Source organism: Perognathus longimembris, chromosome 20, assembly GCF_023159225.1.
Source record: "Perognathus longimembris pacificus isolate PPM17 chromosome 20, ASM2315922v1, whole genome shotgun sequence".
Taxonomy (NCBI): Eukaryota; Metazoa; Chordata; class Mammalia; order Rodentia; family Heteromyidae; genus Perognathus; species Perognathus longimembris.
The window spans coordinates 37497361-37727267 of NC_063180.1; the positions used below are offsets into that span (position 1 = coordinate 37497361).

Sequence of the window (229907 nt, forward strand, 5' to 3'; positions counted from 1 at the left end):
CTACCTGAGCTGAGGGAGAGCAGCTGATGTGTTAAATTACCATTTTAATTCAAGCTCTAGTTCAAACTCTCAAAACGGAAATAATTTGAAAAGGTTTTTGAAAAAGAAAAACCCTGTAGAAAAATATCCACTACTTTTTCAGCAGTCAGTATAAGAAAAATGCCAAAGGGGCTGCGTTATAGCTCAGAAGCAAAGCACCTGCCTAGTAACTGCATCATTCTGGGTTCAATCCTCAGTACCAAAAAGAAAAGAAAAAAGACAAAAAAAAAAGTTTAAAATGAGCCATTATACCTTGCCTCATGTCTCCGTGTTCATGTCCTGGCTCCTCTCTGGTCACCATGGTGTCCCACTTCAGCTCTCCATTGGAGCTGGTCTGGTTTATTGCTATTGTTTGTCTGCTTTTTCTTTCCTCTCCAGTTCTCATGGCTCAGTTTTCTGACAGTGTTAAGTATATTCGCAGGGCTGCTGGTCTTTAAGACAGGAGTCCACCATGCAGTCACTGGCCTTTTAATAAAGACTCTCAATTTGATCTTTCAAAAAGAAAAGAAAAGAAAAATGCCAAAATCTGCTAACTGCAAACTAGCTTAGGGTCTACGAATAGTAGCCTTGTATTTGTGTCTTACACAGAACAGGTTCTAGAGTAAAGCCAGGGATTAAACAGTGATAGAAAGTTGTTTTCAGTACATGAACCACCTGCAAAAATGAGAGATACCTTGCTAGGGACATGACTTTGCTGTGGAGTTTATTCTGCCTAAAGAGATAGGAAATGGTTGGTTGGTTACCCTTGGGGAGGGTGCTGTTCTGCTGAGGTTTCAAGTTTATACTGTGAAATTGAGAAAGTAGGAATGATGTTGCTCAGAGACTAGCGGTTCAGAGGCTGAGAGGTAAAGTTTGGAGTAGGTGTTAAGTAGGTTGCATGTCATTACAGGATTTTCTCAGTACCCAGACATTCAACAATACTGAATTATATAAACACCATTAAATTAGAAAGATATTATATATATATTACATACAATAAAGTATTGTGTGTATATATTGTCTAAAGTAAAAAAATGAATTGCAGAAACATACAAAAGTGGAGTCGGGCCCCCATGAAATCACGTTTCCCTTGGTTCCAGTCTAATTCTGTCTTTTGACTATCTCTGCTCTCTTCCTCAGAAAGGCTATTCAGCTTGGCTTTGCCCTATTATCTTTAACATATATGCCTTTTAAAAACACTTGTCCTGATATATATGGGATATATCACCTACTTTTTGTAGATATTTAGTGTCAAGTCCATGTCAGGCAGAAGCTAATGGGATGAGTAAGAAGGCACTTTTTGAAATAAAAGTAAAATAGTGTCTGCAAGGAATCCCTGGAGAACTTCTCATGCTACTGAGGTAGCATCACTCCCAGCTGAAAAAGGCATTTGTGCAACGGTTCTGCAGATGTTTTTTGGGAAAGACACAAGGCAGGCAACTCTAGAAAAGCCCACCAGGACACAGAGGTGAGTTCAGGACTTAGCTGGACAGAATAGAGAGAGGGATGCTGGCATGGTGGTCAGGCGTGGACTGGAGAAGAAGTAGGCATTTGGGGGCCATGTTGTGGATTTTAGGACATTGTTTTGGCTGCTAAGTAAGCAAGTGCCATGATCATATTTTGTTGTATAAAAATATCACGTTGGCTCTGGTGTCTCTCTGGATGAAGTGAGCAGGAAGCCACGTGAGAGTCTAGTACAGTACAGTGGTCCCAGTAGCAATGGCTGGGATGCAGAGAAGCCAGCTGGCATGAGCAGCGGTAGAGGGAGCCGAGCAGACCTGATGGTTGATGGTGGGAGTGAAAAGTGAAGCCAGCAGGATCATACCACAGCTTTCTGGCACCAGTCATGGGTGTGTGTTAGCATCATTTACAGAATTCTAGAGTGTTTAAGGAAGAACGTGTAGGGGCAGTTGGGACATGTCATATTTGAGGAGTGGAATAGCATCCTAGTGGACATGCCAAGGTGGTTACTGGAGGGCCAGGAGGCCAGGGGAGAGTAGTGGCTGGAGAGGGTGGGGCCGGCCTCAGAGGAAAGGGGTAGCGGACACACTCTCAGCTTAAAGTCCAAGAAAGGGTGGTCCTGAAAGACCAGCATACCAGCTCTACAGCTTCAACTGAGTTCCTTTTTCTTTTCACAAAATGCTAATTCACTAGGCACACCAACTTCTCTGAACACCTCTCTTGAGACAGAGAGAAAAGTTAAAAGTAGAAGAGTTTTTGCCACCTGTCTTTTGAACTAAAGGGAAAAGCCAAGTGTTAATGATGAGCTGAAATAACTCTGTATGTGTGAGTGATAACTAATAAATCTTGGTCACAGTTAATTATGACTAAGGCATTCATGTCAAATACTCTTGTGACACAGTTTTTCATCACACTGGCGTGATCTGGCACGCTGTCCAGAAGCAGCACTGAAATTGAGGGCAGTGGGTCGTATGAAGCTGTGCCTGATGTCTGTGTCGGTCACTAAGCATGGCACCCGTGGATATTGTGTCTTTCCTGTGCCCCTGCGCTTCTTCAAGCCTTCCCGATCCAGATTCAGTCTGGACCACCTCCACTGTTTCTCCTTGTTCCAATATGGCAGGCTTGTTTAAAATAACACTGCCCTGGGTACAGCTCTGGATAGCAGCCTTGGCTTCTCTCTGCAGATTACTCGCTGACCAGCGCGGACCTGTCAGCACTGCAGGGCTTCACCTCCCCCGGCATGCTATCCCTGGGGCAGGCGTCGGCCTGGCAGCAGCACCACCTCGGACAAGCCGCCCTCAGCTCTCTCGTGTGAGTAACTGGCCCGCGGCCCTTTTGACTGCTCATGTCAGTAACCCTGCCACGATTCTTTTGACATGGACACAGGTATGATAGTTTCCTACCATGGCACTAAGTAGTAATTTAGATGCTGAGCAAAGCAGGCATTCCTTGAAGGAGTTCAGGGGCAAAGCTCTTCTTTCCCGACATACTGAGGTAGACACTCAGCTGGTGTCCATGGTGCAGATGGCACCCGTACCTTGTGCTCTCACCTACCTAAGGACTGAAGAGAACATGGCTTCCTCACCCTGCCCACCAGCACCTGCCTCTGACTCCACTGCTTATAGAGAGGCAGCTCAGCACGAAGGCATCCGACTCCCCTGCCTGCCTTCCCTGCTCCACTGACTGGAGAAAAGGAGAGGTGGAGGAGAGGGAGATGCGCCCGTGTCTGTCTTCCCTCCCTCGATCTCAGGGGAGAAGAGGGATCTGTATGCCATGTGAGTCAGGCTCCATGAGGTTCGTGTGATTGGTCACAGCCCAGTGCCCTCACCACACCTCACTCACAGAAAGAATGTTGCTCTGGGCAGGGTGTGAGAACATAAGAGCATCAGTGAAGGGGGCAGAAGAGACCCAGCTCCTGAGCAGCATCGTGAAGGGGCAGCTCTGTGTTGAAGCAGGATGACATTAGGCCTGTGGGCCAGGGGGCCATGAGCTCGCAAAAGAGAGGGCATTGTAGCACAGCACAGCACAGCAGACTGCACTGGCTGTCTGGCGCCTACTCTGGGCAGCAGGGCACCCTGGCCTCCCAGCCTCCCGCCTAAAGTGCCTCATCCCAGGAATGCATCCTCCTGAATTCTGAAGTAACTCTGTATGCCTATTATATTCAGTCATTTTCTTGAGACTTATGTCACTAGAAAAGGAGCAGAGTAACTCAGAAAAGCTTTTGCCTAGACAACTGTTGACTCTCACATCTGTCCTGTGCATCTTTTTGCACCTGTAGTCCCAGCTAGGAGGGACTGTGTATTTTGAAGAGCCCAGGAGTTGGTTTGACTGACCTGAGCACCATAATGAGGTCGAGTCTCAAAAACTGGAAATAGCTAACAACAAAAGGCCCTGGGAGAACAGATGAGAAGAGCTTGGCTCCTTCGTCCCAGAGCATGCCCTTTTGTCCCGGTCAGAGTTCCTCAGCTTTTCTGGGTCGGTTTCCTTCCGTGGGAAGTAAGTCTGGTAGTAATTTGCACCTCTTTTCCAAGTTGGGAGACTAGGATGCGCTGCTGCACCTGCCACGTGCCGAGCAGGGGGAGTGCTGAGGGAGGAGACGCCAGTGCACCTCTGTCTTTTCGGAGCACAGAATTAGACACTGAAACTGTTTCACAAACTGCCAAGGATGTCATCTGGGGAGATGCAGTTCTTCTTGTGTCTCACTTGAAAGAAGGAGATAGCAAAGCCTAGCTTGGGGGGGGGGGGTTTCTGCCAGGATTTTAGGCCCTGGACTGTGTTCAGGCAAGCAAAGTTTGTAATAGCACTGAGTGCCCCACCCTCACTCCCAAATAACTTCCTCTCTCTTGTTTCCTTCAGCGCTGGAGGCCAGTTATCTCAGGGTTCGAATCTGTCCATTAACACCAACCAAAACATCAACATTAAGTCAGAACCAATCTCACCTCCCCGGGATCGAATGACCCCCTCAGGCTTCCAGCAGCAGCAGCCACCACCGCCACAACCTCCCCAGCCCCAGCCCCGGCAGGAAATGGGGCGCTCCCCCGTGGACAGTCTAAGCAGCTCCAGCAGCTCCTATGATGGCAGCGACCGGGAGGATCCACGGGGAGACTTCCATTCTCCAATTGTGCTGGGCCGACCTCCAAATGCTGAGGACAGAGAAAGCCCCTCTGTAAAGCGCATGAGGATGGACGCGTGGGTGACCTAGGGCTTCCGGCTTGCGTTTGTACTTGTGTTATCGCAGTGAACTGCCCTACATATCTAAATTGGTAAATAAGGACATGAGTTAAATATATTTATATGTATATGCATACATATATATCCCTTTCCATATATATGTATGCGAGTGTGAGTGTGTATGTGTGGGTGTGTGTTGCAGACACAAAATCAGGCACTTACTGCAAATTCCCTGTAGGTCTGCAGATGTGGGCACATCTGCAGATGTGGGTCCCCGGCAGACAAAGCACCCTGTAGGCACAGACAAGTCTGGCACTTCCTTGGACTACTTGTTTCATATGGTAACCAGTTTTTGCAGAGAAACGTGTACCCATATATAATTCTCCCACACTAGCTTGCAGAAACCTAGAGGGCCCCACTTGTTTTATTTAACTGTGTGGTGACTGTAGTTACTTCAGAAAATGCTTTGTAGAACAGAGCAGTAGAAAAGCAGGAACCAAGAAAGCAATACTGTACATAAATGTCGTTTGTATTAATTACCCAACCTGGCATGGGTCTCTATTGCAAAGAGGTGCATGGAAAAGGGCTGTTGATATTAAAAACAAACAAACAAACAAAAAAAAACAAAAAGCCCCACACATAACTGTTTTGCACGTGCAAAAATGTATCGGGTCAAAGAACTGATCTTTAGCTAAATAAAAAGAAAGAAAGAATATAAAACACGCATGAGATATGCAGAAAATACTAGCCTAGAAATATAGAGCATTAACAAGATAAAATTAATATATTAAGTTATAATTGGAATATGTCAGAAGTTTCTTTTTACATTCATATCTTAAAAATTAAACTGATTTTAGCTCATGTATATTTTATATGAAAGAAAACACCCTTATGAATTGATGACTATATATAAAATTATATTCACTACTTTTGAACACATTCTGCTATGAATTATTTATATAAGCCAAAGCTGATGTTGTAACTTTTTTTTTTTTTTAGAAAATAGCTTTATCTTGTTTTGACTTTTTAGTTTTATTTTAAGAGGGGAGAAATAAAACAAAAATATCTTGCAAGCAGAACCTTGGAAAAAAAAAGCCATGAACACTTATTATTCTATATGTAAATTAAAATTGAGCCAAACTCTTTTGTGTACATAGCATCTTAAATATATTATCACCTTTGATGTAAGTACCTATGTATTGTATGGTCACCAGATTAAAAAGTATATTTTTGTGGATTGCCGCCAATTTGGGGGGAAAAGGCGAAGTCCTTATTAAGTAGAGTATTCACTGTTTAATATTTACTATTTTGTTAAATATACTGTACTTTGAATTTTAATTATTAATTAGCCCAGTTTTTTCAGAGGATTGTATAAAGGGGTTTCTCCCCTCACTGGTGGTGAATGTGTAACGTTACGTTGTAATCTTTGTGCTATATGGGGTGAGCATCATTATATATTTTATATGTGTACATAAATAGCAAAGTGGCAAAAATTGGTGTTAAGTTCATCCTGCATAAATATAAAATGTGTTGTAACAGATTTTATAAGGCATTTAAAACTTGCCTTTTGTGAGGAAGAAAATATAGTAGAAAAAGATGACCTAACTTAATTAATATTAGAAAAATGGCAAAATATAGTAGATGAGCACAAAGGTTTTCTAAGTGGTAACTGATTAAGGGAAAATATTCACAGGGAAAGGAACTGTTTGCTGACGCTCTAACATGGAATGGCATAGCTCATTCCAGAACACACTGCTGCGCACGCCTCTGTTCTTGGGCCCGGCCCCGGCGTGGGGGAGCAGCTCCAGACTCGGGGTGTGCCCTGCCATCCTGCCGGAGCCCAGTGCCGCCCTCAGTTTGCTGAGGGCCGTCCATCCGTCTTCTGGGCTTGTGCCATGAATAGAATTCAAAGTCCCGTATAGCTTTTATTGTAGATTTTTAAATACGCCTTTTCCTGAGAAACTTAAAAGAAGGCTGAATAAGTGCTGCTATTTTATATTTTAAACTTAACGCCGAGCAGCTACCTATACTTTTTACTACACTTTATTTCCCCTAAGGGATGTCCTTCTGACATTTTCCTCATCTGATGTTTGTGACGAATCATCAGCTACTTCCTGACTGCCTGTGAGTATGTCAGGAACAGGGTTAGCGTGCGGCTCTCAGGCTGCCCAGATTCTGTTATCATGGCAGTTTCCGTAGTTAGTTTTGGTAGAAACAAAAGAGGAAGGGGGATGATATACTATCTCCTTGCATCAGCATAGACATTTGGCTCTTATTCAGGAAAAAAAAATTCATTTTTCTTTTTAAATGTACTTAATTGAACTACTTACAGGCATATTTCTTCATAAAGTCACCCCTCATTGAATCAAGACAGTCTCCCAACACTGAATATCCAAGATAATCCTTACCACTTTGTAAACCATTTATAACTTGGGAAGTGTTAAGTGATCCTTTTGTTATTATTTATGCATGTTCATGAACTTCTGCTGTATATTGGAATAGGAGTTAACACATTCACATTTACTGTCTATTTTCTTGTGTGCCTTATGAGATGGCTTTTCTGACTGTATCTTAATAGTCTTTCTTTCTATGCAGGTTTATAATCAGTACAACTACTGTTTTTCTAAAATTCTATAACACAAGGCTCGGAGTTTGTATTTAAATTATACTGACCAAGTAACAATGTATTCCGTTTTCAGGAACTGAATATTTGACTGTTAACCTTTTTTCCCATACGCCCAAGTGTGATTTTTGGAGTGTATGGACCCGACACACATCCTTCACCCAGACACCCACGTGTGAACACATCCACATCTACATGTCTCAGTAGAAACCAACCTAACCAAGGAAGACACTGATGGGGCGACTTGAGAAGCAGTCCTGTGACCTGTTAGACTCGTGTGTTTTGTAGAAGACACCATCACAGGAATCGTATTCCTTGAGATGAAATGTTTTATTAGTAAAGCTAAAACAACAAAAGCTTCTGCGACCCTGACTCGAGGAAGCCCCCAGCAGCTGTCCTTCCTGCAGTCCTCTGCGTGGTTCAGCACTGAGAATGAAAGTCACCCTTGCGGGAACACAGGCGGTCCCAATCAGAACTCCATCTTTTGAGCCCTAATTATGTCCATTGTGTTAGTGACTAAATCAGGGGTTTGTTCCAAGAGAACAATACATGTTTTGCCATTTCCTTTTAACCCTAAGGACAAGTAATAATGCATTCACATAGTTTCTGTATTCACCATCGTGCACACAAGAAATACATAGTAAATAAGGAACCTGAAAACTCCTGGCATTGGCTCATAAAAAGCTAGATAATTAGAATGTGAAAAAAAAGATTTTACAAATGTAAAACTTTTATTTCTCTGTAGAAACTTTCTTCACTTTGCTGTGCAAGAAGACACTGCTTTGCTATATTTAAAATGGCTTTTTTAAAAAAGATTTATGTATTTGGTAATTGTTTGTAGTCAACAGTTCACACAAGAAGCTGTACACGGTTTGATCATGTAAAACCGTTTGGCGGCACAAGCTGGACTTTGTTGCCATCCTTGAGATGAACCTTTTAAGAAAAATAAGTTAATCTCAATTTTTTTCCCTGAATGTGTTGTTTTTTCTTCATTATACAATAAATATTATAGTGAACTTTTTATCAAATGGTTAAGATGATGCTAGCGGTTGTTGTGAACTGTTTGTCTCCTGCACTCATCCAGTAAAGACAGCCTGGCTCTTACCGCACACCCAGACTCTGTCATGTTTCCCCGGGGACCAGGAGATGTTGGCCTGGCCACCAGGCAGCCCTTTCCTCCAACGCTCTCCTTTTCCAGCGCTCTCCTAAGGGCCTTGGCCTCATTTTGAGATGCGCTTAGGAGACCACCCAGAACTCAACCAGGCTCAGTGCTAGGCAGCCCTGGATTCTTCAGGAAGCAGCTAGCCACCCTTACCCCTGGGCATGGGTGAGCCTAGGTAGGCTATGTTTTCTGAGGTGAAAGTTTGTCCAGTTTACCTACATAGTATCGAGGAAGAAACAGGAGAAGGCAGCTTTCCTTGGGTATGTACTTTAAAGTGGATAGCTTCCTTTCTCGTAAAATAGCTATAAAAAAAAAAAAAATGAGTGAACTCAGTAGGTCACAGCCTCCTAGCTGCGGTGCAGGGCTCCAGCTGAAAGGTACCGTTGAGGCTGCTGCCACTTACAACTTACGATAAAGCCTAGAGCATGGGACCCAAGGGTGGAAAACAGACTAGGAACTTGCAGTATTGTTTTTGGTGCCAATTCTGGGTCTTGGGTCTGGGCAGAGCCCTTAAGCTTTTGAGCCATAGGTCCACTTTCACTTTCTTGGTAGTTAAGGAGTCTTATACTTTCCTGCCTGGGCTGGGTTTTAACTGCAATCCTCAGATCTCAATCTCTTGAATAGCTAGAATTAGCTATTCAGTGAGCTACCCGTGCCAGACTGTGACCTCCTGAGTTCACTCATTCGTCTGGTGGCTCACAGGAGGTCACAGGACCACTTAGGTATGGGTTTCTCTGATATTTTCTCCTGGACTGGCATGAGGTGGTGGGCAAGAACATCAGAGCAGTGATAGGTGTTTAGTGCACCATGGAGGTGATGCCGTCAGTCTTCTACAGGTGGATAACCTTCACCTTGTGGGCAGCTGATTTCAACCCTCTTTCCCCTTTAGTAAATACCTTCTCCAAGCTAGTTAAACCTTGAAAAGATAGGGGTTTCTCCATGAATGTTCACCAACGGATGGGACATGTCTGAAGAAATGACCTGTTTTCATCCAGAGTCATATGAATTGGGGTTCTGTGGTAAGGAATGGGTATCTGTGGGTCATGGATTTGTTCTAACTTCTTTCTTCCTTACATTGTTCCAGCTCTGGCCACCAGAAGCTCCATCAGGTAAGACATTTAAGTTCTTGGACCATTCCTAGTTGGTTCCCCCCCTCCTTTCCCCCTTTTAACTTGTCCTTCTGACATGATACATATCTAGTATATTCCCTCTCCTAGTACCCAGCCAACTACTTCCCCAAAGACTTCTGAGCCCTGTGATTAGAAAATAGTATCTTGAAGGCAAAGCCCGTGCTCTCTGCCTCTAGGCAAACAGCCAGGAATTAGGTGTAGGTGTGCCAGCTTACAGACATCTCAGAATCCTAGTTGCTTCGGATTTCAGTTCATAGGGTTGGGCTGTCCACCTTTCTTATTTGTAGCTTATTTCTCTCAGTGAAACACCTAGCTCTTGCTAACTATAGTATCTCTTACTCAGTTCTAATAGATATATAAACCAGTTCCAGAACGGCCAACCCAGACCTGTATGAGGAGGTGGGAGATTTTGTGTAGTTGTAGCTTTTTTGGTTTGGGCTTTTTATTAGCCACATAGTGTTTTCCTTTTGTCCCTCCCACCCCGCTTCAGTGTGTGTTGGACATTTATAATACAATTGGGTTCATCAGTGCTCTCATCTTGTATTCTAATTTTATATTTAATTATGTATATGAATGGTACCCAAAACAGTACTATATTTCCAAGATAGATATACAAAATGATCCTCGGAAACCGGGCATACTGGGATTTGGGAAGTAGGCAGGGAGGATGAGAGAATGACGGGAAAGAATCTTGTCAATGCACATTGGATGCATATACGTACCATGACCAAATGAAACCCATACAATGATTTGATGCTAAATAGAGGGAACCACTTTCTTTCCTTCACAGAGGAAATTACTTTATTCCAGTTGAGGAAAGTAACGGATAGAGACATCTATTCTTTGCTTGGCAAAAGTGATCCCCTCCCCCCTCCGCCTGCCTGGTGACAAATGTCCATAGAGGCGTATGGCACTCGGTGCCAGCGGGCACAAACACTGAGTTGTCTGGGCATGTATGTGGCTAAAACGGTCCCTGCGCCAAAGGTCACAAGCTCATTTTACTCTGAAGATCATTTTGTTCTCTAAGAAAACATTTCGTTTTGAAGATGCTCGCTGAAGCCTAGGCAAGTTGTCTTTCCACACAGAGAGGAGACGGCAGCTGGAACCTAGCTCAAAGGCTAGTGGCCACCTCCCCTTACTTGGGGAGACTGGTTCAACTTATCTCTAGACCTGAGGTGTCAAATGCCACAATTGTGCCCCAGGATCGCATCCGTGCCGTATTTTCCCTGTCCATGGGTCTCTCAGGCCCTTTCCTGAAGTGACCTGGGAGGCCAAAGCAGCCCAAACCCACTCCTGCAGGGCCTAGGATGGTCGCTGCCTCTCAGGGAAGAGGAATAAGCAAACCTCAGGTTTTAGTGCCTTTTAGTGCCTTTGACAGCCACAGCCATTCTGCTGTGGTATCTTAAATGTCTCCCAACAGTTCTCATGTGTTAAAGGCTTGGTCCTCAGCTTGGCTGATGCCACTAAGAAGTGAGGGGACCTTGAAGGGGTGTGGGAGAAAGGTCACCGGGCATGTCTCAGAAGGGGGGTATTGTCTTAGCTGACAGGTGAACAGCTTGCTCTACCACATACTCCCTGCCATGTGCCCCCCGACACAGCCTCAAAGCAAACCAACCAACCATGGTTTGCAGCCTGTGAAATCAGACTAAAGTCTTTCTGCCTTGCAAGTTGTTTATATCAAGTATTTTGTTACAGTAACAGAGAGCTGAGCACCACATGTGTTTAGCCCTTTCTTTAAATGTCTGGTCTTTTAATAGCTACATTGCTTACAAAGGGTTGCTCTAGGGGCAAGGCTTCTGGAGGAAAGGGCTGGACCACTTTCTGATTCCTGAAAATAGAGCCAGGGAAGCAGCAGGAAGAGAACTCAGCTTTGCCGACACAGACGACTCTTCCCTGATGCCAGCCAGGCAGCTGCTCCACCTTGGGTTGGAACAGGTTGGAACCTTGGTGACTGGCACTAAGGCAGCAAGAGCGCCTCCTGAGATGCAACCTGAGATAATGCAGCTGGCCATAGGGATGGGGGGTGGGGTTGGGGGGTGTCTTGTGAATTGAGACAATGGCTCCTGTGTGCATGGATTACCACCTCTGAAAGTACAAGGGCTAGAACCAGTGCTTACCCAATCTGATGTGGGTTTGGGTTGGGGGAACTTTTCCAATCCTAGAAGTGGCGTTCCCCTCTTCGAGGCTCACTGAGAGGAGGTAGGGCTTGTGACAGTTCTGTGTGACGTGTCAGTACTTCGCCATAGCACCTGTGCCGTCCCTCCATAGCAGGTGGGGAACATCACGACAGCTATGTGACCCCAGCTAAACTCGCTTGTCCACAAGGCAGGTGCCTAGAAGGCCCGTCCTCTCCCTCGGAGCACTGCCAGCCAGTGCCCTGTCAGCGTCTCTCCTTTGGGTCGCAGAGATCAGGAGAGGCCCTTTCTCAGTTGCCATCCAGAGCACCAGGAAACAAAACACAGCCTTGTCCCCAGCACGTGGCCTAACTGACACAGATCACAAGCCACCTGCGAAAGCTGAGCTGACTCCCGAAACCCATGAGCTTAGTTCCCTGTCTGGGAGGTCTGGCTGAGCTGGCTGGCTGAAGAGGAGGTAGACACAGGGATCGCTAACCCAGGGGCCGGTTCTACAATTGTGTTCAAGACCATTGAGCCATTGGGGTTAGCGGTTGTGTTCAAGCTAGCAGGGGCCTCCCTGGTAGCTTGGATCTTAAAATAGACCAGATAAAACACTGGCAAAACAATCCCGATAAGAAGCATGAGGAAAACAGCATTCCACCACTGGATCCCCCAGTCAGCCCCGTCTGCAGGGGTCTTGGGGGAAGCCGGGAGCAGCGGCCGTTCGGGGTTCTCCATACAGTAGCTCTCACTTAGGAAGACCTCTGACTGCACTGCGCGCTCGATATTCTGGTCGATCCCCTTGAAGAACTCTGTCAGGTGACTGGAGTGCGCGTGCGAGTCCGCATCCCCACGGGCAGCTGCTCCCTCTGCGTCCGGTAGTTCCATGGTCACTCTGGTGACCGAGGACAGGGCTGGGAGAGGTTTTAGTTCTTTGTGGGTCTCTGTTAGGATCCCATGGCTCTGCACTGGAATCTTGATAGATCTCAAAGCATATAAGTCTTGTTCTCTGATGAAGTTGTTGGCTTTCTTGATATCTGCTACCTAGGAAGCCACGAAGATGCATACGTCAAAATACATGGGAAGCTAATATGGATCCCCAAACCTGGCTAAGGTTGGGCCACATCCTCCCCAACCAAGAGGCCTGCGAAGGAATTGTGGGGGGGGGCTTTTATGCTTAGTGAAAAGCTCACTCCTCAATAGATCTGACATTTGTTTTAGAAACTTTATAAAGTGGGACTAGCACCAAAAAAAGCTTTTAGAAGTGAAACAGTCATGACCCTAAAATGAAATGACTGTAGCCTCTCCTGTGTCTCTTCGCTTGGGAAGCAACTATGCCCTCTGCTTAACTTCAAGGTCACGCAAGGAATTAAAGGAAACAGCATTTGCCCCAGCTGGCCCCAGCTCTACCACACATCAGAGCCTCTGCTGCCTGTAAGGCCTTTGTACATATGCACCATTCAGGCATATATACTTAAAAAGAAAAAGAGTGGTAGTTAATCAACTGTGAAGACATCATAATGCTTGTCAGGGAAGGTGAAACTTTTGGACTGAGGTGTTCCATTCCAAATTTAAGCCAAAGGACAGCACTGTGAGTTTTCTCAAGTGACACAAAATCCATACCATCTCTTCTTGTGATCTTAATTAAGCTTTAGGCACAGGGAGAAATGCAAGTCGAATATTAAGATGAGCAGAGCTGAGGATACAGCTCACTGATACAGCACTTGCCTAGCATATACAAGGCCTTGGATTTGATCACCACCTTTGGAAAAAGAAAAAAGCTGTGGACTAGTGGCCCACAACTGCAATCCTACTTAGGAGGCTAAGATCTGAAAACTGCGATAGCCAGCCTAAGCAGAAAAATCTACAAGATACCATCTCCAGTTAACTAGCAAAATGCCAGACTGGGGGTATGCCTCAAGTGATAGAGCACCAGCCATGAGCAAAAAAAAGCTAAGAGTGGGAAGCCCTGAGTTCAAGCCCTAGTACAGGCACAAAACACACATAGACACAATATTCTTAAAGCTCATTTTGGCAAATTTCCAAAAGCATTAGAAATAGACTCTTAAAAGTTTTACTTTACCTTGGAAGTTTAATGTTAAGAAGGATTTAAATGCAGCCTACAGACATATAGACACCTTCATTCGAGGCAGCTGTGTCTATTCTGTTTAGCAACTACTTTTTTTTCTATCATTTCATGGCACTGGTGAGGGGGACATGTTTTATTGTGTTCTGAGACTAATGAACACATAGATGTTTGACAGCTTTGAGTCTTTGTCTCTTAATAAGCTAATAGCAAGTTTACCTAGTTCCAATAGGAAAAATGATCGGATGTTCTTTGTAGACTTCTCAGACATCACCATTCCAACAGGCCCACCTGACCCATCTAAGTCTTTGGTAGGGTAGGATTTAATTTCCAGCCCCCATTCTATAAACTCTAGGTTATGCTACAGAGGCTGGTTGTAAAAATGTCAGGACAATTTAATGATGTCACGTGTCCCTGTAGACCACCTACACCTGGGAAAAGACCCCCATCCACCGCCATCTGTTCAGCCATTAGGTAAGCGACAGACACGTGAAGAAGGAAAAGATGGACTTTGTTTAAAAGTTAGAGAAGGCCATAGAAATGTGTAGCACAAGTGTTTGCAAAAATGAAACGCGTTTCACTCTAAGAAAATAAAGTGCAGCAATTCTATGAATACTTTCCTACTTACTTTGCCACTGTTAATCACTCTGAATGCTAAAACCAGAATTAAAGAGAAAAAAAGAGTTACATAGATACACAGAACAGGGAAAAATCATGCATTTCTAAAGGAGAAAAGAACAAGCATTACCAGTCAGATAAACTACCTCCAAGAAAAGGTCAGGGAAAATGAACAGAGAGCTTAAGCATGACAAAGGAATCCTGCATAAATTCTGCCTGGTGTCTCCTGCCACCCACCCCCCAGAGCCGTAAATAAAATGTGCTCAAAAGAAATAATGAGCTGGGCACCAGTAGCTCACACCTGTAATCCTAGCTACTCAGGAGGCTGTGACCTGAGAATCTCAGTTCAAAGCCAACAAATAATAAGCAAAAAGCCGGAAGTGGAGGTACAGCTCAAGTGGAAGAGGACCAGCTATGAGCAAAAATGGTCAAGCAAGAGCACAAGGCCCTGAGTTCAAGGCCCAGTATCAGCGCACGCACGCACTGCCAAGTTTCAGAACTGTCAATGTGTACAAGGCAGGTCTCCTGCTTTCGGAACCTAGGATTCAGACTTAAAGGTACTTCCACCTGCCTTCCCGTCTTGGCTACACAGGGCACCGGGCCTCTCTACCCAGCACCAGGGGCAGCTTACTTTGCAGCCATATTGGAGAGCCAGCTTGTTGAGGCTGTCCTCCTGGACCAGCTCATGCTGCAGCAGCACCACGGCGCCCCCTCCAGGCTGAGGAGGGTGGTGGCCTCGGCTCTTCTGGCGCTCTTTGCCGCGAGGCCGTAAAACCACTCGCTGTGATTCTTCTTCAGAGGAGTCCTCGGAATCCCCACTGCCATTGTGGAAGGTGTACACGTGGCTGCCTGGAGTTCGGCAGACAGTGGCTGGGCCTTGGAAGGTCTTGCTCAGCCTCTCCTTCTCCCTCATGTTTAACTGAAAACCAAACCCCAGGGTTAGTTCCACAGATGTTCTCATTCCTCACTGGCTTTGTCAAACAATAGCAGGTGACTAGTGTTCATTATTCCTGACTAATGTAAATACTTGGCAACCACCATCAGTAGAACTCAAAGGATGGCCTTGTGCTGGCTGAGGTGGAAAGAATACAGGCAGAATGAAAATGTCCTTTTTGCTGGGTGCTGATGGCTCACACCTATTATCCTAGCTACTCAGGAGGCTGAGATCTGGAAGTCAGGGTTCAAAGCTAGCCCAGGCAGCCCAAATCTGAGAGACTCTTATCTTCAACTTATCACCAGAAAAAGCTGGAAGTGGAGGTGTACCTCAAATGGTAGGGTGCAAGCTTGAGTGAGAAATTAAAGGACGGCATCTGGGTGCTTGCTGAGTTCAAAGCCCCAGCACCCAAACAAACAAAAACCCCCACTTTCTTTTGATAAGGGCATGTTTTGATGCAGAAAACCAAGTTTCCCCGCCCTTTTCTTATCCATAACTACGCCTCCCCATGTGGTACACATAGAGAAGCAACTTCTAGTTTTGATCTGAGTGGTGAGGTGAGTAAAATGGTTGGGACCTCTGCAACAGAGTAGGTCCTCATCTTAGATTCAGAACCTCGTATCAAAAAATTCCAGGCTGGGCTGGGAATATGGCCTAGTGGCAAGAGTGCTTGCCTCCTACACATGAAGCTCTAGGTTCGACTCCCCAGCACCACATATATGGAAAACGGTCAGAAGGGGCGCTGTGGCTCAGGTGGGAGAGTGCTAGCCTTGAGCGGGAAGAAGCCAGGGATGGTGCTCAGGCCCTGAGTCCAAGGCCCAGGACTGGCAAAAAAATAAATATATAAAATAAATTCCTTTAAAAAAAAAAAAATTCCAGGCTGAGTAATCCCAGCTCCTCCAGAGGCAGGGATCAGAAGGTCACAGTTCAAGGCCAGCCTGGGCAAAACACAACAACAACAAAAAACCCGACAGAGCCTCCATCTCAACCACTAAGTTGAGTGTGGTGGCATGCACTTGTCATCCCAGCTATGAAGAGGGCTTGGGTAGAGAGGACCAGGTTCCAGGCCAGCCTTCAGGCCAGCCAGAGCAATACTGCAAGATCCTATCTGGAGGGGTTGGAGGTGTGGCTCAGTTGGCAGAACACTAGCCACTAAGTAAACGCATCATACTGAGTTCGAATCCTAATTTCAGCCCTTAAAAAAAAAAGATCCTGCGGGGTGTGTCTGTGTGTGGTTGGGGGGGATGGGAATAGGGTGCTTGGCATGCCTTAAGTTCAAATCCCAGCACCATCAAAAAAGTAAATGTTAAAATCCCATGCAATACAGTACACACTTCAAGGTATCTTTCATCAGAGAATCATGACTAACGACACACATACACACACACACACACACACACACACACAATTTTGACCCAGTTAACGTAGCCAATGTGGGGGAGCAAAGGGGAAAATGCCCAGGGAGCCGGGACATCAGCTTCTCACGGGTCACCCTGCAGGCCTAGCACCCCAAGACTGTGTTTATCTGCCCCGGAGGCCAAATGCCAACAAAGACAACAGCTCCCTAAGCTCTCGGCCGATGGCTGGGCTGAGCCCCAAGGACACCATTCAAAGGAGTTGACCTGGTCCTCCGGGGTCACAGGGTGCGTGCGGCCCACGGGGTGAGCCTGGAGCCCCAGCGCGACTCCCTCCCCTGCCGCTGCCCTGGCCTGAGTCCCCGTCGTGGGAAGGGGTGGGGTGTCCCTGCGCCCCACAAGACCTCGCCCGACCCCCGCCCAACAGAAACCTGGGCGGAGCCCCAAGATTTCACCACGTTGGCCCAACCTCCACCCCCTCGACAGCCACGGCCGCCGCCTCCTCGATGCCGGAGGGTCACCCAAGAGACCAGGCGCCGGCAGCCCGACCCCACGCCCACAAGCAAAACGAGCCCGCGAGCGGCCGCGGGGGGCCGCGCGCGACCCCCACCCGGGGCCGCGACCCCTTCCTCCCCTCCGGACTCCAGTACCTCGGCTGCCGGACTCCGCCGTGCCCAGCCCCGCCGCAGCTGCCGCGCCTGCTGATTGGCTGCGAAAAGAACGTCTTCCGGGGGCGGGACCGGCGGTGCAGCCAATGAAGTTAGTGTTAGGCGGGCCCCGGCCGGAGCCCAAGCGGTGCTGAAAGGTCAGCCCCGGATTTGCGGCTCCGGGGGCGTGGTCTCGGGCGTGGTAGGGGCGTGGTCCAGGCGTCGCGGGGGCGTGGTCTGAGGCGGAGCTTCAGCCGCTGGCCTGGGCCTTCGCCTCTTCCTCCCCGCTGCCAGTCTGCCCCGGGACTGTCCCGGCGTGGTCCTCGGGCTTGGCCCGGGCAAGGCCTGGGCTTCTTGATGGCGGGGGAGGGCTTAGACCCTCCCGGTGTAGCCTCCGGCCCTGGGGGGCGGATCTCCGGAGACCTCCTGAAGAGAAGCCCCGCGGGAGGAATATTGTACCGGGAAGCGCTGGTAACTTTCCTGGGGGAGTCAAATGGACGTTCACCCGGCTTCAAGAAATCCGCCCGAAGCTGGGCGGCGGCGGCTCCTCTGTCACCTCAGCCGCTGCCGGGCGCCGGTGGCTCGCGCCTGTCATCCTAGCTGAAGATCGCAGTTCAAAGCCAGCCAGGGCAGGAAAGTCTGGGGTTCGTCTCCAGCTCACTACGGAACAATCCGGAAGCGGCGCTGCGGCTCAAGGGGTGGAGCGCTAACCCCCAGCCTAGGGAGCTCAGATGCGGCCCTGGGCCGGGAGTTCAAGCCCCAGGACCCGCAAGTGTGTGTGTGTGCGCGCGCATGCGCACATACATCAGATCTGTTCCGCGTTCAGTGTGCAGAGCATGTGGAGCCGGCGCGCAACCCCGCTGGACAGAGCAAGGCGATGGGTGGACATTCCTTCAGAGGAGATGCGAGAAAACGTGCCCCGCACGCGGGAAGCGGCGCCCCACGTCGCTGCTGCCCGCGAAACGCAGATCCAAATGGCACAGCAGCTCGTGTGCAGGTGATGTACACGCCCCCGCCCCCCCCCCCGCAGGATGCGGTTAGGGGGATGCGAACTTGTGTGGCCGCTGTGCAAAGTCAGCCTGGCAGAGCCCCCCAAAGCGAGCCCCGCCGCTTCCAGACACACCGCCGTTGCGTTCCCGGGTGGATATCCCAGGGAACTGCAGACAGATGCTCACACGCGGCAACGCGCTCGCGACTCTTCAGCGGGGTCAAAGTGGAGAAGCAGAACTCCAACCGCTGCACGTGTGCACATCACGTGACGACTCCGTGGAGCGGAATAATACGCAGCCATGAACAGGCAGGAATCGCCGTGAGAACATTCGTGAACCGTCGCCGAGCACGGGGCGGGAGGCGGCGGAAACACCCCGCGGGGAGCGCGTGAATGTCGTGGGTTTGACGGAGTGCCAGTGCTTCCCGGAGCTCCTGCGTGGGCTCCGCGCTCATCCGCGTCCGGCTCGTCCCGCTTCATCTCTAGGACGAGCACGCCCGCCGCTCCCGCCTCCTTCAGCTCGGGCCGTGCGGGGTGCCCGGGGCTGCGATCGGCGGCTCAAGGCCAGGCCGGGCGGGGAGTCCACAGGCCGAGCCCGGGGTAAGGGCGGCAGCGTGTGCCCGCGGGAGGAACCGTGGGCGACCCCGAGCCCCCGCGCCCCGTGCTCACTGCGCCGCCAGCACCTGTCGGCCCCGCTCGGCTCCGATCCCGGGTCCCCGCGCCTGGGGCTGGAGGCCTCGGCCGGCCGGGCAGGCCGCACCCGCCCTCCAGCGCCTGTGTAGTGAGGGTCGCACACGGTCCCGGCAGGGGGCGCTGCCTGGGCCGAGCGCCGGGCCTGCAGGGGGCGCTGAGTGCGTGGGAGCGTTCGGCCCGCAGGGGGCGCCGCGTGGGCAGTGAGTTCTCTGCCACCAGGAAGCACGGTGTGCATCCTGAGTGCTCAGCCAGCAGGGGGCGCTATGCACTTGACCGGTAAGCCGTGCGGTGTGCACTGTAAGTGCTCGACCGGCAGGGGGCGCTGTTGGCCGGTGAGTGCTCAGCCAGCAGGGGGCGCTGTTTGCCACTGAGTGCTCAGCTGGCAGGGGGCGCCGTGTGCACACTGAATGACGCAACGGGCAATGTATATGCAATGAATGCAGTTGGTTGGCAGGGAGCGCTGTGTACACAGCGCTTAGTCACCACGAAGCACACACCGTGTGTGTTGTGAGTGCTCGCACCACGGGGGCGGGAGGGGAGGGCTGAGTGCATCAGGAGCGCTTGACTGGTAGGAGGCGAGGTGTGCACCATCCGCAGTCAACTGGTGGGGGCGCTGTTGCTCAGTGAGTGCTCAGCCAGTATGCCTGCAGTGACTGCAGGTGGCCAGCATGGGGCAGTGTTGTATAGCTATCCCAGGTGCGGGCCAGGTGTAGCAAAGAGGGCTGAATGCTCGTCCAGCTGGGGCTCTGCATACATGGTGAGCGCGCTTAGCCAGCAGGCCAGGTGTGGTGAAGGGGTTCAGTGCTCTACCAACCAGGAATCACTGTGGGTGCTATGAACGTGCCTGGCCAGCAGGAGGCGCTGTGTACATAGGGAGCATTAGTGTGTGGTTTAGCCCAGGTGTAACAATACAGCAGGAGGCATGTTGCTCACAGTGAGGGTGCATGGCCAGCAGGTGGCGCTGCTGTGTGTCCATCCCAGGTTCAAGCCCAGGTGTAGTGGATGGAACAGAGCATGCAGTGAGAGCTCTTAGCCAGCAGGTGGCGCTGCTGTGCGGACATCCCAGGTTCAGCCCAGGTGTAACCATGGGGCATCGTGTGTGCGGTGAGCGCACCCTGCCAGCAGGGGGCACTGTGGTGCTGCAGTGAGTCCAGCACAGCCGGGCTCAGATCACTAACCTGGCGATTTTCCCACAGTCCTGGGCTACGTTTCCTGGGGTGCAGGATGCAGCTGCTTGACGCAGAGTGCATTAACTTCTGCCACGGGCCCCGCTCCTCTGGGCTTTCCTGACTTCCCGTCTGCCCCAGCTTTAGCCTGGGAACCTTAAAGACGTGTCTGTGAGCCAACCCTGCAAGGCCCAGGTGGTCAGAGGGGTACCAGGCACTCACAGGGTGCCGGCTCCTCCACAGTGGAAAGCAGAGCGAGCAATGGTCCCCAAAGCCATCACCCCCTGCACCCCAGAACCTGCGAAACGGTTCGCTTGCACTGCAGGGAGGGGTTCCCGCCTAGAAGGCACAAAGGCTACTTCTGGGCTTGCGCTGATTAGTCACGCGTCTCGGTGTGACCCTGGGAGGGGGAGGGGCACCAGTGCGTGGCCCTTGTAATGAGGTCACAGTAAACTTTCATCGTGTGTGTGTGTGTGTGTGTGTCCTGGGACTTGAACTCAAAACCTGGGCACTGGCTCTGAGCTTTTTTGCCTCAAGGCTAGCACTCCATCATCTCCTTCTGGCTTTGGCTGGTTAGTTGGAGATGAGCGTCTTGTGGAATATTCCGGCCAGGGCTGGCTTCAAACTGCGCCCCTCAGACCTCGGCCTCTCGAGGAGCGAGGACCCCGGTGCCCGCTGATCACACCTGTGTGGTGAAGGACCCCGGTGCCCGCTGATCACACCTGTGTGGTGAAGGACCCCGGTGCCGCTGATCACACCTGTGTGCTGAAGGCCCTCGAAGCCTTGTGGCCTTTTGAAGAGAACATGATCATCACTCGCAGTCACCCGGGGCCGTGGCACAGTGGTTCGTTCGCCTTTACGTAATCCTGACTTTGTGACAGATGGTGTGGGGGGGCAGCCCCCCTGCTCCCTCCCCCCTCCCCCCCCCCCCCCCCCGCACTGGGCAGCTCACCATGCCACACCAGCGCCCTTCGCTTCGTCTTCCTTACATGTTCTGGATCTTAGCCCCGTCACACAGTTGGCAAACATTTCCCCCATCCCGCAGCTGACGCTCACTGCTGATGATTGAGAGGCTCCAGGCTCCCGTGTGTGTGTTCTGGGCGCACGTGGGTGTTGAAGTGGGGCTCCTCTCGCCTGAGCTGACCTCAGACGCTCACCGCCCGCCTCCCCCTCCCCAGGAGCCGAGCTGCGGCCCGGCCGCCCAGCTCAGCATCTGAGCTCCTGGGTAGCTGTTAAGAGGGGGATTCTTTTTCAGATAGTTCATTATTATGTATCTGTCTATGTTCCTTTTGTGTGTGTGGTGTTTTTTGTTTGTGTTTTTTTTTTTGCCAGTCCTGGGCCTTGGACTCAGGGCCTGAGCACTGTCCCTGGCTTCTTTTTGCTCAAGGCCAGCACTCTACCGCTTGAGCCACAGAACCACTTCCAGCTTTTTCTATATATGGGGTGCTGGGGAATCGAACCCAGGGCTTCATGTATACGAGGCGAGCACTCTACCACTAGGCCACACTCCCAGCCCTCTGTCTCTGTTCTTATTGATACAAATTACATCTCTGTACTTTATGTGCCACTCAAGTTTGCACTTGCATTTTAGATCAACTAGCACTAAGTCTTGATTGTGTCACCACGTGTGCGGATTTCCCGATTAGGCCCCGGGGTGAGGTTCCCAATGAGGAGGAAGGGGCTCGGGTTTCCTCTGGAAACTCCCAACTCGGGAGACAGAGGATGGAGGACAGACGCTGCCCAACGCACCGGAGCCCAGCGTCCCGCATGCTGGACGGTCGCCGTGGCGCCGTGAACGTGGCGTTCCCTCCGGTTTCTCCTGGGTGGTGAAATCCCTTTTCAGGTCACTGCCTCACGTCCATGGAAGACGCAGCTGCGTTCTGAGCGCGCCCAGCTCGATGCCACCGCCCGCCCAGCTCCGCACTCCACACGACGCCCATGCCGCCCTCCCCCCTTCTGCTGGCCGTGGGGGTGCGGGGCCTGCACCCCCGAGCTCTCCTCCTCCATTTCCCCCTCCCCCTCCCCCGCCTCCGCCTTGGGGCGCAGACAGAGGGCTGGGGGGGGGGAGCTGCTCTCGGGGTGCAGTGGCTCCCCGCGGATGGGTCCCCCCCCCCCCCCGTGGATTGAAATCTTGGGAAGGAGACGCCGCATCTGTAGGGAACGCGCGCAGCTGCCCTTCGCAATTCCCGAAGCAATGCAGCATGGCAACTCTCTGCACACGTGTTGCACGCCCGGGGGCGGGGCGGGGCGCGGGGTCGGGGCGTCCCGGAATCGGTCAAGCACTGACACAGCCACCAGGTGGAACATTGGGGCCCCAGGTGCGGGGGGCTCTATCTTGGGGAGCGCACGCACAGGTCTGCTCGTGAGGTGTCCGCAGACCCCTGTGGGGCCCGACCACCCCCCCCCCGTGCCCGGCGCGGCTCCCCCAGCTCCTGGGGTGCTAGCGGGTTCCAGAGGGGAACCCCTCTGCTCCCCTCAGCGCGGCACTCGCCTCCGCGTGGTGCCGACACACTCCTGGGGTTCTGATACACGGATCTCCCGCGTGCTGTGGCAGTCAGGGCTGAGGTGTCCCCACCCCCCGCCGTCCCCCCCCCACACCGTACCCCCCTACCGTCCCCCCCAAGCCGTCCCCGAAGGCCCCCGCCTCACTGGGGCTATGGCGGGGGAGAGAGGCCACAGGATGGGGCTGGCGACCTTAGGAAAAGTGACCACGGAGGACTCCCGCGAGCACACACCCGTCACACACATACACCGTGTGCAACACTCCTGTCACACACCCGCGTGCACACACACCCCTGTCACACACACCCGTGTGCACACACTCCTGTCACCGCATGCACACACTCCTGTCACACACCCGCGTGTACACCCCTGTCACACACACCCGCGTGCACACACACCCCTGTCACACACACCCGCGTGCACATACTCCTGTCACCGCATGCACACACTCCTGTCACACACACCCGCGTGCACACACTCCTGTCACACACACCCGCGTGCACACCCGTCACACACCCGCGTGCACACACTCCTGTCACACACCCGTGCACACACACTCCTGTCACACACCCACGTGCACACACTCCTGTCATACACACCCGCGTGCACACTCCTGTCACACACACCCGCGTGCACACAGAGGAAAGGCGACACAGGGCCCACGCGGCCGGGCGCAGGGCCAGGGCTCAGACACATTCCCGTGTGGACACGACCTTGCCTGCGCCATCTGAGAACCTTCCAGATTTCCCGGGTGTGGTCGGGGACCGAGGCGCTCGCCTCTGACGCCAGCGCTCGGGAGGCCTAAGGCGAGAAGGCCTGGAGTTCGAGGCCAGCCCAGGCCCTGCCTCACAGGCGCTGAAGCGTGCTCACGCAGCCCGGGGTGCGGGGCAGCCCCTCTTCCGTGCGGGGGACCGTGGGCCCGGGCCCTGGGGTCCCCGCTGCGATCCGCTCAGGTGCACAGGGTGGGGGGCCGAGGACGGGGAGCCCCCCTGCCAGGCGCTTTGCCGCCCAGCGCCCCCCGGGCCTGGTGTTTTCCCCAGCCACGCGGCACAGCCCCTGTGTGCAAACCCGCGGTGGACGCGGAGCCCAGGCGGAGCCCGGGGGTTTGGAGAGCGCCGCCTCCTCCTCTCACTCCTCCCCCTCCTCCCTCCCTCCTCCCCATCCTGTCCTCCCCCCTCCCCGGGGGAGTTGGCGATGGTCAGAGGCAGCCGCACCCGCAGGTGATGTGATTGGTGATTGGCCTGCGCCCTTGGCCGAGTCAAGGGTTCAAAGCCCAGCGCGGAGGAGAGCCGCAGGTCAGGACAGCCGGGCATCTGGGGGAGGGGGGCGGGGGGGGCGGTGGAGCCCGGAGCCCGCAGGCCCCCCCTGGCCTGTGGATGAGGCCCGGATAATGAGGCAGGCTCCAGAACATACTTTGTCCTCGGGGGACAAACAGTACACGCTATTTATTTTAAGTGCATGGCTTGCCCAGCTCACGCAGCTGAGCCCCCATTTCCCCCCCCCCCCTCCTGCCCCCCCCCCATCTCGGCAGGGTCTATCCAGAAGGGACGACGTCTACTTGGGTGTCCTTTGCTGCCTGCTGCCCAGCGAGTCCCTACCACACCGGAGGCCCAGGGCCCCTTGGCCTGCCGTCCAAGCTGGACTCATTCGCCCCCTCCTTCCAGAAATCCTCATGGCGTCCCCCCCACCCCCCCCCACACCCCCACACCCCCTTGAGCCCCACCCTGGCTTTTTTCTTTTTGGTGGTTCATTGATGAGTTGCATGGGCTTTTCCTGCCTGGCCTGGCTTTGAACTGGGATCCTCAGATCTCAGCCTCCCGAGATGCTGGGGCTACAGGCGTGAGCACCGGTGCCCGGCTCTTTGTTACAGGTCCTCTGGGCCGCGGTCTGCACGGCGGGTCCCTGCCCTCGGGAGCCAGGGCGCTTCTGATGGGATGGCCACCTGGAGGCAAATGGCCGCTCTCAGGTTACACGGAGGGCTGACTCCGAGGGGCGCCTCCCCGGGGCCTCTGGGGGCAGTTGTAGTTTTGATAGAGTGGCGCACATTGTTGCTCCGAGGGAAGCTGGGTCCCACGTGGGCAGAGAGGAGGCGGCAGAGCCCCAGGCCAGCGTGCGGGGCCTCAAGACGGAAGAACCAGCACTCCGCTTCCCATTTATTCCTGTTTCACTTTCCAGGGCGGACCCGGGAGAGCTGGGGCCCTGGGGTGGCTTGGGCACTGCGGGCTGGGGGAGAAGAGAGAAGCCATGGAAAGCTTCCCCCCGGGGGCTGGGAATATGGCCTAGTGGCAAGAGCGCTTGCCTCGTATACATGAAGCCCTGGGTTCGATTCCCCAGCACCACATATACAGAAAACGGCCAGAAGTGGCGCTGTGGCTCAAGTGGCAGGGTGCTAGCCTTGAGCAAAAAAGAAGCCAGGGACAGTGCTCAGGCCCTGAGTTCAAGGCCCAGGACTGGCAAAAAAAAATAAAAATAAAAAAATAGAAAGTTTCCCCCAGCAAAGCTGAAAGATGACTTGATGTGGGCATAAAGAGACGAGACGCGATGCCTCGCGTCACCACAGCTCAAGCGTGAGTCCTTTGAGACGGGGTTTTACCAAGCAGCCCAGGAGACCTTGGGCTTTGGAGCTTCCCAGGTCAGCATCCTGAGAGCTGGGATTCCAGGTGTATGCGACAACACCCAGTCTGTCTAGAAGCGTTTTGCCGGCTAGAGAAGGAGCCTCATGAACTTTTCTGCCTGGGCTGCCTTTAAACTGGGGTCCTCTAGGTCTCAGCCTCCTGAGCAGCTAGGGTGACAGGCGTGAGCCACGAGAACCTCGCTGGAAAGAAATGTCAACTTAAGGAAGACGATCCACCCATGATTGTAACTGTTCCTTTGTAGTTACTGTGCTCTTACTGAGCTGGGCGTAGGTTATGTAGGTACAGGGAACGTACCACCATGTTACAGGGTTCGGTACCACCCCTGGCTTCAGGAATCGGTGCAACGTACCCCCAAGCAGCTCCGTGGTATTTGCAGCTCCTCTTTCTGCAGGAAATAGAGCCCCAGTTCCAGTCTTCTCTTTAGAGAAGCTACTAGACAAAAGGTGAGAGCTTTTCTGACCGTCTAGGCTCTTTTATCTTCACTTTCATTTAAAAAAAACTCCTTAGCCTCTTTATACAGAGACCTTCTGAGTAAAACATTTTTCAGCGTTTTCTTGATTTCTTTATCTCCAGCTTTCCTCTAGTGTTTGGGTTTCTTTTTTACATGTTAGGGGCTTGGCTCATTTGAGTTTTTCTCCTTGGTTCTAATTTGGTGGGTTTTTTCTTGTCTCGAAATGTATGTCACCTTTGACTTTTCCCTTTTCAACATCCCCCCAAAGTGGTCTCAAAATCCAGCTCGTATGTGCAGCTATCCATGCGCGGACAGACGGCTGCCCACGACAGAAACACAGAGGCCTCCCTGCAGGCAAGCTGGCTCTGTGCCCGCCCGGCCTGGGCTGTGTCCCTGCCCTGTCACACTGTGGTCAGCGAGCGGCAAAGGCTCAGAGTTCATCTGAGGGGACTTGTGTGCGAGGCATTCAAAGAAACTGTGAGAACGTGGTTCTGCCAAGTTAGATCACAAAGACAGCAGCTCTGATTTCTCCTTGGAGAGTGCTTTATTTATCCTGAACCCCCAGCCAACAGCCCTGTGAGTTTTGAGCTGACAAATATTTTTCCACATTTGGGCAGAGCCCCTTACCTGCCAGAAGGGTACAATAAACAGATGGCGACAAGTCTTCCCAGAATGGAGGGCTGGGCCTTCATCCTTCCTCTTCCTCCTAACTCCTCCTCCCATCTGCCACATTGCTCAGTAAAAGTTTATTGGTGAGCTGGGTGCTGGTGGCTCACGCCTGTCATCCTAGCTACTCAGGAGGCTAAGATGTGAGGATTGTAGTTCAAAGCCAGCCAGGACAGAAAGTCCCCCTGAGACTCTTACCTCCAATTAACCACCCCCAAACCAGAAGTGGAGCTGTGGCTTAAAATAGTGGTGCACTAGCCTGGAGTGAAAAAGAGCTCAGGGATAGCACCCAGGCCCTGAGTTCAAGCCCCACGACTGACCAAAAAAAAAAAAAAAGATTGATTGACATTGCTAACTGGGTGGCTAGTAATAGGATTCATGTTATAAACAGGTTTATACGCCATAACTTATACCTTCTGGTGGGTATTGCAGCTCTCTTGGGCTTCGCCCTAATTGAGCACATGGCTGTCACCCCAACAATCACAGGGTCTCCACCGCACACCTCCCACGGTTATCAGATTCGTCCACGGACGCGTGGACGCATGGAATGCATGCGTGGAACGATGCACAGAACAGTATGTAATATCATCATGTGATGTGTATGCAGCGACATTACATGCCCATATTAGAAAAGAAGCCAGCCGAGACCGTGAACAGGCGGCGTTGCTTCGGCCTTTGACAGGTCAACAGTTCCAATGGCCGGTGGGCTTCGTGATCGCAGCGTTTTAATGACGTGTGACTACACCGCGGTCTTGACCTTCCCGCGCGGCTCTTTAGGCCCGCCGGCTGGCAAGCCCTCCAGCTAACCTTGGTGATGAGGAAGACGGTAGGGCTGAGCCCGAGGCAGCGCTCAGACCACTCAAGCTCCTGAAGAACACAGAGTTGAGTTAGCGAGCATCCTGGCAGCAGAGGAGAGTGGCTTTGTAAGGGGTCCTTGGTACAGAGGCCTGGTGGGGCACAGCCCTGGGGGCAGCTCCCACTCTCATGTACTGTCACAGGGGGGGAGTGGGGTGATCTTGGTGTGGGTGCGATAGTCCTGGGGCTTGAACTCAAGGCCTGGGTGAGAGAAGGCGGGATGGAAGGTAAGAGAAGGCTGTAGTGGGAGGGGAGAGAAAATAAGAAAGAGGAAGGCACAGAACGCCAGCCAGCAAGAACGAAGTGGCAGTGACCGAACTCGGGCAGAGGGAGTTGGAGGGGTTTATTTGGCGTGGATTTTTACTCTCTCCCGTGTTCTGACTCCATTCCCGTCCCCATGGTGACAGCCATGGGAACCACGGTCCCTCACTTCTAGGAAGATTTGCTTCCGCCCACCGGCTCACCCCCCAAGGCCTCAGGCCCGCGGCCTTCCTCCACGCGTGGCCTGAAGCCCTGTGTGTTTCACTGATTCCAAGGGAAACTTCCAGTAGGAGGCACAGGCGTGTGCCCCACACGGGGGTCTAGGGACAGGTCAGGGGGCCACAACTTCCAGCCTGACGATCGGCCAGCGGAGGTGGGTGGGGAGAGCGTGGGGCGGACAGGACAGAAAGAAGCCCGAGGCTGGCAGCGAAGAGGGAACAGGAAGGAGGAGGAGGAGGAGGGCGACCAGGGCCACGCGGGCCCCGGGACACTGCGGGGCCAGAAGCCTAAGGGAAGACGCAGGAGAACGGAGCTGACGCCTCTGCTTCGTGCTTCATGATGTCCGTGTTCTCACATGTCACTCGGCTGTCGCAGAGAATAATGGAGAGAGCCAGAGAGGAGGGGGGGAGGGGGGAGGGAGGGAGAGGGAGAGGAGGGATGGAGGAGGAAGGCAACAGAGAGGGGGAGGGAGAGTGGGGGAGAGGAAGAGAGGGAGCTAGAAAAGAGGGGGATAGGGGAGAGAGAGTAGGGGAGGGGGACAGGGAGAGAAGGAGGGGAGAAGAAAGAAAATGGGGGGGAGAGGAAAGGAAGGCAGGGGAGGGAAAAGGAGGGGGAGGGGAGGGGGGGAGGGAGTGGGGGAAGGAGGAGAGAGGACAGGGGAGAGGAAGAGAAGGGAGAGTAGAGTGAGCAAAGGGGGTTGAGGGAGAAGGGGGAGGGAGACTGGGAGAGGGGGGAGGGAGGAGGGGAGGGAGAGGGAAAAGAGGGACAGAGAAAGAAGAGGGGGGAGAGAAGAGCGAGAAAAGAAAGGAATGAGGGGATTGAGAGGGGGGAACGGGATGGAGGAGGGGGGGAGAAAGGGATGTGGGCGAGACTAGGAGTGGGGGAAAGGAGGTGAGGAGGAGGAGATGATTGGAGAGACAGGAAAAGGGGAGGGGAGGGGAGGGGAGAGGGAGAGAAGCGAGAGGAACGAGGGAGGCAGGCAGCAAGGAGAGGGGGCAGGAGGGGGAGAGGAGGGCGCAGCCACCATGGGGGGCCTTGGCTGCACCCCCCTGCCGGGCCCCCCGGGCGGCACCCCGGAGGACTGGCCCTCGCCCCCCACTCCACAGACAGCTTCAAACTGTTATGGAAAAAAAAAACCATTTTATTAACATGTGTTCAACTGGCTTCCAAATGAAATGATTAATTTTTCATGGAAAATGGCATCCAATGTTTGGCTTTTGTTTTTTTTTGCCTTTGCAAAACGAGCACCAAAAAAGTCACACACACACTCGCACACACACGCGTGCGCGCACGCGCACACACACACACACAGACCACGAGTACAGTACACGGTGTGAGCTGACCGGCGGGGAGGAATCCACGCGCGAGGACCGAGCGCGGGCGACGAGACCACGCGTGTGACCCCCCCACGGCGCACGGCAGCCGTCAGGGACAGTACTGGGGTGCGCTTGGAAATGTCACCTGGGAATTGCCAGCGTCTGGGGTGAGGGAGGGGCTGATGCCCCCCCCCCCAGAAGGTGGGCAGCCTACCAGATTCCAGGGTGACAAAGCCAGGAGGTGCCCTACGCATGCACGTCAGGGGCACAGGGGCCCCCGGAGGGTGGGGCCGGCGGCCTCGGCACCCCACCTCCAAAGCACCGAGGAGGATGCCATCGGGGGACCGAGGGAGGGGGGCTGCGTCGGTTCCCGCCTCCTGGCACGCGGGTGTGTGTGGGGGGATCTGCAGTTGGCCAGGCCTGAGCTGGGGGACACAGTGTTTTGTGCAGCTGGGGGGGGGGGTGACAACGAGGATGTCACACCCGGCAGGTAGGCTGCTCCACCCTGACTTTGTTTCCCTCTCCCCCCCCCCCCCCCCATACCCATAGAGCACCTGAGGAGTTTCTCTCCCCACTCCTCATCGATCCTCCGTCATCCCTGCCACGGAATCCTCCAACACAGAACGCAACAAAACGGAGGCGGGAAGCGGAACGGGACACAGCACCAATAACACATCCAGAAGCCCCGAGGCGCCGCCATGGGGGCTCCCCCGGGGGTCAGCACGGGAGCACCCAGGACAGGTGAGCACCACAGGCCTGCAGGGCCCCCCCCCCCGGCCTCCAAGGGCAGCAGGGCCCCCCCCCCACCCCGTGCTCTCAACCCCCGCGGGCGCAGGGCCGGGGCGCGGAGGCCGTCGTGGGCCCGGAGGGCGCGTCCGGCCCTTGCCCGGCGGATCGCAGGCCCGCGCGGGGTGGGGGGCTCGGGTCCCCGGAAGGGAAGCACCGGCCGGGTGGGGGTTACAGCAGGTCAGGCCTGGAGACGCCCCGGTGGGGCGAGGAGGGAGCACCAGCCCCGCGACCCCTTTCACAGCACCTAGAAGGTAGGCCCGCCTGGTCCCCAAACCCAGCCCTTCCAGAAAGTTCTTCCAGCATGGGGGGGGGGGGGCTTGCAGGCTCACGCGGGCAGCACCCGTGTCTTTGGGGTCTGTGTAGGTAAACGCCCAGGGCTCCTAAGGCGCGGGGCTTGGAGAGCCACGGGTTCCCCGAGGCGGGGAGGGGGCGAAGCTCTCGCGTTCCCCGGAAGGCAGCTGGAAGGGCGACGTCCGCGCGTGGCCGTCGGTCTTTCCATCCAGGCTGCTGCTGGGGTTCAGAACGAAGCTGCTAACAGGACGTCTCATTTTCAGGGGTTTGAATGGCGGAAGCAAGCCAGGCCCCCGGCCGTGCTCGATGCCCCCCCCCCCCCCCCCCGCTTCCGCACCTGCGATGATCTCTCGGGGTCGCATCACTGCCAGCCGGGGGGGGGGGGCTGCGGCGCTGAACCCCGCACCCCGTCCAGTGCACGCCCCCACCCTCCCTCGCTGGGTTCTGGGGGCAGCCTTGGTTGGGGGAGCGCAGCGGGGCAGAGCCGGGCCTCGGGTGGGGGGTGGCGAGCCGCGGGGCGGGGCGGGGTGGGGGGGTCGGGGCCACGCGTCACGAGCTGGGGGGCGCAGGCTGCGGGCGCATCTTGGTGGCGTAGAAGTCCCTGCAGGTCTGGCAGCAGCGCTGGTACCAGCGCATGTCCTGGCACAGGTCCTTCTCGCGGATGACGCGGCAGTACACCGTCCACTGGTCCCGGGTGCACTTGTAGGTCAGCGCGGCTGAGGGGACGGGGGGGGTGGCACCGTGGGCATGGCGGGGCACAGACACCCCACGCCCACGGGACTGGCCTCCCCTCAGAGCCCGGTGATCAGAGGGGGCCCCGGGGCCGGCACTCACCGAGGCGCGGGGAGGTGATGGTGTTCACGTTGATCTTGTCGTTGCAGGCCCCCTGCTGGCACTGTCGGTAGGCGGCCGGCTTGGCGATGGCGGGGCACTCGCTGCCGTGGCGGCCGGTGACCTTGTGCATGCACTGCACCACGCGGGACTGCAGCCCCTTCCCGCAGGTGGAGGAGCACTGCGCGGGCAGGGACACTGAGCGCGGAGCCCCAAGGGGACCCGAGGGGACGGGCGTTCTACAGGGCAGCCCCCCCCCCCCGACCCCCCAGGCCTGGATCCTTCCCACACGGTGCTGCCTGCTGCTTCTGGAAGTATGGCTGACGCCTAAGGTGAAGCTCTAAACCCCCAGTGGGGGGGGGGGGGGCATGAGGGAGGGACGGGCAGGGGCTTTGGAAAGGCCCAGGCCCTCCCTCTCCACGCGATCAGTGCCCTTCAGAGGGACTGAGGACGCGGAGGTGAGGAGACAGCCGTGGGCTGCTGCCGCCTGGATCTCGGGCTTCCAGACGGTGCGGAGGTAGAGGAGTGCTAGTTGTTGAAGTGCCACGGTCTGCTATTTTGTGGAGAAGCATGAGCTGAGACACCACCATTGCCAAGATAGGAATCGCTCCTGACTGGAATATTATCTCCCGCCTCTGCTCCAAACAAGAACTGGGACTTGAAATTCCGGAGCCACTGGGCAAAGGGATGGGGGGCTTGGTGCGCCCTGGGAGGGGCTGGGCTTGGTGACTGTGGGGGATGTGTGGATTACTCTCTCTCTCTCTCTCTCTCTCTCTCTCTCTCTCTCTCTCTGTCTCTGGCACTCCCTGGCCTCAGGACCTTTGCCCAGCCTGGGTTGGAGGCAACAGCCCACAAATGACTAGAGGCTAGGTTCAGAATTAAGTTTCAGAAAGCTACCCTGTTTCTCACACACGGAGTGGCGGGATGATTAGTATTTGAGCAGTCGTTTAGCACAGACCTCCATTTGCTGGCTCCTGGCACAGAGGCAGAGGCTGAGCAGGTGATCCCAAGTGCCCAGGAAGGGAAGCAGCTTGAGGGAGGGTGTACGGCCTTAAGTTCAGGCGCTGGCTGGCGCGCAAGCCAACAAAACCGCTTCCTGCTGCAAGCTCATGTGGCTTTCTGAGATTCATTTTTCCCTGTCAAGTATTCCATAGTGCACGAGAGCTACCTATGAAACTAAAATTCAAAATGGGGACTCGCGCCAAGCCCCTGGGGATGAGGGGCTGGCAGCCCACCGTCATGGCGATGTTGGTTGGAGCTGAGGGTGTGCGGAGCCTGTCTGCCCCCCTCCCTCCCGGGACCCTGAAGACAGATGAAGTTCTGGATGAATCTGAAAGGCTTGCTTCTACGCATCACCCTCTGCCACCCAACACCACGGGCGCAGGTTGTGACGCCTTGCCTCTGGGGCCTGTCCCGACGCCCCCCAGCTTTCCCTAAACACGCAGGAGCTGTGGGGTCTCCAGAGAGCAGCAGCCTGGCCCCCTGCAACCATCCCTGTGAAGTGTTTGCCCCTCCACCCCCAAGGCTTTCACAGCCTAAGCAGAGAGATCTATTAAAAAACAAACAAACGGATCTGCTCTCGCTCGTTTGAAGCCGCCCTCACGGATGGGTACTGTTTCAAGAGGCTCATTCCATCCCTGCTCGCAGTGAGTGGCTTTCCAAGACGCAGTTTAGTGAGGCAGAAATGGAAGCAGTTATAAACTCACCAGAACGCTCCTTGCCAGACAGCCTGGAGCAAGCGCAGCCCCCTCCCGCCCCTCCAGGAACAGATGGGGAGGGAGTGTGACGCACACAGGCCCGCGTCCCTCTGCCAGGCCTCCCGTACGGCTGGGGGACTCCATGCTGAACGCTTGCCTCCAGCCATGTGTGAGGTCCTGGGTTCCAACCCCAGCACCACAAGGAAGTTCCACAGCCACGAAGCAAAGAATGGGACATTCCCTTTGGACTTGCTCATCTGCTTGTTGTGTAAATTATGGACTGAAAAAAAAAGGAGCGTGTATATGTATGTGCGTGTGTGTGTGTGTGTGTGTGTGTGTGTGTGTGTGTGTGTGTGCCAGGACTAGGGCTTGAATTTGGGGCCTGAATTCTTGTCCCTTAGTTGTTGTTTTTTTTTTCTCTCAAAGCTAGCACTCTTACCACTTGAGCCACAGCTCCACTTCCTGCTTCTTGGTGGTTCTACGGAGATAAGAGTATCACAAACTTTCTTGCCTGCGCTGGTTTGGAACCGAGATCTTCAGATCTCAGCCTCCTTAGTAGCTAGGAGCACAGGCACGAGCCGCTAGCTCCAGCTTGGGGAAACAAAAAGCACTTGCGTGACCCTAGCTAGGTGTGCTTCCTGCCAAGGGGAGGAAAGGGTTTCTGTTTTTCAGACCCCTGTGACGGGCCAGCAACATCCAAACTCTACTGGATTGCTATTTAAAAAGGCAATAACCACAACGAGGGCAAGGGGTTGTCATAGCAACAGCGCCCCCTTCTCCATGGGTACCGGACCCTGGGTTTCCGTGTGTTGTGCTTAGGAACACACCGTTAGGTGCTCAACCAATGCACCTGCAGGCTCCCGTGTACTCCTGGCCCCTCCAAGCCAGGCCACCCCAGCAGGGAAGAGCTGGGTCTCCCTCACCACCCAGCCCCGCCCCGGGGACTCCCTTCCCCTCGCCTCCCCATGCCTCATCACCCCGATCAGCAGCATCACGACCCCGCACGGCATGCTCAGGGTTGGCTAACGTGAGCCCAGGATGAGCTCTGTTTCCCGCAGTGGGCCCAGGCCAGGGCTGCCCAGCCGGCTCACGGGGGACACTAAGGCAAAGGGGGGGGGGGAGGCTCCAAACGTGGCTCCTGGAGTCATTCTAAGAGCCAGCGAAGCGCGAGCGAGAAAACCCCAGCCAAGCTCTTCAAAGGCATTGACAGCTTCCGCCCCAGACTTGGCTCAAGGAAGGAAAACCTGCGGAGCTGCTGAAACCTGAACGAGCAGGTCTCAAAGATGGTGACAATCCCCCTGCCTCTTGGGCTTACGCTGACATGGGAAACACGCGCACGTGCACTCGTGCATGTACATGCATGCATGCGCGTGCACACGAGGCTAAGCGGCCACGGATGGCCCAGCGCCTTGGGGGCGGGGGTGTGAGGGCGACGGAAGGGGGCCCTTCCTTTACGCTCCATTCAGGCTGGAGCCTCGTCCCGGTCACCCAGCCCTAGAGCCTCAGGCCTCCGGCAAGCGCAGGCCACGCTGTCTGCCCGGGGCCGCACTGCCACCCCATTCCCTCCACCCGGGCTGCGGCACAGGGTTTTCTGGAGCTTGAATGGCGATCCGCACTCCTAAGACGTGAATATTTCACAGGTCCAGGCGAGAAATGAGATTCAGACACAAGGGGCCTGTGATGGCACCAGAATAGAGAAAGGAGCAGCCACTAGCGCCGCCTGCGTGCAGGGCAGCAGGTCACCCGCCCTCGTCAACGAGGGTGCAGCCCGGGGTCAGCTGCCAGGGGACACACAGACAAGGCTCCGGGGGGCCTGGCATGTCCCACATGCGCCGCTGTCATTCAGGGGTGCACCACAAAGAAGAAACAAGTGCCACAAACCCCCAAATGTGTGTGTGTGTGTGTGTGTGTGTGTTCCTCCGCCTCCTGCCAGGACACCTGTGACCACGGGGGTCAATCTTTCTCAGGGTGGGGGTGGGTGGGCTTGGTCAGAGCTGACGCTTTTCCATCGTGCTAGCACCCAGACCGCGCTGATACCGGCCCCTTGATGTCTAGCACAGGTCCAACGTCTCTGCCTGGATTTCTTTCGGAGCAGCCCCCAGAGCGAATGGCATTCCATGCTGGCAGCTCCAGCCATTAACCACCATCACTGTGGGATGCTTCTGTTTGGGGCTGGGGGGAAACTGGGCAGTTGGTCGATCCCATTGCCTCTGCTTAGAAAAGACATAGGAAGGTGTTTCCACCTTCCCAAATCCACTGTGGCTCAGGGGCTACCTTCCTACACACTTTGTGTGCGCGCCAGTCCTGGGGGCTTTAACTCAGGTCCTGGGAACTGTCCCTGAGCTTTTGTGCTCAAGGCTAGTGCTCTACCACTTGAACCACAGCTCCACTTCTGGCTTTTGGGTGGTTTATTGGCAATAAGAGTCTCACGACCTTTCCTAACCAGGTTGATTTTGAACCGGATCCTCAGGTCTCAGCCTTCTGAGTAGCTGGGATTACAGGCATGAGCCACCAGTGCTAGGCTTCATTGGAGTGTTTTTAAATGTTAGCAACTACTTCTGGAATGTACTATGAAATAGCGTGTGAGTCAGGCAAATACCAATGGCCTGGGCAAGTCATGGTGGCACCGCTTTAGAAAGATCAGGAGAAGCAAGAGGAGAGACTTTCGGCGGCTAAGACCTTAAGGAAACAGAGCACGCCCTGCTCTCCTACGAGGCGGTGTGATTTCCCAGCCAAGCCCCTGCACAGTTCTTCACTGGCCCCTGGGCCCGGGAAGTAGGAACATCCAAAGCTATCAGGGGACAGAGAAAAAACACCACAGCAACCTGGGTGCAGTGGCGCTAACTGCTGCACCCCACCCACCACGCAACTCCAGGCCTTTGCCTGAGGGTCCTGGCATGAACGGCGGAGGTTTGTGCAAACGTTCCCACACGTCTGCCGTGGCTCAACCTCCCACACTCTTTCCTTTTGCTGGAACCGTGGTTTAAACTCAGAGCCTCACACCCTCCTTCGAGTTTCTTGTTCACGGCTGGGGCTCTATCACTTGGACCATATATCCAGAATGGCATTTTGCTGTTTAACTAAGACAGAATGTCACAGACTTTCCATGCCCGGCTTAGACCTGCGATCCTCAGATCTCAGCCTCCTGGGTGGCTATAGGCGTGAGCCTGTGACAGGAGAGCACCCAGCTTAGGGGACCCTCTCGGCAGATGGCTGGGAGGTGTCCCCTTGCAGGTTGCGGGGGTGCAGCCAGCGTGTACAAAGGGTAGACAGCCAGGTATGGAGCACCTGAGGTGATTTCCTTCACACGCACACAAAACCCGGCGTGTTCCCAGCAAGCCAGCCTAGGGGAGGAGCAGGACAGATGCAGGAAGGCCTTGGGAAGGGACAGAGCTCCCTGTTTAGACGGAGCCCACCGGAGAGAATGGAGGCCCATCCCCAGAGCCCAGCTTCTGGCCCGGGTGGGGGCCCCTGGCAGGCCTTGGCGTGCTGGAGGGAATGGCAGTGCCCGGCTCTCACCTTGGACCAGTCCCCGGTCTTCCACTCGTAGCAGCCCGAGTAGTCCTCGCACTGCTCCTCGGCTTTCGGCCTGGTGGCCGAGTCGCACTTCCCCTGGGAGTTGGTGCACATCACAGTTCGCTTCTGTGTCCCTTGGCCGCAGTCGGCAGAGCACTGGTGAGACAGCAAGGAGTGGGTTAATCCCATCCCAGTTCAGTGCAAGCCCTTCAGCACCTCCGGAGTCCCTACTGTGTGCAGGCCCTGGAACTCGGAGGCAGAGAGGAGGCTGAGGTCTGCAGGGGCCGGGAGTTCGCAGATTTAGCTGCTGGTGTTGGCTTCTCCAGAGCCCCACCTCTTTAAGAGGTAGAATTACAGGCATGAACCACCATTCTGAATTTTGTTCCACAGTGTCTACACCTGCTGACTTGTGATGTTCTAATGATAACTGAAAACGTCAGGCATCGTTCTTTTGGTTAGGAAGCATTACTTTCTCAGGAAGGAAGTCTCTGAGAGGGAAAACGTTTTGATTCATCTGAGTTAAGGCACAACTCACATTTGCATCAGCAACAAGGTGGTCAAAGCCCTAAGCTCCCATGGGTGGGTGAAAGGGTGGGGTGAGCACCTGCCTGTACCCCGCTAGCAAATATAAAGGGAGTGCCTTACATGCAAAGCTTGCAAACCAAACTGCGTATACACAAAAGAGCTAACAAGATTTTAAGTTCAGGGGCTGGGGATATGGCCTAGTGGCAGGAGTGCTCGCCTCGTATACATGAAGCCCTGGGTTCGATTCCCCAGCACCACATATATAGGAACTGGCCGGAAGTGGCGCTGTGGCTCAAGTGGCAGAGTGCTAGCCTTGAGTAAAAAGAAGCCAGGGACAGTGCTCAGGCCCTGAGTCCAAGGCCCAGGACTGGCAAAAAAAAAAAAAAAAAAAAAAGATTTTAAGTTCATTCCTTTTCTTAAAGTATTATGCAGGGGAGACTAAAGACCTAGGTCTTTACATGGGTACATTTTTGTGGTTGTTCGTTTGTTTCTTGTGCTGGTCCTGAGGCTTGAACTCAGTGTGTGGTCTCAAGACTAGCACTTGGCCACTTGAGCTACAGCTTCACTTCCAGCATTATGGTGGCTCATTGGAGATGAGAGTCTCCTGGACTTTCCTGCCTGGGCTGGCTTTGAACTGGGATCCTCAGATCTCAGCCCCCTGAGTAGCGAGGATTGTAAGTGTGAGCCACTGGCGCCTGGCGGAATCAACGTATTGACTGCCATGTCAACATGCGCAGCGCCCAAGGACGCAGCCATGTCGTCGTTAAGCAGTGCGGTGACCGCAGGTGACACGGAAGGGAACCTGGGCTACAGAACACGTGGGCGTTGACTAAGGAGCGGGGCTGAGGACTGCGTGGCCAACGCGCCGGGGTCCCCGCAGACCTCACGGGTCTGGGCCCCGGCGGCAAGCCCCGACACCCACCTCTGACCACTCGGACGCCTCCCAGATGGACAGGCAGTCCTGGCCCTCGCAGCTCTGCAGCGGTGTTGGCCGGGCGCCCGCGCAGTAGAGGGGCCGCGTGGTGACGTGGGTGCCGTTCGGCAGCTGGTGCACGCACGTCACCTCCCGATGCTGTGTGCCCTTCTCACAGGTCGCCGAGCAGGGGCTCCAGGGGCCTGCCACCCACCTGCCCAGGGGAGGAGAGAAGACACAGGGAGGATAACACGGGAGAGGCCAGGTCCCCCACACCACCAGGGAACCTTCCAGAAGGATGGCAGGCCTGTGGTGGGAAAGGAGGAGACAGATGGGGAGCTTTTCGAAGGACTTGGAAGCTATCTCCAGGGCACTGGAGCGGAGGGAGGGGCCTGCGCGGTGGTTCGGTTCGTGGCTTCCTCGGCACAGGGCTTTCTGCACACAACACATCGGGTTGCGCTGGTCAAGAAGGGTCGGGGCAGATGTGATGTCCACCATGTCCCAGATGGACCTTTGCTTGTGGCTAGGGGGTCTGGCTCTGATTTGGTTTCCTTGAGATCTGCCAGGAGAACCTAACCATGTAAGGCACTCTGATGCTGGAGCTATTTGTTACTGCAGGTTAGCTGACAGATACAGCCCTTTCCTCGGGTACCTGCCCTGCCACTGGTCACATGGAGGGCACATGTGGAGGCTGACCCGACCATGCTCCACACCCAATCTAGGCAACACCCTCAGGCCCCCGGGCTGCCTCAGACTCTTCGTTCTGCTTGGGAGCTCCTTCCTCTGCCAGCTCCGGGCAGACTGGAGCCAGCCACCGTGTGATGAGGACCAGCAGCACCCGGCTTCAACCTGGGCCGTTTATGGTCTCTGCAGATACGAGGCTGCTTTTATTGGACAGATGTTGGCAGAGAAGGTGCCGGATGCCGAAGTGCAGCCGTGACGTAGCACACCCGGCTGTAGTGCTGGCCCCGGGGGAGCCCCACTTTACAGCTGTACACAACGGTTCCACACTGCCCTGTCCCCATCCAACTTGAGAATTATGAGTCCTCATACGTGGGGCGCTCACATATTTGTTTTCATAGAAGAGGAAATGAAAATCTGAAGCGCCTCGTGCTGGTCTGGGAATGCGAGCTTTCCTAGGAGCAGGTGCTCCTTCCTGCCTCATGTCAGCAAGCCATGCATGGAGACCCCTGGAGAAAACGACTTTCAGCCCCCCAATTCAGATGTGAAAAAGCATGTATTCCTAAGTGTGATGCGCTCATTCGACCCTGAGATGGGCGGAGCCCTCACAGGGTCCTGGCTAGGCCATTGGGCCTTTAGGATAAGAGGGAGGGAGGGGGGAAGAGAGAGAGGTAAGGAGAGATGAATGGAAGGGGGGAGAAGAAGAGGGAGGAAGTAAAAAGGGAGGAAGATTCAAAAGGAGGAAGAGAAAAAGAAAAGGGAAGGAAGGGAGGGAGGGAAGGAGGGAGGGTAAGTGATAGGAAGAAGGGAAGGGCAGAAAAGGAAGGAAGGAAGGAAAGAAAGAAGGAGGAAAGGAAAAAATGGAGGGAAGGAAGTAGGGAGAAAGGGCAACTGATGGGAGAGAGGAAGGGAAGGAAGGAAAGAACGAAGAGAAAAAGAAGGAAGGAAGGAAGAGTAGAGACGCTATCACGTCAGCTGTACGAAGGAGAGGTCCTAAGCGGTTTCCTTCACGTGAAAAAGTACGAGTTGTCACTTTAAGGGGGGAATATGGTGAGCAGAGGTTGCTGAGAAGTGTGATCACAACAAGTCTGTGACATAAGGCACAAATGTGTGCAAAAGTAGATCAAACAGCCGTGGAACTGCAAGTGTACCCTGGCCTATAAAAGCACCTGCCAGACAAGTGTGGTGAGACCAGAAGTTCAAATTCCAGGACAGACAAATAAAAGGAAATGAAGATGGCACCGAGCAGTTCTGTTAAAATTGTGGTAGAAAGAAGTGTTTATCAGTTAATCTTGGTGCTTTTTCTGTGTGCGCACAATCCCAAGAAAACTCTCTGCAGAAGTGGTGGTGGGGCTGGCGCGAGCTAACTGACTTGGGTTGCAGGCAGTAGCCAAGACGGTAGCCAGCTGAGAACTGGGTTCCAGACCCGGCCCCCTGTGGCCCTGTGATCCCGGTGCTGTTTCATCTTTCATTTGCAAAAAGCAAGGATGGGAACAGAGCTTTCTTCTCATTTTTAAAGGGTGGAAATGATGTCTCAGCCCCGAAGATGCCTGTGTGGGCCCCAGCTCTGGCTGCTGTGGAAAGTGGCCCTGAACTTCGTACTTTCCTATCTCGGGGACGGGGCAGAGGGCACCTGGCTGCTGTCCCCGTTTGGCCAGATGTCTCCGGCAGCTCTCACCTGGAGAAAGGACGAGAAGACAGGGCCACTTGCTTGCCACAAGCCCCTCCAGCTGCTTCCCTTTCATGGCCGCATTCCTTGCTTGGCTTCAAAGCTTCGCCTTGGAGCTAGGAGCCAGTGGCTCACACCTACAATCCTAGCTACTCAGGAGCCTGAGATTTGGAAGATAACAGTTCAAAGCCAGCCTAGGCCAAAAAAAAAAAATGTTTTCTAGACTCTATCTCCAGTTAACCAGCCAAAAGTCAGGCTGAAGGTGCAGCCTAAGTGGTAGAATGCCAGACAAGCCAGCAAAGCAAGAGCAAGAGCCCCGAGTTCAAATCTTGTTACTGACAAAATAACGTGGGCCCTGCTCTGCACCCCACTGTAAGGAGAGGGGGCCCACGCCCTACTGTTCCCCACTTGGACCCAACAGGCTCACTCTCAACTCCCCCAAGCAGTCTAGTCACCAGCCCCAAGCTGAATGACCCCTTGGGTTCCAGTGCTAAGCCTTGTATCTCCTGAGCCGCATCTGCAGGGCGTGGCTTGCCCAGGCCACGGTTGGTGGTGACTTTGAGATTTCCACTCAGGGTGGAGCCCTGTGGACACAGCTGGTAGGGCCTCAGGGTGACGCTGGGTGGCACTGACCTCTACAGCTAATGAAAACGCCCAAGGGTGAGCATGAGCTGTAGCACAAATCTCAGTGCAAGTGACAGCCTGGGCACAGGCCATACTGCCAGCCCCTCCTCTGTCCTTCTGTCTGCTTCCCCTGACTTCTCAAGGGCCAGGCTGCCTTCCCTCTCTCTGTTTCCTCTTCCTCGTCCCCTCATTCCCCAAACTCAGTGCCTCTTTGCCTGCATTCAGTCTTTGGATCTTTGATTCATTAAAACAGAATCCAGACTTTGTGTATGAATGGGCACCCCTCCCCCAGGGTAACACATTCTAACTGACCTCCACACCCAGGGTCTCCGCCCTTCCAGAGCATCTAGGTAAACAGTTTCCTCACTCCCCAGCCTTCCATGGCTCCCACCTAGCTACTCTTTGATGCCGCAGGCCTGGCGTTTAAGATGGGGTATGATGTCCTCTGGAGGCCTTCGCATACATTGGCGTGTCTGAGGCTTTATAAATGGCCATTTCTCCCCAAGAATATCCTATCCTGCTGTAGCTGCGAGATTCTTAGGCATCAAGAAGGCCAACTCTCATTGACCATGGCCACTTAGCTGCCCCAGAATCAAGGTTTCCATTTGTGAAATAAGTGTTTGACTCTGCTACATTCGTGTTTCACCTGGATGCACCAATGCCTGATCAGAAATCCTTAGGCTGTCCTCATGTCTGTCCTCTTGTGGCCTGACTCATGTCTTTACCAGGCACGTCACACAACATCCAGCCTGCATCTCCATTTTCTCCTTGGCGGTGAACTATACCCAGGTAGTGTGCTCGCTCTGGGGACACCCTAAACCTCCACCCCAGCACGCTGGAGAGATGCTGTGTATTCACACTGCTGGCTAATAAAACCACCAGCAGTTTCCTATAAAAAGCTACAGTGGGATAAAGCAACAATAAAACATTCATGCCCTTCATTTTGCTTCACGGAAAACTTCAAACATCCCAACCCAATGAAGCCACAGCAGCTGCAGGACAAATGCTCTCCAGGCAGGCGAGTGAGGGACAGTAATTAGGCTCACTAAGTTCTCAGTAAATTATGTAAGGGAGACTTTTAGGCACTTGGTGCTGTGTGCCTTGCTGAGCCAAAGGCATAGAACCTGGTCCAAAACTACTCAGACATGCTGAGCTGCTTGGGATAATTCATGTTCTGAAGAAACCTCACACTTAGCATGAGACGAAACAACGATCCCATAAACACCTTCATGTGGAAATAATGATTTGTTAATAATTTTCATAGATAATGAGCTACAGAAATTTATGTTCATGAGCCCTCACAGCAGAGAGGAAAGTGATTCATTCCATGTCTGGCTTTATGAATTAGGGGACATTAAATTTACCCAAGATGCTTTGGGGATGTAGCTCAGCAAGGATGCTGTCTATTTTCACCAAAGCAAAGCTTGATCTCTCTCACTTCCCTTCGTTTCCCAAGTATGGATTCAGTGGAGTCTTTCTGCCTATTTGGAAACCTTCCTAAACTGATCTTTATACTGATCTCCAGGGAATTCAGGCGACATTTTCTCCCCACTTATTTTAGGAATCTCTTCTCTGGGTATAATTTTACTTATTAGTTGTAATGATAATTTATGTACCATGCAGAAAATCTGGAGGGTTCATGAAAATATAGCGAGAATAATATATAATGTCAGACTCTTTTCCCCCCAATACATATTCTCACATTGATGTCATACTATAAACAAAGTCACTGTGCGTTCTGCCTCATTATTGATAGCAAAAGCAATTCCTATGCAATCAAAGAGCTTTTCTGAAGGTTGACTTTGTAAGGCTTGCAAAACAGTCCCTCAGACTGGCAGAGCCATGGGTTATTTAAACAGCTCTTACTGGCTGGGCAAAGTTAGAGAGGTGCTGTTTTTGTTTTGTTTTTTCACCCTATATTTTGGGTGACCTCCGAAGGGTGGAATTGGAAGTCCTACTTCCAGGGTGATGAGCGAGTGCATTCAGCTTGGCTGGCATTGCCTGGATTTCCTTACAACAGAGCCACCGCCTATGCCCCAGAAGTCTGGTAAAGCCTCACAGGAAACACGCCCTCATTAGTCCCAGGACCAGGTTCTTCCCAGGCCAGTACTTTCCGGGCCACTTGTTCTCTGTCTCCTTCTCTTGCTTTTGGACACACCCAGGGGGTCCATGTTTTCTCTTTAGCATGTGGCTTCAACAAACCCATGTCTGGGTGTAACCTGACCAGCTTCGAGTACATAAACAATAGGAACCATGATAATTGGACCCGCCTGCGTGCCAGATGTGACCGACTTCAATCTTTTCTTGATTAGCAAAGCGCTTCCGTGATGGACCCTGCTCGGGGTCACGTGGTAACTGAGAGGCCAGGTAGGTGCTACTTCGAATCACATTCCATCACAGCCCTGGTGTGCGACGTTCCCGGCCACAGCTGTGGTACCGCACAAACCTCAGCATTACACTAACTAGCAGGGCTTTAGCTCTTCCTGCGAGGCGTGGGCTGTTGATCATTCCAATCAGGAGGAAGCTCTGGAAAGCTTAGAGGGTGTTCTGGATCACGGGTTAATCTCAGACTGGACACAGAATCTGGTCACATGGAAAATTTGCAGTAAATATCTATTAAGTTGGTGCATAGCAGCTTAAGTGCTCAGACGCAGGTCGGCGGTCATTACTTTTGAGTTACTATCAAATACCATATCTCATACATTTTACTTGCAGGGAGAAGGGATTTTGTATTTAAATTTACACTGGTTACTTCCCAGGCTGTATGCTTTGTGATGAGTGTAAATTGTTCTACTTTATGGAACTCATTGTCATTTGCTTCAGGATCAAATACATATTCAGGGTCTATGAAGCTTCTGTGTGCATCTAAGGCAAAAATGCATTTTCTCTTGTCAAAGTATAGTTCTTGGAAAATATGAATTGTTCAGGACTTTCATATCTTTCCTTGTTTTTGTTCACTTCACCTGCCTCATATTGGAGCAGTAAGTTAATGATACCTGTGACAGATAAGTTTCTATCTCTATTTCCTATATCTCCTGCAATCCATGGTTTACAAAAATGGCTGCTTTGGGGGCTGGGAATATGGCCTAGTGGCAAGAGTGCTTGCCTTGTATACATGAGGCCCTGGGTTCGATTCCCCATCACCACATATACAGAAAACGGCCAGAAGGGGCGCTGTGGCTCAGGTGGCAGAGTGCTAGCCTTGAGCAAGAAGAGGCCAGGGACAGTGCTCAGGCCCTGAATTCAAGGCCCAGGACTGGCCAAAAAAAAAAAAAAAAAAATGGCTGCTTTGTTACTTGGAGCATAAATGTTTACAATTTTAACATCTTCATTGTGACTTCTAACTCTTGAGTTTTCTAGACTATGAATACATTTTGACTTGAAAGTTACTTTGTCTGAAATTAGGATTGCTGGGGCTGGGGATATGGCCTAGTGGCAAGAGCACTCGCCTCATCTACATGAAGCCCTGGGTTCGATTCCCCAGCACCACATATACAGAAAATGGCCAGAAGTGGCGCTGTGGCTCAAGTGGCAGAGTGCCAGCCTTGAGCAAAAAGAAGCCAGGGACAGTGCTCAGGCCCTGAGTTCAAGCTCCAGGACTGGCAAAAAAAAAAAGTCTCTAATTCCAGGTGCAATCTAATATGAAATTAGGATTGCTGTCTGTGCTTGTTTTAATTTCCTGCATTGTTTTATTGCTTCATTTGTTATTTCAGTTATACCTTGGCCCCTCCCTTAGTTTTCAGTCTTTCAAAACTAAAGGGCAGGTGAGTCTGACATGGGGAAGTGCTCAGACATTTATGAAAAATACCCTTTCCCTTTGTCTTTCCTAATCTTTCACCTCCTGAATTAGCTGTTTTTAATGACACTGTGTGATTTTATTACCTGCCGTCTAAACAGCAATGACATCATTCTGCTCTTCTGCTTTCTGTTCTTTCTTTTTGCTCCACTCTGTTTTCTGTTGCATTATTTTCATTTTGTCAGAATATACAACAGCTACTCATTATTCTCTTCCTGTCTCCCTCTTCCCGCCTGCCTCCAGTACCAGGCCCTTTGCTTGCTGTTTACTTATTTTTGGCTGGAAGCCAAATTAAAGCCATACCTCTAGCCCGATGATGTGGAAGGCCAAAGTAGGAGGAACACATGCGGAGGTTGGCTTATCTGAAAAATAACTTAAAGCAAAAATGGGAGGGGGGTCTAGAAGGTATATAACGGTATATAATTCAAGTGGAAGAGCCTAACACGCTTGCAGAACAACTACACGTTCCACAAACATGATGAGCCAGGGGTCTCTTGTGTCTGATGAATGCTCAGGGATGGCTGACCCTCACGTCCCTCTTCGCTGTCCCTGATAATCCACAGGCCCGTGCCACTGAACTCCTGTTCCCCGAACCCCAGCTCCCAGTAATTCACTGCAAAGCACTCTCCGTCTGCCCACGGAGCATCCTCTTCCCATCAAGCAGATCGAGAGTCAGGAAAGGGGGAAAGATGGCAGAGCCTAGCATGTGCTGTGATCCATTATTCCTTGCTCTGAATGCATGGGGATTCCTCTTGGAAATGAACTACTTCGCTGTCACCAGCTTCCTTCCTTCTGCAGTACTGAAGTCCAGTTAGCAGGCAGAAGTGCCGGCAGGGTCCAGCCAGCACTTCCCATCCGCCTACCTCAACAGCAATCCCTTCGCGGTCTCTTTCCACTGTCACCCCAGCCCAGCAGATGACGAGCCACCTGGGCAGGCGGGTCTGGGAGGCCTTGAGTTACACACTGAGCCTGCAACCTAATCTTTGGGTTTCAAAGACATTAGATCCTTCTCATAACCCTCCTTCCTTCCCCAACCTCACCCAGTTCTGCCGATAGGACTATTTGAAATACCCAGGTATGGAACTTGGAAACTTGGGATTAGAAATGAACCATTGGAGACTTTTCTGCTGTTTTGATTTACTCTGATATATATATATATATATATGTGTGTGTGTGTGTGTGTGTGTGTGTATACATATATGTGTATATACACATATATATAATATGAACTTGTTCCGACAAGAAGGGAAATGTTAGAAAACACTAGGATTTCCCCTCCCCCCCCAATATTTTATTACCTAAAAAAAATACCAGCATGGGCAATTTAAATTATGTAGTTAGAACTGTATTAAAAGTGTGCATGTGCAATATCCTAAGACATAATGGATATCCCATAAAATGCTGGGCCCAAGAGCTGACTGATGTTTATCATTAATACAGTTTTGCAGCAAACCGGCAAATGATGATCTTGGCTAGCATTCATCCAATGCTTACTTGAGATGGAGGAATTTATAGGCATTACTTCACCTAATCTTCTAAAGACTTCTATGAGAGGAGTTCTAATTTTGCAGCTCTACAGATGGCAGGATGTGCAGCATGCCCAGGGGTGTGTGTGAAGCTAGCGGGGTAGTGGGGTGGAGACTCAAAGCCAGTCAACCTGCCCCAACCTTGCCTGAGGTTAAACAAAATGGTTTGTCTCGGTGCTTTTACATGATAGGGATTTTAGGGATTTACAGATCTTGTCTTTGTTCCAAAGATGAAAACAGCTTTTAAAACAAAAGTCATGGTGAAGCATGACTAGGTAAGTCATGGATTTATTTAAGGGATTTCTGCAGACCCTGATGCTGAGAGAGTGGAATGGGGGGAGGGGCTGGTGGGAGAGGTCAAGGTTGGATCAAGGTCAAGATGGACAGGAAAGAGTACAGATTGCACTTCTGTTCTTCTCCAATCCCTGATAACTCACACCACTGACCAGTGGGGGTGTGTGTGGAAGAAGGAATATGGGGTGATACCCAGCGCCATCAAGCCCAACATCAGCTAACTGTAGGCAGAGAAGGTAGGTTTTGTGAAATTCAAATGTGAGCCCCAACAACTCAAGTCTGGACTTGGGGGGTGTGTGTGTGTGTGTGTGTGTGTGTGTGTGTGTGTGTGTGTGTGTGCAGAAATCACCTTATTTGAAACCCTTGTCTTAGATAACTCAAGCCCCGAATTTGAGTTTCTTTTCCAGCACAACCCGAATAACTCTAAGAACAGATCAGCGAATGAGCCAATTCTGGCATTCTGCAAAACTATCCTTAAGTATGTGTATTAGTCAGTTTTCCTTTACTGTAGTAAAATACTTGATCTATCAACTAATAAGGAGAGGCTACAGAAGTTCCATCTATCATCACTTGCTCCATTGCCTGTGGTAAGGCAGAACTGCGGCTGGAGCACAGGTGCGGAAGCTGCTCACCTCCTGGCAGTCGGGAAGCGAAGGAGGGGACAGGGAGAGGTTGGGCTTCCATTGTCTCCTTCCTGAGCAGATCCTCAGCCACCTACCTTCTCCTACTAGGACACACCCATCCGCAGCTCCATGCTGGGACCCAAGGCTTCAACCCTGAAAATATTACTGAAACAGTTCACTCAATCCCCAATTCTGAAATAGCTGCATTTTCACTTCCAGAGAAGGAAGCCACCATAGTATTCTCCGATGTTATGCCCCCTGCTCTGAGATGAAGGCCACTACAGTACCAAGCACTGACTTTCCTTGACCTGATTTTATGCTTCTCTCTAATGACAGATGCCTTGGTTGAAAACGTTTGCTCTCTTCCTTTTTTCTTTTTCCATGACGTGGTAGGCATGGTTGCATTGTTTCCAAGGGGAGAGTAAGATATAAAGTAAGGAAAACTTGGTTTGAATTAGCCTTGCTACCAGCAGAAGCTTGAGGAAGTTATTAATGATGAGGCATGAAAAGTCTTCATTTGTAAAATGAGGCAAGTTAAGTATGTGGATTTCCCAGAGGATTGTGGGGTTTCCTCACCCAGAAGATGGCCCAGAGGATTGTGGGGTTTCCTCACCCAGGAGACAGCCCCAGAGGATTGTGGGGTTTCCTCACAAAGGAGATGGCCCACAGGATTGTGGGAGTTTCCTCACCCAGGAGACAGTTCAGTTACTTCTCTTCTCACTGCTGACAGGCAGGAACTGCCTTACTCAAATGGTCTTTAGGTTCCCGCTAACTCCATAATCTGCCTCTTATCAAGAAAAACACATCTACATCCCACACATTCATTTTCTAGGAAGCCAGGAGTCTTTTCTGGGATTTATGGGAACACACCAAGTTCTGAATGGGAATCAGAAGCTCACTAGTGACTGGTCTTACCCAACAGATGATATATCCACTGGATCTGTGTTTTTTCCAATCCAACACTTGATGCAGGAACTGGACCTTGCCTCCTTGCAATATGGGGGTTAAAATAACCCCGAGGAAGTCTGGGTTTGCTAACAGGTTGTACCACACCCAATCATACAGAGTTTGGAAAAAAACCTCTCATGCTTTGAGAATCACACAGCTGCTGGTGTTGAGCATTCCATCCAAGAGTAACATTCCAGGCAGTGCCTTTCCTCCTGTATGCAGGAATTTTCCAGTACAGTAGCCCTCCTGCTCTAATTCTAGCTGAATGGGGTCGGCAGGCAGGGGCTTCCTTTCTTAGCTTCAGTAAGGCTTGTGAACTATGCCAGAATAGCAGATCTTGTAAGAACTGGGGTTTTGAGCAGAACACCCCAGGAGCACACACATCCTGCCAATGGACCAGGAGCCCTTTATTCAGTCTTGATGTTTTCTCTCTTAGTAGAAATGTACTGATAGTGTCAATTCCCAATCCGCTCCCGCGCGCACGCGCGCGTGTGTGTGTATGTGTGTGTGTGTGTGCATATGTTCTGGCAGCACTGGGGCTTAAACTCGGGACCTGTGTACTGTCTCTTAGTTTCTTTACTCAAGGCTAGGGCTCTACCAAAAACTTGAACCACAGGTCCACTTCCGGCTTTTTGCTGGTTTACTAGAGATAAAGGTCTCATGGATCTTTTTACTGCCTGGACTGGCTTTGAACCATGATTCTTAAATCTTAGCTTCCTGAATAGCTGGGATTACAGGCATGAGCCAGTGGCACTGAGCTCAAGTTTCTTAAGTCACGATCTCCAAATCATCTCCCTGCCTACATGTGCATATATACACACACAGAGAACATGCTTTAATAGGAAAATCTGGTATTCCATTCCATTTTAACCCCAAACATGGCAAGTCTGGTGAAAAGAATTGAGCAAGGAGAGCAAATTTAAAAACCAAATACACTTCCTTGCAAATGTCTACTCAATTCAATTACCAGTAAGTTGTTGAATGTTCTTTACTGAACCACTGTAATTCAATGTACAGTACAGCATGTCCTGCCTGGGAAGGATTTCAAATCTGAAATACTACAGGGAAATATCTAATAACTTGGAATGAGTCTCAAGGTCTACAAAAATGTTAAGTCTGGTAATACATGAGGATCCCACTGAACTACTGTGAGCCCTGTTTCCTTGTCCCAGGACCCTGGGACATGGGGTACCATCGCTGACACACAGCCTGGCCTCTTGGATGTGGACCACAGAGGGCTTCTTCCTTACAGACTGTGGTCAGCTAGGAGAAGGCTGCTGGCCAGAGAGTTATGGCAGCTGAGTTGACCTGTGATTTCTGCCTCTCCTGCCAATGTCGGGGCCAGGTTTGCTGTTGTTTGTATTGGTTTGCAAGTTGCTGGAGAGTGGCCATCTGTCCTGCGTGTCTGATTCCAGATTCCATATGGTTAAGGCAGGGTTTGGGAGAAGTTATCCACAGAGCTAGGCATAGGACTGGAATAAAGAGGTGCTAATGGGGTGCAGTTGGGAAGGCAAAGGAAACTGTCAGGAACTCACTGGGGGGAAAATGGGGGATTGAAGAGTTTTAGAGATCAGGCAAAATAAAAGGAAAATCAATGGGAAAAATGGCAACCATCTATACTGACTGAAAGGTCAAAGAGTAACAATAATAAAGAAAAGCGCTTCCACTCTGCCAGGTTCAACAGAGGGGCTGTACTCTGGTTTCTTGACTGAAGTTCACACCATCAAGTTCTTGGGTTCTTCTGCTAAGTTACAGGCTCTGTCTTCAAATCATACACACGCCATCTCAAACAAGCATTTGCTTTCCTGACCCTACACAGCTCCAAGCTTCAAGTCCCATCTGTACACAAGGCAACCTTGACTTAAGGTTAAATCTCTTTTCCTTTATCTAGAGCTCAACCTCTCTATGCTTCACTTTCTGGCCAGAGCCCATATAACTGTGGTTCTTATGCAAAACACCTAACTGAAGACCATGCCTTCAATAACGGAAATATTGTCAAATGTGTTCAGTATATGTATAACATAGCTGGCCAACATACATATATAATGCATACATATATAAGTGTGTATGTATATGCATGTGTATGTATGAGTATAATCTATCATCAGATACCTTGTTTTGGGTTGTTTTTTTTTTTTTGGCAGCACTCGGGTTTGAGCTCAGGGCATTGAAGTTGCTCAGCTTACTCATATTCTGGTGCTTTTTAACATGGCCAATCTTTCCTTCTTGGACCCTATCTGTGTGTTTGATTGGTTGATGGATTTGAGAGATGAGCCCTAATACCCATGACGCACAAGATATCTTCAGCATTAGGACTGACTTTCAAATGTCTCCAGGAATACATAAAACGCATGCAGCAAGTCTTCCTTCCTTTTTTTTAAAAAAAAAGTACTAGTACTGTGACTATACTCATGCTCTTGCTTAGCTTTATCACTCAAGATAGGCACTCTACATTTGAGACACGCCTCCAGCCCTACTTTTTGCTGGTTCATTGGAGATGGAGTCTAGTAAACATTTTTGTTCAGGCTGGCTTTGAGCTGTAAGATCAGTCTCTTGAGGAGCAAGGATACAAGCATGAGCCACTGGGAAGATGTCCTTTCTTTGTTGTTTTTTTTTGTGTTTTTTTGGCCAGTCCTGGGGACTGGACTCAGGGCCTGAGCACTGTCCCTGGCTTCTTCTTGCTCAAGGCTAGCACTCTGCCACTTGAGCCACAGCGCCACTTCTGGCCACTTTCTGTATATGTGGTGCTGGGGACTCGAACCCAGGGCCTCATGTATACGAGGCAAGCACTCTTGCCACTAGGCCATATCCCCAGCCCCAGATGTCCTTTCTTGTTCTACCTGCAATATCCTCTCTCTCATTCAAGCACAGTAAAAGTCTCACAATGCAAAAGGGGTTGGTGCAAAAGCCAAACACTATGTGAAATTCCTCATTCAGAAATCTAAAACACAGCCATTCCAAAAGCCCAGGCTCATCAGAAAGAGACAAGCATGCCTTCGCATGATGTACGTGTCTCTGACGGTGGCTCCATGGCTCAGTAGCACATGGTTATTTTGAATAAGCAGAAATCCACTCAGTAGCCATAACAGAACACAGTAGAACGGCCTTGCAGTATTACCTGGCTGTTGCTGCACCCCTAAGAACAGCACTGTCATCCTAGCCACCAAACACCCTCCTTACCGTGACTGGCATGGATGTGTGTTGCACCTCCGGACCTGGGGCTCAGGGCGGCTTGCCTGGGGACAGTCACTGTCGTTCACCAGAGTGGTAGTTTTGTTCACAATCCGTGTGCATGACACGATGGTCCTGCGTTCCCCTGAAAATCAAACCATAGGAGCTGCAAGGCTGTGGCATCTATGTTTATGGAGCAGCACTCTGGCCTGACTCCTGACTAAGTCTCTCGGTTGTCAGAAAGGAAGAAATGTAATGACAGGGCAGCACTGGGGCAGGAGGAAGACTCTAGAACAAGACTATGTGGGTTCAAATCTTGGTTCCGTCACTAATCATATCGTAGTGATGGTAGGATCAAGAGTTGGCCACCATGATTCCACAGCTCAGTTTCCTCCAGTGGGCTTGTTTGCTTCCCTCCCTGTGCCTCAAGATAATTGAATGCTTTCAAAATCAATCAGTACCTTCAAGGTGCCCAGAGCGGAGCCAGACAGGCAAGTAACATTTGGCGTTACTATACCACTGTCACTGTTAGGACTGAAATAGGGCTGGGATCCTCTACCCCTCCAGCAGCCTGCTGCCCACCCCCCCCCCCCCGCCAGGGCGCGGCTTACCTCCTCCGCACTGCACACTGCACCCCTCCCAGCCGCTGTGTGTCCAGATGAACAGCGCGTCCTGCGTCCTGGCCGGCTCGCTTTGATTTTCAGCTGTGGCGTTGACGGGGATGGTATACTCGTAATGGATTCCATAATTCTGGTCATGAAATAACAGCACCTGAATCAGCAGCAAAACAGAAAGGCCATGGTGAAATGGAGCCCCAAGCCAATGGGGTTGTGGAAGGAATAAAGGAAGCTATGTGGTGGGCTGCTTGTCTTGGGGTGGCCAACTCTTTCCTGGGGCTCAAAACAGGTTTCACATGGGGGGTATTCCTTGATCTGTGCCTGGGATTCCTCAGGTGCTCAGCTGAGGTGTGGGGTAAAGACACTCCATCACAGAGGGGGGTCTACAGATTCTTACTCCAGAGAGGGGGTCTGTCCCACGCTGTGGGGGAGCACAGCTCGGAGACCCGGTGTGAATTCTTGTAAATGTGCAGAATGGAGAGTTCTGGATTGTGTCTGGAAATGCCTATGGCAGCTCGGGCAGGCAGCTCAACAGCTTAATCTTTCTAGGCATGAACGGTACAAGACAGGTCCCCTGCTGGGCAGCCGGAAGTGGCCTGGTTGTTCAAGCGTCTTCCGAATGAGCTTGTGACCAGCAAGTGCTCCCGTGGACGGCAGCTAGCAAGCTCACTTCTAGGAAGAGAGGAAAGGGGGAAGGGGCCAGCTGGAGCTAAAGGTAGGAAGCTCACAGCTCACCTGCCTACGCCTACACTCGCAGCACCAGGCAGAGAGGATCCAGCCCTCCATAGCCTCTTGAGGCTGTGTGGGGTAGTACTGGAGGCACTAAGTCTCAACTGTTTCAATGTCCCCTCGGCCAACAAACAGACTTGTAGTAGTAACACATTTGGAAAAATGCCTCCAGTTAAGAACTAAAATGAGTCTTTAAGGAGGTCTTTACTATCTTACTATGGGAATAAATAGGGAATCCATATGAAACCAATTTCATGTCATTTCCTTGGCACATAGTATTTGTGTAATTGTTTTCAAATGCAGGTCCCCAGGACGTAGAGGGGGAGGGCTCCTGATTGTGCAAGCAATGCGCACACCCCAATTTGGGGACAATTAGCTTCTAGTGCAAGAGGGAGAGGAGCACTCCTCATTTCAAGGTGTTAGAAAGTGCCAGTCAGACCAGGAGCTGGTAGCTTACACCTGTAATCCCACTCAAGGAAGCTGAGCTCTGAGGCTCACAGTTCAAAGCCAGTCCAGGCAGAATAGTCTGTGGGACTCTCAATCTCCAGTTATCTACCAAAAAGAAAGAAAGAAAGAATAAAGTGGAGCTGTGGTTAAAGTGGTAGAGCACTAGCATTGAGCAAAAGAGCTCAAGGACAGGTGTTAAGTTCAAGCCCCAGGACCAACATACACACAGAAAAGGACGCCACTAGCCACTACCAAAAAAGGGACAACTGCACCTTAAGAGGAAAGCAATTAATATTAAGTAGGAGCTGGAAGTTTAGCCCAGCAGGAGCTGCTTTCTCTGAATGTTGTTTATCAGGTCGGAGGCATGCTAGGTTGCGTTCCTACTTCCATGGGCTGACAGCCGTATGGTTTATTAAAGCTTTTGGTAAAGAAGAAAAGTATACTTACCTGGGTGCTTGCTGGAGAAAGCAAAGCCCTCCATTAGCAGGTAATGTTCCCTTCCGTATGGATTTTAAATTATTTGCCTCCTCGCTCCTCTGATTATCCACTTCTAACTCAGAACATGAGTATCTGCTCTAATAGCTTCTGAAAACGATCTTACCCCAGCGGAATGGCTTTGGTTCAAGTCTTTGGGTTCCAGCAATCCGCTTGCAGGAATATATTTGCATTGATGTAGTGGGCTAAGTGTGGCCTCGGTGGATTTCCATATGTCTTTATGGCACACATGGAAACTGGCCAGCAGGAACCAGATTGGGGCTAGTGCTCTATCAGGGCCACCCCACACTGAGTGCTGGTGCTCCTAGAGATTGCTGCCCAAATGCTGAGAACTGGGGCTGGAGTGTTTCACCCTGAGTAGCTCTAAACTGCCTGCCAGGGATCACAAATTAGTGGGGATAAAGAATTTCCAAATCGAGATTAGCAGACACTGAGGACCAAGTGTGCCCTGGTGACAGGTGCAAACTCGGCCGTAAACCCTGTGCTTCATATAATTAATTATTATGCACTAGCAGAAGCTAGCCATGAAAGTCCCAGATACTGAGAAGGTCACGGTGACTTGATTTCCCTGGAAGTCTTTACTGTGTGTGTGTGTGTGTGTGAGAGAGAGAGAGAGAGAGAGAGAGAGAGAGAGAGAGAGGGAGAGAGAGAGACTTTGCTTTTGTGTTGGTGGCACTGGGATTTGAACTCAGGACTTAGCACTTGCTAGGTAAATGCTCTACCACTTAAGCCACGCTCTCAGTCCCCACATAGTCCAGGTTTAAGTGGTCTATATGGAGGCCCCCAGAAGCAACAAATAACAGTGACACCCTGCGAGGCCCATGTGCATGGCAAAAAGACCCATAGAAGTGACTTCTCTTTTCAGATTCCCAGATGTTTGCTGTAAGCTGAGCCCTGGAGATCTGGGTGATGCTAGACTGGAAACAGACTCAACAGTGTGTGTGTGCGTGCACACACACGCTCCCCAGTACTAGGCCTTGAACTCAGGGCCTGGGCTCTATCTCTTAGCTTTCTTTGCTGAAGGCTAGTTTCTTACCACTTCAGCCACATCTCCATCTTTGGCTTTTTGGTGGTTAACTGGAGATAAGAATCTCATGGACTTTCCTACCTGGGATGGCTCCGCACTATGATCCTCACATCTCAGCCTCCCGAGTAGCTAGGATTATAGGTGTTAGCCGCTGGTCCACAGCTAACAGTTCACTTCTAAAAGATAGCTTTAGATTGTAACGCAGATCTCTGCATCCAGCTATTTTACCCATAAAAGCAGACATGGAGTGCGGCAATCTCCTTAACAATGCCTGGTTTGTAGCTTCAAATGCTACCATGTGCCTGAGACTTGCTTTCCTGGCAGCAGCTCCCCCTGGCAACAGGTAGGAGCTCTGCCAGTGAAGAGATGGGGAAGCTTCAAGAAAGGAGTTCCAAAACAGGCAACAGAGGAATAAGACAAGAAAAGATCAAGAGAGGGGAGACTGAACCTCAGGTAGTTTGTACCCCACCCCCACTCCCCAAACCAGAGGTGTCTCTTCCCGCCCAGGTCCCAGGGAGATCTAACAGGAGGAACCAGGGAGATCTAACAGGAGGAACCTCTTGAGCCATCTTCCGCAGGCAAGCAAGCGCTCAAGCCCAGTAAGTTACCATCAAATGCAGTGGGATTTTGGTTGGTCCCTTGGCAGAAATCTTCTCCCACAGGCCTCTTCTCACGTAGCGGACGGTGGTGCCTGCGATCTGGAACTCTCCAGGGAGCTCTATCTTCCAGTCGCTGTTGATGGATTTCTTACTGGAGTCTTTGAGGGCTAGAAAGGAAATCGAACCCTGAAGAATCAGGGGGATGAGGATCCAGCCTATCTTCAAAAGAGGTATGACTAGCCAAGCACTGGTGGCTGAAGCCTGCAATCCTAGCAACTCAGGAGGCTGAGATCAGAGACTCTTATCTCCAATTAACTACCAGAAAAACAGGAAAGTGGGGCTCTAGTTCAAAGTGGTAGAGTGCTAGCCTTGAGCAAAAAGAGCACCGGGACAGTTCTCAGGCCCTGTGTTCAAGCCCCATGACTGACAAAAAAAGGAGGAGGGGGTGAGTCTGAGGTCTCTGAGGCAGTGAGGGAGAGCTTTCTGTGCAATTATAGAAGCCAGCTCACAGACAGCAAAGTGTTCTCCACCCACATGAGGGAGCACTGTGGAGATGTGGCTGAGTCTCCCCACCCGTCCCACCCCCCTAAAAAAAAGGACAACACTAGAGTCCTTTCCAGGCCTGAGCCCAAGGCTTCCTTTCTCTTTACAGATGGCCCTCAAGGTTAGATGCCTTCCAAGGCTTGCAAGTTCCCCCGCTCAAATGCACAAACCACGGGGCTCAACCCTCAGGCATTCCTGTCTGTTTTCTTTTAGGCCCTCTGGGTTGGTAAGCAATTGAAAATCAATTAGTAAATTAAGATAACCCTGAAAAGCTTCAAGTTGGCTACAAGTGCTTTGTTTTCCTAGGCAACTAACCAAGTACACATAACAAAGGGAATTCCTTCAGGGTGTTGATTTCATCTGCCAGTTCTGCTGTTGGGATCTGCAAGAGAGATTTCTTCTGGCTGCTTTCTCTGGGCCAGAGGCTGAGTGTTTTCAATCAAGGCTCCCAAACACAAGAGGGGACTGCTCCTGAGGATTTTGCTCAAAAGACCCTCAAGACGAGTAGATATCTGTTGGGCAGCACAGGGTGAATTCACACAGTCCCTGTCACTGAGGCAGAATACAAGGTCTTTTATCTACTTGGTTAGACATCTATACATCATCCTGGGATTTCCATGGGGAAGACAGCAAGCTCCAGCTTTCTGAGGGCTGGGGAGGGCCATTCCTTCCTCTTCAGAACTGTCTGGAGGCCCCCGTGCCCAAGCGGTACAAAAGTCCCCTCTCCCTCCTCGCTGGATTCAACTGGAAGACCTGACCCACAGTCAAGCCACTTCTAACCCTGGCTGGGAGTCAGCTCTTTTCATTTCCACTTGGAGTCCCTCCAGCTCTGTTCTCAGCTATGGCTAGAGAGCAGAGGCGTTTCCTGTTCCAGGTGGTTTGGAGCAGAGCGCCAGCCAGCGTGGGCTGAAGGTAGGTGGGGTGAAAATTCTTCAGGAACTACTCCCAGCAAATGGAGAGGAGAAATTGTGAGTTACCCTGGGTTGACTTCCAAAGCACCCAGCCCTGAGTGGAAACAAGGCCTGTTGGAACTAACTTTAGAAACAGAACAAGCATGGACCACACGCTCTGGGTCTTGGCCATGTGCCAGGCCCTGGGATACTGGGATTATGAGTTTTGGATAAGATAAAGATGAGGGTTGGCTCCAAGCTTCCATGGAGGTACAAGGTTTCTGGAGAGGTAAGTCGGTAAGTGGTTCAGACGTTTATACCAGTCTACTCGGGATGGATTAGCTTTCCTGATGTATACACAAGGAAGAGTGGGCACGCAGTGAAAAATCTCCAGCCGGTAATCTGTGTCCCTGACTGGCCATCGGTGAGCAGTTTTGAGAGGCCTGGTGTAGACCACGGGGCACATGAGTGAAAAGGAATGTTGCTAAGGCCGCTGAGGCCCTGGGCGATCCAGTCAGCTTCCTGAGAAGTCTGCTTGGTACCGTGGGTTTGGGAGGAGGGGAGGAGAGGGACCGGGTCTCCATAGCCCAGCCAATGACATGGATGTTATCATTCTCATTTGCAAACGTGGCCCCAAGGCTTCAGAGCAGTTGTAACCTGGGCGAGCTAATGGCTCCTGGGAGAGGGCAAGCCGCCAGTCATTTCTTGTGAACCCAAAAGTGAGTTCCAGGGAAAAGATTACTCTTACTCTAAGGACTGAGAAGGATTTGAAAGGAGTGTAATATTCTTCAGCCATACTTTTTTTTCTATTTCTTTTCTCATTCTGGCAGTACTGGGGTTTCAACTCAAAACTTTGCACTTGCTACATGGGCACAATACTGCTAAGCCATGCTTCCAGCCCCTGTTTCCCACTGATGATTTTTAGGATGAAAGTCTTACTTCTGACCCAGGCATATGCCTGAGCACAATCTCCCTACTTTGAGGCCGATTACCTTGGTAGGGATCACAGGTACAGGCCACCATGTCCAGCTTCCCTCTATGGAGAAGCGAGTCTTTATCACTTTTCCCTCTAAGCTGGCCTGGGAATTTGAATCTCCCAATTTCAGCCTCTCATGTAACTTGGGATGCCAGTCATGTTCCACTGCTCCCAGCTCCAGGTCAAGAAGAGTGTTATGTGAGCTTTTCTGCCTGGGCTGGCCTCAAATCTCCATCCTCCCAATTGTAGCCCCTGTAGTAGGTAGGATTACAGGCATGACTCGCCAGTGCCTGGCTCCTTCTGTCATTCTTATACTGCCACAGAAAAGCAGACAAAGAAAAAGGAAGAAAAAAAAAAAAAAACAACTTCCTATTTCCTCCAGGCAGGGATCTGGAAAAAACTTCTGGGTTAGGCAAAAGATTGGTGTTGAAAAGTCTCAGGCACCAGGATCAGAAGTTAAAAGGTTTTATCTGCTGAGTACTTGCTATACAGTGGAGCCAATAAATTGGCCTTGGAGTTGGGCTAGCTCTTGGAATAATCGGATTATGCTTTGGGGACTTAGATCAGGGTATAAGGAGACTTCAGCCTCCCACAGAGGCCCAGGGTCCCTGGGTAAAATAATACATCCCCAATGCTCCAGGTGGGACAGGGAAATTCTGAGAGTGCTACAGGTGATGGGGCTCCTGACACCAATGCCGGTGAAGTTGAGCCAGTTTCCACAGTGGGCAGGAAGCCAGGGGCTGTGCTGTCGGGAGCACTATGGGGCCCTGTTTTACACAGCATTTATAAGCATTGTTCTGTGTGGAGTGGGACAGCTGGGGAGGGCCGTGCCAGGCTCAGCTAAGGCTGTGTCTACACTGGGGAGTTGGGAAAAACGACCAGGTTGACGACATCCACGATGTCAGCGTGAGCAATGGTCAGGTCTAACCTTGGCTGCACACACAGCCACGGCCACCACCCTTGCAAGCATCTGGGAGACGGGCAGGAAGGAAAGCCACAGAGAAAGGCATCAGCTTGGACCCAAGAGAGAGCTGCAGGGACCGGCAGACCATGGGGTCCCCGAGTGAGGCTCCGGCTCCCCATGCCCACTCCTCAGGGGCTATGAGGCGTGGCTTCCGTTTCCAAATTCCCTTCTCTTTCTTTTTCTTCATTCTTTTTTCTTTTCCGCTCCTTTGTTTCCTCTCTGTTGCATGCTAGTACTGGATTGCCCCTCTACAACTGGAGCCACACCTCCACTGCCCACAGCCTCATTCCTGAAGGGTTGAGGTCATTCCTAGCCCACCCCTGAAATCCACCGTGGTGCCAGCTGCATTTGAGCCAAATGGCATACTGAGTACTCAGGCCATTACAGCTACAACACAGGAGTCGAGTCAGAGTTGACCTGGGAGAAGGAAGCCAAACGACATTTCCCAGCCTAATCAACAACAACAAAAATCAACATCCTTATCGTTTTACCCAGAAAACTGTGAGCAGGTTTGTCTTCCACCACACGGATCCTCCGGGCTCCGGCGGGAATGACCGCAGCTTCTATATAACCTGTGAGGACAAATGACACCCAGTCGAGCCACACCTCCATCCTGAGACCCAGCCCCACAATCAGCCTCCCGCCCACTCACACCGACGCCACCCTGCCCCCCGGTGGTGGATGAGAGACTGCAGCCTACCACAATTGAGAGAAATCAAGATCAGTTCATGGAAGTGTGGGTTCTTCTAGGACCAGAACCTCAGAGAGACCTATTTGCATGTGTTATAGTGTAGATCATACCCCCCACCCGTGAACTTAAACATGGTTTTAAACATCAGAAATTAAAATATATATATATATATATATATATTTGGCTAGTTACACTCATCAAGACAGGGTGGTATTGGTATAAGGATAGATATATCTATCAATGGCATATTACTAAGCATCCAGAAATAAATTATTTGTTGTAGTGTAAAGCAAAGCTGCCAAAAATATTAAATGAGGAAAGGATAGTCTTTCCAACGCACAGTGTTCGGATAATTGGATATCTACATACAGAAGAATAATGGTGGACTCTTATCAGACTATGCCAAAACAAACCAACAACCCAAATAGATTACAGATATAAATGTAAGAGCTAAAGGTATAAAACTATCTGAAGAAAATACTAGCATTACTAGTGTTTTTACCCTTGGGCTAGGCAGTGGTTTCTTACATATAACAGCAAAAATCTCAGCCACAAAAGAAAAATAGGTGTCTTCCTTTATATCAGAGATTAAAACTTTGTGCTTCAAAGGGCATCCTGGAGAAAGTGAAAACATCACTCATACTGGGAGAAAATACTTGTGAAGCACTTATCTCTTAGAGAATCAGCAACTAGAATATATAAATAGAGCTTAAAAGTCCAGCTTGAAAGTAAATAAATAGGTATGTGATAGGCATGTATGCAAAGGTCATAAACTCATTTAAAATCCTGCCAGGTACTGGTGGTTTACACCCGTGATCTTAGCTACAGTGGAGGTAGAGATCTGAGGATTGAAGTTTGAGGTCTGAAGACGTCAGTACAGCAGTAGAACAAGAAAGATTTTGATTTTTTTTGTTGATTAGGCTGGGAAATTTAGTTTGGCATCCTTCTCCCTGGGCAGAAATCCAAGAGACTCTTATCTCCAATTAACCAGCAAATTGCTGGAAGTAGAGGGGTGGTTCAAGTAGCAGAGCACTAGCCTTAAATGAAAAACACCAAGCGTGTGAAGCCCCAAGTTCAAGCTCCACTACTGGCACTAGGTAAATAGATAAAAGAAATCGTGTAAGAAAGACTAACGAGGGAAGATAGAAAAAATAAAGACTAATATGGGAGATGAATACGACCAATAGATATTAATGTGTAGAAATATCGCAAGGGAACCCCCTATACTGTACAATTAATTTGCACTCACATAAACCTGAAAAGGGGAAAATGTTTAACATATATGCAGTTTAAGTTGTCATCTAATGGCCTCATGAATACATGAGACTTGGAAATGCTGAAAATTAACTATCTTCTTGTTTCCTTTCCAATAGGTAAATCTCTGTCATAGATTTCATTTGCATTTAATGAAGCTCATGCTTTTTGTTTTTGAGCTGGTACTGGGGCTTGAACTCAGGACCGGGAGCTGTCCTTTAGCTTTTTCACCCACTGCTGGTGCTCTACCACTTGTGCCACAGCTCACTTTAAATTTTTGTGGTAGACTTTGTCTGGGCTGGCTTTAAACTGTGATCCTCAGATCTCAGCCTCCTGAGTATCCAGGATTATAGGCCTGAGCCACAGTACCCAGCTGATCCCATACTTTTAAACCATTTGTTCTTCCTCTAAGGTTCATGACCTTGCTCAGAACCCAGAAGACAGAAGACAGCTGATGTCTTTCTTTAGTGTATACAAGCCAGTGGTGGGAGCTGACATGTCGAACACTGAAGCTTGGGCCTGAGGGCCTAAAGATTCCCTCCATTCCTTCGCAGGAATTTGAAGAATTATTGGATTCCAGGGACAAAAGATTGCAAAGTGTCAAAAAAAAAAAAAAAAAACCACAGAGACAAAACATGTTCAGGGTCAAAATGATTGAAATCTTCTTCAGAGGAATTTGCACTTAAACCACAGAACATGCTCGGGTAGCCCTTTTGGGGGTTCTGTTTGGGGGCTGACTGATTATTTTCTGAAGGAAGAACTTCTTATTCTGTGGCTCACAGAGCTCGGAGTAAGTGCCACCTGTCTGCCACAGGGAAGGGCAGGGATCGAGCTGCTAGGTCCTGAGGAGTGAAGCACCCAACATTCCTGAGCAAGGTACATTTGCAGCCATACCCATCCACCATGGCCATTTTTAAAGCTTCACTTTGGCTCAACGACCATCTGCTTTGTGTCTCTTACACTCTTCCTGGTGTGGATATGCCAAGGGACAGTACAAAACTCACGGCAGAGGGACAATCCCAAGGCGCATCCTTGGGTGACCTTACTCAGCGGTGTGCATGGGCTCTTCCAGCTCTGATAGACTGGTCGGACGAGAGAGAAAGCCCCCAAGCTGCCTCTATCACACGGTCTCGACAGCCCTGGCTCTGGCCCAGAGCTCAGAGCTCAGGCGGAGTTGGTATGAAGGGTGGCTAGGAAGGGGAAGAGCGCCAGCACCAAGTCCCAAAGCACTTTGTGGTCCCACGGGACAGATGGCTCCTGGTGGAGAAGCCAGACACCACAATGCCAACCACGCACAAGATAGAACGAAAACAGAGATAAATGCACATTATGGGCAAGGTAACAAGATGTGGAGAAATTTTCCCTCTGAGTCACGGCCATCAAGCAGGAGGAAACTCAGTTAGACAATTTAGCTTGATGAGGATGCCATGGGTAAAACCAACATCTTTGTCATTGTTCTAAGACAAAAGGCCTCTTCTGCCTCAAGGGCTGGCTCCTCCAGGGAACTCAGTGATTGTTAGCCTGTCTCACATCTACCAGATGGGGAACATTACCAGGCTATGTGCATATTTCCCCCATGGAGAATTGTTTTTATCTCCCTTCCCAAGTAGATTTACTTTTGGATGACTTGGGTTACTATTTTTCTTCATGTTTTCAGCAGTGTCTTTTCCTTCCTTCCTGTCCTCCTTCCATCCTTCGTTCCTTCCTTTTCTTTCTTTCTTTTTTTGTGCTGGAACTGGGGCTTGAACTCAGGGTCTGGGGGGGCTGTCCCTTCACTTTTTCATTCAAGGCTGGAGCTCTGTCACTTGAGCCATACCTCCACTTCTGGCGTTTGCTAGTTAATTGGATCTCTCTCTCTCTCTCTCTCTCTCTCTCTCTCTCTCTCTCTCTCTCTCTCTCTCTCTCTCTCTCTCTCTCTCTCTCTGGTTTTATTTGCCCAGTCTGGCTTTAAATCTCAATTCTCACATCTCAGCCTCCTAGGATTACAGGCATGAGCCACCAGCATCTGGCATTTTGGGAGGGGAAGAAAATCATTGAACTGACAAAAGATGAACTAGAGGTGAAATCCTGATGATTGTGTTCTACAAATCACTCCCCAGGTTGTGTCAAACATATGGGGGAAAAAAAAATCAAAGGACCTTTTTTGTTCATAAGTAAATCATAAGACACTCAGAAAGGATTTGGTATAAGTGTATATGTATATTTCTATTTGTAGAAAGTTGTTTATGAACCTTCAGATGTCTCTTGATTTACAGTGGGATCATAGCCTGACAAATCCAATGGAAGTTGAAAATTTCAAAGGTGAAAAATGTATGTACTGCACCTAATCACCTGATACCGAAGCTTCACGAACAGTACAGCATGCGGTGCGGGTGATTTCCCAGTGCAGTCCCTAGCTGACCGAGAGCCGTGGCTCCCAGCTACATCCCGGCATCCTGGCAGAGGGATGCTCTCAAATCAGAAGCCTGGGAAAATACAAAATTTGAAGTAGAATTTCTATTGAATGCACACAGCTTTTGCACCACCATGGAGCCGAAACACCATGGGTTGGGCCCATGTGTGTGACTACCTTGGTTCACTGCTAAAAGAGGTTCCAAGAGGTTAGGCTGGGCTCCTGTGCACCCTCTGGATATGAGGCCAATGAAGATGGGAGAAGCAAGATCAGTGCCTTTACCACCAGCAGGAAGATCATGAAGCTGCCACCAAGAGTTCCTCTGCCAACAGAAAAGTCCAGTTCTATGGTATTGAAACTTCCTTTCCATTGGAAGAAAGGTAGCAACCACGGCTAACTTCTCTAACATGCCTTCACCTTCCTGCCCAAGTGCCAGGTCTGGCTGAGGATAGAGCCCTATCCTTAGCACAGCAGGACACGTGGCAGGTTTCCGTCCCGTCCTGTGACTCTTTGTATTGTTTAATTGTGGTATTAAGAGTTTGAACTCATTGATTCCTGCTTGCAAGGCCTGCATGCTATTACTTGAGCTTCACCCCTAGTCTTTTTTTATTTAATTTTTTTAGGTAGGGTCTTATACTTTTTACCTGGGGTTGGCCTTGGACCATGATCTTTTTCACAGGATTACAGTTATAAACTATCATGCCCAATTTGTTAAGATGGTGTCTCAATGATTTTTTTTTTTTTTTTTTTGCCTTGGTTGGCTTTAAGTGGCAATCCTCCTGATCTCTGCCTTTGAGTAGCTGGGATTACAGACACAAACCACTGCTACCCAACTGCTTTTTAAAACCTTTAATTTGCTTTTCTTTCTTTTTCTCTTTCTTTTGACAACTTCTCCAGAACACCAGGCATATATATTCAATAAATAGCCTTTTTGTTTTATCCATGGCTTCGCCCAGGACTCATTCCTACTGATTCTCTTGAAAACACATCCAGGCATGTAAGCGAGGTGAGAAGCCCACACCAAGCATGTCACCACAGGGACGACACAGAACGGCCGGATGTCTTACATGAGAAACACTTGGGGACTGCCTTTGCCATCACACACGTGGACACCTTCATACAAAGATCGTTCTTGACTGAGAAAAAGAAACATATCATAATTGGTTTATATGCATGTACCATCATTCATAACCACAGCGGAAAGAGGCCTTCCTAACCTGGTACTTTCTCATGGAATAGTCACAGCCCAAGCCTGGAGAGGGAGCACAAGACCCAGCTCGAGGCAGGGGCTCTGGCGCTGATTCTGAATAGACCTGGGACACATGGATCTATCCACACTCCAAAGAGATGGACCACACCACCTCTCTTGAGAACCTGTTTGAGAAAGTTCCCATCAAGAACCAAGTGTGGAAGGATTAAAAGCCAGTGGAGCACCATGATTGGTTTTCAATGGGGAGGGAGATCCAGAAACCTCTTAGATGTTTTTGAGTCAAGAAACAGGATAGAATAAAAATACTAACATTACAATGACAATATGATGAAGGAAAAGAATACTGCAAGTTGTCAACCTCCTGGCCATTTCTGACCAGTCACACAGCTTGACCCGTTAGAAGCCCATGCATCCATCAGACAAGTGGATTGCTTCTACAGATGAGTAGCTGAGGATCACATCCTCAGTGTTGCTAAGAAACAGGTGAGAGGACAGTGAACACCTCCCCTGGCGCTGCACTGGGATTGCACTCCACCCAGGTTGGGAGATCCCGGCATTCTTGCTGGGTTGAGGCAGCGGTGGCTGTCCTGGGTAAAGCTGCCATAATTCCCAGTTGAAGGTTTTGGTCAGAGGACCCAAAAGAGTTGAGGCTGGGGCTGGACTTCACTGGGCAAAAGTCCTGCATTTGATTCTAGTTTATCTCTCTGGCATGGCATTTCCCTCTGGTATTCACCCTGCATAAGGATAAGACATTCCTCTTGTCCTCACTCTGCGGAGCTGGGCACACATGAAAGCTGACTTCCTATCTACGCTGATAGGGTTGGGGAATGCACTGGGCTGGGCTGGAGTCACTGAGACGTCAAAGGACCTGCAGACTTCAAAGGATTTCCACACTGAGTCTCACATGAATATGTCTCTCCTTCAGCCTAGCATGTCTTTTCTCCATCCCTGTCATCAATTAATTTGTACTCGTTGTACAGGTCTGCAGGGCCAGAGACTACTCAGTTCCCTTGCCTCCACTTCTGGCCCAGGGGCTCAGGCTGCCCTAGCAGGGGGAGGGTACAGGGGGAGGGTACAGGGGGAGGGTGTCCCACCTTCACTATGAGTGAAGTCATCACTGTTAACTTTGATTTCGGTATGTATTCATGCTGCGTAAACTGTGGACAGATGGATGACCCTTTGCCAGTATCTTTGTGCATTTCAGACCATCAGACCCTGATTTCAGTCTTGGGTCTAATTAAGCTGTATTGCAACAGGCAGCCAGTGACTTTGTTCATGTGCAAATGAGGACTGCACACAAATTTCTCAATAAACTGAATCCATGATGGTATGTTTATGCTCAGACTCCAATACTGAGGAAGCCTAAGTACTTAGGGAGGGAAGGAATGGCATCGAATACAGCAAAGCAAATGGCAGAAATAGCAGCCCGAGTGTTGAGTGCTGCCTAAAGGAACTTCTAGAGATGACCAGATTATTCTCTGGAATGAACTGATATGCCAGCCATTAGTCCTCTTGGTGGTGGGTCACTTGAAATGTGACTGTTATTATTAACTTAGTTAAATTTTAGTCCACTACAGTTTTAATTTGGTGAACAGCAAGCACACATAGGCCCCAAGGGCCCTAAAGACCCCAAAATCAACTTCCCCAGCATCCCTTTCTCAAGTTTTCCTAGGGAACCAGGCAGCAAATTCTGGTGGGGTCTTGCAGTCCCAGAGGCCCTCAGGCCTGGCACTCACCTGTCCCCCGAGAGTGGCTGAAGTCACCCTTCACCACACGACACGTCTTGCCGTCCCCACTGCAGACCCCACACCGGTCTTCTTTAGCCGCAGATCCAATGATGCCATCGCAGCCGATTTTCTAGAGAGCCAGAGGACCAAGTTATTCTGTGCTTAAGACTCAGTAGAGGTGTGTGTTCTTGTTTTCTTTTTAATGCCAATATTGGCTTGAACTTAGGGCCTGGGCATTGTCTCTCAGCTTCAAGGCTGATGCATGATCACTTGAGCTGCAGCTCCATTTCCAGCTTACATAAGAGTCTGTTATAGACTTTGCTGCCCGGGCTGGCTCTGAATTGTGATCCTCTGATCTCAGCCTCCTGAGTAGCTAGGATTACAAACATGAGCCACTAGAGCCTAGTTTCAGTGGAATTTTAAAGATGATTCTATATGATGCCTCATAGGCTCAGTGCCCAGGGCCCCAAATACCTTTAGAGGCTCAAGAAAATATTTTAATTCTTTTAAAATTCACAAGAGGAAAAAGTGCATAGACTCCAGCTGAGTTTATATTTGTCTTTATACCTATACAGTATATGCTATGGAGGCGAGGGGCCTGGGAAGGCCCCAGTGACCACACAGATTTGTGCTAAGGTCTGAAGCTCTGTCACTCATGCCAGCACTGCTGGAAGCACAGGCTTTGAGTACAAGGCTGGCTCTCATGTGTCAAATGGTATGGTTCCATTCTCCCGCGATTAGTGACTCCTCGAGGTGTCATGGCTCACCAGGACCTTGGTTAGAACCATCAACAGCCTCGCCTACAAGAGAAATCACACTGACATTTTTGGAGAGGTAGAGACTCCATTCAGTCAGGGCTGGATAGCTCCCATTTCTCAGTTAGGGAGAAGATATACTCCACAAAAGGCACCCCTCCTCTCTTAAAACTTACATTATTGTTGAAAATGGAGGAAGGAAAAACTCTACCCTTGGGTCTGAGAAACAGCCCAAATTTTAGAAAAAGCAGCAGACAATTCAAAACTCTTAATTTTTCTTTAGCGAAAGAAAAGCATATACATGTACACATGAGAGTTCTGTATTTGGCAAAGTAACCTGTTTATGTTATATGAACATTGGTGTTTATTAGTAAATTGTCAACAGTACTTTTTTTTGGGGGGGTGAAAGCAATAAGAATAAAAACTGGGCTGGGAATGTGGCTTAGTGGTAGAGTGTGTGCCTAGCATGCATGAAGCCCTGGGTTCGATTCCTCAGTACCACATAAACAGAAAAGGCTGGGAGTGGCACTGTGGCTCAAATGGTAGAGTGCTAGCCTTGAGCAAAAGAAGCTCAGGGACAGTGCCCAGGCCCTGAATTCAAGTTCCAGGACTGGCAAAAATAAAGAATAAGAACTGTTAATAAAAATATCTAATATTAATAATACCTACTGAAGTCCTTCCTACTTTGAACTCTAAAGGAAACCAGGATCCAGGATGACCCAGGTGGGAGCAGTGTTGCTTTTTCCCAAGATTCCCAGACAGAAAGAAGCCAAATGCTTCCTGCCTCCCTCTCAGCCTCTCTCTCAACCAAAGAAAAAACACACACGGAAACAGAGGGCTGGAGTATGTCTCAAATGGTAAGGTGCCTCCCTAAGTAATCAAACCTACATACTATCAAAAAGAACAGGTTATTTCTGCCTCCATTTTCTTGGTCCCTGGCCTATTAATTCATCCCAATCTGGGTTAGCTCTTTCATGAACTGCAACTTTCCTGTGCAGGAGTTCTGAGAAGTGAACCAAACTTGTCAAATTGTAACGACTGTGTATTTTCATGGTATGAAACCCTTTTCCATCTGCCACAACATTTACCTCCTTCCATGTGTTCATCTTGAAAGGGGAGCATTGCAAACTCCAGTCTGGCTGGGTTATTCCTCTTTTACATCCACAATTTTTAGGCTGAGGTCTTTGAATTTGCTTTGAGTTCCAGCCACAGTGGTGGTGGTGGTGTTTTTAACAGAAATTTGGGAGAATTCGGTGGGGCTTGTTTCCAGCACACTGCAAACTCTCAGTGTGTTCCACCCAACACTGAGGATACACTCAGCACTGCTGCATCCAGGAAGCCTCTCTTGGATACATTTTGATGGAGTTCATTCCCTTCTTCTTCCCTTCCCGTCTCCTTTCTGGCTGCAGGGACTACTTGCTTCTTCAACTCAGTAGCTATCTCCTGACTGCAGTGTCACCCCATCTCTTGGGCAAGCCTTGTTTGAATTTTTTTTGTCTTTTCTTTTTTGGTACTGGGGAGCAAACCCAGGACGTTGCACTTGCTAGGCAAGCACTTTGCCACTGAGCTACACCCCAGCCTCCTTGTTTGAATTTTAACTGGATGCAGATTGCAGGCTGGCTGGTCAGTCGTCATGCTGGGATTTGCTCCTGGGCCTGAAGTACTCATCTTCCGCTTCCTTGACTTCATCTTCCATTTGCTAAGCTACACACCATTTCTCCAGAATGAATGCATGGAAAGTATTAATTTCAGCTTTCTTCCAGGCCTCAAAATTATCTTATTTTACCCACATGTTTGGTAGTTTGGCTATGTGTAGAACTCCATAATCATCTCGGTTTTTCTTCCAGGGTCAATTTTTCTGTTTATTTTTCTTGATCTTTCCTGGTCATGCTGTTGAGTTTCTTCAAATAGCTGGTGATCTCTTCGATTTCAGCATGAAGACATGAGAAGCTGATGGAGACAATCTATAGTTGGGGCTGGGCAATGTTGTGTGGTAAATTTCCTTTGGAGACTAGTATACGGAAATCTGGAGTCTACCCATAGCCGAGAAAGATTAGTGCCTTCTTTGAACACTAAAGACCACAGGTCCTGGGCATAAAGGTCAGCTGTATTTGTGTAGCCCTTAAGTCATCTCCTTGCTTTGAACCAACTCTTCACTTCCAATCTTCATTCCCAAAAGGAAGGTTCTCAGGCTGTGCTTTCTTCTCAGTTGTTCCAGCCTGGTCTCAGTAGCTTTGTTTCTCAATGACACTTCCATTCGCTTTGTCTTCCTGAAGGAATGGTGCTATATTTTTGTCTGGGGGGGCCCTCTTGATCCCCCCACTGTTGTGATTTGTGCTAGACTTCCTTTACCACTGTGGTTGAGGCAAGTCCAGGGATAGAGGCCTGGCACCCACTGCCCTGTACTTTGAGGTTATGTTGTGAGGCCATGAAGTAGCAAAGACCATAGCAAAAAGTTGGCTTTTTGTTGTTGTTTTTTGGCATGGGGCTTGAACTCTAGGCTTGGATGCTGTCCCTGAGTTCTTCATCTTAAGGCAAGCACTCTACCACTTTGAGCCACAGTGCCACTTCCAGTTTTCTGGTATTCAATTGGAGATAAGAGTCTTAAGGCCTTTCCTGCCCAGGCAGGCTTTGAATTGGCAATCCTCAGATCTCAGGCTCCTGAGTAGCTAGGATTACAGACGCGAGCCACCAGGGCCCAGTAGGAAGGTGTTTTTGAAATATACTCCTGAGCATCAGTGCCCCATACGTCTTCCTCCATGCTGTTACCTCTTCTTCACAGAGGACGTGCTGAGGCTAGAGCTCATAATCCTCTTAAAGTCTACCTGTAATTCTACTTTCCATATATACTTTTATCCAAAATGGGAAGCTAATAAATTCCTGACTATGAAAATGGTCCATTGAAACAGGCCCCAGATTCTAGAACTGCCAAAGCCTTAAGAGTAGGTGATCTATCCATTCATTCTCTCATATATATATACATATATGTATACATATGTATAGTATTCTGTTATAAAAATATATAAATTTCTATATATTTATATGTTAAAATATATTGATATATAATGTATTATATTAATTTATATTATATATTTTATATATTATTTTATATTATATTTTATAATATACCTATATATAATCAAGTATTATATACTTATATAATAGATATAAATATGCATTATATAAATGTTATATACTATAAATAAATGTATTATATAAATAAACATGTAAGTTTACATACAAGTTATATATATATTCAAGTTTATATATGCTATATATTTATATATATATAAATAAAATGTTTTTCCATATATAACCAAAGGCTCTCCTCTGAAGCAACTCATAAAGGAAGCTAGATTAACCAGACTCAGCATCCCAACTGAAGAAGTTTGCAGGCTCTAAATGGATGTTTTGTTTGGTGCTCATCGAACTCATGATATGTTCACAAATTAATTGGTTCCTAAGAGAATGATCTTGATTGGAGAGATTGGCCATATGTGTGTGTAAGCTAATCAAGCACTGGAGAAAATGCAAACAGCCAGATCTGATGTGTACTTGGATCTGTCCATTGTCTAGTGGCAAAGCCATGTGTCCATTTGACTCTCCCGTTGCATGTCAGCAGCTCCAGTGAATAAGTTGTATATTAAAGACTTCTTTGCTTCTGGAGGCCAACAGTAGGTATAATTAATGACAGGCTGTCTGATTTATAGTGACTTGCTGAAAAATATACAATGTTTGTGTTTCTTCCCCCCAATTCTCTCCCATTTTTATGAGTGCTGTTAAGTTTAATTTCAGCATGTTAAGTAATTTGTGACTCACTGAAATGAAACTTAACTCGGTCCTCATAAAAATGGAATAAGATGGTATTTCCATGTTTCACATTATGGTCTGAATCAGCCTGCTATTTGGAGCTGGGTGGAATCTACTCAGAATGCCATCTTGGAGCCTCTCTCCCTACCAACTAGTTACTGTGTTTCTTAAAATTTCCCAGAATGCCTCTGCTACCCCAAAATAGCAAAATTTATAGCCGAAGGGAATGGAGGGGAATGTTATTAGTAAGCAGATGGTGGTGACATTTCTGTAACATCTGTCTTCAGCGAAAAGTGAGTGACTTCTACCTTTTTTTCCACTGAAGTTAGATAATTATGTCAGAGAAGATTCAGATGCTCTGAGATCTTTTTGAATCAGGATGACTATTATTTTTACTCCACTAACTTCCTTGCTGTATTTCACTTTGAAGTACCACAGGAATCCAGAATATTCCATTTTGGGCAATTGCTGAAATGAGGCATAAATATTATATTTGTATTTGATTTACACTCATATTTAATTATGTTCAAGTTTTGAAGTTAAATTTGACAGATGGTCTTGAAGGTCCTCTAGAAAGCAATTCCCACCCTCTCCCCATAACCAGGGTTTTAATCTTATGAAGTGTTTGTAACAAGGACTAAAGCCTCCTACTGAGAGGCTGACACTTTTGCAAGGACACATGGGCTGCCATTCATCCAGGGCACATGATGGCCAAGAGCCGTCCGTGTACCGTCACCACTGGCAGATGATGACAAGCCGGAGGAGCAGTGACCGCCATGGGGTTGGGAAAGGGGCCACGACTTCATCTTGGTGCCCTCTAACCCCACTTTGCCTAATGCTAGGCTCAGTGAAGGTGACATCAAAGGTCACGATGATGACAGTGGTGGGCTCTGTGGAGTTGGAGAGATTCTGGGAATGGGGAGTGCTGTGCCCCCAGTGTCTCAGCCATAGACCGAACTTGTGTCTACATCAATCAGAGTTGTCCATCAAATCCTGAATGCCAGGGGGATGTTATTTAAAAGTGGGATGGGGAGGACAGAGCCCTCACTGGTGTAATTAGTGCCTTCATAAGAAGAGGCCTGAGACTAACAAGACACCACTACAAGTAAGCTGTCTAACAAGCTTTAAGAGCCCTCCCTAGAACGCAACCATGCGGCCATCTTGATCCTGGAATTCCCAGCCTCCACAACACTGTCAAGTAAACATCTAGTCTATAGTTAATTAGCTGTATAAACCAAGCAAGGCAACATTCAATTGCAGGACAGGTTCAGGCTATCCGGGACTGGATGCCTATAGACACCAGGCTTCTCAGCGGACTGGTTCCTCCGGATAAAGGAGCAGAACTTCTACTACCAGGTTATAGGGTAGACTCCCTCCTTAACGGAAAAGGCTGAGATTCAAACCAAAGCACAGGCCACCAGGAGCTGAAGTCTTGTCCAGCAGGGAACATAGATCCTCTTAGCTAGAGAATTTTAGGATTTATTGAAATGCCGCTCAGATGGCAAGAGCACTGTAGAAGATGCCAGCTTGAGGCTGGGGTGGCTCCAAAGTACATGGTCTCTGACCCGGGGAAGTTTCTTGCAAATGAATGACATCATTGGCGGGCAAGGCACACTGGCACGCAGGATGGCCCACAAAAGCAAAGCATGCAATTTGGAAAGCACACAAATCCTGCACTTTTCCAGAGAACCGTCAGCAATGCTTCACTTCAGAAATAACGATAAGGGCTTTGTTCTCACGGTCCAAGGGGCCGCGCCTGGTACATTCTTTGCTGTAAGGAAGCAGTCTTGAGGGCTCTGTTTGTGCTTCCCCCTCCCTGAGAGACTGCCTTGCTGAGATTCTTGGGCACTGGGAGTTTATCACCTTTATTAATCCATATTTGATAACAAAGCCAGGCAGCGCCAAGGAGCCTGGGTCTTGTCAAGCTTTCTCGTTGTTGTGGTTTTTTTTTTTGGGGGGGGGCGGGAAATCTTAGGTTGAGGTTGGCTTGGACTCTACAGGTTAAAAACCCACTTGTGCTGAAAATGGTTTGCCTAGATACTGGCTTTGTATATGTATAGCCAGTGGTTTGTACATCCACAATGAAAGCTAACTGTCGCTATCCACAACTGCACAGAAAGGTTTCCATTTTCTTGTGTTGGTCCTGGGGCTTGAACTCAGGACCTGGGTGCTTCCCCTGAGCTTTTCTGCTCGAGGCCGGTACTCTCTAACTTGAAACACAGTCCCACTTCTGGCTTCTTGCTGGTTAATTGGAGTTCACAGGCATTTTCAGGCAGGCTGGCTTCAAACTTCGATCCTCACATCTCAGCCTCCCGAGTAGTTAGGATTATTAGGTGTGAGCCACTGGTGCTTGGCACCAAGATGTTTTTAAGATTTCCTTGAAACTAAGCACTAGAGATAGCAACAACATTGGAAGATGCAGGCGCTGAAGCACAGAGAACCATGTGGCACTCTGACAACGCGACAGCCATGACAATAATGGGTGCAGGTATCTGCCATTGAGGAAAGGAGGCTCCCTGGGTGCTGTGGTCACCCCCACATATGTGATAATGGTAGGAGATGGAGCCTTTGAGATGTGGTTTCATCCTCAGAGCTGAGACCTCACGATTGGGATTAACGTCTGCATACGGAGGATTTCCTTACTCTCCACGGCACGCGTGAGGACGGAGCGAGAAAGCCATCTTAGCAAGGCACTGATCTCGAAGCACCCCGCCTCTAGAATTGGGATAAATGTTTCCATCACTTATAAGATGTGCAGTCTAAGTCTTCATGACAGGAGCCTATGTGCACTCAGACACCAGAACTCTCCTTCGCTCTGGTTGAGCTGGGTCACCAGAAGCTGGCATCTGTGGGTAGAGGTAGTGGCACTCGAGCTTTGTCCTTCCTGACCCCCTCTTTCCAATGGCACCACACCAGGAGACCCTCATCCTGCTAGACAAACTCAGAGCACGGGGTCGTCTAGGCCCAGCTATGCTCGGAGTACTGCCGGGGGCTCTGAGGCCCTGGGATCTAGCAGAGCTAATGCGAGGCAGACAGTGCATCTCTCTCCCTTCTCCGTCTCTCCTCTGCCCGCTCTCCTTCCTTCTTCCTCCTTTCCTTTCTTTTCTCCCCATTTTATCTTTCTTCCAGTCCTTTCTCCCATTTTATCTTTTCCTCCCTCCTTCCCTTAGACATCTTTTTTTTTTTTTTTTTGGTCAGTCCTGGGGCTTGAACTCGGGGCCTGGGGCTATCCGTGAGCTTCTTTTGCTCAAGGCTTACATTTTACCACTTGAGGCACAGCTCTATTTATGGCTTTTTAAAAAAGAGATAAGAGGGGGCTGGGGATATGGCCTAGTGGCAAGAGTGCCTGCCTCGGATACACGAGGCCCTAGGTTCGATTCCCCAGCACCACATATACAGAAAACGGCCAGAAGCGGCGCTGTGGCTCAGGTGGCAGAGTGCTAGCCTTGAGCGGGAAGAAGCCAGGGACAGTGCTCAGGCCCTGAGTCCAAGGCCCAGGACTGGCCAAAAAAAAAGAGATAAGAGTCTCATGGACGTTCTTACCCAGGCTGGCTTTGAACTGTGATCCTCAAGGACCCTAGCCTCGTGAGTACCTAGGATTATAGACGTGAGCCACCAGCGCCTGGCTTTCTATTTGTCTTCTTACATCACATTTATCAACATCCTGAGTCACAGACACCTAGCAATAGGGTGGGTTTGGGAAGTAAATTCCAGCATATGGAGGACTCCCCAAAATCCAGGCTGCAGACCCCAGAGCTCTCTCTCCTTCTCACTCAGGGTGAGTCACCAGGTGTCTTTTTTACACCTTTCATGGCTTTTCCATTCACCCTCGAGTCCATCTTGTACCCATGTGCTCTGTTTTTAGTCATGACAGAAAAAGCAACTTAAGGCAGTTTTGGGAGCCGGGTGGCTCATGCCTAGCAGCTTAGCTACTCAGGAGGTTGAGATCTGAGGGTCTCAGCTTGAAGCTAGCTCAGAAACCTCCAATACCACCAAAAAGCAGGAATTGGAGGTGTAGCTCAAGTGGTAGAGTGCCAGTCTTAAGTAAAATAGGTAAGGGTCAGTGCCCAGGCCCTGAGTTCAAGCCCCAGTACCAGCACACACACAAAAAAAGATGAAATAAAATATGAAAAGTTTTGGGAAGCTTTTGTTGTTACTGAACTTTCAGCCATCCAGCTCCCCGTGAGATGAAGATCTCAGAGACTGCCTTGAATAAACCCACTTTGAGGGAGGCCTCCCTCCACTTTAAGCTCCCCTTGGGGAGGAATCTCCCTCTGCATACCCCCACCCCAAGGACAGAAGGAAAAGCTGTTCACCTGGCACCTGCCATGCACGCAGAGGTCAGTCTCGTAGGGTCCACAGGGTGTGCCGTCCAGGACGCGGTCAGCCACCAGCAGCGGGGACTCTTTGCCGATGGGCGAGCAGTAGAGTTCACATGGCTTATCTGAGGAGAGAAAGGTTGGCAGATGTTGACATGGGAGGGGGCAGCAACTTAGCACAGCCCTAGGACAGAGTAAATCACAGAGAGGGGGGAACAGAAGCCATTAGGACAGCTCCCAAGAGCCATGTCTGTCCCAGGTAGGATAAAAATCCCAGGCTCTGTTGCTCTGAAAACCATGTGAGTTTCCAGAACTGACCAAGCTCTCTCCTGACTTTGCCTGGTCTCTAACTGGAATCCTGCATTCTACTGGTTTTCTAGAAGGCTCCGATCATTCTGGAAGAGAGCTTCCAGAGCTCTCTTTTCCAATTGCATGTTGCATACAACGCCATTGAAGCTCTTGGCCACTAACCTGTTGACCTACAACTGTTTGAGCACATTCCACAGGCAAATGGGTTTCTTAGGAAGCAGGTTCTATCCATGACAGAATGCAAAAAGAGTTAATTTAATGACAGGTTGAGTAACCCTAATTGGAAAGCCCCAAATCCAAGATGCTCTCACTTCTGAAACCGAGTCCTGATATAAACTCTACAACTCTGACCTTAAACATACACTAAAACATACACACACACACACAGATAATTTACCCTTAGGCCAGGAGTATACATCATGAATAATGAATTTTGTGTTTAGAACGGGTCCCTGTCTCTGGGATACGCCCCTCTGTGTGTGTGTGTGTGTGTGTGTGTGTGTGTGTGTGTGTATACATATATGCAAATATTCCTAAATTAAAAAAAAATGCAAAATTTGAAAGACATCTGGTTTCAAGTGTTTCTGATAGGGGATTTGCAACTTGTGCTTGAAATGAATGAAGCCCTGGATGTCTGGGAAGCCTCAGGAGACCAAACTGTCATCATTTGTCCCCATTCTGGGCTTGGAACCTAAGCAGGATTCAGTTAATACTCTGTGTGTGTGTGTGTGTGTGTGTGTGTGTGTGTGTGTGTGTGTGTGTGTGTGTGTAGAAGAGCTTAGAGTCTTTAGAGCCACATGGTTGCACAGGAATGCTGAAGGATTGGAGGAGTATTCCTGTTACACCACTGGGCAGAGGAAACCTGTGGCTCTCTGCTGGCAGCTACAAAGTCTCACTATGGTGCCGACACCATTCCCCTGTGAGACTACTGCAATTACTAATTTAAGCTCTGCTTGTCCTTCTGTGGGGGGGGGGGGGGGGAGGGGGCGGGGGAGGGGGAGACACATATTGACAAAGTTGCTTAGCTCTGGGCTTTGAGGTGACTCATTTAATAGCAGTAACTACTCCAAAGTAGTCCATTAAGGACCATATAATCAATTAGTCCTTTAGCAACCAAGCCTCACTTGATTGGACTAGCCATGACCACCTGACTGTGGCCAGACCAACCAGAGTCTCTTTCTTTTTTTTATTTTTATTTTTTATTTTTTGGCCAGTCCTGGGCCTTGGACTCAGGGCCTGAGCACTGTCCCTGGCTTCTTCCCGCTCAAGGCTAGCACTCTGCCACTTGAGCCACAGCGCCGCTTCTGGCCGTTTTTCTGTATATGTGGTGCTGGGGAATCGAACCTAGGGCCTCGTGTATCCGAGGCAGGCACTCTTGCCACTAGGCTACATCCCCAGCCCCCAGAGTCTCTTTCTTTACGGTGTCTTCATAGCTAGGCCTCAGCTGATGTGACCAGTACTCACTCATTACCCAAGAGTCACTGAATCAATGAGAATCCATCTCCTGAAATTTCAGGGCTGGAATTCTACATATAGAAGGATCCTTTCCTTTCATACTCGATGAATATCAAAGGTAGCTGATAACTCTGTAATTCAGAAACAACAACAAAAGCTCTGCAAACTGAAAGTGTTTTTTTTCTATTTATGGAAAACATATCTAGCACAACAGCAGACCTGATGGATGTGAAGCAGTCTATCCCTCAGATGAGGCTGTTTGCAGACACTCTGGTCCCATCATCAGTGTAGCTAGCTACATATGAGGTACTCACCCCGCTGGTCCTATCCGGGATATTAATGTTTGGCTGCTGCACTGTCGTACCTTTCAAACAGTAGAAGGTTCTCCATTCTAAGCCATAAGAGGCTCTAGATAATTTTGATAAGGGATATGGGTTTATGTAAGAGGTATTGTGAGCTACCTACCCACCTACATGTGTCAAGGTATAAGACAAACAGCCTGCAGCAGGAGCATTAAGCCACGACTATCATTGTAAGCTGTGGAGGCCAGGAAAGAGTATCCTAATATCTTACAGGGTCCTGAACCCAGATCTCTAGCCTGGCCCTTGGGTCCCTGGAGATGCCCTATGTCTGCCACAACTTCCCTCTATTTTTGTAAGCAACTCAGGCCAGAAGGGCCAAGTTGGAGTTGGAGTTATCCTAACCATCACACCCAATATCCCCTTGGATGGCTTGGACCTGAAGGGTCTCAGGATCTTCTCCTGCTATGCCAGGGAGGAGGCAGGAATCCTCTGCTACATCTAGACTACAGCCTGCACCAAGCCTTCTGACACCTCAGTGGGTGCGAGGGCAGCTGCTGGCCTAGCAAGAGAAGTCAGAACCCTTGAAGGTTTCCACGGGGAAGGGAGACATGGGGTGGTTTTGGCAGCTGGCCCTCTCGGTGGGTTTCTGTCCCAAAGCTTTTCCACACTTTTCTAAGGACAGTCTTTGTCTTCTTTGGGAGGTGGTATGGATTTGTGGTCCTGCATCCTCCCTTGGAAAGTCTACCTCTGCAAGAATTCTTAAAAGAGAGAAAGTGCAAAGAGAAAATATTGCTTTCCCTTCTTTCTTGAACCATGTGCTCCTTGCCAAAGAATTCCACCGTGATAGCAGGACTATGAATAGAGCAGTCATAATGGGCTTCAGAAGAGCCGAGAGCCCAACCACAGGAATCAGTGTTATCGCGGCTCTGCTAGAATCAGGCCTTTTAGAAAGTGGGTTTGGGGAGGAACACTTACAAATCTGCCTTCTGAATTTGGCCATTTATTATTTTGTTTCTGCCCTTGTGAAATGCTCCTTGAAAAAAAAATATGCTAGCTTCTGTTTATATTTGAGAGAAAGGAAATCAACTATGCAAGAAGCCATGGTAATTCCACCCCAGTTGGAAGACATGGCCAGCTTGCCTTGCAAAACCCTGAACTCAGGGTCTCTCCTTCAAAGCAACAACATATTAACAGTCTATTAGCTGTCCTGATAGAACAGGGTTGCAATTTTCAGATCAAAGACAGTGGCCCACTAGCTATCATTACTTATTACGTGGGCAGAAAGAAACACAAAGCAAATGGGTGAGAAGATGTATTTGGAACCCCGAAAGGAGTCTCGCCACGAGGCTTCCAGGACAGAGAAGTCTGCATAGGCAGAGGTCTTGGTCGCTCTGTCGATAAGGGAACGAGAGCCGCACCATCCAAAAGTGGTTAGAAGGAAAATAGAAGTTTAAGTTGGACTTGGAGGAATCCGTGGAAAACCAGACACTGAAGTGGGATTTCTGTACTGAATAAATGAAGCAGGAGGGCTTCAAACGCAAGCGAGCAAGCAACCAAGGAAAGAATAACAAAGCTTTGTGCTCAGAGCTGAGTGGAAATAAAAAAAAAGGGGTGCGTCTGTCTTCGAACTCTCATGGCTCCTGGCTCCAAGGAAGGGCAAGAGGACAAAGATCTAAAAGCACGTCTCTCTGACCTGGGGACAACTAAAGGTTCTGATATAGGTCGTTTCTCCTGGGGACCTGTGTTGCAAAGCATCAGCTGTCTCTGTCCAGATCAGGGAGTGCTGGTAAGAGCTGGATGCCCCCTGATCTCCTGCATAAGCTTAACAGCCAGGCAGAGAGAGACGGAGTCTTCGTGTGTCGTGTGGTCCATGGGTCTACTGGTTGAGTTCTTTTGGAAGCGTTGGCCCCTCTGTTCCTCGGCAGGCAAGTTTCATGTACACTCTGAACTCTGCCATCCAAATGACAGTGCAGCCATACTTTTTAAATAAGGAAAATGTCTGGGACACTCTCAAACTTGAGAAGAGTCCTCAGCCAAATGGATGAGTATTACCTGCCATCATTTAGAATGTTCCAAGTCAGCAGAAAGCCATCAGGGACTGATGGGGCCAAAAGCCATGGATCTGAAGTTTGTTCTTGTCAACGAGGCCAGGGCCTCCCCTTAGGCAGCCATACACATTTGAACTTGTAATTGCAGATGGCAGGGATGGGAATGGAGATTTCAAAGGCCCTTCCTATCCCAGGGAAGAAACCTAAGACCTGGCACTGAATGTTCTTCTTTTGCCAGGCACTTTGGAGGCTGTAAGGGGAAAAAAAAAATCAGGCCTCCTTGCTACAGCTCTTAAGCTCTCTCACTCTGCACCCATGAAGTCATGCTTCCTGTCTTCTTCATGTATTAGGAGCCAGATGATAGCTGGTTATTTTCCTAGTCAACTTCACTTCTCCAGAATTGGGGTCGGCTCCCTCCCCGGCCCCCCTGTCAGCTGCAGGAGCTTAGACACGTCACGTAGCCTGTCACCTCTCATCTTCTGCACAGCTTGTGCTGCATATCCAATGAGATGATGTATGTCGAGCTGACTTGTGCCTGGCACATGGTAGGTTCAGTAAATGAGACCAGATTGTCAGCACCACAACACAGAAACACGTTTCTTGAAATAGAATTGAGTTTTAAGTGAGGGGAGGGGGGTAGATCCCTCAAGTAGGCCCTGGAGTGTCCTCACCTACTATGAACAGGCCCAAATCACAAATCCCACAGAGACATGAGCCACCCGCTAGAACTTTTTTTCAGCCATTAGCAATTCTGTGGAGGTCCAATGGTATGATATATATTCTTTTGATTTAGAAAGAAAACGTGACTTGTGCTGATCATCAGTTTTACCAGATTGTACACTATTCTCAAAAAAAATCTCCCCCACAGACCTCAAAGTGTCAGAGCCAATGCAAGATGAGGTAAAGAAAGCAATGAAGGAAAGCATCAAAGCTGGGGAGCAAAATGGCGCTTGCACAAACATATGCTCTGCTCCTGGTCCTTTAGCACATTGGCATCACAAAGTAGTTTCCCAGGAACCCAATTTTTCTGCAAGTATGGGTACAGAAAGAAATCTGGCCTGCTGGCTACCTTGGGAGAGCTGCTTTTGAGAAAACCCAGAGATCTAGATGATTTGAGGTCAACTCCTTTGCTCCAGTAATGGGATGGGCCATGGCTGTCCTGGGCAGGGGACTGGGGCAACTATAAGGCGGTTTATGGCAGGAGGCGACTCTGTAAGTGTGCCTAGGTTGTTGTTATGGTTCTCAGCAGGGGAGAGAGGGAGGCTCTTTGAGAGGATGTGCCATATCTTTACCATCAACCACCACAGCTGTCAACAGGCCCTTCCTCTTGCTGCTTAATCGGTCATGAGCCTGGCATTGCTGGTCCCGGAAGCTGGGAAGACCTTTGGGGCAGGGCAGGTTCTCACAGACCGCGTGCTCCACGCTTGGGCCCAGGCAGTGTGTTCCTCCAGGCCCAGGGCTAGAAGAAAGAAGGACGTCTGATTAGCTAGCCTGTGGTGGAAATAGCAGAAGCACCAATTAGCTTTCTTGCCAGGAGGAAAGGCAAGATTTGCAAAGCAACCCCCTCTTGCTCCTATAGCCCACATCTGGGCCAGCCCAGCCCCACACTGAAGTCATGCTCAAATGAGCTACAGAAAAATGCATCCAAGGACTGTAAATCAAGGTCATCTGGAAACAGAATACAGTGAGTATCAGTTCAGCAAGATCCACTCACTGTGTCTTCCAGCTGAACTTGAAACTTGGCCATGTGCAACCCTGAAAGCCCCAAGGGAGTTTTTGGTGTATGGGTTTTGTTTGTTTCTGATTTTTTTAGCTTCTCTGAAATGAAGACCTTTAATAGCTCTTAAATATTCGCTGGAGATCAGGGTGAGTCAATCAACAGCTCTCATTTGCTCTCTAATCAAATGAACCAGAGTGGCTGGTTCACTTGCTCATAGGCTAGGGTGAGAGTCCAGTGAGATGTGTCAGAACATTGCTGTGTTCTTGGATCCTGGGGTGTTCTGCCTCAACTGCCAGGTTAAGCCATTCTAGAGCCCAGACCACTCTTCCTGGCAGAGTCTACACATGTAAGGTGTATTGATCAGGCAGAATGGCAGGACTGTGGCCTGGCTGACCAGTCTGGTTTTGCTTACATCCTCCACAAGGTCCCAGGGTGTCTTTGGGCACTCTGAGTGGAGCAATCCCAGCAGTTCCATTGGGAGATGCTGCCCCAAGACAGTAGGAGCAGGCAGGAGAGGCTAGAGAACAGAGCAGGGACTGTCACTCATTCACCCTGGAAATTTCTCTGACCTATGTTGGGTGGCTACAAACAAAATATTTCTAGAAGATTAAATCAACAGAAACGTAGCTTGACATGACTAAAGTGAAGACATTCAAACAACACAATTCACAATGGAAAAGTAGCATCACTGGCAGAACTACAGATGAGTCCATATCTTTCCCTCAGCCTTTCGGGGGTGGGGGGAGTGGGTGGGGGGTGGTAGGACTCCACAGCCCTGCGAGGACTCAGGGAGACATCGACGGGTAGAAGTCTCACCTTGCAGTGAGGAGCAGCCACCTGAAGACATGGGGGACATTCATCAAAGGCACAAGTAGTTTTACATAAACAGTGGTCATAAAATAGCACTTCATAACAACCACACACTCTTAAGTCACACAAAGAATCAGAAGGGGTTACTGCCTGTTTCCTTCAGATGAGAAAACCAAAGCTCTCCAAGGGGTTAAGTCACTGCGGGAGGTGGGCAGAGGAGTGGAGAGCTCTCGCTTTGGGATCAGTGCTTGAGGAGAGGTAGCACTGAGACAGTCAGCGGGGGCACTAGGAGTTTTGAAGATGCATCTGTCATATTAATCCCTAATGCTCATTCTTCTTCATCCAGGTATTTCTAAACACTACTCCAGGAGAAGCTGAGATTTACAATAAAATGGCTTCTCAGGCCCTTCACACACACACACACACACACACACACACACACACACACACACACGCGATATCCAACTGAGAAAGGAAAACACGCTCAGCCTCACATGAGACACATACAGTAAAACTAGTGAGATACTGCAGCACCCACCAGAATGACCATGATGGTAAACACCGTGTCAGTGAGGGGTGGAGCAAGTGGAGACCTACCAGGCTCATGGCGGTGGACATGGGACCATCACTCTGCAAAGCTGGTGGGTTGAAATCTAGTCTCTCTCTCTCTCTCTCTCTCTCTCTCTCTCTCACACACACACACACACACACACACACAGAGTAGAAACTGGTATCTCCCCACTTGCTGAGCTGACACACACTTGCACACACGCTCCAACATGCATGCCTGTTGGTAATGCATGTTCTGTCTACAGGGAGGGTGCAGTTCTCTGCATGGCTGGCTTTTCTAAATATGTTTAAAAACTAAGACAAGAATAAAACTAGAAAGGCTTTGGAGAGAAACTGGAGGAGCAGAAAGAAAGATGAGCCTCACCCCAACTAAATCTGTGAGTGAGCTCCACAGTACCACAGCATCACCTCAACACAGAGCTGAGATGAAGAGAGGCTCCTGGCCATGGATAGGGATGGGCATGTAGAATCATGGTAGGCTGGAAGATAAAGGTACCATTGGGGTTCAATAAAAGCACACAGGTGGGATAGAGGAAAAACCTAATACCAGACATAGAACTTCCCTCCACCTCCCTCTATGCCTAGTCTTGGTGGAATGGTTGCTACTCTTCCCCCTAAAGGGTTCAGGGGATGAAGGGATTGCAGCAATCCCGGTATATCCCAGGTCTGCCCTCTGTTCTCCTGCTCACTTGCAGAGACAAGAGCTTGCTCTTGATGCAAGTGCATGTGAGCCTTCTTCTCCATCTTCCCTGCCATACGCATTCAGTGGGTCCCAGTGGCATTAGAGATGAATACACTACTTTGTAGTCTTGGGTATAAGTTCCATCAACAGTGACACAAATAGTAGGAAAGGACAGCCCAGGAAGCTGGCTTAAAACACAGAGGGTCTCCAAGGCCTCCAGGTCAACTGGCAGAAAGCAAAAACTCTAAGGGCTCCAAAGACCAAAGTGGGAGGGGGTGACAGGGGTGGGGGGCAGGAGGGGCAGGGGAGAGGAGAAAGTCAGTCACCAGTGGCTCATACCTACAATCCTAACTACATAGGAGGCTGAGATCTGAGGACCTCAGTTTGAAGTCAGTCCAGGGAGAAAAGTCCATGAGACTCTTATCTCCAGTTAGTCACCAAAAAGCCATAAGTGGAGCTTTAGTTCAAGTAGAAGAGTGCCAGCCTTGAGAAAAAAAACAACAACATTCAGGGACAGCACCCAGGCCCTGAGTTCAAGCTTCAGCACTAGCACCAAAAAAGGAGGGAAGGAGGGGGAAGAGGGACTCGTCTGCTAATATCTTTGGACTGCGAGTAAACCAGCTGCAGGAGATGGAGAGGAGCCCGGGGGTGAGCATCTGGGGCTGGGGCCGGGACCGGGACCGCAGCAGCATTCCAAGCCCAAGGTGCATGTGGACATTCTCGTGACACTCAGCCAGCCAGCCTGCTGAGTGAGATGGAGAGGACACTGTCGGTCAGAACCTGGGTCCAGGGCCTTGGTCAGTTGGGCTTTGCAACAATCACCACATCAGGCATTGTGCAAAAGCTGGCTGGCCTGCACTTCCTACAACACCATCCCCATCCGGAGACAGGCGTGAGCCACCAGCACTGAGCTCCACAGCTTTCTTTATGGGGCAGGACACTGAGCTCTGAACCTCAACACAGAGCAGGATAAAAAGTGGAACTCCCCTGCTGATCTCACCATTTCACTAAACAGGGTTCCTACCCATGTATTATAGTCAGTTAAAAAGCCATATGTATATAATTTTATATATACGGTGTATATATTTTATAGATGTGGTTTTTAATATTATTTTTATTATTTAAAATTTATTTAAATATTTAATTAGATAAGAATATTAAAATTTTAATATTAAAAACGATATATGTTCACATATGTATATATGTACATACATATATAGTGTGTGTGTGTGTGTGTGTGTGTGTGTGTGTGTGTGCAGGCACGTGCCAGTCCTTGGCCTTGAACTCAGGGCCTGGATGCTATCCTTCAGCTTTTGTGCTCAAGGCTGGTGCTCTACCACTGGAGCCACAGCTCTACTTCCAGCTTTTTGGTGGTTAACTGGAGATAAGAGTCTCATGAACGTTCTTGCCTGGGCCAGCCTTGAACTGCAATCCTCACATCTCAGTCTCCTACTAGCTAGGATTATCAGCATGGACCATCAGCTTCTGGCTAATAAACCACCTTGGACAGACTGAATATCTCCTATGTGCCAGGTACATCAACAGGGTGCTTGGTTCAAATTCTTATGGCACTTGAGGTTTCCAGCATTGGCTGGCCATTGGAATGACCAGGGGAGCTGGAAACCATCCTCTGGGAACCACCTCCAGGGCCGGTGACTCAGGTACAGCCTGAGCATTGGGACTTTTACCCACAGGGCCATCTGTGAATGATTCATCACCAGGACTTCATTGTGGACATAGAGCATTGTGGTTTTGGTCTTGATTTAACACTTGCTTAGTTTGCAACTTGATGCGATTCAATTGGTAACCATCAAGACTGCAAACAGACAGTCAAAGGAAAACATTTTAAACCGAGAAACTCTGAGATGAGAAAGAAGACCCTGTGTCGAGGGAATCATTATTATCGAGCACAACATCGGTTCCCGAGCTTCCCACGGTAAATGTCCAAGGGTGAACAGGAAACATCTCGGTGTCATCACAGTCAATGAACAGAAACTTTACAGAGAAAACTCACCACAACTTGGCTCTGTCATAGAATTCTAGAAAGACCCATGGAAATCATTTGGATGAAGAAAACAGCTGAACCCACAGATACTTGGCGATTCATGAACAAGTAGGCCACCTCCAAATCTGCCAACAATTAGTCTGCAGGTCAGCCTCTAGAACTTTCTGGAAACGGTTCTCAAGGAAGTAAGCCATGAGGCAGGTGAGACAAACTGTTATACAACTCTCAGGCTCTTTCTACAAGAGGCCAGACCAGGACCCCAGGAGCCAGCTGACCCCCGAGGCTACACCATGTCCCTACTCTCAGACACACTGGACACCTGCAAGGCCATGCGCACTCTTTGCCTTGGTTCCACCCTACTTCTTTGGTGCCCCAGTTCTCACCCTAAGGCAGAGCTACTGCAGGTAGGAAATACTGACCGAGGTTCCTCACCCCAGGCAAAGGCTGGACAGGACAGACTTACGGGGGGTTGTCGCATTTCCTCTGCCGGAAACGTGCGCCCGTCCCACACGTCCGGCTACACATGCTCCAGGGGCTCCAGGGGCTCCAGTCTCCGTCCACGTGCTCGGGGATGGGGGTCTTACTCACGCACTCGCCAGCCCGACACCACTGCAACACAGCAAGGAGGCCCGGGGCCCAGACACTCAGCATGGCTTGATCCCTAGGGGGGCTGCTAGTCCCCCAGGAGGTCAAAAGGCATTTAATTAAAAAACTTGAATAGAAGTAAATTGTTTCAGAGTAGGCAGATTTGCCAATTCTAGCAATAACGTACTCAATCTGACACCAGCAGGCAGAATTTCTAGACATAAGGTCAGGATCTCAGAGTTCAGTTTGGTGGTTAAGGATGACAGCTCTAAGGTGGTACAGAGTGGTTCTAACAGAAAACCAATCCCTAAAACAGATTTTCCCAAAGCATTAAAGTAGTGATTCTCAATCTCAGCACCAGAATAAAACATTTTCTGGTGTTTTCACTTTTTCAAGGTGTACTTAGACTAAGGAGAAGGCTGCTTGACTGGTCCAGGCCTCCTCTACTCTCTAGCTCTTCATCTCTCCTATGCTCGAGGATCCAGCTTGCTTTCTGACACCATCTTGCTAGAACAGAACAATACTATTCCCTGTAGATTTGTTTTATGACTGTCTCATGTATGGCAAAGAAAACTTTTTCATTTAAAAAAAAATACCAATCCAAACTATTCTTTGTAAGTAAATTTGCTCATGACAAAGAGAATAAATTTAACAAAAATATCATGTAAATGGTTCTTGGATTTTTATTATGATTATTATTATATACATATATATTTTTTGGCCAGTCCTAGGCCGTGAACTCAGGGCCTGAGCACTGTCCCTGGCTTCTTTTTTGCTCAAGGCTAGCACTCTGCCACTTGAGCCACAGCGCCACCTCTGGCCATTTTCTGTATATGTGGTGCTGAGGAATCGAACCCAGGGCCTCATGTATACAAGGCAAGCACTCTTGCCACTAGGCCATCTTCCCAGCCCCGGATTTTTATTATGATTATTTTTTAATCTGAGTATCGGTGTCTTATACCTTGTAATTCTAACTACTTGGGAGGCTGAGAAGGGGAGGATGGCATTTTGACACCAGGTCAGGCAGCAAAGTTCAAGAGACTCCTTTTCAATGAAGAACTGGACAATAACGTGCAACTTCTACGCCTGCTACGATATGAAGCGAAAACAGGCAAATCAAGGTCGAGGCAGCAGCTTGGTCAGGAAGTGATACCCCAGGTCAAAAGTAAGAAGGGCCAAAAAGGTCTGGAGGCCTGACTCAGAGTTTTAGTACTTCACCTAGCAAGCATGAGGCTGTGAGTTCGATCCCTGGGACTTCCAAACAACAACAGGGTAAAAGGGTGAACAAACACAGCAATGGTACTCACTGGACACTATGTTGAAAATGAAACTATACAACTTGGGGGTAGGGATGGGAAGAAAAAAATGGGGATAGAGTGAAGGAAGGGGGGGTGATACTGTTCAAAAACAAATACACTCTTTGCCTGACGTATATAACTGTAACCCTTCTGTCCATCACCTTGTTAGTCAGGCAGAAAAGAGTTTATTAGGCAGGGGAGAGCAAACTTGCCAGAGTGCACGAGATGGAGGTGTATGGAGAGAGGGGAAGGAAACGGAGAAAGAGAAAGAGAGAAAGAGAACAAGGATGGAGAGAGAGGGGAAGGAAAAAGAGAAAGAGAAAGAGAAGGAAAAAGAGCTATACATTACCTTTATAATAATTTAAAAAAAAAAAAGGAAAAAGGAATGGTGGTGTAGTACCTCTTTCATCCTGCAGGGGGCTCTGGGCATGTGTGTGCAAGGCCAGGGACCTGGGGATGTTTCAGGGGCTCCTGAGCAGAGCACACACTGCCTGTGGGAAGGAGAGGCACCCAGCTCCCTCCCGCCCTGGGGGGGTGGGATGGCAGGGTTACCTTGTCTGCCCCACACTCGGTGCCATCCAGGGGAGGGTCCAGCTTGGTCTTGCAGGATGAATCTCCTTCCACCAGGCACCACAGGCCGGCACACATCAGATGCTGCAGGACGAGGAAAGGAACGGCGGTGATTGCCCAGGACACCCACAGGTACCCGAGCTACAGGGTGGATTGGGGGTGTGGGAGCTCCATACCCACAATCCACTTGTGCATCACACTTACATGATTGCCCGGAAGTGACCCTCCTCCCAAAGAAAAGGGTTGGGGTACGAGAGAGTTAGAGAAGCTGTTTTCCCTTCTCCCTGCCTGGTTCCTAGCTTGCCAGAGCTAGGTAGAATTTCTCACAGTATTTCACCTAGAAAACCCACAGATACACAAGTACAATAATTCTATGTAAAGAGAAATAGCCATTTTAGCACACAGAATCCCAACTGCATTAATAAGAAATTGGGACACCAGTAAAGTACTGGGAACACGATGATTTATCACAACCATTGAGGCACACGCAGCCAGGGTCCTTCCACTTGAGACCCTGTGTACAGACAGTGCCCACACCATAAGGAGCGCCAACCTGACATGGGGGATACTGAGCCACATGAGGGAACACTGAGGCACATGAGCAAAGTCGGCCCCACCGAACACATGGCTACCTACCATTAATGTACCTTTCTGGGTTTCTCCCCTTTCAGACTGACCATCCTCCCCCCCGCCAACACACACACACCACCCCAGGACTTCCTGGGATTACATCCCAGATAAACTCGCACCCAAGTCCTTACCTCCTAGCCTGGAAATTGCAAACAGATGTATGTAAGGATTGTTTAAAGATGCAGTCCCTCCACAGTGCCAAACCTACTGTGGCTGAGCTAGAACGGTAGGGGACTTCCCTCTCCATGGTGCGGCCAGGGGATCGGCTTATACCTTTTGGGAAAAGTGGAGGGCTGGGGATATGGCCTAGTGGCAAGAGTGCTTGCCTCCCATACATGAAGCCCTGGGTTCGATTCCCCAGCACCACTTATACAGAAAACGGCCAGAAGTGGCGCTGTGGGTCAAGTGGCAGAGTGCTAGCCTTGAGCGGGAAGAGGCCAGGGACAGTGCTCAGGGCCTGAGTCCAAGCCCCACGACTGGCAAAAAAAAAAAGGAAAAGTGGAAGGGTTCCCCACTACATGGCACCTACAGCCCCAGTGTAGTTTGCAAAAGGTCTACCATGCTCAGACCCCTGAGAGGACCAAGGCTCCAAGTTATCTCAAACATCTGCAGGGAGTAGACAGATGCACAACCATGTTTAGTGGTTAAAGGGTCCAAAATACAGAAGAGAAAGGGAAGGAAACCAGAGCTGGAGGATGCTTTAAAAAATAAAAAGAGCTAAGCCAAACTCAGGGCACTCTTTCATTTGTTTAAGTACGTAGCAGCTGATCTGTGCCTTCAAAGAAGTCCAGGATCCAAATAGAATATTGCACACTTGGGTTCAGAAAAGGCTGCACATTCCCGCGATTGCTCACCTCTCCCCGGAATGGTAAAAAAGATGAGAGCATTGGGCCGGCCACAGCTGGTTCCCTAACGACCCACTACGCCTCATTAAATGTTTGATGCCTTGAACTCTCACTCTAGAGCTCTCCAAGAGGACTGCATCCATGTGCGGACACAAGGACACGTGTTTGCAGGCAAGGTTCACTTGGGAGGGGGTTGAGGGGGCTGGGAGGCTTGGGATTAGGAGAAATAATGGCTCCATCAGGAGACAGAGGAAGGAAGGAAGGAAGGGTTGTGAACTTTTTTAGTTTGTATTTTACTGATAGTGTCTTCTCATCAAGGCTTCATCATCTAAGAGAGGAGGGAGAGGCTAGACAGATTGCTTAAACAGAACTCGAAATGTGCTGATCACATAGGAACAATAAACGAGTGAGTGATACTCTTAAAATTAAGCCCTCTTAAAAGAAGGGAAAGCCAAGAGCTGCCGGTGGCTCACGCCTGTAATCCTAAGCTACTTAAAAGGCTAAGATGGGAGGATCACAGTTCAAAGCCAGCCCGGGCAGGAAAGTCCTGGAAAAAGCTGTGAGACTTTTATCTCCAATTAACCATCAGAAAACTGGAAGTGGCATTGTGGCTTAAAGTGGTAGAGGACTAGCCTTGAGTGAAAAAGCTCACAGACAGTGCTCAGCTCCCCGAGTTCAAGCCCCATGACTAACAAAAAACAAAACAAAACAAAAAGACAACTGGGAGAATATGAGAAGATATTTGCAAGAGATAGGAGCTAGTCTCTTGATGCAAAAAGCCAACAAAGTACATCTAGAACATATTTTAAAACTCCTAGAGATGAAAAAAGACGCAGTTAAAAAAATGGGCAGTGCTTGCCTCCTATACATGAGGCCCTGAGTTCAATTCCCCAGCACCACATATACAGAAAATGGCCAGAAGGGGCGCTGTGGCTCAAGTGGCAGAGTGTTAGCCTTGAGCAAAAAGAAGCCAGGGACAGCGCTCAGGCCCTGAGCCCAGGTCCCAGGACTGGCCAAAAAAAAAAATGGGCAAAAGACATGAACAGGCACTTCACAAAAGGGTATTTAAATGGCCAGTAAACACATGCCTAATCTCTTTAGTCGGAAGGTCGCCATTAGATGATACCCCTGTGTACCCAGGAGAAGGGCAGGAAGTGAGAGGACTGAGAATTCCAAGTGTCCACCAGGATGTGGTCTAAGAGCAACTGTTGTGTGCTGATAAGATGCCAATTTGGCTCAACAACTTTGGAAAACTTCCACAGAATTTACTGAAAGCTGAAGACATGTACTTTGTGTTGTTTTGTTTCTGTAGTATTGAGGTTGCGCTTGTCAGCCACGTGCTCTACCACTTGATCCAAGCCTTCAGGCCTTTTTGCTTATTTTTTCAAAAAGAAAGTTTTTACCTGTGCCATCCTGGGCTGTGAGTATCCCTACTTAAGCTGGGATGGAAGATGTGAACTAACACTTCTGGCTTATTTGTGGAGATGGGGGGTGTCTCCTGAGCTGGCTTTCACCTGTGCTCCTCCCGAGTATCACCTCCCCAATAGCTAGGGATCCAGGTGTGTGCCACCATGCCCAGCCAACACACACACACACCACACACACACACACACACACACACACACACACACACCAGTACCCTCAATGACACTCCTCTGTATGTACTAAAAATATATGTGTATATATATATGTGTTCTTCAAATACATTGTCAAAAATATTTACTCCAAGACTACCTGCATTCATCCCAAGATCAACAGAAGAATAAATTAAGAGGCATTAGAATAATGGACTAACATATTACTTCAGGCAAAATTCAGAAATAGGTAAAACTCTGGTGGTACTATGGCACCAGGAGTCAGTATGGTGGTGTTGCTTTCGTATTCAGTTTTTGGGAAACGTTAAGAAAAAGGGCTGAGCGGAAAGCAGAGTACAGAACTTGAGCCTTGGACCCAAGCTGGGGTAGACATCTCAGCAGCCCCCAGTGGGGGTTCATTTTCACTAGAGGGAAAACAGGATGAGTTACATGACGGTCCATCATGGTGCTGCTTTCCAGACAAGAGCCATCACTCATGTCACGCTTCATAAGTGACCAAGTCCTCGGGGGCCTGTCATCCCAGGCCTCAGGACATCCCTGGGAGGCAATGTGCAGAGATCAAAGGGCTCAAGCTGGGTGGAAAGAACAGGCTTCCTAAAGAGCTAAAATAATGGGACAGGAAAGGGTTTGAATAGGAATTCAAGACCCTGCCTTGAAATAAAAGATCTCGGTTTCAGATTGAAATGCAAAGCTTTGTTCCCAGAAAAATGGAAAAGAATGATACAACCCAGAGGCTTGTCCTAATCAGGTTATTAGATGTCAAAGATAAAGCAAGAAGCCCTCTTGGCAGTCAGGCTAAGGGATCAAGAGACAGCTGTGAGGGGAGGGAGGGGTGTCAGACTGCTGGCAGAGGTCTGGGCCAGGATGGTCCGGGGCAGCGCAGAAGACACGAGGAAAGGTCACGTGATCCGAGGATATTTATGAACACTGAGCAGTCTGGAATACTCCAACATCTTATTCTCTGAGCTCCAACATGACAGCACAAGGGGAAAATCCCACACCTAGCCTTGTGGGATGGGTCAATGTCAAAATGTGGGGGAATGGCGCATGGTGTGAAATGACCCCCAGGTTGTATGCATAAGGTGTATGCGAAACACAAATGAGCTTCATGTATAGCAGGGGTACCATTCCCAGGATGCCTCAGGGTGTACATGTCAATATTCCCAAGTTATAAACAAATCCCAAATCAAGCTGGACAAGCCAGCGCCTGTAATCCCAGCTACTCAGGAGATGGACACAGGAGGATCACAGTGTATGCCAGGCTGGGCAAAAAGTTGATGAGACTCCATCTGTGAAGAAGCAGGTTGGATGGTGATTCGTGTTTCTAAACCCAGCAGGTAGGTAGCAGAGGTAGGAGGGTCACACAGGGCATGACTGGTCCCAGACAAAAAGACCTTCCCTGAAAAGAACTAAGCAAAAAGGGCTGGAGTGGGTGGCTCCGGACGCAGAGTCACTCACTGCCCAGCAAGGGCAAACCTTGAGTTCAAACCCCAGTAGCCCCCTCCCTACTTTAGTTTTACTGATAGCCCAAGCCAAATACAGACCAAACAAAATGCCAAGAGCTGGATGAAAAAGCAAGGAGTCCAAATTTTCCACAAAGACTACGGCAGTTTGAAGTCTTTCCCCCAACTAGCATGCCAGGACTGCTTCTGGAAGGTTCCCTGTGTCTCGGGTGTGGTCTGTCCTTACATGTTCCTGAGGAGAACAGAGACCCTCACCTGGCTGGGGTTGGGGTACTGCTGTGGCAAGGCCAGGCCCTCAGAAACTCAGCTAGCAGGGACACAAGGAATGAAAATAAGTCGGAGGAAGACCATCCACTGTGAGCTTTCAAACCCTTCTGGAAAATTCGAGCCATCTGCTGTCAAAGTCCCGCAGCTTTGAGAGCTGAGACGGAGACAGGCAGGACAGCTTTCAGCCCTCTGTGCGGCCACACGGCTCTGTCTGAGAAGGGGGAGGCCAGGGAGCTCCGGGACGCTGCCAGCCTCTTGCTCCGGCCAGCAGCCCCACTTGGCCTTCGAAGACTAGATTTTATTGAGACTAGCCGGTTCCAAATTAGGCTGACTGTCTGAATCCTGGCAGAAGCTATATAAAAAGACAAAGACGCTGGGAGCTGGTGGCTCACACCCATGTAATCCTAGCTACTCAAGAGGTTGAGATCTGAGGATCACAGTTCGAAGCCAGCCTGGGCAGAATAGTCTGTGAGACTCCTATCTCCAAAGAATCACCCCAGAAATGGAGTTATGGCTTGTACTCTCTTGAGACCTAGGGACAGTGCCTAGGTCCGGAGTTCAAGCCCAGGACCCAAGCTAAAAGAAAAAAAGACAAAGACCAAGAACCAGTTCCACCTAGAGATTTTAAGAGAAGATTTGGGGTGGGACACAAACACTTCTGTCTCTTGAGGAGGCTCCAAGGTTTAGAATTAAGTGAAGTCAGAGAGGAGAAGCTTGTTCTCAGGTGGGATTCCAACACCTGGAGATTCCATGCCCATCAAGATGCTCAGCTCCTCTGCAGGACCAAGAGAGATGTTGCATGCCAAGAGCAGTCCCCGGGACTTACGGCCTCTCTGGGTACCAGAAGAAAGGCAGAACCAGGGGCAAACACAGAAAAGAAGAATTGATCCACATGACAGTCAGGTGAATTGTCAGCTTTTCCCATTGGATCCGGGAAACCAGGGGACAGAAAACAAAACAAAACAAAAAACCCAACAACAACAAAAAGGAAAACCCAGCACCAGTAACAGTTACGGAGTGCCTGCTACTAGCTTGCTTAGTGGTCTAGTTCATCTAACTGAAGTCTGCTAACAGACCTACAGTTGTGTGTGTCTGTAGGAGTTGAGTTTTTTCCCCTATTTTGCAGATCTACAGACTGAGGCATATCCAGTAGGAAGAGGAGGGAAGGGAGCCTGGGCACCTTGATTCTACGTAGAGCCCTTTGTACTTCTCACCATGTAAGAGACAGCAACTTATGCTGTGCCATAGGAAGCAGCACCGAAGGGAACCCTAAAGGAGGAGGGAAGGCGTCAACTCCTCTAATGCCCACAACCACTCCCAGACCCCGGCCTCAGGAAACAGCTGGCTCACAACTCTGGTGCTCAACTGGGAAGGACGGCATAAGCAGCATAACACAGTCTGCTGCAAATGTCACAGTGTGCAGATGCACCTGTGTTCACACACAAACACTACTGTAAGCACTTCTGAGCTGCCTTCCTTCCCACCTGTGGCAGCCTGAGCTCAGCTTCAAGACAGTGGCGGCAGGAGGTGGTGCTGAAGTGAAGAGGGGGAACAGGGATGAACACGGGTCTTTTAACTAGGAATTCTCCAGATTTGGGGGGAAAGGTGAGGCAAGAAATCCTGCAGAGGGGTATGCCTTTGTGAGACAGTGCACACTGCAGGCCTCTATGCTCTTCTGACTTAATTAGCAATGTGTAGCCACACCTATACATAACCATGTATGGCTATGCCAAACAATGCCTATCCTTTCCACCCTTTGTCTACCTGGCAGAATATCTGAGATCCAATAACTCTACAGCCTTGTTGAAGAATAACTTTGCTCTTCAGGGACTTTGCTGACAGGGGACAGGAGGAACTCGTAATCATAAAAAAGACTGATTGGGCTAATTGCATAGAGTTCATTTCCCTTTTCTAATAAATATTTACCATTCACTGTTTATGTAACTTTTTATGTTTGGACTTTCTTGAGATGCTTTACTGAATTAAAAACATCACATTACCATTGGCTAAAAGAGGAGACAGCTGTATTTGCCAGTAACTTCTACAACAAATGCCAGCTATCGATGCCAATTTTTTATACTTCATATTTCCATAGACAGCTCAGCCTTACAATACCAGCATTCTGCAGACAGACATGAAAGGTTTGGTGGTGATGGTGTGGGGGCCTCCAGAGCCCTGAAAACTGAAAAGGGACCGTGCCTTGGTTCTCTCTTAGGCAAATGTTTAAAAGAGCAGCAACCTGATTAGTCTTTGAGGCTGAGTCCGCTTGCTAAGCAACTTCAGCAATGGTTGCTGATACTCAACTCTTCTGACTTGGGAGAATAGTTCTTAATTTTGATGGGCCTCCAGACGGCTACGCATTGGAGCATCAAGAGCAGAACAGACCTGCAAGTCTAATCACAAGGAAGCTCCTCACTGAAAATTCTACCCAAAGAAGAGCAAGGGCTCAAGGACTACGGCAGGTACTTCCTGCTGTAAGAAGCTACCAGCCTGCCTGCCTGCCTGGTACTCTCCTGCACATCTTGCCTTTCCATGCTCCAAGAGTCTGGTGGTGCTTATAAATCTCTCTCAAGAGTATATGCTTGCCAAGACATAGTTTAAAAGCACGTAAGATTATCAGGGAAACAATTAAATTTAAACATAGTTTTCAGAGTACAAAAAGAATGACTAATGTGGCATAGAGTAATGTGTGTTTGTCAACACATTTCATGACAAAACCCAGTCCTGGGTCTCATAACCACTATAATGTTGAAGAAATCGGACTGTGTGAATGTGCTAGCTGGCCATGAGAGTCACAACTACTATTTGGTAGGAAAGCATCTGTGATTTCCCATCACAGTGGCTGTCCTGTGACCACTGCTGCCAACCTTTGTAACAGAAGGAAATAGAAGTTCAGTTAAAACCTGGGGAAAGATAAAGATATAATTGCTTCCCTATCCCAGTTCACAGACCCTCTCCAACTATCCAGGGATCTTAGTTTGGCCTTCCTGCTTCAGCAGAATTGCATCAATGTATGGTTGAGAAACAGAGGTCCCTCAAGAACAAGAAGACCCTCCCTTAGGAAAAAGAAGGGGTTCATCCTTGGTTCCTCAGAAGGAGGTGCAGCCAAATGAAAATAGTCCACCACTTTGTCAGGGTGATTAATGGGTTCCCCCCTCCTCAAAATGGTTATCTTTCTCATTCCTTTTCTTCATATTTCGTTGCTCTGTATTCCAGGAAAAGAAAATTTTTAACTCCTTAGCACTGGTGTCTCATCATTTTATTTCCTCGGCAGTTTCCAACTTCCCTTATATTTCATTATAGTTTTATTTCCTTCAGTAGGCTTGACGTTCCAACAAAAAAATATTTAAGACCAAAGACAGACAGACAGATGCCTCACGATGTGCTTTTCCAAGCTTTCCCTGCACTCTCCTCACCAGGCCATGGAGAACACCAAGAAGCTGGCCAGCGAGGCTGCCATTAATTGTGTTTGCGAGAGACCAGGGGCTTGGTGTGTGCAAAGCACTCTCAATCCCCACGCTTGAATGCTGTTTTTAGAAGAGGCTCCTCCAGACTTTTGCAGTTGTAACTCACAGTATTCACCCCCCAAAGCTCCTGGCCACGACGGTTGCTCTTTCTTTTTTTATGACATCTAGTAAGTAGGCAGCCTTTCTTTTTTTTCTTTTTTGCTTTTCCTATTACACGGGGCCAGCAGTGGTTTGGAGAATACTGTTGAGAATTCTCCAGCACATTTCTTTCTGAAAGAGCTGGAGATGCTCTGAGATGCGATGACATCACTGGTGTGAAGAGTGGACCAACCGTTTCTGTTCATCTGGACACATGGGATGGACTCTTGGGGCCTCAGAGAACTCCCGTCTCAATGGAAGATGTCAAGAACTCTTACATAAAGTAGACTGCACTGGTCTCTCACCGGAAGGGAGTGGAAACGACCCAGTGATTTACAATTTTTCCTTACATAACCTATTTTGAATGTGCTTACCCATTTCAGTCCTCAAGAATATGAAAACATGAGTGATCATGGCAGAGAGATCAGTTACTACATTGGGTTAAAGGACCTTTCTGATTGGTTCTGGGCCTCTCAAGATGAGAAGGGAAGGTTTTAAATGATGCTTGATTTTCCATACCCCTCTTAAGCTGCATATTAGACCCACACAGACTGGAATCAGAAGGGAAATAACAGTACAGGTATCGGCCTTGTTCACGGGGCACTGATTTTTGTGACAGATCCTCTACTCGGCACTGTACATGTACTGACTTCTTAGAACCCGAAACTTCCCAATGAAGATACTAAGACACAGACAGAGAGACAGGGAATGAGAACCAGTCTGAGCTCACTCTCTACCAGATTCACGGCACTGCCTGGCATGGCTCTTGTCCTGGGAAGAAAACATGGGCATGTGTGTATGTAGCCCTCCAAGATCCTTGCCAAAGTTTCATGTGCTTTTCTGGTGAATCATATGCAGATTCTCAGGCCTTGAGAGGAATATATCACAGAGCAGGGTGGGGAAGATTTTTTGTGTGCCAAGGGCAGCTTGGAATTCTATGACATCATTTGAGGGCTATACAAAATTATCAGTACTGAAAGATGGCTTCAGGCAGGCAAGCCACTAAGAAACATGGCATCCGTGTGCGGCAATGATTCTGTGGGCCTTCCATGGCCTTCAGGCTCTGCACCCCCCAACCCCTGTAAGGAATTCAAGGCTTGTCCAGCCAGGGCCTCTAGTCTGTTAACACGGGTGGCCACAGACACAGCAACTTCCCTGCCCCAGATCTCCAGCCCCACTTGGCTCCCTCTGCCTACACAGTTGGTAGAGTCATAGGCATTAGGCCATTTGCAGCACAGTGAAAAGTTGTACATTCTGTGAATGGCCAGACTAGACTCCAGACCCTTGCTCTACTACCTATTACCCACACCACTGTGGGTGACCAGTAAGTCACCCACTGCTGTCGACTAACCCAGGAACAGAACCTAGGGGATGAGAGCTAACGGGGGTCATCGCCCAGCTGGAAAACTTGAGGCCCACACATGTAAGCCTTGGCTCAATAAATGCATCTCCCTGCAGAGCTTCCTAGGTACCAGATCTATGTGGATAGAAGCTTGCAAAGCCGTGGTGGGTGTGGATGCACACTTGACTCTATGGGGTGCATATGTGCATGTCTGTGGATGTGTGCATGGGCGTGCATGTGACTATTTATGATCTTTGGGTGAATCCAGACCTGCCGTGGGCAGGCCAGGCTTGTACCCCTTCCTGAGCTAGCTCTCCTCTCCTGCATGGCTGCTTACCTCCATGTTTCTACAGAAGGTGGCATTGGTGCCAAATAGGATCTGGCACTGCTCATTGGCGCTGTAGTGCATGCCCGGCAACTTGTGTGGGAGGCGGACAGCATGTTGGCTCCTGGGATCTGTGATCAGCAAGCAGGTGCTGACTTTGGACCTGAAAACAACCGAGAGGTGAGGTGAGGTGAGGTGCAAAAGTCCTGTCTGGGTTTTGGGTTTGAGCTCTCAGTCCCTGAAACACGCCTGTGGGTTCCTTATGGGCAAAGGGCCTCAGCACGGGACAGGGGATAGTGCTGGTTTTCTAGTTTATTTTCCTTCCATGTGGCCACTTGAGAGGGGCCTGGGAGGTTAATGAGAAGGCTTTCAGAATAGATTACCAGGGTATTGTCTTAGAACATATGGCTTTGCACAAACATTACCATGCAGCAACAACAAGCACCAATTAGGGCTTTTGATTTTTAACTTGGAAGTGCTTATTTCCAGTTCCACATATTTTTCTCTGAAGGGCCTGCTGGGCCAGGACTAATGTCCTGCATGAGGTGCATCACCTAACTACACCTTCTGTGTCACAGAGGGCTGGCCAGGAGGTTGCAGGAAAGGATTTCAGGATTCCACCCTTGGCGGGAGGGTTCATATACCATAGGAGGCACATTTGCCTCAATCTCCCCTAGGAGATTAAATACTTACATGCATTTATTTTGCTATCCCTAAAGCAAGGCAGATGGCAAGTAAAAGGAAAGTCAGACATCTGCCAATATTCTGGGTTTTGTTTGTTTTGTTTTTGGCGCTGGGGACTGAATTCAGGGCCTAGTGCTCACTTCCTAAGGCAAGCGTTCTAACTCCACTTGAGCCACACCCTCCCTACACGCGCACATGCACATACACATCCTGTACTTCTGCTTTAAATTTGTTCTTCAGCTAGAGTTTCCTGTTAACTTTATCTGCTTGCCTCAGATGGTGATCCCCCAACCTCTACCACCCGCATAGCTGGGACTACAGGCATGCACACACCACACCTGCAGGTTGCCAAAGTTCTTGAGGAAAATTGTGCAATACACACAAGTACGTATAGCTGAAGCTGATCTTCCTCTCCCAGGCTCAGACATAACCCACTTATCACCGGTAGGACCAATAGCATGTTGGTTACCACATCTGGGTTTGCCCTCCTGGATGATAATAGAAAATGACTTAGGACATCTTACTAAGATCCTCCAGGGGCTGATGTGATGCTCCAGTGGTAGAGCACCAGCTTTTGAGAAAGTGAATCAAGCAAGTGCGATACCCTGAGTCCAAACCCCAGAACTAGCAAAAAAAAATATATATGTTTAAAAAGAATTTGGGCTGGGAATGTGGCTTAGTGGTAGCGTGCTTGCCTCGCATGCATGAAGCCCTGGGTCCGATTCCTCAGTACCGCATAAACAGAAAAGGCCAGAAGTGGTGCTGTGGCTCAAGTTGTAGAGTGCTAGCCTTGAGCAAAAGCTCAGGGACAGTGTCCAGGACCTGAATTCAAGCCCCAGGACTAGCGAAGAAAGAAAAAAAAAAAAAGAATTTTGGCTGGGAATGTGGCTTAGCTGTAGAGTCCTTGCCTTGCATGCATGAAGTCCTGGGTTCAATTCCTCAGCACCACATAAGCAGAAATGGGGGAAGTGGCACTGTGGTAGAGTGCTAGCCTTGAGCAAAAAGAAGCAAGGGACAGTGCTCAGGCCCCAAGTCCAAGCCCCAGGACCAGCCCCCCCCCCCAAAAAAAAGAATTGTCCTAGTCTTAAAAGCCTAAGTGTCAGGGCTCATGCCTGAAATCATAACTATTCAAAAAGCTGAGATTTGTAGGACTATGGTTCAAAGGCAAAAAATTAACCAGCAAAAAGCTGGACAGGAGACATGGTTCAGGGAGTAGAGTGCCTGTAAGAGAACAGCAAGCTGAGTGAGCACAAGGCCCACATTTAAACTCTGGTAATAAGGGGGACAATGAATACTCTGAAAGTAGACTATATTTCAGCCAATTGGCTGATGACTTTGCCAGGCAGTAGAGCACCTGCCTAGCAAGTCCAGGGCCCTGTGAGAGATGCCTTTCCTCACATGAGGCAGGCAACTTTCCCTTTTGCCCCCAAGAATTTTACTACCCACCAAGTGTTCAGCTTTGCAGCAGTAGAAGGTCACAGGGCCGCAGAGGTATGCAGTGAGTTTGGGAGATAAGGTCACAATACCGATCCACAATTATCATCTGATGGTCACCTATGTGTGGGGCACCTAACACGGCTGTAGACACACGCCTGGGAGGGTGCTGTGCCTATCACGGGAGATGCTGCCCTGCCCACATCTGCAGGTTCCCAGAATTCATCACTTCTTCTCGCCCTTGCTGAGACGCCAGTCCTTTGGTCTTTTGGGAGAACCTTCTATGGTACGGATGCTGGAGAATGGTCCCAGGGCTTACTTGAGGAAGTTTTCTAGGTCATCTCGACTGCAGGAGGACCAGGAGAGGTCACTGGGGTTCCGGCCTTTCACCCATTCACCGGACATGATGTGGGACCGGCCAGCACAGGACGAGTGGTCATCATCATGGTTCATCCCCAAGCTATCCAAAAGAGGAGGAGAAAACGAAGTGACACTATGGGTATCTTACTTCGGGGTCTAGTCAAGTGAATCATGTGCACTTAAGCCTTACACAGGGACAGGGAGAGAGAGCTCTAGTAGTTCTGACAGGAAGTCCACAATAACCTTGAGGATTATGGGTCACAGGCACAGCCCTTTTTGCTGTTTTTCAGATAAGCTCTTACAGATTTCCCTGGGCTGGCCTCGGACTGTTATCCTCCCATCTCCACCTCCTGGGATTACAGGTATGTACGACTACTCCTGGACAAAATAGTGATGTGAAGCACTCCGGGGAAGAAATCCAAAAGAATGGTTTCAGAAAGGCTCAGCTTCTGGGTTCTAAGCTGGAACCTTGGAGGTAATCTTCAGAGACTATTTAGAGGGTTCTCCATCTATAGAAAAATCCTTTCTCCTGGTACAGCCTCAAGTAATGAAGGACTCAATAGTTAAATGTAGTGTAAATAACACTTTATGTGTTACCAGATTTGCCCAACTGGACACAGCTTTGTCTTACTTTCAGAAATGGTTAAATTCCTTTGGAGACCTAATGGTAGCCTTCCTGCCCACCCACCCCTGCATCCCTGAAGTCCTCTAAAACCTCTTTCCCCACTTGGCCAAACAACTGGGTCAAGATTGCAGACGGCTCAGACCTGAGGCGGTCGGGGAGACCTCTTCAAAACCAGGCCACAATCCTATGGAGAAGTAATACACCAACTAATTGTTCTAACTTCACAATTTGACAAGCCACCTCTGTCTCCCTGGCTGGAAGCGCCTGAGCAGCTACTACATGGGTTTTTCCAAACAAGGATGTTGTTTGGGTAAAAAGAAACACACACACACACACACACACACACACACACACACACACACACACACACACGGAGACAGCCAAGCACAAACAACAGTCTTACCATAGATGCAAGAAAGTTACACTTGGGAACACTTCCACATTTTCTTTGGTGGTCAGATAGGTTACAAAATGGAAGGAACTCCCTCTCCTGCACTATCAGCCTCGTGGCTAAGACTCCAGGCCCCCCAAAAGTGTCACAGGATGGTACCCAAAGTTAGAAAAGTTGATAGCATTACCAACAACTCAACCTTCCTCCCTTAGGCAGAACCGCCAGGAGTGTGAGACATTCAGTGAGCTCTTGCCTCTGCCAGCCCTCGGAGGAGGACCTCCTAAAGGAATGTTCCAGTCATCAAGACCAGCCAAAAGTGGGATTCTTAGCTTTCTGGAGTTTGTCTCTAATAGAGATTGTGCTTGATCTGGCTTTTAAAGGTCAATGCTAACAAAGTGCCCCATAAACTCACAGTCTGATGAACTAGCTTTGGCTTGAAAGACATGGTACTTGAGGTTTATATAAACTACTGTTTCCGTTATTTTTAGTTTAAATTAAAGATTACCTGACTGAAAAATTCCATGTTATTTTAGGTTCACGTCCCAGGATATCTATTATTTCTGGCAACATTCTAGTTAACAAAACCACAAGGCATTAAGTCCACAGAGTAATTTTTAACTCTAAATAAATGTGGGGCCGAGGGCACCAATGGGCATTCCATCCCATCTGCTAGCCAATATCAAACACAATAATGGCTTAATGGTCTTGAGTTTGTATCTTTGAACAACATGCTGCTTCTGTATTTGTATTGGAAAAACCCAAGCATGCTCTAGAGGAAGTTCTAAAGGGACTCTCATGATATTCCAACTCTCTTAACTTCATCCTAGACCTTGAAGGCTGCAGGAAATGGCTATGGGCTATACTCAAGATCTACAGCTGCCATGTTGAAAAGTTCAATTTACTTGACTCTGAGTCTATATCTCGGGAGCTCTGGGATTCTGATGGGAAGCATAGGAGTCAGGACACAGCTCCACCCAAAGGAGTCCTAGCTGGCTCTTCTACGAGAAAGTTTGGGGTTGCACAAAGAACCCAAAGAAATGGTTCCAAAAAGAGAGACCCCTTTATGGGAAGGTGGGATCTGGCTTCCACTCTTCATCTGGGGAGCTAATTTAACAGATGTTATTGATACTCATAGTTCCTTCTACAAACCATCAGACTGGTCTGTATAGATGTTGTCAATGAACATAATAATAATGTGACATTTTCACACACGCCTACAGTATATCTTAATCAAATTCACCCCCTTTGTGACTTATGGTTAGAAGCCAGCCAGGGCATCTAACCTCCCATCTTTTTTAAACCATTTTAATGAGTTTCATTATTCTAATTATTTTTATTTTAATACATATATACCACGCCAGATCCTTGTGTGTATGTGTGTGTGTGTACCCACATGGGGTCTTAAATTCAGGGTCTAGACACTATCCCTTAGCTTTTTTTCTCAATGCTCTCCACTACTTAAGCCATAGCTCTATTTCCAGCTCTTTTTTTTTCTTCTGGTTAATTGAAGAATCTCAGAGACTTTCCTGCCCAAGTTGGCTTTGAATCATCATCGTCATATCTTAGCATCCTGAGTAGCTAGGATTATAGGCATAAGCCACCAACACACAGCTTAGATCATTTTTAATTGCATCTAGTCTTAGCAGCCAACAGTCTTAAGCAGATGATATCTAACAAGCTTTGCACTCACAAACAACAGTAACTGCTATATTTCTCAGGGAGAGTAGTCGTCTCAGCCAGTAGAATGGGCTGTGACAATCATTAATCAGTAGCCAAAAATAATTGTACAATAGAGATCCAAATATTAAGGCGTATAAGGGGAAAAACATCCCCCTTCCCATCACCAGTCCTGCCAGGGCCAGTCCATCCAATGGCTACTGGAATCCACAGCCCCTGGGTTTCCTCTGCCTTCAAAGGCCATTGTGGATGAGGGGGTTAGCTGTCCTGCAGGAGGGGCTACAGCTGAGAGAGAACCTGCTGCTTCCCAAAGTTCAAAGACCCCTCAGGAACATCAAAGGGCACAGGATGCTCCGGGCAGTAGAAATCTTAAAGATGGGCTGCTTCCTGCTCCTAATGAGCATTGCCTACTTCTTTCCCCTAAAAGCACACATCAGGAGGGGTTTTATTGCCTAATTATTTAGACTCTGTCTCTTCCATCTTGCCAGGGGTGCTATGGAAGGGGTGGAGATGGGAGTGCCTAACCCACCCTCCTCCTGGGTGCAGGAAGAAACCCTGTATGCCTCCAAAACAGTCAGCAGCCCAGTGGCCTTTTGCCACAGGGAGCTCCTTCCCACTCCAAAGCCCCACGTAAGTCCCTGCCCCGCTAAAGCAGCTCGCCCAGCCCAGTCTTTCTTGTCTGCAACTCTCAGAGCCTCCCCTGAAGACAAGACTTGTCATTCTTCCTCATCACACGTACTTCCACATTTCAGAACTTCCCAACTGCCGGGTGTGGTGCTAACCACATAAGAGGGGCTGATGCACGTCTGCAAATTGATGGAACTCATGGACCAACAAAATCAAAGCAGCCTGACTATAGGACTATTCAAGAACTTCTCTCGGAAGGTTTTACCTCCATGGAGGATGGTCTCCTTATGTTCTTTAGGTGCCCAAGTGTACCTGCAAGCAACATCTGAAGCCAGCAGCCACATCTACTAGCAACAATTCCAATGGCGACTCTGGCAGGGCATTGAGACTCAAACGTGTATGTCCTACAAATGCAACTTAAAATTAGGGTGATCTGACAGAGCTTCAAAGGCAAATTCTAGAACTGCAACACCAAGGATCAATTTCTATAAGGTTCTGATTTTTCAAATATGGTTAAATGGTGGGGATCTTCTAGAATGTTCTCAGAAGCACTGAAGCCTGGCTCTCATGACCAGAGTTTCTAACAGCTCCATTCTACCACAAGCTCTAGCCGCAATATCCCTCCACACCACAGAGTTCCAACAGCAAGGGGGGTCAAGAGACCATGGGCTGACACCTCTGAGAGGGTAACCCCAAACATGCCTTTCTTTCTTTATGAAGTTGATTATCTCAGGCACTTTGTCACAGTAAAGAAAAGCTGACTAACCCAGTAGCCAGTCTGTTGCAGGGTGAGGAGGGATACAATCAGGACTGGTTGAGAAGGTAGGCTGAAGCTGAATGTGTTGAAATCTTTCTCACATTCCCATTTAATCTTCTCTCCTTTTGCCCATAAAGCCCAGGGAAAAATCCAAGTTGATAGCCAGCTGCAAGAATTCTCACCAAGATTTTAGCCAGGCAACCCAAGATTTACAACAATGACTTCTTGGTCAAGATCCAGTATCTGACCCCTTTCTTTCTGCTAAGATTCTGAAATTTTGGGAGTGAGACCGGGGAGAGTGTAGTGGCAGCTGATTCTGGATGCACGAGGCCCAAATATTTCACCCACACAGTCCACTCTGATAGTGAATAATAGTCTAAGGAACAAATTTCAGGAGTAATCATCACCCAGTTGCCAAATAACTAGATATAGTTCATGTATTTAGAATCCAATGTGATGATGCATTATACAGAGAGTTCATTTTGGTAGGTACATCATGGATGGAGTATGTTTACATGGCCCTCAATAGCTATCCACCACTAGGCAATATAATCATATGTAACCAACTCATATGTATGGTTTCTGGTGGGCAATGGTTTGTAAGACTCAGTCTAAAGTTACCTGGGATTTAATAAATTCATTTTCCTAACACCAAGGAGTTGCTAGTTGCTATTTGTGTATGTGTGAGGTATGTGAGGTGCTTTGGCGCTGTCCCTTAGCTTTTTTATTCAGGACTGTACTCTACCACTTGAACCACAACTGCATTTCTAGCTTTTGCTGGATAATTGAAGAGTCTCATGGACTTTCTGGCCCAGGCTGACTTCAAACCAGGATCCTCAGATTTTAGCGTAAGTAGCCAGGATTACAGGTATGAGACATTGGCACCTAGCCAGAAGTTGCTTTTGAATTTCAATGTAGCAGTCTTTGGGGGCTTTGTTATTGGTATTTTTTTCTCTGTGTCTCTATCATTCTTTCTCTACCCCTCAGGCTCTTTCTAAAATAATACTTTTTATCTTTACCAAAAAAAAAAAATCCCAAATGAAACTTTACTTCCTGTAGTATAAATGACAGCTTCTCGCAATAATCACTACTGCTTAACTGACATTCAATTTACAGGATAAAAATATATTCTTTTGGCCAACTTAATGGTTGTGTACACAGCTTGTCCTCAAGCCTGCTCCGAATTTTGGCTCAAAGCAACTAACTATCGTGTTCTGAGTATGGAATGTGGTTTTAGGTCGAGCCAAGTCTTGCATAAGCGATAATTGATATTTTTACAAGCAGCAACTTTGTAGTTGATAATAGGTTCTTAAAACAGGAAGAGAGGCCCTGCACACAAAATCTCAACAGAGATATGAAAGGTGTTCCAGACAAAAAGCCTCTGAGGGTCGATAAATGGTGGTTCCATTTACATACCTTCCAGAATGTGCTGCCCCCGGAAGAATGAAGCAGAGGAGAGGGGTCCCATTCTCTGTAGTTCCCCCTCCCAGCATCTTTCCATCTTTCTATTCTCCCAGGCCTTGTAGCCCAGCTCCTACAGGTCTCCAGTTCTTTTCCAGAGTAAAACAGGGATATAAGTTAGCAAGGGCACAGGGCTGTTCCTGCTTTCAATACTTGTTGATAGACAAGGTAAGTACCAAGTTTGGCAAACTTGACAGAGCATATTCATTGATCCAAAACCAGAGCTGTCAACTGAGTGGCTTGGCCTTAGGTGTGTGCCTATGGATTTCCCTCTCCCCTCTCCCTGCAAGGCCAAAAGAGTCTCTTTCCATTGCTGGCAGGACACAAGCAAGGTCTCACTGAACTAAAGGAACGATGCATCTACCAGTGCTATGCTTCTCCGTCCCCAATCTTCAGATCTTCAAAAGAATCCTAAGTCTTCAAAGAAAAGAGAGCCATCACTTGGATTCTTAATGCTTAACAGAAACTGAGGCATGGAGCAGTGGTAAACCTGCGAGGGAATGTGTGCTGGGCATGAGAAGACTCTACATTTTGGCTTGGTCACCTCTGTCCATTTGTCACTTGGTTCTTTTTTATTTTAAATTGTTATTGTCAAGGTGATGTCCAGAGGGATTACAGTTAAAGAATTGTTTCTTTTTGGACAATGTCACCCCTTCCCTGCTCTCTCCCAGTTTTTCCCTCCTGTCCCCACCCACAAGTTGTATAGTTCATTTTCAACATAGGGTCTAATGAATATCATTGCTGCATTTGTTCACCCTTTGTCCCACTATTTCTATACTCCCTTCTGACCTCCCAAAGACAGATAAATGCAAAAGCAGGATAAAAAGGAAATGTTTTGGAAACAAAACTAGCAACAAACAAAGAAAATAATCCCCTTTGTTTCCACATCCTGGAGTTCATTTTGATAAATATTCTTTTGTATGGTCAGGAAAGTTCATGAGACTCTGATCTTCAATTAATCACCAAAAAGCCAGAACTGGAGCTGTGGCTCAAGTGGTAGAGCACCATCCTTGACAGAAAAAACTCAAGGACAATGCTCAGGCCCTGAATTCAAGCCCTAGTACTGGCACACACAGACACACACAGACACACACACACACACACACACACACACAGCCAATACTAACACTACTGAAACATTAGGATAAAGATAAGTTAAAATCATACCTTACTGCATTTAGCCACTTGCCCAAGTAGTTAAAACTTTTGCATGCTCCAAATTTTTAAACATTATTCCCCCTCCCATATTTGTGGATCTCATATACTCCAACTCCCCATCCCTATCATGACTAAAGTGTTCAATCAAGCGGTGATTTCTGTGAGCAGACAGGAAGCAACTCTTCCAGGAAGATACTTCTCCATTAATTAGCATCCATTGAGTAAATTTGTTCCTAACAGTTAAAAATTCATTTACCTGCAGTAGTGCTCAGACTATTTAGAGTATTTCAGAAAGCTTGGGAAATTTTACGCTCTTTGTCTTTGCACAATTCTTGGCTGATTTCTAAAACTGCCTCTTATTTCAAAGAGGTCACAAATTGTGTTGGATGAGCCATTCTGGAATTGTGCCTACAAGCAATATTAATAGTGTAAGCCTTGTCTCATTTCCCTTTTGTAAGATGGCCTTGGCTCATTTTCAGAGTTCGACACTCTGCTTTTCTTCATTGCTGCTTCACAAGAACCCACATGGTCTGACACCATCATCTGGAAGGAGTTTTTTGTGTTGTTATTCTTTTTTTTCAATCTGAGCTGAGAGCCTGATTCAGTGGCAACAACTAGTCGACCTGTTATCTAGATCTTGGGTTGCATTTCATGCAAGGCACATGGCACAACTGGGCCGCATAAAAATGGTAGGAATTGAGGGGCAGTTGAGGTCATGATGGCATGCACGTGACAAAGTAGAGGGTCAATAAAGCATTATGCCTTAAATTATAAGGGCACGGGCTGGCACTTCAAAGTACTGTTGGGGATTCATCTTGGCCTTAAGGGGGGAAGGGCGAGGAGAGCGCTCCTGAGATGCCGCCCTTCCCCCAGCCCTGGGGCAGTGTGGAAGTGAGCTACACCTATCTCCTTCTGGGTCCCGAACCAGAAGGGGCAGCTTTGAGACCATTCCCCACCTTGCGCCAGCGAGCACACAGGGCAGTACTATGGGAAGTGACGTTAGCCCATGAGGGAGGTCCTTGGGAGCTGCTCTTGGACCAACAAGCTCAATCCTCCTCATCACTACTATATTACTGTGAGCCCCTCCCGAATAAACCGGATTGCTCTCCGAAGCGTCTCCGAGATCCGCGTACGCCTGGCTTTCTTCACCGGTAAGGAGGGAGGTAAAGCGATCTCGTACGGCCGCGTGCACCTGAGGTCTTTCCTGAGCCCCCCACTCCACCCTGGCCTTACCTGCGGGTCGGGTGACCGGGGAGAGGGTGAGAAAGGGAGCGATTGGAGTAGAGCAGAGCCTGAACCCCCGCGCCAGGGGAGGCGACCCGAGCCCAGCAAGTACAATGTGCTCTTGATATCCAAAAGGTATCTAAAAATACCCTTTACAAATCTCCAAGTTTGAAAATATGAACTCTGAGGCCTCTTGAACTTTCTTTTCACTTTAGTAAGCAGCCCCCATGGCTTCCTTTCCTAATTCCCCTTGTACAAGGGACTATATATGTATATATTTATACCTATAAATATACATAGATATTTATATATAAATATACATATATTTATATATTCACATTGCAGTGCTTGAGATATGCACAAGGCCCACTGAAGATGAGTGTCAGGCAGTTCAGGCTCCAGCTCCAAAAGAGGACCAACTTCTGTGATTCACGTGAGATCCTCAGACCTCAGTCTCCTGAGTAGCTAGGATTGCAGGCATGAGCCTGGCTATTCCTCAGGATTACTTTTGTGATGGTAGGCCTTGTGAGATGACTGTGAACTGAGGATGAGGCTGGGGGGGGGTGGTGGGGAGGGAGAGGAGAACCTGTTGGAAAATCCTATGCCAGAACCAGATCAAACAAATGCACCCTTGCTGAGAGAAGGCATTCCTTCTCTGTCCCTCTACTCAAGGCCAGTTCTTGAATAGACCCAACTGCCCTAAATCCAGCTGGAACAAAAGCACACTCCTTCTGCCCCAAGATTCCTAACCAGTTGTGACATTACCAGAAATTCTCTCTGTACAGTACTTTCCCCATAAGTCTTGCCCACAAGATAGTTGGGGAAGAATGGCCACTACCCGACCAGCTGGCAGGCTACTTACATGCCTACAACTGTCCTATATTGCTCCGGCATTCTGCAGATGGCTCATTCTTAACACAAATCACAGACAAACATTTCCATGCTTCACACATCTGGATTACAACTTGCCTTCCTTCCTGTTCTGGGACTGAGACAATTCCTTTTCATTTGAACTGTGTCGACTTCAGTTAAGAGAACATTCTCCCTTCTTACCACTCCTCCTCCTCCCTCTGCTGCAGACGCTCATCTTTCCCCTGCCCACAAGCCTTGCTTTCCAGAGATCAGATCCCTTCCTGTTCTGAGCTGCATGCCAGGCACGTGTGTCCTCAGGCACATGGTCATCTCGACATCCCATGTCCTCACCTCACCTTTCCCCAGCTCACTGAGCCAAGCAGCAAGCCACAGCAGCCCCTCCCAGGCTTCCCCACAACCTACAGCAGGAGCTGAAGTCCCTCCAGTGGCTGTCTACAGCCAAGCTGTGGTCTCTACTCCCACCAGGGTAGAGCATCCCAAAATGTCAATCTCATCAGACCCAAGGGCAGCTGTTCATAGGGATCCATATACAAAGCATGTTAGGTAAGAAACAAGAGCTTAGGTGCAGAGGCACACACCCAGCCATTAGAAACAGAAGGACCTAAAAAACAATCATATCAAGTAAATTGTCAGGCCCAGACAGATAAAGGATGCATGTTGTCCTTCACATGTAGAACCTAGAATTTATCAATATATAAGCAAGAACTTCAAGGTGGTATTCAAGTGTACATAGCGTATTAACCAAAATATGGTAGGTTCGGGGGGTCGGGGGAGAACTCAGTGTAATCCCTTAGAGCTTTTTTTTTTTTTTCTTTTTTTGGCCAGTCCTGGGTGTTGGACTCAGGGCCTGAGCACTGTCCCTGGCTTCTTTCTGCTCAAGGCTAGCACTCTGCCATTTGAGCCACAGCGCCACTTCTGGCCATTTTCTGTATATGTGGTGCTCGGGAATTGAACCCAGGGCTTCATGTATAGGAGGCAAGCACTCTTGCCACTAGGCCATATCCCCAGCCCGGTGTAATCCCTTAGAAAGACCAACAAAATAAACACCAGGAAATGGGTACTCAAATGGGGCCGGGGGAGGGGGAAGGGGGCATGGAGGGGGAAGGTGAGCCCAAAGGGAAAAGAGTAGATTAATGAAGAGAGGAAGGGGGAAATGTAGTCATAAAATTGAATCCATTTCCTACAAAATTAAGAAAACAGAGGGAGAGGTAAGGGTTGGGAGAGAATGATGAAAAGGGGTGACATGGATCAAGATGCACTGTATTCACAAATTGCTTTGTTGAAGGGCAACTCCTTTGTACAATTACTTAAAGATTATCTTTGTTTAAAATAAAAAAGGATGTTTCTTATAAGAACTGACACCAAGGGACCAATACACCTGTGGCAACTTTCTTTTTTTTTTTTTTGGCCAGTCCTGGGCCTTGGACTCAGGGCCTGAGCACTGTCCCTGGCTTCTTCCCGCTCAAGGCTAGCACTCTGCCACTTGAGCCACAGCGCCACTTCTGGCCATTTTCTATATATGTGGTGCTGGGGAATCGAACCCAGGCTTCGTGTATAGGAGGCAAGCGCTCTTGCCACTAGGCCATATTCCCAGTCCCCTGTGGCAACTTTCTTAAGGTACGTTAAGAGTTGAATGGTGCTGCTCTCTCTACGACAAAACATAACCGATTTACAGGTCTTTTTTTTTTTTTTTAATCTATAAAGCAGTTTGGCCCTTGGCATTGCTGAGGCTGTAGGTCTTGTCTTTTTCGAGCAGAACATGTAGACTGCCTGAGCAGGGGTGAGCAGCAGAGAGGGCCCTGTGGATAAGAGGACATGGCTTCAAACTTTGGAATGAGTTCCCAGCGTTTGCTATTATTCAGAGACAACAGACTTCCTAGGACAAACTGCAACTGCCAGACTAGGAACAGGGCCAAACGCTGGCAGGATTTATTGGCTCGGATTAACAATAAGGTGTTTATGTAGATAATTAGGGCTCCGTAATAAGCTAGAAAGAGCCCTCCAGGAAATTCTACACAGACGGTAGGTGGAGGGTACTAAGGTATGACTGAATCTACCCATCAGAACCACACCATCATACAGGCCATGGGGAGAAAACAGTCTTGGTGTTCTTCAGGCCTTAAGAAGGAAAGACCTCCACACGGTGCGTGGATGTGCCCGCAGGCATGTGCTACGGCGCTGCGTGCTGCAGACTGTCCTTTACATCACCACAGCACAAATCGTCTCACTTAACTGGACTCTTCAAAGATCCAGAAAATCCTGGATGTGGGTGAAGTTTTTGACAGCTCTGCATTCTTCCTCCCATTAGGGAGTTGATTGGTCAGCAACTGTGATTATCTGGTTGGGTCCTGTGATAATCAGAAGATGCCCGCCAAAATCATTGTCCTTTATGCCTTTTTTTAAAAAAAGTAACTGTCTGGGGGGCTGGGGATATAGCCTAGTGGCAAGAGTGCCTGCCTCGGATACACGAGGCCCTAGGTTCGATTCCCCAGCACCACATATACAGAAAACGGCCAGAAGCGGCGCTGTGGCTCAAGTGGCAGAGTGCTAGCTTGAGCAGGAAGAAGCCAGGGACCGTGCTCAGGCCCTGAGTCCAAGGCCCAGGACTGGCAAAAAAAAAAAAAAAAAAAAAAAGTAACTGTCTGGTACCAATTTTGTTGAATCAATGCAGAGTTATTAATATAAATGCGATGATATTTAATTTTAAAAAAGAGTATGAGGGGCTGGGGATATAGCCTAGTGGCAAGAGTGCCTGCCTCGGATACACGAGGCCCTAGGTTCGATTCCCCAGCACCACATATACAGAAAACGGCCAGAAGCGGCGCTGTGGCTCAAGTGGCAGAGTGCTAGCCTTGAGCGGGAAGAAGCCAGGGACAGTGCTCCGGCCCTGAGTCCAAGGCCCAGGACTGGCCAAAAAAAAAAAAAAAAGAGTATGAAGCCAGGTGCCAGTGGCTCAAGCCTGTAATCCTAGCTACTCAGGAGGCTGAGATCTAAATATGGATGTTCAAAGCCTGCCTGGGCAGGAAAGTGCATGAGATGCTTATCTCCAATTAACCACCAAAATTCCAGCCATGAAGGTGTGGCCCAAGTGGTGGAGCCCTGACCTTGAGAGAAATGAACCAAGGGACAGGACCCAGGTCCTGAGTTCAAGCCCCAATACTGACAAAAACAAACAGAAAACAGTATAGAAAAAGTGCTGTCACCAATATTTTGTAAATAGTGTCAAGATTAAACAACAGGGGCACTGACAGACAACTGCTCCTGTCCCTTTGCTGATGCTAGACCAATTTCTCCACATAACATCCACACAGAATTGAGTTTCCTCTCTGTACCCATATCACAATACACAACCAGTCTACCAAAAACCCTCTGCTGGGGTGGAACACAACACAGTGTGACCAGACAAACACACTCGAACACAAAGTAAAGCTCATGCTTTCACGTTCCATCCTAGGCATTGGCTTTCCGCTCGCCAAGGCCAAGCCTGAACAGCCAAGGCCCCAGGCATCTTCCTGTGCAGGTCATTAGAAACATTTTATGACCTTTTCCTCAAGAACCAGATTTCCCTTTAATGATGCTCTATATGATACAATATAAATGCTCCCACTGTTTTTTGCATGCTCTTGGCTCCTCAATTTAATTTTTTTAAAGTTCTTACACAGTCATATCACAGTTTTGCCTTCAAAGAAACATAAAACAGACACCCTCTCTGAGAGAAAGAATAAACTTTCAGGCAACAGTTGTAGTCGCTGGCTTTCTGCCCCCTGGGGGGGGGGCTTCCTGCAGGTGACTGAAAACTTGGGTCAGCCCCTCAACCCCTCTGACCCTCGGTTTCCTCCGCTGGAAAGAGAGGAGGCTGCCTCAGTTTCTCTGTAGCACATCTTTGGGCTCTAAGGTTCTTAGGGTTATTTCATCCACGATCAAAGGAAATCACATTTAATTCTCTTAAGACACTGACTCCTGCAACCAAGAAAGTCTGACTTTGAAACTGGCTGAAAAAAAAGAAAACAGAAAGCCAATGGGCCTCAAGACAAATCCGTGATTTGAATGCTATCTGTGCAGTGTACAGAAGGTCATGCTGCCACAGGAAAATAACACACTCAGAAACGTCCTCTTCCCTCCACAGGGCTGGATTGAAAGAATAAACATAAAACACAAACGAGCATGTTAACATTCAAGGCCAGCCTGTGAAGTAACCTCCTGAGACCCCTGCAGGGCTGGTTCTCTGCCTTATTAGTTAGTTAGGCCCTTTATGGCAGAAACAGCAAAAGCTACCAGGCAGCACTGTTACAGAACTTCCAGAATTTAAGTTAAAAAAAAAAAAAAAGTGTGTTCCCAAAGGAATTTAAAGGGGCAGAACAACGGAGTCTGATACTTACTTGTGGCCCAGCTCATGAGCGATGGTAAAGGCCAGATTGAGCCCATTGTCTTCGGCAAGCACACATTTCCTCTTAGAGCTGCACACACCTCCTAAGTAAGCAATTCCTGCAGCAGAGACACAAAACACAGCCTCTTCAGAACAGGGAGGCCCTGATCTCCCTGCCTGTCCACGTGGTTTAGCTCACACACGATCAAGAGAGGATGAAAGTGGGGACAACCTAGGAATAAACTCAACCAAAGAGGCAAAATGAGTGCTCTAATAAAAGCGACAGCCCAGAACCAGCGGCTCACACTGGTAATCCTAGCTACTCAGGAGGCCAAGATCTAAAGATGAGGGTTCAAAGACAGCTTGGGGAGATACATGTATGAGACTGTTATCTCTGATTAATCACCAAAAAGCCAGAAATGGAGGTGTGACTCACGTAAGTAGAGCCAGCTTGGAGTGAAGAAATAAAAAGCTAAGCAAGGATCTGAGTTCAAGGCCCAGGAGTGCCCCCCCCCAAAATAAATAAATACATAAGGCTAGGAGCATAAATCAGCAATGAAGGCCTGGGTTCTATCCCTAGCACAAAAAAAAAAAAGAAAAATTAAACGAATGCAGAATGCTCAGCCACACACAGGGCCTGCCTTTTCCTAACTTTGGGGGCCCCTCTGTGAGGCAGAGGACGGCCCCCAGGCAAGCTCAGCAGGGAGGTGCAGTTCTGGGGCTACCAGTGGGCGACTTGGCTGGCATTCCGTACCATGTGCCAATTTTTACTTGAAAACATGCAATATGCTTAGCCAAGGTTAAGGAATTACCAAAAAAAAAAAAATCAAATGCTATTTATTTTTTATTTTTTGGCGGATATCACAAGGCAGCAATGCAGACTTTGGAAGGAATCCAAGAACAAACCAGAAAGGACGCGATCTGGCTCCTCAGTGCCTTCAAGGTCATCATTCTGGTTTTGTTTAAAAACACTTTGCGGGCTGCTGCTGAAATTCCAGCCAGTGAGAACGTGGAATGCTGCTACATAGCCCCAATGGTATGCACACGTAGTGCGCGCGCGCACGTGCACACACATGCACACACATGCGTGCACACTCAAGACACACACTCACGGTGCCCGCCCAGCCCAGGCCAGACCACAGCATCTCTGGGTCAATGACTCAATTAGAAATGATCAGATGTGCTCGCCGTGGAGGGAGACATAATATTGGCCAGATGTGCTGAGCTTGCTGTCCCGAGTGTGCTCGCCGTGTCTCTGTTGCTGAACCAGCAGACCTGAAATGCCACACAAACATTTCCCCTGGCCCCAGCTGCTCTCTGCATCCAGGGTAGGCAGGCCTGACTTTCCACTCTAATTAGGGAGTAGGCAATGCTCAGGCAAGAGCAAGTACGGAGCCTTCCAATAATCGTATTATAATTTTTCCAAGGTGTGGAGGATTTTTCAAACTAGAAAACGAAGATCAGTTTTATTTATAAGAATTGTTCCTACACAAAGGTGGACGAAGGGCTACTGCTCTCAATGACTGATTCCTATTGTGACAAGCTTGGGTCATAAAACCGAGCAAGGGGAAACATATAAAAGAAAATGGCCCTTGATAATCAAGCATAGAAACAGTGTGAGTTTATGAGCGATGGTGTGAAAATGCTTCAAGGATGCAAAACAAAGTCTGGATAAACTCCCAGGTTATTATATATTAAAAAAAAAGAAAAGTAAGTGCCATGGGGAAATAAATAGTCATTAAGACATGGAGACATTTCAGAAAACAAAGCTTGTTGGAATTCAGTGTTTCATGGAAATGAACAGCGGTCCAGAGTGAGGGCCCTGGAGTCTAGAGGACACTGTGCTATGGTTTGGATCAAAGGCCCACAACTTGAAAGTTGGGAGGTGGTGGGGCCTTAAGAGGGTAGGGCTTCATGGGAGGACTTTAGGTCTTTGGGAGAAAAGACCTTGAAGGGGATTATGAGACTCAGCACTTTTCTCTTTTCGTTCCCTCGCCCTGTGGTCTGTACTTTTGTTTTAACTACTTGTGACCCCAGTCATTACCATGCAGCAGTGGTACCAAAGTCCTAAAAGCAATGGACCTGCAAGAGACCCACAACCAACTTTAGATTAGAACCTCTAAAACTGTGAGCTGAAAGAAACCTTTTCTCTGTAAGTTGATGATCTCAGGTATGTTATAATGAAGGAGTGGTGGCTAACACAGGTCCCATCACCTCAGGAGGGAAAAGGCCCACCAAAGCCCACATTGGCACTCATCAAGAAATGAAGGAAGGGGGCTGGGGATATGGCCTAGTAGTAGCAAGAGTGCTTGCCTCCTATACATGAGGCCCTGGGTTCAATTCCCCAGCACCACATGTGCAGAGAAGGGCCAGAAGTGGCGCTGTGGCTCAAGCGGCAGAGTGCTAGCCTTGAGCAAATAGAAGCCAGGGACAGTGCTCAGACCCTGAATCCAAGCCCCAGGACTGGCCAAAAAAAAAAAAAAAAAGAAATGAAGGAAGGGGCTGGGAATATGGCCTAGTGGCAAGAGTGCTTGCCTCCTACATATGAAGCTCTTGGTTCGATTCCCCAGCACCACATATATGGAAAATGGCCAGAAGGGGTGCTGTGGCTCAGGTGGCAGAGTGCTAGCCTTGAGCAGGAAGAAGCCAGGGACAGTGCTCAGGCCCTGAATCCAAGCCCCAGGACTGGCCAAAAAAAAAAAAAAAAGAAATGAGGAAGACTAGACTCCTCTGTGTTGATTCACTAGAAATGGAGCCTGGGTCACTGGGCCAACTCACACTGATGCTGTGGGAGAGGAAGGGGTCTTCTTATGTATCTGCCAACTCCTACCATCTAGGGCTTCTCACCTCCCACAGTGAGGCTTTCAATGGCTTCCGGCTTCATGACTTAAAATTCTCCAATCATATGTGCGCACGCACATGCTCACACACAAAAAAATCATAGTAGGTCTCACGTAAAAACATTGAAACTGTCGATTCCACATGTTTGCCTAGCTTGTGGGAGCACAGGGGAAGCAGAAAGGCCAATCATAGCTTGTGAGAGCAATGTGTCTGCATGGGCCAGGCTACACGATCTTTCTGTACTGGGTGGCCATTCTTGGTTCCATTTCACAGATGGAGAAACAGGCTCAGCGGCTAGCTACAGAGTTAGTCAGCTCCAAACTATGCTAGAAATATAGGGCCCTCGGCCTCCAGGACCTTCTAATGTAAACCTGGCTCCTCCCTTACCAAAAGCTGGTTGCTAATCAATAAAGATGAATAACCTTTGAGGACTTCACAAGATTTTTTTCCCTAAATCTTAAGTATTCTAATGAAGAAATGTGGATTTGTAGAGTGAAGATTTCTTGTGTTTAAGCCCAAGTGTTTTTAAGTCTAAATATAAGACAACTTGGGGAGGCACAAGAATACTAACAGTAAATGGCCTCTAAGACACAGGGAATAATTTGAGATCTTTCAATTTTTCTCCTCATTAAGAGATCACATTAAGTTAATTGACTGAATTAATCAAGCTGAAACAATACAATTGCATTTTAACTGAAAATTGAGTGCATTTAATTATATTTCATCTTTTCCAAGGAAACAAATAGCAAAAGTGGAAGACCAAAATAAAAACCAGACTAAAATCCCCTCTGTATTTTTTTTCCCTGGTCCTGGGGCTTGAACTCAGAGTCTAGGTGATATTCCTGAGCCTCTTTGTACTCAAGGCTAACATTCTACCACTTGGACCACAGGGCCACTTCTGGCTTTTTCTGAGTAGTTTGTTAGAGATAAAGAGTCTCACAGACTTTCCTGCCTAGGATGGCTTCAAACTGCAATCCTAGATCTCAGTCTCCTGAGTAGCTAGGATTACAGGCGTGAGCCACTGGCACCCAGTTCCCCTTTAGATTTTTAACTGCAAGTGTATTATAGTTCTTCTGGCAGCAAATGATGCTGGAAGTTCATGGTCAAGCATGTCTTGTGACCTAGACAGATGGCTTACTTCATCTCCCCAGGCAAAGTTGGGAAACAAACACACTTCAGACTCTTGAAACTCTGAAGGTAGAAATAAGGGACTCTAATGAGTTCTTCCCATGATGGGGGAAGTCCATCTAATTCATCTAGAGAAGCAGACCATATCCTTCAGAGACCTAACCCACCATCCCAGCCACCCTACCAATGTCCAGCCTCTCTCTTCTCCGTTCTCATTTTTTCTTTGTAGAAGCATAACTTGGGAGAAAATCGGGCGAAGAGACTTAATTATTTTCTTTTCCAGGAGAAAACGGCACAATGCATAATTCATCAAACTCGGGGTTTACTATTTGATCCTTTCTGGATTTAAGGAATAGACACAACTGTAGAAACCCGAGTTTATCCTGTAAATAAATCAGTGTGTGTAAACACTTTGCAGCTGTTGGCCTTGTTGCCCATTAGTCAGACCTGCCGGGCTCCACCTTTGAGCAGATGGTCAGTTTCCTCCCATCCAACTATTCAAGGTCCCAACACCAACACAGCCACCACTGGGCCATCCTGTTTCCAATCATAAGGGACCCATTGACATCTATTTTGTTTGGTGGTCTCCTGTGACTGAGACTATCTTGCATGGGGGTTTCATGGACAAGCATTTACACAGTTGTAAACTTCAAAAAGCAATACGAGGTATGATATGGGCTTGTTTTATGAACAATGTTTTCTAGTCTAGTATTTGGCAAATGGAGAATAGCGAATTCTTATTATGGTTAGGTAGACTATATATATATTGAATTGTGGGGTGGGAGGAGGATTAAACTCAGGATCTGACACATGGAGAGGTAGAAACTAAAAAGTTGCTGAGGCCACTGAATGAATGAACCCTGAGTTTTTGTTTTTAAGTAAAATACAGGGTTAACCTTTGGTCACGTCTATGTGTGTGTTTTTGTCTAAGGACATGTTATAATTCATTAGCATTGAGCAGCCTTGTGTCCTATGCCTGAGTCAGGAAGCTTGTCCTTCTTTGCTCCCTTCTACACATTTTCCTCAAAGGACATCGCACCACAGTCTGTGCTAAGGAACACAATGCTTGGGTCCACTTGAAATACTGAAGTCATCAAGGAGAAGGCCCAAAAATGTAAAGAACGTGGCACTCCATGCACTGTGAAAAGGGCACTTGTTTATGGTATGGGAGTCGACACAGGAAAGCAGAGGATGGCCTTGTTCAACCTCGGCTGGGAATGCGCCCGTCTGGTGACTCAAATTTTTCATCACTCTGCACATGTCGGTGAGCAACTGCCAAAATGCTCCGAGGATTGATTCTGGAGTTGCAAATACACTTTAGCAAGTAAGCACAAACAGGCACTTGCAGATCGACCCTGTTCTTAAAAAAAGTCCTATGACGGGACAAAATAAAGTTGCAGTCAAGAAAAAAATATCACTTTTCATTTAAGTGTATCTTCTATTCCTAACCCTGTACTATCTAATTCTGTCAATAATTCAGATTCCTCCTCCTTTGCGATGCTGCTTTTGAGGTCAGTAGTTCACAGAGATTGCTACTCCATGATGCCCCAAGGGTTCTGCCCAGGGCTGCCAGAGCCCCACAATGTGTGTGGGAAGGCGCCACTTCTGACACTGCTAAGGAACCCGTAAAGAGTTACCCAGGATGAGATGCGGGAAGCTTTCGGGGTTGATCTGGTCCTTCTGCCTCAGGCTAAGAAGCACGGTGCACCCAAAGACCTGCCTTATCTTTGACTTTCCATCTGACCACAGTGCCTCCATCACCTAGAATACAGCCAGGTGTTCTAAGTCAGGCCCTCAGCTTCAAGGGTGAGCACCGAGTCTTAAAATCAACTGCTCTAATGACCTCAGATCAGACCTGGCCTTTCTGGTGAGTGGATAAATGGAGACCGGAGATGAAGTGCCCTGGTGAGTTCCCACTCCTTACCTTCCCATCCTTCCCTCTTGGTCACCTGTGAGAGCAGAAGGGGCCATTCACCCAGTGTTCATTTTCCACTATTCTCTAAAACCAACATTCCTGAGCACCCTGGCTAGACCAAGGGGAGCGTCTCATGTAAGTTAATGCTTGTGGGCCAGGAAAGAAAGTCCTCACCAAATGCCAACCCTACCAGCCCCCTTGACCTTGGGCCTTCCCAGACTCTAAGGCTGAGGAATCAAGGCCTATTATTTAAGCCTCCTGGTCTGTGATGCTCTGTGAGGGAGTCCTGGTAGATGGACGCATCCAAGAATGTAACCTGGGTGCAAGGAAACAGGTCCACTGAGCTCACTACCCTCGCTTGCTGCGCGGTACCACAACCAGTTAACTCCCTGTGATAACATGGCTGACTACCAAGGAACCCATCTGGAAAGTTCCAGGAGCCTCAGGTTGAACTATGGTTGAGTTGAGGTGCTGATGGCTCTGTGTTTAGCAATCAAACGACACCTCTACCAGCTGCACAGAGTACCAGGCAAGTTATAGCCAGGGATCCCTGTGAAAAGATGGGGCCCTGGGGCTCGGCCCAAAGCAGAACCAAGTCATTCACATCATCGGGCACTTCCATTTTCAGTGGACATATTCCCAGCTACTACGAAAGGTTGTGAAAAGACTCATAAACACTGCCTTGGAGGAAGGAGGCAATTTAAAGACTCTTGTAAAATTAACCTATTACTAGGTCTGAAGAACGAATAGGCTGGCATCACTTCTTCAAAGAATGTCAGGGAAAAGCAACAGTACCCTCGTGAGAGACAACTGGAGGACAGAGAACTCTGGACCCAATCATCAAGGCCTGCTTGGGAACCTGGGAGCTGCCCCTCAGGTGCAGAGTAGGCCTGCAGAAAGGAGACTTTGCTGCTGTTTCTGCTTAGTGAATCTCCAAGAAAATGGGTGGAAGGGGCTTCCCAGCATACAGGGCTCGAGACAAGCCAGGACACACACACACACACACACACACACACACACACACACACTACTGTGTTTTTCCCTTGGACTCACTTGAAGATCACACCTGCATGACATCTGGAGACATAAGGGAGTTGTCACTAGGCGACTCTAGGAAGGGGTTACTTGTAGGGAGGGGCAGGGTCCACAGAGAGAAACTACATGGTTGACATTCTCCTGTTGGACCTGGGATGTGGTCACACAAATGCTTGCCTTATAATGTGAGCCATCACAAGATCAGGCTGTGGCTACTACGGAGAGAGTAAGACCAGAGGGGCATGGAGGGCCTTATCCAGGGGCCTGGATTTTTGTCCTTGTTCTTGAGTTCTGAGTACACATGGGTGGTGTTGGCTTGCAAATATTCACTGAACAGTATGTTTATACTTATTTATTGGTAAATTACACTTCTTAAAAATAGAGATACACATATTCAAAGAAATAGAAGGAGAGGATGGCTCTGGCTTACCAACCTGGAACTAGTCACAGTAACTAGATAATTTCAAAGATCAGGACTGTGTCTTTTCTATTCAGATATCATGGTTTGAGAAAGCCCGGTGGTGTGCATCAGTCAAGGTTTGCTTTCACCTGTGTTACCCCCTCACCTGTATCATGTCTTAGACCCTAGGAGCTGTTTGCATAGTTCTATCATTGCAAGAATGGTTGTAATGGTATCCAGACAGGCTGCAGGTACATCCTTGGAAAGCATCTCTATTTTATATTAATTGTTGTGCTTCAAAGAACGAGTAAAACACAAGACCATGCCTAGAAATACAAGCCAACCTAGCAATGAAAACAAAGAAGTGTTCTCGGATTAATGAAGAAAGCACATTTCTCGCTCGGTATTTAGCCCAGCAAAGCCATTCTCTTGAGGATGGGGAGTGGAGAAAAACTAACATCACAGGGCAAGCACAAGCACCACCAGTCTGTACTTTGTTCTAGGTTCTTCCAGGGGTCCTGCTCTAGGGCTGGGCACAGGCACTCACACCAGGTCCCAGAGCAGCTCTAGGCAGCTCTATAAATCAGGCCCTGACAAGACACTGGAGCCCCACAACTACAGAAGGAAACACACATGGGAAGCCAGCTGCCATTTGGGTATTGACTCAACACCCATGAGCTAAAGTCATCTACCCCTGGTAACCTTTCCTTCTGATGGCCCAGGGAGGGCCTAGAACAATCTCAGCTTATGCTGACAGGAAAAATGACATTCCATTTCACACACACACACACACACACACACACACACACACACACACACACACACACCCTGCTTGCCTCTCAGAACAAATGATGGGGACAACACCCTGAAGTTAGACCAGCAGGAGGAAACTACTGATTTGTAGTTGATCCGATCAGCCGGGGTAAGACACCCAGCCTCTGGGAATTGTGGCTGGTGGCCAGGCAAAAAGAGGATGGCACAGAGTCCCTGGGCCTGCCTTTGGGGTGAGGTCATTAGCCGCTCTGTGCTTACAGACACAGCTCTTTACCACGAGGCTACCTTAGCATCAGGGTTATCCCAGATGGCAGAAATAGCACGCGTGTCAGCGTCTGTCTTTAAAATGTTAAGAAGACAATAAACAAATGCGTTTCGCCTGTTAAGCAATTTCACACATTTCCCCATGGCCTCTATGCTGACGGTGGTCCCCGGACGACCTCCCCAGGGTCGGGCTCCTGTTTACTCTCTGCTGTGGTATTCTGCCAAGACCAGCCAGCCTGGCTGTCTACACTCACCCTAGACTCACCAGTCCAAACCCACACTTCTCGTGGTTTCCTGCCATTGGAAGATCACAAGCTGGCAGCCCTGTTCAATCTCCCTCTCCTTCTGCTTCTCCTCCTTCTCCGGACCGTCTCAGTGATCCTGGGACGCAGCCATTTCCTGCTGCACGCAGACTATGGAATTCCTTTCTCTCCCCTCTGGTCGCAAGCCTAGACCTTTGTCATCACCTCCAGCCAGGATTCCTGGGAAATCTCAGGGGTCACTTTGCTCGTCTCTTTCCTCCTAATCTTAAGTCTCAACAGTATGGCTCCAGCGCCCCCTCCTCTGGATCCTGCAAGGATACAAAAACACCCTTTGTCCTTTCTTCCTGGTACCCAGAGCCCTGGTGATGCCATGCGCCTCACACACCCTTTCACTGTGGCCCAGGCAGCTGAACAAATCCAAGTGTGGAGATGCTAAGCACCTTGAGGCACAGAACAAGCCAGGGGAGGTTAAACGCACCCTCCATTAGTCCCACGAAGGAAGGAATGAACCCTAGCCCCATCAACTCTGCCCTCATAAAACGCCACCCTCTGCTCCTGTAGAGCAGAACAGGAAGAAATAAACAACAGGGAGGAAGATGTTGGTGGAGTCCAGTATATCTCCAACAACATGCGTGCCAGCAAGGCGCCAACGGCTCCCTGGCCTGTAAATCCAGCTACTCAGGAGGCTGAGATCTGGAGTGCTGCCATTCTAAGCCAATCTGGGCAGAAAAGTCTGTGACACTTCCCCTCTAACAGGCAAAAAAGCTGGGCCGGAGGCATGGCTCAAGTGATAGAGTACCGGCCAACCAAGCAAGCTGAGGAAGCTCTGGTATGCCCCCCCACACGCACACGGGCACACGTGCATTCACACACAACCAGAAGCATAAAGGCTATTTTAGGGATGCACTAGGGTTAAGAAGTAGTTGCATCCTGGGAAGTTCAAGACCATGTACCTACCAGGTGACATGCGTTTCCACACCTACCCTGGACCCACAGTGGAGAATGTCAGCAGCCCCGGTGTACATCAACTTGTTCATACACACATACGTGTATGTCCACACTAATGCACACATGCAAGCACACTCGCATGCCATGACCTAGAGGACGCTATTACCGTCCACACGTCATGTGAGATGGGAAGAGGGCAAGTTTCTCCGGTTTGTGCTACAAGGGATCTACCAGCAGATCCTCTTTTCCTCCTTCCTTCTAACCCCCACGATGGTGAAAAACTCTCTGCCTTGGGGGTCAGGTGGCAAACAGGGAAGACAGACACCACCGACACCACCGACACCACCACCACCACCACCACCACCACCACCACCCCCACCCTGCCCTGTCAGCTCCATTGTATTCCAGAGACAGAGAAGTCTGGCAATTATTGGGAAAGACCGGGAAGTTTCCTATTCACACCGAGCTCAACAAGACCTTCACATGGTGTCTTTAACCCATGAAACACTGTAGTATTTGCTATGTAAGTATTCCTTGCAAGACGATTTCTCATTTGCATCCAGTTTGCAAAGTGGTACACACACACACACACACACACACACACACACACACACACACACACACACCCCTACCTTAGAAATGCTAAGCGCAAGAATCCCAGAATACAATCAAGGACATTCCTTTGGAGAAAATGCTCTCCTGACAGTCATGCCAAAACAAAGATTCTGGGGGAAAAATTTCCCCCTTCTGACCTCAAGGGTCACCCAAGCATTCCTCAAAAGGTGATAGCCAGGAATTTTCTGCAGGATGTTCTTTTCTGTGTCAGATCTGGGGCATGGTCTTGAGCGAGGAGGGTCTGTGTGTTACTCTTAATAAGGCAGCAAAGGGAATGCAACAGGGGGAAATGTGCGATTCCTTGGTCAGGTGCAGGCATGTCACTGGGGAAGCACATTTAAGCATTCTAAAGTTTAAACTGGACACTGGGTGTAAAGAAGGCAAAAACAAATGAAAAAATAATAGCTCAGGGACACACATATTTATAGAGATGATTTAAAATTGCAAACGGTCCCTGCAGCTATTACGATTTTTGGACTTCACAACGATGCCTAAGTGATGCACAGCCAGTTGAAACCAAACCCTGAATTTTGATTTTTTTCCCTGGGGTAGCACCGTGTGGGTCCAACGCTCTCTGGTGAAGCTTGGTTTTGGCGATGAGCCACAGCCACGCAGTCAGGAGTGGAAACAACCCGCACACTGCAGTAGACAGCGTGGCTAAGCTATGGTGTTTAGTAGGTGAAGTGTACTCTGTGCTGTTTTGTGTGCTGGCACTGGGGTTTGAAGTCAGGGCTCTCACTTGAATTTTTTTTGCTCACAACTGTGCCACTTGAGCCACACCTCCACTTCTAGCTCTTTTTATGCTGGTTAACTTGAGGATTTGTCTGACTAGCTTGCTTAGGGCTGGTGCCTAACTCTTTCAGCCCTTGAGGATGGCTGAGGAACAAGCAGGTGCCCCCTGAGAGCTTTCGAAATCAACCCTCAGTTCCCACCCTGCATGTCTGCAGCCCTGTCAGCTGGGAGGATGTGTGGGTGCCCACGCTGCACCTCAGCCTCAAGGGTAAGGAGGATGGCGGGGAGGGAGCTTTGATGGGTGTTTGATCTCCCAGCTGCCACCCGGCCATCCACATGTCCAGGTGACTCACTCACACAGAGCCGTCCGCCGCCTGTACTGTCAACACCACATCTGATCCCAGAAAGGAGACCAAGGCCCAGGTAACCACTGAGGCAGTGCCACACCGAGATGTTTCTCAGTAATAAGCCTGGGCATCTGGTTTGGGATCAGTCCTAATACTACACTCGCAGACATGCCAGGTGCTTCTTCCTGCCAGCCTGCTGGGATCAAAGGGACCCGGGCATGTCAGAACTGAAAGGTGTGATAAGAACAAGAGACTTTGTTCTTCCATAAGCCCCAGTGCCCCTGCCCGGAAGGAAATAGATCTGAGCCTCAGTATTAAGCTGGAAGAACACATTCTGGTGACAAGTGCTCCTGGCTTAGCCTCCAAGGTGCACCGTGCGTTGTGTGTGAGCTCAGAGCCACATTGTCTTGCCACTGTCTATACAGGGCTGTAAGCATACACAAATGAGCTCCTCTCCCCAACCCCCATACACACAGACACACACACAGGCGCACACACGTGTGTGCGCGCACACACACACAGTTTGGAAATCCTGAGTGGAAGGTGTTTGCAATGGCTGGGGTGAGGGTGGGGGTCACACTTAGGCATAGCCAGGAATGCCATGTGTCCAGGCATGCTTCCAGGAGAAGCTGTTCTAGCTGGGCACCAATGGCTCACATCTATAACCCTAGCTACTTAGGAAGCTGAGATCTGGGGATCATAGTTCAAACCCAGATTAGGTAGGAACGTTCATGAGACTCATATTACCAATTAACCACCCAAAAGTCCGAAGTGGAGTTCAGCTCAAGTGATAGAATGCCATCCTCGAGTGAAAAGATAAAGCTACGGGGCAGTGCTGTTAATGCCTGACTCAAGGCCCTGTGACTGATGTCTGCTTGTGGGTAGGGCTGGTGTAACCTTTAGCCTTTGATGGTCTCTGAGCAGCAAGCAGATGCTTAAACTCAGGCCAAGGCTCTGAGTTTAAGCCATAGTACCAGCACACACACATACACACACATGTGCAAAAGGAAAAACTATTTCTTCTGCTCCAGATGTCAAAATAGCTACTATTCAAAGACAGTCCTTTTAGGGTGCACATCACCAAGTTGTAAGCATTTACAAATGATGTGGGGACCAGGCATGGATTCCAGAAGCGGGGCGGGAGGCCTGAAATGCTCTTCTAAGTGGAGTCCTTTTGTAACACTCACACCTAGTTGCACAAAACTGCTCTCTGAGATTTCATTCTACAAAGAAATGTCCTCATTTTTTCCTAACAATGGCTCATCCTCCTCCTTGGTGCTTTCCCACCTCCCACTGCTGGTAGAGCTGTGGAAGGGAGCATTTTAATCTTATCCTCGCAGCACCACAAGGAGAGCAGTGGCACAAACCTGAGGATCTCGGCACGTGCCACTTAGCATCAGAGAAGGGAGGCCGGAGGGAAGAATGCAAACTGGACACAATCTAAACAGAGAGCTGCTCTTTGTTCAGTCAATTCTGCCATACCGATCTTTCCAGACAGGTGCTTAGGAAAAGATATTGGTTTCTTTCCCCCCATCACATATTCAAAACTAGTAAGGCAAACGAAAGCAAACATGTTTGTGGCCAGATGCAGCCCCTGCATACCCGGTACCTGGATGGCTCTATGTGGGGTGCATGGCTTCTGTTCTAAGTGCTGTCTCCCTAGCTGGTTCTGAGAGCCTCTTGGGGCAGGAGGGGGGGTGGGCAGTGGTGGTCAGTTCTGCCTTCTCAGGAGGCCGGAAGCAGAGCAAGATGCCAGGACACAGCCAGAGAGAGGATCACAGTGATTCCTGTCCTGCCCACAGCTGTGGATTACATGGCGGGCAAGTCAAAATCAAGCTAGTGTGGGGGTGTCTACCCTTCCTGCACCCCTCAGATTACGCTGAAGACCTGTCAAGCTAAGTCTGTGAGTGTAAGAGAGGTGTCTACGCTGCCCAAGGCCTGTGGGTTACAATGCAAATGTGTCAAATGCAGAGACCAAGATGTTTTGAGTGCAGATTACCTACCTAGCCTAAGAAGCACAACCCCAGGGAGGGAGGGAGAGGGGAGGGGTGTCTCTGTGGGGAGGGCTACAGGGTGACAATTGCCCCTTGTGCAGCTGGCCATTTGTCACTATTAACAGTAACCGCTGACCAGGGTAGAGGAACCAAGATACAGACAAGGTTACTCCACCATAAATCCCTCAAGAATTCACACTTTCAGAGGGGGCAAAATCAACTCAAAAGGGGTTTGAGAGGGAGAACACTGGCCCTTGTGAAGGGGAAAGCATTCTCTTTTCTTCCAAGGTCTCCATTCTTCCTCCTCAGACACCCCCCCCCCCAAAGGCCACTATTCCCCACACCCTCTGATCTGCCCTAACCTCCTCCTGGAGCTCAATTTCCAAAGCCTTCGAGACACAGAACATGCTTTGTCCACAGTGACATTCTGGAAAGTTCCAGGGAGAGCCCGAGGAGCCACCCCAGGGCTCCCCACAAGGAGCTAAGGAGGTTTGCAACTGGTCAAAACAATGTCAGGAAACCAACTTCATCAGCAAAGTCCACCAGGACAGCAGAGCCCTGGGAAGCAGTGGGGCCCTGAGGTTTGGGGGGCTGGGAAGTGGGAAGTGGTTCTTCTTACCCCATTGTAGGGAGACTCCACCAGCCAGTGCAGGCCGTGGGGAGCTCAACCCCCACAGCTGGATCTTCACAGAGAACACAGGGCACTGTGGAAACACCAGGCTGACGAACGAAGGCAGGAAACTCTGACCACCATGCTCAGAGTTCTCATAGAACTTGGGTTATCAGCTCCTGTGTATTTTCCATGCAGACAGCTCAGCTGGGAGAACCCTCTGCCAAGTGTGGCTGAGCTGCCCTGTCTGCCTGGCGGTCTGGGCAGGAGATTGCTCATTAGTCCTCTTCATCATCCCCTTCCCCCTGTGAAGCTGCCCTTGCCCTCCAGCTCTTCCCATCAAAGCTTGAGGGGAGAAAAGCTGTGGGGTCAAAGGCTCAGGGAGAGAAGTGGGTGGTTCTTGGCCACAGAGCCCCATGACAGGCGTCTTCGTCCAATCAGCCTGTGTGGTAGTAAGGCCGAAGCTGGCTGATCTGAGCTCCAAGCTTAGTAGGGGACAATGGCAATTATGAACTTGACTTTGAAGACCCCAGCATGGAAGCTCACCATCTCTTCGCAATGAAGAGCCCGTGTATTTGAAGTCCTGCCCAGCCCAACAGTGCCAGGCTGGGATACAAAAGATGGTTTCAGGCTACACAACTCTCCTAAAGATCTCCCCCACACACAGTGCTGATGGAAGCGATGGCTGCCCGCCAAGCTTCCCAGGCCCCTGCCCCCATCCCCTTGTTTCTGTTCTGCCCTGAAATGTGACTCTTCTCTTGCAAACTTCAGCTTCATGACGCTCTGCTAACGTTCTGGTCTGGGGGGGGGGGGGGGGGGGTACTTGGGGACAGGGCGGGGGGGGGGGGGTGGGGAGTCACTTATTCAATTGGCTTTTGGTCTGATAGGCAAGGCAGCCTGGACTATCTTCACATGTGCTAGTTTCACGTGTGCAGAGGGGCTCAAATGAAAGTGACCAGGCCTCAGTCTCCTGGCCTGCTGTCTCCTAGTCGACCCTGAGTAGATCACACAGATGCATCAAGGCCCCAGAGTTGAAGCTGCCATACTCCCTAGGCAGAACCAAGCCCAAAGCTCCCTCTGCTCAGCCACGAGCAAATGCTTGCTTGGAAGAGCAGGTAGGAAAGGCAAGGAGAATTGCCTTGAGGTGGTGGAATGCTGGGCTCCAGGGAGCAGGTGACTCTGATCTCTGCAGACAGGTCAACACAACTTCCTTGACCAACATGAGATGGTTGCACCAAGTGATCCAAAAAAACCAACGCAAGGAAAAGGTGGCAATGCCAGGCTCCCTCCCAGACTCAGGCAGACAGGCTGGCAGCACATCAATCAGCTCCAATTCACTCTGCTCCACATCCAACCATCCAGCCCAGGCTGAAGTTCTAGATGCTTTCTGGCCAAGCCTGCACAAGCATAACCAAAGTCAGGTACTTGGGGATAACCAGAGCTTCTTGTTAACTAAAAGCAGTTGAAGAGCCCAGATACATCCCAAAAGATACCCACAGGGTGCCCAGCCATCCTTGAGGGTCACTTTCTTCATGGTATCTTCAAAATAACCTCTAAATGCCATAAAGCCCACCAGACAAGTGTCCAACGCTCACGGCCTGCTAAACACTAGCAGATCTGCATGTGTAACTTTCTCCAGATGTTGGTGCACAATTGGAGAAGAAAGCAATCCATGCCAGGGACGCCCAAGAGCCAATGCCAAACCCACAAGAGGGAGGGATCTGAGGTCAGCGGTGGCCCTAGAGGAGACCAAAGGAGTGGAGGAACCAGGGTGACATTGTAATGGTTCACAAAGCACCAGCTGGTGGGTCACAAAGCTCCAGATAGACAGTCTAGCCGTGCAAGGGACATCTCGATCACATCTATCACGGGTGTGGTCACTAGGTGAGGACCAGAGCCACTGCTAACACTGTTTTCAGGTTCAAAATGAGGAAGGACTGAATTTTGAATGCAAGCTTTTATTGCTCTAGTGATGGCGCCTCGTGGGCAATAATAGTACTTGGAAGAATGATAATTTACCAAAATAGACTTGCACGCCCACACGTGCACAAGTGCATGCACGGAAATCTGTCTTTGTAGGAGAAGCAAAGGCCATTGTTTATAGCACAACCCCCAGACGCAGGTGTTCTGGCTGCCTGGGGACCCAATTAGGAAGCCATCACTCTGTCTCCCGGCAGGCAGGGGACAAGAATGATCCATGAGGGAGGAAGCCGAGAGATTAGTAACACTGCAAGGTCGGCCTTGGAAGGCAGCCACACAATTTTCCCAGTGTTGAAAACTCTCTTGGCACCAAAAACAATTGTGAAGGTGGAAAACCCTTCCTATCAAGAGTGCACACAGAGCCCACACATCTTAAAAGGCAAGTAACCCAAACCAGTCTTTAAATAAAATCCTTCCATGGGGGCAGTTTGAGTACTTTGTTTCTAACTATGATGGGCTTCATTAGTTCCAGGATTGTGTTCTATTAGGGCCTATGTCATTTAAGTTTTGAACTGAAGCCATTGGTCAAAGACAGTGAATTCTCAAAGGCACATTGCTTCTCATCAGATAATCCAATGGCAGGTTTCATTGAAGTTTCAGGGTATAACGCCTCTTGGCAATGACCCTTGTGGCTAATTCTCATCGCTTTAAAAACATTTCCCAGTGTGTCTGTCCAGCTTTCTGGAACTCAGTCACTGGAGACTTGATCAACAGTAATGGCTTTCTTAGGAATGGCTTGCATCTGCCATGCGCTCGTTGAGTTGGGAAAGGAGTTAATGCTGGTGATCTTTGCTCCTCTCTCCACTGACTAGACCTGCAATACAGCCATTTTCATGAAGGTGACAGTAGTCAATCTCTCTCTCTCTCTCTCTTTTTTTTTTTAACCAGGCCTGGGGCTTGGACTCAGGGCCTGAGCACTGTCCCTGGCTTCTTCCCGCTCAAGGCTAGCACTCTGCCACCTGAGCCACAGCGCCACTTCTGGCCATTTTTCTATATATGTGGTGCTGGGGAATTGAACCCAGGGCTTCATGTATGGGAGGCAAGCACTCTTGCCACTAGGCCATATTCCCAGCCCCAGTAGTCAATCTCTAATTGGGGATTAAGAAGGTCTCTTGCTGGGCACTGGTGGTTCATGCCTGTAATCCTAGCTATGAGGGAGGCTGAGATCTGAGAATCGTGGTTCAAAGGCAGCCAGAGTAGAGAAGTCTGTGAAATTGTTATCTCCAATTAACCACCAAAAAGCTGGAAATGGAGGTGTGGCTCAAGTGGTAGAGTACTAGACTTTAGCAGAAAAGCTAAGGGACACCACCTAGACCCTGAGTTCAAACCTCAGTACTCTCTCTCTCTCTCTCTCTCACACACACACACACACACACACACACACACACACACACACACCCTCTGCCATAGGCAAGATGCCAAGGACTTCACATGATTTCACATTGCCTCTACTCAGGAGGGCAGGGCAGGTGAAGGTCACGAGCCCCAGGTCATACACTGGTAAGGAACCTATCTGTCCCTAGGAGGTGACTTCTTTAACTCCTTTTTCCTTGTCCCAATCACCCCTGAATTCTTAGCTCTTCCTAAGTCTTACACACACACACACACACAGAGGGTGTGTAACACTGGATGTGCAAGAACACGATTCCCTGGTCCAACACAGTGACTCTCTTAACGCATTCCTCTTCCAAGATGAAAACCTCTTGGGGTTGTGACTTTATCTCACAACTTATGTTTATTTTGGCAGCGGGAGCCCTGCGGCAAGGCTGCAGTGGGCCGGCCCCTGGGACTTCCCTGGCCGCTCCTCTGCTGCTGTCTCTCTGGGAACCTTTCCACTTAATCAGAGACTGAGCCAAGGTGGGGAGGGACGGGCCATCTCACAGCTCCTGAACCCTGCCCTCCCTCCCCCCCCCACTCCCCACCCCACCGCCAGGCACAGCTGTTTAGGCCTGTTTTATTTCGTTACCAAGGGGTACAGGAGACAATAGAAAAGATCTGGAATATTTGGAAGCCAAACAAGACGAAAGAAAAGAGGCAGGAAGTTGAGGGAGGAAGCATTATGTTCCATTGGTTTTTGAGAAAAATCTCATAATAATGAAGCAAATTATTGAAATGCCAAGGGGTGGGAAAAAAAAAAAAAAAGAGGAAAGAGCCGTGGGCCGTACATTTGTGATGGGAGTCCTCGCTGCTTTGAGACCTCAAGTATCCAGATCATTTTATGGATACTTGGACTTTCAGCGCTCATACAATCACAAACAAAACTCCAATCCTAGTGTCTCGGTGTACTCTTCTCCCCATTCCTGCAGCATCCAACGATTCACATACTGTGCCTACTAAATCCTTGAACGGCCTTAGCCAGTCAGTCAGAGCAGAAAGAGCTCCAAGCATGGTTCACTAGAAGTTTAGATGGGGCCGACCTAGAATAGCACATGTCACCTCGATTGCCATTCCACTGTGCCGAAAGCTGTCATGTGGTTATTGCCGGGAAGCCTGGGAAATGTAATCACCCAGGGAGGAAAAAAATGACAGTGGATATCAGCTGATAGTCCTTACCCTGATATCTACTCTCCGCGTGCATTAGTGTCAGGCCCTAAACTGTGACTTGGCCCTTCCCCAACTAGCACATGCTAGAACCTTCCCCAGCATGACTCAGCCTTTCCCCAGCATGACTCAGCCTTTCCCCAACCATGACTCAGCCTTTCCCCAACCATGACTCAGCTCTTCCTTAGCCATGACTCAGCCCTTCCCCAACCATGACTCAGCTCTTCCCCAACCATGACTCAGCCCATCCCCAACCATGACTCAGCCTTTCCCCAGCATGACTCAGCCTTTCCCCAACCATGACTCAGCTCTTCCCTAGCCATGACTCAACCCTTCCCCAACCATGACTCAGCCCTTCCCCAACCATGACTCAGCCTTTCCCCAGCATGACTCAGCCTTTCCCCAACCATGATTCAGCCTTTCCCCAACCATGACTCAACTCTTCCCTAGCCATGACTCAGCCCTTCCCCAACCATGACCCAGCCTTTCCCCAACCATGACTCAGCTCTTCCCTAGCCATGACTCAACCCTTCCCCAACCATGACTCAACTCTTCCCTAGCCATGACTCAGCCCTTCCCCAACCATGACTCAGCTTTTCCCCAACCATGACTCAACTCTTCCCTAGCCATGACTCAGCCTTTCCCCAGCCTGACTCAGTCCTTCCTCAACCATGACTCAGCCTTTCCCTAGGCATGATTCAGCCTTTTCCCAACCATAGCTCAGCCTTTCCCCAGCCAGGTCTCAGCCTTTCCTCAACCATGACTCAGTCCTTCCCCAGCCATGACTCAGCCCTTCCCCAGTCGTGACTGGGCCTTTCTCCAGCACGACTCAGCCCTTCCCCAACCACAAGAGTAGTCGGGAATTTCTGATCCCCATCATCTCTCCCAGCAATTCCAAAGGCTGCTGGAACTGAAGCCCTAGATGATAGATCCAGATCTGGTCTCTGCTCAACAGAGCAGAACGGGCTGCCCTGACATAACCTTCTCGTTCTTTCTGAAGCACTCCAACTCTTAATTTCACCAGGAAGAGCTGAGGGTTCTTCAGTTTACTGAACCCACAGAGACCCCAGGAGCCTGACAGGCTATCTGAGGCGCTCAGGCCACCAGTGTTCTTCCCCAAGCTGCAGCTCTGACTCCAGGTCACCCGCCCCTGACCTGTGCTTCATTTCCAGCAGCACAATGGCTTCAGTGTGACTGACCCCAGGCCTTTCCACTTCAAGTCCAACACTTCAACAGTCACTGGGAAAATCAGCTTGTGGCTAGCCTAAAGTAGTCATTTTAATGCCAAACACAGATGAAGACTGCTCACAGGCCCAAAACATTAAGAGAAATTTCAGTAATTCTCAGCTCCCACATGAGCCAATCTAGACCTGGACTAGTACCAAAGCAACAGAGCCTAGCAACTACAAGAGAGACCTGCAATGCATCCCTGTTGCCAGGGGCCTGACCTTCAGAACCTTAGAGGACTAATCCAGTGGCAGCCCCACTCCTTACAATGCTCTCCCCTCTCCTCCTTCCGCACTCTGGGAGCCCAACTTCCTCCTCCATCCCACAGAGACTCCTCCTCTTCTCCTCCCTGCCCTGCCCAGACCTTATCCCAGAGGGCTCCCCACTCCTCCTTCCAAAGAAGGGGAGATCTCCTCCTCTGGGGATTATTCTCCAGTCCCAATGTCTGGTACACTGAAGAATATATATCTTGTTTTCCCAGTAAATTTATTAGCTGAGAAATCCAAGCTGGACTTATGGGATGCAATGCCCAAAAATCAACAGGAGGCTACTTTGCTAGTAAGTCTTTGAAGTAGATGATCTATTTTTTTTTTTTTGTAAGTACAATAAGGTAGGGCTGGCCAAAGTCGGCATCCTCGTGGCTAGACGCATGCATGTTAGATTTTTCAATTGAAAGATTTCATAAAACCTTTTAAGAAAGCACAGAATTTGGCCAATGACAGAAGCACAAATACCAAAGTAACAACAGGCAAGCGGGATGAGTTTGCCAGAGACCAGTGGCTGCCTGATTTGATACAACTATTATGCCATTAAATGTTCTAAAGGTTTGAGCTATGACAGGCACAGTTGGAAATGTCCTTAGTATTTTTTCTAGTAACCAAGTACTCTCTTCCCTAAAAGTGGTTTCCTCCAGACTTAGGAGAGATCAAGAGCAGGGCAAGAGAAAATAAAGAAAGGAAGGGAGAGTTGGGAGGTAGGGAAGGGAGGAGAAAAGGGAGGAAAGGGTTCTTGGTGTCACAATCAGTGCTTTTAGGTGAGAATGTGACCAGTCTGGTGCCAGGTTTGTAGAGGTGTGGGCATTGTAGCTATCTGGTTGTCTTAGGCCACTCAGTATAGAACATCTGCACACAACAACACAGCGCACTGAGTTTCTGTCTTGTAACAACAGCTGTAGCACTCAGCAAGAATCCTCTTTGCCTGTTGACAAAGACACTTGGAATCAAATGCATCCCCTACTGCAGATACTCTGGGGGAAAGCCTGGTGCCTCTACCTCCTTGCTTCACTTTTCATATCTTCCCTAACCCTTTATCTAAAAGCCTCTATCAGAAGCAACTTCAAAACTTTTCAGGAAAAAAAAAATAACAAAAACAAGTCAAATAGAGTCAAACATGTCATTTCCCAAAGAGGCAACAGAAAACACTGAACTAGTTCAGAGATAGATCCTTCAGGATCTGTCAGCCCTTTGGGGCATTACTTGAACTTTAAACTTACCAACGGTGTCACAAGGTTCATCTTTATGAACGCAGAAATCTGTCCTACAATCAAAATGAAAAAGTCATAGTCAGGCAGGAAGGACTCCAAAAAATAAAAAAGAGAAAAGAAATAACACCTTAGTTTACCATGGTTAGTTATCGGCACTGTTTTAGCTGTCATAGGTCTTAGTAATGCACCACAAGTAACGATGTTTGCCAACAGTAACTCAGCCATTGCTGAGGGGCAAGAGCTCCACTTACATCTCAACTAGTCCATAATCTAACTGGGAGGGGGAGGCCACACTTCCCACAGCTGAAAAAGAAATTGTGGAGTATGTTTGTCAATGCACTGATCAAAGACAATTAGCAGCCAACACTATCACCCTGTAGTGGCTTCTCCAACCAGCTGTGCTACAACGGGCAGTGTCTCCTTTCAAGTATATTTGTGACCAAGAAGTAAATCACCTATGAGAACATGACAACAAAAAGTCCTTTCTCAAAGTCATTTTCTTAGCTGACACTGGTGGCTCATGCCTGTGATCATAGTTAAGGAGGCTGAATTCTGAGGATCATGGTTTGAAGCCAGCCTGGCAAGGAAAGTCCATGAGACTCTTTTCGCCAAAATTGGAGCTGTGGCTCAAGTGGGAGCCTTGAGAGAAAAAAAAAAAAAAGCTAAGGGGCAGCGTCCAGGCCCTGAGTTCAAGCCCAAGTACCAAAAAAAAAAAAAAAAGGTAAAATATATAGGATGTATATATGGTATCAATCGATGTAGCATACACAGTTAGTAGCATTAAGCACTGTCATGCAACCACTCCCCCAACCATCCCTAAAGCTCCTTCATCTTCCAAACTAAAACTCAGCTCCCTGTTCCCCTCCCCTGGCCCCCAGTGCCCACTCTCCTGCTCTCTGTCTATGAACGTGACCACTCTACATGCCTTGGATTAAGTAGCATCATTCAAGTATTGTCCTTTTGTGAATGGCGTATTTCACTCCAAGTTCACCCATGTTGTAGGCTAAGTTTAAAATGCCTGCTGCTACCAGATAATACTATTGTACTGTGTGGGTAGATTTTGTTTACTTTCTCCTGTGAATGGCCACATGGAAGCTTTCATCTTTTGGTTAGGAATAATAATGACTATATAAGTACAAATAAGATTAGAGATGTACAAATGTCCCCTCACATCCCTGCTTGTTCGATGGCTGGATCACATGAGCTCTTGATGATTTTTTTTTTTTGGGGTGTGTGTGTGTGTGTGTGTGTGTGTGTGTGTGTGTGTGTGTGTGTGTGTGTTTACTGGGGTTTGAACTGAAGCACTCAAGACTCTGGCTTGGCTTTTTTGCTCAAGGCTGACACTCTATCATTGAGCCACACTTTCATTTTCAGCTTTTCAGTGATTAATTGGAGCTTAAGAGTCTTGGGAATTTGTCTGCCCAGGCTGGTTTCAAACCACAATCCTTGGATCCCAGCCTCCTGAGCAGCTAAGATTACATGCATGAGCCACTGGCATACCACTAGTATTTTCTTTAATGCAGGGAAAGAGATGAATTCCTTGAAAATTGGTGGCCTAGAATGTCCCTACTTTTCTAAGGTTAATAATAGGACTAATAGCAGTGAATACTATATTCTAAGCAGTAGGATGAGTTCTCACATGCCACAGCTCATTTAACTCTCAGCCCACTGGGCTAAGAACTATTGAAGCCCCGCAAGTAGGCAAAGGCTTTGTTTCCGAGCTGGAATTTCTAACAGCACTCTCTGAAAAGTTAACTGTCCATATATTTACCTCGTGACAAACACAGCAGCATCCACAGGGGGCGTGTCATCCTTCCCTCCTGGGACCTGGTTGTTGCCCAAGTACCGTGCGCCTCCATATTCCTCATTCTGCCAGTGACAGAAGCTCTCCAGGGACCGCTCACCATGGTGCCCAATGTTCAGCTTGGCCTGAGAAACACAGAGAGGGGTGGTGAGGGACGCAGACAACTGGGAGAAGCCCCACTTCCCAGCCAGACCATGGTATGGGAAGATGGAGATGGCTTCTCGCCGACAGCATTCGGTGAGTTGTGGCCTCACTACATTATTGAGGACCAGTCTGTCAACAGAGCAATGGACCAAACCCAGCCAGGTTTCCTCAGTCTCCTGCTGCGGGGACCTTGGACCCTCTCCCTCGGCCACAAAACAGGGCAGGGTCCAGGAAGGAAGCCATGATTTCAAAGCCCTCCTTGAGCTCTGCACGCAGGGGAGTTAGACACAAATCTTCAAGGGCAGAGGGCATGTGCCTGAGCTCAAGGCTCCCTGGAGATTCCCAACACCCCCCTTCCCCCCGCCCCCGCCCCACACCATGGTTCCAGAACTCTCTGCTCTGCTCTCACACACTCAGGATAGGCCAAGCCACAGCGGGGAACTGCGCAGACAGCCCTTCACAGAAGCCTTGGAGAGCTTTCTGTGTACCCGGAATGGTGGACTTACAGGACGCTGCCGTAGCAGAACGAGCTTGGTAACTTGAATGTTAATTTTGATTCCGAGACTCTGGTGCTGAAACATATTGTAAACCTATGGGGAGAGAGAGAGAGAGAGAGAGAGACAATTAAACAAAAAACACTGTAGTATCTTAGATGGATATTTGGAACAGAGAAATGATACTAGGTAAAAAAAAAAAAAAAAAGTAAGGATATCCGAATAAACTGTGGACAGGATCAGATAAACATTGACCCACCAACTGTAATAATGTTAAAATGCTAAGAATAGGGGAAAGTATATGAGATTTCTCCATCTATCGGCTCCAATTTTTTTTTTTCTGGAAATCTAAAACTGTTCTGAAACACTATTAACAAAAACAGCACATTAAAATTGGTATTAAAATGTGGCTTGAGCTCTTGTACTGGAAATACTAAAAAATAGTAATTTTACATAGTTAATTTTCAGTACCCATGGGGAAGGTCTTATTGGAACAACAGTGAAAAAAAAAAAAAAAAGCAACCACACACATGAGAAATATAACCCAGTTTTATTTTAAAGTTTTTGAGATCAAAGAACTCTTAAAACTACCCCCAAAACAGAAAGTACGTGACTGAAAAGTCTAGAATCATGGAAACTTTGGAATTAAGTTCTTGCTTCCTTCTCCCTCCCCATCCTGCTCTTCCTCTTACCCCTCTCCCCCCAAAAAAGGTAAAGTGAAAAGCTAGTTAATTGGTCTTTTAAGCCACCTGTGTAAGGCAGGTGATTTTTTTGGGGGGGGGGGTGGGGAGAAGAAATTGATCTTAGGAGGAGAGAGACAGCGATTATGTGACCATCACCACCATCCTCACTGGAGAAAAAGGTCGGGACGGGGGTGGGGGGGTGGGGGGCAAAAACATCTAAGTTGTCAAAAACTCAGAGTCAACAATGAGCTGATTCAAACCTGGGTTTGTCTAGCCCAAACACTGACCTCCCCTTCATTCCCTGAAGTCCTTCCTCATTCTAATGAAAAATTGCCACCAAGATAAATCACAGTCACAGCAAAGCATGTCCTTCTCAGTTGTGCCCTATGACAGTGCGGTTATGAGCATCGCTTGGGGAAGGCCAAATCCCAGGGTGGTGGTAGGGGAGGTGGTGGGACCATTCAGAAGAGACCTAGAGGAGGCAGCTCACTCACTCATTTCTTGGCTCATGACATAATTGCTTTCTTCAATGCTTTGCTCTTGCCATACCATCTGATGCCTGCACTGGGGTCCAAAGCAATGCATCTGTCTGATCTTGGCCTTGAACTTCCAAAAGTTGTAACTCAATAGACTTTCTCTTTATAAGCTACTTGCTTTGGGTACTTTGTGACAGTAACACAAAACTAATAGATGTCCCTTGTTGGCAGAATTTACCGCTAGTAAGCCCTCAACATCAAGAAGTCTTAGGGAAGATGTCCAAGGGGGAGAGAAAAAAAGAGAACTCAAATAGGGTAGAACATGAGCAATGAAAGCCCACTGGATTGAGGATCAGGGTCCTGACAGCCGTTCTGAGATCCTGTTCTGCAATACAGAGAACGCAGCGCTCAGAGAGGTTCATTGGGAAGTTGCTCAGGGGGTAGTGACAGGACATGGAGACCTCTGGAAGGTCCTACTTGAGGTTTACTCAGATATAATCCACAAGGGAGAATTTTCCACCCAGGGCATTAAACTTTCTCCTGTTGGTACTATGCTCCCAGTATCAACACAACAGCAGGAACAGGAAAGGCCACTTCAGGCTGGGGGTCCAGGGCCCGCTCCCAGTGAAGATGGAAAAGGACTCTGAGCAGCCAGCCTGCAGGACAGACACAGACTTGAAACTTCTCTGTAACAACTAAGTGGCTGGAGTACAGCTTGCATTTCCCTCATTGAAAACTGCAAGTTGGGCTGGGAGTATGGCCTGGCGGCAAGAGTGCTTGCCTCCCACACATGAAGCTCTCAGTTCGATTCCCCAGCACCACATATATGGAAAACAGCCAGAGGGGGCGCTGTGGCTCAAGTGGCAGAGTGCTAGCCTTGAGCGGGAAGAAGCCAGGGACGGTGCTCAGGCCCTGAGTCCAAGGCCCAGGACTGCCCCCCCCCCAAAAAAAAAAGAAAAGAAAAAAAAAGAAAACTGCAAGTCCATCTTTATGGGAGTTAATATTCTCATCCTCAAAAAAAAAAAATGGAACACATCACTTGATCTGATCTCACTTTCTTATCCCCAGAATTTCCTGTCCTCAACAGTTATATATGATTCTTTTAAAATACTGGACTAACTTATTTATGGCCAATTCTGAAGTCATGGTTTTCTTATCTACCTCCTACCCCGGCAGAAGATGGGAACACACATAGATTTGATTTGATTTTGCTTGCTTTGATATTTCTAGAACCACCCAATGGCTCTAATTCAAATATGCAACATGACGAGTGGGCCCAAACTGGCAAATTCTACTTCCAAACTCAAAAATGCAAAATAATGAAAAGGCTAGGAGGGAGAAAATTCAAGCTACACAAGGGTTTGGGGAGAAAGCTAGACTGTGTGGCAGGGCTGCCAACAGCAGAGGGCCCTGGGTGCAAATCCCAACACCTGCAAAAATAAGAAATAAAACAACAAAAAACTGCCTAGAATATTCACCCCCTTGAATACTAAAGCTGATAGATCATTGTAGAGTTAAAGAAATTACATCACAGCCAGGCACCTGGGGCTCACGCCTGTAATCCTAGTTACTCAGGAAACAGACCTGAGGATCACAGTTTGAGGTCAACCAGGTGGGGCAGAAAAAGTCTGAGAGAGACTCTTATCTTCGATTAACGAGCAAAAAGCTGCACGTAGAGGTATGGGTCATGTGGTAGAGTGCCAGCCTTGAGTAAAAAAAAAAAACAACTAAGGGACAGTGCCCAGGCCTTGAGTTCAAGTCCCAGAACTAGCATAAATAATGAATAAATAAATGCTACCCAGTGTTCTGTGTATGTGGTCACAGCTAAGGTTTTTAAAGCATCATCTCTCAATAAACACTGTCCGGCAAGCCTGCAGGACGGAACCTCCGGTCAGAGAGCGGGTCTCAGAGCCTGGCCCCACAGGGAAGCTGCTATGTGCCGCCCTCACCCTGACAAAGGGCGAGGCAGTGTGGGTGCACAGGGGGGCGCTGAGGCCCCTCCACCAGGCCAGGCCGGTCATACCATTTCTCACCACTGCCGTAAGGCACAAGAAGCAAGTCTCACGGCTGAGTGCCCCAAGTCCCCTGCCCCTTTCCCCGTGGGAAGTCATGCGCGAGAGACATTCTGGAAGCAGAAGCCACACACGGTGTTTCAGAGACACCTGGTTGGGCAAAGAACAGTACAGCAGGCATCCAGAAAGTTCTCTCCAGTATCCAGCTCTGGCTGCCTTCATCACATTTCCATGGCAACTCAAGTGCCGAGCAGGTAGACTGACTGCCAAATGCACACTGGTGCTCTAGGCTGGGAGATCTGGGGACACAAGGGGGGGTGGGGGTGGCAAGAGGACTGCAGACAGAGACCAGAGAAGGAGCAAAGTGGTGGGGACAGGAAGGGGGGAGCTGCTCACCTGGACAGGTAGGACTTTCTTAAGGACACCACTCACCTGTGTGACCCAGAGCCTGTCATGGGGTGGCCAGGAACCCCCAGGTTCCCCAACAGGAAGGGCTACATTCCTGTACAGGCACAGTGCCTGGGGGAAGGGGGGGGGTCCCTACACCATTGGAAATGCACACATCAGACCCTCTGGATAAACAAGTCTGGGGTAGCGACACCCACTGGAGTTGGGACCAGTATGTACCCTAAAATGCTGCACTACTTTCAGGGTTCACCAGAGACTTATTGTCTGTTTCATATGCTAATTGGATGGAATTGATGTCATTTTCCCTCTAAACAGCCTGCCTGGCACTTCTAGGGATTTCATTCCATGGCACGGTTGTCAAGGAAGCTGAGAACGACCCCAGTCTGTCCAGTGGTTATGTTTTCCAAGTGCACTGCCCAAACCCAGGCTTTCTGCTGTCTGCCACACCTGTCTCCATCTGCAATTTTCTCCTGTAACACATTCCTGCTGTGGCCAAGCACCAGGGGTTCTGTAATCCTCATTGCTCAGGAGGCTGCCATCTGCATGCAGATCAAGGTTCAAAACCAGCCTGGGCATGAAAGTACATGAGACTCTGATCTCCAATTAACCATTGAAAAGCTGGAAGTGGCACTGTGGCTCAAGTGGCAGAGTGCCAGCCATGCACGGAAAAGCTAAAGGAGAGTGGGCCAAGCCCTGAATTCAAGCCCCAGGACTGGCACAACATAAATAATAAAGACACCAGGAGCTATCTACTCCAGGACAGTGGCCATCTGCCTAGGGAGAGGAGAGAGAGCAAGGAGAGTCCACATGGGAGCTCTGGGCTGGAGTCTTCACCCCTGCCACACACACACACTGTCAATCTCCACCCCCCCCCCACACACACACACCTGACACAGCCACCATTTCCTTCCTTACAAAGTTCAAGTGAGAACAATCTAGCAGGGATGGGGGGCCGGGGGCACTGTGGCAGAGATGCAATGCAGCATCTTCAACTCAGGGACCTGCACCTAGAACATCCCTTTCTTTCCTTCCTCTCTTCTTCACGCATCCTGCCAGGCCCCTGGGCAAAGCCGGGCAAACCATGATGCTTGATGCTGATGTGGGACTTGTTATCAGGGTTGCCTCTCCCCATTGTGAGGGACAAGGCACGAGGCCTGTCTGGGTTGTACCCAGGGGAGCAGGAAGGCAGGAAGAGCGTACACACCCGGCCACTGGCACCAAGGGCCAGATATGTCAGAAAGATGGTGGTACCAGCCTGGCAAGGCTCCTTTCCCAGTGGAGGGGCTGGGAGCCAGGGCCACCTCCATCCTTAGGAGGGAGTCAGATGGCTTAGGTGCCCTGCTTACCCGTTCCTGGAGGTGAGTCTAATGCCAGGGCCACAATCCAGACCCCATTTCCTGGCTAGTGCCTCTTGGCTGTGCCATTGTTTCCTTGGATCACAGAAAACTCTGGAAGCCCCCAAAGCAGGAGAGAAATCTTTGCATTTCCTAACTCCAGAGTTGGGGATTGAAGGAGGGCAGGATAAGGGCAGAGTCTGGTCTTGTCATGGCTGCCAGTCACCTGGTTTTCCAGATCCTAAAGGGAAGGAGGTGTCACTGGGGGGTGGGGGGGTGAGGGAAATGGGGCCCAGGGGCCCTGATTGCATTCACATTTGGGCTTGGTTAGCCTAGAAATCCCAAGTATATGAAGCTGCGGGGCTGTGTCCTGGGCCCATGTCACTCACACAGCAGTAACCTCACACCCAGTGCACTGTGGATGGCCCAGGTCTGCCCCCAGCAGCTGGATCTGGAGGCCTTGAGCTCGCTCTTCTATCCTGCAGTCCCCACAGCCCACATGGAGTTGCAGGTGGGGGGGGCAATTCTGTGGACCATCTTTCCCCCTCCCCACTGTGATGAAAGGCCCTGTGTGCCCAGGTGAGTATTAAAGCAACTATCAAAGTCGAGGCTTTGCTGTATGACCCTCCCCAGCCCTTCTCTCTGCCCCCCCCCCCCCCCCGCTCTCCTGTGGGCTTCCTGTGGAGGGAACCTACTGTCCATCATCAGTCAGCTGCCAGGGAGACCTGGGTTTATACAAATGAAGAACACCAGAACCGTTCTGCGAAATCAGGGCCAGGCACCATTGTAAGTTAACCAAAAGCTGAGCTCAGCAGCTCACACCTGTAATCCCAGCTACTACAGAGGCAGATAGGGGAAGGATGGCAGTTTATGGCCACCCTAGGCAAAAGTTCACAAGACCCCCATCTCAGCTAGTAGCTAGGTACAGTGATGTGCAACTGTCACTCCAGTAAAGGGGAGGCTGAGATCTGAAGGATTGAAATTCCAGGTCAGCCCAGGCAAAATGTCTGTGAGGCCTCAACAGAAAGAGCTGGGCAGGTAGAGGCTCACCCCTGTCATCTCACATGCAATGGGAAACATAAACAAGAGGATCAAGGCCTAGTCCAGCCTAGTCAAACAGGAGAACCCTGTCTTAAACAGAACCCGGTCCAGCCAGGCACTGGTGGCTCATACCTGTAATCCTAGCTACTCAGGAGGCTGAGATCTGAGGACTGAGGTTCAAAGGCAGCCCAAGCAGGAAAGTCCCTGAGACTCTTATCTCCAATGAACCACCAGAAAATTGGAAATGGAGCTGTGGCTCAAAGAGGTAGAGCATTAGCCTTCAGCTGAAGAGCTCAGAGACAGCGCCCAGGTGCACAGTTCAAACCTCACAACCAAAAAAAAAAAAACCAGATCCACAAGGGCTGAAGGTACGGCTCAAGCAGTAGAGCTCTGATTTCAAACCCCAACACCACCCAAAGAAAAAAGTTATTAACAAAAGCTATTTCATTGTTTGGATGTATACCCCCAACAATCTGGAAGCCTTGATTCAAAACAGATATTTATATACCAATGTTCCTAGCACCATCTGTCCAACTAACTGTCTTGGTCTGTTTTGCACTGCTCTAACTGCACACCACAGCTTGGGTCATTTATAAAGAATACCAGTTGAACTAGCCCGGGAGCCTGAGAATACAGACCTAGCAACGGCCCAGCCTGGGCGAGGGCCATGACTATGTCGCATGGAGAGAGAGACACAGAGGCAGTCACTGGAATCTCTTCTAGTTTTGTTTTGTTTTGTTTTGTTTCATTGGAAATGGGGCTTGAATTCAGGGCCTGGGCGCTGTCCCTGCTCTTTTTGCTCAAGGCTAGAGCTCTACCACTTCGAGCCCAACACCACTTCCATCCAGCTTTCTGATGGTTAATTGGAATAAGGAGTCTCATGGACTTTCTTGCCCAAGCTGGCTTCCAACTGTGATCCTCCCATCTCAGCCTCCCAGTAGCTAGGATTACAGGTGTGAGCCACCCTGTGCCAGCTCTTCCAGTTCTTATAAAGCCACTAATACCATGACAGTGGCTCCACCTTCCTGGCTTCCTCTAATCTTTAGTCAACCTTCATCTTCCAAAAACTTCCACAGATGAACTTGTGGATTCAGTTTCAGCTCCTGAGTCCTGAAGGATCAACAAAGCAAGATGCCTGAAATATTACTCACTCTTGAAAAGGAAAGCAACACTGACACAGGCCACACCATGAGTAGACCTTGCGGACCGACCATATGGCAGCCAGCCACAACAAAAAAAACCCCACTACTGCTGGAGGTGTCCAAGCAGCCACATTCATGAGCAGGAAGTAGAACTGGTAGTTGCCATGGTAGCACTTCCTGTCTAGCCCAGCTTTGCCTCTGCACAAAGCTCAAAGCTGGGATACTGTAGGAGGGTTCCTGACTGGGCCCTGCCTGGACCCTGTTGACCCTTGCAGGTGTTTCCATGGGAACAAGGGCACGCTAGGGCTGTTTTCTGGGCGTTGGTACCCCGGTCCCACTCACCATGTTCATGACGGTGAGGATGAACCTCTGGGCAGCCTCGGGCCCGTGGTACTGCACCATGTCAGCGTCGGCCACCACCAGCGTCTCCACCGTGTGCTCGTGCGTGAGCCGGATGGCATTCCTCCGCTCCCGCCAGTCCCTCGACGGTGGCCTGCCCTTTCTGGGCTTCTTTTCTAGAAAATGATGGAGACGTTTGTGCAGTCTTGGTGCATTTCTCTAAACGTTCTGCAGGAGGCCTTCCTGGAGCCTCCTCAGGACAGCCAGCCACCGCACCCAGGGAAAGGGCAGGGAAGGCCAGACAGATGGGGCTCCCTGCCACTGTCCATTCTCCCAGCCGAGGAGGAGAGCAGGGCTGACACAGACGGCACCCCTCCAGAAGCACACAGCCAGCCAACTGGGAAGCTGGAGGGAAGAAGCCCCCCAGGGGGAGGGGGCTTCTCCCATCCCCCAAGACAACTGGGACAGGGGAGCCCCATTCCTGGGGAGGCTGACCACCCAGCAACTGTGCTTAGAGTCACCAGTGAGTAAACACTCATTGGCACACAGAAAAACAGGAAGAAAATAACAGTGGTTAAAAATAAAAAAAATATGGCACACATCCGGGCTAAGTTGTGAATTTGTTTTTTTCCTCCTCTTAGGAAGGGGGATTCAGAGTATGTGTATGTGTACACACCCACTGTCACGCAAGGATCAATTAGAACTACTGTAAGAATAGGGTCGCAAGGCAGGTGCCACTGGCTCATGTCTATAATTCTAGCTACTCAGGAGGCTGAGATCTGAGGATCACAGTTCACAGCCAGTCGGATCAGGAAAATCCAGGAGACTCTTTTATCTGAAATGAACTACCAGAAAACTGGTATCTCCAGTGAACCACCAGAAAACCAGTATTTCCAATGAACCACCAGGAAGCTGGAATTGGCGCTTGGGCTCAAAGTGGTAGACCACTAGCCTTGAATGCAAAAGAGCTCAGGGTCAGTGCCCAGGCCCTGAGTTCAAGCCCCAGGACTAGGAAGGAAGAAAGGAATAAAAGAAGGAGGAGAGAGAGAGAGGGGAAAAGGAGTTTTGAGCAAAGGATCCACGACTTACACCTGGAATCCTAGTGACTCAAGAGGCTGAGATCTGGAGGCTCATAGTTCAAAGCCAGCTCGGGCCAAAAATCTGTAAGACCAAAAAACCCAGTACAAAGCAGGGCTGGAGGTGTGGCTCAAGGAGTAGAGCTGAACAAGCAAGGCCAAGTATAAAACCTGGGTTTAAAATGCAGTATGGCAAAAGAAAGGAAGCAAAGAGGGAAAGGGAAGGAGGAAAGGGGGAAAAGAGAGGAAGGAAGAAAAAGAAGGGAGGAGGGAGGGAAAAAAGAGGGGAGGAGGAAGAAGATAAGTGAGGGCAGGAGGGAGGAAGGGAGGGACCGACAGACAGAGGGAGGGAGGGAGGAGGCAGGCATAACAGGTGGAGAAGGTCTATATCTTGCTTGGAATCTGGTTGTAAATCCTGACACTGGGGATGGGCATTAGACATCAGATGATTAAATTCAAGGGCAGACCTGACGGTACATGAAGTCTGCTGCTTCAATGATGAAGCTTGGGTGGCTTTCTGCACAGGTAAGAAATAGGAAAGCCAAAGGCTCTTCCCCAGGCTGGAAAGCCCAGTGTGAGATGCTCTCCCTGTGAGGGGCACCAGCTGCTGCCACCCGGGACATTCTGACCCCTCCGGCCTGTCCCAGTGGCTACACCAAGACTAGCCAGGGCACTGTAGTTGCTGCCCAGCGTGCCTGGCTACCAGGCCCCTCGCCTGCCTCAAATCAGAAGCCACAGACGCCATGGAACTCCTGCCAGGAGGGGGACAGCGCCAGCCCAGGCTTCATTTTGGGGGTTGTGGAGGTGTCACTTTACAGAAAGGTCTCCATCCTCTACATTGCTGCTTCTCCTCTGTCCCCACTTCTTAGACATTTGCGGTCACTACCCAACAGACGCCAGGCAAACGGGGTGTCTGTGACAAAAATAAGCGTCAATGTGGGCCATCCTTTTGGGGGTTTGTTTGCTTGTTGTTTTTTGGTGGTACTGGAGTTTGAGCTCAGGACCTTGTGCTGGCTAGGCAGGTGTTCTACCACTTGGACCACACTCCTATACCCTTCACCTTTTTCTTTTTCTTTGCCAGTCCTGGGGCTTGGACTCAGGGCCTGAGCACTGTCCCTGGCTTCTTTTTGCTCAAGGCTAGCACTCTGCCACTTGAGCCACAGCGCCACTTCTGGCCATTTTCTGTATATGTGGTGCTGGAGAATTGAACCCAGGGCTTCATGTATAGGAGGCAAGCACTCTTTACCACTAGGCCATATCCGCAGCCCCCCACTTCACCTTTTTCTTTCTTTCAAGCAGAGTCTTCCATTTTTGTCTGGAGCTGACCTGGAACCACAAGCCTCCTACCTATGCCTCCTGCACAGATGGGGTGACAGACATGCATCACCACGGTCGGCGTGTTTGTTGAAATGGGAGTTTTGCTAACTGTTTGCCTTGTCTGGCCTCTAACTGTGACCCTCCTGATCTCTACTTCCCAAGTAGCTGGGGTTGCAAGTGTCAGCACTGTACCCAGCTCACTCTGGACTTCTTGACAACCTATCCCTGCCCCACGCAGGAATACAGACTAACAGTACTGGAGGCTGAGGCCTGAGGCAGGCAGTGGAGGGTGAGCCAGTGGAGGGTGTTCGGGCCTGGGTCTCAAGTGTGCACACCATTCACTCACTCACACACTTAGAGCTTCAGGCCCAAAGAAACAACTTTCCGATACTTCCAGCATCAGAAACCTAGTGTCTAGAAACCCCACCTTCTACACCGAGAAGGGCAGCCGTCCAGGGTGCAGCAGCCTTCCCAGGGGAGGTGACGCTTTTGGCATTTGCATAAATCCAACATCTTTAAAAAATAATGGTCTTTTTTGGGGGGTGGGGTGGGGTGGGTAAGGGTAGAGGTTAGAGGATTTTTTTTTTCAAAAAGGGAAAAGCGTAAGTTTTGTTCTCCAAGTATGAATTCTTTAAATAACTTCCCCCAAGGCCAACTCATTTTTACAAAGGCATCTTTTTTTTTTTCATGCAGATTCCTTACAAAGAAAAGGTGGAAAATAAGGCTTTCTCTTTCTGTGCATGCTTTGGCCACAGAAGGCATCCAGACTCTAAGCAGAGTCCATGTTCCCTGCGGTGTCCCAGGGCAGAACAGAGCTGGCCCCAGGGACCTCTCCACCCGAGGTCAGAGCCCTGGGACACCGTGTGGCCCAGGACCACGGCCCGTGGGAGAACTTGGAAGATGTTCAGCCAACAAATATGTCCTGAGGACCCACATGAGCTGGACACAGCCACTCTAGTGACGTCACCCAGAGCAGACAACAGCCAAATGAGATGAATTGATGAAAAATTACAGGTGTGCTAAGGACTAGCAAGAAAAAAATAGACGAGAGGGCGAGAGAAGGGGTGACACTGTCCAAAAAGAAATGCACTTTTTACCTGACTTATATAACTATAACCCCTTTGTATATCACCTCTATGATAATTAAATGTAAATAAATAAACAGAGCAGACAGTGCTGGGAGAGGAGAGTGAGAACTGCACTTATAACTTATATGGGGGAGGGGGGGTGTCCTAATCAGCTTTGTACGGCTGCAGTGCAATGCCCGAGACAGCTGACATTCTAGAGAGAACAGGTTCCTTCAGCTCTCAGTTCAAATGCTGGCGCCCTCATCATCTCAGTTCTGCTGAGGGTGGCAGATGGTGGCATTATGATGGAGAGAACATGAATCAGTCACATCTCCAACCTCATCAGAGAAGGAAAGAGGCTGGCCTGGGGTTCTACAATCCCTTCTGAGGGCACTCCCCCCCATGGCCTCAAGACCTACCACTAGGCCCCACCTCAAAAGGTTCCAACACCCCCCCTACTCCAACAGCACCACCCTGTGGACCAAACCTCCAATTACAATGAATCCTGGGGTCACATAGATGCAACACTCAAGTGCTATCCACACCCAGGCAGGAGGGTTCAGGAGGCTTCCCAAGGGAAGGTCGACATGGTAAAGAGTTAACTGGGGGGCCAGGCACGGTGGTATACTCCTGTAATCCCAACAGTTGAGGTGGCAGAGGCAGGGGGATTGTGAGTTTGAGACTGGACAAGACTACAAGTAAGTTCAAGGCTGGCCTGAACTACAAAGCAAGACCCTCAGCACAAACCAGTCACAACAACAAGAAAAAGAGTTAAGCAGGGGGTATGGGAGAGAGAGGCTGGGTACAATGCTAGTGGTGGGAACAGCATGGACATAGGCCTCAGGGAGGACAGGGGAGCCAGGGAATATTCTAGAATCAGGAGGGTCATCTTTATTCTAGGGGTCAGGGCAAGGCTGCCTGGGTGCTGATTGTATCACTTAGAGCCTGGGCCTGGGCCTGGACAGAGACTGCAGGCCGGAAGAAGAGAATGAGTTCTGGAAGGACTTGAAAGGAGTCTAGAAACACCAAGAGTAAAGCGAGTAGAGGGGGCTGGCTGTGAGGGAGGCTCTTGGCTTTCCAGACACATGGTGACACCAACTGCTGAGTGACAGGAGCTGGCCAGGGGTAAAAAGGCACATTGTGGGGCTGGCCTAGGGGTGCTTCAAATGAGGGGGGGGGAGGGGAAGGGGGAGGGGAAGGGGGAGGGGCGGGCTCTCTTCCAAATTGACGAGCAGAGCATCACAGGACAGCAGGCAAAATTGTCGTGGGGACGGCTTGCGCGGACTGGCACCTGGCGTCTGAATGAGAGCACCTGAGGAAGGACGGGGGCCAGATCGGTGATGAGGGTGAAGCTCACTTTTGAGAGGTGACAAAATAGGGTGACCATGGAGACTTCTGGACAGGAGGGGACCGGGGTGCTGCTGGAAGGAGGTACAGGAGATGGCAGGGACGGAGATGGAAACCCACTCTCCCCTCCTATAGGGTGCTATTTGTAGATGCCACCGCAACCCCACAGGAAGAAAGGGGAAGACTGCCTCGCCCACCTCCTGCCTGCTGGGAAAAGACCAGTCACACACTGATCACTCTTGAACCCCAACTCCACACAAGCCCTGCGCTAGGTGCTGTCCCAGGGGAGGGAGGAAAACAAGCAAACTCTCAGTCCCCTATCCACACCCGGGACTGGACAAGTACACTGTGAACATGCGGCCCACGCGGCCCAGACGGCCCAGACGGGGCAGGGTCAGCTGGAGGGAAGGGACAGCAGGCGGAGTGGAAACAACAAAGCCACACCACCCCAGAAAGGAAATATGGACTTCTGGGACTGGTGGCTCACACCTGCCGTCCTAGCTACTCAGGAGGCTGAGATTGGATGGATCAAGATTTGAAGCCAGCCTTGGCAGACAAGTCTGTGAGGCCCCATGTCCAATTAACCAGCAAAAAGCAGGACCGGAGGCATAGTCCAAATGGTAGAACACTAGCTATGAGCAAAAAAGCTGAGCCATGACCACAGGGCCCTCAGTACTGGCACACACACACACACACACACACACACACACACACACACAAAATGGAAAATGGAAACTGCAAATGAGTAATACTGAGGAAGAGACAGTGAGACTGTTTTAATAGATGGTTTTGGCCTGGCCAGCTTAGGGGCCATACAAAGAGTCTCCTGGGTTTAAGATGGCCACCTTCTCCCCCTGGGCCTTCACAGGCCCTCCCCTTGGGTCTGAGTCCAAACCTTTCCTCATCAGCACACCAACCAAGGAGATTAAGGCCAACCCCCATGACGTCCATTCAACAATTCCAGAACAGTCCTAACTGCAAAGCTGGGTGCACTCTGAAGTACTGGGTGTTGTAAGGGCTTTAATGTGTAAATTTGGTGGAGAGGGAGGCACAATTGAGGCAAAACAGATCCTCATATTATTCCCAGCCTAAAAAAAGAAGGGCCGGGGACTCTTGCATGCCTCAAAAATCACCAAAGGGACAAGCATCTCCGAGCTCCATGCAGACATATTCAGAAACACAAAACCAAACCAAAAAAAGCCACCGCTTGAGAATGATCAAGTACCCTCAGCGCTAATATTTGTTTGGTTTTAGGCTAGTGCTGAGGCTTGAACACGGGGTCTGGGCACTGGCCATTAGCTTTATTCACTCAAGGCTAGCAATCTTACCACGTGGGCCACAGCTCCACTTGCGGCTTTTTCGTGGGTAATTGGAGATAGGAGTCTCTCAGGCTCTCCTGCCCAACTCCAACCCTCAGACCTCAGCCTCTCGAATAGCAAGGAGGACAGGTGTGAGCCGCAATGCCTGCCCTCACCACCGTGTTTAAACCCCATCTGTGGCTGGAAAGGCGAACCTTGGAGACCAGCGCTTGACAGTTTTATCTTCTAAATTGATGGCGGGGGAGGGGAGCGGGGAGGACATTCCACAAACACACAGCTTGGGGGAAGAAATTAATGAATGTGTTCAAGTTTCGACTGGAACAAGACAGGACACACAAAAGCCTGTAAAGAAATCTCTGTGTTTGCTGCACCTGGAATCCCCCATCAGGATTCTGGGTATTGTGGCTTTTTAACAGATCTCTTTTATCTTTGACAAGTCAGAAAGAAAGAAAAAAAAAAGCATGCAGACAGCTCAGAAATTCAATTCCTCCACCTTTGCGAGGGGCCCAGAACATTCTACAGCGCCAGCAACCCAGACTTTCATTGCTTTAACACAGAAGTAAACTGCCGCTGCTCCCAACCCCAGTCCTTCTAGTCCTTTCCCCAGCCCCCTGGCACCACTTACAAGCGGCCGTGCTGGGCCCTGCCCCCTCCCCCGCCCCCCAGCTGCCATCCCACATCAAGACAAGAGGTGACATTGTTGAATGAATAACTTAATGAGAGAATGAAATAAATGGACAAAGGAAAGAAGGAAACAATCGTTTAGTACCCTTCTTTTCAGAGGCCAGGATACAAAGCCTCTGGGACATCAGGAGTTCTCTTCCCTATGTGTCCAGTACCCACAACCTTCCACCATCAGACATCTTCCACCCCCTGAAGGCCTTTGGGGAGTCACAGAAACAAGCAGGACCTTTCCACAAAGCTGGGAGCCAGTGGCTCCCACTTGAAATCCTAGCTACTTAGGAAGCTGAGATCTGAAGGTCACGGCTCAAAGCCAGCCCACGCAGGAAAGTCCATGAGACTCTTATCTCCAATGAACCACCAGAAATCTGGAAGTGGCATTGTGGCTCAAAGTGGCAGAGCACTGGCCTTGAGCAAAAAAGCTCAGGGAAAATGCCCAGGCTCTGAGTTTAAGCCCCAGGACCCACAGAAAAGAAAAAGAAGAAGAAAGTAATTTCGTTTACGATGGCTAAGAGCAAAATTAAATACCTGGGAATAAACTTAACCAAAGAGGCAAAACGATCTTTAATTAAAAACAAACAAAACCAAAGCTGGGTACTGGTGGCTCATCCCTGTAATCCTACTGAGGAGGCTGAGATCTGAGGATTGTGGTTCAAAGCCAGCCCAAGCAGGAAAGATAATAAGATTCTTTTCTCTAATTAATCAGCCAGAAGTGGGTGTGTGGCTCAAGTGGTAAAGTGTCAGCCTTGAGTGAAAAAAGCCCTAAATTCAAGCCCCAGTACCAGAAGGAAAACAAAAACAATCAATGGATCACTGCTGAAAAAAGCTAAAAAGAAAGTCTTATGTCCTGCTTGGGTTCCAAAGCCCCTTGAGACACCACATCTCCCAACCCATATGACCTAAGACAGCTGGACCTGGGCAGTGCATCATGGGAGAACACGAGCCCAAGGCGTGCTCTTGGACGGCCATCTGACCTAAGCATCATCCCAGCTGTGGGAGGGGGCTCCAAGGGGATGCTGCAAGGGGCCCAGAAGCACTTTGATAGCACCTGTGGGCAAAGGCCCCTCCAGGTGTATGGGGGGGGGCCTAGGAAAAGAGGAAGGAATTGACGGGATTCTCCATGCCATCCCAGGGGCAGCTCTGCGCTAGCCTGACAATACAACGTCTCTTAGCTTTGGGAAATGATGCCACGCCAGCCATGCACATTCTATGACCATGCGCTGTGGACAAGAGAGAGGACTCTGTTCCTCGGACAGGGCCTGGGTACACCTAGGACCTCAGGTGATTAAGCACAGGCACCAGGGACAAAGAGGCTGTCGCTACCAGAGTCTACTTCCTCTTGAGGAAGCAAAACACTTGAGGCTGGGTATGTGATAAGGAAAATCAGTTCATTTAGCTGTAGAGGTTCAAGGGCATAACACAGCTTTCATGTGATTCTCTTAGTGGATAGCATGGCAATGGTGGGAGCCCAGGAGAGAGGACAAGGTGGCATGGAGAGACAGGAAGAGATCGCGTGGCCAGACAGGAAGCCAGAATGAACCTAGAGTCTCATGAGAATGACAGAAATCCCTCTCCAGGACACACCCCCCAGTAACCCCATACCCACCCCTTTAAGGTCCATTGCCAACCCTGACATGCTGAATACCATGGGTAGACATGAAGCCATGGGGGACAAACCACACCCAAACCATAGCAGGCTATGAATTCAGCCCAAAGGGAAATAGAGACACAAGTGGGCAAGAGCGCCAGCCACGCTTTTAGTTCTAAAGCCTGTGTCCAGTCACGACAAAGCTCACCTGATCAGCCTCTCCCATGAGCCAGTAAGTCCTTGTTTATATTTTCTGGTCTTGGCTTAAGGCTGGAGAGGGAGAAGGCCCTGAGCAGCACCCCTGCCTTGCCTCCCGGGTTCCTTGGTGTTTATGCAGCTGGAGCTGGCCCTCGCAGTCACACATGGGAACAGCTGGGCACCTCAGGCCGGATCCTGGCAGGGAACCAGGTGTGTGCTGATGTCTCCCTCCCGGACCTTCTCACACACACAGCTGCCCCCCAGGTTACACAGGGATTCTGCACACCTGGATAGAATCGTGTGTTCTCTCTCTCTCTCTCTCTCACACACACACACACACACACACACACACACACACACACACCACCCTTGCTGCTCCACTACCACCCAACTTAGACCAACAGTTGTCATTTTTGGGGGCGGAAGGGGGAAACACAACACTAAACCAAGAAGTCCATTCTGAGCAGCTGGCACACATCCTGCCAGTGACTCCTCTCCTCAACGGGAGGGTTTGCTCCAGATTCCTTCCAAGGCCTAAAACGTACTTCACTGACTTCATTTCAAGCCTGGTTTGCTTTACACAAATCCGACCTTGCCAGGCACCGGTTCCTCATGCCTGTAATCCTGGCTACTCAGGAAGCTGAGATCTGAGGCTCACGGTTCAAAGCCAGCCAGGGCAGGAAAGTCCATGAGACTCTTATCCCCAATTAACCATCAGAAAACTGGAAGTGCTGCTGTGGCTCAAATCCCACCTTATAAACAACCATTTTGGTAACATCGATGAGTGACAACAACTCACAGATAACGCGCACACCCTGCACAAGGCCCTGCAACACAGCCCTGGCTGAAGCTATTAGAAAATACCCTACGTAGCAGCTGGAGATGATGTGCAAGGGTTTGCAACATGGGAGGCTGGAGGCTGCCTGCCCCAAACTTGATGAGGGACAGTGAAAGGCCAGTTTTAAATCTGAGGCCCCCGACATGAATCAAGACACCAAATACAATGGGCAATGAACTGGCAGATGGCTTGGAACCCCTGAGTGTCTGTGACACTCATATGGGCGGTAACTCGGTGAGAACTGTTGTTCCTCCTGTACCTTACGCCATTTCTATCTCTTTCCACTCTTGCTAACTGGCCTGCCTTTTTAGGTAGCCAGTACTATGTTAAGATTCTAGATAACTACTCTTTAATATGACTAAAACTGGAAGATCTACCTGGTCAGCTCTGGAATCATGAAGGAAAAAAACAAAAAAGAACCCTAAGGCATGGGAAAGGAAAACAGATTTCTGGGCTTCATCATCCAGCTTTGCTCCGGCTTCCTGTCTCGGCGACTTTGTCCACAACACAATCCAGCATGGTCTGGCTTGGGGAGGGCCAGCACTGGGGACATGTCCCAGTTCACCCTGCACACTTCCAGGCCAGGCGAGGCTTTGGTTAGATCTATGGTAAGGAAGCTGTGTTGCATTGATGGCCCCCAGTCCAGAGTCTTACTCTTCCCCCCAATCCAGCAATCATTTAGCACTCATTGAACACAGGGCAATTTGCTGGTGGGAACAGGGAAGACTGAGACACTACAGACATCCTGTTTTTCTTTTTATCAAGGCTAGAAGACACATGCTCCCTAAGGGTCCTCCACCACTGTGACAACGGTCAGCCTGGACTTGAGTCTCCCCTGTAATCTCACCAGGAGATGGTAGTCTAGAGGAAACATCTCAAGGCCGCGCAGTGAGTTTGTACTGCGCTGGGTCCCCACTCTCCTCACACCCTGATGGTCACAGAGGCATCTCTGCCTCCCAAACAGTCCCACCCCCCACCCTAGCCTGGCTTCCTGAGATCTCTCAGGCTTGCAAGGAGCCTGGTATGAGGGCAAAGTCTAAAGGAGGACATGGCATGGGCCATCCCTTCAGAGCTGATCTGCGTGGGAGCACAAATATTCCCGGCTCATGCCCCAGAGAGCACTCCCCCCAGCTCCACCCTCCCCCACCCCCCACGGCCTCCAGAGCTCTGGACCCCTGTCTTGTCTGCCTAGGGCTCTGCATAACTCTGCCAGCTTCTGAAGAATGCCTACCATATTGGCTGTGTACACCTCCTCCACCTCCATCCCCACCCACCCCCCCACCCCCCACCCCCCTCCACCACCACCACCCCACAGCCCGCCTGTAGACACAGCAGAGACCTGAGACAGACACAGGGAGGCATCACAGAGGGGAAAATGAGTGCTCTCTGGGGCCAGCCACCTGCCAGCCAGGGCCCTCACTGGAGCTCACACAGCTCCAAGCTGCCCCCCCCCCCAACCACTTCCATCACTGGAAGGCCCAGGGTTGCTTGAAGAAGGCCAGCCAGCCAGGCCCCTGACAGAGACTGAGTCTCGGGCTCAGTGCACTTGGCAGCCCCCAGCCCCCAAGTGGGGCTGGCCTGATGGATAGGCCCCATGTGACTCAGCTAACACTTGGAGACAAAGCAGGTGGGAAACCCTATCCAATTCAGGAGCCCCCTGCCGCCTCCAGCCCTGAGCTGGGGCGAGAGAGGCTGAGGGGATTGAAGATTGAACATCAACAGCCAGCCTCGGCAGTGGTGGGTAAGTTTATTCTCTGGGAATATAAGCTGTATTTCTATAAATATTGACATAAAGAATGGCTTGTTCCCTTTGCTGGCCAAGCAGGAACAGTCTGAGGGACCCACCGGACCCCAGATTGTAAGCTCCGTCTCTAAACAATGGCTCTTTCCTTCGAGAGAAGAAAAGTCCCAAATCCCCCCCAAAAGCATCCCTGAGGATCTGAGCACAGGCAGAGCTGGCAGTGCCTCCAGGGCCTGCAGAGAGAGCAGGGACCATGTCTCTTCACAGCTGGTCCCCGCTTCCAGCTACGCCACCCCTGGAGCCGACCACCAAAGATGCCTGCCAGTTTCTGCCTGGCTGGGCGGGAACACTCTGGCTTTATTGGGCTTTTCTCCTCGGCTTCACTGTCCAGCTCTGTCCAAACCCCAGTGACGGGAAGTTTGATGTATGACTTGCTAATGGATTAAGAAAGGTATCCAGGCTCCTTCAGCCCAGGGGTAGTTTGTGCAACCCCACACCAGTTCCAGCAAGCAAATTCCCTGTCTGGTCGTGCACAAGAAATTGCCCGTTGCCTGGAAAGACGACGGCGATGCAAAATGAACCCCGCCACATTTGCGAGCTGGAAATGACCCAGCAGCCGGTCCCGAGGAGACTTCACTGGGCTTTTCCAGGAGAAATGAGTGTACTGAGAAGGCTAGACTACTTTGCAGGAGGAGGAAAATGCAAACTAAAGCCATTTCTTTAAAAAGAGCAGTTCTATTCGCCTTTCCTAGCCTGGGGTGGATTTTCTGGCCTGGGGCCTCTTGTTGGGAGGGAGGCCCAGCTCTAGCTCCTTTGCTCTGTCACACATTCCGTCCTGCTCCCTCCCATACCGATGATTCGAAAATCAGACACTTCTCATAGAGCTGGCAAGGGCCTGCTTTCCACCCCCAGCACCTCTTGGAAATACCAAGCCAAGCACCCCAGCCATGCACTCACCCAGCTGGTGGCTGGGGCCTTTCCTGGGGCCACAAGGCCTCCTCCAGCCTTTGAGGCTGGACCAGCTGCCAGGAGCTTCCCTGAGCCACCTGGCTAGCCCCGGCCAGGGTTCATTTCAAATAATAAACTATGCATTCTTGATCCGTCTGCAGCTCGAGGCAGATTTTCCTATTTAAGCTGGAGGCCTCCTCTGCTTTGAGTTACTGCAGTGGGATGGCTGTATGTTGCATAAGAGTCTAAAGGAGGACTTGGGGTGGGGGGAGAGGGAGAGAGAGAGACAACACTGCTTCTGGTCCAGTTCCTGTTGGCGGAACTGTATGTGGGAAAAAGGTTTCAGACACACATTTAAAAAAAAAAAAAAGCATAACTTTCTTTTCTGCTCCAGTGTTGGAGTGAGAGCGTTTCTTTTCAATGTTCAAAAGCAAGTCTGATGTGCTACTTCTGGATTCTCACAGAGAAAAACTGTTCAATAGCAAAGTGAGAAAAGAAACAACAAAATTAACAGGGCACCAGTGGCTCACACCTGCAATCCTAGCTACTTAAGAGGCTGAGATCTGAGTATCATAGTTCAAAGCTAACCCAGGCAGTCTCCAGTTAACCACCAAAAAGCTGGAAGGAGAGCTGTGGCTCAAGTGATGGAGCATCAAGCTTGAGCTTAAAAGCGAAAGGACAGCATCCAGGCCCTAGATTCAATCCCCAGTGCCTACACACATGCCTACACACACACACACACACACACACACACACACACACACAATAGTGAATACTCACTATGATTGCAAAGTTTCAATTTGTGGGAGAAAAAAGGAAGTGTAGTTATGGGCTGAAATAGGCTCCCTGCAAAGATGTCAACATGTTAATCCCCAGAATCTAGGTGAGAAAAACAAAAACAACTTTTTCATGGCCTCAGGGACCCTGCAGATGTAATTAAAGATTGTGAATTGTCTGGCTAAGCCTGATATGTCTGCATCAGAGGGAAGCAGAGGGAAATTCAATTTCAGAAGAGAACTGTCAGTGATGTAGCGTGAGAAAGTCTCCTTGCTGGCTTAGAAGATGGAGAAGGGGCTACGGGCCAAGGAATGTGGGCAGCCTCTAGAGCTGGAATAAGGCAAGGGAACGGATTCTCTCCAGGAGCCTCCAGAAGGAACCGAAGGCTTGCAGACACTCTGGGTTTATCTCAGTGCAGCTGACTTCACACTTGTACTGATTTCAGACTCCTGATCTCCAGAATAAGAGAAGATATTTGGGTTGTGTTAGGCTGCTAAGTTTGTGGTAGCTTGTTATAGCAGAATCAGGAAAACAGTTCGGAGTCTTGTCTTTCAGCCACAGTGCCGTGGGCAGAACTAAGGCCAATAATAATAAGAATAACAACAACAACAACAACAATAATAACAATAATAATAGAAAGAAAAATGTGACACTTATAGTGTAGACAAAGCACGTTGGAATTCCAGAAGCTGAGTTAGATGACCAGGTGGACTTCCTGGTGACATCTGACTTAGGGCTCCAAATCCAAGATGGATTTGGAGAGTAGTCAAACAGCCATCTAATAAGTCTAATAAGACCATTCCTGAACCCAGAAACCAAGGTATAGCTTTAGTATACCAAAAGCCCCATGACCTAGGAATTTGCAATCTAGTGTGAACTGCGTTAAGTAGTAATTATGGAATACATTGAATCATTTACATTGAAAAGCTCAATGACATTTGCTGGGATCCACACTTCACCAATTGTGATTCCATAAGCAATACAGGTCGATTTTGACGGAAGGAAACAGAAAAGTTACCAAAAAAATTAGTCATACATACACACCAGGAAACAAAGAAAGCAAGAGAGAGAGAGAGAGAGAAAGAGAGAGAGGATGGGAAGGAAGAGGGGAGGGAGGGAGAGAAGGAGGGACAGAGGGAGAGAGGGAGGAAAAAGAGAAGATAAAAGAAACAACCAGATGCTTCCAGAGGGACTATATCAAACTGTCAGTGACTAAACAACCCGGATGGCTCACAGATTGTTCCAGAACACTGAAAATAAAGAAAAGACTCCTTATTCCTCAAGTAGCTTGTGTACTGTTAATACTTAAGCTGGAAAAGACAGCACACATGAGAAGGAACTCCAAGAACACTTCTTGTGACCATGAATGCAAAAAAGCTAAGAAAACATTAATGAAGAGAATACAACATCATGCTGAGGAAATAAAACACCACACACACCAAGTGGGATTTAATCCAGGAATTTAAAGTTGGCAAAATACTAGGAAATGACTGACGTAATATACTATGTTGACATGTCTAAGCAGGAAAATCACATGTGTGTCTATGAATGCTGCAAAAGCATACAGAAAATCCAATGTCTGTCTGATATTTAAAACGACATGAACCAAAGCTGTGACACCTAAAGAATCACAATAAATATAAACGAGTACTTCTGGAGTAAGAGTCAAGTCCCCCGATATAAGCTTTTAAAAAGTGAGACAGGAGCCAGTGGTGAACACCTGCAATCCTAACTACTCAGGAGGCTGAAATCTAAGGACCATGGTTCAAAACCAGTCAGGGCAGGAAAATCCATGAGACTCTAATCTTTATTATTTTTTTCTTTTTTGGCTAGTCCTGGAGCTTGAACTCAGAGCTTGAGTACTGCCCCTGGCTTCTTTTTGCTCAAGGCTTGCACTCTACCACTTGAGCCACAGCGCCACTTTTGGCTTTTCCTGTTTATGTGGTGCTGAGGAATCGAACCCACGGCTATATGAATGCTAGGCAAGCACTCTATTGCTAAGCCACATTCCTAGTCCAGAGACTCTAACCTTTAACCAGCAAAAAAGCCGGATATGGAGCTGTGGCTCATGTGGTAGAGTGGGAAACAATAACCAAAAAAAAGGCCAAGGAAGAACATCTAGGCCCTAAGTTCAAGCCCCAGTACTGGCATCAAAAAAAGAAAAAAAAAAAAGTCTGTTGGATTTGTTGGCCCAGACTAGCTTCAAACCACAATCTTCAGATCTCAGCCTCCGGAGCAGCTAGGATTACAGGCCTGAGCCACCAGCACCCAGCTTTCAAGTTCCCTCTAATGTTTCAATCACCACTGAATATTTTCAAAAGGAGACAGTGCTTGAGGTCAACAAAAGAAACCATGTGTGGCTGTGAGCTGTGAATGGGCTTGTCCCTGAGGCTGCGGCAGGGGGCCTTTGGCCTTCCTTCCATGCCTGGGCTTTGAACAAAGGCCCACACTGGAAGTGATCTTCACACAGCCACTATTCCTTAGTGTCTGAAACCTCCCCCCCAAAATCCCAATGGGATGGGGGATGCCCTTGATGTAAAGAGCCACAGTGCATGCATGCTTCACTTTCAGATGCCAAGATTACAGGACATTTCTTATACACTTGAGTCAGGAATGCTTGTCGTGAGGAATAAACCACGCATGAAAGGTCCTCAGACAACTACAACAACTCACAGACGTTATTAAAAGCATAGATAGCCAGGTGCCGGTGGCTCACGCCTGTCATCCTAGCTACTCAGGAGGCCGAGATCTGAGGATTGTGTTCAAAGCCAGCCCAGGCAGGAAAGTCCGTGAGACTCTTATCTCCAATTAACCAACAGAAAACTGGAAGTGGCGCTGTGGCTCAAGTGGCAGAGTGTAGCCTTAAGCCGAAGAGCTCAGGGATAGCAACCAGGCCCAGAGTTCAAGCCCCATGACTAACAAAAAGTTAAATAAAAAAAAAGAAAAAAAATGTGCATAAAATTCCCTTGCTCTGCTCTGCTCATGTTTCCTCACCAAATCCATCTGAAGAAACCTAACCCCCCAGTGGGAAGGTGTCAGGAGTGGGGCTTAGAGAGGAGCCCTCTGAGGGAGATTAAGTGCCTCACACAGAGGCTTCAGTGACAACTCCCCCCCTGCTCTTTTCACACTGTGAAGACACAGTGAGAAGACATCACTGCGAGAAGCAAGGCCTCAGATACCCAAGCTTGAGGGTGCCTTCCTCGTAAGAATTCATCACAGACATGTAGCCTCCAGGACCATAACAACATGTTTCATTTCTGAACCACCTAGGAGAACTAACATCATCCTTTCACCAGACGCCAAGGAAGGAGAGGGAGACCAGCACATTCCAGAAGTATGGGGGGAACGCCTTATCTCTAATAGCAACTAAGCCATCTGTAGCCCCAGAAGCCAGCCAATAGATACGTGTGTGCATATGGAATTTAAAAGCAGCGATCACAACATTGTACTAGAGCATGGAACTTCTGGACTTGGTGGAAGGGGAATAAGGAAAAGCTGGCCAGCCTTCATATGAAGAAGGAAAGGACAACAGCAAAAAAAAAAAAAAAAAAAAGAAAGAAAGAAAGAAACTGAAGCAATAGGGAAACGTGGTATCATTAAGCAAAACGCAAACAAAAAAATACACCAAGAGAAATCTTACACTGCCTATGATGTGCAGAACAGGAGGACAGAGCTGAAGGCAATTCTGGGATGGGAGATTCATCCTGGAAGAGAGAGACCTCAGGAGTGGGCCCCAGATTCCGTATATAAATTCTACCTATGTTCTGGAACAAACTATGGCAAAGGCTGATAAACTGAACCAAGAGTTGTGCTGCCACCCAAGATAAACATTTTGTAGTTTATGTCCTACAAAATTAGGTTCCAGGTAAAATAGTCTTCAGAAGAATAGATTCCAGACTCTTTACAGTACTGGATTTATAACATCCAGTGCATGGTCTGAAACTACTTGATGTAGGAAGAACTAGGAAAATGTAACTTGAGACAATCAATGCAGACAAAAATGTTAGCACCAGGAGACAGGAATTTTAAAGTAACTATTATCAGCACTCTCAAAGATTTAAAAGAAAACATGGCCGTGATAAGTGAAATGGCAAGAGATCTCAGCAGAGATATTAAAGCTATAAAAAGGCATCAAGTAGAAATATTGTCTGGGGCACAGTCTCCAAATCAGTAGACACAGAAGTATAATTTGTAAAGAAATTCTGTGAGATAAGAATTTATCTCATAACCATAAATAAAAATTTACTTATGGTTTTATTATAGAATAAAAGATGACATCACCAAATACTCAGGAGGCGGAGATACTTTTTCTGCTAGCCCAGGCAGGAAGAATCTATGGGGGCCCTTATCTAAAGGCCAAAAGCGAGCTAGGCATGGGTGGCTCATGCCTGTAATCCTAGCTACTCAGGAGGGTGAGATCTGAGGGCTGAAGTTCTAAGTCACTCTGGGCAGAAAAGCAAGTGAGACTCCTATCTCCAATTAACTAGCAAAATGCCAGACCAGAGTTATGGCTCAAGCAAGATTGCTGTGAGCAAGAAAATAGAGACAGGACGCCAGGCCCTGACTTGGAGCCGGAGCAATATCAGTATGGCAGTTCCATGTGGGAAGGACACCAGTTATGATAAGGCATGGCACAGTTCATCTCTCTCTCAAAACAGAAGGATGTTCTGAAGCAAGATGTTCACATGGCTTAGGCTTTGAGAACACAGGTGTCCATTTGGGGTCTGTGTGCTATGTTTTACTTGATATTCCAAACCTGCTACGCTTATTTTATAGTGCTGTTTTTCCTCACCAAACTGTCAGGTCCCTGCAGGCAGAGACCTTGCATCCAAGATGAGAAACTGAGGCTGATGGGTATCCCAACTCCGCAGGTCCCAGCTCTCAGTAGCTTCACAACGTGACTGCATTGGTGGACACATTTTTTTTCTAGAAATAACTGAATTAAACTGAGATTGCTAGGGCAGGCCCTAATGCTAGAGGACCAATGTCTCATGAGAAGAGGAGACAGACATGGAGACAGACAGACACACAGATGATCAGTGAAGGACACATGGATGTGGAGGCCATCTACCAGCCAAGAGACCAGGCCTGGCACAGGGTCTCACCCTCACTGCATCAGAAGAAACGACTCTGGATTCCTTGGCCTCTGGCTTCCAGCCTCCAGAACTGCAAGAAGCCCTTTTCCTATAGTGGAAGCTCCCCCCCCCCACCCCCGACTGTACCCAACTTGGGGCATTTAATCACAGAAGCCCTAGCAGACTGAGCCAGAGTCTCCCAGATGCTAAGAGACATACAATCCAACCTCTAACATGATTCCTCCTTCTCTTGATCATGGAATTAGACTTGAAATACTGCTTTGGAAGTTAATATGAAAATATATGCAAGAACCAGGGCCTAGTGGCTTTGCCCATGACCATCCTTCTAGCCTCAATCCTATCCAGACACAAGGTTCAATTCTCAGGTAAGGTCTGTATTTCCTGGAGGAAGTCTTGTCAGATTCACCATCACCTGCATGAACAGGTGAGACCTCTGGGGCCGGGGCTGGGGCCGGGGCTAGGGTTAGTGTCATATACGATCAACAGCAGAACTCGGTGAAACCAAGTCTGGCCACCAAGTCCAGCCAGAGGGGCATGTTCCCACGGGAAACCCTTGATGCAGCTGATTAATCCACCTAGGGAACTTCAAAATGCACTTTGCTGGTGTCCCAGTCAATTAATTCTCCTGGTTTCTGAACTGTCAACATTTCCAAGCTAATCCAAACTAGATATGGCCTAATTGACTAATTAGCTAAGCAACTTGAAAGACCCAGGGCCTCTCAACAGAGCAATGTTTCCTAAGTATTTAATGCAGAACAGAGAACAGCAATAGAATATATTCATCCTCTCTTGCGGTCTGTGTCCCTACCCAGCCTGCAGTCGGGTTTGTACAATACTGTAATTATCCAGAGCAGCTTATTTTTTAGGCAATTTCAGCATTTTCCAGAATGTTCTCACCTGGCTTCTCTTAGTTCAGTTTCTATGAAATCTAACCCATCCTCAGTTCATCCTATTCCCTTCTTTAGAGATAAGACCATCTATCAAAAAGTGCCTCAAGCTAAGCACTGGTACCTCACATCTATAACCCTACCTACTCAGAAGACAGAGATCTGAGGGTCTCAGTTCAAAGCCAGGGTGGGCAGAAACATTCATGAAACTCTCATCTCCAATTAACCAGTAAAATGGTGGAAGTAGTGCCATGACTTAAATGGCAGAGATCCAGCCTTGAGTGAAAAAGGCCAAGAGCTTCATGCCGGGCACTTGTGGATCATGCTCAGAATCCTAGCTACTTGGGAGACTGAGATCTGAGAATCACAGTTCTAAGCCAGTCTGGGCAGGAAGGTCTGTAAGACTCTCATCTCCAAAATAGCCACCAAAAATAAGAGCAGGAAGTAGAGCTGTGGCTCAAGTGGCAGAGTACTAACCTTGAACAAAAAGCCAGAGGACAGTGCCCAGGCCCTGAATTTAAGCACCCCCTCCCCCCAAAAAAGCCTCAAAACCAGCCTTCCATACGAACAATGCACACACAAGCACATTTTGTCATTTTGTCAGCGATTCTTGATAGCCCTCCCTAAAGGGAAAGGGAGCAGGTCATCAGACAAACATCCCATTATCTGCTCCCATCGCAGGCACGCTGGGCTTCTGCTCACCACATACAGAATAAAAGGCATCTGTCCTGGCTTTCCTGTGTGGCCCTGCTAGAAGGGCCTCACCTGAGAAATCCCACTTCCGACGGTCCACAGGTGCCATGACTCAGACTCCATATTCAATACCAGCACAATGTTAGCAGTGTCTAGGGAGCTATTCCATCACCAGGTGCCCAAATTGTGTCCCAGTCCAATTAAAGCCACTGGGGTGGGCAGGATCCAGATCTGAGCAATTGTTAAAGCTTACAGGCTGAGGGTCACAACCAGCCAGAGCTGAGAACAGCCCTGGAGAAATCCCAGGCAGTACTGAGAGCAGTGCAGAAAGCATGCACACTTAAGAGTGGCTAATGGGGGCTGGGGATATAGCCTAGTGGCAAGAGTGCCTGCCTCATATACATGAGGTCCTGGGTTCGATTCCCCAGCACCACATATACAGAAAATGGCCAGAAGTGGCGCTGTGGCTCAAGTGGCAGAGTGCTAGCCTTGAGCAAAAAGAAGCCAGGGACAGTGCTCAGGCCCTGAGTCCAAGCCCCAGGACTGGCCAAAAAAAAAAAGAAATAGAAAAAAAAAAAAAAAAGAGTGGCTAATGTATTCCTCCAAAGATGTAAGGGAAGGGAAGGAACCACTGAAAATGCCAGGCACAGGTGGCTCATGCCTGTAAGCCTAGCTACCCAAGAGGCTGAGATCTGACGATCAAGGTCCAAAGCCCACCCAAGCGGAAAAGTCCCTGAGACTCTTGTCTCCAATTAACCAGCTTAAGTGGTCCTCCAAGCTCTGTGGCCAACCCGAAGGGTTTTACAGGCTCAACTTGTGATTGTAAAATCAGAGCCTTGCATGAATGAAATTCTGGGTTGCTTAGAGTAAGAAGGAGGGGTCCATATGAAAGCCACATAGAAAAGAAAATGCCAGCTAGGGTGCTTGGGGCTCATACTAGAATCCTAGCTACTTGTTCAGGAGGCTGAGATTTGAGAATCACAGTTCAAAGCTGGCTCAGGCAGGAAAGTTTGTAGCCTCTGAAACTCTTATCTTCAAGTAACCACAAAAAAAAAAAAAAAAAAAAGCTAGAAGCAAAGCTGTGTCTCAGTGCTCAGAGCACTAGCCTAGAGCAAAAAGCTCAGGAACGGTAGCCAGGTTCTGAGTTCAAGTACCAGGACCAGTACATATACACAAAAAAAAAAAAAAAAAGAAAGAAAAGAAAAAGGAAGCCATTTCAGGGCTACTAAAACAGCCTCCAAAAGACAGTTGTGCACTAAATAACTGTTTAAGTGACAACAAGGGACCACACACGCCAAAGGCGGTTCTGCAAAATTCTCTCACCCAGTCATGTCATGGTCCATTCACACTTTGTGCACCTGTGACGCTAACACAACAATGAAGCCACCCAAGGAAACGCTCACCACCTCTGAGCGACAGAGGGTGAGACCAGGAGGTTCAGGTCTCCCATGTGGGGGCCCACGCCAAGGTACGGGCTGTGCAGTCCCGGCCGGCCCGGGCTGCTGCCTGTGCTCACCTGTCAGCAACCCGCAGCGCTCTCTGGGTTCCGGGGCCTCGAGAGATGGGCTGGAGCTTGAGGACCATTTGCGCCTGATCAGATGTTCACGTCCGCCGAATGGGCCCCCAGAATTGTTGAGGGGCTGGATGAGTACCTGCTCCGGCCCCAACTGGATGAGGCCCACCTGCCAGGAAAGCAGAGGGAAGCAGAACATGGGTCACCGACATTCGTGTCCGCCCCAGCCCCAGCAGCCCAATGACAACGTGGCAAACTGCTCAGAGTTATCTACTTAGCAACATCCCACTGAGTGGTTATGTTGGGAGGTTTGGGGGGTAGAGGGACAGCAGAGGTTGGGGAGGGGGTCAGAACTATTGCCCACGGAGCCCATTTTTCAAGTCTGCCTTCAGAAAAGGTAGGTTACTCTGGTTATCAACTCTTTAAAAACTTCATTTTAGGGCTGGGGATATAGCCTAGTGGCAAGAGTGCCTGCCTTGGATACACGAGGCCCTAGGTTCGATTCCCCAGCACCACATATACAGAAAACGGCCAGAAGCGGCGCTGTGGCTCAAGTGGCAGAGTGCTAGCCTTGAGCGGGAAGAAGCCAGGGACAGTGCTCAGGCCCTGAGTCCAAGGCCTAGGACTGGCCAAAAAAAACCAAAACTTCATTTTAAAAATTAAGAACTCTCCTCCTAAAAGTCCATTTGAGTCAGGCACGGTAGCATACACCTGTAATCCCAGCACTCAGGAGGTACATGCAGGAGGGTCTCAAGTTCTAGGCCAGCCTACACTAAGGAACAAGTTTAAGACTAACCTTGGATACACAGGATTAAGTTTAAGGACAGACTAGGAGAGTGGGACTCAGACTTAAAAAAAAAAAAAAAAAAGTGAGATACTGTGGCTCATGTCTTAATCCTCCCTAATCTTGGAGGTGAAGATTGGGAGATTTGTGTTTCTAACTCAAGTGCATCACTGGTTTAGATTTGTGATCTTAACATCTTGGTCAGTTTATAAGTAGAATTACAATGTGTAAGAGAGCTGGGCGCCAGTGGCTCACGCCTGTCATCCTAGCTACTCAGGAGGCTACGATATGTGGATTGCAGTTCAAGCCAGCCCAAGCAGAAAAATCCACGAGACGCTTTTCTCCAACGAATCACCAAAAAGTTGGAAATGGAGATGTGGCTCCAGTGGTAGAGTGCTAGCCTTCCCATGTTTACAAGACAAAATTACTAGATTTATAATTCCTTAAGTACTTGTGAAGTGTAATCTGTTATCTTTTTCAAGTCAATCTAAGAACTGGAATGTGTGAAATTTCTATTTATTTCTATTTCAATTTAAATGTTTGAAAGTTGTGAATTACCCAGTTTGTAAACAGGGCCAAATAGTATTCAAACCCCCTTAAAAATGATCATGAAAACCTGCAATGTAAGAAGATGAATAAGTGAAAAACTTTAAAAAACTAGGTCACTTTAGGAGGACTAATTCTAGAAAAATAATATGGTGCAAAGGGCTTGTTCCTCCTTTGGCAGCAAGTCGGGCAGCATTAAAACAACATGACCCCCCAGCCTGGCCCCTCACCCCCGCTGAGGCCCTGACCTGGCCAGCACTCCATCTGTCTACTGGCCCATGCAGTCCATCTCCCCTATCCTACACAACATTCCTCCAAGGAGAAACCCAACATCATGGTGTCCTTCTTAAGAGAGTTATGCTGTCCTATCTCTTCTCCCTCTTCTACCACAGTTTTGTAAACGCCTTGGGGTACCCCACCAGAACTCTCAAACTATAGCATGCACCAAAGTCCACTGGAGATTTACAGTAGCAGGTTTCAATAACGTGCATTTCTAACAAGTCCAAAACAGTGAATGGAGACGGCTGGCCTGGGGACTCCCAATTTGAGAAGCACTGTTCTCTGGACCAGTGGCTCACTTTCCCTGTCTCAAAGGACCGCATGCAAGATCTCACGCAAAGCTAATGAGATCAATCAACTCCCAACTGGATGAAGTTGGACAGCGACAAGCAATATTCAGCCCACGGGCCATAGAAAACTCTCGAAATCACTGGGTACATGACAAGGCAGACATGCATTCTTACTGTCTGCCCCTGGCTGCCTACCCTAACAGATAACTCTGCATGGCCCTTGAATGGTATTACAACTATCTAATGGTCCTTGGCAGAAACATAAAAAAGGGATCCCCTGGCTAATGGATGTGCAGGTACCAAGCTGCCCTAGAAAAGAAAATATGCCATCCACTCCTAAGATAAACCTTTAGTCCTCCGGATACAGGGTGAGGCCATGCTTAGAGCTCCAAGCACATTTCCAGGTTTGCAATTCATCCGAACTTTTGCCAAGAACAACTCTCAGATTTTACTACCCAAATAAAACTGTCTCAAAGTGGCACTTCGTGACCTGCAGGACAGCCCAGCTTCCTTCCCTGTGGTTAAAAAAAAAATCTGAGTTTGCCACCGAGATATTTTGGAAGGGTTCAAGAAGCAAAGGCACAGGGAGGGCTGTGGTGCAATGGGGTGCAGAAAGAAGCCAAAGGCAGAGCACGAAATAACAATCAGCAAAGGTGCAGGTGGCTCACGTCTGTAATCCTAGCTACTCAGAAGGCTGAGATGTGAGGACCACTATTAGAAGCCAGTGTAGGCAGGAAAGTCCATGAAACTCTGATCTCCAATTAACCAACCAAGAAGCTGAAAGTGGTGCTGTGGCTCAAGTGGTAGAGTGCTTGCCTTGAGTGAAAAAATTCAGGGATAATGCCCTGAGTTCAAATCCTAGGACCAGGATACACACACACACACACACACACACACACACACACACACACACACGGAGAGAAGCCTAAAACCCTTGCTGAATCAGTTCTGGAAATATCTGCTCCCAGGAAGCCTCTGACTTTCTCTTGATCCTTCTAGAAAAGGGACCTGGCTTTTTAACGCTTCACAGTCCAGAACACCACAATGCTCCCATCTGGTCCCATATTTTACATTCAGTGAGCCCTTGAAGCCACAACCTCAGCCAAAGAAGAAGCCAGAAGATTCTAGAAGTCTCTAGAACTTGAGAGCAGAAGAACAGCCAAATGACCAAACCTGATGGCAAGACCTTCCACCCTCCCCTCTTCTCTCCTCACACTGCTCCATTCATTTCAGACAAGCCACACAGAACCTGGGCAGAGTCTGACACTGTGTCCCGCAGGAGGCCATCTCCACCACCTGTGAACTTGAACTTGGCATTCCCATGCTATGAACACATGGATTCATTAAGAAGCAGCCATGCCTTCCTCGCAAGCCTAAAGCTCATTGCTTTAACATTACATGGCTATAGGAACTCTTCCAAAAATCAACAGTGAAGACTCCGTGAAATGTAAATAAAATGAAGATGCATAAACAGAAAACAATTAATCCTTGAGCCTGGGGCCTTTGAAGATCCAAAAAAGCGCAGCTGGCACAGCTCTTTTAAGACAAGACAGAGAGAAACACCGCAGGCCCTTGCCTCTGCCCACCATCAAAAGGCAGGACAGGCAGATGGAACATGTGATTTATCTGTTCTGCACAATAAACAATTAAGCAATAATCTATATGCTAATTATGCATCTCCATTAAACAAAGCCCACATATCTGGGCCCAGATAGTCTGGACTCCACACAGTGCGGAACACACACACACACACACACCCCTTGTGCTGAGCTTTGCCATTTGGAGGCCCTAGATAGGGAAGAACTTTGCAGTCTGTCCAGTGATACTCAAGCTCTGGAATAGTTGGGTTGGGCACAGAAACATGGCTAATATGCCACTGTGGCTGCTTCTTTCCTACTAAAAGAAGACAGGAGGAGATTATATATACCCCCTCCTGCAACCCTACCCTCCGGTCCTTTCCAAAAGAAGACTGCCTATCTCCTACTTGATTCCATTCTTCAGATACAGGACGTGTCCCCATCCCAGCTGACGACATCTGTCTATTCAGCACAGCCCCCTTCCATGCCTTGTAGCTGAGCCTGTCCTGACCAAGACACCTGCAAGTCCACACGGCCACTGCACACAGTCGCTACTACAACCAACGCTGCCTGCCACCCACCTGGGCAGACAACCCAAACTAAAGACAGAGCACAACGCAAACTGAATTAGCCCAAGTTCCGTTCCTTGCTTTCTCTCTGCTCTTCAGGGCGGGGAGGTCCACTCCAAGATACCCAACCATCTCTTCCCTTCTGCCTTCAGCCCTTGGTCCGCCTGTCCTGGGGAGAAGAGTCCAACATCCAACTCACACGCACAGGATGAAGGCAGCAGACTAAACAACAGCCGAGTCAGCTCAGGCTGGAATGTAACATCTCGAGGCTTTCTAAGAGGTCCATCCGCAACTGGTACACGCTGAACTCAGCCTCTTGGCTGGGATCCTTTTTCTAAAGCACAGCGCCCCCACATGGTGCCAAAGAGAAGCACGGGGGTGGGGGGAAGCTTGGCTCTGCTGCCATCTGCCAAGGAGGCTCAGCCCTCAACTCACTGAGAACTTTCAAGTCAATGTTATCCAGATTTCCAACCTCGGCTCCTTCACAGATAGCTCCTTGCTGGAAACTTTACACCAAGAAGTATAAACTCTGACCTCTACAGAAACTCACGAAACCGCAGCAAATGGGATTCAGATGTTTCCATGTACAGTACAGTGCTGTGACCCAGACTCGAAACTTTTTGGCAAGAATAGAAAAAAAAAAATGATGTGGGCCTTCCAGTCCCTCCCTGAACATGATACAGCCTTGACCCAGGCCCTCCAGTGATCTGAGCCTTTCTCCCTCCCAGTTAAGCCTCGCTGCCCACAGCCCACCCGCCCTGCTCCTGCACCACAACTCTCCATAGGAATGGTTCACCCATGTTCCTTGTTTCACCAAAACTGCCAGCGTCACCCAGGAAAGCAAAAGCAGATGGCACCCTAACACTAGAACTCAGAAAATTCGTGAAGAGAGACTTTGCCCAGGAAATGACAGCTATGTACCCACCCCACCCCTAGTGCTGAGAAGAAAGAAGTGGTCTCACAGAAAAAATCTTGAAACATCCCCCCCACCATGAACCCCAGGGTTTCTGGCTTTGCTGCCCAGATGTGAGATGGGGCCTGAAAATTCTAGATGAGAATGCAAGACAGAGGGCGGAGGGGAAGTTCCTTATGCCTGGGAAGGGCAGACACAAAATAATATCAGAAACTGCCTGCCCAGATGTTGATTGTTACAAAAGATAGGGAAACAGCATGAGATGCCATGCTTTGTGATACCAAGCCTGGCAGGGGGCAGCCCAGCTGCCAACCATGTGCACTCCCTGGGGCACCATGGAGGCCCTGAGAAGGGTGTGGCATGCATGCATACACACACACACACACACACACACACACACACGAGCTCTCTCTGTCTCGCAGATCACTTCTCACAGGTGCTTCACATAGAGCAGGGCAGAGTCTCAGGGAGGAGAGTGGGGGACCAGGTTTAGGGTCTTAGCACCCATGTCAGTGCCTGGGAGCAGCACCAGACAAGGGTTTGTTAACAGTATACGGAAAGGATGCTGACAACCTTCCCATTTCCAGTTCTTACCTTTTGACAAAAATAGGCTTAGCCGGGCACCAGTAGCTCACGCCTGCAATCCTAGCTACTCAGGAGGCTGAGATCTGAGGATCACAGTTCAAAGCCAGTCCAGGTAGAAAAGCCCCTGTGAGACTCTTTTCTCCAATTAACCACTCAAAAGCTGGTAGTGGAACTCTGGCTCAAAGTGGTAGCCAAAGAACTCAGGGACAGCACCCAGGCCCTGAGTTCAAGCCCCACAACCGACAAAAAAGAAAGCAAGCAAACAAGCAAGAAAGAAAAAGAAGCATAGACTTAACAATGGCCCTGCTGGGGTCCCATCCAAACCTCTTTTCCTGATATGAAAAGATTGAAAATGCGGGGCACTGGTGGCTCACGCCTATAATCTAGCTACTTAGGAGGCTAAGATCTGAGAAGAAAGGCCCATGGCAATCTTATCTCCAATGAACCACCAAAAGCTGGAAGCAGAGCGGTGGCTCTTATAGTGTGCCAGGCTTGAGTGGAAAAGCCCAAGCCCCAAGTTCAAGCCCCAGAACCTGCACACAGAGATTGAAAAGAAGGGTGGTGTGGCTTCTGCCCTCACCCTAGAGTTGCTGCAAAAACTCTACCTAGGCGGTCCCAGGACACACACACACACACACACACACACACACACACACACCTGCACACACACACACACACACACCTGTGCAGACGGGCTGCGCTCTACACCTGGGCAGGGCGCCTTCCAGTCTTGGGACCTGACAGTTCCCCGTGCGCTCTCCGTGGGGCCGCCAGGGCTTCCTTCCCTATGCACTGCACCCCAGAGGGGCCCTCGACACCGCAGGAGCCTGGAGGAGGACACACCACCGCAGTCGCGGGCCCCTACCCCTGTTTGCTCAGATAAACGCCGTCAGGAACATCAGGTACTGTGGGGAGGCAGAAGGTTGGGTCTCCCCGCCGCGGCACCCCACCCCAGCCCTCCCGGGTGGGAAGAAGGGACCACCCCCAGGCGTCGCCACGGACCAGACAGGCCGACCCGGAGGGGGCGCGGGCAGTACCAGGCCGCCGGCGGCACCGCAGGCGCTGAGCGAGACCAGGGAGTCCGGGTGCCCGATCACGTGGCCCGAGTAGAAGCAGAGCTCGGCGGGGCGCCGGGCTGCGCCCGTGTCCTCCACCTCGAAGCCCCGGGACAGGAAGCGCAGGTCGCGGCGCAGCTGCAGGTACAGGTCGCGCCCGAAGGCGGGCAGGTGCAGCAGGAGGGCGCGTTCGGCCGGCCGGGCGCGCGGGGCGCCGAGGGGCGCGCGGGGCCGCCGCCGTCGCCGGGGCCCCGGAGCGCCGGGCGCGGGCGGCAGGTGCAGGTCGTCGGGGCGCACGGGCCGCGGGATCGCCACCTCCACGTCGGCCGCCGCGTCGCCCACAGCTGCGGGGAGACAGTCGGGACTCGCGTCAGCGCGGCGGCGGCTCCGCCGGGACCCGCGCCGCCCTCCCTCCCCCCTGCCCTCCCTCCCTCCCCGCGTCCCGGCTCCTCCGGGCCGGCCAGTGGCCAGGGGGCGATCGCCCCGCAGGGGGCGGCCGCGGAGGGCCGCGCGGAGCCCCTTCCTGCACGCCGGGCCTGGCGTCCCCTCCGCCCGGGCGGCTGTCAGCGGTCGGCTCGCCGCGCCCGGGCCGCCGGGGACGCGTCGGTCCCGCTGGCGGAGGGCAGGGGGGCGGTGGGGGCGCTACCTGTGCCCGGGTCCAGACCCCACACCAGCAGCAGCAGCAGCACGGGCAGGACGAGGGGCGGCAGCAGGACGCCGTCACACATGGTACCGAGGACCCGCAGCCCCGAGGACCTCGGCGGCGGCGGCGGCGGCGGCGGAGGAGGAGCAGCGCGCGAGGCGGCGGCGCCAGCCCGAGTGCTGCCCTGCGAAGCCTTTGGAAAAAGTAATTAGCGCTGCGGACAAACCCAACGTGGTAAATCCCAAGCCCCGCCTTCCACTCGGAAAGCGGAAGGTGATTGGGCTGTTGCAGACTTTCGCCCCGCCTCCTGCTTTCCTATTGGTTAGGAAACTGGTTGAGCCCAAAGTACGTAGTTAGGTTGTAAGCCTTTCTTACACGTGGTTTCTGGGCAGTAGCAGGGGCGTGACACTAGGTGGCGGGCGCGAGCCAACTGGAGCTGGGCGGCCCTGGAAGTGCCTGGGGGTCCCCTGGACAGGGTTTTCAGTTTGTCCCTGTTTGGGGAAATGACCTCTAAGATTGCTTTCCAGCTACCCAAGAAGACAAGCCAGAAATCGTCCCAGCCAGCCGCTTCCATGCAAATACGTATATTCGCTCTGCATCTACAGTAAAACCAATTCTGATTTTCTTGGGGCTGGAAAGACTTTGACAGCTCAGATTCCTTCACACCAGAGTTTGTTCCAGGTGAGTATTATCCTCAGTGGTTTTAGCCTAGCCCCTCACACTGTGAGACGTCAAGAAAATGGGTATGGTCTTTTCCAGACTGAGAAACATAAGGAGCTTGCTTAAATTACCTGGAAAGTTTCTGTGAGGTGAAGGTGAGAATTTGTAGTTTTGATTTCCTGCCAAGCACTGCTCACTGCTAACAGCAAGAATCCTGGGAGAAAGGCAAGAAGGAGGAGGTACATTTTATGGGTCAGGAGAGGGGAGAACTGAGTAGAAAAACAACTTGAACTCAAGCAACAGAATTTTCCCCTGAGAATCCAAGTAATGGAGGTCTGCAGGTAATTCTGTACAATAAGGTCTGCAGATAACTCCTTTAAGGTCCTGAAGAATAGCTAGCAAAACATAATTAAGCAGGGCATGGTGGTACAGGCCCAGCTACTCAGGAGGCCGAGGTCTGGCTTTAACTCTCATCAACCAGCAAAATGTCTAGCTGGAGACATGGCTCAAGTGGCGAAGTGCCAGCTGTGAGCAAGAAAGCCAAGCAAGAGTGCAAGACCCCGAGTTCTCAAGTCCCAGGGCTGGCACCAAAAAATAATCATAACAATCTTGATGGCTAGTATCAGAAACTCACTAAACTCGATGGAACCTCAAAGAGGGTGTTCAGTACATGGTTTTGGATTCATATACTAAAATCAACCATTGAAATCGCAGTGTTGGCAAATAAAAATGAGGGAATCTTAGGATCGCCTGGGGATGTGGAGGACCTGGTGGCCACAGTGGTCCTGACTCACAGGGAGCAACAGGGACACGGTTTGGAGAGACCGCGCTGGTTTGGGTTCCCTCTGTTGCCCCCCCCCCCCCAGGGCTGGAACTTGAGTGGGGCCCTGGGACAAGGAGTCTCGGCTGAGACCAAGAGTTCCCCACTTCCATTCCTCTCCACAGGAGAGGCTGTCAGATCCGTACTCATCTCCGCGGCCTATGTTCTCCATCTCACCTCTCCCCAAGGCTGGAAAGCAACTCTGCTGTAAGGTTCCAGGACAACTTGATCTCTCCATCCAGCATCCTGCAGTGTCCCCCCCCCCCTCCCGCCCCGCCCCTTCTGTCCAAGGTGGGCTGTCACCCTCTTTTGATCCCCAGAAATCATCCTTTCTCATTTTCACTGAGGATAGCACAGGACTGTCCCAGCCCAGTGCTGAGGGGCATAATCCTCTCACTGCCTCACCCGGGGCTGCCCACCTTGGGGTGCGCGCCTCTCACTTGGCCTCTGGCCATCTCTGTTGCAGGAGAGCTTGAGAAGCACAAGGATGTTGTGGGACCTGGAATGTCCCAGGGGGCCAGCCTCAAATGAAAAACAGAGTAGCTGTGTCAGGCCCACGTGGATGCATGGGGGACATCGAGAGGCCCCCAGTGCCTTGTTCTGCTCTGCAGGACCCCTTGGCAATGGGGCAGAGCTTGGAGAAGCAGCACCCACACCCACGGCACCTAGTGCTGAGACAGAGCCTGTGGCCAGCACCGGTCCTGTGCACCAGGGTCCTGGTGGACCCTGAGGGGATCGTTCTACCACTTGCAGTGGGGGTGCTGCTCAAGTACGAAAGCCCTTTGTCCCAAATCCCAAACGACCTGCCAAGGACAAGTGTCTTCCAAGCTCTGGCTGCGATGCTCATTTATCTCTGTCCTGCTATCTCTTATCCTGGCACAGTCAAAAAGAAGAAAAAAATCTGCATTTACACACACACACACACACACACACACACACACACACAAACACATACACCCTCCTCTCCATTTTCCTAAAAGGAACTTGCGCGCCACCTGGTGGAAGATTTTAATAGCAAGCACGACCAGGTTGGGTTGGACAACTTGGCCCATCGAAAGGAAGTTGCTCAGACATTAGCAACCGATGAATGTGTCAACTAACTGATGAGCGATTTCTGCTCAGGACCAGAAGCTGTTGTACGGTGAGAGAGATAGGCTGGGTCTTTTGGTTCTGGGACTGAGCATTGGCAGACCCAGTGCTTGTGAGGAACTCGGGGAAGCCAGGGGCTGAGGATCTGAGCCAGACATGGCAACCATGGGGGGGACCTGCTTCTAGGAAAACTGCCACATTAAACAGCCAACTCGACAATGGGGTGATTCCGTGCTAAGCCTAAGAGTGGGGGTGAGGCCCCATTTAAACGTCAATTGGGAATACCTGAGCCTTTACCATAGTCATGAGAATGACACCTCAGCCCAGACCCTTCTAGCTGGGCCTGGGAATGCTTACAACAAAACCAGTCAGTCGCAAAAACGTAATGCTCAACAAAAATCATCTTGGTGGGGGAGAGTTTTGAAAGTAATTTAAACATTCTGCATCTAAGTCTTTGTGTGGTTGTGAATATCTGTCCCTATAATGTAGTCATTTTACCTTCTAGGAAGTCCTTCATGGAGCTAAAATTTTTATATCTAACCAATCAGTTTTTCCTGAACATTTCCTGTTGTTGTTTTTGAAATTCTTCTCTAGAAGTTTATAGTCTTACTCCTAACATTTAAGCCCGCGATCTATTTGGAAGTGATTTTTGCATGGCTGTGATGCTTGGGACAAGGTTCATTTGTTGTAAGGGCTCACCTGCCTGTGCTCAATTGCTTTTACACGTTTGCAAAATAAAAATGAGCAATTAAAAACTTCACTTGCCCCTATTTGTGTGGATATGGTTTTGTTCTCCCCCCACCCCCACCCCTTCTCCCTGCTGAGGATCAAACCCAGGGCACGTGCATAGACTTGGGACCAGCGAGGCGCTCTGTCACTAAGCCCCATTCCCAGCCAGGGGGTCTCTAGTCCACTCCTGGGACCCAAGAATCTCTTCTTCTGCCAGCACCACATCACCTGACAACCGTGGCTCCACCTCTATCCTGGATACTGGGAAAGTTATTCCTCCCACCTTCATCTTGTTCAAGACTTGTTGAACTACTCAAAAGGGCATACTTTGCCAAATATATTGTAGAGCAGGCCTGCCAATGTCTACAAACAAAACATCTACTTTGGTCTGTAGGTTATTTTTAAATCTATGGAAAATTTCCTACTTACTTTTGTTACAGAGTTCTGTTAAATTTCACTGTGATCGGTGATTATATAAAGTCTGTATTATTTTAAACTTTTAAGACACTTTAGGACTTTTTGTGTGACCCCTTCCAGGCTGTAGTTTGGTAAGTATTTGATGTGCCATTGAACACTGTATTCTGCGATCTGTGCACATTAATTAATTTTGTTAATTTCATTACTCAAGTCTATTCTTACTGGTTTATTCTATCAGATACTAAGAGGTGTGTTTAAATTTGTCTGGCAACTCCTGTGGTGTTTTGGGTTTTTTTTTTTCCTCAAGGCTATTGTTCTATCACTTGAGCCACACTTCCACTTCCAGCTTTGGGGTGGTTAATTGGCAATCAGTGTCATGGATTCACACACACACACACACACACACACACACACACACACGTTTCAGACAGTGATCTCAGATCTCAGCCTCCTGTGTAGCTAGGATTACAAGGGTGAACCACCATGCCCAACTAACATGGTAATCTTTACCCTTCAAAGTGTGGCATTTCTTTTTCCTGATATTTATAGTACATCTCCTATAAGCAACCTACAATTAAGATTCTTAAGAATCTAAGATGGGACTCTACTTTCAGTTGTGGTGAAAAGCCAAGCCAGAGCACAGGCACTGAGTTCAAGCCCTAGTAATGGCAAAAGGGGGGGGGGGTAGGTATTGCCTCACAGAGATCCACAATCATCTCTGAATCCAAGCAAAGTATATGCCCAAACTATTCAGACATCATGCCTAGGGAAGTTTATTCTTGTTTTATTGTAAGACATTCTGATGACAACAGTATTTGCGACACTGTGGTCTAGAATTTTAAGAAATGACCTCATAGTCCTTGTGCTATAGAAACAGAGGTTATCTGTAAAATGAATCCTTGGCATCCTGAATGGTGTTACAGAAATGCACACCTACCCCTAAGACATAGTTCAGTGCCCAGGCTGTGTCACAGATGCGTGCAATCGGTGTGACAGAGTTACCTTCAACAATCAAATGAGCCACACGAAATTCGAAGTAAACAGTTTTTACCTTCAGCAAGAAGAGATTCAGTGTGGAGATAAGAACCAAAAGAAATCAAGGAAAAACACTGTGAACTCATAACATAACAGGTATCTTCGTTTAACCTTCTCCCGCCCATATAATAATATAATATTAATAATAAGTCAACAGCTCGGCTCTGAAGTGAGCAGAGGCGTTTTGGACATTATACAACATTACATATATATATATATACACACGCCGCATGTGTTGTACTCACAAAAGCAACCAGTCCACAGAGAAAATGTGCATGTGTATTGCTCTTCCTACCATTCTGCAGCAAGGGATTTTGCTGGAGAAAAAAATTCTGAAGGGTTTTCATCTGGAGGTGTTGAGCACATGTTTGTATTAAAAGCCCAAACCCTCAGGCCTTTTCAGGGTGGGCATGGCTTTGCAGATCCACAGCCCCCCTTCTCCCCACAGCCTGGCTTATTGTGGGTGCCAGCACAGGAGGAAGATAGAAAAAGTGGACCCAGGCCAGGAGAGGAGGGCTGAGTGGAGGCCACGTGAGACGTCTCTTGAGGTGGGCCTGGACGCTCAGGACACGTGTCCTCCGTAGTGGACAGGCCACAGAAAGGAGGGCATAGGGCGTGAGTTCGAGTCTTCCCCACTTTCCCTCCTGGAGTGCCCGCCAGCCCAGCCCTGCCCTGCCCTTTCTCCCTGCCATCTGCGTGGGCTGAGAGTGGAGATTCCGTGCCCATGGGGCGGTGCCAGCCCAGGGGTGACATGGTGCAGGGAGCAAGCCGGCCTCAGGCTGACTCCCCCAGAGAAGGCCCCGAATGGCCCCTCACGGCCCACGGCGGCTCTGCCGGCTGGCGAAGGCGGCCTCGGGCAGCCCGCGAGGGCCGGCGGGATGAGACTTGCTGACCCTACCCGTCTCTTCCCTTGGTCACAGCACCCCAGGGCCGAGGGGTGAAGCCCGTGAGGGGCTAACACATAAAGACCATCAAATCCAAGCGGCCTCTGGGGTTTGGCTGGCCAGGCAGCTCAGCGCTGTGGAAAGGAAGGTGCGAAGACTGCGCGCTTCCTTCGGCCTCTCGGAGCACAGAGGAGCGGCTGACATGGGCGCACCGTGGCCCGGTGCGCCTCGCCCTGCGCCGCCCATCCCTCTAGCCCAGGGGGAAGCTGGTGGAGCCCAGTGAGTTTCCTTCACAGCAGCCAATCCACAGGCCCAGGCCCAGGTGCGAAGGTGAAAGGACCCAAAACAAAGGGGATCTTGGGAAAGTCAGAAGCCTCAAGCTCAAGTGCACCGAGGCATGACACTGGAACAGAAAACGGGGCTCTGGAGGCATCTTTGAAATCTCTGACAAGTCTGAGTTCTAACTCCAAGAAAAACCCATGGACATGCGTTGAGTTTAACATTTCACACTGGTTAACAATATCTTAGGAGGAAAGGAGGGTTAGAAAGATGGAGGGGGCAGGGGCTGGTGGTGGACACCTGTAATCCCAGCTATTTGGAGGCTGAGGCAGGAAGTCTGTGAGTTCTAGGCCAGTCTGGTCAACATAGGAGATTCCCCCCAAAAGAAAGAAGGGCACCCTGGGGTCCCAGGGGGGTCCTGTCAGCCACGTGATGGAGGGGACCGCCCAGGCCTCCCACGGTCCCTGTTGCGTGTGCTTCAAGTTAACGGCTGTGCTGCCCATTGGGAATGAGGTGCCTGTCGACCCCAAGTCCGTTCTTCACACACATTATTTCATTGCTCTTGGTGTCCTTTTCCTCTTCCTCATCTTCCTCTTCCTCTTCATCATCACTCCTCACATCCTGGACGGTCTAGATGGAAGGAAGAATTGGCTGTGAGTGGAAACCTTCCAGAAAGTCTTGAGTTTAGAGGTGTGATTCCCATTGTAGAAGACCCCACAGCCACGCCTAATCAAAGCAGTCCACAGCACGTGTCGCAAACACTCCTCAGAAGACTTAAAGAACCCAAGTTAGAGGCTGGGACTATGGTCTAGTGGTAGAGTGCTTGCCTCGTATACATGAAGCCCTGGGTTTGATTCCTCAGCACCACATATATAGAAAAAGCCAGAAGTGGCGCTGTGGCTCAAGTGGTAGAATGCTAGCCTTGAGCAAAAAGGAGCCAGGGACAGTGCTCAGGCCCTGAGTTCAAACCCCAGGACTGGCAATAAATAAATAAATAAAAATAAAATGAAAGAACCCAAAATACACATACCCTATTTTCAGACCACAATAGAATGGGACTAGAAAGCAACACTATCAAAAGGGTAATAGGAAAATCTCAGAACCAGGGAAAATTGAATACCGCCCTTTTAGTCAGTGGGTAAAAAAGAGACTCTCAAAGAATATTAGAAAAATATTTTAAACTAAATGAAAATAAAACTACAACATAAGTAGTCACAACCTACCATTTGAAAAAATAACTAGCTTAGGTACACTAGAAAAAAAAAGTTCTAATCAACTGAAATCACAAAAGGATAAGAAACGATGTAGAATACAATCCATACTCTGTAAACAACCACCAAAAGAAACCAAAACATTTCACAGTTGCAAATACTTTCCAGCCATAGAAATACTTAATAGAAATTTTTTTTTTTAAATGAAGCTGGGAACCATTGACATATACTTGTAATCCAAGCTACAGGAGGCTGAGATTTGAGGATCACAATTCAAAGTCAGCCTGGGCCGAAAAGTCCATGACACTGTTATCTTCGATTAACAAGCAAAAAGCTAGATGTGACGTTGTGGCCAGAGAGAACCAGTGTTGAGGGAAAAAGCCAGGGAATGGCCCTGAATTCAATCCCCAGTACCGGTGCACGCCTGTGCGCATGCGCGCGCACACACACGCACGCACACACACACACGCACACAAAATTGTAAAAAAGAAACCTTTGGTATGATTGGGTTAACCTAGAACCCCCCCCCCCCTTGATGGGGTAAGCCTCTCTAGGTTTTCCTGATCGCTCTTTATGAAAAGCTAGGGTTGATTCGCCAATGATTTGCAAAGCAATAACAACAAGAATAACCACGCCACGTCAACGATGTGAGGATGACAAGTGTGAGAGCCGAGCCACAGCTGGCCTGGGAGCACGGAGAGCAGCGCGCGTGGGCTGGGGACACGCGTGTGTTGAGGAGCGCCCACTGCGGCACAGGGGTCCTGCGTGCGGGTCTCGGGGCCGCGTGGCCTTGGGTGGCTCGGACGCGTCCTCCGCTGTCCTGGCTCTGCTCTCCGCCTCTGTAACCCAGACAGTGTGAGAGTGGCTTCTCACGGTGACCGTGAGACTTCGAGTGGGCATGGGCACCAGGCGCGCTCAGCACAACACTGCCTGCGGACCGTCCAATGGCCTTCCAGCTCTGTAAAGTTCTGTAAGGATTCAATTTCCTTGTAGAGCTGAATGAATGCAGTGTAGCGAGGAATATTCATATTGGGAATGTGTGTACGTGTGTGTGTACATGCACTACTGCTAACACTGGGGCTTGAACTCAGGGCCTGGAGTTAGTTGCCCCTTCGTTTTTTCATCCAAGGTTGGTGTTCTACCACCTGAGCCACAGCTTCACATCTAGCTTTTTGTTGGTTAATTGGAGACAAACGTCTCACAGACTTTTCTGCCTGGGCTGGCTTTGAACTGTGATCCTCGAATCCCATCTTGGCATCCTGAATAGCTAAGATTACAGGCATGATCTACTGGCACTCAGCTCAAGTTTGGACTCTTTTATGCCAAACAATTTGGCAGTGATATTTCTGTCATCCGGTTCCTAAATTCCATTGTTGTGGAGTTGTCAGATTCGGCTGTTTGCGTAAAGGTTTAGGAATATAGGAAATATAAATGGAGACCATGTTGATGATGCTTTTCAGTGGCCAGCCTCTGTGGGATGTTCAGTCAAGCGCAGTTTTACATCTGCATGGTCACCGCAACAAGGCTTGGAGGCTTCCTGGATGTTAGGCTGAGGATGGGGCGTGAGTCATCCCATCAACGGGGAAGCCTGGGCAGAGGCCTGGCTACAAGCCAAGCCGCCTCACACCTCACGCCGGCTGCTGCACCGTCTCCGGCTTAAGCAAGACAAAGGGGCTTGACTGAGCCAACCAGCAGGCACCGCCTAGCTTAGGTTGTGGGTGACTGGCTGGCAGGAACCTGCCTAAGGAGGGACGGGGGAGGGGATGGGAGGAGGACAACAGGACAAGGACAAGGCCGAAGCCTTTAACTTGTGCCTGCTGCTGAAGCCCTAGAGCCTATAAGGTGGATACTAATGTGGGCCCCTGGTTACAGGTGAGGATATTAAGACAACAAGGAGGCAGCAATCACTCAGCCAAGATTGGGAGCACGAGGGTTGGACTGTGCACAGAACTGTACTCTTAGTTACCTCTTGGCTTTGCTCAGAAGTGATTTGGAAGGGCCTAGGCACATGGCTCAAGCCTTTAATCCCAGATATTTGGGAGGTGGAGTTCAGAGGGCTGCATATTTGCGGCCAGCTGTGGCAAAAAGTTAGTGAGATCCTATTGCAAAGCAGAAGCGCCAGCTACACAAGGGCAAACACATGAGCCTTTATCTGAAAAATAACCAAAGCAGAAAGGGCCGGTGGCTCAAGTGGTAAAGTGAGGCTTTGAGTTCAATGCTTAGTACAAAGAAGGAGAAGGAAGAGGAGGAGGAGGAGGAGGGGGAGGGGGAGGGGGAGGGGGAGGGGGAGGGGGAGGAGGAGGAGGAAGAGAATTAGAAAACAACTAAGCAACTTAAAGTAACTTAAATATGTGCTGAGTTTTAGTCACTTGTTTTAATCTCTTATTACTTGGCTCATTTGTGCACTATTCTTGACTCTAGACCACTATTTTAAATTAATTTTTTGCCCTTCACTTGGAGACTAAGAGACAAAGGTGAAGTGCTCCGCGACAGGGCGCCAGGTGCCTGGGCTCTGGCTGGAGGTCACGGTGGACACGGGCCTGGGCTTCGCTCTGCGCGTGCGCCTGGCAGGCTCCTGTCTTTGACTCAAGCAGTGCAGGGCAGGCGCACATCCCTCCAGGGGCTGGAGAGGCGCTGCCTGCCGGGTGCAGGTGGCTGGAGCAGGTTGCCAAGGGGCTCAGGGCTCCATGCCGGCAGGCCCCAGTGGCGGAGGGCTCCACTCCTGCAGGCTTTGGCTACTCATCAGTGTAAGACGTCACAGAGACACACGGGAGTTGGCCAGGACCCAGAGTGACAGTGAGTAAGGAAGGTTCTCCTAAGTACTGTTAAACAAAAGCGTACTGAGTTCCTTCTGGTTTCCTCTAAGTACACTGGCAGTGTTTGCAAAGGTGACTCAGCCAGCCCGTCCGTGTCTCCTGACGGGACCTGTGGATTGCTCATTCATCCTGAAGCCTCCCGTTTGATAGGAATCCTAAGTGTCAGTGCCAAGTCTCGCTTTCAAGCGCGCAGCAAGCTGAACAGGGCTCCTACGTGCCAGTGTCTGAAACCCAACTGATGCTACTTAGAGATTCAGAAATGAAAGCAAATGAAGGAAGTTTCTCATTCATCACGCATACGTGAGGGAAACTAAGAGGTGACTGTTAGAAAAATAAGTTCACTTGAAGAAATAAAATCAGTTCTTCTTTTAAGTATGCTGTACAAATCCAGAGACCAGAAATTATCAATCGATTCCTTTGTAACTTCCCACCTATACGAATTACTTATTCATTTGTATGTTCAAAATTATTTACTCGGCCTGGGAATGTGGCTTATTGGTAGAGTGTTTGCCTGGCATGCATGAAGCCCTAGGTCGATTCCTCAGTACCACATAAGCAGAAAAGGCCAGAATGGAGCCGTGGCTCAAGTGGTAGAGCGCCAGCCCTGAGCACAGAGAGGCTTAGCGACAGAGCCCAGGCCCTGAGTTCAAGACTGGCAAAAAAAAAACAACCCAAAAACCCAAACCATTCAAAGTCCTCAAAATTGTTTACTCAATCTTTGTTTTTAAGATTTAAAATCTGCATTAAATGCTAAATGTTTTCTTAGTAGAGTTGAAAACCGATTTACTTCTTTTCCTAAGAAAACTCCTGCCATGGCCATGCCTCTCCTCTCCTTTGCAATCCAACTCTGCCTTCAAACACCATTCTTTCTCGACCAAGGCTTTATGGCTTTGGAGGGGTAAGCTGATTTCACAGCCAGCTTTGCCACTGCTGCAGAAAAGAGATGGGGTGTGCAAGCCAGCTGAAGTCACCCGGACAGCAAGGATTATGGCTGGGGGCCTCCACCAACCATAGCAAGCAGTCAAGATCAACTTGCAAACAGCTTTGCTGAAGAAAGAAAGGATTCTCCTCCACAGCTCACCAGGCTCCTGGGTTTTTAATCAGGCCTGGCTTGACCCAGGAGAGATTAGCAATGTGAAAATTACAATGGATCCAAACAAGTTTTCAAGTGTTAATCTCCTGGTCCCTTCCAGGTCTGTAATTACTGTTTTGTGTTTGTTTGTTTGTTTGTTTTTAAATCAGGTAATAAGGGGACAGTCTTTTTGTGGGGCCAGGAGGTCCCCACAAAATGGTCCCACCCAATGGAAGGACAGGTCCGACTGAGGATCCTTCTCTTATACTAACTACTGAACCTACACACGGTCCAGTGCTCTAATTCTTAACCTCCTCTCAGCTGTAGCAATCATGTAGACACAATGCTTTCATAGATCATAGAACAACTAGTGAGAACTCTCATGAACTAGAGTTCATGACTGAACTTCCATGAAATTTCGTTTTCTTGGCACTCCAACTGCTCAAGAAAACAGGCTCATGTAAGTAATTTAGTTAATTACACTGAGTTGATTCAATGTGGCTGATTTTGTATATCTGTTTAGATCTAGAAGCTGAGTGATGGCCAAAACAAACAAACCAACAAAGCACTCAGAGACCAATAACTGATACCTACTTCATGTAGCAAACCTCAGTGGTCTTTGAGATGTATTTACTACTGACATAGACAAATGAGTCCGTCAGAAACATGACCAGAAATTAAATTCATCTGAGTAACATTCAATATTCAACTTGAAAGATGCTTCACTGAAACTCTCCTCAATATATGATTTTCAGACCAAAAAAGAAGTGAGAGCTGATTTTTGTTTTTCGCTTTCTTTCACGAGGCAACCCATACTCCATCATTTATGATACCTTGTCCTAGGCTCCCCAGCCAATGGAGTCACTTCCACCTTTTCTTGCATAGCAGGTCTCTAGGGCCTAGTTACCCCTGGCTGTTCTGCACATTACAATTCGTGGGTTAGTAGTAGGTGAGATTTCCCTACTGTATGGTGGCCAGTCATTGACTATATCTTCTTCAGTCCCTATTCTGAAATGGAAGCCATTACTCATTAGCTTAACGGAGCAAAGGCTGACATCAGGGATTCTTCAAATAGCAGCAACCATATTTTTGGATTTCAAAAGTTGAAAGCAATAGATCCTATCATAAAAGCAATTTTTTGTGGCTTTTCTTCAGTGTTAGGGATCGAATCACAGCGCCTTACATGTGTTCCAAAAATACTCTAGTACTGAGCTACATCCCCAGCCTCTAAATGAAAGTACCTTAGCGATCGACTTATGAAAAATATGACTGTATCATAGAAAGAAACGTTATCAATAAAAAATAATAGGACAGTGGCAGAATGCCTGCCTAACATGTACAAAGCCTGTAGTTCAATCCACAACACCAAGAAAAAGAAAAAAAATCTGATTAAAAAAAAAACACCTATGGATTAATTTAGCATCTCACCAGCTAGACCTCACTTTTAATCCAGCAATAATTGAAGTATGCAATTTAGGAGTAGTAATACCTGGACAGTCCTTACCTCATTGAATATACATTTTTTGAGCACCTTCAAGATGAGATAACCCCAGTAAAGGTGAAGAATTTGAAGGACTATGAGCTGCAGGTTGAGGAAGATGTATGGAAAGAAAGGCTCAAGGTAATGCAAAGGCAGAATAATTGTGCAGTACAAAATCCTGAAAAACAAGACAAGGAGGAGAATTTTGTTATGGTCAAAGCACTCTCAAATCTTCAACGAGGGCACAAGGTCTTCTGTCCATACTAGGGCTTGAACTCAGGGCCTTATGTTCTCACTTGGCCTTTGTCCCCTCAAGACTGGTGCCCTACCACTTGAGTCACAGCCCCACTTCCAGCTTTCTGCTAGCTAACTGGAGACCAGAGTCTCATAGCCTTTTCCATGCATGATGACTTCAAACCATGATCCTCAGATTCCAGCCTCCTGAGTAGCTAAGATTACAGGTTTGAGCATCAGTGCCCAACCTGTTCTAATTCTTTATTAAAATGTGAGTTGCAGGGGGCCAGGAATGTGGCTTAGTGGTAGAGTGCTGGTCTAGCATGCATGAAGCCCTGGGTTCAATTCCTCAGTAACCTATAAAGAGAAAAAGCCGGAGGTGGCACTGTGGCTCAAGTGGTAGAGCGCTAGCCTTGAGCAAAAGAAGCTCAGGGACGGCGCCCAGGCCCAGAGTTCAAGGCCCAGGACTGGAAAAAAAAATGTAAATTACACTTTTAAAAATTTTTTAATGAAGTTATAAATAAAGCTCCATCACATTCTTTTCTTCCACTAAACCTTTAACAACTGGAGATCCCTGTGAGGATGGGAAGGGTGGCCCTCCCGGAACAGGCACCAAGGCCCCCTCAGCCCACCAACTTACCAGAAGGGGTAAATGATGAAGCGGCTGAAGAAAAACACGAAAGAGAAGATGAAAAAGAGAGCATTACAGGTTTTCGTCCATCCAGCATAAGAAAACATCTTCGCAGACTAAAAAACAAAGAAAGAAATTAAATTTGCATAAGGTGCTAGCAATATACATTTAAAAAAAAAAACAACAACAGCAACCAAAAACGGAGCAATGAAACCATGTGATGTCCAGGAAGGCGAGGGAAAGGATGGATTCAATCAGATCAGCCACCATGACACGTGCTCATGCCAGACTCTTTATCTTGCCCTGTGCTTGATGTTTTCCATAGGGCCCCTGGCTGTCAAGAGCACAGTCCACCCTGGCATGCATTTCACTCAGGCACTTATTTAATAGCGCCGTTTAATGGGGGAGGAGAGGGGCCCGGAAGGCCGGCTGTGTGCTGGCGGGGTTTGGCTGGCGGGAGAATGCTGCCTCCTTGTGGCTGCTTTAAAGCAGAGAATGGAAGAGGTGTGGGAGGCAGGTGTGGGGTTCTGTCCTGGTGGTAATGAAGCTTCAAGCGCACGTTTAGTTTCTACTCACTTTATGTTCATCCTCACTGCTCGTGCTGTCTGTGGAGAAAAGAATTGGAGAAAGGGATATGTGTGTGTGTGTGTGTGTGTGCACGCACGTGTGTGCACACACGCATGTGCTGAGGACACTCAGTGTATGGTCCAGGGCACCCAGGGCCAAGGAGGAACGTTCCTGGTGGGAGTCTGGGAGGGGCGGGGGTGAGGCTGGGTAGGAAAGTGGCTGGGGTACAGACCAGTCCCTTAGGGGGTCTGGTTTAGACTCAGCAGTTTCAGTTCTGACTATCCCCTGTGGCCCCAAGATCTTTCTAGAACCAGAAAAAAAGAATATGCGTGCCCTCTAGGAAGGGTTCATCCCAAATTTCCCCAGGGGCAAGGATGGGACCAGCCTGTGAGGCTGGAGGAGCGGAGAAGGTGGGGGATGGGACCTGGGGGGCACGGTGGGAGAGAGAGCAGAGGCGTGGGAAGCTGGAGATGGGATCTAAGTCCACACATGTGAGGAAAATGCAACACCTCTGCATGAAGGGAGGACTGTGTAAAGAGCAAATAGTAAGGATCCGGCAGGGTACGTTCAAGTGTTGAATCCCGGGTCAAAGCTTCGGCATGGGAAAATTAGGAGAGGGCTAGGAAGATGCATGAAGGAAGGCAGAAGGTCTGGTAGGGCTAAGAATTTGAAGAGCTGAGGTTATGATTCCCGGCAGAGGAATGTACCACCAATTGTCTTCAGGAATGAAAGATGAATGGGCTTTATCTTCAAGGAAGATGCAAGTTAGGTCGTGACTGGTGACCTGAGAGTGATTCATGATCATTAACAACATGAATGCTGCTCGTTTCCCCATGAAGAAAACTCTGAATTTCACATTTCATTGTTCTTCAAATAAATAATGAGTTAAATCTCACAGTGTACCTCATGGGGTAAGTATGACTTCTCATGTTACAGCTAGGGAGAGAAAACAAAGCAATAAGTGATTTGCCCAAATCTCTTGGGGAGTTGTGTCAATGACAGGGAAGAGGAGGGTGGGCGGGGCCAGCCATGCGGCCTTGGTTCCCTGTTGGAAAGTTTAACTCTCCCTTAGTAACACAATGGAAGTGTTTTCACATTGGACGCACATCAAAGGCAATCTAACAAGAGCATTTAGAAGCAACAGACTAATATAAAATTCCTAGGTCATTATAAGCAATTATAACAAAGATGGCTGTGCTCAGAAAAGCACACATGGCAAATCTGGCCCAGTCTCGTTACTTTCCAGCCATTTGCTGCACTGATGGCACATGTAATAACCTTGACCTTCACAGTGGGATTTGCATATCTAATTAAGATGTAGATGAAGATAGAGGGAAGTCTGTACACCGGGAATTTTTTTTTTTTTTTTTTTTTTTTTGCCAGTCTTAGGGCTTGAATTCAGGGCCCGGGCACTGTCTCTGAGCTTCTTTTGCTCAAGGCTGGTACTCTACCATTTGAGCCACGGCGCCATTTAACAGCTTTTTCTGTGTATGTGATACTGAGGAATTGAACCCAGGGCTTCATGCATGCTAAGGCAAGCACTCTGGCACTAAGCCACATTCGCAGCCCAGCACAGGGAATATTTTATCAGTAACCAGTTGCTTCGAAATGGCGCCAGATAATTCCTATTACTTCTTGAACATGAATGGGTCAATTATGGTCCAGACCATGGATTAAAAGCTGGCTGACCTTACAAATAGTTTTAATATTTTTAAAGGAGTATAAAAAAATAAAAAACAAAGGAAATATGTGACAGAAATCACATGCGGCCCACAAAACTATATTTACTGTCTGGCCCTTCACCAAAAAGTTTGCTGAACTTCAATCTAGGAGAATGAAATTCTATTAAATTTAATTTCTTCCATATCAACTTATATTCGGTTAGAATCCAAACCCTCCAAGGAGTTATCCCAAATGTGAACCTGGTTAGCGGCATTTCCCTGGGTTCATTAAAATGAGTGTATTGAAACGAATCCTATGTGATTCTGGGAAATGTTCTAGCGATGGCATGAGACCTGGCAAAGAGAAGACACTCACCCCCAGCCTCGGGGCCAACAGAAACCCAGGCCTGAGCGAGGCCTGGATCCTCTTCGTTTGTGTGGTATGGGATTAGTAAGACTCCTGCCATACTGTTCCCTGCTTCAGAAAACATCATAAGCCCTGTTTCTCCTTTAGAAAGAGAGTACTGTTTAAAACACATCAGCGGGTGTTTTCTAAAGCAAGACTAGGACTGGAGGAGGCCGGAGAGGGGGAGTGTGGCCATGCGCTGGGGAGTCAGGCCTCCACTGCCTTAAACAGCTACATGGTGATGTCCAACTTTGGGACAAGGTTGCCATAAATCCAAGTCATAGATTCAGGTTTGTTTCCTCTTCAAATACCTCACCTCACCTCCTGAGCTAGCATTGGCACAGATCTACCTCCCACAAGCACGGTGGAGACGAGGGGAAAAATGAAAACCAACAGCTTTCATTTCTTTCATCTGAGCCATTCTTGGACTTCGGGTGTTTCCAGGGCCCTGCTAACCCACTCACAGATAGTTCTTTCTTCAAGCACTTACAGAAAACCAGGACGTGGGTGTTAGGGTACAATTTTGTAAGTGGTAAGTACATACCTCCAGCCAAATGTCAGCCACGTCGTGTACCACCATCACCAGGGTCCCTCCACGAATGTAATTAGCACACCAGGAAAAGCCCATCAAGATAAGAGCAGCCAGGTGGTGGACAACATTGGCCAGAAAGTCCTACATACAACAGAAAAATGGAAGACATAAAGCAACTGAAGGTACTTTCCAGCAACTGGAAAAGGTAACAGTCATCATTATTATTCCAAAAACTTACAATTGTATGTTTTATGTGTGGGAGCCACTACTGGGACTTGAACTCGGGACCTTGTGCTTTTGCTTGGCTTTTCCACTTAAATCTGGCACTCTACCTCTTGAGCTGCAGCTCTACTTCCAGATTTGTGCCAGTCCAGGTAAAAGAATCAGTGAACTCTTCTATAGTAAACCTAGGTGTGATAGTTCACAAATGAATCCTAGCTACATGGGAAGTGGCAGTGAGAGGATCATGGTCCCAGGCCTATCTAGGGCAAAAATTGAGCCCCTATCTGGAAAATGACCTGAGGCCAAAAGGACTGGAGATGTGGCTCAAGCGGTAGGACACTGCCCTAGCAAGTGCAAGGCCCTGAGTTCAAACCCCAATATTGCTAAGAAAAAAGGGAAAATGGTAGTTTTAATAAATACATAATTATTAAGGCAAGTTACTACATAAGAAATAAGAAAAACTGAAACCAGAACTACTCCACCAGAAAAATCAAGGCTAAAGAAAGTTACCATCATCTACAAAAAAAAAAAAAAAGATATACAAATAGGCAGGCACTTAGTCTATAAAAAGATGTGAGTCATCGGGAAAATGCAAACCAGACCACAATGAGATGACACTTTACATTCTACAGGACAGCTGGAAGAAAAGGGATGAGCAGCAATAAGTGCTCCGAGTTACTCCCAATTCCCCTCTCTTGCCAACCCCCTCCCTCTCCCTATCTGTGGTCTTCTTCCTATCCCCAGATAGTTCTCCTCCCCTGTTCAAGTCTAGACCACATCCAGGACAGTCACACTGACGCTCTGCAAGTTCTTTGAAGGTGTCCAGTTAGCCGCAGTGCACCTCCTAGTGAGGCTCAATGAGCATTCAACTTCAACGTACAACGTCGTTTACCAAGCCAATTTCGTTTTACCTAGCATTAAATTAACTGTAATTTACTTTCATGAACATTTTGCTACACACCAGCCTTGTCCATAAGGTTTAGCATTGGACATACAGGCCTGAATTTTCTCTCATTTGGCTTCCATATTACGTGTCTGAGGAAGTCTTGCAGCTATATTTAAGGTCTAACATCGTTCTTGTACCAGTAAAGAGGTTAGCCCAACAGTTTCTGAAGTGTGTCACTTTGTAACTGCAGAGGAAGTCAGAATGCCCCTGTCTCAGTTTACCTGAAAATAAAGCAAAGCTAGCAATGCTTGAAGCAAGATTTTCTAACAAGTGTATTTGGTAAATTAAGAAAAAAATATTTTTTTAAGTTTTTAAGAGGGGCAGGGAGAAAAGATGATGGGAGTGAGATTGATTGGGATATGTTATAAATATGTATGGAAATATAATAATGAATTCCTCCCCCATAATTGATGCAAGCTAATGTATCTATCTAAATAAACAAAAAGCATACATCTATAAAATAATAAAAATCACATCGTCCTTGAAAACATCCAAAAGAATCTCATAAAGTGGTTTGTCATCAACTAAAAGATATGACTGCAGAATAAAAATGACTAGCACTTTTCTTTTGTGAATTTAAGGACATGAAACTCCTAGACAGAAAGAACCAGACAACAGAAAAGAAAGATGTCTTTTCTTATTGAAAAGAAGTAAAGCTCCGAAGTTCTTATCATGTTTCATTACAAATACCAAGGCACTGAAAGATAATTTCTTTTTATTTTATTTTTTTTGCCAGTCCTGGGCCTTGGACTCAGGGCCTGAGCACTGTCCCTGGCTTCTTCTCGCTCAAGGCTAGCACTCTGCCGCTCGAGCCACAGCACCACTTCTGGCCGTTTTCTGTATATGTGGTGCTGGGGAATCGAACCTAGGGCCTCGTGTATCCGAGGCAGGCACTCTTGCCACTAGGCCATATCCCCAGCCCTGAAAGATAATTTCTAATACTATATGTACTATTTAAAGCAAGAGAACAAGCTGGTACTAAATACACATAAAAATACAATGGAAATATTAGAATTTGGGGCAGAGGGATGAATATTTTTTGAAAAAAACTCTAAAAGAGGTTTTGTAATTAGACACTTACCTTCCTTTTGACATCAGAGCCAACACTAAACAACAGGGACCAATAGAAGCTCATCTCTATTATGTAGTACCAGTACTGAGATGGCAGCAAGGGCTGAGGAAAAAGAAATGATCCATTTCTGTGAATATCACCCTGCACACCACTCATTTTAATGCAGCAAAACCTAGTTACACCCCACAAAATTCTATAGAATACAACAACTCAAAGCTTCACTTTCCAAAATAAATTACAGGTAATATTTCAATGTGTTGTACTTCTAAAAGAATAGACCAGTATTCTAAAATCAAGTTCAATGTTTTATCTATAAAGTGAGTAAAATGGCTACAGGTATAGTGCCTTATTTTAGCTGAATGGGAATTAAACCAGATGTACAATTGCTTACAGAGGTTAAACAGGACTCTGGGCGAGGAAGCAAACTGGTTTTCAAGTTAATTGAGAAAAAGGAGTCATGGAAGACAATGTACTTTTTATTTAAAATCACACAAAAAAAGACTTCAGGGTATGGGTAAATAGGAAATACATCTACCATCTCAAAAAAACTAAATCAGCTCAATCACAGATGGAAAATGAACAGTCCTTGCTCTAAATCTGTAACAGAACCTTCTGTTCTGTTCTGAGGTGAGTCTCCTCAGAGGGAAGACAGTGCCACCTGACCTTTTATATTTTCCCTATACGATGTCAGTCATTCAGTCAAAATCTATAGCGCAGAAAGAAACAAGAACAAGAAAGGGAAGAAGATGCTAGATTTATAAGGCTTGGATTTGAAAATAACTTTTAAAAAACGATGAAAAGTTAACACATCTTTAGAGAACTGGAATCCATTAAAATACACGAAAATTTGGGAACTAGAAATATAATAACTGAAAATATTTTTAAATAACTGAATTAAAAACCAGAAAGGTATGTTTAACAATGGGAGTGCATTAAAGTAGAAAATTCCCCAAACTGCTGAGTCCCCAAGCTCTTTCCCTGTTTGTATACTAACAGGTTGTTTGCCAGACTCATGGATGCCAGCAGAAGATAGGCGACTCCTGGGGCAGAGAAAAGGGCATTTTATGACTCAAGATATCAGCACATGTCAGAATACCAGTATATAAGTGTATATAAGTTACTTCTCCTATCTCCAGTTCCAAATGGGCTGAACAAAAACAATCAGGTGACAACTGCACATGCACGAGAGAAAACTTGAACTACCGAGCCTCAATCATCTATAATGGGGAGTAATAGTGTCTTCTCAGGAGGCATGAGCTCTGTCTTCTGAGGCAATGAGGCTCCAGGACAAAAGGCACTCACTTCACATGACATGCAAAACTGCAATGAACTGTCTCCCAATAGAGTATAATAGCACAGAGAGGCGAGAGGATAAAGAATATTTCTCAAAAAATATAAGAGGTTATGAAACAGTACAGAGAACTAGTATATCAGCACATTCGTATTTGAAAGTTAAGTAAAACTGGAGCGAAAAGAACGAAAGTAACAGGAAAGAATTTTAAAATCTGACTGAAAACATCAAGCCACAAATTCCAGATATATTAAAGATACCAAGGAGAATAAATTCAAAGAAAATTGTGTGTGAGAGAGAGACAGAGCCAGAGCCTATTCTTTGAAAGGCATGCTCAAAGGAGCAAAACTAAAAATGACAGCAGAGCACCAGTAGCTCACACCTGTAATCCTAGCTACTCAGGCAGCTAAGATCCAAAAAACTGTAGTTCAAAGCCAGCTTGGACAGAAAAGTCTATGAGACTCCATCTCCAAAAATAACCTGCAAAAGGACAGTCATGGTTCAGATGGTAGCAGGCCAACTAAGCAAGTAAGCCAAGCAAGCATCAGTTTAATAAAGAAGAAGCCACGGAAGGGACTTTTCTACAAGGATCGTGAACCTCATTGAAGCACAGGAATCCAGGAAGTGGCAAACAGCAGGGAAGGTTAACTTGACTAACTTACAAAATAATGATATTCTGCCATCAAGATCGTAAATATCTGAAAGAGGAGGGTATATGGCACAGTCTAGTGACTTTTCAGCAATTGGAAAAGCACTCATTTGTATTAGACTCCAATTTGTCAAGGATTTCTACGGCAATCTCTAGGATAATTACTGAAAAGTGAAAATCACATAGGGTCAAAAGTCACTATAATAGCAGTGAAATAGTAGTAATTAAAAAATCTTACCTGTCTCATAAGAAAGTGAGAGGAAATGTGTTAATACAAATAAAAGCATATGGTAAGATGACAGATTCAAACTCAAATAGATAACTACTTTAATTGTAAACCAACTACAGGTGTGAGATAGAGGCGGGTCAGAAAGGAAGAGGAAACCCAGGCTGAGAAAAAGCCAGAAGACACAAGGCACTGAGCCAGGAATAGGTTCAGGAGTAAGACCTAGGAGACAACCCAAGGGGTCGAGGCGCAGAAAGGGGAAGGTAATGTCAGAAGGGACTTACCTGTCTGGGATAGCCAACCCAAACCTGCCAGAGGTCATATGCCCATGGTTTCTAGGAGGGAAAAAAAATAAAAGCATCTCAGAGAACAGAACAGAAATAAATGTTTCAGAATAGAAAGAAAGCCTGATGTTGTCTACTGATGGACAAAGATACAGAGGAAGACTAATTTCTGTGGGCTCCTCTTGCTTTTGTTTCTCCCTCTGGAGATGTCTATTCATGTCATATTATGACCCTATAAATTCAATACTTCTGGTGAATTGGGGGTGGGGGGATATAGCTATCTCATTTAGTGAACTATTTCCAACAACTGAATCCATTAACATGATGATTTCTGGACCAATACTATTATTCTATCTGTATCAGTAAAATTATTTAGAGACAACCACAACAAAATTCTTAGGAGAAATCTTCATAGATCTTTTTGTGGTGTTATAAAATCACCCCAGGGCTAGCCTTGCCCATGCTAAGCAAGCATCTTCCCTAGCTACATCCCCAGAGAGGAGTTTTGCCTCTCTAGTTCTAAGATGAGGTAACCTCCTCCTAAAGGAGTTCTCAGGCAAGAATTTTTAAAATTTAAGACAAATTTCAAAGATACGGAAAACACAACTTACATCATAAAGAAATGCAATTCCAGCAATTGTAATCAGTAGGTAAAATGTAAATCGCCAGCTGCCAAAAGAAAGAAAGTCTTTAGTCCACTGTCAATGTGATGGACAGCTGAGAACGGAAGGACTCAGCCTAACAGGGTTTGGAGGAGTCACACAAATCTAACTGAGCCCTGGTTCTGCCCTTTATTTCATGGCCGCAAAGTCATTTCACCTATGGGTTCACTTTCTCATCTGTATCATGGGAGTAACAGAAAGTAAAAGAGAACTGAAGCCACTTTGCAAACCTATTGATCACAGTTCCAGTTTGAGAAGAAGAAGGTCAAATGCTTAACATTATTATTATGACTAGAACAATTCTGGTCTAGACATGGAGCCTCACAAACTTTTATGCCCAAGCTGGCCTCGAACCATGATCCCCCAATCTCTATTTCCCAAGAAGCTAGTGAGCCACTGCACCCAGAGTGTCTAATTATCTGACTCAGAAGAACAAAAAGCTTCCATTTTATTTGAAGGCCCAGTTGCTGTTGCCTGAGTGGCATTAGATAATTTGCTGCCCTTAAACCCTATTTTCTTTCCCTATGGAAACCCTGCTCACTTCCTCGGCCCAGCTTCTCATCTCTGCAGACCTTTCTCTGCCCCATCGGCTGAGCGGCTGTCACCTCTTCTCAAGTCCCACCGGAGCACCGGCAGCCATGTCCCCACTGGAGTACCGCCATTACGGCTTCATAGGTAACCAGGGCTGTTCTAGGACAGTGATCAGGTCTCGGATGTTTACTTCCCTCTTGAAATCCAGACCTCCAGAGCCTCCAACGGAAGTCCCTGCCCTGCCTGGCTGACTGGCCTGTGTCACTCAAAATGCCCTCCCTCGCCTGAGCTCTCAGGCCAACTTCCGGTGCACCCACTGAGACAGCCTGATTGCCCAGTGGTACTTCATTTGGTGATTCTCCGCTTGCTGACCAGGAGGCTGTCAGTGGCAGGGGCAGCAGAACACAGCTTAAACAGTCTCAGAATAGGAGCCAGAAGGGGCCTGTAGCCAGCTAGGGGTCTGCACCTGTTCCTCAAGCCAGATGGACATGCCTTTCTCAGTCACAGTGAGTCCACCATCCCCATCCCACTGCTATGGGAAGATTAGATGCACATTTATAAACTAAGGCAATGGACAAGAAAAGTAAGTGTAGGAATTGCACTGGAAGATGGTTCTACTCAGAGATACTGAATTTGTCTAGGGACCATGGTTAACAAAAATGGATGAATGCATGCATGTGTGAACATCAACAGGAACAAGGAGCAGCACGTGAGGCCAGGGCCGCTCTCCTCTGTTCTGTGCTGATCATCTAGGGATGGCCTTGTGCCAAGCTGACATTAGTGGTTACTACAGGGACAGCATAGTAGGAACCAGTCTTTCAAGAGTGAAAACTCACAGAGAAGCTGGTTAGAAAAGAATCTAAGCCATGAACACCAAGCTACTTCAGGAAAGGCAGTTGACGCCTGGGATTACGAGTGGGTGTTTTCTTTGAGACCCAGATGAGTTGGCTGGTCCTCCCAGATACCAGTCAGCATCATGGCTCAAGAGTCCTAAGGAATAGGGGCCTGAAAGGAAGACATCAAGCTTCTCCACAGGCTCTGGCTGCTTCTTATGTGGCCAGTTGTTCATTGTACCAACCAAGAAGAAAAAGCTGGAAGAAGTTGCTGGGCCATGGCCATGGGAGGGGCTTAAGGAAGGGGCAGAGAGAGGGAATCCACGGACGTGTCTACGTGCCATTTGGCACAATCTAATTAATGTACACCCATCTGAATGTAAAGAAGGAAGAGTGAAGGCCTGGCACACCTTGCTTTGCACAGGCGGCAGTTTCTGTCACCTAGGGGGCGGCCCACAGTGTAATATTCTACGGGACAGAAAAGGAAAAGAAGACTCAACCAAAACCAAAACTAGGTCTGGTGCAGGCTCACTGCCTGCAGACTGTATTCAATATATGCAGCCCTGGCATGGACGTCCCTGATGCACCCAGGCTCACAAGTCAAGTCAGACCCAGAGAAGTGCTCCGGCCCTGTACTGTGAGGAATGCGGCAGGATGTTCATGGACGCCCTCTCTGCTCTTACACACATGGTACCTGCCGACAATGAAGAAGCCTCGTGACCCGGGCCCAATCTCAACCCTGGGAGGGAGAGAGGCCAGGGCAGACATGCTTATGATTTGTCCAGACTTCAGGCTGAACATCGAGTCTCTCTTTAGACATCAAGGCCAGGCCCATTTCCTGGAGGAGGGAATGGAGGAGGAGGGCGGTGAGCCTGGCCGGCCCCGTGGAAGGACAGGGTAGGGTGGGAGGCGTGCCCCGAGTGCTGTCGGCTTGCTCTTGAGATGGCCGTGCTACTGTGGCGAAGCCGGCAGCCCCGCTGAGCTTGATGCCCCTCTTACCAAGCTTCCTGAAACTTCTGCAGCCTGCAAGGCTTTCCTTGACTCCGCCTGATCCTAAACCACCTCTCCACCTGCCGCTCCGTCAAGTTACTCTTCTTTGCCAGTCCATAAATGTCATCCTGGAACACGATGAGTGAGACAGGGGTTATGGGCGGCGTCACGGGTGCCGGCTGGGTCATCAGAGTATTTGTGCTTGGGATCACAAAGTTCCATGGGATCTTGAGCCAGGAATTGTGTCATTCTCTCTGCTTAATTTTTATATTGTTAATGGGATTTGAAGTCAGGGGCCCATAATTGCCAATATATTTTTTAATAATTAAAAGAAAAATTTTTTTTCAGATAGACTCTCACATTCTTTGCCTGGAGCTGGCCTCTTTGCCTACATAGCTGGGATTCCTGATGTTTACCACAAAGCTCAGCCTGTTTGTTGAGATGAGGTCTAGCTAACTTTTTGTCCGTGCTAGCCTAGAACTATGAACCTCCTCATCTCCTGAGTAGCTGGGGTTATAGGTATGAACCACCATGCCTGGCAATTTATCACCTCTTTTACTTATGTAATCATGTGCACATACACACACAAGTATTAAAAAAAAGAAACAGAGAGAATGTTAGTATGCTTACCTAACTGAGTTCCCAAGAAACTCTGTGAAGTAGCAGCAGACCACATGTTCAAGCTGCATAAGTGAGCCCACTCATTCTGCCAACTTAGGGCCTGCCAGGCACCTGAACAAATGTCTGCAAATGTCAATCAACCCAATCTCTTTAATTTTCCCCACAGGAAAACAAAACTTTAAAAGAGTGTCTGTGGCTTGTATAATAAGTGAAATGACATACTCTTGTTTTAAGAATGCAGTCCTAAGGGCACAGAGACATTTTCTGGGCCATGAGCCTTCTCTGTCCTGTAGCTCCGTGGTCAAACCACAGCACACCCTCAGGACTGACAGCCGACAGAGCAATGGGAAGCCATGAATGATAGAACCAAATTCAGACAGCAGCACTGAGAGCCCTCAAAAATCTATCTATCCCCAAGATGGTGTTAGCACCATTTATGTAAAACCAGCATTGTCTCTCCTGGAAGATGTCTGGCTCAGGCTTTTCTGTTGGTCTGTTGAGGTCTCTTTCTGCCCTTTCTTTATTCTGATACCCCCCTGACTCTGTTTCCTTATACCAGCACTACTGCCTGTAAGAGGGGAGATCTTTTTTTTTTTTTTTTTTGGCCAGTCCTGGGGCTTGGACTCAGGGCCTGAGCACTGTCCCTGGCTTCTTTTTGCTCAAGGCTAGCACTCTACCACTTGAGCCACAGCGCCACTTCTGTATATGTCGTGCTGGGGAATCGAACCCAGGGCCTCATGTGTATGAAGCAGGCACTCTTGCCACTAGGCCATATCCCCAGCCCAAGAGGGGAGATCTTAAGTCCAGAATCAAAGATCTTGTACTTACATGTGATGGTCGCTTTGTGGAAGCTCTGAAAAAATTCTCTAAGATGGGGTTTGGTATAACTTTTTGAGCTGCTTTTTTAATGCCAAATGATTTTGCTATAGGTGTGGCAACAAACCTACAAAAAAATAAAAAGAAATTAAGTTCAAAGTCATTTAATAATGAATCTAGCCAGGTGCCAGTGGCTCATGCCTGTAATCCTAGCTACTCAGGAGGCTGAGATCTGAAGGTCACGGTTCAAAGCCAGTCTGGGCAGAAAAGTCCTCATGAGACTCTTATCTCCAATTAACCACTCAAAGACCAGAAGTGGGACTGTGACTCAAAGTGGTAGAGTGTTAGACTTGGGCAAAAGAACTCAGAGATAGTGCCCAGGCTCTGAGTTCAAGACACCGCCACCCCCCCCCCCGAAAGAATGAATCTGTAATGGCACCAAAAAACTCAGGCTGAAACTCTGGGCCCCCCAGTGGAAGGTAAATGATTTTTGTGTTCTGTGTTACTTTGGATGATGAATGTCTCCCGTAGGTTGAAGGCCTGGCCACCAGGGTGATGCTGTTGAAAGGTGTGGGCCTTTAATAATGGGCGGTGGTTAGGTCATTGGAAGCACGTCCTTAAGGGAGATTGTGGGTCTTGGTCCCTTTCCTCTGCTGGCCCAAGAGGTGAGTGGTCTGTTCTATATATTCCTACCATGATCTGCTAACCTCTCCAGAGACGCAAAGCACTGGGCCATTCAGTCTGGGACAGGAACCTCCAGAATCATGAGTCTAACTCATGAACCTTTTTTCCTTATAAACTAATTCCCTCAGGTATTTTGGGATAGCAGCAGATGCTTACAAATATACCTTGCCACTACATCTAACATTTGCCTATCTGAAATTAAAGGTGAACAAATTTTCAGATCCTATATCTAGCAATAATTTTAAGATATAAAATCAAACCCATAGTTCTAAAATTTATTTTTTAATTCAAGTATATTTATATGTGAGATTCATGCATTAGAATAATCCATCTGATTTAAACTTTCATTTTTAAGATTCCCAGAGTTGTTAGAAAAGAGCTCTAGGGGTGTGGCTCCATGGAACAGCATGACGCCTCCGCAGTCCCCAGCACCAGAAAATAAATTTATTTGATGAGATTATCTTAATAATTACATCTAACATATAAAAACTGTCATAACACATAAATACCTATGAACGTGATTAATGGGCGGCATAGAGAGCGTACATTAACTTTATGAGAAACTGAAATTTGTTTTCTAACAATTAGAATGGCCGTATAGCTTATTAAGTATTTATTAGAGTTCTTCACAGCTCAAGTCTCAGCTTTTCCAGTGCAAGTTTCTTGCTTAGTCTACTTTTTTGCTCAGTTGTTATCTATTGCCTTAGATACTTGTGAGTTAATCAATTGCCTCTAATGGCTTTAGAGAAGATCCCCTGCTGCGTTAACTCTGACTCAAGTCTCAGAAGGACAGCCTTGTTAGTAGAGTCTTGCAGACAAGTCAGATAATGAAAAGTTCTCTATTGAGGACTCCAATCCTGTTCCACCGCCCTTGACAACTGCAAGGCTGAGAGTTCCCGTTGCACTTGTGATCTTTCAGGCTACCCACAGGTAGGGAGGGCAGGCCAGGTAGAGGGAAGACAAGTACCACAAGACTAGTGTGATCTCCCAGACTCAGCTGTTTTTCTTACACAACACTCCCCAGATTACTGCAAGCCCTCGGCTAGTTACGGATGATGAGCAAGCTGATTCTGAAAACTGTCACTACTCCTCAAGACTGCCTTCATGGAGGAGAGAATTCCCAGAGATCTTAATTTCTGACATGCTTGCTAATCTCTGGCGCACTGTGGTTTTTATTTTCTTTTTTCGAGGCGAGTACTTTACCACTAGGCCATCTTCCCAGCCCCTTTTATTTTCTTTTCTCTAATGATCAGTGATGTTGATTGGCCTTGTAGGTTCTTATTTTTCCCATTTGTATATTTTCTTTGATGAAGTATTTGCTCCAATCTCTTACCCATGTTTGTTTGCTTTTTTCTTTTGCCCATTTTTAAAACCACCTTATTTCTCTAATTGTTATATTTCTTCTTATATTCTACAGTTAAGTCTTTCATGAGATACATGTACTTTTTAATCCTAGTTTGTGGCTTCCTTTCTCTTTTTATTTACAATGTCCTAAAAAAATAATTGAGGCATTCTTTACAAATCAGATAATTCAATCTTTTCAAGTATCTAATTTAATATAATATAATTGGACATATTAAATTATATCATTTATATTTTAATATTTAATATTATAACATGTTTAATTTAATTAATATAATGCAATTCAATATCAACATAGTACATTTACTGATTTACATAAGCATTACTATAAATGAGTTTTAGGATATTTCCATCACCACATTATGATACCTCTTGCATATTTACTGCTAACCCTTGTTTTTTTTCAACCCTACCCCAGGCAACACTAATCTATCTACTTTCTTTCTTGATAACCTTGCCTTTTCTGGACATTGAATATAAGTACAATGTAGTATGTAACCTCTTTCCTTCAACTTCTTTCACTGAGCATAACATTTTGAGATTTATCCATGACATACTGTGAGAAAAAGTAGTCTTTCAAACTAAAGTGTATTTGGTATTGTGTATTGATAGTTCTTGGGATTATTTGCTTTAATTACTTCAATTGTAACTTTTATCTGCACTGCTTGTTGCCAGCTAGCCATGTCAGGGAGATAAATCTTTTGTTTAAGAAGTTAAAATAATAAACTATAATTGCTAGGTGGAAAAAAAGTAAACTTTTGACAGGAATTAAAGAATGGCCCCCTTTCTAACCTTTCTAACCTTGGTAATCAATTGTAGTTAGACTGTAAACCAAACTCCTTGACAAGGAGGAGGGACAGACTGGATTGGGATAAAAGTCTAGGCAACTGCCCTGCACAGTGTGCCCGCTGGCTGTGGGTAGAGTAATGGCATTGCACCCCTTTGCGCAAAAGTCAATTGCCTTGATGAAATCTCCTATCTCTCTCATGTGCCCACTCACGTTTGACACCAGAGAGTTGTGCGTTTCTAACAATACTTTTGCTCTTTTCCCTGTCATTGCTGGGTAATATCCTATGGAATAGATACAGAGTGTCTTTTAGTTTTGGGTTTTTGTTGTTGTTGTTGTTGTTTGCCAGTTTTTTGCCAGGCCTTGGACTCAGGGCCTGAGCACTGTCCTGGCTTCTTTTTGCTCAAGGCTAGCAAGCACTCTGCTACTTGAGCCACAGCACCACTTCTGGCTGTTTTTTATATAAGTGGTGCTGGGGAATCGAACCCAGGGCTTCATGTATGTGAGGCAAAAACTCTTGCCACTAGGCCATATTCCCAGCCCCTCAGAGTGTCTTTTAAAAAGCAAACATTTTGGGGCTGGGGATATAGCCTAGTGGCAAGAGTGCCTGCCTCGGATACACGAGGCCCTAGGTTCGATTCCCCAGCACCACATATACAGAAAACGGCCAGAAGCGGCGCTGTGGCTCAAGTGGCAGAGTGCTAGCCTTGAGCGGGAAGAAGCCAGGGACAGTGCTCAGGCCCTGAGTCCAAGGCCCAGGACTGGCCAAAAAAAAAAAAAAAAAGCAAACATTTTAGCTCTTTCCCAAGAGAACTGAAAGCATATGTTCACACATATTCTTGTATCAGATGCTCACAGCAGCTTCATTCATAATAGCTCATCATTATAAGTGACACAAATTGCCATCAACTAGTGAATATATTAATAAATTATGGTGTGGTATATCTGTATGTTGAAAGACTACTTAATAATCACAAGGAGCTACAGATATACCCCATATGAAAAATATTCTCAATAGCAATATGGTAAATAAAATAAATCAAGCACAGTTTAACAAAATCTATGATTTCCTTCACAGAAAATCTTAGCAAAGAGAAAATCTTTCTCATTCGTGCTTCCAGGAAGACCAGTGTTTTGAGGAAGCTAGTAGATAGGAAAATATCAATGGAATTTTTAAGTTAATGAAAATCTCTATCTTAATAATAATAACTGCAGCCATTTGTCAAAACCAAAAAAAATTGGATGAACTTTACTATATGTATATCTCACTGAAGTTGCTGGGTTTTTATTAAAATAATAATGTGTAAAGCCAGGTGTAATGGCATGGGTTGTACATCTAGTTACTTGGAGGGCTGAGGCTAAGATAGGAAGATTATTTGAGTTCATTAGTTCCAATCCAGCAACAGAAAGTCTCCATTTAAAAAAAGAATACTTATGTAACGTTAACCTCTCTGTGCATCATCTTTATGATAACAATTAATTTTAAATGAATAAACAAATAAAAATTATTGGCATAACCTTATTTCGCTTTCAGTTCTGACAAAAGTTCTAACTGTTGCCAGGTCTATAATTTTCTAGAACTTACTTAGAAGAGATTCTGTGTTTAATTAAATTGCAGAAGCTTATAAATGATTATTTAGCCCTTTGATTCATTTTCATATCCATGGGAAGATGAAAAGAAAAATTCTTAAGATGCTGTGATAAAATGTAAAAGCCAGTCCAACTTCCAGATGAACTAAGTTCCTTTGGAAAGAGCACATGCATTTCAGAGATGTAAAAACAGACTAATTATGCACCAGATGTACACACAGCCATGTGGATAGGTCATAAAACACAATGCTGATTTTTTTTAAAGGAGGAAGAAAATTAGGTCTTAGTACCATACATTTATGTTAACTAACAATACAACATGTTTTCCAGGAACACAAGAATAAAAGGCCATAAAACATATTATAATAAAAACATTGTAACACAGCTGGGAGAGGAATGGGCTTAGGGAATGGGGCTAAAGGTAATTATGAAAATATAAAGAAAGAAAAAACATACCAAAGAGCTCCTATATAGATCAATGGCAGTGTGCTGTGTCTTTGTCTATGATCTGAGGAACATGGTTCATTAATTCTCCTTTAGTATAAAGGTCCAATCTCCACTCTGCATATGAGCACTAGGGTATTTTTAATATTAACTAAGTCTCAAAAATAAATTTTCAGGGTTTTGGACACATAATAAAATTGGCTCATTTACCCAACCCACTAGTGACAATTTTTATATTAAAAAGTACCTATTTTAAAAAAACCCACAAATATGAATGGCTTCACATGGAGTGTTCTCAAACTCACTAAAAATAAGAAAAAAATTAAAAGCAGAGCAGAATTTAATGAACTTTTTATGCAATATGGGACAAATCCAATCTCAAAGCCACATGAAGTATAACATTCCTTTCAATGAGAGATAAACATAGAAAAACTGTAAGCACAGGGTTAAACTCCCATCTCCATAGCATACCAAACGATATGAGGAACAAATGTATATTAAAATCATTAATTTAAAAAAAAGGGAAAAGAAGTGTGGCTCAAGTGGTAGAGCACTAGCTTTGAACACAAAGTGGCTCAGGGACATAGCCTAGGCCCTGAGTTCAAGCCTCAGGACTGGAAAAAAAAAGGGGGTGGGGGGCGGGGGGAGATAGTCCTCTTTGTTAACTTCAAGGACAGGGATAACACTTTTCAATAGAACAAAGCAAGTACATACATACACTTACCTAATTCACTTCCGTTCTTCCTTTTCAAATAAAACTAGGACATCCCTATCTAATATAAATGTTCATAAATATTAACAAGCTACTGAATTAAAAATCTGTCTTGAAAAGGAGAAAGAGCCAGTCAAAGTGGCTCACACTTTTAATCCTAGGTATACTTGTGAGGTGGAGATCAGCTCCGGAGCATCTAATGTGACCAAGAGCCAGTGATCAGTCGAATGTACTGAGCCAGGCTTAGATCTGAGGGTCATGGTTCAGAAACAGCTGGGGCAGACAAATCCTCAAGATTATCACCTAGCATTAACCAGCAAAAAGCTGGAAATGGACCCATGGCTCAAATGGTAGAGTAGCAGCCATGAGCAAAAAAGCTGGCTGAGAGCATGAAACTCTGACTTCAGGTCCTAATTCCCCCTCAACACAAAACAAAACAAAACAAAACAAAAGCTGGGCATAGTGGCTCTTGCCTGTCACTCAGCTAGACAGAGAAAGTGTAAATAAGAGGACTGTGGTCCATGCTGACTAAGGCAACAAGTGATACCATCCTCACAAATTACCATAGCAAAAGTAGAGGTTCCTCTTCCTCCCCCATCCTTCAAAATGAAGGACATGCCACCTTTCGTGGCTTCATGGTGCTGAGTGGGAATGACAGAGCTGTGTAATTAATGGAAAGGAAGGTGCACTTCTGGTTTGAGCGCCTCCAGCTCTGCCTTGGACTTTTGAAGTTATAATTCATTCTGAGACCACGGAGTAGATCTTCTTTAACTCACACTTTAAACACAGCCAAAAATGCACAGAGGACAAACTAACTACAACTAGCTAGTTTTGAAATAGAAATTAAAAAATAAAGACATAAATATTGAATCAGAAGCTATTTGCTAAAACTTGCAAGGAAAGGCAATCCTAAATACAAAGCAAGTAGCAGTCATTTTCAAATTATCTATATTTTTGTTTCTTGTCCATCTGTCCGTCTGTCTCTCTACTCCTATCTCCTGAGAAGGATCACCACTTCCTGATCTTAAGTATCTAATGTCTAAAGTATAAAATAAGTATAAAATAAGCCAATCACAATGCCAAATATATATATATATGAATATACTAAAACAGTGTCAAATTTACATGAACTCTTAAGACAGTTCAGAAATGTTCACACTTGAAATCATGTCTCTGAGCTATGTCTTCTTTATTCCCCAAAGCTTCATTCACTCCCTTCAATAATCAAGAGTAATTCACTGTGAAAGCATACTCACTTAACAGGAAAATAAAACATTAAAACCAGAAACCCTGAGCCTATTTTCATAACAAGGCCTAGACCTATTCGTTGTGAATTTAGCCATAGAGCTAACCTCTATTTTTCTCTCTTCAGACTGAGGTAACACCAATTATAATTTTGTATATTGTTTACGCTGTAGGTTCCTATAAGGAAGCAAGGTATAAGTATCCTTTTATTTTTAAATTATAAATAGTTGAATCCACAATAAATGATACAAAAGCCCTGGAAAATTGCAAACTTATACTTTGAAAATTATGATCTCATCTCATGTTCAATGATGTCTCCTGGCAATGCATTAAAAGAGATATGAGAAGTCAGGTGCTGGTGGCTTACACCTGTAATCCTGGCCAATCAGAAGGCTGGCGTCTTGAGGATCATGGTTCAAAACCAAGCCCAGGCAGAAAAGCCTAACAGACTCTATCTCTGATAAGCAGCAAATACTGGATTGGAGATGTGACTCAAGTGGTAGAGGGCCAGCCATGGGCACTCATTTGGCCTGGACTTCAAACCCCAGTACTGGCAAGAAAAAGAGAAAAGAGAGAAGGAAGAATTGAGAAATGGAGAGAGAGGGGAAAGGAGAGAGGATAGAAATACTCAAACAGCACGTAGGTTTCTGTAGTGTCATAGAGTGGAAGGAGCTAAAGTGAGTTATTGGTTGGGAGTTACAGTTATAAGGAGATAGTGGGTACTGCTTATACCTAATCCCTTGAGAAGCAAGAATGGCTCTAGGAATTAAATAGGATTGGCTTTCTTCCTGATTGCTGTTGGAAAGGCCAAGACTAAGACATAACAAGTTGGTCCTCAACAGCTGTGCTGCTTTGGCAACCAAAAAGTATATTTTGGCTTGCTATCCTGACCAAACTGGAAGAGGGAGCTACCCACCAAAAAAGTAGGAAATCTGCAATTGGAATAAGTAATGAACCTAGATGTCAAATGCAAAGATTATCAGATAAAGTGCAAGAAAAACAAGCAATTCTGAATTGTAAAGAGAAGTAATAAATTACTTCTGAAAGCACAGCAGAAAATTCTCCTTCATTTATGCATTCTTTGACAAATCCAAGTATGTGAATAAAAAGAATTAACTGTTGAAAGGAAGGGCATTTACAAATGGGTTCAGCCACGGTTTAGTAGTATCCAGGGACTTTCTCTTCCTACCAACAGCAACAAAGTAGTGCTGGCCCAACCAAAGTTTTTATTTGCTCAGAAACTTTTTTTGGCTATTCCATAAAATAAGGGTTGGTCAAACAGACGTTCAAGATAAGGACCCTGCAAATGGTTATAAACATATGATCTGTATTACAGTTAGTCTGGAACATGATCTTATCAAACTATGTCTTAAGTTTTTCCAGCTCTTGACACTCATGCATTCTTTTTCTTTTCTTTTTCAAATAAATTAATGACCTAAGAGCAAGTTTTTTTTTTTGAGACAGAGACAACACCAGGGATTATAGGAAATTTATCTCTTGTTATCAGAACACGAGTACAGTTTTAATCAAAAGTTGGAAGAAACATCAATTTAAATTAAATCACGAAAAAGAAGTTTATGATTTTCTGAGAAAGCAAATTGAATTTTTTGCTCAGTTTCTTTATACTTTGGGATAAAGGACCGCTACAAAGGCTTTAAGTAAACCTTTAAAATAAGTTGTGCTGTGCAGCAATATTTGGTTTTGTCTTTAATGAGCCATCTATGTTATTCTGCAGGCATTCTAGAATAACAGTGTATCTCTGAGCTCCAGCTTTCCCACTGCCCTCTGGGGATGAATATCTAGATCTATACATACATAACATGGTGGAAGATAAAAATGAACTTCCAAAGTGCTATTGACACTGAGTAATTTAGAAAGACTAATTAATGTCCTCTATTATTGTTCCTGACATATTAATTATACAAATTAGTGTATAAATACATTATGCATCAATCATGGCCATCCACTTTAACCTGTCTTGATCTCAGTGGTATTCACATTGCTTTTTTTTTTTTGCCAGTCCTGGGGCTTGAACTCAAGGCCTGAGCACTGTCCCTGTCTTCTTTTTGCTCAAGGTTAGCACTCTATCACTTGAGCCACAGTGCCACTTCTGGCTTTTTCTGTATATGTGGTGCTGAGGAATCAAACCCAGGGCTTCATGTCTACTAACTAGGTGAGCACTGTACCACAAGGCCACATTCCCAGCCCCATTCCTACTAATTTTCCTGTTTTGTTTCTTTTATTATATGCTGTTTCTGGGACTTGAACTCAGGGCTCCAGCACTGTCCCTGAGCTTTTTTGCTCAAGGCTAGCACTTTGCCACTTGAGCTACAGCTCTACTTCTAGCCTTTTTGGTAGTTAATTGGTCATCAGAGTCTCATGGACCCATGATCCTCAGATCTCTGCTTCCTAAGTAGCTAGGATTACAGGCATGAGCCACCAGCACCTGGTTCCATTTCTAAATAATGCTGAGAGCATACTTGACTGGAAGAATTCTGCCTAAGAATCTTCAGTTCCTATGTGGCAACCGTAACCCATAGATTCTAAGAACGTCATCCAATTGGTGCAAGTCTAAAGTAGAGACACACAACAATACTTACTTTTCAAAGAAATGTCTGATGATCATCAAGAGAAATGCAAATGGAATTGTCACATACAGATGAGAAGGCTTGGTAAAGACGAGTCCATCACGATCTTCTAGATCTGACCACTTTATTGTTGGAGGAAGCCAGAATCTTTCCAACCAAAACCACTCTTTAAACGTCTGAAACATTCTAGACAAATGGGAAAAGAATATATCAGACTTGTCAAATCAATACTTCACATTCATCTAACATTGTGAAATTTCACTCAAAATACTTCAAGTAGAACTCAGAAAAGAAAGCAGCAGTTCCCCTGCATGCCATAGGGCGGCCATGCCAATCACCCACCCCTCCGGCCCTGGGCAGACACGGCTCTTCAACTCAGTGGTCTGAGACTGGAGCTCAGCCTTGCCCTAGCCCACATCTGGCCCCAGGGCAGGAACGTGTGCACAGCTCTGCAGGCAGCGCACTTTGCAGGGGTGGACAGGCTGCAGTGCCATCCAGAGCTTATGGTGATCAGCATGGTTGGTGAGAAGGCAAGGGGAGAAGATGTTGGTGATGACATTCTCCATGGGAGCTCATTGGATGGAGAATAAAGGGAGGCCAAAAGAGAAGTGAGATCTATGGGGGGCGGGGAGAAAAAAACCAACTAGAAAATTCAAAGCACTGGAGGTCAAAGCTCGAGCGCGGTGGGAGTAAGAACACAGCCAGGAGAGGGATGGATGGACAGTGGACTACGGCAGTGACTTCAGACAAGGTAGGGGCCCCACATCCTTGGTAACAGCATTCCCTGCTGTACCTCGTCTCTCACGCCCTGGTCACAGTACACCGGTAAGACTGCCACCTTGGGAAATGGTGCCTTCTTTTTCATGGACTATCATGTGAAGACAGGTTAGCCTTGACAGAGGAAGTTACCGAAACCCACTTTTTCTCCTAGAGACACCCTAGGAGACACCTGGACTTCTATGTGCTCCCTAGTCCCTCCCATGGTCACTCCTCCTCAGGGTCATTAATTAGTGGTCAGCAGGTACTGACAGCGGAACTGTAAGCATCCTTGGCCTGACTTTTGTTCAACAAACTTGTACTTAAGGGTGGCATCTCACACATGCACAGATTGCTCCCCCAAATCCCATATTTCCCTTGGATCAGCCAGCCCACTGTCATTACCATGAACTCATCTACACTCTCCAGATCCTAGGAAGCTGGAATTTTCTTACCTGTGTATCTGCTCTTGAGCCACCCACCTCCAGCCCGCTGTTTCCCTTAGCAGTGTGCTTTGCCTCTATGAAGCTCCTACATTGCCACTCTACTTCTGTGCATGTGTATGTCTTCATTTAATTCTTGGCTGAAGACACCAAGATCCTGGGATCTTCACCTCAGCAACTGTGCACCAGTAACAATATCACTACATTAATTTCTACCCTGAGAGGGAAATGTGAGCCCTATTTATACAGACTGAGCAAATGGGGTGGAGTGAAGATTGCAAATGAGATGTAGAGGTGTTGGGCTTCCTCTGTTAGGCTTTGGGGCCAGAGAGGAAAAGGTGTGAAGGGGTGGTGCTGGAAGAAGTCCGGGGGACTTCTAGTGTCTACTAGACATCCATAAGCCAACAGGTAGCTGTAGGCAGGGGTGAAGATAACCCAGTCTGTCCTTCAGCCAGTCTTTCTGCCACCAAAGACTAAACAGAGAAATGCGATGAGGAGACATGGACAGGTGCTCTCTGCTGCTCTTCCAGGCGACTTCAGGCTAGTGGGGACATAGCTCGCATTCTCTTGATCCCTTGAAAGCTGCTTCTAAAGCTCTAAGCCTGTGCTCACCTGTAGTCAATGTACAGCATGATTCAGTCACCTTCCCTGACTCAGGTGTGCTGGATATGCCACTTTGGAGGCAGTGTCCAGCACTCAGAGAAGGCAGGGAAAGTCACCACTGTGTATGGAGTTGACGTGGATAAAAAGTAAATAAACATGAATAAAATAAACATGTAAGCCCGGTGATAGTGACTCATGCTGGCAATCCTAGTTACTCAGGGGCCGAGATCTGAGAACTGAAGTTCAAAGCCAGTCAGGCAGAAAAGTCTGAGAGGCTTTTATCTTCACTTAACCATCAAAAAGCCAGAAGTGGAATTGTGGCTCAAGGGGTAGAGCACCAACCTTGAACAAAACAGCCAAGCAAGACTGTGAGGCCCCAGTACTGGCAAAAAAAAAAATTTCAATTAAGATAAATAAATAAATGGACCATTGCTATGTGTCCAGTGTCTCCACTTGGAGTCTTCTTGGAAGCAAACATATGTACTTACTCCTGGGATGCACCCAGTTCCCTTATTTCTGCTCAGCCACTCAGTCTCTTTTCTTACTTGCTATGCAATCTCTGAGTACTGCAATTTTCATTGATATAAACTTATTTTAACTAAGTATAATTGTTATTGACTCAAAAAATCTCTGAAACAATTTTAAAAGCAGAAATATTTAAGTATTTTAAATAAGAACTATTTGCAGCCAGGCATAGTGACGCACATCTGTAATCCTAGCTCACTAAGAAAATCATGGTTCAAGACCAGCCTGGGCAAAAGACTCACAAGATGCCCATCTTGACCAATGAGAAGCTGGGAGGGGTGATACACGTCCATTCTACCAGCTACAAACAGGAAGATCAAGATCCAGACCAGCTTATGAATAACTATGGGCCCCTATTCAAAGAAACAATGAGAGTAGAAAGGCTCCAAGTGTCCGAGTACCTGCTGGGCAAGTACAGGCTCTTGAGTTCAAACCCCAGTGCTACAAAGAGAGACAGAGAAATAGAAAGAAGAAATATTTACAAGAAAAATGTGTGCAGTTAGTTTTTGTACTGTGAGGGAAGCACCAATCGTGGAGGGGACATCCAGCCCCCGCCGCGTTGTCACATCTGCAATGGCGAAATCCAATTCAATTCCAGCTGCCAAAACTTCACAGAAAGACAGTTTAATGCAGGAGGTTACGGCTCATTACATCTGACCCTGGGAGTACAGAACCCTGGGAGCCATTTCCTAGGTGGACATCATTGAATTTGACCTTAGGACTGAAGAAATAAAACCATCTGGATCACAAGTTTGTCATCATTTGAAGCAATGTTTTTGGTAAGTACTAAAAAAAAAAAAAAGCAACACCACAACTCTGCAGAGGAAGGAGTTTCGTATCAGACTGGGGTGTTGAGCAGCTTCCGGAAAGTGTCCTTCCATCCTCTCATCCTCTTCTTTAATTGCATGCCAACAGGAGGAAATTGTGGTAGGACATGACTCTCAGACAGAGGGCAGTGACAAGGAAACATCTTCACAAGACAGAAGTGGTAGAGTGCCTTCCTAGCAAGCCCAAGGCCAGTACCATCAAAAATAGAACAGGACATCTCTCAGCTAGAGCTTCTTCTCACAGGCCCATCCCTTGTTAATACAATCCTGATTGGGCCCATCTGCCTTGATGGGGAAGTCTAGCTATCTTTATGCGCCAATTCTAATGCTAGAGAATGAAGTTGGAGGGTATCTTGAGCAGGTCCAGAAGACCTTCGCAGCTCCCAGGACAAGGGAAATCCCTCTTGTCTTCCCTCCTAGGACTGTGTGTAGACATTACTTCACTGTGCTATATAGGTCAGATGATGACTTGAAGTTCTAGAAGATGGGCTTGCCCTGTAGTTGCCACCAATTCTATAATCTAAGTTCATGGCCCCATGAGTCAGCCAATTGCTACATTGTGTTAGATCAATTCTTTCCATTGTTGCTAAGCATGGCTGGATACTTTGCCTGCAAGACTAGTAACTTCCTAATATGCCAACTGGCCACTGTAATCTGTGTAGGAATCTCACTCCCTTCTGAGACAGAAACACTCCCAAGTGCAAGGTGTGCAATGAAACTTGACAAGAGCCTTCCTCTACAATGTCATCGCACAGCCCCTTCCTAAGCTAAACCTTGAGCTAACGAAGGTTAAATCCCAGAAAAGTTCCAGGCAGAGCTCCTGGCTGCTACTTCATGCAGAAGAAACTCCACCCGGGCAAGGCTGGGCCGGAGGCCTGCAGTCCATGGTGCCTTGGCCTGGCTGAGACTCGTTCTCCCTTCCTGCCCTCTCCCTGAAGACTCCCAGAGCTGAGATGCTTGGAAGACAATGACGCCCTGCCTAGCTCTCCATGCTTCCCTTTCCTTCACTCTGGGATCTCACTGCTCTCGGGTCCTTGAGAGCAATGACAAGTGTCTTTCTAGATCATTCCTTCCAGAATGTTCTATCTACCTGACATCACCTCGGTGAAGGCCCTCCTTCACCTTCCTGGTCCCTCCTTCGCCTCTTTCATTACTTGTCTGGAAGGTCTTTATGGGAACTTTCCTCAACGCTGCCCTCCCAGTGCCCACAAAGAGACATGACATGTCCTGTGACATGCTATCACTCCTGCTCTCTTCTTCACAACACATCCGATTTTTCATGCCACCCCATACAACTACTCAAGGATAAAAACAAACAAGAAAAATGTTATGCTATGCTTGTGATATTTGATGCAAAGACTCCATCCCTAGGGTTCACGGTCCAGGAGGGTGGGGACTGCAGTACGCAGTCCACAGTGGCGCTCCCACCTGGTATGCAGTCAGTGCCCAATATATGTCAGAGGAGCAGAGTAACAGCCGCCACCGCAGGCACTGGAGCGCTAGGCTGCCAGTTCTGACAGTTAACTGGCCATGCTCCCAACAGCTGACTGATCTCAGTTTCCTCACCTACAAAAGAGAGAGGCAACTGCACTTCCCTGTAGGGGAAATACTTGTAAAGCACTTTATTACCTGTTGGCTAAATGATAAACTGGAGTCAAGCTATTAAATATCATGAAGTTGTTTTGGGGTTTTGTTCTGTTTTGTTTTGTGCCCGTACTGTAGGGGCTTGAACTCAGGGCCTTGTGTTTTTTACAAAATAATTTTATTTTTTCCTCTTATTTGTACTAATTTTATTTTATTTTATTTTTGCTGATGTGGTACTGAGGAATCGAACCCAAGGCCTCATGCATGCTAGGCAAGCACTCTTCCACTAAGCCACAGTCCCTGCCCCCTTGTGCTCTTGCTTGCTTGGCTTTTCTGCTCAAGGCTGGCTGGCCCTCTACCACTTGAGCCACAGCTTCACTTCCACATTAGTAATTTTTTAAGAGGCAAATGTTTAAAATAAATGTTTCATGTACAAAAGCTAATGGAACAGAAGTGGAACTGTGGCTCAAGTGGTTAGAGTGCTAGCCTTGAGTGGAAAAAGCCAAGTGAGAGCCCTGAGTTCAAGTCCCAGTACCAGCAACTCCCCCCGACACTTAATTCATTAATTTAAAAATGTTAATGATGGATAGCAGGCAAGCTATAATAAATGAGCATTTATTACAACCGGTACACATCCTTCAGAGACAAGACAAAGTCTGTCTTCTTAGGAGGATAACAAGTTCCTAAGATCTCTCCATAAATGGACTTCGTAGTCAGAAAGTAAGAAAAACAAGACATGACAGGAACTTCCAGGGAGCTGTTTCCCAGAATGTTCCTGTTCTTGAAGCCTACTCGCCTGTGTGATTCTGGGTCAGAGATTTCCAGAGGTCCAAGGCACGTGAGTGAGCCAGGCACTCTCCTCACCCTGGGACAGTGCCGAAAAACAGGTGTGACTGCCACCAAAGGCATGTAAAGCCAAGTTACAGAGCAGAGAAATCTTAAATGGAAATTGTAGGGCTCAAGGAAAGGTGGAGAACTCCGGGAAAGTTCCACAGGTGATTGTTCTGCCTTTGAAGGCAGTTTCTCTCAGGTAGCGCCGTGTCAGCATTTCCTTTCCAACTGCCACCAAAGCCTCCACTCCTGTGCTGTGGGTCCTTCCTCCAGGCTCCTCCTGCCCGTGAGTCACCCTGGCCTCCCTCATTACCCTGGGATTCGTCTCGGGCACAAGTGAGTGGTCCAGCAGGAGCCACAGAGCTGGAAACTGCTACTGTGGACGCACCAGCCCAGTGTGAGTCATCTGGCTCTGCTTTCCAATTTGACAGGCCTCCTGTGGGCTACGCTAGGTGCTTTCCCAACACGCATCCTCTTAGAAAACAAAGTGGTCAGCCACACAAGTCACACACACACACACACACACACACACACACACACATACACACACACACACAGGGCAAAATACAAACGACAAATAAAACAAGAAATGAAAAATAAAAAAGCCAATAAAACAATGCCGTTTCTTCACACATCACCTCAAGGAGCTTGCTGTTTTTCACACAGCTTACAAACTTCAGGGAGCTAAAATATAAACATGGATTTTTTTTTTCACTTAAAAACAAAGAAAAGGCCAGGCACTAGTACCTCATGTCTGTAATCCTAGCTACTCAGCAACATCTGAGAACTGAGGATCAGAGGATCTGAGGATTGTAGTTCAAAGCCAGCCCAGCAGGAAAGTCCATGAGTCTCTTATCTGTAATTAATCCCCAAAAAAAGCCAGCCAGAAAATGGAGCTGTGGCTCAAGTGGTAGAACTAAAATGTTACGAGACAGTAGTGCTCCGGCCCTGAGTTTAAGCTCCAGTACCACAAAACAGGGGCAAGGGTAGGAAACAAAAAAAAAGGGAGAAGTATGGCTCCAGAGTGAGGCTAGCCCAGTGGGGCGCTCTTCTGATCACTTTATGTCTAAGTGGTCTTGGGCCACTCCTGCTCTTCTGTTAGATGGGGCTGATTCTGCCTGTTGCAAAGACTAAAAGAGATAAGAAGATTAAAAGAGATCAGCTGTCCAGACCCAGGGCTTAAGTTAGCTCTATAGCAACTTTCACTTATAACTCTAGTGCAATGGGTAAAATAATAAGATTAGAGAGAAACTTAAGCAAGATTCTGAGGGAGGGTGCCTATTGTCCTCTCTCCTACATGGCATTACCCATATCTTCTTTCTTCTTTCTTCCCCTAAGGGAGCCTACACAAGCAGCACAAGCTGTGTGAAGCAAACACCCAAGGTCAAGTTCTGGGGAGACCTTCTTGCTTAGTGCCATGCAGTTCCAATGACAGCATTTACCTTCTGAGTGCCCACATCTCTCCCATTTCAAGGCACTGGGGAGGAATTTGGGGACAGAATATGTGGGAACCTAAGGCCTTAGTGGTTCATGAAAAATAGGGATGTGGAGAAGCTGGCTGCAGGTGGCCCGTGCCTGTAATCCTAACTACTTAGGAAAGTGAGATCTGAGGATCTTAGTTCCAAGCCACTTCAGGCAGGAAACTCTATGACACTCTAATCTCCAATTAACCACCAAAAAGGTGAGAGCAGAGTTGTGGCTCAAGTGGTTGAGCACCAGGACTGAGTAAAAAAAGCCCCAATACCAGCACAAGCAAACAAAACAAGGGTTGGGAATATGGCCTAGTGGCAAGAGTGCTTGCCTCGTATGCATGAAGCCCTGGGTTCAATTCCCTAGCACCACATATGTAGAAAACGGCGCTGTGGCTCAAGTGGCAGAGTGCTAGCCTTGAGCAAAAGGAAGCCAGAGACAGTGCTCAGGCCCTGAGTCCAAGCCCCAGGACTGGCAAAAAAAAAAAAAAAGAAAAGAAAAGAAAAGAAAAATAGGAGTATGGAAATCTGATTGCCACCTTTTCCCAAATTTAGGGCAAGTGACATTTCCTAATGCTCAAATTACTCACTGTGAACTGGGCATAATGACATTGATTTTGCAAAGTTTAGGTCAGGATTAAATAAGACTACCCCCTGAATCACTTAGTGGAACATCTGGGCTATACTATGATACATGGAGGATAAACTGCAGGACTCTACTGAGTCACTGAGGTCACTCTTCTCCCTTCCTCATCGCTAGCACTCTGGCCTTCTAGATGGTACAGTGGCCATCTGAATAGCCCTGATCTTCAATGCCATCATGAGTTTCCAGGGCATCCAGAGCAGGTATGGGCAGGGAGCAGCAATTCAGCACCCCCTGGCCTGGCAGGGTACAGGGTAACTCATGGGCTTCTTACATCATGGAACCTGTCTTGGGCCGTGTCACCAAATGGTGTCTCTTTACAAAAGACCTAGTGAAGGGTGTGAAGCCATACCTTGGTCAAGCAGGAATTAGCACGTTTCACACACACACACACACACACACACACACACACACACACACACAGAGAGAGAGAGAGAGAGAGAGAGAGAGAGAGAGAGAGATCAGGTAACCTTTTTATAAGGACTAGGGTTACTAAGGTACACTGATGAAGCAAGTCCTCCATGTTAGTATTTTAAAATATGTGCTTATGTAATGCATAAAGGTAGGGCTTCCTGTTGTACAGCCTGCTGCCCCCACAGAATGAAGCATGCTTTGGGAAAGAACAAGATGACCAAGATTCTAGTAATCCCCAGATGAGAACGGGGTGTGGTGGGTGTGGCCATCTATAGGCAAGGGTAGGGAAAGGAGAGGATGCACAGCCAAGTGGCCTAAGCTGTATAGTCTCTCCTGCTTTTTTCCTGGATCTGTAAATCATAAGAAATGTTAGAACAGTAAAAAGCATTACTCTTCTTGGTCCTTATTTTGAGTCCATGGGTCCCTAGGACTTCTTCATAAAATGTTTTCTTTGAGCCGGGCACCTATGGCTTACTCCTGCAATCCTAGCTATTCAGGAGGCTGAGATCTGAGGATCAGAGTTCAAAGCCAGCCTGGGCAGGGAATTCTATAAGACTCTTAAGTCCAATTAACCAGCAAAAAGCCAGAAATGGAGTTATGACTCAAGTGGTAAAGTGCCAGCCTCGTGGGAAAAAGCTAAGCAAGAGCTCAAGGCCCTGAGTTCCAGCCCCACTACAGTCACACACACAAAAAAAGATAATAAAATTTCTTTATAGGCTAAAACAGAGCTCAGTGATAGAGTGTGTTCTTGATATGTGCAAGGTATGGATTCAATCCCCAGTACCACAACTAAATAAATGTTCTTTAAAAGTTGGCAGAAGTGCTGCTCTAAATCATTAGTCCCCGGGACAGTGTAAAGTGAGAGCAATAGAACAGGAGATACACTGACATACTCATAGCCCATATGGGTGGCTTCAGGGACTATATGAGGATTACAGAATTCAGAGCTCTTCTGTGCCATTCATGTTAGGAGATTTTATATTTATCATCATTAGGGTGATCTAAAAGAAAGGACTTGAGCTACTCATGGTAGCTCACACCTGTAATTCCAGAGCTCAGGAGGTTGAAGCAGGAGGATCGAGAGGTAAAAGTCAGCCTGGACTACAGAGGGAGACTCTACTGAAGGAAGGAAGAAAGGAAGGAAGGGAGGGAGGGAGGGAAGAAGGGAGGGAGGGAGGGAGGGAGGAAAGGAGGGGATGCTCTGAAGGAAAACAAAATGTTTACATGTTCTCAACTCTGAATATGCCAAGTATTATCCAAAAATATCCATGAGACATTACTCTAAGCCTGAGTGGATTTTCTGCGGCACTCACACAGAGACCTTTTTTTTTTTTTTTTCGGTCAGTCCTGGGGCTTGAACTCTGGGCCTGGGAGCTGTCCCTGACTTCTTCAGCTCAAAGCTAGCACTCTACCACTTGAGCCACAGTGTCACTTCCAGTTTTCTGGTGGTTACTTGGAGAGAAGAGTCTCACGGACTTTCCTGCTCCGGCTGGCTTTGAACCTCAAATCTCAGCCTCCCAAGTAGCTAGGATTACAGGCGTGAGCCACCAGCGCCTGGTACTCAGAGACCTTTGATGGTAAAACAGCTGCAGTTAGTGGCCTTGATGGTGGTTTTACTGACGTGGCAATTATGAAATTATGCTGTTCCAATTATGATAGGGTTTTGTGTTTTGGTGGCACTGGGATTAGAATCCAGGACCTTGTGCTTGCTAAGCAGCCATTATACTAATGAACCATTTCTCCAGCCTGCTGCTCCAATTGTGCTGCACCCTCCCCCAGGGGCCGAAGCATCCATCACCCCTGAACGCTTATTTATTCCCCATCCATACCAGACTGGACCCACTGGAATGCTGCGGTCCTTCATGGGAAAGGAATAAACTGCCCCTTTCCCACCTAGCCCCAGCTTCTGAGGAGGATACGAGGAGACACCCCTCCCCCCCAAACTTGGTGGATAACCGGCTCCTGCCCCCTGTCCATTCTATGGGGAAGGTTTGTCTTATCTTTGCAATTAACTTTCCTTCTACTCAAGTTTTTTTTTTTCTTTTCTGTTCCTGGCCTTATTTCTACACTGTCCAGAGCCGCTGTGAAGTTATTTGTCTAGGAGGAGTGTAACTTGGTCTGCCTCTCTCTCAGTAAATGTCTCTTCCTGCTGGTACATGAAGTTAGGGATCACCTCTGTCACCTCATGAAATTGGTGACCTAGACTTTAGCTGAGCGGTTAGTAGACACTGAGAGATGGGTATTTACAGAGCAGGGCAGAAAAGGGGTGCTGTATACACATTCCACAAAAATTCAACACCTGTCTCTCTTACACTTTGGCCCCAATATCAAAGGTTTCACTCTGCCCCCCCCTCTGGCCACACTTCTCCATGGGGGAGGATTCCATATGCCCAAGGGGACATGCCCACACTCTCTGCCCACTTTTTATACTTGTTAGAGGTGACTGGGCTCCTGGAATTCTCTGCTCAACCAGCTCTGAGCCTACTTCCAGGACCTGGAAGACTCTCATCCCAGTCTATCTAAAAGTGGCAGCAGAGTATACTCCTAGGCCTAGGGACAGTCAAGAAGAAACAGCTCAGGAAATCGTTAGGATAATCAAGTTAAGACATACGTGTGCATCAGGCTCCTAGCCAATCAGGAAAGAACAGGGCCTGGGCTGAGGGCTAAACACGGACATCCATATGGTCCTGGACCTCTCAGGGTTGGGGATCAGCCAGTTTCCAGGGCCTCAGGATAGGCCTCCGACTCTAGAGGTCTCCAGCATTCTGGAGATCTGTTCAGGCTGACCAGCCACCAGAGACTGGCCGCTTAACCAAGACAGAAAGGAGAAGGATGGTCAGCTGAGCCACTCCTCCTAGAGAAAGCTCCTTTTTGTAGGCAGGAAGTCCATTATTCCTCTATCTTATTGACTCTTTTAGTGTCAGCAGCAGCAGGCTGTTTACACTCACCTCCATCATAGAGCTGGCAAGGATAACAGACTAAAAGTAGCCTGGAGGCCAGCCCTCTGGCTCAGTTAGGTGCTGCCTCTTATGCTGGGAGGGAAGGAGGTGAGCCAAAGCTCCAAGTACGCCAGGGAGAGTTGATTCGGGAGGAAGTGAAGACAGGTTTGGGTGTTTGTTTTGTACTGGTACTGGGCATTGGACTTGGGCCTTGTGCACTTGTTCAGCTGTTTTTGCTCGAGACTAGCATTCTACCACGTGAGCCACTTCTGGCTTTTGCTGGCTAGTTGAGGATAACTCTTGAATTTGTCTGCTGGAACTGGCTTCAAACTGTCATCCTCAGATCTCAACCCCTAAATAACTAGGATTATAGGTGTGAGTCACCAGTGCCCGGCTAAAGTCAGTTTTGGCAGCTGAAAATTTGGAACCATGATCCCAGCTTTTCATAGGCCATTATAAAAATTAAACAATGACTAAAATAACTACCAACTGTGCAACACATCTTGAGCAACAAAGTTTTATCCATAAACATTCACTCACAGAATCCCACCGTAATACGAATTATTCAGACCTTCATTTGCAAGAGAAAAATGAGATTTTCACAAACAAAAGCACTTGCTAAAGCTGTCAATTTTAGACACTCAGTAAAAAATGTGATTATTGGCAGGACGTGATTTTTGTTTTTCATCATGTCAATATCTGTGAATGATACAAATGAACCCCATGTTTGTTTTGAGACAGGGTTTCACTTTGTAACCCAGGCACAATCCTCCTGGCTCACTCAGCCTTCAAGGGCTGGGAGTATAGGTGAAAACCACTATGCCAGGTTCAAAGGATTAGCTTTGATTAGCATATTTTCTGATTTTGAAGAAAAGTGAGTTTGAAAGATTTTCTGGACAGATGCAAAATTGGAGGCCAGAAGCCTGCTGGGTACAACTTTCCCCCTCTCTCCCTCCCGCCTTTCCTTCCTTCCATCTTTTCTTCCTTCCTTCTTTCCATCAGGACAGGAAGGACTTAAAGGAATGCTTCTCTGAGGTGGACAGTGAATGGAGTGGTGAAGAGCAGAACAGTTAAATATTTACCCAATATCTCCCCTTTCAGAAAGGAAGACTATAAACCTAGAGTAGTTTACTGACCAAGCCATGCCCCAAAACCTCCTTTGCAGAAGGAAAAAGCTTACCACAGATATGATGGCCTAAGAAATCATACCTAAGAAAACAGAGACAAAATAAAACAAAAGAGGGCTGGGAATATGGCCTACTGGTAAAGTGCTCACCTTGTATACATGAAGCCCTGGGTTTGATTCCTCAGCACCACATATATAGAAAAAAGCCGGAAGTGGCGCTGTGGCTCAAGTGGCAGAGTGCTAGTCTTGAGCAAAAGGAAGCCAGGGACAGTGCTCAGGCGCTGAGTTCAAGCCCCAGGACTGGCAAAAAAAAAACAAAAGAAAATAAAACAAAAGATAAATAAAGACCACTTCCTTGAGGACATAGGACAGCTTCCTACCAAGGGACTCTGGTTCTTTCATGTACATAAATATGCTCATGGGTTCCTTTCCACAAGATCCCTGCAGAAGCAGAAACAGGTAAACAAAATTATTAGGCTATTCAAGGTTTCCTTAAGTCAAAAATGTAAAATGGATGGTAAAACTTGGTGCTAGCTAAATTGGTACTATTAATTCATTTGGTTTGTGCTTTAAGACAACTGGAGCCAACATCTGAAATACAGAATTGCTGCTTTACTGGAAAAATTCAGTAGGCCTTGAATGGGGCTTGGCTTCATCGTCTAGTCCACTGCTGGCCTCAGTTGCCTGACCAGCTTTCTAAGGAGCTTCTGTGCCACTCCTTCCATCGTTAAGATTCATCCATGTGTTTAGTCCTTCAATGTTAGAGTAACTTGAGTAAAGATACCAGGCCCTCTTGCGGCCCAGTTGAAGGACAGTGGTCATATCACAGGGGCTATGTCTTTAAAGGAGCCACTTGTCACCAGTTACAGCACTGGTCCCCAACCCTGGCTCTACATGTGAATTGGGAGACTTTTTTGTGGGCGTGCCAGTCCTGGGGCTTGAACTCAGGGCCTAAGCACTGCATTGTCCCTGAGCTTTTTTGCTCAAGGCTAGTACTCTACCACTTGAGCTACAGCTCTAGTTCCAGCTTTTTGGTGGTTAATTGAAAAGACTCATGACTTTACTGCTTGGGCTGGCTTTGAACTATGATCTTCAGATCTTAGCCTCCTGATTAGCTACGATTATGCGCATGAGCCACAGTATCCAGCTTGTGATCACTCTTGAATAGGCATTAGGTAAACATGCGTATGTATGTCCATAGGACATGTACCTAGAAAGTGGATGTGCCAGGTCATAAGTCATACATTTATTTACCTTTAACAGATAATGTTGGACAGTTTTCCAGAGCTGTTGTGCCAATTCACACACTCCCACAAGAGTGTGTGCTTAGTTTCCTCACTACGACTGACTTCTGTTATCCGCCCTTCTGCTGGGTCTGTAGTGAAACTTCATTGTCAATTTGATCTGCATTTCCCCCATAGCTGATGCAGTTGAGAATGCTCCCTGATTCCTGGCTCTCTGGAAATGCTCTTCTGAGAAGTACCTATTCTAACTGCTTTCTTGTGTTTCTATGGTGTTGACCTATCTTTCAAGATTTGATTTGCTTCTATGTTTTGGGTATGACTTCTGTTGTTTATATGTATATCACACATTTCCTCTCCTTTATAGCTTACCTTTTACTCTCTGAGTAACACAAGTTTCTTAAAATTACTTTGAATGCAGTCCAATGTATACATTTTTCCCACCATGCTAGTACTTTTGTCTCATTTAAGAAATCTTTGGGGCTGGGGATATGGCCTAGTGGCAAGAGTGCTTGCCTCATATACATGAGGCCCTGGGTTCGGTTCCCCAGCACCACATATACAGAAAATGGCCAGAAGTGGCGCTGTGGCTCAAGTGGCAGAGTGCTAGCCTTGAGCAAGAAGAAGCCAGGGACAGTGCTCAGGCCCTGAGTCCAAGCCCAGGACTGGCAAAAAAAAAAAAAAAAAAAGAAAGAAAAAAGAAATCTTTGTTTGGAGGAACAGTAAAAAAAAAATTACCTGTGGAACTTGACGGTAGCGACTAGATGGGTGAATAGGAGAGAATGAAGGAAGAGATGACATTGATCGAGAAGCATTGTATTCATGACTTGACTTAAGGAATTGTAACCCCTTTGTACAACTACTTAATAACAACAATAACATAAAAGGAAATCACTGTTCATCTCAAGGTCATGAATATATTTTATGTTTTTTCCTCAAAAATAATGCTGCTGAGAAGGAAACAAAAATGGACACTACATATATCATTTAAATTTCCTAGACTTTTTTTTTTTTGGCCAGTCCTGGGCCTTGGACTCAGGGCCTGAGCACCGTCCCTGGCTTCTTCCCGCCCAAGGCTAGCACTCTGCCACCTGAGCCACAGCGCCCCTTCTGGCCGTTTTCCATATATGTGGTGCTGGGGAATCAAACCGAGAGCTTCATGTGTAGGAGGCAAGCACTCTTGCCACTAGGCCATATTCCCAGGCCCTAGTTAGACTTTTTAAAAGTAAAAATAAATAGTGAGATTAATTTTTATGGTTTTATCTAACCCAATAGATCCAAAATATCATTTTGATATGTAATAAATATTAACATTATTGAGATACTGTGTATTCTTTTTCTATAGTAAGTGTTTAAAACCTGCTATGTGTTTTACACCTCAAACAGATCTCTATTGGGCCAGCCACATTTCAGGTGCTCAGTGGCCACCTGTGTTCACCGGCTACATATTGGACAGTTCAGATCTGGATGCTACCTTGTTTCACCTACCACATCTGAGTTAATATGTAGAGATACAAGAATAATGAGGTGATAAAGATTTTTCCATGAGGGACACCCAAATGGCTATCTTGTTGTAATGACACATGGCTTATTATATTCCCTTTAACAGTTCCTATAAAGTTCCCTAGTCAGTTTTTACTTTCTTTTTTTTTTGGCCAGTCCTGGGGCTTGGACTCAGGGCCTGAGCACTGTCCCTGGCTTCTTCCCGCTCAAGGCTAGCACTCTGCCACTTGAGCCACAGCGCCGCTTCTGGCCGTTTTCTGTATATGTGGTGCTGGGGAATCGAACCTAGGGCCTCGTGTATCCGAGGCAGGCACTCTTGCCACTAGGCTATATCCCCAGCCCCCAGTTTTTACTTTTAATCCAGTTTTGAAAACCATCACTACTGGGTTACCAAATTAATTAGTAGGTCATGGACAGAAGTTATACCAGGTGGAAGGGAAGAAAAAGGAAACCATCAATATATATCAAGATTTTTTGAAATTGTTATTTCAGGGGTGCATGTGTATTCTAATTTGAAATCAGCCAAGTTTGAGGTTATCAATAATGGTTTCACAAGTTTAAAAATCACCGGGCAATGATGGCTCACAACCTATCATCCTAGGGAGACTAAGAAAGAGAGAATAACATACAGAAATCTCTATGAGACTCGGTATCATAGAGAAGGAAAGCTGGACTAGAGACATGTGCCTACATTCCAGCAATATTGGGAATCTAAAGTAGGCAGATTAAGGCTCCAGTTTGCACAAGGGGTGAGGGGGATAAGACCCTGTCCGAAACTAGTTTGTATTTACACATACATGGACATGTAACCTCTTGTACAACTACTTGAAAATAACTATGTGTATATATAGATATAGATATACATAGATATCAACTAGTGGAGGCATGGCACTATAGATAGTATCGTGCCAGCCTAGCAAGTTCAAGGCCTTGAATTCAAATGCTAACACACACACATACACACACACACACACACACTCAAGTGTTTAAAAATTACTACAATACTGTAATCTCTTAAACAACCACTCAAGAAATCCAACTTACACCTTATTTTACGCACATCATTAGAGGAGTCATGGAATTTTGCTCTTATAAAATTGGTCATAGACTAGAATTCCTCATAAAGCAGATCTTTCTGGAAACAACCTAGGTAAAGCCAGGTACAATTCACAGAACAGGAAGGACTTGTTATGAAACTCTTCAACTGTGATCCAACATGAATTTCAGCAATAACTTTAGGATGCACACATCACAAATGGAAACTGAGAGTTCACACAATTTAAGTTTGCTCTTCACATCAGCATATTGTTTGTTTTGATTGAAGTTTTAGTCATAGGTCAAACAAGAAAACAAATCTTGAAGACAACAATTATTAAACGGAGAATTATATACTATTGGTCAAGAGCCTGTCATTGGTCAGGTTATGTGCAAAGCATTTGACAGACCTTGTCTTTCTATAACCTTGCATGATTGGGCTGAATGATAACAGCTTGTAAATAAGGATATTGAGGTTGGAAGACTTTAACTGATTTGCAAGACGCAGGACATTGCATGTAATTCAGTCTTTGCAGCCCACGTTATGACAGACACACATACATTCACCCACTCGTGGTCCTTTATGAGATACGAAGTTTAAAGGTTTGAGTATGATTGTAGATGCTAGTCCATATGACAAGGACGGTGTGGGATAGGATAGGAACAACAGAGGATGAAATCTGTATCTCAGGGCAGAAGATTTGATAGTCAAAATTCTCACTTCCCTGTTCCACCACTGGAAATCTCAGGACATTTCTTTGTCTGAAAACTTAATACAATGAACCCCATATCCTTGCAATAAACAGTAAAATGTATAGACTCACAGCAAGGACTATGTAATACATATAGATTACAACCAATAGATGATAAGTCATTCCTAATAGATATAAGATTTTTTTAATGAACCGAAAATTATTAGAGAAATAATTTGACATTTTAGAAAAAAGGCATAAATATTTTAATGGTAGGAACAAACAATTATTACCCATATGGGTACCTATTATTTCTTTAAAGAATTTGACCAGCAATCGATATTCATCATAGAGGAAAACCCCAAAGATCTTGTTTCCTTAGTGCGACGAAAGATTTTCGGAAAATAAACATGCTTTCTACCTGTTGTTGTTGTTTGGTTTTTTTTTTTCTTTTGTCTTTTTAGCTTTTGGGGTTATTTTCAGAGCTGAGGACTCAGGCAAGTACTCGTCCACTGAACTGAACCCCCAACCCTAAACGTGCTTTTTAAAATGGCATCTTTGCTAAACCTTTGTTCAGATTAGTGAAAAATAAAGTTTTCTTTATTTCATTGTTTTTCCTTTGGCACAAGGTGAACAGTTTAGAACTAAAGGGCTCATTTTTTCCAGGCACACTATTGAGCAGGAGAGAAACAGCTTAGAAAAGTCTGCTAGCATGAGATTATCAAGTCCCATCTTGTTGTAAATTTAAGGAACTGGGAACAGGTCTGAAATGGCTTTTGCCATGCTGCCTGGCTAAGAGCTATGGTCACTCTATGCCTTTCACCTTGAGTTTTTTTCTTTTCCTAATAAGTGACACTGTGTGAGCATTCCGCCTCTTGTGAGTTCCCTGCCTATACCTTTCTCCCCACTCCTTTCCATCAGTCGGCTTAAACTCACCAAAGAGCAGCTAATACAGGAGCCATTTAGCCTCAACCTGTACTTTCTACTTCTAAACACCACTGAAGTAAAACTCTTGGGCTCCAAGTCTCTGGGACTTTCTCACGGCATCATAAAACAGGAGCATTTCCATCAGATAATTGCCTCTTTCCCCCCTCCCCCCCCGCCCCCCCCCCCCCCCCCCGCAGCAAGGCTACCTTGTTTGAAAGCTCCCAAGTGCTACCAAGCCAGCCCTACCTTGCCAAACTGGTGGTCCACAAAAGATGTCCTTGGCTTTGTGAGGAGCTCGTCAGAGAGAGTCTTCCTGCGTCCCAGTCAGCTTTGTTCTCATCAGAGAGCAGCACACCTCATCTCTAACCTGAGCTCTGAAATTCTTTCAGAGACCCACCCTGCAAAGTTGCAAGTCAAGATTTCTGACTGAGGGCAATCAGTCACGTGAGGCAACGCGGCTGGCTACTGGATGGCACCTGCAGGTTCTGGCGAGATGGCTCTTCCTGTTTCACCAGAGGGAAAACTGGTGAAAGGAGAAAACTAGAGTTGGGTCAGGCTCTGAGTCACAACATCAACTGTCTGCCTTAAGGGAAGGCTTAGCAACGAATTCACCAATGGTCGGGGTGGTCTTGGTGTTTGTGTTCAAAGGGAGAGGCAACTCTGTTCCCTGGTCTGATCTGGTTTGACAACTACAGCATCCTCTAGTAACTGCAGATCTTGACTGGCTTTTTCCTAACCACATGACACCACAAAGCTTTCTCTGCTTGTTCCCTAGTAATTGAAAAAAATACCTTTTTTGAACTACATAGTGATCAAAAAATTGTCTGCCAATTTCATTTTTTTTTTTCAATCAGCATACATTCACAACAAGGCAGGGTTTCATTGTGACATTTCCACACGTGCATACAGGGTATGTAGGACAAATTCACCCCCTTTACTACATCTCTGCTCCTGCACTTGCTCCTCTGCCTTTTTCAAGCAGCTTTGGCTGTGTTTCACTAGGCTCTCTGCTTATCTATACCTTTTTCTCTTTTCAGAGCCGTCAGATGGATTTTCTTTGTTTTTTCTTTCTTTTAATTTGTATCAGTCTTAAGACCAATCAACACAAAGATAAGCCTATATCAAGAAATGAATACAGTCTCTGTCTGTATGAAGCACTTCAATGTCAAAAGCGAGTATGTGTGTACATTTTACAGTGTGTTTTGAGGTGTTACACTCTCTCACTGAAGAAGACACTGCTCTGGGCTGGGGTGATTTCAAAGCACTTTGACAATAGGAAGCCTTTCACAAGTCACCTCAAGTATGGCTTGGAAAGCCAACAGGCTACCCTGGAGGCAAGGTCACCCTGCCAATTGCTCCTCAGATCGCTGCTCGATTTCCTACTTAAAACGTGCTTGCTTTCTCATTCTTCTGAGCCAGGCTGATACCCCTCCCTTCTGCCAGTCGCCTTCCTCCTATAGGATCAAGACAGAACTGCTGAGCTCACCCTTCCTCTAATGGGCTTGTTGCCTACCATCCAGTGTTACCCTTCCTGCTGTATCCTAGCAGAACAAGCCAGTGGCTCTGGTGCCTTTACCCTGGGCTGCTTTTAAAGCTGCCTTCTCTGACACCACTCAACCTCCTCCAACCCATCACCAACTGCTCTGGGATGATGTCTGTTACAGTACCTACTGCCCTCTGATTGCATAATGTTCTTGTGCCTGCTGCCCTACTACCCAAACCCTCCAGGAGTCAGCCTTGATGTGGCCTTGCCACCCTCCAAGGGCTTACCACAGTGCACAGCTGTTCAATGGTGGTCCCGCACCCCCCATGACACCCCTAAATTGCAAGCATCTCCCACTCATGTCCACTCGATGGGTGTCTAGGGACGAGAATCCTCTTGAACCCTGTTCTGCATTCCCTTTCTCAGAATTAAGCAAGTCAACAGACCATTGCAGAACCACATTTTTCTCATTCGTATTTTTATCTACTGATGGAATGCAATGTTCACATCGGGTAGGAAGACTTCAGTCCCAGTGATACTGTCAGGAGAATTCCACTTCCTTTCTGAAAGGTGTGCTGGAGATGGGAGCCAGGGCCTTGTCCATGTTGCAAGCATGCTCTACCACAGACCTAAGCATCTTTCTTAAGTCACACTCAAGGTGTAGCTCTTCCTCTTCTTCGGTGACAACTGTGACAAGAGACTTCTGCACAGCTGACCCTAGAAGGGGTTGGGGGGATGGATTTCTGAGGCCTCAGTGGGAGCTGGGACCCAGGGGTCAGCCTGGTGTATCTACTACACAGCAGCTCCAGAAAGAGAGCCCAGGGCACCAGGGGGCTGAAACAAACACCATCTCAGAAATAGGTAATTCCTCTCTCTCTTTTTCTGTGTCTGTATCTCTGTATCTGTCTGTCTGTCTTTGTCTCTCTTCTTTGTGCCAGTACTAGGCCATGACTCAGGAGCTCATGCCCTTGTTTGGCTTTTTCACTCAAAGCTAGCATTCTACCACTTGAGTTACACTTCCACTTTTAGCTATTTTGTTTGTTAATTGGAAATATGAGTCTTTCAGATTTATCTTCTCTGGCTAGTTTTGAACTTCTACCCTTAGATCTTAGCCTCCAGAGTAGCTAGTGTTACAGGCATGAGTCACAAGTGCCTGGCTTACACCTTTCGTATTTATACATGTACAACAATCTATCAGCTTCTACTTAAGAGGAGAGAGAGGAGTCTTGGAAGTATGACAGAGGAAGAGGCAAAGAGAGGTGTCGTTTCTTCTAGCTCCTACCTAAATGTGTCACCGTATGAGTAACCTTAGGAGTAAATGGTTACATTTTGAATCCCTGTGAATAAAAATTTAGTCATTAACTTCACTCATTAAACAGTTAATGATTAATTGCATTAAAAAAGTATCACACCTCTGACAAATGAAACAGATAATTAAGTATGGCATTACTGAGAATGTCTTGTGGGGAAAAGGGAGCACATCACAAAACTCATGCGTTTATGTACAGGCAACTTGTTGCTAAGTTCCTAAAGTGAATTACTCTGTAAAGTACCCATCTAGGATATTTTACATAGGGAAACAGGAACAGGGGTGAGATGGAGGAGGTCAAGAACTTATGGCAGTCAACACTGCAGGCTATGTTTCGAATCAACCCTTAATGCACTTTTCTTGTGGGAAAAAATATATATTAGACAGGCCTGCATTTCCACCAAAGGAAGGAATTCCTTCAAAGAAATGAAATAAATGTAGTTGGAGTCTTATTATTTTTGTCGTTGTTGCAACTACTAGTTTTTGTGCCAGTAATGGGGCTTGAACTCAGGGCCTGGGCATTCTCCCATAGGTTTTTTGCTCAAGGCTGGAACTCTACCACTTGAGCCACAGCTCCACTTCTGGCTTTTTGCTAGTTAATTGGTGATAAGAGTCTTACAGACTCTTCTGCCCTGGCTGGCTTCAAACTGTGATTCTCAAGATCTCAGCCTCCTGAGTAGCTAGGATCACAGGCATGGGCCACCGGCACCTGGCTAAGATCATAACCTTAGCCTCTCAGTCCTATAGGTTTCTCAATTGAAATTGAGAAAAATAAAATCAATATTAACCAAGTTGTAGAAATATTTAATGAGTTAGTATGCATAAAAGGCCCTAAAGTGACATCCTTCATTTGTAAGACAATCATGGCATGATCATGACTACTGATATATTTAATTGACAGGCTTTATTTTACTCATACAAGCTAAGCTTATTTAACTAAATCTTAAGTCTAAGGTCTGTGTAAGGTCTCCAACTTGCAACTATTCTCCAAACACAGTAATTCACTCAGTAACTCATTTAGCAAAGACTTGCTGTATTCACACTGTGATGGGTATATCATCGCTTTTGGAGGCACTGAAGACCTCAGAACTAAAAACATAACATGACCAGCAAACAGACATGAGCACACCTGCACAGGAATGCAAGAGCAGGGATAAACCTATAAAACACAGATACAGGGGGAGACACTCACCTCTTGTTTGTGGTGTGGTTATATTTGTATGCTCAAACAGTTGAGGAGATAGATTCTTAAACACTTAACATTTCATATGCCACATACCCAAATGCAGATCTCTGGGTTTTAAATGAGGTGCTAGGACTAAGATACCAAGAGCCCACAGAAGTTTGCAGCTCCCCCCAAATAACCAATACCATGAGTGTCTCAGTCTCTAAATAGAGCCTGGTTGAGTCAATACCTGTCTTCTCTTTCCCAACACTGTGCCAGGCATCTCAGCAAACAATTCATTGCTTTGAATAGATTCATGAGAGCTGCATCAGCACTGGACAGGTAGGAAGACATGGGAGCAAGAACAAGTCTGAGTCAACATCTGAGCTCTCTGGAATATAGCATGCATGAACAAGATAATGACAAAGCATTATACTTCTTATTCATCCAGCTATCATTGCCCCAACACATTCATTGCATAAGATGCTTGAAATATCAATATGACTATACTGTCCCTGACCTCAAGGAGATTACAATCTACCCTTCTCCCTCTTCCTCCTGTTTCACTTCCTTTCCCAGCACCTGCTGTGATAACAAAGGTTTGGGAGAACTGCTTAAGACACCAGGAGTGGGGACTTCTCTTCTGTCTGTGCATTCTCCCCGTGTTAAGAATTTTTTTAAGCAGATGGGTGGGGTGCCCTATATAAAATGTAAGTTACTGAGCTATAGTGGTTCACACCTATAATACTAGCTACTCAGAGATGGAGAGTGGAAGGATTGCTCCCAGTCCAAAAAAAAGTCTAAAAAGTCTCGTCTCAATTTTTTTTTTTAAAGCTGGGTGTGGTTGTACTTACCTGTCATTTTAGCTATGCAGGACGCCTAAGTAGAAAATCATGCTTTAAGCCAGCTGGACATAAATATGAGGTATTATCCTAAAAATACAAAGCGTACTGGGTGTTGTTAGAAAGTATCTTATAGGGCTGGGAATGTGGCTTAGTGGTAGAGTGCTAGCCTTGCATGCATGAAGCCCTGGGTTCAATTCCTCAATACCACATACACGGAAAAAGCCAGAAGTGGTGCTGTGGCTCAAGTGGTAGAGTGCTAGCCTTGAGCAAAACAAAACCAGAAATAGTGTGCAGGTCCTGAGTCCAAGCCCTAGGACTAGTTCAGGATGCTTTCTATTGCCTTATTTTTCTTTCAGATGAATATTCACCCCTTTAATGAATAAACTTGTCTACATTAGTTTCTCATATACTGCCATTAAATGTTTATATTAATAATTTATAACTATGATACTTATTTATTTACACATTTATTGAGCTCTCTGGTAGTAGTGTTACATCAGTAAGTGTGATGGTGTAATGTGTAATGGTCTTCTTGATCATTTTAAACCATCTTCCAGGCCCATGAGAAAGACGATATTACCCAATTAAATGTCTAGACTGAACAGAAGAGAAATAGTACCTCCTAGAAATAATAATACAAACGTTTAGTTACTTAAATCCTTGAAATCAAAATTAGCCAACCAACCAACCA

At 48.0% G+C, this 229907-nt stretch overlaps 4 protein-coding genes across 14 annotated transcripts in view; 1 reads left to right on the plus strand and 3 right to left on the minus strand.

The window, feature by feature from the left end:
- Window positions 1–8382, plus strand: part of Mef2a (myocyte enhancer factor 2A) — an 88412-nt gene extending 80030 nt beyond the window's left edge. For all 7 annotated transcript variants that reach the window (XM_048329800.1, XM_048329802.1, XM_048329798.1 and 4 more), the window contains 2 exons: window positions 2664–2790; window positions 4336–8382. In XM_048329800.1, the coding sequence (XP_048185757.1) occupies window positions 2664–2790; window positions 4336–4681 (473 nt within the window). In that variant the 3' untranslated portion in view covers window positions 4682–8382. The remainder of the gene's footprint in view (window positions 1–2663; window positions 2791–4335) is intronic.
- A 1721-nt stretch (window positions 8383–10103) lies between these two features.
- Window positions 10104–17356, minus strand: Lysmd4 (LysM domain containing 4). Of its 5 annotated transcripts, none has more exons than XM_048329808.1 (4): window positions 17326–17356; window positions 15018–15305; window positions 10400–12726; window positions 10104–10364 (listed from the first exon to the last, which is right to left on the minus strand). In XM_048329808.1, the coding sequence occupies exons 2-3, from the start codon at window positions 15297–15299 to the stop codon at window positions 12109–12111; spliced, it is 900 nt and encodes a 299-aa protein (XP_048185765.1). In that variant the 5' UTR covers window positions 15300–15305; window positions 17326–17356; the 3' UTR covers window positions 10104–10364; window positions 10400–12108. The 5 variants fall into 5 exon arrangements, with proteins under 5 accessions (XP_048185765.1, XP_048185766.1, XP_048185763.1 ...); XM_048329809.1 differs by lacking the exon at window positions 17326–17356 and adding an exon at window positions 17145–17232; XM_048329806.1 differs by lacking the exon at window positions 17326–17356 and having other exon boundaries at window positions 15018–15604.
- A 13342-nt stretch (window positions 17357–30698) lies between these two features.
- Window positions 30699–171863, minus strand: Adamts17 (ADAM metallopeptidase with thrombospondin type 1 motif 17). The gene is made up of 24 exons (XM_048369046.1): window positions 171782–171863; window positions 171118–171479; window positions 164541–164706; window positions 143455–143627; window positions 136029–136112; window positions 135346–135503; window positions 133584–133627; window positions 112491–112596; window positions 99278–99418; window positions 96853–97003; window positions 86751–86852; window positions 84779–84924; window positions 79821–79987; window positions 74412–74539; window positions 65540–65660; window positions 63661–63729; window positions 58748–58828; window positions 54893–55050; window positions 51581–51740; window positions 50979–51114; window positions 37647–37851; window positions 36203–36355; window positions 30990–31167; window positions 30699–30871 (listed from the first exon to the last, which is right to left on the minus strand). The coding sequence occupies exons 1-24, from the start codon at window positions 171861–171863 to the stop codon at window positions 30705–30707; spliced, it is 3438 nt and encodes a 1145-aa protein (XP_048225003.1). The 3' UTR covers window positions 30699–30704.
- A 5897-nt stretch (window positions 171864–177760) lies between these two features.
- Window positions 177761–224793, minus strand: Cers3 (ceramide synthase 3). The gene is made up of 12 exons (XM_048369519.1): window positions 224661–224793; window positions 206869–207042; window positions 197457–197571; window positions 196017–196135; window positions 193603–193660; window positions 192992–193042; window positions 190551–190643; window positions 188314–188442; window positions 185145–185251; window positions 184295–184448; window positions 178158–178321; window positions 177761–178119 (listed from the first exon to the last, which is right to left on the minus strand). Exons 2-11 carry the CDS (start codon window positions 207039–207041, stop codon window positions 178175–178177), a joined length of 1146 nt encoding a protein of 381 aa, XP_048225476.1. The 5' UTR covers window position 207042; window positions 224661–224793; the 3' UTR covers window positions 177761–178119; window positions 178158–178174.
- Between the last annotated feature and the right edge of the window lie 5114 nt (window positions 224794–229907).

Coding starts and splice junctions, on each gene's coding strand:
- Adamts17 (XM_048369046.1), bottom strand. CDS start 171,863: ATGTGTGACGGCGTCCTGCTGCCGCCCCTCGTCCTGCCCGTGCTGCTG. Junction 97,004..99,277: donor GACCTAGAAAACTTCCTCAA/GTAAGCCCTGGG, acceptor GGTTGTTTTCAG/GTCCAAAGTCAGCACCTGCT. Junction 63,730..65,539: donor CAGCCACTCTCGGGGGACAG/GTGAGTGCCAGG, acceptor TCTTTTTCTCAG/TCAAGAACGATCTTTGTATG.
- Cers3 (XM_048369519.1), bottom strand. CDS start 207,041: ATGTTTCAGACGTTTAAAGAGTGGTTTTGGTTGGAAAGATTCTGGCTT. Junction 193,043..193,602: donor GAATTGCATTTCTTTATGAT/GTAAGTTGTGTT, acceptor TTTCCCTCCTAG/AAACCATGGGCATATGACCT. Junction 188,443..190,550: donor GCTCTGATGTCAAAAGGAAG/GTAAGTGTCTAA, acceptor TGTTGTATGTAG/GACTTTCTGGCCAATGTTGT.
- Lysmd4 (XM_048329806.1), bottom strand. CDS start 15,347: ATGAGAACATCTGTGGAACTAACCCTGGGGTTTGGTTTTCAGTTAAAC. Junction 12,727..15,017: donor CTCTCCAATATGGCTGCAAA/GTAAGCTGCCCC, acceptor GTGGCTTCCTAG/GTAGCAGATATCAAGAAAGC.